This window comes from Phascolarctos cinereus, unplaced genomic scaffold (genome assembly GCF_003287225.1).
Source record: "Phascolarctos cinereus isolate Bilbo 61053 unplaced genomic scaffold, phaCin_HiC Scaffold_4;HRSCAF=312, whole genome shotgun sequence".
In the NCBI taxonomy this organism is placed as follows: domain Eukaryota; kingdom Metazoa; phylum Chordata; class Mammalia; order Diprotodontia; family Phascolarctidae; genus Phascolarctos; species Phascolarctos cinereus.
The window spans coordinates 544,727,448-545,015,805 of record NW_027555847.1 but is presented as its reverse complement, the minus strand read 5'-3'; the positions used below and the strand labels follow the sequence as shown (position 1 = coordinate 545,015,805).

The following is a 288,358-nucleotide window of genomic DNA, read 5'->3' as shown; positions in this document are numbered from 1 at the left end:
CAAATAATGAGTCCCTTGAAGTGGTTACAGGTATCCCAATCCACATTATTTAAAGTACTGGTCATTGGTTCCAATCAACTGGAAATAAGCAGTGAGAACTGGATTAATGTAATCACTTCAAGGAATTCATTGTTCACAGTCATTGAGACTTATCTTAATATCTTATGTAATTTTGTATGTCCCCCTAGCACCTAACACTTTGCTCTGTGCTTACCAGGTCACCAATCAATGTTTGTCCAATTATTCTCTTTTTTCTCAGCTGGACCTTATTCACTCAGGCTCCCCCACTTATGCCATAGGATTGCTCACTTCTTGGTGCCATCCAACAGAGTGAGGCTGGTTATAGTGCTACGTTTCTCTGTAATGAAACAGAATACGACTCCATTTGTTGATCATCTGCAGACTACTGTCATCAACATTTCCGCTACTTGGCCCAAGTTCTTTTAAATCCTCCGTAGGACCTGGGATAGTTCTATGCACATCATAGATGCCTGATAAATACTCATTGGGTGATGACTGAAATCCACGCTTCCTTACTTTGATCTCATTGTCATACTGCCTAGCTGGGACATAAATTACCTTACTCTCTCATCAAGACTTTCATATCTTTCTAATATTTTTAGATATTTATCAGGCCTTTTCTATCCTCTCAACCAAGCTAAATACAATTGACTCCATTCATATTTCTTCACTTACTTGACTCCCCCGATTTAGTTTCTTGTATCTGGATTCACTCAAGTTTGTCTATGTTTTTCTGTTTCCCAGATGTTCAGAACTGAAGCTAGCGTTTTAGGAATATTATGAGCACAGTCATATAGAAAGTATTGTATGAAGGGAGATTAGGAGGATAGGGAGTGAAGTGGAGGAGATGAATAAGTTGGTCAGAAGGGGAAAGAAAGGGCAGTAAGCTGGGTGCAGGTTCATATTCTTGGGGTTTTCTTTAACTCCTCTCTCTCTAAAACCTTGACATCCAACCAATGATCAAATCCTTCATGTCTGTCTCTAAGATGTCTCATGTGACTATCTACCTCCTCCTTTCCACTCCACTATAACCACTCCAATTCAGATGCAAATTAATTCTCTCCTAGATTGTTATAACAACCTCCTAACTAGTCTTCATGTATACAGTCTATCCCCTATCCAATCTCTAAAACATAGCTCAGATCATCAGCATAATAAAAGTTGGTTGCTGTTGTGGTGTGGTTTGCCATTTTCTTCTCCAGTTCATTTTATAGATGAGGAAACTGAAACAAACAGTGTTAAGTGACTTGCCCACTGTCACACAGCTAGTACATTTCAAAGGTCAGATTTGAACTCGTGTTTTTTGATTTGTGGCACTCTATCCACTGTGCCACCTACCTGCTCGTTAATAAAAATAGCTAGCACTTATATAGCACTTTAAGGTTTGCAAAGTGCTTTACAAATATTCTTTCATTTCATTCTCACAACTCTGGGAGCTAGGAGCCAATAACATTCTTATTATATAGATGAGGAAACTGAGGCAGCTTGAGGTTCAGTTACTTGCTCAGGGTTATATAGCACTGTACTTAAAAAACTTCCCTGTTGTCTACTGGATAAAATATAAACTGTACCTCATTCTGATATTCCAGGGGCTCCAAAATCTGACTCTATCTTACTTCTTCATTTATATTTTTCAATATTATCTTCACATTTTACACCACTCCTATTCACATATTATATGTGACTCAATCTGGACCATTTTCCACTCTGTTTTTACCAGGTACTGTGTGAGGTACTTTACAAATACTATCTCATTCCATCCTCATGACAAACCTGGGAGGTAGGTGCTATTATTATTCCTGTTCCACAGCTGAGGAAACAGAAGCAGTAGTTAAATGACTTGCCCAAGATCACATAACTATTAAGTGTGTGAGGATGGATTTGAACTCAGGTCTCCTGACTCCAGGTCCAGTGCTCTATCCACTGTACTACTTAATTCTTATCCTAATTATTCTAGAACCAATGATTTCATCTTTAACTTATTCTTTTCAAAATGTTTATTTTTATATAAGTTTGTAATGTACATAATTCTGAATATGATAATACATATGTAATGGAAATAAATGCATATTGAGTATGTGTACTCAAAGGGTTTTTTGTTTTGTTTTGTTTTTTAATCAATAGAAATAAAAACATTTAGAGTCCTGTGTCGTAGATCACAAGTTTACTGATTCTTATCCTGTATAACTCTTTTTTTTTTTGGGTTAGGCAATGGGATTAAGTGACTTACCCAGGGTCACACAGCTAGTAAGTGGCAAATTTCTGAGGCCAGATTTGAACTCAGGTCCTTTTAACTCCAAGGCCAGTGTTCTATGCACTGCATCACCTAGCTGGCCCCTCTGTATAACTCTTGCTCATGTCCTGTCATCAGTCCTCCATAGGAGGTTTACTCAAGGTGCTAAGGAGAGGAGGAAGAAGCGATTTTAATATTACAGGAAGTATCAGTGCTGCACAAAGGCTATCCATCTGCTTTCCTTCCTTGCTACATGACTAGCCCATCTCCTGTTCCATGCAGATATCTCTTTTACATTTTCTTGCATGTTAATTGCCATTGGTCGTTGGCTTGTAAGGAACCTTTTCAGAAATCTGCTTTGCCATATTCCCATGATCTTTTGGTATACTACTCTTCGGGTCACTGGGAGAGGGTCCTGATTGTGACTTCTTCAAGGTGGGGGGTTGGGGGCGGGGAAACAAGAGCTGTGCACGAGATACAAACCAGAGGAATTGTGTCTACATGTGCAAGTTTTTAAACAAGAAGATTGGCCAAATGCAAGGAGGCAGATGGAAATGAGGAGGAGGTTCCCGGGGGGAAGAACACATAACAGGAGAAATGTGGCTGCTCCACGACTTTCCTCTAGGGTCCTTTTCTCCTACCAGTACACAAATAATGAGCTATATATGTACAGCAACTAACCAAATCTGCCTCATTATTCCTGTTGGAAAGGGCTTGAGAAACAAAGGCTTTGGTGCAAAGTAGTGCATAGAGTCAGCAGTGAAGGGAATTCATTACTGTCTGAGGCTTGCTAGGCAGGCTATGACACCCCAAGAATTGCAGTCACCCGTAGGGTTACTTTAAAACCCTAAAACTAATAGCAGCCAATCCTTTGAGGACCCAACCCATGTATGGGGATGGAGTAAGTCTAAGTGAAGTACTACCTTAATATATGCATGGGAGATACCATTATGAAGAAAGGGCTTTAAGGATGCATTTTACTTCTACAAAACAATTTTTTTAAAATCTCCAAAGGACAATAAAAACCTGAGGCTTTGGTATCCTCCGTACCTTTTTATCAATTGTATGGCTGTGAAAGGTATAGTCAGCTAAAGATTATTTGCTAAAGCTTCCCTGCTTCCTTCTCATATTTGGACCAAGGATATCCTCAAAACGTGCAAAGTTAATTCTCGTAAAGATTTTGTAAAATTTAAAAAAAAATCAAATATAGGAAGAAGTAGTTACTTCTGTGTCTCTTTGTCATCTTTTTGGGGTAATTATACTACCCATGATTTTTCCCCTTTGCTATCATAGGTTCAGAGAATCTAAGAGTTTGAAGGGACATTAGAAGTAATCTAGAACAATTCATCTACCTGAACTAGAATCTCCTCTATGGTATCTGATAAATGGTCATCCAATTTGTGCTTGAAAAACCTCCAGTGAGGGAAACACACTCTTCCCCAAGGTCCATTCTACTCTTGGATAGCTCAAATTATTTTTCTTTTGTTCCCTACACCAAGCTTCCCCCTTTCTAAATGTCTTGAGAGGAGATGGGGCAGTTAGGTGGCACAGTGGATAGAGCACTAACCCTGGACTCAGGAGGACCTGAGTTCAAATCTGGCCTCAGACACATAACACTTAACTAGCTGTGTGACCGTGGGCAAGTCACTTAACTCCATTGCCTAGCCTAAAAAATAAAATAAAATGTCTTGAGGGTTCCTCAACGCCCCCCAAATTGCATTTTCTCCAACAGAGACCTTCCTGGGCATATTGGCTCGGGCACAACTGTTCTTTCCATCTTTGTTTATTTTTGTTGTTTCTTCTTTCTCATGCAGCCCATCAAGGACTGAAATGTAAGTGTGCAGATGTGGTAGCCTTACTTGTCATTGAGGAAGAAAATAGTTTGCTAAAGAAATGTTGAGAGATCATTCCATTTCTCATCTGTTTGTTGTCATCCCTTCAGTTTCATCTTTAAATTCTCTTTTTAGCCGTTAATTGGATCTCACGCCAAGCTTTCTACAAATTCATTTTTCCTTCCATTCTTTGTTGCCATTTTATGAGGCAACATTGCTCACAAATTTTGGATCATAAATCATAGAATCCTAGATCTAGGGCTGGAAAAAAACGTATCCAACTTCCTCATGTTACAGAGGAGAAAACTGAGGTCCAGAGAGATTAAATGACCTGTCTAACATCAAACCAGATAGTAAGAGGCAGAACTGGGATTTGTACTCGGGCCCTGTGACTCCAAGTTCAGACCTCTTTCTACTGTACCATACTGACTATGTCTGCCACCATTTTTATCTTTAATATTTTGCAAATGAATTTTTATTCTAATCTGATTTTGTCAGTGAGGTCCATGTCTTTCCACATGTGGAAGAAATCAAAGGATTGCTAACTGAAGTGGTGTCTATTAACTTTTCACTGCTATACTGTGATAATTCCTTTACTGTCAGTTAAACCTATAATAAAGGTGGGCAAGTCATCTACTTTCTAGGCCACAATTTTCTCATCTGTAAAGAGAGGGGGTTGGTCTAGATGATCTTGAAGATCTCCTTTATGTTTAAATCTAAGATCTTATGAATGATGACCATACATGTTAATATCTGTTCCTTTATCCATATTCCATGTTTTACATAAATAGCTTGTTTGAATAGGTTGTTAGACATAGTTAAATCACACACTACATTTTCTCATATTCATCTCTTCTTTTATTTTGGTCTTGGGTTTGATTTTTGCTCTAACAATTAATGGCATACTATACACAGAATATTGATTCAAAAATAACTCCCACATTGGGAACAAGTAATTTCCTGTCATATATACATAATATACAATCAATCTCATTTTTAAATGTCATTTGGTACCTAACATGGCCTATACCTTCTCTCTTCTTGAAGAAAGTATTTCTATTTGGGCAGGAATTTTCTGTAAAACCTTATCTTCTGTTCTTTCATTTCCTTATAAGCAACCATATATTCCAAAATCTTTTCCTTCATACTCCCACACCTACATGTTATCTCAAATAAATGAATTACATATAGTGTGCTTTGCAAACCTTAAAGTTCTAGAAAAAATGCCAATTGCTTACCACTACTAGTTATACATCCCAAAGAAATCAAAGAAAAAGGTAAAAGCATATATATACTACATGTGTATAGATAGCTAGATATAGATATGTGTGTGTGATATATACACACACAATACACACACCTATACTTCTATATATGTATATATACATACATATAATATGTATATATACATGTGTATATACATTTATCAACTTTCTTGTGATGGCAAAGAACTGGAAATTGAGGGGATGTCCATCAATTGGGAAGTGGCTAAACCAGTTACAGTATATGCTTGTGATAGAATGCTATTGTACTGTGAGAAATTACACAAGTTACTGTAATCAATACAATGAGAGATGGAGAGAATTTGGAAATCAAAATTAAAAATGAATGTAAAAAACAAATGAACATATTTTTAAGAAAGAAAAATGTCAATTGCTGCTGCTGATACTACTACTACTACTACTACAATAATGATGACAATGAAAACCTTTGCATTACAGTCACTGTGTAAAATTATAGAGTAACTGAACTGAGGACATCTCACATACTTCTTCGTAGAACTTCTCTTCTTCATTCTCTGCAATAGAAGTTGGCCCATAAGCTACAATTATCTCATGGTGGTCTTGTTGTATGTAATCATCATGTGTACTATGATATAAAATGATCAAGTGTCCATTAAAAAAGGCTTCTTGTTGCCTTTGAGAATCCAAGGTTCTCTCCATACTGTGAGGGGAGCCTTTCTCAGAAGATGCATTTAATAAGTTTGTTGAATTGCATTGATCTGGATGCTGACTGAAGTACAAAGTAAGAGAGATCAAAGCAAAAAGGCCTCTTCTGCTTCCATTTCAGATGCAAGAAGATATTGGATGTTCATAGGATCATAGAGTTAAAGACAGAAGGACCTTAGAATGAATAGTCCAGCCTATTCTAATACCTAAGGTTTTTTCTTTCTTGCAATGGAGAGAGTGAGATGATTAAAATAATTATATCTGTTGCATCACCTTAGATAGGATATAACTTTCATTGAGTGGCAAACCCCAGGGAGCTTTGCTACAACTCAGGAAATAATGCCAAGAGCACTTCTTAATTACTCAAAGAGAAAGCACAGAGCTTTGTTCAGGAAGAAGCCTTGAGACGTCTGGTTTCTCAAGGGAAATGCTATACCTAAATATTCTATATTTCACACATAGTATGTATTTGTCCTTAGCTTTCAACTCCTCCAAACTAACCCTCCCCCAGTCCTTTAAATATTAATTAAATCACTTCATTTCTAGACCCCTCACCATCCTGGTTGCAATCCTTTGGAAACTTTCTTCTTTATTAATGGCTCTTCTGTGGTTCAGGGTCTGGGACTAAACTTAAACCTCCAGGTATGGCCCACCCAGTCTGATCATTGGGAAACATTTCCATTCTATAATTCATAAGAAATTGAGCAGCTAGGTAGTGAAGTGGAGAGAACTCTGGGCCTACAGTCAAGAAGATCTGATACTAGCTCTGCTACCCTGGGCAAGTCACTTAACTTCCATTTGTTTCAGTTTCTTCATCTATAAAATGGGGATAATATCACCTATCACCTTGGATCATGGTAAGGATCAAATGAAATAATAATTATAAAGTGCTTAGTTCAATGCCTGGTACATAGTAGGAACTATGTAACTATTAACTCTTGTTATTTATAACAAATGAACAACCAGAAAACAATAGTAACTAATGTGTAGCTACTGCCATAAATTTGCAATACACTTTACATAGTATTCTAATCAGTGATGTGCTGGGAATTGTTCAATAACCAGCTCGGGGTGGGGGGTGGGGGTAGAAATGTCCCAATGATACTTTTCACTTATCTATCTATCTATCTATCTATCTATCTATCTATCTATCTATCTATTTGTTTGTTTGTTTATTTATTTATTATTTCTGGAATGAAACAAGCATTTCCATAATAGTATTATAAAAAAGATTATATAAAACTTACTATTCATTTTAAATCTATAATAAAGTTGTCATGTAAATATCTTTTTTCTTCCTTCTTTCTGCTCATCCCCCACCCTACAGATGGCTATCATTAGACACAAATAGGTGTACATATATACATATATATATATGTATATGTGTGTGTGTGTGTATACACATACATATAATTATTCTATACATATTTCTATTTGTCAGCTCTTTCTCTGGATGTAGATAGCATCTTTCTTCATATGTTCTTTATAGTTAATTTGGGTATTTATACTAGTCAATAGAATTTTATGTTTAAGTTGCAACATTTTCTCAATCACCTTCTTAAGCCTAGGCAACCAACAAAACAATAAATCAAAAACCTGATTTGTAGCATTTGCTATTTCTGAGGCATAAATTTTCAGGAGCTGCCACAATCCTGGCTTTAATGCTCTGCATTTTCTCATTTGAGTCTCACGACAGCCCTATAAGGTAGATACTACAGGGTAAGATTATCCTTAATTTAGAGAAGAAACTGAGATTGAGCTGTGTTCAGTGATTTGCTTTGGGTTACATAGTTACTGACTGGCAGAGGTGGAAATCAAACCCATGTCTTTCCTGAGTCCAAGCCTACTGCTGTCTCCGTCATGCATGCTACCTCTCCTATGTATCTAGGGAAATCACAAATGAGTGTAAATTACTGCCATGTATCTGCTACCTGTAATGGAATCTACATTTACAAGTCCCTCCCCCACCACACAATTACTGTTACTGCTTTTTCTGCCCCAAGCTATTAATTGGATCCTTCATATGCATTGAACATCAACAAAACATTCTTAATGCGGCAGCAACTTTTCCTGCGTCCATCAATCACTTCTAGTCTGGTACTCCTTTCTGGTTTGTTTTCCTGGAAAAGAGATAATTGCCTTACTCATGAGAGCTTAGGCTGAGACCTTAAACTACATGGAGCATCTTCTAAATCTCCATAAAACTTTGGTTCACTAGAACTCAAAGTAGATCCTTTATTTTTTATTTGAATAGCTTTTTACCAGGTAGATAAATAGTAAGAAAAACAACACTTTGGAAACAGAGTAGAGTCCATAATTAATCATTTGACCAATATTTGTTGAGCATTAGCTACTACAGGTGAGGCTGTCAAGGAATGGTAAGACTTGACTCCTTCCCTAAGGAGTCCTGGTGATTCTCCTTCACCTTTGACAGTCATGGACAAGGAGAATGTAACTCAAAAGCTGAAGGGTAGTCAATTATGAAGCAACAGTTAAATTATGTTCATTACAGCCTATTTGCTAAGGCAAGAAATGGAATTTTAGGAAAAAATACTAAATGAAAGGTTTGAAATAAAAAAAAAAGTTTTCTGGTCAACCTCTAGTTCCATTAACCAGCATATCCCACTTATCAAGCACTGCAGTTAATCAAGATGTTATTGTAATTCCTCTTATACTCCTGAGGCTCCTGGAAAATTCTAGCCAACCACTAAGGAACAAAGTTAAGAAAAACAGCTGGAGGAGAGAGGCAGCTATGGTATAGCGTAAAGAACAGGAGATTTAGAACCAAAAAATCTAGGTTTAACTCCTGGTACTGTCAATTACTAACTTGTGACTGTAGTCAAGTGATTTGACCTCTAAATCTGAGTTTCAATTTCTCTACCATAAAAAAAAAAGGTGGGATGACACTTGCATTAGCTATCTCAAAGGGTTGTTGTGGGGAGGAACTGAAAGCATATACAAAAAGCTGCTACATAAATGGGAGCTATTAATAATATTAGTTCTCCTTCCTTTTAGAATCCAGTCTCTTGCTCTGTGGAAAATATTCTTTGGAGATCTCATTTGCTTTCCCAAAGTGTCAAATTCCCAGAGGATTTTAGTTCATCTAGACAAATTTAAATCATCTTATCAAAGAACAAATCAAAGCCAAGGGTGCTTAAATGATTTGAAAGATAATAAAGAGATTAACAGGGCTAGGACCAGAACTCTTGATGCCTCATCTACCACAGTGCTTTTTACTACACAACAAAACCTCTAAGGAAGCTTGGCCCCCTGAACTCAAGTGTTAGGCAAAGAGCTATGGGCCATAAATGCAGACTGGCAAAAAAAAAAAAAGGAAGGGGGAGAACAAATATTGCTTCAACTAAGTGAATCCTGGTCCAGGCCAAGAGCTAGAAATCTGGGTAGCCAAGTGGCCTGGTTTTCAATATGGACACATGCCTCCTAAATTGAACTCCATCTCATGGCTATTTCAAAGGAACCTGACCGTCTAAGAACTTGGATTGGAGGTTAAAAATGTTTTTTTATGAACACCGAGCACTCTTCTGAAATGTACTTTTCTTCTATTATTTAGCATTTAGAAAGATGAACTGGGTCTAGTTTATGCAGCCATTTTAGTGCTCCAGAGTATCCCAAAGAATTTCACAAAGTTTTGAGTTTGGAACCATCAGGTAGTAACTCTTTGGGCAGAAGCAGCCTTGGCAAAACAGAGCCAGACACTAGGCCCCTTTTTATGGGGAGGAAAATGTTGGCCAAAGTACCACGGTTAACCCAATCCCTTTCAAAAAAGTGTCATGCAGGCTTAAACTTCCACCTGGCCAGTCACCAAAGCTCCATGCACAGCTTTTGAATTCAGGTTGGCTCAGTACTTATGCTCTTAATCCAAACAGTACAGACACATGAAACCGATTAACAGCCATGCAGGAAGAAGTGGCCTCATTCTGTTTTCAATCATCTTCTGATGAAGAGGATGACTGTTACATTCTCCAGGGCCTGAGTCTTCCTCAGTACCCCAGCAAATTGGATATGCCAGGCATGATCGTCTGGAAGGAAAGCTTTGGGAACTGTACCAGCTGATCTGAAGGCTGTACAATGGTGACCCCTAAACTCCAAAGATTAGAGAGTTTCTTCTTAGAATGACACCAGGGTCAGCTGTATGCAATGCCTGTGCCATATGGTACATCTTTAGGACTGTAAGGAAGACCCTTCTCCCTCACCCCTGCTCTCAAACCCCATCAGTTGATTTCAGAAATTCCATCAAAACCATCAACATTTTCTCCCTTTAGTTTAAGATTTCAATCATTATCCAAATGGAAATACCCTTAAGAGGCATAACACTTTAAAACAGTCGTATCTGATGGTGAGTTTTTGTAGGAAACTATAGGGAAAAGGAAGCAGGAAAACACTGGGGAGAGTGGATGGCATCACTTAACTATCATATTGGTATCTGCTCAAACACTCTGGGCTCCCATATCATCAACCTTCTTAATTACCAAGATTTATAACTCCATCCTACTTCAGCCACACACAAGGGTCCTCACCCTTTAGACTTCATCATATACCTCAAGCTGTTCTACTGCTCTAATCTTGAAGTTTACCTCTCCTGTACTTCTATTTCTCCCTGTGTGTTACTCTTCCTAAATATATTCTTTTTTCCTGTCTGCTGAATCCCAGTCTTATATCAATAATGGACTATAGGACATCTCCACACAGAGCAGCATCTCAAGTTCAACATGCCCAAAACAGAACTATCTCTCCCTCTAAATGTGAAACCTCCTCCAAACTATCTCTACAACATCCCTTAAATTCACTCAGATCCTAGTTCGGGTCCTAATCACTCTTGATTGGACTGTTGCACCAGACTCTTATTAGACTCCCGGCTCCTAGTCCGTCTCTTCTCCCCACTGTATCTTTCACAGAGCTGCCAAAAAGCATATGTCTGCCTACGTCACTTCTCTCATCAAGAGCCTGTGGTGCCTCTCTATCGCTCATTTGCTAGTTGTCTGTGTCCTCTCCATACTCAAATTACCTGTGTACATGGTATGGTTGTTGTTATTGGGTCAATTCAGTTGTGTTGGCCTCTTCCTGATCTCATTTGGGGTTTTCTTAGCAAAGATACTGGAGGGTTTTGCTATTTCCTTCTCCAGCTCGTTTTACAAATGAAGAAACTGGGGCAAACAGGGTAAAGCAATTTGCCTGGAGTCACACAGCTAGTATCTGAGGCCAGATTTGAACCCAGGAAGTTTCATCTTCCTGAGTCCAGGCTCAGCGCTCTGTCCTCTGTGCCACCTAGCTGCCCACATACATGCTATATTCCCCTTTACTAGAATGTAAACTCTTTGAAGTGAGGACTTTTTTTGGTTTTGTCTTTGTCTTCTTCCCCACCCTCATCTAATGCCTTACACATAGTAGGCACTCAAACACTTGTTGGATTGTAATTATCGGCCTTAGATCACATTTGCCGCTTGAATCTGGATGTCTGTGCATTGTAAATTGTTCCTTCATCTCTCAGACAAGCTTTCTGCCTCTGACCATTACTCACTTGGTGTAATAGTCTATCCTCTATGATAACTTATCCTTTTCTCCAAATGAATGACCTTTTACTTTTTTGGTTTCTCACCAAAAAAAAGAGTACTACTGCTGGCAAACGATCTTGTTTTGGCCAGACTGGCCTACAGGAACCTCATTGCGAACAGTGGAGACCTTTTAATCTGAACCCCTGGGGCAAGACTGAATGGCACAAACATGATTTCTCAGTTTTATAACTTCTCTTGAGATGCTCAGCCTTGGAAGATGCAGTGGAAGGAGTTCATACAAACCAGCTGCATTTGGAATTCACCACAGTGACCAGGAGGGGGTTCCCACCTCATGCCCCATGGTTAAAATAGAACTCCAGAGGCCTAGCAAAGTCAAGCAGCTTCACCTTCTCTGAGCATACAAATCCCATATTCTTGTTACAAAACCAATCAGGGTGGTTGGCTCGTTTACTCTGCATTAAGCCAAAGGCCCAGAGAGAATAGGTTCTCTGTCCATTCTGCTGAATTTCCCAGAGCTGAGACCTCAGCTGACCTTAAACTGACTAATATGAAATGCTGATCAATAGATATCTGCCAAGACAATTATCTCTTCCCACAGTATTCCCCAGTGCCCAGGGATCAGAGGGCTGTGCTAACCCTTCCCCTTTATGATCAGAGAGCTCTTGCCCACAGAGCTCCCTAAGGCACACCACACCACACATCATGAGGCTTTGCAAAGTGATATCCATGACTTAATTGGGGAAGTATGTGTGCTTTGGCATTGGCTACCAGGGATCTGAAGTTGGCATCAGTCGCTGGAAGGCTGAAGCCCTCTCCTTCCACACGTTCAAAGTTCAGTCAATGCAGTGCCCTCACTGGTAGCATTTGGACGTGAAGCAAGAGTTGGAGTTGTCTGGGTAGAGAGAAGAAAGATCACAGATTGGTGCATTTGATGCTCAAATGATAGGTTAGGAGACCAGCTGAGTCCTCAAGCTCTCGGGATTTGTTTCCCAGTGCTTAGTGTTGGGTGTTGCTGTTATAGACACTTCAGCAACACCCTGGGAAAGGGTGAGAAAAGAAGTGAGGAGACAGACATCCACATGGAAACACATGGTAAATTTTGCCAAAGGCTATTTAAGTTTTCCACCGTCTTACAAACTTAAAACCAGGTAGACTAAGTGAAAAATGTAATGCCTAGGTTTTGTGGAACCAGGTTTCAATAGCTCATTCCTAGGAAGGTACCTTTTGGCAGCAGAGAGTAACGCCAACCTGGGTGTTGGTTCCCAAGTGACTCATATGAAGAGGTCCCACCTACTGAATCATTATCATCTCTTCCTGTGCACCTACAGAGTCCAGAGGAGCCCTATCTCTCCTAAAGACTGATCCAATCTGACCTAGGCTCATCTGTATATTCAATAACATCATAAAAATTAATGGCATTAATTTTGATCACCCACATTCTTGATTATTCAGTGAATGTTTCATCAATCCATAAACCAAAAAATTTGTTGAGTGTGGAATGAATGAATGAAAGAGAAATGAATCTTCATCAAGTATCAAATCATTATGGTGAATACAAACAAGCATAAGACATAGGGTTTGTCCTCAAGAAGTCTGCAGTCTAGCTGGAGAGACAAGATGTGTGGATATAGGGGTAGAATGCCATCTTACATCTCATCTCTATGCTAGCTTGGGATAAAGTTTTTATCATTGTTAAGTCATTTTTCAGTCATATTCAACTCTTCATGACCCCATTTGGGGTTTTCTTGGCGAAGATACTAGAGTGGTTTGCCATTTCCTTCTCATTTTGCAGGTAAGGAAACTGAGGCAAACAGGTTATGTGACTTGCCCAGGGTCACACAGCTAGTAAGTGTCTAAGGCCAGGTTTGAACTCATGAAGATGAGCCTTCCTGATTCCAGTCCCAGCATTCTACCCACTGCACCATCTAGCTTCCCCAAGAAAAAGAGAACTTCAAAATTTGCCATTCCATGACATTTGTATGGCCCTATGCTCTGAGATTAGGATGGACATAGATGAGGTGAGCTTTTAGCACCCCCATCTTCCCTTTCTTTGTCCTTCCCTCTCTCCATGATTTAATGCAGGTCAATTCAATAAATATTATTAGCTGTTTAACCCTGGACAAATCAATTAACCTCTTTGAGGCCCAGTTTCTTCTCTAAAATAAAAGAGCTGGGCTCAAAAGCCTGTGGGGTCCCTTCTGGTTCTTAAATCTATGATATTATGATCCTAAGCACCAACTCCATAGGTGCTTGGTATCCTCAAAGACAGAGGTCAAAGTCAAAGATAAAAAGCCCTCAGGTCTCTCATATTCTAATGAGCAGAGGGAGACACAACAGAAGACCAGGCAAGTAAGAATGAGGTTACATGAGCAGAGAGAGAACATTATCAATTGAGGGAATAAGCAGAAGCTTGGTGGAGGAAATAGCCCCTGGGCTGAGCCTTAAAGGAAAAGAGAAGGATTATGAGAAGCTGGGCTAAGGAATAAGTACATCCAAGGGTAGGGATGGCTTCTGTGAATGTAGTGAGGTGAGACATGGAATGTGAAGTGGGAACAGCTTGTAATTCAGGTTGATTGGAGCACAGAGTGTGTGGAGGGAAGTAATATGAATGAAGTAAAACTGGGAAGCCATGTGGTAGAAGGTCTTAAATGCAAGGCTGAGGAATTTAAATTTTACCAAAGAAAAAAGAAACAGTCAGTGAAGATTTTAGAATAAGGGAGTGACAAGGCCACTCCCTTGCAGGTGAAAGGAGATTAGTCATCAATCAGGAGAGAGAGAGAGAGAGAGAGAGAGAGAGAGAGAGAGAGAGAGAGAGAGAGAGAGATTGAACTTGAGAGAGGAAAAAGGAAAGACGTTTAATACCCCATTGCATGGGGGCCCAGAGAGCTAGCAAAACTGAATTAGAGTCAGTGGGAAGGTAACAAAAACACCAGATAGCAGAGTAAAAAACATTGAGATGAATTTTCCACTGAGGGAATTTCCGGGACAGAGGGCACTTTTAAATACCTGATCAGATGATAATGTCACACTGCTTTCAGGGTCCTAGGACCCAGCCTTAGAACACAACACAAACCCCCCTGGTATGTCATTTCTGTATTTCTACTCTCTTCATTTTCCATTTGTTCTGCAAAGCTCTAAGTGGCAGGATGGTAAGGTGATGAAGTCAGAGCTGACAGAGAGGGGAGAAGAGCATTGGATCAGCCATTGGAGTTCTTTCAGAATGGTAAAATGGCTACAACTGTCTTTGGAATCAGAGGACCTGGGTTCAAAACCTGACTTTGCTCTTTCCTGCCCCGTGAACTTGGGTAGGTTGCTTAACCTCTTCTCAAAGCCTCAGTTTTTTCATATGTGAAACAAGTTGGAGTAGATCATATCTAAGATCACTGTCAGCTCTAAATCTGTGATCCCTGTTTTCAATTCCCTCTTTTTTTTTTGGCTAGGCAATGGGGTTAAGTGACTTGCCCCGGGTCACACAGCTAGTGAGTGTTTTGTGTTGGAGGCTGGATTTGAATTTGGTCCTGCTGAGTCCAGGGCCGGTGCTCTATCTGCTGCGCCACCTACCTGCCCCTTTCAATTCCCTCTTACAGTTAATGATAATCATTCTGATCTTCCAGACAAAAAATTTCCCAGTCATTTTGGACTCCTCGTTCTCCTGCAGTGACTACCTCCAAGACATTACAAAATCAGATTTTCTTTCAGGGCCTCTTGGATATGCCTCATATTTCCATTTCTGAACACATTTCCCTGGTTTAGGCCCTCATCAGCTTACACTTAGATTATTCCAACAGCCTTCCAACAAGTCCCTTTACCTCCAGATTCTCCTCTTTCCAATCCACCACCACAGCTGCTAGAATAATCTGCATCAAATACCATTTTTTTTTTATCATGTTACTACCTTTCTCAAGAACGTATAAAGATTTCTCTTCAAATTTGATATGGTACATGAAAGCCAACATCTAACAGTCAAAGTTCTCCAATAAATGAGCCCATTATCAGACCATCTGATTTCTTATTTTCCTCCTACAGACAGCTCACTTGCTTACCTTGCCCAGCACATTCAACAGCAATTATTTAATGCTTACTGTGTACAGAGCACTGTGCTAAAGGAACAGGGAAGCATATGCAAAATAACTACAAAGAAAAAGCCTAGTACATTAACAATAAGGAAGGCTGGAGACCAGGAAAGGGGTTCATGTAGGGAGTAGTGCCTAAGATGTGCTTTGAAGGAAGCTTGGGATTCTAAGAAGTCAAGGTGATAAGGGAGTGTATTCTAGACAAAGGGGAACACTTGTGGAAATACACCAGTCAAGTAAAGGCAACAAGCATTTGTTAAATACTTACCATGTTCCAGACACTGGGGACACAAAGAAAAATAAAAAGCAATGGAATACTATGAACAAGGAACAACTAGCATGACAGATTTGCTGGAATGGAGAGAGCATTAAGAAGAACAATATGATATCACAGGAAAGGATGGCTAGACAGTGGTCATGCCAACCAAGTTATATGTCTTATCATCTTTAATAATTATCTCCTGAAAAGGGGGGGAGGACAACTAGGTGGGGCAATGGATGGAGTGGAAAAGCACCTAGAGTCAGGAGGACCTGCACTCAAGTCCAGTCTCAGACACTTATTAGCTGTGTGACCCTGGGCAAGTCACTTATCCCCAATTGCCCCCTTCCCCTGCCCTCCCCAAAAAACACTTGCCAAAACACTTCCTCCAGGAAGTTTTCCATAATTAACCTCCCCTTCTCATCTCTTCATCTTCTATTTTAGAGGTTTCCAACCTGTAGTACCTATGTTCCCAAGGAATATAAGAAGCTGGTCAAGAAAGTACCAGGAATATTTGAAGAATAATTATAACATCCTATTGAAACATTCTAGAAACTTTGGAATGATTTATAATCAATGAAATCACAATATCATTGGTTTAACCTTGGAGAAGAAAGTGATTAATTTCTTTATTTTTATATCTTATGTATGTGCACAAGGTAAACTCTAGAATGTCTTTCCTTTTATTTTGAATAGGTAGTACAAGAATATTTACTGAAAAATCAAGGAATATGGGGCCTTAAAAAGGCAGGGAACCCGTGGTCCACTTGGTGCTTGCTCAGCATTATACATTCAATTCATACAGTGAACAATATTTCCACTTTACAAATATTTCCTTTGGTTGTCCACGAGATAGGTGTGCAATTCCTCAGCTTCAACATAAATATCCTGAGGGCTCCTGGTTCTTTTATAATCTCCACCTGGTCCAGTGCAGAGTTGGGCATATGCTAAGTACTTGCTAATCACAGCTGACTTTAAAAAAAAAACATTTATTAAGGGCCTACAGTGTACCTAGCACTGTGCTAAGCTCTGGGGATAGAAAAAAAGGCAAAAACAGTCCCTACCAGCAAGGAGTATACATTCTAAGAGGTGAAGGAACACATAAAAAATAAGACTATATAGGAAAAATAAGAAGTAGATGGAAAGTAATCTGAGAGGAGAAAGCACTAGCAACTGAGGGGATGAGGGAAAGCCTCCTGCAACAACAAAAAAAAATTAAGATTTCAGTTAAATCTTGAAGGAATCCAAAGAAATTCAGAGATAGAGGTGATGGAGTATAGAATTCCAAGCATGGGAGACAGCCATTGAAAAGACATAGAGATGGGATATGAAGTGCTGTGTTCAAGGAAAAGCACAGAGGCCACATTTACCACACAGTGCGTGAAGGAAATGAAGTATAGAAAGGCAGGAGCCAGATTATGGAGCTCTCAATACCAAATACAGGACTTTATATTTAATCTTGGAGATAATATTTGATCTTGGAGGATTTTATATCTGATCCAGGAGATTCAGCCATTGAGCAGAAGGTGACGTAGTCAGAGCTAGGTTTTATAAAAATCACTTTAGCAACAAGGCAGAAGATAGATTAGAGTGGGGAGAGACTTGGGACAAGGAGTCCAGTTAAAAGGCTATTGCAATAATCCGGGACAGAAGTGATGAGGACCTGAACTAGGATGGCTATTAATTGTATACTAAGGGTGAATACAAGTCAAGAGTTAAAGATATCACTGGGGGTGCAGGCCTGGGTACCTGGGAGGATGGTGTTGCCCTTGTAGCAATAGAAAAGTTCAGAAAAGGGAAAGACTCGGGGAAAAGGTAGTGAATTCTATTTTGGTTTGTTTGAGTTTGGAAAGGCTACACCAACTGGAGATGTTCAAGAAGCAGGTGGTAATATGGAGCTAAAAAAGAGACTAGGGCTGAATAGATATTGCTGTTTAGTCTATTAGTTGGGTCTGACTTACATCATGACCCCATTTGGTGTTTTCTTAGCAAAGATACTGGACTGATTTGCCATTTCCTTCTCCAGTTCATTTTACAGATGAGGAACTGAGGCAAACAGGGTTAAATGACTTGCCCAGGGTCACACAGTTACTAGGTGTCTGAGGCCGAATTTTAACTCAGGGCCTCCTGACTCCTGGTCCAGCGCTCCATCCACTGTGCCACCTAGCTATAGATAAATAAAGATAGATATGTCTCTATCTCTACCTGCATCTTGAAATCATTTGTATAAAGATGATCATTAAACCCATGAGAGCTGATAAGATCACCAAATGAGATAATATAGAGCAGAAAGGGAATAGGGCTAACGACAGAGTTTTAGAGGATACCCACAGATAGAGAGCATAACATGGATAAAGAACCAGCAAAGGAGTCTAAGGAGGAGCAGTCAGACTGACTGTCCTTTTTGCAGATGACGTGCTGTTTGATTTCATCTAGCCATAGGACATTAATAGAACCTCCTAAGTGAGAACCATAATCACTTAAAAGTGTGGTCTGAAGATCTGCACAAGGCAAATCAAGGGGATGAAGAATGGGTATGGTCCAGATCGTTCTATGCAGTTAGATAGACAGGCAGTAGAGTACATTGTTCAGTACGTGCATCTTAGATAGACATTGCCTTAGTGGTTTCTTATTCATTTACTTTAAATTCCTATAACTGATCTGCTCTTTGCCAGCTTTTACCTAAGATTTCATAGATACTACAGAGGCAGCTGTAGTATGAACAACACTTTATATATTTATATAGCATTTTAGGGTCTGTAAAGAGCTTTTCATATGTTATCTCATTTGCCCCTCACAACAACTCTGTAAGATGGTTGACATTATTATTCTTATTTTACGTATACGGAAATGGAAGCTGAGAAAATTCAAGTGATTACCCCAGAGTCACACAGTTAGGGAATGTCAGAGGCAAGATTTGAATTCAGGTCTTCCTGACTCAAAGTCTACCCATTCTACCACCTAGCTGACTAAGAGGAAGGGAATGGACTGGATTACACGTTCCTTGAAATAGCTCCAAGCTTCTCCTTGAAATAAGCTTCTCCCATCTTTTAACACCAATATTCTACCAGTGATGTTAATGATGAGGTTAAAAAAAAGCGTTTCAGGCAGATGGAGCAAGCAGGAGTTGAGATAGGAAATAAGATGCAGTATGTGACCAGCCAGAAACGTGATCAAAGAAGACTATGCATTGAAGCCCCCATTGTGGACTCATCTGTGTACTTTCACAAAGCACCCTCAATTCCAGAACAACTCTTCCCCTCCCCTTTCCTCTTCTCTTTGCTTATCACTTCTGTACTACCTGATATCCCAGGCATTTTGGAGCCATGCTTGCTCCTCCCATTCTCATGTCACCTTCCCCCTATTTCACAGGATTGTATTTAAACCATACCTTTGACCTAGCTAATCACCTCTGCCTTCTACAGGAAGCAGGGGCCACTCTGCTCTCTTAGAGAAGCAGGGCCTGGGGTCTATGCACTGTCTCCCATGTGGTGTAGAGCCCCACTGGGACTCTGCCTCACGGGTAACAGGCCCACTTGGGTGCATCACCCCAATAAATGCCTTTCTTTAACTTGGAGACTGTCCAAGTGAATTCTGTCAGGACACTAGGACCTGCACATCTATTCATCATAATTTCAGGTAGTACCCCAACATTCTTGGGGTCCACTCCAAACTCATCACTGATGGCTACAGAGAAGGTCTAAGTGAATTCTTTCACACCTGAACTGCTCTCCCAACTCTGACCTCAACACTACATGACTGAAAACCGTGGAATCTGAAGAGTAAAAGAGAAATGCGTAGTGAGGCACTAATAGGCCATAACATATTATGAAATATTGCGCACCAGAGGTGGCATGAAAGATATCATCAAAGAGATTGGGGGGAAAAAAGATGGGCCTTCCTTGATTTCTGATGCTATATAGGATCTCTCCTTCCTCTGGGTCACATGTGTATCTTTTGTGGCACTAATCATAGCCCACTTTATGTTATAGTTACTTGTGGATGTCGGATTCCTCCAAATACTCTGGAAGTTCTCTTGAGGGCTAGGACTGGTCCCTCATCTTTGACTTCTCCATGACAACTACCACATTTCCTTGTGTGCAAAACAAGTACTCAGTAAGTGTTTGTTTAAGTGAATAAAGAAAGGAGTCAACACTGGCTGACTGAATCGGCAGGGACTTTCTCTGGAAAGAATGTATGGAAGGAAGACAATTCCTCATGACTAGAAAGCATAAATGTGACTTCTGAACCAGTGCAACTTAGATTTAGTAAAATTACTTCTATTTTCCTTACACTAAACCCACCAGGCAGAATTATATAAAAATTATTCTGAGAGGCAGCAAGGTGTACCAAAGAGAATTGGCCTCCAGGTCAGAAAGAACTGGTTCAAATCCCACCTTTGATCTGTACTGGCTATGTGACCTCGAGTAAGTCAATTAAGCTCTCACTATTTGAGGCAACTCTCTAGATTGTTGTTGTGATCTTCAGATATTTTTCAGTCTAGTCCGAGCCTTCCTGACCCCATCTAGGGTTTTCTTGGCAAAGATACTGGAGTGCTTCCCTGTTTCCTTCTCCAGCTCATTTTGCCAATGAGGAACTGAGGCAAACAAGGTTACATGACTTGCCCAGGGTCACACAGCTATTAAGTGTCTGAGGCCAGATTTGAACTTACAAAGATGAGTTTTCCTGACTCCAGGCCTGGCATTCTACCCACTGTACCACCTAGCTGCCCTCTAACTCTTTAGATTATAAACTGCAAAAGAATTGTCCTGTAGAGCAAGTTACCTCACTAGGAGTATCCTATACCAATGAATTCATAAATCCCTACCAAAAAATTCTGAGACTCCTCCTACACTTAACAGGGTTTCAAATGCTACAAACATCAGTTTAGGTTCAGATAGAGCTGAAGACACTTGGTTTGCTCCAGTCTATACCAACTCTATACCAAGAAAATTTAGGATTTTGGAAAATAAGAGTCAGAGGATTTAAGGGGCAATGATCTGCCAAAGGAGCAAAGATAATGATGATGCCATTATACCTATGGCTGTGACACAGAGCACGTTACTTCTGCTTCCTATACCTTGGTTTCCTCATCATGCAAAATGAGGAGGCTACACGAGGCTAGACTAGTTTCTGAGGTCCCTTCCAGCTTAAAGTCTATAAGCCTGTGTTCTCCCAGAGACCCAAGTGATTCAATGAGTTATAAAGTTATAAAGTTACAAAACAATTATAAATTATATTTATAATGAAATATTATATATTATAATACATTATTATATATAATACATTATTATATATAATATTATATATAATAAATAAATGATATATAATAATAAATGATATATAATAATAAATTATATTATAAAAACAATAAAACAGTTACCTATCTGCATAGCAGAGTTTCCTTATTAGAGAATTCTCTATGCCTATAAAACCACAGATATGGACCCCCAAAAATGAATGAGTAATTTTTAAACATAGTCCTTCATTTTGTTTCTCATCCGTGGGTTGAATCCTTGCCTATACTTAGATTTGTCTCTGGCTTTCACATACTAGGTATTTAATAAATGTTTGTTGCAGCAAACTAAATCGAATTCAAATGAAAGACTGCATTGGGCTGGTTAGCTGTGTGTTCACAGGACTTGTGAAATCTTCTGTGGAAGATTGGAATCCTTTTTGTGCATCATAGCATTTGTTGTCTAAAGTTGACGGGCTTCATGGCTCCAGTCTGGGTGGATTAAACAGAGCTGATTTCGTTCTAATGCAACGCTATTGCAAAAATTATAGACAGTGGGGGAGAAGGTGAGGGGTGACTGAGGAGGGAGGAGGGAGACACCCCTAATGTTGGAATGGCTCCATCTTCTTTTACTGAGCCCAGATTGTTTTCCTTGCTGAATAAATCCACAGCTGGTCACCTGTGAATTGGACAAGGGCCCACACACACTTTGTAAAAATACTCAAGTGAACCTTTACTATTGGGGGGAAGGGCAAAGAGAGAGGCAGCAAGTGTCATCTGGCTGCAGGGCAAAATGCCAACGCGGGTAGTAGTGGCTGGTTGTTTCTTGATTTATACTATGGTGCTCAGATTGCTCCCTTCTGGTGAGTATGTTTCAAGTGAGCTGACTAAACTCATGTGAGCAATCGTGGCAATCCTGCATAAGATGGAGAAATCTCGTATGAAATTTAGCTGGAATAGAGAGAATATTAATCCTAGCCCATTACTATTTCTATAATTTCACCAGTCAATGCCCTGTCTCTAACCTTTCCTCTCTGGAAAAGGAATTAGGAAGTTAGGCAACTAGGTAGCACATAGTGGATAGAGAGCCTTTGGGTCAGAAAAGACCCGAGTCCAAGTACCACTTTAGGTACTTCTTAGGTTTTCAGCCATAGGCAAGTCACTTAAGCTCTCTCATATAGGTAGGTGGCAATAGATTTGAAATCAGGAAGATGAGTTCAAATACTGCCTCAGACACTTACTAGTTGTGGGACTCTGGACAAGTCACTTAACTTCTCTCATCTTCAGTGTTCTTATCTGTAAAATTGGGATAATATAGTTATCCCTTCCACATCAGGACTTTCCTTACCATGGTTTCAATATGTTACAGGTCAGCATAAGAAATTAAATGGGAATTTGGGAGAAGTTTTGTGGAAGCCACAGATGACACACAAAGGCAGAAAATACAGAAAAAGTTTAGAAACTCAGAACAGCAAGATTGTTATTAAAAAAAAAAAGGCATGGTGGCAGCTAGGTGGTGCAGTAGATAGAGCACCGGCCCTGAAGTCAGGAGGACCTGAATTCAAATCTGCCCTCAGACCAAATACTTGACACTTACTAGTTGTGTGACCCTGGGCAAGTCACTTAACCCCACCTGCTTAACCAAAAAAAAAAAAAAAGAATTCTGGTTAGACTCTGGCATCCTATAAGAAAAAGCTAAGTCCTTATGTGATTTTCTAAAGGAAAATGAAGATGAAGAGTCTAACCCTATGAATTTTATATGGATTTTTCCAGATCATGGGGGCACCATGCCACTAACCTCCACAGTGTGGAAGGGTTAACTGTAATAGCTTCTGCAAGGTTGTTGTGAGGACAAAATGAGATATCATATGTAAAGCACTTTGCAAACTTATATAAATGCTAGCTAGTATTATTAGGAAAAAACTAAGCTACATGTTGATAGTTCTGACTTACAGTTTCATTGTTCTTGTCTCAAGTCCTGGGATGAAAAAGCCATTGTTGAGATTAGTGTCTCGATATAGCAGAAGGAGTGCTGACCTCAGAATCAGACCTGTTTTTGAATCCTAGCTCTCTTGCTTATAACCTATGGGACTTTGTACAAATCATTAATTCTCTAGGCCTTATTCTCCTCATTTGTACCTTGGAGGTGAGGAGGGAGGCAGGTATTGACGAGGTGACTTCTAAATTCTCTTTTGGCTCTAACTCTTATATCCCTTGACTCCTTTTCAGTATGTTTTACACTTTCTATAGGACATTTGTTCTTTATTTGGCCCTAGAAGAACCTTGGGGAACTCATAAGAACCTTTTGTAACTTATTTGCCAATTAGACGTGGTGTCTGGACTTAAAGTTCAGATCATGCTTTGTTTATGAGAAAACTCTGCCTTGGTGGCTAACAAACATTGTTCTCTGCTTACTTCAGTTGACTACAATGGTAGGTCAATTCAATTCAGTCTGATATAACAGATATTTACTGAGCTTCTACCAGTGGGAGCACAATCTGAAACATTGTGCGAGACACAAAGATAAGCAAGACATGGATTTAATTTGATACTTACAATTGGGGAAAGTGTGATTTCCTAAAAACTCTAAAGTCCATATAGAATGGTGGAAGGAGCTCTAGGCTAGGAGCCATGACACCTGGGTTCAAATAATAATTTATATTGACATAGCAATTTAAGGTTTTAAAAGTACTTTCTTTACAAAATCCCAAGAATTAAGTAATATTAATATTCACCATTTTCCAGACACACAAGAAAGGCTTAATAAAATTAAACGATCCACCCATGGTCATGCAACTGGAAAATGATACCAGAGGCCGAATTCAAATTCGGGTTTCCTGATTTCTAATACAGTATTCTTTATACTTTACATTCTGTCTTGCTTTTGCTATTCATTAGCTGGATGGCCCTGGACAACTCACTTCATTTCACATTTCTTGGGCTCCCAACCTACTTATATAATCTTAGAAACATCCTTGTGGGCACCGAGACTTAATGTGACTCATCTAGGGTCCCATCCAGTACGTCAGAGGCAGGATTAGAACCTAAGTCTTTCTGACTCTGAGATAAGCTATCTATTGAGCCAGGTGGCACAATGGATAGAATGTAGGACTCAGTCAAGAAGATCTGAGTTCAAATCCAGCCCCAGGCAGTTATTAGCTATGTAATCCCAGGCAAGTCAGTCAAGTCTCTTGTGCCTCAATTTCTTCATCTCAAAAATGAGGATGATAATAGCACCTTCCTCCTAAGGTTGTGGTAATGATCAGTGAGATAAGATTGGTAAAATGCTTTGGAAAACTTGAAGTACTTTATAAATGCTAGCTATTATTGTGTGTTAGGATTATGAAGACTTAGGATGAACTGAGACTGGTGAGGAAAGTTTTGTTCTCTGATTTTATTCAAATAGACAAAATAAAATTCCAGTTCATCATTTGACTTGAATTCTCATGGTTGATCTTTTCTCTCCCTGTCCTCAGCTGTGAATGCAGAAAGTGCTCTTCTGAAAAAAATCTCCTCCTTGACAGAGACTGTGGATAGATAAGAATGTCTCTTTATAGATACATGTCCAAGGACAGTTAGAGATTTATACTAGAGTTTTGGCCTTTTACTCCACAAACTTCATGGTCTCCGAAGTAGGGAAAATGGCAAAACTGATAGGAAGCTCATGGCTGTCTGGGCCTAATGGCACACACATGTGATCAATCCTAGCTAAGGGGCAGGCTGAGACTGGTGAATCTCTTGAGCTGGGGCGTTCTGAGCTGCAGTGGCTACTACACTAAGTTTGGCATTGATATATTTTGTTTGAGGGGGGTGCATCAGCTTGCCCAAGTCTGAGTAAATTTGTGCAGGTCAGAAATGGAGTATGTCACAGCTTCTGTGCTGATCAAAGTGGGACCAAAGTCATTAGTAACACCTGTACTTCCAGCCTGGGCAAGATAGAGGGATAGTCTTTAAAAAATAAAAATAAATTAAAAAGAAGATCATAACTCATGTGTAGATATAAGACGCTTTTCAGTATAGAGGAAAGAATGGAAGTCCCACCATTGATCAACTGCTTTCTCCAAGGACTTGTATTACAACTATTGGTGTTCACACTGGTGAGATCAGAATCAGACCCTAAACCAGAGACAATGCAGGTCTGGGAGAATAATCCTAATTTGGGGTGCCAATGTTCAAATTGGTAGCTATATTCCTTCATTTTGCTACAAGGCCAAGAGCAACCCACTATACCTCAATAAACTTAACTTCAGACATGAAAACAAATCAGTGACTAATGATTTCGACTTGACTAATGACCTTGACTTTGATTTTTGGGGAAATTCTAACAGACATTAAAGAGATAGTCAGGCAATATCTAGAAAAGGAAGTAGTGAATGCAAAGAAGCAGCATAGAATGATTTCAACAAGAATAAGTCATACACAGACTATTAATAGCTATATGAAAGATTGTTCCATCCAAATCACTAATAATCAAAGACATACAAATTTAAATAACTGTGGGTTTTCTCTATACCCAGAAAATTTGCAGTTATAACAAAAGAGATTGCAAAAAGATAGACATGCTTTGTGTATTGGTCACCAGTTGCTCCACTGTTGGTGGAGATTTAAATTGGTCTAACCATTCTGGAAAGCACTTCGAAACTATTCACAAACTAAACTGCATATACCCTTGGCCTAGAGATTCCATTGCTAGACAAAGATTCCAAAGAGATAAAGAAATAAAAGTATATGCCAAACTATTTATAGCAACACTTTTTTGTGGTAGAAGAGAGCTAGAAACAAAATATGCGCTCATCAGTTGGGGAATGGACCAATGAACCGGTATACAAGAATATAATAGAGTATTGCTGCATAATAAGAAACAACAAATATGAAGAATTCAGAGAAGCACTTATCTGAACTGATGCAGAGTGAAGTGGGTTGAACTGGAAAAATAATATCCATGTGACTAAAATAATGTGAACAGAAAGAACAAAAAACAAAATCGAATGCTAATTATGATGACCAAGCATGGCCTCAGAAAAGAGAGGAGAAAATACCTCTCCCTCCTTTTTGTACAAGGGTGGGGGACTCTGGATGTGAAACATTCCACATACTGTCATCAATTAGTCTTGCTGAATTTTTTCTTTTTCTTTTTATTCTTTGTTAGAAAGGATGGTTTACTAGTGTGTATGGTGGGGGGAGGGATCTATTTGGAAATGAAGATGAAATAAGTCAATAAAATAAAAATAACAACAAAGAAAAACAGAATGAGTCATCTCAGGAAATAGTGGTTCTCCCTCATTGGACGTCTTCAAGCAGAGGCTGAATAACCACTTGGATATATTATAATGCATATTCCTTTAGGGTATAGTTAGATTAAATGGCTTCTGAGATCCCTTCCAAATCTCAAATTCCATAATTCTGTGATGCAAAAGTTTTATGGGTGGGTGTTTTTTCTTTTCTCTGGTTTGGTTGCTGACCTACCTCCAGTATCACCCAATTAGACAAAATTTGCTGCTAAGTTGTTGAAAACCCTGAATCACGGGGAAGAGAGAGAGTCTTTAACTAGTTACCTGAGTGTGTGGAAACTAAGGTGCTATGAATTAGTGCACAGGGGCATAGTAGAGTGATCAAATATATAAGGAGTATGGCTAGTAGGGAACCCCACCATTTGCGAGATGCTGAAATAGGGAGTTTGCTCTTAGACCTGCAGGTGTTTTGGGAGTATGAGCGTCATGGCAGACTCCAAAGGGAAGGCAACTTCTGCCTATCTAGCTAGGTGGAGAGATTGTATACCAGCTTTGGGTTCTAGTGCCCTCTCACGTGATTATCATTATGAAGTAAAGACAAGCCACTGCTAAATAGATTTGAACTCATGCCATTTAATCTGAAAAGGAATTTTCTGAGCTCCCTGTAGTCTCTGAATGGAAAAGATGGCTTGAGTGAAGCCAAATCTCAGTGAGGAATTGAGCTTGTGAGCATAAATGAGTGTGTTCATATTAACCAGCTTTGGCCGCTATTCTTTACTCTTCCAAGTCAGGTGATGAGTTTCCCATGCAACCCAATAATCTCTTCAAAGAGCACCTCTTTTCTATCAAGACAAGATCTCATTGGAATTGTTTGCATTTACATCTTCAAAACTTTATTCCTGACAGCTTTCTATCCATCTCAAGAAGACTTTCTCTAGAGCATTTCAGATGAACTCCTTGCAATCTCTTCTTTCCAGATTTAGGGTGTGTGCTAGGTTTTCCTCTCCACTCTCATGATTTCTATGTTGGTTACATTCTCCCAAGATTTTTGTCTCTCCTATTTCAGTGACCAGCTCCTTTTGGTCAGACTCAGGTCCAGAATAGTAGTATCCTTTTTCATTTCTCCACCTCTTGTAGGATGATATTATCATCACTGAGGAAATTTAAGAATTTATCAGCTGTTTTGCTTTTGGTAGAGACTACCAGATACCCAGTTAGTTGAAGTGTCCCATTACTATTATAAATCAGTCAATGAACATTTATTAAGTCCTACTTTGTGCAAGGCATTGGGTACTAAAGATCAAAGAAAGGCAAAAGACAATTTAATGGGGGAAGACAACATGTAAAGAAAAAAAAAGAAGCTTACGAGAAGGGTGAGGTATGATGAAGCCTTAGAGGAGTTCAGTGAGGTAGGAAATGAAGGGATGGATGTCCTGGGAGCCCTCCTTAAATGGAAAATCTGGGAGGAGCTTTCTACTGTTGACCCTCCACCCTTTCTGATGGAGAGAGGGGACCCATGAGAAGGTGTGAGTTTCAGAGTTTCAGTGTGATGCCATATTGTAGGGCATGATAAAGTTGTTGTTCCTCCATTATTGAAGAGGACCAGTGACATTACAGAGGGTAATGTCTTGATTTGTGCATGAATTGGATTTAAATGAGGCAGAGCTGCTCAAAGTCATCAGCCTCACTCTCTCCCAGTCCAGAGGAGTGTGGCAGGGTGGGACTACACATATCTCCATGCCAAATTTATGACCTACTTCCCAAATTTCTCACACATTTCTTCCCTTGTATAAAGTGGTTTGTGGCATACTTTCATCAAAAGACATCTTGTGCTCTCTTCTTTGATCATTGTCTAAGTGCTACCCATCACCTTCCTTACCAGTACCATCAATTGAGTGGGGCTGGGGAGAGTTGAAAGGCACCATCAAGATAGGGAGGTGATTTGGGAGCTGTTGGGAGTGAAGAAGATGAGTCTGGCTTTGCAAATGCTTGGTTGGAAGTGTTGATGTGACTGACATTCATGGGAGTTCATTGTGACAACAAGTTATATTTTGCTTGAAGTGGTTAAAAAAAAGGAATTGGGATGATCATAAATCATGTTTCTCAATTATTACTGCTCATTCTTTCAGGCTTATTCTTATTGTGTACTATATCAATATGACTTTACCACCTTATATTTCTAGTCTTATCTCATATTACTTCATTCATATACTCCATACTTTAGTCAAAGTAGATTTCTTTCTATCCTCAAAATAACCCTAAACTTCTCTCTCTCTCCATACCTTTTCTCATATATTTTATATATAAGATTATATATATTATTATATATATTATAATATAATAAGATTATACATATAATCTTACATATTATATAGCATATATATGTATGTGTATATATACATATATACACGTGTATATACAATTTTCCCCTTATATATCCCTATGCCTGGAATGCTTTCCCTCATCCTCTTTACCTACTGAATTCCTACTCCTACTTTAAAGCTGAATGAATAAATGAATGAATGGATGAAAAAGCACTAATTAAATTCATACTATGTGCTAAGTACTCTACTAAGCACAGAAAAGCAAGGCAGTCCCTGCTCTTAAGGAACTCACTCTAACTGGGAGAGAGAACAATTATAGGAAGATTCAGTTGTAGGAAAGATGGAAAGGCCAGCAAAACCTATAGTTGAAGCAGTGGGGCATATGGCAAGGCCCAGGAGTCCTTAGGATGCATTGGCAGATCAGATTGCAATGCACAGTAGTGCACAGGATATAGCAGCTGAGTAGATGGTAAATCCTGGTGATCCTTCATTTTACTGTAAGGATTATCACTGATGACTCACAGATTATCCAAGCAGTGTGAGTAGCTACCTCTACTCTATAGGTGGGGAGGGAGGGAGGGCTGAATGGGACCATTTTGCCACCATTGAGAAGTAGGCAGTGTGCCTGAGGCTCCTGGTGGAGCAGAGATTCTGCTCACTACCTCCTCTGCCAAGCCTTCCTTGATCCCCCCTGTCCAAGAGAGAAGGGATAATGCCACTTATCCCCAAACTTATTTCCATAGCTCTTATTGTATCCCTCTTTAATGCACCTATCATGTATTATTATATGCTACAGTTATCTTTATGTATGTTATTTCTCTACAGGAACTAAGAGCTCCCTCAAGGCAGAATCCCCATGAGCACAAGGACACAGTTCTATACATAGTTGGCATTTAACAAAAGTTTGTTGAATATGTGTATTGTTTTGTAGATGGAAGGTTTTTATGGAATATCTCGAATTAGCTGGTGAGCTTATATTCAAAGACTCTGTTTTCTATTTCTTACACATTCCTACTTTGATGCTTTCTTCTAATTCAGGGTTCAGGATGTGGCTGGGGTTTGACAAATATTACTGATGATCTCCAGTATAGGATGGAAGGTAGCATAGAGCAGTTGGGAACTGACTGGATTCAGATTTTGCTGTGTTTATTTGGTTTGTGCTACTATATTTATTTGTTACAAAGAAAAGCTTCTACTGGGGGTGGGAATAAGTTGATGGAAAGAGGAGGAAGAGGAGGAGGAAGAAGAGTAGGAGAAAGAGAAAGAAAAGGGCAAGGAGAATTAAAAATATCTAGAAAGCAACAAAAAGTTTGGGAAGGGTTAGAAGAAAACAGGAAAATGTTACTTCCTTATTAAATTTAATATACACTTCAAAAAAAATTCCAAAGTGTATTGAACAGAAATTTACTTTTTCTTACACAATCTTCTCTTTTGTTCTTTGTGTACTGGAATGCTTGTGCTGGTTGGTAATTGTTAAGTTCATAATAAAAAAGAAATTTGAAAAAAAGAACCACAGGATTTAAAATCAGAAGACCTCTTCTACTTACTATGTGACTTAGCAAGTCACTTAACTACCCTATGCCTCATTTTCCACTTCTGCAAGGTGGTGTTACACTAGTATGTATATCCTACTCACATAGATTGTTGTGAGCCAATGCAAATGTAAGCTTTGTGGCTTGGACCATTTGGCTGGATGGTAATTTACTCCTCTCCTTTAATTCCTTAACTCCAATATGAGTCTACCTTCCCAGCCCTCACACCTGTGAATGCCTTTTTGAGCCCAAAGGCAATGGTTCCCTTACTGAATGTGTGTGTTTGGGGTGGGGTGGGGTGGGGGGAATCGGGGAGAGATGGAAACCAATAAGAGTTCTCCGCAAATTGAATAAAACAAAATGTTTTCCTTCCCAGGTTTTCAGAGATTCGAGATAAATTGATTTCCTCATTTTCCTGCACAGATCTAATATGTCTAATGAGAATGTGAAGTTTACATAAAATTCTGTTAAACTGGATTCAGTTCCTGCTGCTTGCAATGGACTTCAGGGCATCCTGTTTCGGGATCCCAAACGGCATCTCTCAGATTAGATCTTCAAAGCAAGCAGCAGCAGGATTCTGTTACAAACCTCTCCCAGCTGCCAATCAGCTTCTCCCTGAGAACACCACCAGCCAGCCCCGGGACAACGTGCCCCATCTCATCCTACACTGCAGCTTTTTGCAGCCAAAGGCAGGGCACTCAATCAGTCCTAATTAATTATGGGCTGGAATACTTTTCTTTATCTTTTCATAGCTAATGGAGAAGCAAAGGAGGTGTGGTTCCCCCAGCCAGCATAGTCATTTCTACTAAGAGGTGGAAGAGAGGGATGGTTTGGTATTGTTTTTGCTGGGCTCAGGTTGCTTCCCAGGAGCTCTCTCCTGCCCCATCATTAACAAGCTCTTTCCCCCCGGGGAGAGCATTGCATGATACTTCTTTCTAATCAAATCTAGGCATAATATAGTCATTTCCAATTCAAAGTGTACCCTATAGACCAGGGGGCCCCCAGCAAGGGAAGGATCTGAGCTCACATGAACCCAGATTCATCCCAGGGAGGCCTCATTTCAAAGAGAGGAGTTAGGTTCTCTCTCTTTGGTTTTGCCACTTCTCTCCCTCCTTCCCCCAAACCAAGCTTATGTATGATTCATATCTATGGTCTCCTCAAAATGCATGTAAAAGGATTCCCTTTAACTACACATATAATATAGTTATTAGGTAAAAGATAGTTATATTTCTCCTCCACCACAGAAATTATTGTAAAATAAAATAATTCAAATATGAAAGATAAAGAAATGCAAAAAAAATGAAATGTCTCAAATAATTCATTATAGTAAGTCAACATGCATTTATTAAGTGCTTACTATGTGCCATATACTATGTTAAACGGAGGAGATACAAAGGCATCTTCCCTCAAACACTCTCTCTCTCTCTCTCTCTCTCTCTCTCTCTCTCTCTCTCTCTCTCTCACTTATACATAAATACACACATGATCATACACACACACACAGTTCCTATTTTCAGTAGCCATGCATTCCGATAAGGAAGGCAACGTGTATACACCTAGACTGGTCCAAGAATTATTCAGTTTATGAAAGTGATTTGAAAGAGGGAGGCATTTGCAGCTGAGGAACTTAGCCAAGCTGAGTCTTGAAGGAATCCAGGAAAACTAAGAAAAGGAGGTGAAGGGGCAGAGCATTCCAAAAATGGGGGACAGCCGGTATAAACACATAGAGATGTGAGAAATTGTCCTGTTGGCGGAACCACCTTTGGGCCAGTGTAGATAGATCGTAAGAGCGTGTGGGGGAGAGTAAGATAGAAGAAGGCTGGAAAGGTAGAAAGAAATGTAAATGTCAGACTTTATATTTGATCCTAGAGGAATCAGAGTAGTCACTAGAGCTTGCTGAAGGGGTGGGGGCAGTTGATGTGGGCAGACCTATGATTTTGAAAAATTGCCTTGCCAGCTGAGTGGAGAATGGATTAGAGTGAGGACAGTTTTGAGTCAGGGGAATGAATTAGAAGGCTATTGCAGTGGTCTGTGCAAGAGGTGATGAGGGCCTGAACTACTTCCCTCTGAAAGTAAAGACAGCTTCGTGGAACTGCTGAATAGATATTTCGCATTTGTAGTCACCTAAGGCCTGTTTAAGTAACTCATAAGGTCCAGATCTGTTAGCCAGCTGGGCATAACTGCGATTTTCACAATCATACAGATAGCCTGAGACTACCCCCACCCCAGACCAGCCTGGGGGAGATAATTTTAACACTGCAGAGAGCCTTGGGGTAGAGCTGACCTGGCTGGTGAATGGAGGGTAAGTATCTCAAGCATATCTTCTAGAATCAGTCAGTCCACAGCTCTCCCATACACCCTCACCTCCTACACCTCTTTTCTCTGACAACTCATTATCTGCCCTCCCCCTCTCTCCTCTGACACTGTCACCAATCTGGTACAGGTACTCATCCCCCTCCTCCAGGGCTATAGCATTCTGATTCGTCTCCCTGTCTCAAGTCTCTCCTCACTCCATTCCATTCTCCACCCAGCTGTCCAATTGATCTTCCTAAAACACAAATCTGATCATATCTCATGCACAAGTGCCCGCGCGCGCACACACACACACACACACACACACACACACCCTATTCAATCAACTCTAATGGCTTCCTGTTACCTCCAATACTAAATATAAAATCCTCTGTTTAGCTTTCACAGCCCTTTCTAACCTGACCTGATTCTACCTTTCCAGTCTTCTTATACCCTCATGTATTCAAGGACACAGGATGCTGCTCCCAGAAAATTCCATCTCGAAACTCAGAGCATTTTCACAGGTAGCTCTGCTTGCCTGGAACTCTCTCCTTCCTTATCTCCACTCATTAACTTCCCTAGCTTCCTTTAAATCTCAGTTCCATCTTCTAGAGTTGAGGTTCCCAAACTTACTTGGTTTATCACCTGCTTTAAAAAAAAATTACTCAGCATCCCCCTGGAAATTTTCTTTCTTTAACCCTTTAACTTTTTTTTTTGCAATTTGCTTCATTTCAAAAAATATAATTTTTTAAAAATGAAACGTTTAATAATTTATTATAAATTTGTGGCAGTTTTTCCGGCATTGAAATGTTGATAACACAATATAGTCATTACTCGCACATATTCCTGCTGATGCAGATGCATACTAGACTTCCCAAAAATGTGCAACGAGCTTATCTGCCGACACTTGCTTGTTAAGACCTGTTGGTGGACTTGACCACTGATCAGTTATAATTTGCATTTTGTGTGTTTATTTGGAAAATAATGTAATCACTATGATTTTAATTCTGCTTCGAAACAGATGAAACATGTATGAATGGTTTTTCAAATTTTTCTTATCTTCTTTTTTTTCCTTATGCTTCCACTGCCCCCTTATTTTTATTTGATGATCCCCAATTGCACTGGCATTGGTCCAGTGCCCCTCATCCTTGTAAACTTTGGGAACTTCTAAACCTAGAGGAAATCTCTCACAGTCCTGGTTAATCTGAGCACCTTCCCTCTGAGTTTACGCCCAATTAATCCTGTATATGTCTTGTTTATACATAATTGTTTGCATGTGGTCTCCCCCCATACACTGGGAGATCCTTGAGAGAAGGGACTTTCGTTCCCTTTCTTTGTATTGGAATATAATAGGTGCTCTCCTCTCCCCCACTTTCTTTGTTTTTGTTCGAGGATTGCTGATCAGATCAACGTTCATATTGTTTCACATGACACCAGACTATGGCTCCACTCAAAAGTCCTGTGACACTGAGTCTACTGTATAGGACAAAGTTTCCTTCCCCATCCCCTCTCCACCCAAGTCCCTGCCCTTATCCACCCCTACGATCATAGATCTAGAGCCAGAAGAGAAGTCAAATGTAAGGTGATCCATCCCTCTCATTTTATGAGGAAACCTAAATCCAGGGAGGTTGTGACATATCCAAGGTCACACAGGTAGTTAGTGTCTGAGGAAGGATTAGCCCCACCTTTCTCAAGTCTCAGTACTCTTCCCCATCCAAGCTAGTGCCCTCGTGGAACTCCATTCTATTGTTAACATATTGCCCTTTATGTTAGACCTGTGCCCTCCCCTCAGAAATTACTTTGTATACATTTCTTATTAAAGTTTCTCCATACAGTTTTTCCCCAGCAGAATGTAACCTCCTTAGAGGAGAGATGGCTTTATTTTTGTCCTTGTATGCTCAGCAATGTAGCACAGTGTCTAGCACCTATAACATGCCTAACAAATGATTTCTTCAATGAATGAATGAACATGTTTGAAGTACCTACTTTGGACACAGGGTTAGGCACTGTCTATAGTGAACCTAGTAAAATTTCAACGAAGAGGAGAAGATGGAATGTTCTGGTGAATGACTGCTTTGTTTAAGAGTGTTGTTTTCTTAAGCCCTTGTTGTTGACAATCTTTCTGAAATGTATTAGCCCACTCACTGCTTAGTATTTGACACCTTTTAATTCCCTAAAAGCAGCGAAGGTCACTCTCTGAGCCCTGAGTGTAATTGACCCTCTCTTTGACAATGGAGGACTTTGTTCAGTGCTTCCAAAGGGACCACGGTGCCATTGTGGAGCCACTCTTTAGAAACAACCCAACTTCTTTGTAGATTGTGCAGCTTTAGCAAAACCGTTTCCCCAATCACAAACTGAAGTGGAAACCGCTGGTACTTATCGGGTTAATTCGGGTCCCCTGCCACCCACTCTTCTCAAATATCTGGAAGCTTTCAGAGAGAGCCTTAGGTACATTTGGAGCAAAAGCTCTTTGGGTTTTTATCCTTTTATTCTGACTATTAGCTCAAATCTCCACTTCTTGTTACATGTATAGACTCAGCTCAAGTGTTTGTTTGTATTTAGATAATCCCCTCAGGGGAGGGAGGATTGGCCTTGCCCTTTCTGTGTGTGGTTTCCAGACCCTGCCCTTGGAGGGGGAAACAACCCAAGCCCAGGAGCACATGAACACACCGGGACCTGGCAGGGTTTCGAAGGCATTTGTGCTAACCCCTGGGTGACTGCTTCACCAAGAGAAATATTGAACCCTAAACACTCCCCACACTCTTCAATTAAGTGGCAATTTCAACTGGTCTCTTTTAGTACCTATGACCTTCTTTTCTATTCTGTTCATACATTCATCAACCAATATTATTTCTTATAAAAGACTGCATTGGACAAATGGTTTCTGCAGCCTAGAGACTATACATGTCTGGTGGAAACAGAGCATAGCCAGTGAATACAGTCAGGATATAATTGCAAAGAAGAAAATTTCTCAAGAAGGTAAGCTGCCATTGATGGGAGCAAAAGGGAGGGGGGGGAAGTCCGAATTGATATATTTCTCCTAAAAGCAGCTAATAACAATAAAGCATAAAGAGGACTAAATTGAATTAAATGTTTCAAAGGCTGAAAAGAGTCCTAGCAACAAAGATCATTCTATCAGGAAGAGACCTCAAGAAACATCTAGTCCAGCCTTACCATCTCACAAAGGAAGAAAATGGGGCCGAGAAAGGCAAAATAGTCAATAAACATTTATTAAGTGCCTACTGTGTATCTGGCATTGTAGTAAGTGCTGACTTCCACAAAATGACCTGTTAAAGGTCACAGACTAGAACTCAGGCTTCCTGATTCGTTCTTAGATAGACTACATCAGGCTCTTTTGTCCTGTCTCTAGATGATTAGGCAATCTTCACAACAACCCCCTCCCCAGCCATCTCTCTACCTTTTCCTTTCTTCTCTTGCCTTTGTCTCCTCTTCCCATTGCCTTTGAATTTAAAAAATATATATAATATTTATTTTTTCCTGAACTTAAGAAATGAAACAAGCTTTTCTACAACATGGTAAAATAGGAAAAAAGATGATGGTACATGAAACTGCAAATCTATTACATATAACTTGCTATTCCTTTTAAATATATAATAAAGATGCCATATAGCTTTTTTTTCTTCCCCCCTCCCATGGCCATGGCTACCATTAGACACAAATACACACACACACATATGTAAAACCATTCTGTACATGCTTCTATTTATTAGTTCTTTCTCTGCATGCAGATAGTGTCTTCCTTCCTACAGCCTTTGCAGTTAATTTGGGTATTTATAATAGTTAAAATGACTTAGCCACTCAAAGTTGCTCTTAAAACAATATTGTTGTTACTATATACAACATTATTTTGGTTCTGCTCATTCTGCTCTTCGTTTTTCTGTGCAAGATTATCCATGTTTTTCTAAGATCATCACCTTCCTCCAGGACTATTGTTCTGAGCTAGTGTCCCCATTGCCTTTGAAATTTTCATCTTGATCATCCTGATCACATGGGTGATCATAGCCAACCGGATCCTTCTCTTTCTTTGCAGCCCAATGGTATATAGGTGGATCCATTAAGATAGCCTGAGTGAGGACTCCCCTGCCAAAAGCCCCAGGGAAAGTGAAGGCAAACAGCTGAGTTACTGGAGTGGGGAATAATTGGGAAGGAACTCCTAAACTTGTAGAAGAGTTGAATTCCTCTCAGAGGTCTCTTCTACCTGCAGCATGTATCTTCTTCCAGTGCACAATACAGAAGGATTAGGCAAATTTGTGGATAATTTCAGAATAATTCCTACCTCAGAATAATTCTACCTTCCTGAATAACCTAGATTAATCATGGAAAGAACACCTGATTAGGAATCAGCAGATCTGGGTTCTAACTCAGCTCCAGTAGTTAGTGGTGTCATCTTAGACAGTTGGCTTAAGAGTTATCTTTGAACCTTAGTTTTCTTGTATGGGAAATGTCAGTTCCTTAATTTGTTTAACAATTATTTCCTGAGCAGACACTGTGCTGGGGAAGGGGTAAAGGAAAAATAGAGGAAAACAAAGAATGATATAGCCTGAAAAATTCCCTGCCCTCATGCAGCTTACTTTTCTAGTAGAGGAGATAAGACAATTATACAACAAACAAAATCCAGTCCAAACCAAGAAGCATTCAGAAAGTGCCTACTCTGTGTCAGCCAGGGATTGCATTGCCCCACTCATCTCTGAAGTAGTGGTTAGGAAGATACAATGGGATAACTAGCTTCAGAAAATAAGCAGAGCACTAAACTAGCTGGCAATTCAGGCAAAAGTGAATGTTAGTGATTTGGGGGCTTAATTTTCCAGATTTTCCAGATCTGGCATGAGAGTACATAAACAGGGACTGGCCGTCATTCATGGGAGTCTCCATGGCCAGAATGAGGCAGAGAACCGAGCCAAAAGCCCAGAATCCTCTAGGCAGGAGGTAGTTTTTGATCTGGAGCATGCAGATAGTTTCCCTTCAGTCCTCTGCTTTGCTCTGGCCCCTGTGGTGAGTGAAATAAATCTACTTTTAGATCTCCAGGGGACAGAGGAGCAATCAATTACAAATAGCAATGATGGTAGGGGGTGAAACTGTGAGCTTGATGAAAGGAATGATAGTTGCAGGAAATAACCGTCATTAATTGGCATGCCCAGATGAAACAACACAGATGGGACATGGCCTGCCCCACAGCCAGGATGTACAGCCATCAGGAAACTGAAATCAGACAGAAAATACTTAGTCTGTCCATGGTATAAGGGGAGAAGACAGCAGAAAACTAGAATTGTGCCCCCGCGAAGTCCCTCTTTCAACTAGAACTTACTACTAAGAGGCTTGTGTTAATGACTTTTCCAGTTTATCCTGTATGTAACTTGCTTACATGTTGTGTCTCCATTAGACACTGACTAGATGGTGCAATAGATAGAGTGCTGGGGGTGGAATCAGGAAGACATCTTGCTGAGTTCAAATCTTGCCTCACTTACTAGCTGTGTGACCCTGAGCAAGTCACTTAACCCTGTTTACTTCAGTTCCTCATCTGTAAGATTAGCAGGAGATTTTCTTTGCCAAGAAAATCCCAAATGTGGTCACACAGAGTCAGATATGACTGAAAGGACTAAACAGCAATGACCCCATTAGACTGTGAGCTGCTTGAGGGCAGGGATTGTCTTTTGCCTTTCTTTGTATTTAGCACACGGCTTGGCACACAGAAGGCACTTAATAAATGTTTATTGGTTGACTGCCCACAGACAGCCCCCAAACAGTCAGGGACAAGCAGAGGGCAAACCCATTCCAGGTTCAGCAGAGTTTAGCCAAATAGCTAAGATATTCATCCAACAATATTCATTCAAAAACCATTTTTACTGAGCAAACACCTATATACAAGACCTTGTCCTAGGGCCTCAGAGAGGTAAAAAGATGAAAAAAGTTCTGCCCTCAGCCACTGCAATCTAGTAAGGGAGTGAAGACATATATACAAATAAATATAATACAAAGGAGAATCTGTTAGGTGTATAAGAAAAGTAGTGTAAACATGGCCACCTGTGAGTTCCAAGGAGGGAGAGGTCACTGCTAACCGGCAGGATCAGAAAATGCTTCTCAGAGAAGGTAACAATTTAATTGGGCTTTGAAGGATGGATTGGATTTCAGCTGGTTAAGTTGGGAAGGGATGACATTCCAGGTGTAGGGATGGGTGTGAGCAAAGTCATCCAGATAGGAAAGCATGGGATGTGTTATATAGTGTAGATATTGTCCAGACCAATGACATTTCTCATTACCATCATTAATACACTATTGCTAACCCCACCTAAACTGTATGAAGCTGGCCAGTGATGTCCTTTTGGGGATGGTCCAAGCTGTAGATGTAGGGCTGATGGTGCAGTGACTCCCTGAGCCAGGTCTTAACACCCCAGTCGTGATAACTCCTCTGAGCATTAGCCAGCTGAAGGTGTGTTTTTCTGTGGAACTCCCTTTCCCTGTAATGTTGTTTTGCCTGATGCAGAGTTTTCATCAAGCCAATTAGTGGTGTTAGGTGGGGCTTGCCTGTAGTCCAGCTTGGCAGGATTGGGGAGTACAAGAATGGGAACAATGAGAGATAAGGCCAGAAAGGCAGGTTGGACCCAGTTTATACAGGGCTTTGAAAGTCAGGCTGAAGGGTTGGGACTTTGAACACTAAATGGAGGACAGAGGAAGAGTGGCCTTTGGAAACAGAGGAAGAAAGGGAGAGAATGGAGGAAAGGCGAATGGGGGAGAGAAAGAAAGAGGGAAGGATTAAAAAGAGAGGAAAGAGATATTCTGAGGATATTCATTCTTACCACAAATCATGAGAAACTTTACGTTAAGGAAGATCTCACTCCCATTGCACCCTTGAAGACATTTCATTGAGTCCTGCTTTGAGATTTCAGGACTAAAGTTCAGGACAGGCAAGGCTTGCATCAACCTCCCCTTTCCCTCCAATTCTTGGGCAGCTAGGTGGTGCAGTAGACAGAGTGTCCAGACAGGAGTCAGGAAGACTCCTCTTCCTGAGTTTAAATCTGGCCTCAGACACTTACTAGCTGTATGACCCTAGGCAAGTCACTTAAACCTGTTTGCCTCAGTTTCCTCATCTGTAAAATAAGAAGGAAATGGCAAACCACTCCAGTATCTTTGCCAAGAAAACCCTAAATGGGGTCGTGAAGAGTCAAACGTGACTGAACAACTAAACCCCAATAAACTTCTTAACCCTTCTCCTTTTCTTTCTTCTCCTCCTTTTCCTTCTTCTCCTTTCCTCCTGTGTCCTCTTTCCCTTTTCCTCCTGCTTCCCTTCCTTCTCTTTTCTCCTCCTTTCTCCCTCCCTCCCTCCTCTGATTTAACTGCCTAAGGCATTAGGCACAGGGAAGGGAACTCCCACCTGGTGCCTGAGTTGGGGAGGAGCTGGAATGTTTTACAAAGCAGGTGGGTTTCCCCCCAGGTCGGGGGAGGGACCTCTTCAGCATCTGCTAATTGAGATTAACGTGCAGTGTGGTCCCCTAAAGGGGTGTAAAAGTGCCACGGCGTGCCTGTCACACTGAGCAGAACAGATCAGGACTCGGGGTCCTTGATTGATGAGTTTCCTGTCTAAGAACCCATCCAGCTGCTGGCTCCCCTCCGCTACTGTGGAGGAGCAACTCTTTCCTCCAGGGCCCATCAGGGCTGGCCAGGTGCGTCTAAAGGGGAACTTGGAATGGAATGGAATTGAGGCCCCAGACTTTCCCCTCATTTTAGGGACAATCCCAAGGTGCAGCAGGCACTATGAACTTTTCCTTAGTTCTACCTAAGCATTCTGTAGTCACCCAAGTTCCTACCTATCCTTCCTTTTCTCTTTCATATTTGTTTCGTTTATGCACATATTACTTCTTTAACTAGATTGTAGGTAGCCTGAGTTTCTAGGGCTGATGACAGAATTGGCACCAGGAGGTACTTTGGGGATGAGGGTTGAGGTCTCCAATTGTTAAAAATAATAGTTACATGTGATTATTGGTATGGAACTGTTTTATAGTGGGAAGAGCATTGGACATGGAAATCACTTGTGACCTTGGGCAAATCACTTCACCTTTGGGCTGGCTCATCTATTATAATTCACTTCTAAAACAACTCTGAATGTTATCTGAATCCCAATGAAGTTGTGAGAAATACCACCTCTTCTAGCTCTGTCTGTAAAATATGCTTGTGTGCCTACGTAAGATACATATGTGTGTGTATATATATGTATACACACACACACACACACACACACACATATATGTATGTATATAAAATCTCTGAAACCTTGACCACTCCTCTCCAAGGGAAACTACAGTCTTGCCTTGATGGGGAACAGAAGAAGGGCCACAAAGCTGACTACTCTTTCAGTTTCTGAGAAGGCTGCTGGATTAGAATTCCATCTATCTGCCCCACACACTCCACCAAATTTGCCAGTCTATTGGTTTGATTTTTAGGTTCAGAACAAAACTCTGATTGCTTGGTTGCTATTAATCCTATTTTACAGATGAGAAAATTGATACCCTGAAAGGTTAAATGACTTGCACATAAATGTCAGAATTCTGAGAACTCTTAAAAACTGTTTTCTGTATACCTATAGTACGTACCTCATAGGGCTGTTGTAAGAATAAAATGAGAAAATTTATATAAAGTGCTGGACAAGCTCTGAAGTGCTGTAGAAATGTTAGTTATTATTATTCCATTCTCAGACCCAACATAGTACTTTGGCCCTTATTTTGTTCAAGTTTGTATTCTACTTATTTCAATGTTTTTTGCACACACACGCCATAGCTAATCACATATCACATCATATATCTTAGTGTATAAATTCCATGATCATGTCTTAATAAACTTTGTATTCTATGTGTAATAAGTCTATGATAAATGTTTATAAATTTGAAGTTTATCTGTTCAATCCAAAGGACACAGAATTTAATTTTGTGTCCACAAAACATATACCAAGTGCCTTCTACACTGTGCTCTGGCCCTGGAAAAGGACAGAAAGAGGAATAAAACACATTTCCTGTCCTCAAGGAACTTCCAAACTAGGAGGAAGGCTGTGGAGTATGAGTGAATAAGAGGTACAGCTTCTCTAAGGATCCAAAGGAGGGCAGAACTAGATGACTTCTGAGGTCTTTTCTAGGCCCCAAAGCTATGAGAGAGACAGAAAGACAGACAGAGACAGAGAGAGGGACAGAGACAGACAGAGACAGAGACAGAGGGACAGAGGCAGACAGAGAAGGGGGGGACAGAGACAGAGAGACAGAGACAGAGAGAGAGAGAGACAGAGACAGAGAGAGAGGGACAAAGACAGAGAAACAGAGACAGAAACAGAGAGACAGAAACACAAAGACAGAGACAGAAAGAGAAAGACAGAGAGACAGAAACAGAGAGACAGAGAGAGAGAGAGAGAGAGAGAAGAGAGAGAGAGAGAGAGAGAGAGAGAGAGAGAGAGAGAGAGAGAGAGAGATCACTTCTGGGTGGGGGAGCAAGATATGTAAGATTCCACCATCAATTACCCTATGCAGAGCATAGTGCTAGTCATTGGGGTAGGCAGTAAGATTACATAAAGCAATCCCTAGATTTATAATCTATTGATGAGGTTTGATACAAAGAGCTACAGGACTGAGGGAGAAGTGAGAAGTGTGCACAGACCAAGAAAGGGTTGTACAAGCTTAGTAGGAGTAAGAGGGTGGGGGAGGTGAAGATCTTACTGAATAAGAGGATCACTTAAGTAGGATACTGAAGAATTAGTAGGATTTCCCTAGCAAGGATAAGAGCAAAGGGCACGGAAGTGGGAAAGCAAGGACAAGTTGAGTGACTAGGGAACCATGGGGCTTGGCTGAAGCTAAGGTAGGTAAAACTAAGTTGGTCCTGACATCTAGCAGCAATGTCAGATGGATTTCACTGTACAATAAAACCACTCATTGACTCACTAAGTGGAGGGAAAGTGAATCTAAATTAGTTAAAAGCTTGGGTTAAAAAAATTTATCTTCTTTTTGTTACTTTAAAGAACATGAAGTTACTGAAACCAGCTAAAGTATTTCTCAGTACAGGTCATACTGTGACTGCTTATAATGAGGAGTAGGTATGAGTCATTTTTGATTAGAAGGCTCCATTTGCATGTGAACAATGTGCTAGAATCTTTATAAACAATTTGTTCTTCCAAGTAGGTTAAACATGTCCCCTGTACTGGGATATTTGCCTTCACCCTTCCCTTTGCCATTTGAGTAAGTGGGGAAAGTGAAGTGAGTTCACTCGAGTTATTTGCATAGTGGGGCTGGTAACTGAGAGAGGAGAAAGAAAGCAGAGTAGGGAAGATGCCTGTAAGGAAAAAGCAATGGTGATTCTGGGAGAAGAGGATGAATCTGGCTGTTATGTGTGCGTGTTGAGAGGTAGGGGTGCAGCTCTCATCTTGCAGTGAGGGACAGGGCAAAAGGAAGGAGAGAGAACAAGAAAACAATGGAAAGATGGAGAAGAAATGGGAGAGGGAAAAAGGCAATGTAAGATAAGACTTTCAGGGAAGATTCCTTTCAGGGAAGATTCCTTTCAAGAAAAGTCCTCTAAAGGTTGCTCATTAAGGGATTGATTTCTGGTTTTGTTGTTATAGTTTTCTTTTAAAAAAAAAACCAACTGATTCTATAATAACATGAACTGCATTGTTTATAAATGGGTAGTCAGTCTCAATATACTGAAGGTACCATACAAACACCATCCCAGCTTTCCTGGGTGGGGTCTAGGAGCCAAGAGATTGGGAAAATCCTCCAAATGCACCTGGTCTGCCTTGCCAGGAAGGAGTCACACAGTGTGAATTTGTTCTGCTGATCCTTTCTTCATAGGCGGTGCAAAGGCAAACTTCAGCCCATCTCATATAAGTCATCCCCAGCTCCATACTTGGGGTAACCAAGTTAAGAAGGTCTTGCTGTGCAGGAGAGCACAGATATCAGAAGCCTTGATGATAAGTCCCGCCCTTTGCTAGTCTGATTCCTGGTTGGAAAACCAAGCACATTCTTAATCACATAGGACCAGTCTCTTGCTCCCTGTCATTTGGGATGAGATTAATATCTCAGTTTCCTCTCGCTGTTGTGTTTGAAAGGCAGCAGGCTGGAAGCTTCACTAATTGTTTGGAGATTCCTGAAGGCCTTATCCCAATGAGAACGCCTGTCTATGCAGCAGGACAAAACATCGAGGACAACACAATAAAATAATCAGCACAGATTTCCTGTCAGGATGACGACAGTGACACCAGAGCTGAGGGGGGAAGATTCCCACAGCACATGAAAACTGATACATTTTAGCTGTTTTTGATGCTTTTGCAAAAACTGTGAAAAATCCTGGCTCTTTACCAGAATTGCTTTGTTATTCCTCCAGGTAAAAAGGAGTCTTGGCAGCTAGAACTGTTTTTCAGCCTCTGTTTGACATTTCCCTTTCCGACTAAAATTGTATAAGGCCTCAAGGCCTTTACCAGGTGATCTGGGACTGCTCCGGTGGCTAGACAGATAAATTTTTTTTTGAGTGCTATTATCAGCCAGCTTACAGAATATAAATATTGACAAAATGTAGAATGGCTGTGGTAGGGACTGGAATTTCACAGAATCACAGTATCTCGTTGGAAAGGGTTCACCTATCTAGTCCAGCCCACACCCGAACAAGACCCCTCTGCACTATGCACCTGACAGGTTGTCATCCATCTGGTCTTTGCTTGAAGACCTCCAAAGTAAGGGGGAAATCACGACTTTCCCCCAGATGTTCACTAATAAGATGTTTTATTTAATATTGGTTTGTTTATTAATATTTTATTTTTAAATTATTATTTATTAATATTTTATTTTTAAAGCAAAAACTGTTTCCTAAAAATCAGTCCTATTCCCTGATCCATAGTTTGCAATCTCTATTCTAGTCTCTGTCAAGCTCAATGACAGTTGCTCAGGAATCACATTTGTTGGTTCTTTCAGATCCGTAAAATGCAATGCATCTAGACCTGGTGACTTGGACTTAGAAAGGGCAGATTTCTCTACTTTTCTTCAATTTTAACTTCTTATTAAATATTTTTTCTTTCCTTTCCAAGCCAAGGTCCATTTTTATTTGTGGGAAAAAACCCAGCAAAGTATGAGTTAAGTAACTCTGCCATCTTTCTTTTATCCATTAATCCCAAGGTCCCCTTCTAACTAACCACTTAAAAAAAGCCAAATAAATGAAGAATGCCCATTGTCTCAACTAAGAAATGCGGCTGAACAGACACCACATGGAGCTAATCCCTCAATACACACATCTTGGACAGACTTTGAACATGAGCTGATCTCAGAATTAAACAGGGGAAAGAAAAGAGGTTGAATACTTTTGAAAAATTACATAGAGCTTTCAATGATTCTGAGCTTTTCCCTGGATCAGAGAAGATGTAATCCTTGTAATCTTTGTTCCAGGGAAAAGAAGGAGTATTTCTTCTTTGTTCCAGGAAAAAGCTCAGAATCATTGAAAGTTCTGTAATTTTTTGAAAGTATTCAATCTCGTTTCCTGCTTTTAAATAACAATTGATGCTACAGGGCTTACGAGTCATGGAATATCACAGTCTTCCAAGGATTAAAGTTGAGTATCACAAATAGACAATACAGAGCACAGTGGTGTCAAACTCTAATAGAAATGGGGTCACTAAACCAGACATAAGCATATTAACTTTTAAAACCACATATTAATATTAACTATATTTTATTGTATTTTAATTATCTTTAAAAAATATTCCCAAATCATACTTTAATCTGACCCAGGATGCATTCAGGAGTGTCATGGGCTGCATGTAGCCTGTGGGTTTTGTATTTGACACCTCTGATACAGTGGCCAGGAATAGATTGCGACATACAACCAACCAAAAATTATGGAAGCAGCATAAGAAATGCCAATAAGGAGATTATTAATCACCTACACAAATTAATGAGCAATGAGATGAGAATGTGAAGGATAACCACTGGGCAATCGGAAGACCTAGTTTCACATTCCTCCTCTGTCACTACCTGTGTGACCCTGGGCAAATTATTTCACCTCTCGGGTCTTCAGTTTCCTTATCTATAAAGTGAGACAGTTGAACTACATGGCCTTCCTGCTCTAAAGCTATGATCTTGTGACACTCTTCATAGTAACTCAAAGCCAAGAGAAAGGTCCCTAACATGTTGAATGGATCCCATTGTAGATAATTTATGGCAGGAAATAGACAACAATGGCCTCTACAATCCCTTCAAACTTTGAATCTATGATCCTCTAATGTTCTTACTATATATACTATTGCATAGCTGTTTAAAGCCAGGAAGAGCTGGCTTCAAATCCTTCCTCTGCCAAATACTGACTACCTTAGGCAAGTTACTTAACTGCCTAGTTTTTAAGACACTCTCCAAGACTATAAATTACAAACAAGGTGATAACTTGCCCTGAAGAAGGATTTTCCTCACTTGAAAAGTTCTCTATACTGATGAAATCACTAGTTTCAATATCTTTTCCTATGATACTCTCAGTATTCTGTTCAGTTGTTTCAGTTGTTTCTGACTTTTTTGTGACCCCACTTGGGGTTTTCATGGCAAAGATACTAGAGAGGTTTGCCATTTCCTTCTCCAGCTCATTTTACAATGAGAAAACTGAGACAAACAGGGTGAAGTGACTTGCCCAAGGTCACCCAGCTATTAAGTGTCTGCGGCCAGATTTGAACTCAGGAAGCACCCCCCCCAGTGCTGGATTTTTGAGAGAACATGGATAAGATTTGAGAGAACAGTCACAGAGTATAGGTGTCAATCTGCATCATTGGAAGGGGAACAGGAAGAAGGAACCAAGAATGTAGTAAATGCCTACTATATACCAGGCATTGTGCTAAGTACTTTATTAATATTATCTTATTTTATCCTCACAACAATCCCGAGAGGCTATTATTATCCCCATTTTATAGTTGAGGAAACTAAGGCAGACACAGGTTAAATAACTTCCCTACACAGCTACTAAGTTTCTGAGGCCAAATTAGAACCTGTATCATTTTGATTCTAAGCCCAGAGCTCTATCTACTGCTCCACATAGCTGTCCCTGGAAGAGGGGTGGGGTGAGCAGGAAAGGGAAAGGATGACCTACATCAGTAGTCATTAGATTTCCTTGCTAGTCTCAGCTCATTCTGAGTTTTAGCACTGCTGACACTCTTAGATGTCTATGTCATGCTATTGTATTTATTTCTATTACCTGTACTTGCTGCCTTCTTCTCTATGTATCTTTTCTGACATCCAAGTTGGCCAATAAATACTCAGACCTTTGCACAACTCTTCATTTTTTGTCCTCACTAAAATATTTTCCTTTTGTGGCTTCAGAATTTCACTTTTGAGATACCCATTGCTCTTGGGCTTAGGAAAATTTTAGGCCATGGGATTTCACCTGCAATTTCTTCAAAGGCTTTGAAATCTGTTCTCCAAAAGTCACGTCAGACTGTCAAAATGAACCTTCTCTATCACAAATTCTAAGACAAAATAATCATTTCCTCTCATTTTGATATCAGTAACCAGTTTTTCCTCATTGCTGAGAATCATGTCAATGATGCAGTTTCCCCTCATTATCTCCTTCACTTTTTGAAAGATGAAATTACTATTTAGGCAAGTCAAGACATTATTAGCAACTCCTGTTAATTGCATTCAACCCCCAGCCAGGATTGTGGCTGCGACCAGGAAACCAAAATCCTCTTCTCAGGTGTCACCTTCTTAACCAATTGTTCACTTTCCAGATACACTTTTCTCTTTTCAAGCCCATGCCCCCAATTAGTGATGATGAAAACACTACCTGTGCCCCTAAGGTCTTCAGTTTCTTGCCCAAATCTCCTTTGTCCTTAGTGGTATATTCTATGTCTTTTTCAGAAGCATCATTTGTACCTACACAATCACTCAAAGTGTTGGGAGTCTTTGGGTCTGACCAAGAGGTTTTCTGTACTATTCCACAATATTATTGTGAGCTGCTTCAGTACCCATCAGCAAGGAAGTGTCAGCAACCACTTCCTGTCTCTTTTTCCTCTAACCCTTACTGGATAAGCCAATGCCTGAGGATCTACATCCTCATCTCTAGCAGGAAAAGTGTTGGCTGCTTCTTCACAGGGGCCAGTTTTCTCTTCTTCAGGAAGAATCTTTTGTCTATTACCTAGCTACAATATTTAGTGACCTTTCTCCTCTATGTCATGTTTTTCTATCTGCTGACCTACTAATGCAAGTAAAGATTCCCCTCTTCTTTAGAACTTTTTTCTTCTGGTTTTGTTTTGTTTTGTTTTAACATTTAAGCCCTTTTCTTCCTGTTCTTTTTTTAAAGAAGCACTTTGTTCTTCCTTATAATCTACACACAATGGTGCTCTTTGGGAACTTTTACCTTTTCTTCTGGGAAGGCGAACAGCTTGAACTTTGAACATAAATAAAATTTACTTGGCTGTGGCAGAAACACTAATAACGTGCATCTTATGTAGGTTGCTGCAAAATCATCTCTGCTTATACTTAATAGAAGTAAAATATTTAGTCCTGTCATTTTTCCTAGTTGCTTCATGCTTGCCCAAGAAATATAAAGCATTCCAAAGTATCTGAGTGTGTATGTGTGTGTGTATTATGTGTGGTGTGAAAGAGGAGAGAGAGAGAGAGAGAGAGAGAGAGAGAGAGAGAGAGAGAGAGAGAGAGAGAGAGAGAGATAAGACAGAGAGAGAGAGACAGAGACAGAGAGAGAGAGAGAGAGAGAGACAGACAGACAGACAGACAGAGACAGACAGAGAGAGAAGACAGAGAGAAGACAGAGAGAGAGAGAGAGAGAGAGAGAGAGAGAAGAGAATTTCTTAAGTGCTTGCTATGTGGCAGTCACTGTGCTAAGTGCTGAGGATACAAATAAAAGAAAAAAGACAGTCCCTGCCCTCATTTCTAATGGGGCTAATAATATAAAGAAGTGCTGGAAAGCAGAGGGATAGAGGCTACCTAAGTAGGATCATGGCAAGGAGACTGACTATAAGTAATGGTAACTGTGGTTGGTTTGGTTGTTGTTAAGATAAGGCAAAAGGGGGAACCAGGGGTGATGGTCAGAGAGCAGAGGCATGGTGAGGAGACTGCAGGAAGTAGTAGTGTCCCATAACAAATTGCTTCAAGAATCTACCAGTGAAAATCTTCAATGCCACAACCCTAATGAAATAAGTGGAGAAAACTGGGGAAGATGGTAGGGGAGGGTATGAGTCATTTTCTGTTTTGATAAATACTATGCTTTGTTAGTTTGGCTTTTATGTTTGAAACCAAAATAATGAATTGCTTTTAATGACCACATGTGAATGCTTATTTTTTCCTGTGTTGATTACAAATCTAATCCATTACCTGGGCATGAATCTCACTGAGGAAGTCCTGTAGTATCTCAAGACTGAGTACAATTAATATTATATCATATGCAAATAAGAATATCTGAACAACCTCAGTCTTTACAGGTAATCCTTTCATTTGGCTCTTGCATCCTCCATTATGGTGGCAAACATCTTTGTCAAAGCTATTCTTTCTGTTTTATGCCATGCTTTTAATACTGATAGAGGGTCATTGAAAAAAAAAGTTAATTCTATGGTTATATCCATCAAGGAATCTTGCATGGTTCTAACATAATTAGTGACTACTTATTGGAGGAGCAACTTTAAGCCTGCTCTACATATCAAAAAAAATTGTAATTAAAAAAATAATAATAAACATATCAGGTATTGTGGTAATACAGGCAGGAAAAACAAAGTTGATGCATTATGAGTATTACTCAGATTATGATATACAGTGGGACAAGCAATCAACTGGAGTTGTCCACTGTTTACCTGTATCTTGTATGAGTATTGTGGAGATGGACAATGAGCGAAGTCCAGAACTGAAAAGGCAGAAGAGAGCAAGCTATAGTATGCAGCCTTCCCTGTACTGGCAAAACCTGCCTTCTTAGCACTAATGCTCTTCCAAAGATGCTATATGGGGGCAGCTAGGTGGCTCAATGGATAGAGCACTGGCCCTGGATTCAGGAGGACCTAAGTTCAAATCCTGTCTCAGACACATAACACTTACTAGCTGTGTGACCCTGGGCAAGTCACTTAACCCCATCGCCTGGCCAAAAACAAAACAAAACAAAGATGCTATATGGCCATGAGTCATGGACCATCACGATCTCCAATGAAACAAAACTGCAGATGATTCAAGAAAAGGGAATGGAAAGGGGCACAATGGGTTTAAATAGACTTGAGTACATGTCCAAAGATTACCCATAAATAAAATATATTGTCTATGATAATGTAAGCCCAGAAAAGGAGATGGGTCAGTCATTTAATGGCATGGAAAAATTACTATCTTGGAGAAATGGATATGGATTGGAGAAATGGAGAAAATGGATTGAGGGTTGCACTAGTATCTGCAAAATACTAAATAATCCAAAGAATACTCCAAGGTTGTTGGAAAGATCCTTTATGGAGTTTCCTTCCTTAGGAAAGAACATGGACAAGAATTACACAGAATGAGACCACGTGTAAGGGTTTCGATCTGCACCAGGGAAAGACATACCCACTTCAGTGAAATCCTGGATCCGTTGAAATATGTATGTACATAATGCAAGTTGATCTGAATTTCCTATTCCTTTCAGGTGTAGCTATGTTTGTGTGATTATTCTAACCATAGCAACTGATGGTGGCCTACACGTCCAGGGTATGGAGCATGGAGTGTATGGGGTGTTGAGGGAGGACTAGCACCTCCAGTGTGAAGGCTTGCTGAGCCCTTTTCAGGGCTGCTCATTCCCCTTTGGTGTCTACCTTTCACACGATTCTCACCTGTGACTCCAAGAAGCTGTAGTATGTGCTGCAGCCACATCTTGATAAAACCATCTCAGCAGAGAGGCTAAACTAGGTTGAGGGTAACCGATAAGCCTCAAACCCATTGGTGACTTAGGGGGATATTTACCTAAGGCATGTGCAGACTTGGTGGATGAGAACAATTTGTTCCAATGGCCATGAAGGCAATTGAAGCAGGTGCTGTACAGCACTTAGAGTGTGGTCAGACACTGCAGATGCCAAGGTCATCCACTGCATCCCAAGCCATTGCCAATTGTCTTGACTTTTGTCCTGCCACTGAACTTTGATGACTCTGGAAGAGAGAGTGAAGCTGACACCTTTGTGCAATTCTGCCTTACTTAAATCCAATTCACACACAAGTCAAGGCATCACCCATGGTGTCATTGGTCTTCTTTGAACATGAAGGACAAACAACAGGAACAGCATGCCCAGAGCCCAAAATAAAATAGGCACATAATAAGAAATCTGCTATCAGCAAATTAGGTGTTTCGGTAAATAACACTGCAAGCTACATTTCACAGTGTGGACAGGGTACTTCTATAGGCTTTCCATTCTTGAGTAACATCATGATGACATGAGGAAGTGTGGGAAGCCCTGGTGAAAAAGTCCGTTTGCTAAAGCTGCTGTGGGCTGAGGGACTTTTGGGAACCTATTTACAAGACCAGGTTATATGTATGTAGAAGCCTCCCTTGAAGTGCCATGATTGTAGGCTCATTAGTGGTCTCTAGTCTTCAACTTGGGCAAGTCTTAGGCAAGTATGTTTGTTATCTTTGAAAGACATAGGAACTCTGGTCAACACAGTGGGAGCAACTCCAGGACTCATGATGACACATGCTGTTTCCCCTCTCCCCTGGTAGAGAAGGGACATACTCAGAATGCAAATCGAAATGTACATGCATGCAAACACACACATGTATGCATGTTATATATTGCATATATCACATGTGTAAATATGCATGTGTAAATATACATATATACATACATAGAAGGTGATGATTGAGCTGTGTTTGGAAGAAAGAGAAGGATTCTATGGGGTGGAGATGAGAAGACAGTAGGAGTACATCCTAGTCATCAGGGGTGTACAAAGATAGAGAATGAAGCATCATATGAGGAATAGGAAGAAAGCCAGTTACTAATGAACTGAACTTAATGGAATAAGAGAAGGGGTTGTTTCATGTTGGGGTTTGAAAGAATATGTATGCAACTATTTGTTTATATGTGCGGGTATAGGTGTGTTCCTAGGTTTTGTCCCTGTGTGACCTTGAATAGGTGAGTTCACCTTTTGGGCTTTTGATTTCTTCATCTATAAAATGAAATTGGATTAGATGACCTCTATGGGGCTTCCAGCTCTAGAATTCCATAATCCCATGTATTCTTGGTGGCAAAGAACAGAAAGGCTTTGGCCATGTGGATAGTAACACAGAGGTCAGTTTGCAAACTAAGAATACACAGACACAGACACACAGACACACAGACACACACACACACACACACACACACACACACACACAGAGAATTCTCTTCTAGCTCTCTCAAAAGCCAACTCAAAAAGGTTCCTTTTTTTCTTAACTTGTAGTATGTTTCCATTGGTGCCACCATGAGAAATAGAAGGCTGCACTTACAGACCTTTTGTATGACCCAGTCTGGTTTCAGACTTCATGCCCAAGAGAAAAGGGGATTCCAGGAAAGGGATGAGTGCAGTGTATCAGCTGTCTTGTGACATCAGAGACTGCATCTTGTCAAGTGGAAAACCTCAGCCAAGAATTTTGTCACTGGAACATCACCTAGAACTCAGTCATGCTCACAGTTCTAGGATTAGCCAACCCCTTAGTGCATTTCTTGTCAGGGAATACAGTAAATACTGCCATCCACATCCACACCAGATTAATGAAAACAAAAACTTGGAACCTAGTTTTTGACTAGTCAATCTCATTGGTCCCAGTTAAAGAGCATCTAAGGGCTGATCCTAATCAACAATTTTAAATTTCTTTTTGTTACTTCCACCTTCCCAATTACATATCCTCTTTTTCCTTCAGAAAAAAAAAAGTACTCTTCTTTCTTTTCTCTATTAAAATCTGCTTTCAAGAAAGAATGAACTTATTCACACTGAAGTATAAATGACTACTAATAATTTGTGTTATCCCTCGTAAGGGCAGTTACATTTTGGTAGGCATCAAAGTTTTCAGGGTAGAATTTCATGCATCAACTAGGAAGTGAGAAAGATACATTTTGTGACAACCAACCTACATACTGCTAATATCACACCATATAGATGGTTGTCCACTCAACCTATGTGAAAGTCCAGCCCTACCGCTCAGGTTTTGACAGTTGTGAAGAATTCTGGTGTGTGCTATATTTCTGATAAAATTTGAGATGAGACAGGAATAAGTCTCTGTAAAGGCTGCCACTGAGAGCCTTCAGAAACAAAATACATATCCCCTGTGACTGTTAAGTCAGAAAATCTTTTGAAATAAAAAAAAAGAAATTTATGAGGGGCTCTGAAAAATGTACATTCTCCAAATGATAGCCATAGTGTTTGTAATGAGCTATAAGATTCTGAGTGTCCCAGTTCCATAGCTCTTACTTAGGTTTCTGATATCAAAAGTATTGTATAAATTCACTTCAAATCCCCAAAGCATTTATTAGGTACATGAAAGAAAAATGTGTGTTTATACACACATATATATACACAAAAACATATATGTATATATGTATGTGTATGTATAGACAGGTGTAGATATATATTCCTGTCTGTCTGTCTGTCTATCCATCCATCCATCTATCTATCTATCTATCTATCTATCTATCTATCTATCTATCTATCTGTCTATCTATCTATTATCTATCTATCTCTATATCTCTGGAAAGAGAGAAGGGCAATTACTAATGGAGTGAATTGAGCTGAGTATGAGAGGGGGCATTTCATATTGTGGTTTGAAAGTGTGTGTGTGTGTGTGTGTGTGTGTGTGTGTGTGTGTGTGTGTGTGTGTGTGTGTGATATCTATCGATCCATCTATCCAATATGTCTAATGGGAGTAAATCTGCCTGGTCATTCTCTACCCCCCCCAATCACCCCACATCATCCAAGGCTGAGCAACCAGAATTCACTCAACTGACTCACTACGATGTCTCTTCTAAGGATTTCCTACTACATAAATGAACTGTGCTATGAATGAGATAAAGCACAACATTTGAGATGACTGAATTGGCATTTCCATGGCCTTCATAACTATCAGAAATCAGCTCTACAGTCCTATGATTTCATGTATTACAGGAACTCCAAGTAAGGAAATTTCCAAACCCCATGTAGATCAAGACCTTTTCTGGGGCAATTAGGTGGTAGAGTGGATAGAGTGCCGGCCCTAGAGACAAGAGGACCTGAATTCAAATCTGGCCACAGTTATGTACTAGCTGTGTGCCCCTAGGCAAGACATTTAACCCCAATGCCTAAAAAAATAGATAAATAAAAACACTTGCTCTTAGATTGTTAAATAATTGCTCAAGGTATTTTGATGTTGTAACTTGGCCAGAGTTGGACAATCAATACGTGTCAGAGGTAGGGCTTTGGCCTAGGTCTTAGGCCAGGTCTCTGTCTACCATATCATGCTGCCTTTCATATCTACATATAGGGATAAGAATAGGGAATTGACATATGATTTCTTTTGAAAGAATTATTCTGAACTTAACACCCCTTCCCCGAACATTTCCTTATACAAAGTACAATTAGAAGAGAGAGGATTATACATGATACATAGTCAAGGGGAAAAAAAATTCCCTAATTGGCCATATCTGAAAATGTATATTTCATTCTGTACTGTGACTCTTCTCTGTCAGGAGGTGGCTAGCATGTTTCATCATTGTTCCACTGGAATCATGGTTGGTCATTGCATTGACTGGAGTTTTTAAATCTTTCAATGTTGTCGTTTTTTCCTGCTTGAGGAGTTATTATTACTGTATACTATTTCTGCTCAGTTCTCTCTGCATTAGTTCATATAAGTGCTCCCAGCTTTCTCTGAAATCATCTTTTTGTCATTTCTTACAATATAATAATATTCTATTACATTTAAATGCCATAACTTGTCTAACCATTCCCCTATAGAGCCCTCTTTAATTTCCAGTTTGTTGCTATAAGAAAAAAGAGCTGCCGTAAGTATTTTTGTACATGTGGGTGTTTTTCCTCTTTCTTTGATCTCTTTGGGAATATAGATCTAGCAGTGGTTTTACTGGGTCAAACAGTATTTTAGTGAATTTTTATGTATGGTTACAAATTACTTTCAAGAATGGCTGGATCAGTTTATAAATCAACCAAAAGTATATGAGTATAGCCCTGAATTTACTGAAAATACTTCTAACCTGTTATCATTACATCTGATATTAGCTCTTGGTTTGGGCAGATACTATTTAACCATATTAAGGAACAATCCATTTATTCCTATTCATTTTAATGTTTGATTTTTAATGGAAATGAGTGTTGAATTTTATCAAAAGCTCTGGGTTAGCATTTGTTCTCAAGTCAACCTCTATTCCCTTGCATCCTCTTGGATGGTGAAAACAGTCCCTACTTGATAACACCTGCTCTAGGTAAGACTAAACCTTTCTCTTCTGTGGGAATTCCTAGATTTTCACACAATCTCCTGGTGGTTCAACTTAGGTTTTGGCTTCTACCACTTTTCTGTTTTCCCTCTTAAATAGGAGCCAATGCTCCATTCCTTGTGACCCTGACAGGACACAATGAGGAAGAAAGGAGAGATTAATGACTTGTCCATGGGAGAACAAGAAATGGGGCAGAAAGAGAAGAACATGGGAAGGTCACACCAGTTCTTTCTGATAGTAGACAAAGTCAGAGACTGAAATTCACCTGTAAGACAAGAAATGGGCCCTGCAGTTGCTATAAGCATTATTTAAATCTTGAATCTTTGTCCAATCAATCAATCACACAGATAGCAAATTCCTGAGTTTGAACGCAGGTCTTCCTTACTTCAAGCCCAGCACTCTATCCGTTGCACCATATAGCTACTCAGTAAGGTGTTCTTGATTCTGCTGGTAGCAGTCCCCCTGTAAGATCCTAGGTGCTTTGTTTCCCAGGTCCTGTCCTGATTCTTTTTCCTTCTGGGTCTTCAGCCTGGGCTGCTTGTGTCTTATGCTGGGAGCTAGTTTGGTCCTGTCTCTTGCTACAGATCCAGAATGTTTGAGCATTGAGCCTTTTGACTTGTCCTTACTTAGAACCTTCTCAGCTTTCTGTTGGTCTTCTTGTGTAGTCCTGGACTGGATGGAGGAGCTTATAATCATGTCTCTGGTTTTCTTTGATCAGTGTTCTTTCTGGTGCATGTTTTAGAACTTCACTGGGACATTTCTTGGGAATCTGGGTTCCCTTACAATTCAGGAGTGGAGAATGTGTAGCCTCGAGGCCACACATGGCCCTCTAGGTCCTCAAATGTGGCCCTTTGACTAAATCCAAACTTCACAGAACAAATCCCCTTAATAAAAAGATCTGTTTTGTAAAACTTGTATTGTCAAAAGGCCACACCCAAAGACCTAGAAGGCCATAAGTTCCCCACCTACATCCTAACTACATCCTAACATCCTACCATCTTAGTTGGAAGTCATTATACATGTGATTTCATTGATAGAGGGAACTCCCAGCTGAGGAAGATTCTTCTAGTAATGCTGATCATTGCTTTTCTGTACCTTATAGCTTTAGAGAACCAAGATAGGTGACTTACCCAGGGTTACACAGCCAGGATGTCTTATAGGTGAGGCTTTACATACATACATCAATGTGTGTGTGTGTGTGTGTGTATATATATATATATATATATATATATATATATATATATATATATATGTGTGTGTGTGTGTGTGTGTGTGTGTGTGTGTGTGTGTGTGTGTGTGCATATGTATGCATGCATGTAATATAAGCACAATGTAGCATTGGAAATCTACCATTACAAGGATGAGTTTTTAGTGAAAGAACAGAAATGAAAGGCTATTTCTCCCATGGAGTTTTAAGATTGGATATTCTTGCTTTGGGGACAATGGTTTCTCAGATTCTTAGCTGAAATGCCTGTACTTATCCCAGATTCTAATTTGCCTGTTCCTGGAGCTGTAGTCAGCTTTGAATTGGTTGGATTGTAAGGGGAAGTACCAAAAACGCCAGTGATCCCTGACCGAGCAGCTCAACCTACAACTGTAGAGCTGATTTCTGATAGCTCTGAAGGCTATGAAAATGCCAATTCAGTCTTTTCAGTTTTTTTGCTAGGCAATGAGATTAAGTGACTTGCCCAGGGTCACACAGCTGGTAAGTACTATGTGTCTGAGGCCAGATTTGAACTCAGGTCCTCCTGAATCCAGGGCTGGTGCTCTATCCACTGTACCACCTTGCTGCCCCCAATTCAGTCATCTCAAATGTTGTGCTTTATCTCATTCATAGCACAGTTCATTTATGTAGTAGGAAATCCTTAGAAGAGACATTGTAGTGAGTCAGTAGAGTGAATTCTGGTTGATCAGCCTTGGATGATGTAGGGTGATTGGGGGGGGTAGAGAATGACCAGGCAGATATCCCCATTAGACATATTAAATATTTTAATGTTGCAAGCTCAGCAGCTGCAGAATATGTGGTGAAGGCTGAGCATATCAGAATCACTTAATTTTGTTTATCCCATATATCTGGTTAGTTGTTGTCCTTTGAGCTCAAAGATGACCGAAGTGACATTACTATATTTGGTTCAAGGTACAGCGTGTCCAAATGTGACTGATGAGACCAATATGAGCTCAAAAGTCTCTACTATAGGTTGGGCATAAATAGCCCATATGAACATTTGGAGTGCTGATGTCTCTAAATTTGTGCATTTCACATTTCCGTTGATTTACTTCATTTCTGCTTTGCTCATAGAGCACAGTGCCTTCTTTAATGCAGGCATGCCATGCTAGGCAGTTCTTTGCCAATGTCTCCTATGTCATGAAATTGATTCCAAAGTTCTTCAGAAAAATCTTGACAGTGTCATTATATCACTTCTTCTGTCCTCCCCGTGAGTGCTTGCCTTGTGTGAGCTCTCTGTAGAATTGTCTTTTAGGCAAACGCACTTTTGGCATTCAAACCGTGGCCAGCCCATTGCAGTTGCACTTTCTGGAGTGGAGTTTGAATGCTTGGCAGTTTAGTTTGAGAAAGGACCTCAGTGTCTGGTAGCTTATCCTGCCAGGTGATCTTTAGAATCTTCCTAAGACAATTTAAATGAAAGTTATTTAGTTCCCTGACGTGGCACTAATATACTGTCCAGGTTTCAGAGGCCTACAACAATGAGGTCAGCAAACGGCTCTGTATGCTTTCAGTTTGGTAGGCAGCCTAATACCTCTTCTCTCCCACACTTTCCTTGGGAGCCTCTCAAACAATGGGCTAGTTCTGGCAATGCATGTGTCAACCTTATTATCAATGTGTACATCCCTGGGAAGTATCCTGCCAAGGTACTTATCCATAGCATTCAGAATATACCTAGCAGGTTTGGTAATAATAATAATTCTGTAATGAAGACAGAACCATTTGGAAAACTGATGAGACAGAAATTGGGGAGAAAAAGAAGAGTATTGGAGAGTCACCCCAATTCTTTCTATAATGGTCAAAATCAGGGTCTGTAATTCACCTGTGAAACTAGAAATAACGGTTACCATGAGCAAGTTTTAAATCTTGAGTCCTCATCCAATCCATCAATAAGTAAACATTTATTACATGCCTACAGTGCACCAGGCACTGTGCACTGGGGACACAAAAAGAGACAAGACATTGCCTCCCCTCAAGGAGCTTACAATCTAATGGTGGAAATAATATGCAGACAAACGTATACAAAGCAAGCTATATACGGGATAAACAGGAAATAATTAAGAGAGAGAAGGCATTGCAATTAAGAGGGGTTGGAGAAGGCTGCCTCTAAAAGTGGGGTTTTAGTTGGGGCTTAAGGGAAGCTAGAGAGGTCAATGGTCAGAGCAGAAGAGGGAGGCTGTTCCAGGCATGGGCTACGATCAGAGAAAATGTCAGGAGCTGAGAAATGAAGTGTCTTGTTCCACTTACAGATGGGATATCTGCTCATTTAAACAACACCAAAACATGATCTTACTGTGCCTCACCTTTTTTCTGTGGTTGTTGTTAGAGCCTAGAGTAGTTTAATAAATAAATCCATCAACCTGAGACTGTAGCTGATTTGAGGTCATAGGAGCTGGGTTCAAGACCTTGGGCAAATCACCTAATTTCATTGGGGCTCTGGTTCCTCTTCTGCAAAATGGGGTTGGACCAGACAGTCTCTTCCAGCTCTAGAATTATGATTTAATGTTGTACAAGAGAACACTTAGCCATCTACAAAAGCAAAGCCTGAATTAGCCCTTTTCAGAGAGGACCTTAAAAAGTTCAGATCTGAAAACTGCTGCGTTCGAAGAGAGTGAGGGAGACAAGGCAAATTTACTAACAACTTCCCCAGTGCAGCCACAGTCAGACAGTAGGGTGAAAAAACCCAGTGACTATGAATCTGGGAACCAGGGTTGTAATCTCCACTCTGCCACTAACTAGTTAGCTTTCTTACTTTGGGCAAATCACACAACCACGTTCTGAATCTGTTTCCTCATGTGTACAGAGAGGACCCTAATGGATTCTCAGCTTTTTGTGGGGCCTGGGGAAGAAGGGGAATGGAGGAAATGCCAGGCTGATGATCTTTTTCCAAAGTAAAGAAATCACCCTGTGTGAAAGGTCCACAGTGTAATTTGTGTGAAAAGTGTTTCACACATAGGTGAACCTGGCATCCCTTGTTTGAATTCAATGAGGAGTTGATTTCTTTTTCTGCCAAAGTATTTTCCAGTTATTTAACTGTGCTATATGTGGGATAATCTAACAGGCTGTCATGTGGGAGCTCCATTGGCACCTTCCAAGTGACTGAAACTGCAGATTTCCTCAAAGGTTTCATCTTGATGAGGGAATCCAGGACAGTGTGTATGTGTGTGTGTGTGTGTGTGTGTGTGTGTGTGTGTGTGTGTGTGTGAGAGAGAGAGAGAGAGAGAGAGAGAGAGAGAGAGAGAGAGAACATGGGGGATTTGCTTTTGGTTTTCACTGAGTGAATATTAAGTAATTCTGGAATTCATTGATTTTCCTTTGACATAAACAACTGTCTCTGAACAAAAGGTGTTTCTTGTAGTTTCGTAGGGATTCAGATAACAACCCAGTTGTTATTGTTATTCAGTTGTGACTCCGTTTAGGGTTTTGGGCGGAGATACTGGACCAGTTTGCATTTCCTTCTCCAGCTCAATCCTCATACAGATGAGGAAATTGAGACAAAGTGACTTGCCCAGGGTCACACAATGTCTGAGACTGGATTTGAACTCAGGTCCTCTTGACTCCAGGCCCAGCACTTTATCCACCATGCCACTTAGCTGCCCTAACAACCCAGAGTTGTCTCTATTAAGATGCATCAAGGATTCCACCCAACAGCCATCCCAACATACCCATCTTAACTTACTGCTTCCTTCTTCTAGGTAATAACCTTCTTCTACCTATTATTGTCTTTAGCCTCTCTCAACCCAATGTAGAACTATTTCTCTTTTTTAATCTTTAATTAAAGATGAAGAGAGACCCTCTCCTTCTAGACAGTCCCTTAGTACTTTTTAGTGTATAGCACTGAGCTGGCCTAAATGGAAGCCACCATTGGCTTAGAGTATTGCAGAGTACAGATGCATCTTGGAGAAGACAACAGTGGTCTGTGTGTGGAGAGAGGATGAGAAAGGGCCCTCCAGAATCCTGGCAACAAGGGATTTTGCAGGTCTGCTTGAGATTCAAAGAGTCCAGTTTCCAGAAGATCTCAAGCAGGGAAATCCTGAACTCTTATGGTTACAGCCCTGGACTTGGGCTGGTTACTGGGCCAAGTTTGGTATTTATCAAGCAAGCGCTTTTCAGACTGATATTTGTCCAACTCAGGTAGACTCAGAATCACAGTTTCATCTCTTGGGCCAAATGGGAGCAAAATGGAAGAAAACCAGGTTAGCAACTGTGGTCTTGTAGTGTGACAGGCTGCTTCCTGGTTTGTCAAGGTGTTGAACAAATTCTAAGAACCTATATCTTTGAGGTTTCCCAATGGATCATTTAGTGGAAAGAGCTATTGCAAACAAACGCAGTAGTTCATGAAATGACTCCAAAAGTTCAACCAGATTAGGTTAAACCAATACTTTCTTTTTGCTGAAGGGGGAAAAAAAAACCCAAAGCCAAAACAAAACCAACACATAGTATTGTATCTCAAATTCAGATCACTCACTTTTCCCCCGATGGGCAGACTGATCTTGCTAAAAGTGATTTCCTTGGAGACAACTGCTACAGAGGAGGAGGTAAAGTGCTTTGGAGTCAGAATATGTATTTAAATCCCACCTCTGACACTATTTGGGTAATTCGCTTAACCTCCATATATACAGGTAGAATTTTAGTTGGGACTTAACAGAATCCTTTGACTTTGCCAGAATTCCTTTAATCTGCATATAAAGATATAGACAAGAGCTCATGAAAATGCATTGTTATACCCTGCCCTCTACATGGTATCCTCTCCTCTGAGTCTTCTCTGTTGATGAATTCTTCCCTTTGTCATGCTGAGGACCAGACCTTCCAAAGAGTTGCTGATTTTGCTTTACATAGCAGTAAATACAGGGATAGCTCAGTGAATATTTGTGATTTCATTGGATCTCTGTGGCCAAAAATGACCCTGAGCTGCTTGTTGCCACAGAATCTCTTCTCTAACAGCAGTATTCTCCTGGTGCTGCCTGTGAATCTTGGAGCACCATCCACCATCTCAGAGGACTCAAAATTGGAGGGTAGCCCAAAGAGCAATGGAAAAGACAAATGACTTACTAGCTTTGTGACCCTGGGCAAGTCACTTAACCCCAATTGCCTCACTGAAAAAAGCAAAAACAAACAAAAAGACAAATGGCAGACATAAGTAAGCTGCTGCATGTGGCCAAATAACTGGGGAATCAAGAAGGGGTGTCAAAGACATCATTTAAGACTTGTATGATGAGTACTACGTGAATAACTCTGAGGTACTAGAAGAAACAGAGGAGGACTTCCAGTACTTTGGGTGTATCCTCTGTGGAGAATTTATATAAAGATATAGAGAAGAATAGCCCAGGATCAAGTATGGAGGGTTCATGATCCACACTGGTGGGGAGATTACACACGACAGTTTAGAATCCTCAGGCTCCCTTGTGACTGGTTCCTGGGATGCTTGGCTTTCGCTAAAAAAGTGAGAGTGAAGAAGTGAAATCTTGGTAGTGGTGAGGAGTTCGCATTTCATATTTCACTTGGGAACAGCCATGTACTATCTGCCCACCCAAAGTTTTAAGGTGGAGGAAGCATGGGGGATGGGGAGGTGAGGCTAGCTTCAGGAAGCAGAGAAGTATCTGACAAAGAAGAAGTGATATTTTTAAGCCTGAGAGTGATGTTGTGAAAGGATTGCTGGCTTGCATGTGTGCATGTGTGTGGTCAAAGCCTCACCCAGCACACTCCTGAAAGGAATAATACTTGGCATAAGTGAAAGTTCTGCTATTCCTTTACCAATGTTTCTGAAGCCCCCAGTGGATCACATCTGAGAACTGTATCATACATACATTTCTGTCCTTGGCAGCAATTTCTTCTCAACATAGAGAGAAGAGAAAGGCAACGAATCCTTTGGCAAAGGCCATTCAAGTCCATATTAAAATGATCATATTAGCAGATTGCAGTAGGTTGCAAACAACTATGGGGTTTTTGAAAGGACTTCTGAAATAGATATATAGCTTCTTTCCAGGATTCTAGAAGGAAAAAAAGTAGAATTTTTCAAGAGAAAATGAACCACTCTTAGACTGATGTCCAGCAAAAAATAATAATATATATAATAGATTGCTTTATTTTGATCTAATTTCTAACTACAAAGATAGCTTACACAACTATCCAAGTTTTCACTTTAAAATGGCAGTCTACAGAACATGTTTCATGCAACTCTTATGATGCTAAGTACTAGGTAAATAACTGGGAATAAACAGTTAAGGAATAATATAGCTTGCTAGCAGGTGCAGTAACTGCCCAATATGTACAAACAGCCATATTCTATTCTCAGCTCTTCACAGTTATGTGCAAATGTTACAAATATGGCTTTTGGGTTCTCCATTTTTTTTAAGAAAAGTAAGACATAATTATACAGAAGAATATGTGAAAAGGTCTGCAAGAAAGTTCTTCCACTTGATGACACTACATTTAAGTAGTAATTTACAACCTCCACCTGAGGGTGTAATACAGGCATGTTCCATAAGGGGGCATCGATTCCTAAGGCACAATATTAAGGTTAAACATTCGTTAATTAAGCCATGCTTTTTTTTTTTCTTTTTTCTTTTTGGAGTTATATGAAGTAATAGGTCACTGCTAGTAATAATGTGAAATAAGCTGTTCATTGTACAAAATGCAGTAATAATAAAGGCTAAGCTAACCTATTAGGTGCACCATTAACATGAACTAATTTGAAAATATCCTATACAGTGCTGCATATTAAAACATTGTTTTTTGGTAATATCTTTCTTTCATGAAGCAGAGAGTTATAAGGCTTCTGTGGAATAATAATCTTATAATTGAACAAATATTTTACACTCTTTTGTAATGGTATTTACACTTATTTTCATCTTTTGCCGTTTGGTAAAGAACATGTTCTTGGTATGCATCTTTCCTGGCTTTCTAAAGTGCTTGTTTAACTGCATGAGGCAAGAAAAATGCATATCTGTTGGTGGGCTGATGGCCCCTTACAGACTTAGTTGAAAAGTCATATCTGGACTCTGAAATGCATTTCTTAAAATGGATACTGATTATTGCTAAACGTGTTGCCCTTGCTGGGCTGAAGGCTGACAATCACCAACTCGATTATTTGTTATACATAAATATATGTCCTATAGATGTATGTACATGCAAATGCAAGATCTATCATGTAATAGATAGATACAAATGTTTTGTCTGTCAATCTATTTTGTGCTATTTAACTGACTTGTGCTATGTTTGAAGCTAGATTAAAATAAAAAATCTTAGCATGCTATGATTAACAATCCTATGGTTTACTAGCACAGGAAAAAAAAGGCTATGATAAAAGAGTTGAGATGACAAACTGGAAGGATTCTGAAATGCACTGAATAAGGCAAGAAATCATCAATTACAGCAGAGGAAAAGTCTGAAGTACATTCAGGAAACTTCATAGGCTCTCCCCCCACCACCCTTCACGGGCAGTATTCTTTTGATTTAGAAAAGGATTAAGCATAAGAGTGAAATCTTTGATAGTTTTTACTCCTACAAATACTCATATGGCAGCAAATTCAAAGCCTACTAAGATGCTCTGATGCCATGATCTGGTAAAATAAGGCACTTCCAGTATCGAATTCCAGCCGTGCCGAAAAGATTAAGCCTGGGTCCAACCTATCATTCTCTTGTATCCCCATTTCCTCCCATAAAAGGTGTCACCACACAGTTTTTTCCTCCACATGTATCCTCCCCCTTTTTTCTTGAGATGACTTTGTTTTTCTCCAGAATATTTTTTTCTGATGACTTTTTTTTTAACACATGATAGAAATCTTCAGCTCCCAGCTTCAGTAAAGTCGGAAGATCCAAGTGGTACCAGGTAATGAATTCAGTTCATTCAGTTAAAAGTCTCTTGATACAGAAGCTGACCTGCCAGCTGCAGAGAAACCATGCGGCTTCTGAACTAGTTCCAATATTGCAAAGCAAGCTATGCATGGACGTTGGTGCTGGAGAGGTCGTTTCTTATTATTTCATTTACTACAAGAGAAAAAAAAATGGAGAAGAATTATTAAGATGAAGTGGTTAACAACTAATATAGATTGAAATGCCAAAGGAACACATCTCCCATACTTTTGAAATATGCTCAGGGTGTGAAATGTATGTCACAGAGTTAATGAAAACAACACGTTTCTGACTTCTTAAAGTCCATTTACTCTGTTTAGCCAGAACATGCAAAACATTCAACTTGTTGGAGATTCAGCTCAGCAGATTAAAGTTAGAAATGGATACTTATCCTAGAACTGGAGCCCTTAAGCTTATCTAGTTTTCCCAATCCTCCCCCATAACCCTCCACCGATCAATTCCCTTTGCCCCTGTAGAATGTAAGTCTCTTTTCGGGGTTAGAGATGTTCTCAACTTTTGCCTTTCTATCCCCCAGCACCTAACAGAGTGTCCAATCAGGAGTAAGTATATAATGTTTATGAAATTGAATAGTCCATAACTCAGTTATTAATTGGACCTTTTGACAATACAATGGCACGTACAAAGTAGAGGTGCCGGGTGCTAAGCTTGACGCTTGGAAGATGAAATGCTACTTCTCCAGGACAGGAACACACGTGTTGATTTTCCACTGTGTAATATAGAGGTTTCATAAAGCATGGTGATGGCACGTGTGTGTGTAAGTTTCAAACTTTCAACTTCTTTGCTAGCTCTGTCAGCCCATTAATTGTATTTATAAACAAGGGCTCTCTCATCTTCTTTACATGTCATATCACGTAGGCCAGGCGCGTTGTGCCCCTTTCCTTGTTCCTGAAGACTGAGGTTAAAAGGAGCCAAAGAGTCATCTTGTCAGCATTTGAAGAAAAAGAAAACATTCATCTCTTTCTCAGCACCAGGCAGTGTGATGGTCACACTGACACTAAGCGGCTTTCCTTACTCCCGCCTCTTCTTTCATTCTCTTATTTCCCTGTAGATTGTCAAGCTGCACAGTTTCCCACACTCAAATGATGTCCATTTATCAGCTTGTGATTTTTGGCAGATGGACAGGAAATGACTGAACCTGGCAAAGGCCAGCTCCAGTGAACTGCACAACATCCCCTCTCTTTCCACCCCACCTCCAGTTACCACCACAGTCAGGCGATTTGCTCTAAGATAGGGAAAATGCCATCACTGCCACTGTCATTGCTTCTCATTTTCCTAACATTATTTGGAGGTGGGGAGCCTTTGTGTACGTCATGGAACTGCCCAAATTTCCCTTTGCCCATGGGCTGGAGCACACGGCAGTCCAGATAAACCTCATGTGTTTTCTGCAGAGGCCCTGGGCTGTCTAAAGTCAACTTCCTGAAGCAATTAGTTGCTGAATACTTCATCACCACCACCCCCAATACTCCCTCCCTATCCCTTTCAACTCCCTGCCACTTGTGAAAGAATAACAATAATAATATGTGTCCAGGAGAGTCAGGAATTGTATCAAGTGCGTCTGTGGCAGTTAGCTGGCACCATTTTGTAGTTCTGAATTCCTCCTAGAAATAGAGCTGAACTCCACTGATTCATTTACAAGCTGATAAGAATCAATGAAGCCAACCTTCTTAGCTACTTGCCTACCCTAAATGCTTACTATGAGCAAACTCTTGTTTTGAAGAATGTATTCGAGTAGCAATCTACTTTGTTAAGAACAGCAGATCTCTGTTTCATAGACTAGGGATCTGAAACACAACAAGTCAGTGAACAGATCAAGGCTTGTGGGTCCCAATCTCTAGCCACCAGAGCTCCTCTTTAAGAATCACTTATTCATTGATTTGTTCATTCTGCCTAACCACCAGATCTATCCTAGGGACATCTTAGAGACCTAGTTACTTCCAGAAATACTAAAGGTGACAAAGAAATGCAGATGGAAATAGGTGAATGAAACCACAAGTTCTCCAAGGATGACGTGAAGATAATTTCTTCAGAGTACAATCCACTAGAAAAGATTCAGGCCAGCAACCTTCACTCTGGGCCACTTCTCATACTCTGATGAAAAGGCTAAAGAACTCACAGCTTAGTGTTCAACTTCAATGCATCCATGTGAAAGCAAAAATAAAAGCAATCCACCTCACCTCTTCTTCTGTGCAACACATGTCTGCATGTATTTACTTGAAAACTATCCCCTGCATAATCATTCTCTTAACTAACTAACCACCTCTGATTATGTTCACCAAATTCTTCTTTTTAGTAGTCTGCTACACGATTCAGGAATGTAATAAACGCTAAAAATACAATTTGAGATCATTTTTGAAATGTTACTTCATTTTTCTTCCTCTGTCTTGCTTCTATTTACATATAAATGTGTCCTGTTTATGTTTGATGAGTAATTTATATGGCCAAAGACTGCCATTTCTGGGGTTCGACTCCCAAATCCCTGGAGTTCACATCTGGGGTATTTTCTCAGTAAACAAAAGCTTTATCTGTTTGGGGCAGGGAGATGAGGTGCAATAATACAATGTAACTAGGATTTCTCTGTATCAATACCCACGTATTTGCTGCATTTGGCAAAGGTCTATTCTTTATCAGCAGAAAAGCTAGGTTTTTGATGATGGGGAACATAGTTAGTGAGAAAAGAAGAATTAGAACTACAGGTAGGGAAATTACCTTATCATAAATAAGCCTGTATCTATGAAAGTGTTAAGAACCCCTGGGAAATCCTATCAATCCATAAAGTGACTTTCAATGAAAATTCTTTTAACGAAATTTTCACTTGTTTGGGATGGCTTCAGGATCCAAATCTTGTCTGAAAGTGCCAGAACAAACTTTTGAGGTCTCTTCCAATTCTTTCACTCTAGGAATCTGTGCCATCTTTCCCTTTCATGATTTAGGACAATTTAATTTCAAATTGAAACCTTATTCTAGTAAGATCAGAGGTTGAAAGAAGAGAGAGGCATGCTGTAGTGAATGACATGGGAGATGGAAAGAAAGCAGTTGGCAGATCAGATGCCAAAAGTTTAGTCTTGTTAACTAACTAAGCAGTGATGTACATACTGTGGGGAGTGGGGAGCGGGAATAACATCTGCTTGAAAAGATGAAAGGGGAAGAACCATCAGAAGTGGGCTTCCCCTTGCTGCCCACTGAAGCACCTGACGCTAGAAGGGAATACCCTTAAGTGGGTGTGAGCGGGGAAAAATCATTCAGCATGTCACTGTGCAGTCTAGGTCCTCTCTGAACCAGGTACTGTGACATGCCTCAGTGTGGGATCCTCTAAGACTAGGGACTGAACCCATTTTTTCGCCATCCATCTCTGTCCAGTAGTATTCCCACTGAGAATCCTAGGAAGGCAAGGGCTCCTTGGAAGAAGGATGGCATATGGTTTCCAAAGCCTTTCAATACTGATGGAATGAGGTCAAAAGCCACTTCTGCCCAGAACTGCTTAACTCCTCACCATCACAATCTGGATTCAAAATTCCAGCCTGGACATGGCCAACCTGTTTGAGCAACAGTACCACAGAAGACCCACAAGATATGTTTGTCCTCGATTCTTTTTACCGTTATTTCTAATTTACTTCATGAGATCAAGGGGCACATCTGGAGCTGGCATCAGTCACTACAAACTGAGTGCCAAACACATTTGATGAGCATGGCCTCAGCAAGCCTCTGATCTTCTCCAGAACCATAAGCCTTAATAAGTGCATGGTGACTGATTGATTGATGATGGAGTGATAAGCCTACTAACATCCTCAGAAGGAAAGTATGATCATGAACACCTTTCACAGACGGAATAAAGACAGAAACAGACAACTGAGGGATGAGATCACTGCTAAACTGAGAGGAAAGCCCACGGTTCCCATAATTCTGAATGCTTGCTCTGAAAGCTGGTATGGATTAATTACCCTTCTGTTAGAGGACCGTTCAGCTTCCATGCATGTAATTGCCACTGGGTGTTCTTATTTAGTTTTGTTGTGTCTTCGGGGGGAGAAGGGGAAAGGAGGGTGGTGGGTGGTGGGGGAGGAGGTGGTTTTCTCTTTTTTGATATGGTTGCTTTTGTAGATGACACCTACAGTTTCCCACAATGCCTACTATCTACTGATACTTTCCACCTTATTATTCAGCCTTTCCACTGACACAAAATAAAAATACATAGTACTGAGAATTGCAGGTAACATGTGACCCTCTGTACCTGTCAGAAGCCTGAAAGAGGAACCTTTCCTTTGCTTAACATCAGATGCCACTGCAACAGGATGTGGTGAGCTGTTATACCACAATTTAATTTAATAAGGAGGATCTTTTTTCCTTATATTTAACTTTTCTCTAAAATACCCTTGCAATGGAAACTTTTTTTTCTTTCTAAAAACTAAGGTCACTGTGTGGGGTGGTTTGAATTCCCACTTTAAACTGGGACATTACAGGCACACAGAGTCCATACACATATGTATGATTTCTCAACCTATGAAGATGTGTACTTTATGAGGCATTTTGGTTATTTCTTTTAATAGTTTTGGGGGAAAAAAAGCAGAATCCTACCTTTCTTAATTTACCTCTCTTTGCTATATATTTGTACTTACCAGGTAGATTTTTTTAAATGTTTCTTTTTTTTTTCCTTCACTATACATAGAGCTTTTAGCCATGCAGAAAAAGGTGCTGTCCAAGCCTACCAACTAGTTGTTCATGAACTAACCATCTCTCTCTCCTTCCACAGAATTTTTATTTTAAATTGACTGCTTTTCCTTCAAATTGATGGCCATTTTGAAAAGGTCCTATTATAACCCTGTGTTTTAATGAAATATCCATAATTCATCTTGTGGATTTTTACTCTGCTGTCTTTTTCTTATCACTATACAGAAATCCAAAGGCAGCTTTAGAGTTCAATATTCATTAGAAATATTTTGCTGACTAATGTCTCTCTCAGTACTTACCTTTTCCACAAAGGCTCTCCTATTTCTCTAAATTCTTGGTTATGGAAAATGATTTAATGGCTCCCATTTTATTTATACAACTAAGGTATGGCTGTATTATTTATTTATTAACATTTACAAAGCCTTTGTTTGGAAGTAATAACAGCTGACATTTATATTATGCTTTGCACAGTACTTTATGTGCATTATATCACTTGAGCTTTATAACAGCCCTGTGAGGTAGGTAGTGTAAGAATTATTATCCTCCTCATACAGACGTGGAAACTGAGGCTCAGAGTGGTCAACTGCCCATGGTCACATAGCTCATAGTTGCCAAGGGCAAGATTCAAACCCAGATTTTCCTGATTCCAAGTCTATCCCTCTATACTATGCTTTCTCCCCTTTACCTTTTTCAAAATGATTTCATTTACCTCTCATGAGATCTTTACAGTAGCTCGATGAAATCAACATTGCAGGTATTACTCTTCCTAGTAATGATTACTCTTCCTAGATGATGAAACTGAGTTCAGGATGGTAAGTGGCTCCCCAGCTAGTAAGTGAAAATCAGGTCTAGAACCCAAGCCATCTGCCTCCTGCTCGAATGTTCTATCTACTATATCATACTACCATCAGTCTCATTAGTACTTGCTGTTCTAAGTATCTTTAAAGGAAGGGTTCTTAATCTGGGGACCATGAACTTGTTTAAAAAAATTGAGGACCATATTCCAGTGTAATTTCTTTCCTTTGAGATCTTATGTCCTTTATTTTATGCATTTAAAAACTTGATTCCAAGAAGGGGTCCACCAGACTGCCAAAGGGTCCAGGGACACAAACAAAGGTTAAGAACCCCTAGTTTAAAGACAGTCCACTGGCAAGTACAGTCACTATACTGGATTAGAAATATTAAGTGTTTTGATTTTTCTTTTTACAAGGCTAATAAAAAAAGTTGTAAAGCTTAGCCCGAACTGGTCTCTTTAACAGTAAATAATGACATATCAATAGATGGTGTTATGAAAGAGATATGTGAATAACACTGATTACTCCTACACATGGCATTTAGTGCTTCCTCATCCTTCTGTCCCTAATCACATCCATCACCTCCTCACATTCAGCCTCCAGAAGTTTTTTTGTCTCCCTGGTCCTTGCTATTTTTACCTATAGGTCATTCAAGACAACATTGAGAGTTTGGCGTCTCTGGAGTGAAACTAAAAAGAGTTGTAGGATTATATTTATTGTTACATTCCTTTCCTATTGCACATACCAATTCTTTCTTTCCTTAAAAAAAAAATGTTATCCTCCTGCTCCGTCCAGCCAATCCACCTGCACAAGCTTGGTGCATTTATAGGAGATTCCTTTATAAGGCTTAAAATAAGAGAGGTAAAGAGAGAGAGAGAGAGAGAGAGAGAGAGAGAGAGAGAGAGAGAGAGAGAGAGAAAGAGGAAAAGAAAAAGGACAAACAACCAAAGAAACCACACAAACCCACGCACTGATCATTTATTTTCCATTTTACACACGCACACACACACACACACACACACACACACAAGAAATGTCAGCATTTCTCTTGCTTTAAAAATAGTGAAATGAGTTGTGAGCTCGTCAAAGATATCACTACAGATAAAGATGCCAGAGAACTGCTGACAAGGTAGGTCAGCTGTTCCCACACAAAGCCAGCTTTTTTTTTTCAGCTAAAGAATCATAGATCGAGAACTGGAAAGAGATCATCAAGTCCAAAGCCCTTATCTTATAGACAAGCAAACTGAGTCCCACAGAGGTGAAATAGATTGTCTGAAGGTGATACAGGTGGGAAACACTAGTCCTTCGGCTCTGTTAGAATTCAGTGCTTCCCAATTAGGTTGTTTCATCCAGAAATCTCCAGTGCACTAAGGCAATTGTAATTGTCTTATATCAAGAAGTTTGGGGCGGGGGAGCAGGGAGGAAGGGACAGTAATATTTCTGAAGGAATGCTTCTCACCCAGAGGTAGCATGCTACAACAGAAAGAATACTGGCTCCAGAGTGTGAGGACTGCGTGTGGCCTTGGCCAAGTCACTTAACCCCCTTCAGGCCTTGTTTCATCCACTGTAAAATGAGAAAGTTAGACCAAAAAGTCAACACTAATTCTGTGGCTACATCCCAGCTCTAGCACTATGATTCTGTGACATGGACTTCCCATGCCATGTTTTTTTCCAATGCATTTGATCTGCATTTAAAAGTGAGATTCCAAAGCAATATCTTTGGTACTATTCATGGAGCAAATGACATGTGAAATATCATCCTGTTAGGATTTCTGGACCCAGTTTATTGTGCTTTCTATTGTATATAGCTTATCTTTCCAGTTTCAAGTAAACCTTTATCATCAACTGTTCCACTTCCAACTGTAAGTCAATAAGATGGTAGTGTATGCTTTTATGTTAAAGGAGAAATACTATGGACTATTAACTTCAATTGAGATAGGAAAGAATTACCATAGAAAAAACACCCAACTTAGATTAAATTATATCTCTCAAACATAAATAAGAAACAGGATGTTATGTTAACTACTATAAAAAATTTAAAAGGTGTAAGAAACAGTAACCACTAAGAATGGAAGAAACCATAGCATTAAATACATACTTTTATAGAATATACTTTCTGAGTTATAAGCAGAAACCAGACTGAATGCTTATGGAGAACACAGCAACCCTGTATAACACTAAATCAATTTTATCTTCTATTTACCTCCCTGCCACATCACCTAAATCCTCCTTAAATGAAGGCTAAAACGAATCAAGTTCTAAGATGGGAGAATAAAGCTAGGTGACCCTAGACATCCTGGAATCTCACTTTGGGAAACCTGACCTGGCTAGATCCAGAGTTCCAAAGGCAAAAGGCAAGAAGTTGGCATTAACTGATGAATTTAGAGAATGCCTACCTTTTCTAGATTATATTGAAATCTCAAGGGCTACAAGCAAGGAGAGGTGAACCCTGAGTGCTGTGACATGCACAATTTCCCTGCCTAATATGTGCATGTATGTGCTCAGGCAGTTCTACAACTTTCAGTGGTGAATATGTGTCAGGAAGATGCTTACAGGGACAGTGTCAGCACAAAGTGTTGACTGACAAAGAGGGGTTTGAGATCTTTCCACCTTTAAAAAAAGAAACACACAGCACAGCTGTAAAGCATAGAGGGAACATTCAGGCTATCAAAAAACTTGAATGTTCTGACAATTTTGCTTTAAAAAAAAGATTGAGATTCATGTACCAGCATGACTAGTGGAGGAGAAAACACAAGTCAAAAAAAAAAAATGTGTTCAGTGGAAGGGATGATGCAGGTTTAGATATGGTTGTCTGTTAATTTTGGTCAAAAGACATTTTTTAAAAGTAGCCTGGACTTCCTGTGGATGTTTCCTGACAGCATTAAATGTGTGGCTTTAGAATGTAAGCTGTCCCATTAGACTGTAAGCTCCCTTAAGGCAGGGACTGTTCCTGCCATTCTTTGTATCCCTAGAGCTTAGAACAGAGCCTAAGCACATAGTATATGCTTAACAAATGTTTGTTGACCAATTAGTAAATGACAAGTTAGTTGAGTTCAGGTGGATCGGTGCTTATGTTGTTACACACGCAGCTGTGTGCACAAGTTGTGCATTCAGTCCAGGTTTAATTGGAGGCAGCTTACATGAGAGTAAGTAGGAGTTGCTTTTGTGTAAGAAAGGAACATGATTCAGCCTGCTTCATACTCAGAGCAAAACTACCTTTTCCAAACACACACACACACACACACACACACACACACACACACACACACACACACACACACACACACACACTCTCCATTCCCAATCCGTAATCAATGAAAAAACATATATACATAATGTGAGTGTCAAAAGTATAATAAAAAGCATTAGCTAGAACCTTTTCTGACAGCTAATCTTGGCCAGGGATGCAGACTTACAGGGAAAATGGAAACTAGGGGCTTCTAAGCAACAGAATAAGGCATCTGATTCAGAAGTATTAATCTAGTCACACTGTATAGTCAAAGGTTTTCATAGGTCATCCAGAAGTCAAAGAGACCTAGAGATAATTTAGTCCAACTCCCCAACTTCACACACATGAAGAAACTAGGGTTTTGTTACAAGGGAAAGTTTTGGGGGGTGAAGAAGCATTAGAAAGTGATAGCAAGTTAAAGAGCATTACAAAAATATTATTTTTTAAAGCATAGGAAAACAAAAACTGTAAAGCATCATTTGTCTCAGTTTCCTGTTCTGTATAATTATGGGCCTCTACTAGAGTTCTTCTGGCTCTAAATCCTAGGATCCTGTAATAGCAGAGTTAATGAATGTCTTTGAGATTGATCTTCATATCCAATCCTTTCATTTTGCAGATGAGTTAAAATGGCAAGCGTTTCTACATCTCCTTCTCCAACTCCATCCCCTCCTACCCCCACCCCTCCACTGCCACTCCTGGCTTTCCAACATTTGGTTTTATATTCTAGCATATTCCAGTGCTTTGTTTTTTAAATAAAAGCACTAAAAGGCAAACAGCACATTTTCTAATTATGCCACATTAGGGCTCCAAACCTGAAGGTTCTTACTTTATGCCACTCTATTGTGGCAGAGATTCCAAACACTGGGGAGTTTTATGTCACATCCTGAAGAATTTTGTTCTGGCAATGTCTGTGGTGTATTTAAATACTGCGCAAAAAGAAATATAGGCACAAAAGAAAATTTAAAAATGTTTACTCCATTTTCTTTTCAATAAGAAAAATACATATTGTGTACAGAAAACCTGTCATTGAATAAGGAAAAAAAAAAAATTTTTAGAAGAGTGCATCAGAGGAGAGTCATTTTTCTTCTTTTCTGCAACTAAAATATAATTATAAACAGATTTACTTTGTCTTTTCAAAAAAGCTGACCTCCAGGTAAGTCAGTGCTATAACTCAAAGGAAGGGAACAATTAGGTGACCAGGTGACATGGTGTATGGGGAAAGAATGTTAGATTTAGAGACAAAGGATTTGGGTTTGATTCCTGGCTCTGGTTTCTACCTGTGTGACCTTGGTCTAGTCTTCTCTATCTCTCAATTTCCTCAGCACTAAAATGAAGGGTTTGGCCTAGTTCTATGTCTATTATATATATATTATATATATATATATATATATACACACACATACACACATATATATAACACACACACATACACACACATAGATACACACATAGATACATATACATATATACATACACATATACACATATGTGTGTATATGTATATGTAAGATATATGTAAACACAATACATATATACATGTATGCATGTATGTGTACATATGTATGTGAGTTTGTATATATAGAGACACATACATACACACATACATACATATAAACAGAGAGAGAGGGAGAGAGACATGCACACACAAGTAAAAATCAGAAGTCTGTATTTTATTTTATTTTTCAATTATCATTATAAGTAAAATTCCATTACAATGAATCTAAGGCAGTGTTCAAATTATTTTTGCTGAATTGGAATGTTATTGTATATCATCATTCTTGGAATAAAGGGTACAGTGGATGGTAGCTAAAAATCATTTTGTTAAAGATACATTTTTCACCACAAATATATTTGCGTCATAAGATGTGATCTATATTTTGACAAATTTACCTTTTCCATTTCTTGAATATCCGGTTCCCCTTTCCCCAACATATTGTTGACTACATGGCTTTGAATGTTTCCATTTGAGGTTATATATTTAGATTAACCAGGACCTTATTTAAGAGATTACTGTAAAAGTACAGTAAGCTTATTGATATATCTTTATGAGGAATTCAAAATTGTAAATGAGAAAGAAATAAATAGAAGAAAAATGTTTTTTCTTTGTTCTAAGCATACATTCAATTTTTAATACAAAGATATCTGCTAGGGTCCCTCTTTCCCTCCCTTCAAAAAAAGAGGTGAATTTTTCTCACCCTTATAGGAAGCTTACCTTAAACATTCTCCCCACGATTTACAGCTCAACTTGAAATATGCACTAGATAATATCAGTCACAATATTATACAGCAAAAACAGTTTCATTTCTTTCATTCACTCCTTCATTCATTCATTCAGCAAATATTTATCAAGTACCTCTTATACATGTAGAAGGCACCATGGTAGGTGCTGGAGATTTGAAATGCTCTTGTTAAAAAGGAAGGACCATTTGGTCCTGAGAACATGAACGGCACTGGTCTTCTGAAAACACAAAGTTCACACATGAAACAGGAGCTCAGTACATATCGGAAAAAAAAATAGTTTTATGAAGCAATGGAAAATGCACTTTCACAAGTTTCATTAGAAAATCAGATCTTGTATTACCTTGAGTGTCCCGGATCTATTGGAAACCTACTTATTTTTATCTTTTTAATCACAATAAGCCACAGTCGTTGGGCCTTCTATTTTTGGAAAGAGAGCAGGACAGTGGAGCAACTGAGTGACAACAAGTATCAGATTTTTAATAAAACATGATCCTCCCATCTGCATTTTTGGCACTGATGAATAGTATTGTTATACAGGAGTATCAGCCACTGAGACAGAATAATTTTCCTACCTTCAGCGTCCATTTCCTTATTTAGCCTGACAATTCCAAATAATGCAAAAATCACGTCGTTAGAAACGTTTTGGACAGTTAATGGGGAAAAGGATGACACTGAAGATCTCTTCCCAAATGGTATGACAACAGCACACTGTGGGAGGGCCTATCCCAGGATGCCCAATTCCCCGGGTAAATTGGATCCTTGACCCCCTCAAATCACATGTGACAAGCAGGGTTATGTTTTCCATCTTTTCACATTGGTAAAATAGGAGGATTTTATTCTCACCAATACGAATCCATTCCTCCTCGTCTGACTGATGAATCAAACCAACCAATCAGTTAATTAGCAGATACTTTCTTGAGTGTCTATTGTTAATCACCAAAAAAAAAAAGTCTTTAAAATTTGAAATCCCTTCCTGACTCACCCACAAAATTTTAAAAGTGCACAGGAAAATCACTTTCACTAAAATGATCTGAACAAGAGCACAGAGAATGCTGATGGACATATGCTCTGTGAGATACTGTATGGAAAGTGATTTGTAAACTTTAAAGTACTCTATACATATGAGTTATTGCTATTGTTGTTGTTGTTAGCTTCTAAATTAAGCCTCCAACGATTTCTATAGTACCACGATGCTAAACTCTTTTTAGGGTTGCTGAATCATAGCATTAAGGACACCTGGAAAAGAAAGGAATTAAGAAACCTGCCTGTACGGATCACCTAGGAAAGGTAAAGACAGTTGGAGTCCCATGCCTTAAAATTTAAATCAGTGACTCAAAACATCCATCTCTGGGGGTAGGGTGAGGAGAGAAGTTTGTCTAGCTAATTTTAGCAGAATGGCACTAGCCTAGCACTTGTCATCAAGGAGTCAGGAAGTCAATTATTAAGTATTATTTTGACCATCTACTAGGTGTCCAGGACTGTGCTAGGCTCTGCTAAACCATGTCACACAACCAGAGAGTAAAGGAATTGATTCACCCTCCTCCCCCCCCAATTCTGGAGCTCAGGGACTTTAGAGATCATCTAGTCTAAACCCCTCATATTACAAGTGTCTTGACATAGCTAATTAGTGTCAAAGCTGTGCTCAGAGCTTTGGCTTCCATCCCTACCCCCTATTCCAGGGCTCTTTCCACTACCCAAACATGATCCATCATTGTCCTTGACAAAATAAGCTTTAAAAAATTTGATTTATCCACAGTCTAAAGCAAGGCAACATTAAAAAGTTGTTACTCCACTCTAAAGGTTGGACAAGGTATAATATGGTACAAGGAAAAAAGTACAGGATTTGGAGTCAGAAGACTTAGTTTGAATCCCACCTCTGTCCCTTACCACCTGTAAGACCTTGGCAAGTCCCTTAAGCTCTGTGGGTCTCAGTTTCTCCTGTCTGTAAAATGAGTGGGCTTTGGAAAGGATGATACCTAAGATCTTCCAGTCCTCGAATCCATAAAGACACATGACATAGCTAGGTCTTGTTTCTTTAAGTACCATACATACAAGTAAGTGGCAAAGTCTAGTTCTCATTAGAAATCATTCTCCCTGACTTGTCCATGAACCAAAGTAAGTCATAACAGTGTCCAAAGCTATTTGTTTTAAATCCTAACGTACATGCATGTGAGCACACATATGAAAGTATACCCAGTTGTTTCCTGAGTTTTAAAATGGTGCTCTACAGACCCTTGAGAGAAGCAGTCTTTAGCCCTTCAGAAGTAATTACCTCACACACACACACATTCGTATATACATACACACACACACACATATATATATATATATATATATATATATATATATATATATACATAGATATGCATATTTAGATGTATGATACATGATGTTTAAGGAAATAAAGTATGACTGTCATATGTCTTCATGGGTTTGAGGACTAGAAGACCTTAGATGTCACCCATGATATATAAATAAATATAATCTTTATGTATATATAGAGGGCAGCTAGGTAGATACAGTAGATAGAATACTGGACCTGGAGTCAGGAAGACTCATCTTTGTGAGTTCAAATCTGGCCTCAGATGTTTACCAGCTGTGTGACACTGGGTAAGTTACTTAACCCTGTTTGTCTCAGTTTCCTCATCTATAAAATGAGGTAGAGAAGGAAATGGCAAACCACTCCAGTATCCTTGCCAAGAAAACCCCGAATGAGGTCATGAAGAGTTGGACACACCTGAAACAACTGAATGTCATCATCATCTTCATCTGTATTTACTATATTTATACATATACATATATATATATGATATATACATACAGATTATATTTATTTATATATTGTGGATGACATGATTATAGGTTGGCTATATATCAGCTGCTAGATCACTAGCAGCTGATTTATTTTGTATGTGTATTCTGTATATACATGTGTGTATATATGTATATGTGTGTATATATGTACATGTATACATGTGTATATACATGTATTGTGTATGTGTGTTAGAACATAAGCTCTTTGGGTACATGGACTTTTCATTTTGGCTTTGTGTCTCCAATCAGTAAACAAGCATTTATCAAGCTCTTCCTTTGTGCCAGAAATTGTGTTAAGCATTGGGGAAATAAAGGTAGGGGAAAAAAGTTCATGTTCAAGGAGTTTAAACTGCCTGGCATATAGTAGTTGCTTAACAAAAGCTCAAGATATATACATATATATACAAACACATGCATAACATATTTATATTAATCCTAACCCTGATAGATATAACATTCATACAAATATACACATATAATATGCAAACATGTTATCTCTATGTATGACATAACAGGTAAAATACATGTGTATATATACATATGTGTATACATAATATAACTTTTTGTGACATGGATCCCTTTAACAGTCTGGAGCCATATATAGTGCTGCCTACATTCATAATTGAAGGAAATGCTAAATTTCAATGAAAAGTTAGTGAAAATAAAGATGTAATTTTTTTCCTATATAAGTTCATGGACCTCCTGAAATTTATTGCAGGACCTCTTGGTGGTCCTTCCACCCCAGTTTAAGAGCCCCTGGACTAGTACTTCTTAGTATCACTAACAGTAATTTCCATTCTTCTAGAGATGCATGAAGACATGCCTTCTTATTCACTATTAAAGACCTCTCACTTGCATTTGAACACTCAAATACCTCTGAAAACTACAACTTGTATTAGGCTTGAAGTTCTGAGAGCCAAAGGTTCTAAGGTCTGTGGGTGGAGAAGGGCTTGTACCTTTGGGAGAATCAGATCCTAAGTGGGTGTGGTGCTCCCTGGGAGGGTAGGAAAAGGAAAACAAGGAGACCGGGGTTGGGAGGAACTTAATAAGGAAAATTCATTAGAAAGCTTTGTTATTACCTTGGCATCTGAAATCACACAGCTCACAAACTTTAATCCCCAGACACAGGGAAGAGTAGCAATCTTCCCAACACTTTAATCCTCTGTTTTAGCTTGCAACCTGGCTGCTTGGGGAAGGCCACAATTTGCATGGGTTGTCACTGACATTTCTGTAAGAAAACAGCCGGAAGCAATCACCAGCAAACACCTGCCTGCAGGCATGGGTTTGTCTACTTTGCCTGCATGAAGCAACACTACTGGGGAGTGTGTCGGCTTCATTTGATTATTCCGATACAAAATGTTGCCATGATGTAGAGGGGAATAAATTAAAATGATAACTCAAAGAACATTTGATTTTTATGGGTATTTAGCATTTTCAAAGTGACATTTTAATCAAGTGCTTCCCAAGTTTTTTAAAACATACAAATGCTAGATCTGGAATCCATAGAGGCCTGACTTTGAATCCAACCTCAGATGCTTACTATAGCTGTGTGATCACCAGTGAGTGATTTAATCTCTCTGAGCCTCAGTGTCCTCACTTTTGCAATGGGAATCCTTATAGATTTAAAACCCACTTCCCCAGGCTTATTTATCCTAAAGTGCTATGTAAACACGATCTTTTTGTCATTGTTGTTGGTTCAGTCGTTTTTTCAGTCATGTCTGACTCTTCCCGACCACATTTGGGGTTTTCTTGGCAAAGACATTGGAATGGTTTGCCATTTATTTCTCTGGATATTATTATGCAAGAACTAGTTGTGTGAATGAACTAAATCCCTCATTCCTACTCCCATTTTACAGAGAAGAACTGAAGCCAGCAAACGATAGCATCTAAGCGTAAAAGTTGAGATTAGAGCTAGCATTCCTAGGATCCTTGAAAAAAAATATATATATATACACACATATACATATACACACATATACACATACATACATATATGTGTATATGTATCATACATCTTTGAACATATATACACACATACACATTTAAATATGTATATGTATACATATATATAATAGAGATCATTTTTGGTTTTTGTTCAATTGTTTTTTAATTTATTAATCCATTCAAATGCTATTTTAAGTCTAACCAAACTCTATGTTTAATTTCATTAGTATCAAGGGAACCCTCATCCCTGTAATTCTTCTTGAGTCCAAGAGAGGGACAAATGACTAATTACAGGCACAGAAGTAGAAACAATGACTTTATTCTCATGAGCACAGGTGACTTCTTTGGCATTTCCAGAAAGTCTAAGTTCCTTCACTCTGGGTGCTCTAGATCTATGGCCCTTCCAAGGAAAACAAATGAAGATACAATTGAATTGGCTAAGGACCAGAAATTTTCCCCTTTTTCCCTCCTCTTATAATGATCTAATCAAATGTCAATAGCTTAAAAGAACGAATGGCACTAGCATTTGAGCCATTCATTCATTCATTGAATTTGGAGATAGAACCTTAGAGGTCATCTATTAAAATAGCTTTACTGTGTAGATAGGGGCAGCTATGTGGTGCAGTGAATAGAGTGCTGTTATTCAAATCCAGCCTCAGATACATAATAGCTGTGTGACCCTAGGCAAGTCATTTTACCCTGTTTGCATCCGTTTTCCCATCTGTAAAATGATCTGCAGAAGAAAATGGCAAACCATCCTAGCATCTTTGTCAAGAAAACCCCAAATGGGGTCAGGAAGTGTTGGATATGACTGAAAAATGACTCTACAATGACAACAACAACAACAAAAACACATAGATGAAATTCATGGTCAGAAAAGTTGAATAACATGCCCTTGAATAACATGTGATAATACATCTCTTATTGAGGGATTAACTCCTACCTGGGTTTCCAACATACTAAAATTCCAATATTATATACAATTGCAAGAAACTTAGTAGTCCCTTTACATCTAATACAATGTCTATGGCACCTAATATATTTTGATATCTATAAGTTTATACACACAAGTATATTAATATACATACATATGTACTTATGTTTCTTTTAATTGGGATTTTAATTAGTTTTAAATCAAATCAGCAGGACATGCCTATGTGCACTCATATTGCCTTTATGTAATAGCAGTATGCTCCCCAGTGATTAGTAGGGATGTTCCAAAATGAACAGTTAGTAGCAAAACTAGGATAAGAACTCAGACTTCCTTATTCACAGCAATGTAATTCCAGGCCGAATTATTTATCCTATGTAGAAAAATCTAAGTGTTAACTGCAAGTGGAAGGAAGTATGTATATACATGCATATGTGTGCAATATAATAAGTGCAGGGTTTTTCCATTCAAAAGAGAAGAAAAGGAATCAACCAAATTTGGAATGACAACTCTCTCTCATTTAGTTATACTCTTTGTTCACCTTCCGTGAAAGTTAAAAGTTACCTCAGATGAACAAAGTTTTTTCTTTCATTCTTAATGACATCTCAAGGAATATCTCAGTTTCCTTTCCCCAAACCTATCCCAATTTGTTTCATTTTTTCAATCCAACAAACCACGTCTAGCCTATAGCTATTCTGATGACTAGATAAAGCTATCCAATAGGCAGAGTTGTGGGATAAAGCATTGAATATTCAGAAAATAAATACTTTTAACACAGGGTGTGATTCAAAACACTACACCATTTTTAATTATAGCTAGGTACTTCAAAAGTTCTGTGCATTCATCATAGTTTACCTTCCCCTAGTACAAATTGGAAGGACTACCCATCACCTTCCGAGGCAGTTCCTATGCCTCCCCCCAAATAATCAGTCATCCAGCAACCAATAGTCTGGTGATGAACTTCTCTGAACTTAGCTAGGCTGGTTCTTGAACAATAGATACCCATTTGCTGAATCTCTAATTAAAGCCTTTCCAGCTTGATAAGACCCATCAGATGTTTTACTCTATTGATGTAGTTTTTTGGAGCCCAGAATCACTTCACACCACCATGAAACATCAAAGTAGGAGCATAGCTATACATAGAGCATGGGCACTGTGTGCTGGCAGAGCTTGTGGCAAAAATTACCTACCATATAGCCTTCCTCATTCTTTCAAGGGAAAGACCAACAATGCTGATCTCCAGGGCCTGATCACAAACCCAGGCCTACTCTCTTATGAACAGGCTGTTACTGGAGATCTAGTTGGGGAAAGTTGACCTTTTATTGGGAGAATCTTGGTACTACCAAGGGACTGAAAGCATTGGCTATAACAGAACATTTATTTTGTATCTTCTTTTTCTCATTTCAACTACCAGAACACATACAACCCATCAGAAAAAAAAAATTTTTGAATCTGAGATCTGGAAGGACTTAGCTCCCTTCAAATCCTAGGCAAAAGATGACTATATTGGTTAAACTAAAATATAGCCAACTCCAGGTTTTCACAGTGAAGCAAAAACAAAAAACCTGGAAAACCTAGAACAACTTCATTCAGAATATGAAAACACCTTGGGTCTGGAATTCTGTGAGAAGGCATGAGGAAGAATTTGCACATCAGTCAAGCTGATGGGCTACCCTTAGAAAATAACACATTGAGGGGCAAAAGAGAGAGGGAGAAGAGCAGTTAGACAAATATAGGCAAATAAGATAGGTTCCATAATCTTTATGACTTATTGATTTCAGAATGGAAAAAACCTCAAGATTTAATTTCTATATTGATTATGCAATTATTCATCTTTATAGAAGCTTTTCTAACATTACACATAATGAGCAATTCATCACAGTATATTAGGTGCCATGGACGTTGCATTCGATATAAAGGGGTCATTAAGTTTCTTGTAATTGCACATTACTAGAGCTTTAGTTAGTTCTAAATCAAATCAGCAGGACGTGCACGTATGCGCTCTAATTGACTTTATGTAATAAGAGTGTGCCCTTGGTGATTACCAGGGATACTCCAAAATGAGCAGTCTTGTTGAAGCAAATTGCCAGGGATTTCAGAGACTATTTCTCAGTCCACACTATGGAGCAGGTCATTTCAAACAATAACCAAGGGGAAAAGTAAGAAGAAATCACCTGAAATTTCTTAATGAAAATGGAAAGGATTCATGGGTGAGTATATGCTAAGTGAGCTCTATTCAAAACCCCAATTAAAGATTAACCCTGACAATAAAGTGAAATGAGAAAGAAAGAAAACACACAAAATTTATATGTCATGCTAAAGTAAAAAGGACCTTATGGAGCTCACATGGTATAGAGGCTAAAGTGCTGAACTTGGAGGAAAAATTGGACTTATGTTCTGCCTTATTAGCAATGTGACTCTGGACTTGTCCCTTAACTTTGCTTAGTCTTGATTTCCTCATCTGTAAAATGGCTACAAAAATAACATCTATAGCAAGGGTCACTGTGACAATCAAATGAACTAATTTATTTAAAGTGCTTTGCAAACACTAGATGCATGACTCTGGGCAAGTCACTTAACCCTGTTTGCTTCAGTTTCCCCATATGTAAAATGAGCTGGAGGAGGAAATGGCAAACCACTTCAGTATATTTGCCAAGAAAACCCCAAATGGGGTCATGAAGAGTTGGACATGACCAAAATGACTGAATGACAACAACAAAAGCAAATATTAAGGAGTTATATAAATGTGAGAGCTATTGTTATTATTAATATTATTATCTGTTTATTAATTGTTACTGAAGGAAGTTTTTGCATTATCTTCCTTTCCTACATTCTACTTACGTGAAAGCTAAATCTGGGACATTGTCATTTTTCCTGGGGAGTCAATGTCAGGGAACAAGATGAGAAACAAAGCTTACTTTTTCTAGAAGGACAATATTTCCCTGGCATCTCCAGACTGAAAGGATCTTTCTCTCTCTCTCTCTCTATCTCTCTTTTGACAGAATTTATGGATGCATCATTCATTTGATAATTACTTATCTTCTGATAGAAGGCAGAGTGATACCGTGTCTAGAATGTTGGGCTTGGAATCAGGAAGGCCTGGGTTTTCCGCTCTGTTACTGTGTGACCTTGGACAAGTCTTAACCTCTAATTGCTCCTTGGAATTCCTGAGTACTTATTTATTTAAGTCATAGGCAAGTTCCTATACTTAGAGTTATCCAAAATGATGAAATAACAGATCTTCCTTATCTTTAGGTACCTGGAGATATAGGATCATAGACTTAGCTGAAAAGGAACTCAGGGAACATCTAATCAAATCCCCTCATTGTGCAGATGAGGAAAATGGGGCTGAGAAAGGTGAGGTGACTTGTCCAAGGTCACATAGTAAGTTCCAGAGTAAAATTTGAATGCAGGTCCATTGACTGCAAATTCAGTATTTTTCCACTTTTCTTTCTCTTTTATTCTTGTCTTGAAGGGTTTAAATCTTTTAGTGTGTGTGTGCATGTGCGCACATGCTCATGCACATGTGCACTTGTGTATTCATACATATATACACACACACACATATCTCCAATCCTAGCTATGCTTCATTTTTAAGCTCCTTCCATTTTATTTCCTACTGCCCAATTAATTAAATTAAATTAATTAAATCAGCACTGGAAAGGGTGTATCAGTCTATTTCTTGATGGCTCTACTTGTCATCTCTATAACTTGCAAGACCAAAACATACCTCCTTTCTATGTGTAGTCTTCCCTATATCAGAATGTAAGCTGTGGGAGGGTAGGAGCTGTTTTGCTTTTGTATTTGCATCCCAATCACTTAGCACATACATGTTTAATAAATGTGTTTTTTTTATTCATTCATTTATTCATTCATTCATTCCCTTTACAAGACAACTCCTTGAGATCAGGAACCAGGGCTCATACTTTGTACCCCCAAAGCATTTACCAAAAGGAGGTGTTCAAAACATATTTCTTGATGTGAGAGCTGCATTTATTCTTTCTATGAGTCTCACTCTCATATACTACCTGAGAGCAGTCTAACCTTCTAAACTTCCTAAAAGTTTTAGTGTGCTCAGACTTCAGTGCATTTCCTCCTCTCATGCTGGGATTGGGCTATCATTTCAAAGCTTCAAGCATCTTTATCTGTTAAGTAAAATCTGACCTCTGGAGCAGACCTCATGTGTAGTGGAAAGATTATTTAGAGATACTGATCCACAGTAAATGCCAACTCAACCATGGCTGAGAAAAACAACAACAAAGTATTATTGTTATTATTATGAGTGGCTAATTTTAAAAAGAGGAAATCAGCTAGATTTACATAGGGGCCACAGACCAGTCCAGTACACGCTTCTGCTCAGGGAACAGAGGTTTATCCCCCAAATGGCAATGAGCAGTGGTGTGCCTAATGCATGGTCTCCATCACTACCCAGCTGTGTTGGGAATGCCAGCATGCCAGGGGGTTCCAAAGGCACTTGATGAGCCAGAACATTCACATTTTGCCCTTCAGTGTTAAATCTGTCCCCTCTATCTTCCTCATTATTTTTCCTGCTGCTACTGAAATACCTTTAAATGCTTAGAATATTTAAAAGTGTCAATATGTAGAAATTTGCAAAATGTTTCCATGGGAAAATATTTCAATCTGACATAAAATTTAAAAGTTGCTGAGAATTCAACAAGTGCTCCAGTCATCTAGAAGACAATTATAGTAGAAAAACTCATCTTAATGCTATTTTTAAAAACTGACAAGTAACAGCCAAATTTCTCAGTGCACTCTGCGAGAACATTAGTATAATCACTCTGAGTTGACAAAAGAATACAAATACTTGAAAAAAGGTTTGAATCAGAAACTGAAAGATCAGCATTTCCCGAACACATTCAGAAAACATTTAAGTGCCTACTATGTACAATGTTGTGCTAAGCATTGGGCATGCAAGCTAAAACAGAACATAGTCCCTTGATTTAAAGAGCTTATGATTGGAGGAGAGGTGGAAAAAGACAAGTACACAGATAATTATAATACAAGTGAAGTAGTATAGGGGTATAAGAGAAGTCAAATGAATGACAAAAATAGGGAAGGAGAGGTTACTTGTATTTGGGAGTTGGGGGAGGGGAGGGACAAACAAGAGGTTAAGCAAAGCTTTATGGAATGTATGACATCAGAGCACAGGCCTTTAAAAAAAGGGAAGGATTTCAATAGGCAGTGATGTGAGGTGATATACAGAGGTGGGGAATAGCATAAGCAAAAGATCTCCAGGGTAGAAGAGGGTAGGATGATATTGGAGAATATTCTGCTTAGCAATTTGGATTGACCATAGAATTCACAAAAAAAAAAAGTAGAGTAATATACAATGAGACTGAAAAAAAAAAGTTGAAGAAGGCCTGAGGAGGGTCTTGAATTACAGGCTAAGGAGTTTGTCTTTTATTTGGTAAGCAATGTAGAACCACTGAAAGTCTCTGAACAGGAGGGACAAGATCAGACCTGTACATCAGAAAGATTACTTTGGCAGAGGTGTGAAGAATGGTTTTGGAGACTATCAAGAGGCAGGGAGACCAATTCTGGGGGCTACTGGTAGTCTATATCGTAACCAGGATGGGGTAGCAAGAGCCCAAAGAACAGATCTTATGGAAGTAATACTTTGGATGCAGAATCCACAGCCTTTGCCAATGAATTGGTAGGTGATGGAGAGGGAAGTCAAAGATGCCTCCAAGGCTCACAGAATTACTGATTTAGAACAGAGAAGGAGACCATTGAGATCATTTAGTAAAATCTCTCATTTTATAGATAAGGAAACTAAGGCTAAAAGAGATTAAAAGAAATGACCCCAAAAAATTACCTGTCTAGGGTCAAAGAGGCAGTAAGTGATAGAGTCAAGATTTGAAGCAAGGTCATTTGACATCAAACCCAGCCTCGCACTTTTTTTTAATTGTTTTTTTTAAAATAATTTATTTATTTTTAGTTTTCAACATTCGCTTCCATAAGATTTTGAGTTTTAAATTTTCTTCTCCCCTTCTCCTCTCCCCCTGACCAAGACACCAGCCCAATGCTTTTGCTGCTACCTTTTCTTGAGCCTGAGTAAGTAGGAGTTTGGTGGCATCAGCAAATAGGAATAGAGGAGGTAGGGGCAAGGGCAGATTTTGGAGGGAAGGATAATGAATTCAATTTTAAATGCATAATGTTTAAAGTGACAGCAAGGCCTCTGTGTGGAGATGTTGAGCAAAGGACAACTATGCTCTTTCTTGACTTTCTTACCATTTAATAAATATAGCAATATGGCAGATGAATTGAATGCTGTTATTTGTATGACAAAATCAATTCTAAGTTCATGTTTTGACCTCTCATCCACTTAAACAGTTTTTGTTTGGGGCAAATACTGGGTATGAAGTCCAGATCAGAAGAATCACATTTCTTTAGACATCAACAGACAATTCTGAAAACAACCTCATCTATAATTTTTGGTTAAAGTAATCCATATGGTTTGTCTACATAGCAACAGGTGGTACTTTGCACCTTCCATGTATTGTATTGCTGCTAGATAGATAGATTTTGCTGATCTGTTTGATTAAAAGTTATGTTTTAGAACTATTTTCTAGCAGCAGCTCTGTCAGACCATGTCTGACAGAAGCTGTTTTGGCAATGGCCATGATACCATGATGATTTTCAGTGTATTTATGGTGGACATCAGCGTATTTATTCTCCAAAGGTCACGAACCTGGCTGCCAACTTGGCCTTGAAAACTGAAGAGAAAAGGAAGTAGAAGAGAACAGGAAACTGAATAGAAAAGGAAAAGGAACACTTTATAGTATAATTTTAAAAGCTCCTGCCAAAATGAACTTGATCAAAGCCTGTCATAGCTAAGTTCCAAACTCATCTCCCCATAATGGGCAGCCCAGCTAGTTGGTGAAACCAACCACACCTTTGGTGAAACACTATTTAACTTTATAAATTATTATCTAGTTTCCATCTACACATATTTCTAAAAGACTTTGATTCTACATTATCATGGGAGGAAACATTAAAAAGGATGGAAATCTGGCATTTAATCCAATGGAAATCACCATTTCCATTTCAGTGAGTGAAAAGGATTTATATATATATATTTTTAAAAGTACCAAACATTGCTATTAATATGGAGACAAAAGATAGGTAGAGATGAGAGATGAAGTCAAAATACTGTATGCATTTACCTGTATTTGGACAAAATTCTGAAAGATGGGTCAGACTCATGCTTGTAGTTTTCTTTCAATAGCATGTAAACACCTAGTTAAAAGCCAGGTTTTGATAGAAGAACATTTTTCAACTCTTTTCTTCAAATACAAACACACACACATACACGCACACAGAACTCATACACATACATCTAAAAAACAGCTTTAGTTGTGCTTTCCCCCCCCCTTTTTTTTAAAGTGCAGATGACAGAATCTTGGTCAAGACAAAGTGCAAATATTTACAGGTGATGGGGAGACACCATTTCCTCCCTCCAGACTTCAACTTGGTGTCTGCCACATCATTTTATCCATTCAACAATATCTCTCTCTCTCTCTCTCTCTCTCTCTCTCTCTCTCTCTCTCTCTCTCTCTCTCTCTTTCTCTTTTTTCTTCAGCCATCTGCCAAGAGGAAATAACTTTGCTGTATTGGGAGTCTGGGAATCCTAGAAAACAATCTTAAATCCATAAAATAATTGAAGTGCACGTTTACTGAGCTGTTCAGTTCGATTCTGATTTTTATTACAATGTCAACAAGAGTTTAATTTGTTTTAAAGTTTAGGTTCTTAAATCTGAATGATATACGGTAGTTTACGGCTTGCTGGCAACAGCTACTGTGGAAAAAAAATGGAAAGTGCATATAAAGGCGATTCTAAGTTTGACATTGTGAAAGCAGGGAGATGAGCCAAGAGCAGCAAACAGCATGGCTTTCCCCAGCCTGGCTGACTTTAGGGACTGCTCGCTATTGACATCAGTCACTATGGGATACATTTCCCTGCTCTAACAAATCTCATCTGGAGACTGTAATTAAAAAGAAATGTCTTAAAATGCAATTTCTCTCCCTAAAACATTTACAGATGTTAACTAGATTGTTAATGGTGTAAAATGTCCGTGGGCGGACTTCTTCCTTCTTATCTCGTGTGTCAAAAATGAAGGCTTCTCTCTAAAAACCAACTTTAGTGGGGGAGGGAGAGGAAGAAGGAAGAGGAGTATTGGTTTTTTCCAGTGGATTTTACTGACTGGCTTACAAGAATTTTTTTCTTTTCTTTTCTTTTTTTTTTGCTTTGTCTTTTTTGCTTATCAGTAAAATAAGAAAGTGCCCAGAAAACAGAATAGTGTGTGTTATCATTTCAGACACCTTCTAGAGACAGTTTCATTGTAGTCTGAATGAATGTATTCAATGCTGCTGCAAATTTCTATGCATAGAAGAGTTTGAGTAATACATACTATTCTGAAATTTAAAAAAAAAAGTCACACAAAAAGTTCAGCTTTGGTAACCCTGTCATATATTTTCTGACAATAGCTTTGGCTGAGCTGTACTTCTAAGCCCTGGTAAAAACATTTATAGAGACATACTAGACAGACCTGCAAACCAATCCATTTTATATGTACACTGGACAGGAGAGAGGCTATTTGCAAAAAATGGGTGAACAGGGAGAACCAGTTGTCCCTGGAGATGCAAAAGGGGTTTTCTCAGCTTGGCTAAAGACTGTGCAAGAAGAAGTCTCTGCTTGAACGGACTGCACACGTGTCAGTTCCACCCCTGTAGGACAAGTGAAGTGGAACTTTTCTTAGAGCCAAGTACTTCATGATTTATATAGCCGTATCAAATAACTCCCGAGGACCCTGCACAAGGTGATGGCTAAAACCTCAGTACTGACATATGCAGCTGCCCAGACACAGTTGTCTGCTTGCCTCTTGCCTTCCTCCCTGCAACTGGCTTTGATTGGAGCCAGAGCCTTGGGTAAATCACAGGCATCTCTCGATTTTTCTGAAGGCTGAGCTCTCGCTGTTTTCCGGTACCTACTTCCTGCCATATCTAAAACAACAGCAGCTGCAAGGGCCTGATAGAGGGGAGCTCCAGGGCAAAGACTTGCAAAAAAAAAAACAGGCTGGGAAAAGAGGACAGTTATTAGAAGCTGATAACACATACACACATATATTCTGCGGCCTCAGATTCACTGTCACTAGTGATAGCATGCGGTAATGTCAGCCCCACTTTCAGAACAAAACAAAATATTGCAATATGGTTATGGGAAAGATAATTCTCAGTGCCTGTGTTGGGATAAAAGAAGGCGCTTGACTGTATTTGTCCTATTGTATGAATATCAGACTTTGATTAGCTAGAGTCTCCCAGGACCTGATAAGAAAGAATGTTCTGGGTTATTATCTTGAATTCATTTTCTTTGTCCTTCATTGTGTGGGAGAAGTCTAAGTGTGATTTGGCTGGAAGTAAGAACCCTTGTTTGGGATCTAAGAAGTTAAAAGCATAAGACAACTGGGGTGGGGGGAAGAGGGAGGAAAGAACTCCTTCAAATCAAGGACAAAATCTCATATTGATAGAGTGAAGAAATCATATCTAGGACCAGGAAATTCAAATCTAACATTCCCACTGAAATTATGTCATTCTCATCATCAGAGCTTTCAACTCTTGCTATGCTTTTAAATTAAGAGTTAATATCAGCAACTCACAGAACTAAGTTGTAGGTAATAACAAAATGCTTGTTTTCTGACCATGAGTAATTTTTACATGAAGCAGCTAGGTGGCACAGTGGATAGAGTACCAAGCCTTGAGTCAGGAAGACATGAGTTCAAATCCAGGCTCAGATCCTTATCAGCTCTGAGACCTTTGGCAAGTGGTTTAATCATTAGGTTGTGAGCTCCTTGAGGGCAGGGACTGTTTTTTACCTTTCCTTATATCATCAGGGCTTAGCACAATGCCTGGTATATAGTATATGGTGCCTAATAAATAAACTCCATTAATAAATATATGCTTAAAATATGGTATATAGTGCTTAATAAATTCTTACTTACTGACTGATATAATATAGAGAAATAATAGCACCTACCTCCCAGGGTTGTTGTAAGGATAAAATGAGATAATATTTGTAAAGTACTTCGAGAAACTTAAAGCATATATAAATATTAGTTGTTGATATTAATATGCAAATAGCAAGTCTATCTCCCATGTATATAAGACAGATAGGTCTATATGCTCATCATATATTAAAAAGAAAAGATCTTCTTGAGGAAGGAATATCTTATCAAGGGTCTGTGACTCTACCAGAGTAGAGACTCCTTCCACCTATGTGGATTATAAACCCTCCATACCTTAATAAATTGTTTAACGAATTTCTATAACAAAAAAAATTATCATCTGGAGGCCATCTTTATGGTGATGATCCTCTCTGAACTTGGATGGTTCCTTTTTTTGTATTTGCATCCCCAGTACCTAGCACAGTGTCCAGCAAATAGTAGGTGCTTAGCAGCTGCTTACTGATTGACGTTGAATAGTGAAGAAGTTAAAGAGAGAAAATTGGAATAGCTCATGTAGAAATAGGAAACATCAAAGAGAAGGCTCTTCCATCACCCACTAACTTTTGCTTTCTTCTATAATTCCTCCATCTTCACTTCCACTAACCAAAGTTAGTTTCATTAATGAACAAGACTAGCAAAGGACCTGGCATATTGAGAGTTCCTATTTTTATCCATTAAGTGCCACTACTATTAAGAAACATTACAATGAGATAATTTTTATCAAATCATTATTATCATTAATGGAAGAGAAGCAGACAATAGGCTCACTGCCTCTAGGACTTATAAGGTTTCCAATGTCATGGTAGGTGATGATGACTGATGAAGAAATATAAACATTATTCCTCCTTGTATGAATGAATCTGTGGTTGACAAAAAGTTCTTCATAATTTTGTTTTTGCATTTAGGGAGGGCTCAAAGCTAACTTTATATGACAAGACAAAGATTATCCAAGTTCATAAATACATGGAAGTCATTTAGGTTGGAGGCTAGTTATGGATTAAAAACATTTCAGATGTTAAGTTTTTGCTTTTGACCATTTTTTTCAACTCTGAGTTGTTTTCAAAAATGTAGTCTTTGGGTACAACATAAATAAGGTGATGAATCCAAGCTTCCCTTCTGGCTCCAAGAAAACAATGTCAACTGGCTTCACTGAAAACAAACCTTGTCTATCTGCACTTTTATAGCCTTTCTTAAATCTCCAAGACACATAATTCTTTGAATTTTAATAATAGTGAGCATACTGTGCTAAGGTGAAAAGCTTCACTGGTTCATTACCCATCACTCCCTGGCTTGAAATGCAAAATTTGTCATTAAAAGTTACACTGGGGAGCCCATATCTTTGTTCAATCACTGTTATTGGTGAGAAAGAATTATCCACGGGTGATAATGGCTCCCGGTGTAAGAGAAACAACAGCGCACTGGGATGCAGGAGACTTGGGCTCTACTTTCAGGTCCATCCCAAACCAATTCTGTGACCACATGGGGAAATCACTTCATCTCTCTGTTTTGTTTTCTGAAAAATAGTGATAATAATACTTGCCCCCATTAGAGGGTTGTGAGGACCAACTGATAAAAAAGGAAAGTGAAAGCACTTTGAAAAGTAGAAAACATTTCTGTGGCATGATAATGATGGTGATGATGTTTCCTAATTTATTGCTTGTTGGGGATGCCTTCTAAAAATAGGAGGGTCCCTTTTTCTAAACTATAGATAAGGTCAAGATCAGTCCATACCTTATAGCCGCTACATGCCAATGTGCTGTCCAGGAACCTTACTGGATTTCTATAAGCAGACCATTTACTGTCCCAGAGGAATTCAGAAAAAAAGATATGCTTCCCTATTGAAGTGCCTTGGGGGCCTGGCTGCTTTTTAACCTAGCCCTCCTGACCAGAGCAAGGGCAAGGAGGTGGAATGAAGAACACCCAGCTTGTGTTACAATGGCTAGTTGTGCTTTCTGTTGCAGAAATACTATTTCAAAGATGTAGAAAGAATAGTCAACTGCCCTGGACACCATTCTCCCCAAAGAGACTCCAATCTTTGATTGTCTATCAACAGCAGGATTTTGCTGAATGCTACTATTACGTATTTCAACGCCTTGCTTTATTGCATTCTTTTGCAAGAATGACACAGCACAGTAGCTTGCAACTAAATAATACTGGGTGCTGAATGCATCTGTGGAGAGCAATCTTAGTTCAGAGAACTCTTTGAAAAGTATAAAGACTAGAGAAAATTAAAGCATATGGAGTTTAAGAATAATAATGTAAAAGCTGTTTTGAAATGAAGATAATGCCCTTTTAAAACTGACTTTAGAAAAGAGACAGAAAAGGGAAAACTCAACTGTTGTAGCTACAAAGGCATTACAATAATGTGAGGTCAAGGACCTCATACACTAATGCTTGACCAATGACTATTATTACATGGTTTGCCCATGACAAATGTTAAAAATATTTCAGGCAAATCTCACATTGCTTAGATGAGGAGTCATATCTGAACAATATTTCTTAGGTCTGTCTTTGCTTTTGCTGGTCACAAGTTTTCTTTGGCACAAAACCAGGATTATGAATGGACTTAAATGGTACTGAATCACCCAAACTCCATCAAAACCTTCTTTCTAATTCTTTATCCCTCTTGTTCCCCATCCCTACCAAAAATGAATGATTCTAAACAACTTTCAATTTGAAGAAGAAAGTAATAGGAGAAACAATAAAATATGGCAGCAAGATGATTAATTTTGGCTCCCATTCAACTGTATCCAAGCTATAGGATTTGTGGCTGACATTTCTATTGGAAAGATGAAAGCAAGTAGGTCAAAGCTTAAAATGTTTAACACAAATCACCATACAATGCCAACTCCCAAAGTTTACAGAACTCCTTTCAACCCCATCACCAACAAGATCACAATTATATCCATCCAATTGCCTTCTTTTCTTATCCTTCAACTTATAGAAGAAAAAAGATACTGGAAGTAAAATCCTAACTCAAGTGTTACAGAATAGAAATCCCTGAGCAACTTCAGTATATATCTACAGTGGCCACCCTCTGTAGTGAATCCTGACTCAGATGATATCTTCAGTTGTTCCATAGCTTTTTGAATTTCATTCTTCTAACTAATGGGGCAACCACTGCCCCTATTTATTTCATGACAAACAACTGGCCTGGCAAATTCGCCTATTTTTAAAAATACTAGAGAAAAATGTTGCTATGGCTACTGACTCAGTGTAGACACTGCAGCTAATAGAATTTGCAACTGGTTTTCCATTTTCTAGTAGCCTGCTTACAACAGAACTAGAATGTAGCTAGGCCTCTGAAAATTTATTGGTTAATATTTTAGCTCTCTCTATTTGATTTTAATTTGATTCATTTCAACAAGCATTTCCTGAGTGAGTGTACTTTATACAAAGCACTTTCACATACATGACCTTATTTGATCTTGACAATAACTCATAAAAGTTCAGTAAGTACATACTCTCTCTGTCGTTTGATTGAATAGAAATTCAGCCTGGGAACTAAAGTATCTTGCTTAAGGTCGCAGGATGAATTTGGAGTCTGAAGATGTGTGTTAGAACCTTGGCTCTGACATTTATTTTCTATATGAAGTTAGGTAGGTCATTTGCTTTCCCTTGGTCTTAGTTTCCTCATCTGCAAAATGAGGTGGTAGGACCTCTATGGTTTCTGAATTTCTTCCTAGTTCTAGAACTATGATCTTATGATCTATGACTAGTGAGTGAAATACCTAGGGCTTAAACCTACATTTTCTGACTTCAAGTCCAATGTTCTTTCTACTATGTCAAACCATCCCCAAACAGACTAACTCCAATTTTATGAAGCATTTTTTAATTAAACATACACCAACTCTCCCAATATAAGCTGAAATATCATTTAATAATCTGGAACTTTGTTTGTCAGCATGCCAATGATATGAATATTTGGAGATTTGGAGATCATCTTCTACATGCATCGGTTCTCACCTGTGGCTTTGGTTCTAACACATCCAAGTGTCCTGTGTGAGAACAGATATAAGGTAGTGTACCAGTATACATTGTGGCACTAATCTCCTAGGAAGTTAGTAATTATGGCTTCTCCTCCATTGAGAAGCTTCATGCCTTGGGCTGGATGTACTCATATATTGGGACTGGGTTTCTTCATGGGTCTCCACAGTCTATTTACAAAGATTGCTGGTTTCTCATTGAAACAACAATATCAATACCTGGGTGGTGTGTGGTTTAATTTTTATGCCCTGCCATTTAAAGATAGACCCTCAAGTCCATTAAACAATTGACCCTAATGAATTATTTACATTCTCAGATTCTTTTTTCTATCCATCACTAGTAACCTACAACCCTAATGTTAAGGACTCAGCATGTTTGATCACAGTAATAGGTATTCTTTCAATCATCATTAGAAATGTGGAAGGTTCGAGACATGGGCACAGGGCCAGATTAGTAAAACTTTCCATGAGGAAAGCTTTTTGTTTTCTCCCAGAGCTGCTCAACCCAGAAGAAAGAGAATGAAAAGGAAGGGAAAATTCACTATCCAGACTAAGGAATAGACAGTGTTCCTGGACTTCCTGGTCTACTTGCATGTTGTCTAGTGGCATCTGGACCCCATGGAAATCAGGGAGCTCACTGAGGAGTATTCAAAGACTTTATTGTCAAAGTCTGGGGGAAGGGAGAGGGAGACAAGAAGTAGGGAGGACCGCAGAATAGGCTGACTGCCTTGAGAGCTAGTCACCTTAATCATAAAGCGGAGATGTGTGAAAGGGGATCCATTTCAACAAAACAAGAATCCTGTCTCCACCATCTCCATTCAAATAAACACTAGAGCTAAACTCCACAGAACCTCAAAGATACACCACAATACATATTTTTGCCAAATGGTTTAAGCATGACTATCTTGATGAACATAGATGCCCATAGACATGTGAACTGCCCAAATCTAAACTTGAGTAATCCAATTCAATTCAAGAAACATTATAATAAATGCCTACTATGTGCAAGACAGTCTATACACAAGAAGATTTATGTTGCCATATGGTTAAGACAGTAGACTGGAACATTAACATTCAAAACACTAGCAAAAGAACTCATGGTCTGTGAATTGCTGCTTTTAAGGCATAATTTCAAAAACATACATTTAAAATGAAGGCATCAATGGGGCCAATCTTTTTAATAATGAATTTCTGTGGTTTTCCCATATTTTGTTTATTGAGAAGTCTAAACTGGGAGCTTGGAGTTTATGAAGCTCTTTGAAAAGAACAAAATATCAACTGAAATGCACATTTTTACATGTTTATAAGCTCTTTAGAAATCCATACCTATAGAAGAGATGATTAAAATTTGTTTTTAATTCTAAATAAGGTGGAAATACAGGGTCTACATAATAGAGTCTCCCACAGCCCAGGGTTTTCTCTGGGAAACAGTGGCTCTTTTGGAAAATGTGTTATTAAGGCTTTCAGGGACCAGTGCATTACTGCCATGGACAGATGTCATTTTGGATAGATCCTTAAAAGCCAAAATATTACGATAAGTTACTATATGACACAAATTAAGAAAGCCTAACAAACAAAAAACAGTCCCCAGATGTTTGAACACCGCAAATAACAACTCATGGCCTCCCTGTTTCAGTGAACTTTTTGGAAAATAATAGTAAATGACCAAATTCAAAATCATATAGAAGCTTCAGCACCAAGAGGTCCATAGTGGCCTGAAACGCTCTTCCTTCACTAATCCATATCAATCACAACAATCACCTATGTAAGCAAAAATATCTTTCCATTGCTATCTCTCTTTCCTATCCAGTTTTACACTATTCTTCTATTGTATCTTTCCTTGATAGCTATATCTCTGATATGTCATGATAGATAAATTCTCTGAAATCCCTGCTCTTCTGTTACAGATCTACCTTTTATCCTTAATCTCTTCCTGCTATGTTCCTTCTCTCTCCTGGCACTAAAAATACTTGGCTTTCACTTGTAAATAGCATTTTCCTCGCCATTGTCTCCAGTTCTAGCCACTTTGTTCCTTGTTCTAGGAAAGGGTGGTGGTACTTGCTTCCAATTCTCACTTTTAGACCCTTCATCTGGTACCAGTACCCACCACTCCCCTGAGATATTAACCTTTCCTGATACTTGTTGAGGCCATCTATTGACCTTCTGGACAATATGCCACCTCCCTGGGTGAGTTCAGCCCCTGGCCTGGAGTCTTTCCTTCCCAAGCTGTGCCATCACTTTCAGGGATTTTTATGTTCACACTGATGGTCCTTTTAATAACATGGCTTCTTCAGTCTTCAATCAATTCTTATGAACTCTGTATTTATTTCATGTTAGTCACTCACAGGAATGGTCACTATTTAGATCCTATCATACTCAAAAATGTCCAATTTCCAATATTCTTCTAAAATTCCTTACTGTAATCACAATGCCCCAAGCTAAAATATTACCCAATGCTTTACTCCTCCTAAATCTGTTCTCTGTCCTTATCATAACCCATTTTCATCAGACTCCTTTACTTGGACATTTGATCTCATCCCCTCTTTGCTTTTTTTGTCATCTTTTTCCATCATTTCCTTGCTTACTCAGCTTCAGTCTTTTCTTCTTCATCAGCTCCTTCCCCTGTATTTACAAACATGTTCAGGCCACTCTAAATGATTTTTAAAATAAATCATTTCATGTGATCCTGCCTTAACCTCAGTTCCATCAGTCTCACCCAATTCTCCCAGCCAAGTACCTAAGCTTTGGTTTTACTTCCTCCCTTCACAGTCTTGAAAATATACTCAACCATTTCAATGACATCTTATCTTTTGCCCTTGAATGCCTTATTCTCTTGCCCTTGTTCCATAACCTGAATTAACCCTACCATCTGCATTCTCTTCTCCTCCTCCTGAGCCACCAAGCACCACTGGAGGAAAACACAAAACCATAATGACTGGGCTTAACTAATCCCAAATGGGTCCTCACTTCATCACAGCAACCTCTCTCTCTATCACAATCTATAGAGAAATGAATCTTTCCTCAAGATTCCACCTGCATCCCTACTTCCCTCTGTCTTCACAGAAAAATTCACTTCATATTTTGCTGAGTACTGACACTTTCCATCATGAAATACTTTATTCTCCCCTCCATGCCTCAAAACTGCTTAATGTCTCCCTATATCATTTTTTTCCTTCTTTCAGGTCTCTGAAGTAGCCCTCTTCCTTGCCAATGCTACTTCACTTAGGCCCTTAATCCCATACCCTCTCATCTGCTCTAGGACCTTGCTCAATCAATCCTTCCCTTTATCTCTTACCATCAATCACTTCCTTTCTATTGGAAGACAGAAAGCAGTCTCCTCATTCAGAGAGAGAGAGAGAGAGAGAGAGAGAGAGAGAGAGAAGAGAGAGAGAGAGAGAGAAAGAAAGAAAGAAAGAAAGAAAGAAAGAAAGAAAGAAAGAAAGAAAGAAAGAAAGAAAGAAAGAAAGAAAAGAAAGATAAAATCTTTCCTTGATCCTTCTGCCCTAAAAACTTGTTTGGCTTTCATAACGTTACTCCTGCCTGGCTTCTGTTTTATGTAATGATTCCTTTTCATTCTCCTTCTCTAGTATATCTTCATTCTGGTGTCCCATTGTGTCCTCCCAAAACCTCTCTCCTCATACCTCTTTTCTCTCAATACTGTCTCCATTAGCATTTTATTTCCATGGCTTCAATTAGCACCTTGATGCAAATAATATGTGTCTGTGTGTGTATGATGTATGAATGCATATATTTACACACACACACATACACATCGGTATGCATATAACACTTATATCATGTATGTACATGAGGCTTGAAACCTCATGATAATTTTTGATACTCCGTCTTCTTCAGCCCCCCCACCACATCCAATCCATTGACAATTCTTGTCGATTCTACTTTCTTAACATTTTTTGCACATGTCCTTTCTTCTATATTCACACAGCCACTCTCTGAGCTCAGGCCCTGATTACTTCTCATCTATTGGAATTGTAATGGCTTCCTAGACTATTGTCATAGCCTCCTAATTCATCTCTTTGACTCATCTTTTCCCTCTCCAATCTTGCATTTCTGCTACCACCAAATAGAATCTTTCTAATGGACAGGTTTGAGCATGTCCTGCGCCAATCAAAAATCAACAATGTAGCTCCACTTACCACAGGATAAAATACAACCTTGTTAGCCTGGTAGTTAAGGCTCCAAACTACCTGCCATACCTTACTTCTAGCAGTTTTCATACAATTTACATTTCAGACAAACAGAAGGGCTCTTTCATCCTGGTTTCTCTTACCTCTGTGCAAGATATGAATATGTATATCTATGCAAGTTACCATCCACTCTTCCAAGCTACTTTTTTGAAGAGGTGGAAAATGACGTGCACAAAAGTGAAGTGAATTTCTCAAGGTCATTCGTACCTTCCTTCCATCATCAGATATACCCTTGTTTCCCCTCTTTTCACACTTTTTATCATATGGCTCATCACTCTCCACCTAAACTTTGTAATTTAAGTCTAATTCTATACCAAAAGCTTATAAAGATAAAATACTTATTTCAATTTTTAATATCCAAACTTACATAAAAATAGGAGGACTCCAGTCTTAATTTTAAAAAGATTTGCTTCACTGGGTTTTTTGTAAGAATATCCTTTTTAAGTAGGTTGTAAATTTAAGTTGAGCTAAAATTTGAGAATACTCCTTGATGCCCCCAGTTAACTCAAGGGATGAAATGTGAAATTTAAAAAAAATTCTCAGAATAAAATTAATTCTATTTCACTTCAATTAGAAATAAAAACAAAACAAAACAAAAAGTCTTACATGGAACAATCCAGTTTTCACAACTCAGATTGGAACACACTATCTGACAAAGGATAGTCCCTATTAAAAGCACACATTTCTTTCTTTAAATCAGGACTGTCCTGGAAAATCTGGGACATACACTCACCGTAGTCATAGAATTCATTTTTTATTTTGGTTGGGGAAGGAGGGGTGGCGGGGGATGAAGGTATTGAGAAATCAAACAAATAACAATAGGATGTTGCAACTCCAAAAGTTTGGCAAGCTCTTCTATCTAGAGAATGTTCTAGATGGATTTGAAGGAGTCCATGGGGAAGGTAAAGCCTCGCCATGTTGGAGATTCCATTCTGATAACCCTGTCACTCCCAAAGCTTAATTTACCCAACTAATCCTCTTTCAGCAACTAAAAAGTGCTGAACATATGATGAGATCAGCTTTACCTGAGGCATTTCTGGTTGGGCCAGAGACACTACAAGCTTATTTGTCTCCAAATCTTCAGGCACTACTTCTTAAACTGACAGAAATGTATATGTTCTGTAAGACTCCACTTTTGTATGCAAGCATTAATCAAGCTTTCTTGCACTTGAACGGCTGGATTTTTGTATCAGGGCTACCATGAAAATTGGGGTAGCCCTTGGTCACATACTACCCACATCAGCCTACAAGAACCTCTGTTCTAGAATCGCAGAACCCCAGAAGCTCAGAGCTAGAAAAGACCTCAAGGTCTAGTCCAATCCGTACTTGATTAAAAATGTCCTCTAAAACATACCTGACAAGTGCTTGAAAACTTCCACTGGTCTTCAAGGGAACATACTTCCTCCTGAGGCAGCCTATTAGACTTTTGAATTACTCTGTTAAAAATTTTTCCATAATTACATTAAGCTTAAATTTTGTCTCCTTGAAATTTCTCTCTCTATCTCTCTCTGTCTCTGTCTGTCTCTGTCTCTGTCTCTGTCTGTCTCTTCTCTTTTCTGGAGTAAACATTTCCAGTTCTTTTAACTAATCTTCATACTTTAAGATCTTGAGACTTTTAACCATCCTGATTGATAACTCTTTTCCCTCTTTTCTGGATGCTTGCCAGGTGATTAATGTTCTTTCTAAAATGTAGTGCCCAGAATTGAATATATTATACCATATATAACCTTAGACTTGTAGAGTATGTCCCCTTTTATGCACCTTTAGATCAACTGGGCTATTTTTTTTTGGCTGCCATATTACCCTGTTGACTCATCTTAAGCTTGAAGTCTACTAAAACTCTCAGATCTTTTTTCTGACAATGATATGGGCAGTCTTCTAAAATTCTCGGGTCTTTTTTCTGATAATCATCTAGGCATGCCTGCCATTATTTTGTATTTGTAGAATTGATTTGTAGAACCCAAATGTAAGATTTCATATTTATCCTTATTGAATTTCATCTTAATATGATCCAGTATTCTAGCCTAACAAAATCTTTATGAACCTTGACTTGGTCATCCAATGTTTTATCTATCCATCTTAGATTTGTACCATCTACAAATTGGATAAGCATGCAATCAATGCCATTACGTAAGTCATTGATAAAAATTTACAAGACCATACAGAAATCACTGAGGCCTTCCAATGGATACCCCCTTTTCAAGTTTACAATGAGCCCTATTAGGCTACTCCAGATCTGACCACTCAGCCAGCGCTATTGTTTCTCTGTCTTGTCCAGAAGAATAGACTGAGAGACTCTGTCAAATGTTCTGGTAAATTCAAGGTAGATTGAATCTACAGTATTTTCTCCTTTTACCAAACTAGTCATCCTTTCAAAAAAAGTGTCATTGAAAAAAATTTTCATTTGAAGCTAATCTAGCTTGAACTCTGATGAAGTCATACTAACTTTCCATGATCATTGCTTCCTTTTCTAAATATTCACTTATCACTTTAATAATGCATCCTATAATTTTGATAAGAATCAAAGCTAAGCTCACTAGCCTATTAGTTGCAAACGTTATTCTTTTTCCTTTTTATGAAAATCACAACATTTATCTTTTTTCAGTCCTAAAGTAACTCTCTTTCCCCATAATTATGCTTTTGTTAATGTTTTTTTAAACATTGCTGTCACTTCCTCATGACTCCTCTCCTCATTCAAACAGAGCCCTTTCTTGTAACAAATAAGGACAATTAAGAAAAAGAAATCTACATGTTGGCCATATCTGAAAAAATATATACCTCATTCTGTATCTATTATATAGGTAGAATTATATATTATTTAGATATTATGTAGGTAAAGCAAGAGAAGCTTGCTTTACCATCAAGTACTCCAAAGTCATAAATGGTCATTCATCACCCAAATTCTGAAATCTTTTAATGTTGCCTTCCTTTATATAATTGTGGTCATTTCTCCATGGTCTTTCAAAATCACTGATAGTGGTACAACAATCACATTTTCTAATTCTTTCTGATGATATAGTTCAACTGTGTCATCAAGGAAATCTACATGCTTTCTATTTTTCTACTTATCATGGGTTTTGACGTGCTGTTAGTCATTTTTGTTCTGTCATTTTTACTCTAAAAATCATTCTCCTTGTCTAAGAAGCAGGAGAAGAATTAGAATTGAGAAGTTCTGCCTTCTCTCTATCACATTGTTATTATTATACCACCTCCCTATGTAGGAGTCCCAGCCTGTCTCTGATAATTCTCTGAATTAACTACTGAAAACCACTTTTTGTTTTCTTTAGCTCTCTTTGCAAGTCTCAGTTCATTCTGAGGTTTGGCACTCCTGACATTATTCTTATGGAGAATGTTATATTGTATTCATCATCTGTTAATTGGCCTTACTTTCAGCTTCCCTACATATAAAAAAATTCTAGCTGGTTGGTGAATTCCCTATGTGTCCACACCAGTCTCTCCCTTTTTCTCATCCAAATTATTTTTCCTTTCATTTTCAGAATTTTATTCCTTTGTGGGCTGACTTGCCCTGTAGAATTGTAGGACATGTAGTATACCCACCTTTTCTCTGAGATCTAGGATTTATACATATGGGGGTGGCCAGGAGGACTCTAATAAGGACAAAAAGTAAAAGACTAGTAAGCTCCTCAAATATGTAGTCCCTGACTTGTAATCATAAGGGAGATAACTGTACATAGGAACTCTCCCTTATCTCCCCTCCTTTACGTGCCCTTCTGCTCTCTCTTCTTATATCCTTCTTTCCCCATCCCCTCAGACTGGTGTCTTCTCCATGCTTCTATAGAAGCTGCCCTGGCTCTTTGAACCCATACATAGTCTCCTGGGTTTTGTGGGATGGGATGAGACACAGAATTCAGGGGATCTCAGGGGTCTAGGCTTCCATTAGTGTATTTCACTATATTACATTTTAAGGATGCTTTTGGAAAGATAATTTGTCCATTTTATATTATAATTTTACTTTAGGAACATACTTTAACAATCTGTTCATATAGGAAAATGAATTGAGTTCTAATCTGCTATCTAAAAACAAATACGTAGAACCCAAAGCATTCATAAGCTGGGGGCTGCCTGCAAATACGAACTGTGAATGAAAGGCTGAAACAGTAAGTTCTTCCACGAGCTTGATGTCCCTGTGTCACAAATACTCAGTTGATAATGTAACAGCTTGCTCTTTTCAACACTCATTAGAAGGGGAAATGCTTTTCTAAAGCCCCTGTTGAATTTACTGTATCTCAAGATGCTTTAGATGCTGTTAGACAAGACTAATATACTAAATGACTAAACAAATGGTGAAGCCATTAGCCACTTGGTAATGGCTTAGGGAGAGAAAAGAGTATTAGAATTTGCTTTCCTGATGAGAGACTAAAGGATATTTTTACTGGGAATGGGCAATTTATATAGTACAATCACTTAGAAAAGATGTGTGAAGTTCTTCACTTTCACCTGTTTTGCCACTAAGGATGGTTAGCAATCCTTATTTAACTCTTTAGAAAAAGTGGTTCATTTCTTACTTTACACTAAAGCACCAAACTTAAGAGTCAGGAACACTGGGATTTGACTCCTGCCTCTTAACTAACTGTGTGATCTGGACAAATATCTTAATCTCTCTGAGCCTCAGTTTTCTCATCTGTAAAATAATTGGGATAATAACTGCATTTAACTCACAGGGTTGTTGTGAAGATAAAACAAGAACATATTGGTAAAGTACTCACAATCATTAAAGTGTGAGATAAATCATCATTATTAATGTTATTCTTTTCCTAGCTATTTAAGTTTCTTGGCTGACAGCCTCTAGTCTTGTGTACAACTTAGACCCATTATTTTGTTGTCTAGAAACCTGGTGTGCCATAAAGCCTCCAGCACCTCATGCTAATAATGTATTTCAGTGTCCATGTCAGGATTATTACAGACGTCTTTAACTTAGAAAGGATTTTTTTCACAGTGTATACAAATACAACTCTATTTTCAAACTCTGGTGTAGACGTTTTGTCCATACAGGAGGATAAGAAACATTGCTTATTCTGCAAAGAAAACATTTAAATCAAACATTTACTTTTCATCTTGTTAAGGTTTTAATTTTCGAGGCTTCAGCTAAATACAGCTGGCACAGTGGTGAAAGATCAAATATGGTGTGCATGCATATAAGTAGATATATTTTTATATACATGATATTTACATAACTCTGTTAGCTGCTTCTTAGGGAGTTCTTTAGAATATTTGGCCTAATCTTGGACTTGATCCAGACTAAAAGGCATGAACAGCACAGTGATCTATCTCATAGATTGAAACTGAAACAAAGAAAAATGAAAAATGAAAAAAAAAACCCTTGTATTTATAAGTAGGTAGAGAATTATTTAAAAGCTAATGGAAATAGGAAACTATAATTCAAGCCTAAAAACAATTTAAAAGGGAAAGAATTATCTGCAAGATCACAAACTAAACTTCATTGGGCTTATCTTTGATTTCCATTTCTTCATCCTCAAAAAAAATCCATATATCCACAAGGAGGGGTTTAGGAAAGAAAGAGAATGAGCAATGAATAGTTTTAAGAAACTTTTGAGATGAAATCTATATTCTCTGAACACAAGAGAGTAACTTTTAAAAGGTATTGTGGTACAACAGAAAGACCATTGAATTTGGAGTCAAAGAACTTGGGTTTGAATCCAGATTTTGCTACTTATTTACCTGTGTGACCTTGGGCAAGTCACTTCAACTCACTGAGTCTCAGTTTGTTTATCCATAAAATGAGCGGGTTAGATTAGGAGACCTCAAAGTTTCCTTCCAACTAGTGATCAATGATCCTACCAATTGTGGTGCTCATATAAATCCTCTGACTATTAAGGTCTATTTCAGCTCTAAAGCTATTATCCTAGACCTATATATGTTTTCCCTTTTAGAGAGCTCTTATTTTAGGGATATAATCTGTAGCTGGGTAATTCAAACATTGGAAAAATTGATGAAGTTTAACTGGTTTTCCTTTTGAACTCCTTGGAAAAAGCTGAATGTTATTTCTTGATCTTTAAGTCAGTGTTGCAAATAACATATACAAGATCCTTTGCTGGAATCAGCACCAGAAGACACATTGAGGGATGAGGCAGAGGCTACTAAAATTCAAGGGAGTTATTCAACCTAATTGTGTTCCCCTTTCCACCACCCTGGGTTTACACAAAAAGAGGGTGAAAATCTCTACGTAACTACGATCACAAACTCATAAGTATCTGCGTAGCCTTGAAAGGGTGCAGAAAATTAGAATCATGGAATGCTAAATCTAGAAGCAATCTTAGAAATCCACTGGTCTTAATGTCACAGATTTAGAAGGGCCATGTAATCCATCCCTTGATTTTACAGATGAGGAAACTAAGGTCCACAGAGGTTATATGACTTGCCTGAGGTCTTAGCAGTAGTGAAATAGCAGAGCCAGGATCCAAACCTATGTCCTCTGACTCCAAGTCCAATATTCTTTCCATTGTTCAACATCCTCATCTTACAGATGACAAGTAAAGTGACCTGCACATAACTGCTTAATAGCAGAATGGATACTAGAACCTAGGTGTCTCAACGCCCTGGCAGTGCTACACGGGTGGAGCAAGGCCCAGGAATGCCTAGCACAGCCCTTTCTACATAGCAGGCACTGTATAAATATTTTGGGAACAAATAAATGAATGACTGAGTACATGAGAATAGTTGAATGGTGGCTTTCACTTCACTTCCCTGAAGGCAGCTTTCCTATGCCATTTAAAAAAAAAGCTCCAAGAAAGTCACACATGCTTCCTAGTGGTTGCAGAGACTGATATCCTGCAGGGAAAAATCCAAAAGTCATCAGAAAATGCCATGGAAAAAGACAAGCTATCTTTTCTGGAATTTGGACAGGACATTTATACCTACATGCTTGGTAGCATAAAGCTGGCTAGCATCAAGTTGCAAATCTAGCGTTTCATAAAAATCAAGCCCTATTGGAAAAGACAAACAGAATAAGTTTAGGATGAAAGCCAGGGTCTCTTGCCTATGGCAAAGCTCAGTTTCACTGAGATGTCAGGTATAGTCATGTTTATCACTGATGAGTGTAAGTGCTAAGGCGCCACAGGGATAAGCAAATGGGTCATGATTGACATGGCCACTTTGAGCCCCACTCACCTTTGTGGGGCCTGAAGGTAGTTATGTAGGACAAGTTGAATGAAAAATAAATAAAATAGTATGTTCATACATAGATAAATCAAAACATTTTTACTGTACCAACTTGTAGGTAGCAGAAAATTGTTAAACACAATTCTGGAACTAAGTGCAGCTGATAGAAAAGGAATGTGGGCAGGAGGTAGGGTGTTAATCTTCCCTGTGGCTTCCTCTTCAGGGGATCATCACTTGTCTTCTATATTTCTTGGGATGGGGTTGGAATATGACTCTGATATTATAGAAACACTCATTAGACATTCTTTAAAAACACACCTAATTCACACGGTAAAAGAAGTCATCTGACTAGTTCCTTTCACACCAAACTATATGATTTGGGGCAAAATATTTTTATTTGATAATGCAGCCATGAAGCTCACCTTATGGAGTTAGGAATTCGTAGGACAAAGACTTCACAGGGTTCTATTTTTCACCCGAATGAGTAAATCATCTATATCTCTTTTATAAGCAGCATGTATCTGCTGTGGCTCATTTACTCACTGGCCAAAATCAAGCACCATGAGGTCTCTTATAATAGAGGCAGCTAGGTAGAAAAGTGAATAGAGTGCTGGAGTTGGAGTAAGGAAGATCAGAGTTCAAATGCAGCCTGAGACACTTACCAGTTTAAACCGCTGTCTGCCTCAGTTTCCTCATCTCTAAAATGAGCATAATAGTAGCACCTGCCTCCCAGGGTTGTCATGAGGATAAAATAAAATAATTGTAAAAGCTCTCTGCCAACCTTAAAGTACTATGTAAATACTAGCCATTAATAATTACTTTTAAGACTCAGTTCCAGATATCATCTCCAATTTGAAGTCTTTCTTGATCCCCTGAATTGTTGATGTATTCTCCCACCTGAATTTATTTTATGTCTACTTATCTGTGCAGGTGTCAATAGAATAGAAATTAACAGTCAGTAGAATAGAATTTTCACGCAGTCAGTGGCTATTTGTGGCCTGCACAGCGTTGGTGTTTAATAAATGTTTGCTGAATTGAGTAAAACTATGGTTTAGGATCCAGTTCCTATGAAGGATAGCTAGCTTCTCTCTATTCCAAGCCTTGATTGCACACTCCTACCCTGCCAAATATAGCCCCTCCAAAATGAAGAGTATTGGATAAAATGTGAATGAGATGAATATGAATAGATCAATGTGATTCTATCATCATTAATAGAAAAACAATTCAAGAAGCACCTTGTCTCCTGATAGTGCCCTCTGTAGATCCCTCCCCTCCACCGAAAAAAAAAAAAGAGGAGCTACATAGAAGGAGAGGGGACAATTTCTGAAACAGAAGGAAAACAATCATCACCAGTGACTATTTTTCTGGAAGGGCAATTAGAAGGCACTTTTACTCTCTGGCTAAGGGAATGAATGCAAATGGCTCAATCACATAAGCTATCTTTCTCCTGTGAGGGATTTCTTTCTTCTCCTGGTATGTGAGTTTTTGGTTTTTCAGTGTGGTTGATAGTGGGGTTTGTAGGAGGTAGAGGGGTAAGGGAGCAATGGGAGGGTAGAGAAAGGGGTTTACATTTTCCAGATGTGACTAGTTTTTGGTTTGTGAAACAATTCGCATTCTAGATAAACTGGAATTATTCCTTTATGAATAACCCCGCAACTCCCACACAAGCAACTGGCAGCAGAGTTGTGCAAGTCACATAAAAGCATTAATGAATTGGACTCTTAATGAGCAAAACACCTCAGGCTTTTTGGTCATGTGACTGATTAGTACCTCAATTAGAGTTTTCCCAGAACCAAATAAGAGAATGCTGTTATTACAAGTCAACAATGCTTCTGTTTTCATTCAAATTCAGTGTCATGTTGCTTCAAATAGAAAAAAAAAGTCTTTCTAAAAAGAATAAAATAAAATGAGGCACAATGAATTAGTTGTCTGATGTTATTTCTCCCTGAAAGACAATCAAATTCAGATGTTCTTGGGCACCAATTAGTTTGTCTACAGTAGTTACAAAACTTCTCCCTTTTAAAATAACCTTTAATATGTGACATTCAATTCAATTTCTATTCTGAAGACTCTTACATGTTGAGTTGAAGGGGATGGTTAAGAATGCTATGGGGATACTCAGTGGTGAGCACTAAATCATAGCTCAGAAAGGCTGTTTAATCATAATTCTTATTATGCCTTCATTCTATTCACATAATAAATCTTCGGTAGCCAAGGTCTGACAAGTTCACCACAGCATTTTAATGTTGTGGAGGTTTTTTTGGTTTTGTTTTAGATAGCTTCGAGAAAGAGTCACTAAATGAAATGTAGTTTTTTAAATGCCAAGGGGCTAAAGAGCTGGGCCAAAAGCCATGCTTATGGATAGGTCTCAGTCCTAATTGGAACTTGCCTAGCTAAAGTTCAGCAGTTAATATTTTGTTTCAGCCAGCAGATTTGGCCATTCTGAGTTTTAATGCATTACCACTGGGACAATGGTCCAGCAGTTAGACAGGTGTGCAGGTCACTGGCAGAGGTGTAAGCCAAGACTAAGTGGTTAAGCTCACTGCAATGTAATTGTTGGTCATGCGGCTAGCTCCATGGTGACTCACAGCAAAGAATATCTTTTTGTTACTGCAAACGAAACTAAAATTAACTAGTTTTCATACGAAGACTATCAGAGCAACTCAGTGCATAGTTCCACAAGTCAGTTAATGGACACACTCCTCCTGTCAGAATTCTGGTATGGTTAAAAAAAAAAACTCACTGATACTGCAACATGGTGGAATGCAAGCCTCTACAGCTGTGGAGGACTTACCGTCGTCCAGGTACAACTGGTCCAATTCCTCAGGTTCTCGCTTGATCGTTACGGGAATAGGGGCCAAATTATGATTACTGTCCTCATGCAACTCTGGCAATGACAGTGGCTGATTGGTTGGAGATTCATTTCTTTGAACTTTCGGCAGTTGGTGCTGCTGTTGACCCATTATGGATGAGTGAGTTGGACTGCAGGACTGCAAATAGGTTGACTCTTGGGTAACGGATGGAACTGGAGAAGAGGGACTGTTGGGATAGAGTGTTTGTTGGTAACCAAGGGAACAGCTACTGCTCAGATGTTGACTCACCTGCGGCTGCAGCATGATGTGAGATGACTGATCAGGAGAGCTTGGGTGTACAACTATAGACCTTGGCACTTCCTGGATAGTGGGGACACCTCCAGCGGGCTGTTGAAGTCCTAGGTGGCTGTGGCCTGGATTCGTGATACACTTGTTGTAAGCAGAAGAGGAAAGGTCATGAAGCTTGGGGCTTGAGTTGGGAGAAGATGACATCACAGTGTTTCTCTGCTGACAGGAAGTGAAGCCAGCCACAAGGCAAGAACCAGGATCAGGAGGCATCATGATCTGCTGACTGTAGTATGGCTTAGAGAGAGGGTTTAATCCTGGGTTCATTGGTCCACAGGTTTGAGCAGGCTCATAGTCATCGGTGGGTTCTGTTTTTATAATTGGAACTGTTAAAAGAGAAAAAAAAAGTTATATAAACATGAGTTGCATATTGGAATGACCAAGTTGGCTTGTGGCTAGGATACCTTTTGCAAAACAAACAATGTTTTGAATAAGTCTCTGTGTGTCTTTTGCCTCATTCTCCCACCCAATAAAAAAAGAGGGAGGGAGGGAGGGAGGGAGAAGGGGAGGAGAGGGGGAGAGAGAGAGAGAGAGAGAGAGAGAGAGAGAGAGAGAGAGAGAGAGAGAGAGAGAGAGAGAATGAGTCATCAGCACAAGAAAGTCACAGCTGGTTCTAATATTGAAAAGGACTATTTTCTTTGGAATCTCCTCCAGCACTAATGTGCTATAAAAATCTATTTGCAAATAGCTACACTGCAGTAGAAGCTCTGGACCCAAGGGCTCCATGGATTTGTAGTAATCAAAGCAAAAATTTTAACTTGGATGTACTACTGCATTTCTCCAGCTACTGATGGTCCATTTGATAAATGTCTGCACATTTGGTAAACTTGAGCATAATAAGATGGCTTTTAGAGGTCAGTAAAAATGCAATTGCAAAGATATTTGTCATTACAACTAGCTATGCAAAAGCATTTAATCGATATGATTTTTTCAAAAGAAGAAAGGAAAACTTTAAAACATTTTTATTTCTCTCCCCACCCTTTCACCTTCCAAATAGTTTTCCAAAAGTCCATTCTACTGGAACAGACAGGGTCTGGACTATCAAGTGGCCAGTGTATTAGTGATAAGGATAGTTCACCATGGCTTTCTCCACCTGCCCATTTTCCTGCCCAAGATTGACAATACAGAAGCACTGTACCAGAAGAGAAATAATTCTAAAGCCATGTAAATAGTGTGGGGGTATACTTGAAGGTCTAGTGTATAATGGCCACACTGTGATTTTGAGACTGTATTCTACTAATGCTCATATTCTTTAACCATATACTTAACTGCTGAATCAGTATCACATTTGGATTTGGTGTCAAATGAACCCTCAGGTTACAACAAGTATTTATATATAAGATACTTCTGGGTAATATAACCTCATTGGCTAAGTGTTTTGAGGTAGAAACAGGGGAGAAGTGACCAGCAGAAGTGGAATCAGGTTGCACACACAAATCTATGAGTATTAGAGACCTTGCCACCTCAAGAAGGACTTAGAATATGCACAAATATTATCTCCCTTTTGCAAAGTACACTTCTCAACTTTCTTTTTCCTAGTCAGAATTTAAAAAAAAAACATATATGCAGAAGAGGGAAGCAAGGGAAAGTAATAAAGGATGAATATAAATGTGTGTAGCATGGTTCTGTAAGAACAGTATCAAGTGTGCTCAAGTGAGAATGAGTTGAGGCTGGCAAGATGAGCAAAAGACAGTAAAAAAGGGGGTTTAAAGGCTATTTGGAGAAAGTGGATGATTAAAGAAAGTATATGAGTGCTATTCTGAGTGGATGGTACAATGATCACAGAGAAGATAAAGCTGTTCAATTCGTATTTTGCTTTTGTGGGTTTTCTTTTCTGCCAAGAAGATAGCACTGGATCAGAGAAAATGGAATAAAATTGGCAAATACGGAATTGAAAACCAAGTAAACAGAGAGACACTAAGAAAAGAAATATTTGTAAAGTGCTTAGCATGGTGCCTGGCACACAGCAGGTGCTTAATAAATGCTTGTTTTCCTTCCTTCCTTTCCTTGATAAGTTCAGGTCATCAGATCCATAAATGCTTCATCCTAGAGTACTGAAAAGACTGGTAGATATTTTAGTTTTGACTCTGTATCCCTAGTGCCCACCATAAAACTTTGTGCACAATAGTGCTTATCAAATGCTTATTGAATTGAAATGAATGTAATTATTGATATGCTAACAAAAATTTCTGGAAGACTGTGGAGACAGAGAGGGTGCTACAAGGTTGGGGGGAAATGAGTGTTTGCCTCATTTTTTTTTAAAGGAGAAGAATGGCATCTACAAACTATAGGCCAGTGAACTAAACTTAATTCTTGGGGAAATTACAGAAAGTGTTATCAAAGAGATAGCATATAAACATTTAGAAAAGGAAGTGGTCAGTTCCCATAAAGATTTAGTGTGAGTTCATCAAGGAGGAGTAATAACAGACTAACCTCATTTTAATTTTTGAAAGGGTTGCTAGATTTGTAGATCAGGAGAATACTGTAGACAGAATTTATGAAGCTATTCTTATGAACAAAATGTAGAGATGAAGGTGGCCAAGAGCATACATTTATGGTTCAATGTCAGCTTGGAAGGACATCTCTGGTGGGATTGCTCCTGGGATCTGAGCTTGACCCCATAGTGTTGAAAACTTTTACCAGTGACTTGGACAAAAGTATAGATAACATGCATATAAAGATTGCAGATAACATAAAATGAGGCAGGATAGCTAACATTTATAGCATAGTCAGTATCCAGAAAGACATCATCAGGTTAGAATATTGGGTTGAATCTGAGGATGAACTCTAATAGGGATTAATGTAAAATTTTATACTTGGGTTCAAAGAGACAACTTCATGAGGAGAAAACAGGGAAGGCATGGCTGCAGAAGTTTGTCTGAAAAAGATCAGGGGGTTTTAGTACCCCAGAAGCACAATATGAGTCAATAACATCATATGGCAGGGGCAGCTAGGTGGCGCAGTGGATAGAGCACTGGCCCTGAAGTCAGGAGGACCTGAGTTCAAATCTGACCTCAGACCAAACACTTGACACTTAACTAGCTGTGTGACCCTGGGCAAGTCACTTAACCCCAATTGCCTAAAAATAAATAAATAAAAAATAACATCATATGGCAGCCAAAACAAAAAAACCAAAGGAATTTTGGACAGTGCTAAAAGATATATGTTGTTCAATACTAGGGAGGTTAATAGTCCTGATGTATTTTGCCCTTGTCAGATCATGCCTGGGATACAGTGTTCAATTTGGAGTGCCACATTTTAGGAATGATAATGAGAAACTGGAGAATGTTTACAGGAGGGCAACCAGGATAGTGAGGACACTCCATATCATCCCATATGAAGATCAGTTGAAGGATCTGAGAATTTTCACTTAAAAAAAAAAAGACTAAGGGGCAGCTAGATGGCACAGTGGATAGAGCTCTGGCATTGGAGTCAGGAGGAACTGAGTTCAAATCCAACCTCAGACACTTAACACTTACTAGCTGTGTGACCCTGGGCAAGTCACTTAACCCTGATTGGCTCCCCAAAAAGAAAAAAAACACAGTTAAGAGTGGAGAAAAGCTAGAATAGCTTATCTTCAAACATTTGAACATGCTATCATATAGGAAGAGGGAGGAGACCCAATTTGCTTGGTCCCAATGGAGCTGAACCAGAAGCAATGAGAGAGTAGCAGAGAGACAAACTTGGGCTTCATGTAAAGAAACATTACTTGAAAGCATATGTCTTCCAACAAAGACTGGAGTGATACTCCAGTTAAGTTGTAGAAGGGACCCTTATTTAGCTGTAGGTTGGACTACATGGCCTCTGAGTGTCTTTCCAACACAGATTCTGTCATTCTGATTTTTTTGTCTGTTCCCTTGTTCATTCCATGCACATCTCTACCCCTTACTCCCTGCCACCACTGCCTTTTATTCATCTTTCACTAGAGCTAGGTAGTCTTCCTCAAATTACTAGTTAAAACACACACACACACACACACACACACACATCCATTTGTAACAGATGATAAAGTGCTGCTTGAGATGAATGGATCATGTATAATGAATTGTCATCAAATTCCTTCTGACTGTATTTTCACTTGCTCACATATTGTGCACTGGTGCATTTTTACAAGCCCCCTAATCTATAATGAAGGAGATTCCAGTTCAAGAATAGATTTATGAACCCGTTTTTGTACTCTTTTAATTATATACAAAGATGACTTTGTGCACAATCACAGGTACAAACACTACCGAGGTAGTAAGCAGGACAAAAGCCACATAGCTAAATAAGAAAAAAAGGCACAAATGTGTTAATAAATTGTTTTAACAGAACTCTTGAGAGGGTATATATTTTCATATGTTTCATATTATGGCCCACTACACTATCACAAAAGCTGTTAACCAGATGTAAATGAACATCCTTGAAGAGAGACTTCCTGATGCTTCTCAACAGCAGAAACACCCAGGTTAAACAATGCTAAGGTGTTCTTTGGCAACTACAGTGTTACCTATCAAAGGCCTGCACTTCACTAGAGAGGACAGACTTCTGCAAAGATCATCTGCTAGATTTTCATCCTTTGAGACTTACAACTGAAATTTTTCCCTATGCCAAACTCACTCACTCACTTTCTCTCTCTCTCTCTCTCTCTCTCTCTCTCTCTCTCTCTCTCTCTCTCTCTCTCTCTCTCTCTCTCTCTCTCTCTCTTTCTCTCTCTCTCCATATATATATTATATACTCACATATATAAGCACATATGATGCATAGTATATATATATATGTATATATACACATACCATTTGTACTTATATGTACTATATTTAGACACATATATGTATTACATATGCATACATATGTACATTTCTTTAAAAATTTCCTTCAGCACATTAAAATCAAAGGCAAAGTGAATTTAGGAGTTATTGAGTTACTGGGGGCTGCCATACTTAGCAAGAAGGAAAACAGTAATAAGGCAGTTGAAAAATGTTACGAACACACACACACACATACATACATACATACATACATACACACACATGCATTCACACACACAAAAGAGTGTATTGATCTGCAGGCCTCATATATGACCCTTTAGCAATTAGCATTGTTTTTTAAAGAAAAAAGGGTTACCTGACTGAGGTGGGGGCAAGTTTAGCATCACTTTTCATTCCAGAGTGCATTTGGTGGTTTGTAAACACATCTCCTTTTAATAATTATTAAAGGATTCCTTCAGTAAATTGAGATGGAATATTGGGGATGGGTCAACATTAAAGAAGGGATCAAGTGAACTGCCTGAGGAGTTATTAGCCCACCATCTTTGGTGACATATAATTGGTCATGTATGTAGCTGCTAAACAGAAAAACAAGTGAGGCAATTTTGCGTCTAGCACCTACATCCTTCCTGTTATACTGCGTGTCAAAACTGAGCTGTTCAAATAGGGCACAACCCTACCTTATTTCTGCCTCCATCTTGTCTATTTCTCTTCACCTTCTTCACCTCTGTCTCTCCCCTGCCCTGTACAATAATGTTTCATTTGCTAAGGAATATACATTCCTTTAAAAAAATTAAGAAATTTTTTAAGATTATAAAAATGCCATGGAGGAAAACTAGCAAAGACTTAAAGAAGAATGCTATCCTTGGTCTATATATTTTCACAGAGCAGCTCTTATTCAACTGGTTAAAAAAAACCCAGATATGACACAGAGTACTGGTTATATCTGACCATATTCTATTCCTTGTTTTTGACGTTGCTCTCCAGACTACCTTTCACCACAACTTTATGTGATTATCAAGGGAGGAGAGAGAAGCTTAAAACACTAGGCAGCTAGTGTTCTGCTGTCAGATTTTGAAAGGAAATGTGATTTTTAGACCCCTTTGGTGAAAATCACACATATTTGAGTTTAGAATTTATATCACTTGGGTGACTCAATATCATGACCTTGGTAACCCTGGTGACCCAGGTCAGTAGTACTCTAAAAGACAGGACTTGCCAATGTTCTGAGGCCCATACTGGCCTTGAACCTCTACCCCACTTTTCCCCTTTCCCTTGTTAGCTTTCAGCTAACTATCTGATGTGTAAATGAGACAATAGTATCTTGCCATCTGGTCCAAAGATTAAACCAGTGCCTCAACCAGAAGTAAGCCAGCAGGAGGGCAGTCCTACTGGACTCTAACACTTTTACCTGTCGGTAATGACACACCTTCCTGACAGAGGTATTTCTAAACTTTGGAAGCCCTGAGCTCTGATAAAAGGTCTTGGCTCCCAAATCTACATCTCTGGCAACATAGCTTGACATGCTGCTAACACAGCCTTTCCTTCAATAGATCAATTTTCTCTGTCACTCTCTTCCCAGGCCCATATGTTTCCTATATACAGATCAGTTGAACTGTCTGCCTCATGTGCCTGACCCAGAGAACCAGTGTATATATGCAGAGAGGGCTGCAGGGTATGGGATGCCAAGAATGAGATTAATGTCCTCACATTTAATAGAAACCAGTATTGTAATCCAACTTATTTTATATTAGAAAGTCAAATATTTGAAGTCAGCTGTCGGCTCAAACACCTTTTTTAAGGGGCTGCCAGCTGAAAGAGACAGCTTCTAGCCATAACCTGGCCTGCTATGATTAACAACATGAAGCTCTCCAGCTGCTTGGACTCCACTCGCACTTTCAGCAAGCAGAGGGCTATTTTTTATCCCAAGGAGGAGTGTCAAACTCAAGTAAGCAGCCTCATCTAAAATGGCTCTGCTGAGAAGATACCGTTTTATGAACTGCCTCCCCTAACTAGACTCAAGTTAACGTGCTTCAAGCATATTATAAATCCAAGAAATGGCAGACCCTGGAATTAGGCCAGAAAACCAAGTTCAGCCTCACACCTGAGAAGCAGGGTTTGCTCAAGGAGCTTGTTACTGTTAACAATGGCAGAAGTCCTCATGGAGAGAGAACAGTGGTGAAATAATGGCCCCAGACATGTCTAATAGTGACCTTTGTGTGTGCCGTAAACTTTCCAGTTTAAGAATTAAAACACTCTAGTGTCCAATATGGCAAAGGTTAAGTTCTAAATGAGTTTAGTAACTTGCAGAGCTCATGATCTTTCATTTTTTTATTTTTTTAATATGGCTAGAAGATTAAATTAAATGTTTATAGGGTAGCTAACACGCTAATACCTAGTTGGGATAAGCAGAGTTCTCAGTTGCACCAGGTTTTCAGCCAGATCCCAGAAATCTGGCCAGACATCAGGACCTACCCTTACTCTTATAGGAAGTATTCCCTGGGCACCTTTAAAAAAATAGTGCCCTGTCTGCTCCAAATGGACATTAAAGGTGCAGTCCAAAATATACCCCTCCAGTAAATGCCAATGTACTTAATTTATCTACCACAGAGGGATAGTGGAGGGAGCACATGCTGCTTGGATTAGAAGCAGTGATTCCAGCAAGTCTAAGGAATTCGAAATCACAGACCTTATTGACCAAGCCTTTCAGCGGAGGATGGAGATGACATCTCCGTCTGCTAAAAATGTGCGCCATTAGGATGTCTGTTGTTTATGACCTGTTTAAAACCAAGTGGTGGCAGCAGCATTAACTCCTGTGTAAATCAGGGCTACCTCAGATTCTTATTGGGAGAGACTTAGCAAAAATGATGTCATGCCACTCACTTGCCTTTACACAATGGCCCTCTGTGTAGACCTGAATGTGGGTGAAAGATTCAGTCAAAGAAATGTCTGAGTTCAAAATGAAAGGATTTTCTTAACATGTTAAAAAGTAAACATGTCCAACTTTAGAGGATTGTCATAAATCACGCCTTTTACTGTTTGTGGCACTTTCGAAAAGAAGAAAGGGAACATGTAGAGTTGGTGCTGTTGCGTTCATTTTGGACAATTCTGAGAAGAGTTCACTTACTGATTTTTATGCTTTAATATTCTAGTTGTTTGCTATTTCAAGGTTCCAGACCTAAACCCTCAGCTGAGCTAAGAATACAACAAAATAGCTATTCTCTAATGTGGAGACCAGTTGCTGTCTGAAGGCTCATTTACTGATTTCAGTCAATGTTTACCAAATATGTAGATTTGATCTGGCCTGCAAAAATATTCTTCCTTCCTCCCCCAACTATGTGGGCTACAATCCTGAAGCCATTACTATTAGACCATTTTGGTCTTCTGTCTTTAAGAAATCAACTAGAATATGTGTATTTAGAAGATGACCTGTTTGCTTGCTTTTCTAGGAACTCCAATTGTATGAGGTCACTTAATACTCCCAAACTGGGAATGTTCATTAGATGAGAAAAGTAACAAAAGCAAAAATTTTAAACAGAATTTAATAGAATGTGTTTAAAAGGACTGCAATTTTCTGTCTGGGGTTCATTCTAATGCAACCTTGTAAATACAAACAAGATTGACAGCCGCAGAAATTTGTTAGCAGCATGCCCTTCTTTAAGAATGTTCATTGACAAGGGCAGCTAGGTGGTGCAATGGATAGAACACCAGCCCTGAAGTCAGGAGGACCTGAGTTCAAATCTGACCTCAGACATGTAACACTTACTAGCTGTGTGACCCTGGGCAAGTCACTTAACCCCATTGCCTAGCCAAAAAAAAAAAAAAGAGAACGTACATTGATACATAGAATGTATATTATTTTCTTTTTGCTTTGGGTTAATGATACTACTTTAACTATATCATCCCTCTCACCAGCCCAGGACTTCATTTTCTGTTCAACAGAATAATAGATCTTACTACCTTTGCTATCCTATAAAGTAGGGGTTTTTAACTCTTTCTCTCTGTGTGCGTGCGTGTGTGTGTGTGTGTGTGTGTGTGTATGTGTGTGTTTGCATTTGACAGTCCAGTGAAGCCTATGGACCCATTCTCATAGTAATTTTTTAAAAAAATTATAACTGAAGGAAATGAAAAATTAATTTAGAGGTTAGTGAAAATAAAGATTTAATTTTCCTCCCATATGAGTTCACGGACCTTTTGGAGGTCCATGAAACCCAGGTTAAGAACCCCTGATCTAGAGTCTTAGATTCTTACACATCTTTGAGTTTCTCATTTAAACTACAAGTACATAGTTCCTCCAAATTGGGAATGAAAAGGTACCAGATATCTAAAATGGGAGGAAATGGATGGATGAATAATCTAGTGATATGATTCAGAATCACAGAATAATAGAAATGGAAGAACCCTTAGAGATTATTTAAGTCAACCATCCTCCCCACCCCTGCTTTAAAGATGAGAAAACAGGTCTAGAGAGACAAAATAACTCATTCAAGATCACACAGTTAGTTGGTGGCAGCTTGTCCTTCATGAAAAATGACAAGATAACTGCATATGTAAAATACGTTCCTTTCCCACCCCACCCCTTCAAGAATATGTAGGAAAAGCCCAGATGAGCCTATATACACCCAGATCATTATATCCAAGAATTTCAGTATTTTTCTATATAGGCTACCATAGAGCAACCTTGAAAATAATTTCCTTGCCCACAGCTTTGTATTCCCTAAACTATCTCTGGGGATATATCTTGGCCAAGACTAAACTGAGGCAAAATGGCTTTCCTAGGACCTGGGCTGGACAGCACGTGCATTAAAAAAATTAATAAGTCATTATATAAGTAGGAGTTCTTGCAATAGCCACCCACTCTACTTGCAAGCAAAGGACCAAGGATGAGACTCTTTCCAGCCCCTTTCTAGTCCCTTAAGATATATAGTTTCATCAGCATATACTGATAAAACAGAAAACATGAAAACTACCATTTTAAAATTAAAGGCATATTTTTAACGACAAGCTCTCCCTCTTTATTCCCATTAGGGCCATGAAAGCTTAAATGCACCAATATTGTACTACTGTGAATGTGTCTAAGCTGCCTTTTTGGTATGTATTTCAAAGCATACTAACATCCTGTCTGTAAGCCAGAGTCATACAAGAAGATGCCTCCTGTTTTACATTAGTAAAGGAATAAAAGTGGTCTGCTTCTTCATATGGTCATCTGGCATTTAATCCTATCATTACCTAGCAAAAATGTAGGAAGGTACCAGCACAGGGATTTGAATTCCCAGGCTGAAAGAATTTTTCAATTCAGTTCTGACACTTAACATGATGCACTGTCCCATTACCTCCTGTTACAGTAGATCATGTTAGGCTATGACTTGAAATAAAGTAACACGAGATGACACAGAGTAACTCAGTGTGATATTAGGCAATGGCACACAGAAAAATACCACATTACCCAAGTGGCGAGTTCACAATCTACATTTATTATGGAAAGCAAAAGTGCGACAGATGAATGCTAATTGTCACAGTTTCCTGTAGGTTTACAAAGCAGGTTTTTCATGGACAAGACAGCACCATTGGTTAGTGCAATACTGGTATTCATCACAACTGGTTTCATTTACATTAAATACATTGTTAGCGAGGACAGAACAATCTGAATAATAATGTACAGGTTAGACAACAAAAGATATCTATAGTAATTTTTTAAACTGTCACAAAGATCCAATCTTCTTTTTGTTAAATGAAATAAGATATAGCATATGTCCAAAATTATTTTTAAAATACAACACTTCACACTACCCTTCCCATTGGGAAGGGTGATTTCAGGATTCCTGCCTCTAAAGATGGAAGGGTGGTCATATAGCTGAGGTGATCTCCATTCCTTGGAGAGAGGGAGTTAAGATGTTTTTCTTGTCCGGCAGTGGCAGTAACATCAGCCCTAGAAAACACATGAACTCTTTTCTCCATCTGGCCTAGTACAAACAATGATGTGCATAGATATATACCAATAAAAAGAGAAATGAATATCATAGCATCAGAGGCAGAAGATTCAGAATAAATGAAAACATGAAAACCTTTCATTTTAGGTCAGCCCTAGATCTCACTGTCTAACATGCATGAGTCTTTCTCAGTTCAATGGAAATGGTGCTATTAAAAATCCTGCCTCCTCTCCTACCTTCCCTTCCTTGGCACCCCCACATGTACATATCAACTCACTATCCTACAACTTTCCGAGAATTTCTTTCAGTACTACATCAGAAGATTCTTTCCCAGGATCAGATGTCATAGAAGTCTCATCTATATATGAATTGATCTACACTGAAAAGATGGCTAAGTCTTGAGTGATATTTTAAAGGGGCCATAAGCCAGGAAAACTGGGTTTTCAGTGACTGAAAAGTTTTAGTCTCACAAAAAAGAAAAGAGTTGATGAAGTATAAACACAAATTTATTCTACCCAAAGCAAGTGATTAGGGAACTCAGTGAAAACAAGGCACCTGGGTAAATGCCTGCCACATATTGGGTATTCAAATTAATATTGTTGACTGACAGGGAGGAGGGTGACTACTGTAGTCACTCCATCCCTGAAAGCCAATGTTATTACAATCCATCTAGTTAACAGGGAAAGAAATTAGGGTTAAGGGACCCTAGTTATAAAATAGTGGGGTTTTTCCTTACTCAAACAAGGTTTTCATAAGACTATGTCTCCTATGTTGTATTGATTGAACAATTACCTAGAGAAAATGTTTAGTCCCCCTTTCTTCCATAGTATCTAAGATAAATGCAATGATGAATAGTTGACTTCTATGTACTGCCTTCCATCCTAGGGTCTCAAAGTGTATAAATAAACAAATATTTCTTTCTATGCTATAGATGAGGAAATCAGGGGTTATTCCGAGGTGAAGCCAAAGGCTGAACAGTGACTCAGTGTCAGGGCCAGTAATAAAAGCTGGAAATAGAACCCAGAACTCCTGACTCTCTCATCTCCATCCTTTAACCACAAGCTCATTCCATATATCTAAAAGATGCAAACCACCACAAAAATGGGGGTCAATTGAAGACAATGTCATATAATTTACTGAGACAAATTATAACTTGAATAACCCCAATTGAAACTGTCCTCAAGCAGATATTGGAGTTCAAATGTTTCCAAGGCACTCCATAAAGGCTTCATTTTTGGGTCTTCAATAGCCTGTGTGTTGAATTCTCATGATCTTTTCTTTGGGCCAAGGAACGAGAACAAGCTCCTCTTTGGAGCAGAGAAGCTAGTTTTTCCTCCCCTACTAATCACCTGCAGGAAATGGATAATGCATTTTCTTTCCCTCCATCTTCACATCTGTGCTCTCTATGAGCTTTGATACATGGATATAGGCTTAGCATCTGAATATACAGAAGCACTGAGTGTACATCTTGCCTATAATCTGAAACAACACCATTATCTGAATGAAGAGTAGTTTCCAAGTAATTCAGTTATTGGATGCCTTCCTTTCAACAGTTGTGAAACTATTAGGTTGTTCAATGAAATAAAGCAAAAACAGGACAGGGATTCATCGTAGATGCTTTAAACAAGGAGGAAAATAGTACAGGGGCATCTGCTATGCATGCATGGGCTAATAAATTCATGTTATACTTTATATTTAAATGGCCATGTTGAAGTATTAGAGTCCATTGAATACCACGTTATTATTCAAGCCATTTTATTTAGAGAAAGGGGCAACCATTTTATAAATGAACATTAGAAAGATGCAACACCCCTAAAGTTGCCAAAAAAAAATGGCCAGATCTCTCTCTATGTGCTTTTAAACCTACCTCCCTAATCTGGGACACTGACCCTATCATTAAGTATATCTATTTTGGCTACATAAATGAGCGGCAGACAGACCTCAAAGAACCAAGAGATGCTGGATAATTGATTCAGGCTGATCTGAGTGTCAGTGTTGGAGGTTATGGGTGAGGGAGTGAGGATGGTAGGACTGCGTTTAGGGGCTAGTCGATCATTCCTAGCTAAGAATCAGCTAAGCAAATTCAAGAATTTCAAAGAGCCAAACTTCACTTTTCACCACCCCCTACTGGTAAGTAAGATGCCTTACAATGATTGTCCTTAGAACCACCTGAGTTCTTTTTTTTTTTACTTCAATTCTTTCCCTCTGGAATTTAAGACAGTGGCCCCTCACTTTTCAAGATAAGTCACTCTCTGTGATGCATTTTACAGTTGAACAGAAATGATCTTTGTCCTGAGTGCAAGACCTAGTTCAGAGAAGGCATTGGCTTCTGTTTTCTGCATAGCACTGAATCCTGAGGCAGGTATTATAATGAACCACAAAGATAAATTCTAGGAGCCAAGCAATTTTTTATATCACATAGAGAAAAGGGATGGCTGTCCAGATCACTTGGCATAGTCTAGGTACTTAATAAGTGCTTTTTGACTGATTATTAAGCTGAACCATCTGATTAAGAAGGCAAGAAGGCTCTCATTCTGAATTTTCTATCTCTTCTTCAATCGCATCTTTATGCAATCTCAATGTAACTAAACCTGTATTCACGCCAAACACTTTTCTTGATCTTAGAGAGATTGGCTTTTGCTCTCCCCACCCCCCACCTCCCGTAAAAGGCAGGGTGATATAGTAAATAGCAAGTTGATCTCAGAGTCAGGAAAAACCTACGTTCAAAAGCAGTCTTGATATATACAATCTGTGTGACTCTGGGCAAGTTATTTAACCTCTCAGCACCCCAAGCAACTGTCTGAGAGCATCAGTCATAGGAAAGGTTCTATTCTACACTGCTTCCCCACTCAAATTTCCCTATACTGATGAAATCATTTATAGGAATGGTCCCTCAAAAAAAAAACCTTATTGTATATTTCCTAATATAGTTTGGTGTGATTAATTCTCCTGATACTTCCATAGCCTACGTGTTGAAATGCAAGGTCAAGTCTATTATCAGTTATATAGCTGATTCAGCCTCTCTCTAAGGGTTACAACCCACTATCCTACAGGTGTGGATGACTCAATGTTTCACTGGGGAGGTCTTCTCAATAGAAAATTAAGTGGAGATTTGACAATTATCCAATTAGGCTGATTGCTGGAGAGGGTCAAGGAATACAATGCAGGCCAAAAGATACACTGATCAGATTTCTCCAAATAATTGCCAAACCTCCACTTTGTACTGAGTATGATTCAAAGAGCCTTCCCTGGCGGGTGTGCTTTCTTTCCAAGCAGCTGTGAAGAGTAAGATTTAGTTAGACTCTGGTCAGAGGGCACAAAAAGCCACAATGGGGTCAGTCTCCAGTAAGTTACAGCATATGGGAAATGTGACTTGAGGAGGGAGTGAGAATGTACTTTTTCAAAGAAGCATTTCTACAATAAATGCCTCTAAAATGCTCACTGGAAATTGACTACAGTTATTAGGGTCAGAGATAAACCAGTTTATTCTGTCTGGAAGTGTATAAATCTTTGTCAATTTGTTCAAGAGAGACCTGCTTTGCACTGCATGTGCACACACACTCACATATTTAATGAATAGGCATCTTGGGTGTTCAGCTACTCTTGACTCACACTTCCTCTTGTTTTTGATGGCTTTTGCCCAGTATGATTGCTTAAAATAATACCCCAGCTCCCTCAGTGGTCCTATGAGTAGGTCTGATAAAGGGGTCACTGGATAGTCTGTGGTTACCCTCAGTCTCCTTGCTATTATACCCCTCTCTGCCCATTCTATTTACCACACAGTAACCCACATGCCACTCCCTCTGAAGGGAAACAGACTCATTGTTGCTCATCATTCCCCAAAAAGGGGAATAGTCTCTCACAAGCTTAGAACACTCATCTTTCAGTACATAGCTTGCCTCTCCACTCTTACTTCTTATAGAACAGACAGCTCTATATATGAATCCTTTCCCTATATTTTAGAAGTCAGTGTTAAATGAAGCACATGGGATTTTGAAAGCATTTTAATACCTCCTTTATTAGCTTTTCCTGATGTCATATAGATGTCTCTATATCCTTTTCTTAAATTGAACTCTTCTCAAAGACCCAGAAATTTTCCCAGAATCCAATCAGGATTCATATCAACCAAACCACTTGACAGCAAATTCAGCATATATAGATCAAGCAGAAACCACATGAAACAAAATGAACCAAGGAAACCCAAAATCTAAGACAAGATAGTTTTTAGAAAATTTTGAAAGATAAAATTCTATAAAGAATTAAGAAAATGATGGGGGGGAGAAATATTAGCCTATTGTTATAAAAAAAGATAGTTTTAAAATGTTCACATTTGTAATATCCAGATTCTCTCCTAATTTTGATTAGTAACTGTAGTCATCCTATGCCTACTCCTTTTTTTGTACATTATTCTGAACTACCTCAAATATTATGCCTCCATCTTTATTTCATTATCTATCTACTAAAATTGAAAAAAAAAACATCCCATAACAATCATTAGGGAATTTAACAATGATTCTATCCTTCTCTAGGAAAATGCTTGAAATTATGAAATAAATTATTTCTTCCCAAACACTAAATGATATCCTAGAGGTATGAAAGAGTCATCATATCTCCAAGATAAGATAAATACATGTATTTAACTACCCCTAAGTTCAGATCTAATACTTAGAAAATTAGAGATGGAAAGCAAAATCCATCACTTTATAGATAGAATGTCCAAAGGTCTGTAACAAAAAAAAAAAATAAGGCAAGACACAAAATGGTCATTTCAAAAGTATGGACAGTACAGTCCCTTGGGCCAGACTAACAATAAATCCATGTGGATAGGTATGATTAGTTTGGATTGTGATCAGTGTCATGAGCTGGCCAAAAGTATCATCTCTGCTACTAAAGTGATGAAGTTTGAGTTTCATTTTCAGTAGTCCAGATGTTTAATGTAAAGTCTCTATATATTCTTCCTGGAAATTGCTCCTCCATATGCCAGTGCCCACACATTCATTAAAAGGCAGGTGCAATTGTGGTCTAAAAACATCTGTTTTGGACATTTGCTGGACTGAAGATTCAATTTTGTTGAATATTCTAAGTATCCTACATTGGGCTATTTTCTTTCCATCAAATATGATCAAAGTTTAGGCCACAACAGGGAAGATAAAATGAGCACCATCCAAAGTATAGGATTGAATTTACTTTTAGACATACATCTCAGGAAGATTGCAGTTACCAGAAGAAACAACTCCTAGCTATGTCCCTAACTAGTGGACTTTGGGCAGGTCAGTTAACCTCTTGGACCCAAGATCTAGTCTACTTGGATCACAAGTATACAATAATACTCACTGAGACCCTTTAAGCAAATGAGTATACTGTGAGTCTATCAGTCTGAATTGGTTTAAATTAGGTTAATTCTCTTCTGTATATTAGAGCCTAGAAAGATTGGACTCTCCCCACAGACACAAAAAGGTATCAAGGAAAGCATCTCAACATTAATGGTTGGCAGAATGGGGGGGAGTACTAAAAGGCAGCACAAGAAAGCATCTTTTCTTTAGAGTATTCTAAAAGACACTGTGTTCCTGTGTCTATAACAAAGGAGTATAATGTCCCAATTCAAACTAATGCTTTGATACTTTTTTGGTTTTAATAGGAAACAGGACTCAGGCACAGTCATGGCTGATTTAGTTACAGTACTAAATGTCAAAGGCAAAGATGCAACCATGGGGCTGCCAAAAAACAGTTATAAAAGTACATGGCACAAAAGTGAACTATTTCAATTCAAGGAAAGATGTTTCAACCTGGAAAAGAAACATTCCCCAGACTTAGCCAGTTCTCCATGTACTGATGCCATTGGCCTAAAAGGGAATGCTTCATTATATTCAATTACCTAAGGACTGAACGGCAGGGCAGAAGAAGGTAGGAGAAGGAAAGAGGAAAGTTGGATCCATCAGGAGAGATCCCTGGGGGCACAACCCCCAGCACTCCACAGCCATGTGTCTATCTGAAAGAAGTTGGGATTGAGACCCAGAGGTGGGAAAAGCAACATTACCCAAGCATTTCCAGTTGAATCAAATTACCTCTACTTCTTTGACACAAAACCTAAGCAAATAAACATTTAAAAGTCAGCATTATGCTTTTAGAGTGCCTGGATGATTCTAACTATCTTGGGATTAAGACGTCCATGAAAAAGACTGTTTTGGGGGAAAAAAAGACATTACCAAAAAGTAAGATGGAAAGGATGAAACCCAAAGATGCTGTAAAAGAGACAGAAGGTACAAGCAGAATATCGTGTGCTTGGAGCTCCCTGTGCTGTACTCATTCAGTGTGCTGACTGTTTTAAAATTCCATCTACAAACTCCAATTATTTCTTTTGACAGTTTCTTTTTGACAAACCAATTCAGAACATCTGCACTGATAGTTGCTAATTTATACTAGAAGCTGTGTCACTGATTGCTACACTGAACAGCATGACCTAAGGAGAATTTCTCAAGTCTGCAAGCTGTTAGATGCCTGAACTCTTCAAAAGGACCTGAATATGAGTCCTATGGAATCAGGTGTGAAAACTTCAGAAGACTAGGTAATAATGCACTCCTTATATTTTAATTATTTACACATTAGAATGTGTAAGTCTGCTATTCATTTATTCATCCATTTAACAAGCACTTATTAGGCACCTACCACATACAGGTTCTAGGGAACCTGGAGAACCTAGGGGAAATGTGAAATATTGCCTGATCATGAAGCACTTCCATCCTGTGTGAAATGGGGAAGGCAGAGACGTTACCTTAGAGATATTGGTTTTCTCATCTATGCAGTTATCAGTTATGGAGCCCCTAAGACCTTTAAGAATCAGAGGATTAAGAATCACAAAGGTTCTTACAAACCACGGTCCATCATTTTCATTTTATGGATGAGGAAACAGGCCCAAAAGGTGAAATGATATGCCCTCACACAGATAAAAAGCAATAAAGTTACTCAAACGTAGGTCATCTAGGAATCTAGATCTACTCTTCCTTCCATTATATTCTTCTACCTGCATAATCTGAGCACAGTGAAGTCCCTTTTATGTTGGGAGAGGTTTCAGTTTCTCACAGTACATCTTGGGAGAGGTAGAGGAGAGGAAGGGCACCGGGGAACAAGTGTGAGAGCACCAGCCCCATTTCTTTCTTCCTGACATATGGTACCTTTCCTGATACCATCTTTACTGGGGTGAAAAAATTCACCTTCAGAGAAAGACCAAGAATTCCATCCCTTAAAACTGTCTCATTTAAGATAAATTTTTTCACTTGTTGGTTTAACTATCCTGACAATTGATGCTTATCTTTGACAAAAGGGAAATAGCAGAATAAGCAAGTTTCTTTCTTAATTGCATGTATAAAAGTGAGTATGTTGCAATGAACTTGTCACTGATCAAGCAGGATAGTGAAGCTACCTTCTTTCCTCCTTTGAAGATGAATGGTGCTCATTCTGCCTTTACATCCTTTACTTTTGGAGCTCCTAAAGCCTTTTAGGCTTTGAGCATACTCTATTATTCCAAATTAGCTAGAAGGACACTTCTGAGTATGACTTGTCCATTCAAGGGCCTATTTTCCTACTCATAAATGTCTGACAAAGATGGGCTTATATGATTCTCCAAATCCTTATTGTTGAAGCCTAGGATCATGAGCCTTGGAGTTCATTAATTACTCAGTACCCAAAAGAACAATGTAGATGTGGATAGGTCCCAAGAATGAACTCACAAGATTTCCAGCTTAAAAGCTGGTCTCAATACTCACCCAAACCCAAACTCAACCCTTTGACTCCTCTGAGACCTCACCACAGATTAGAGATCTTTTATGTTTTTAATTCTAAGTTTCAAAAGCAATAAAATAATTTATCAGAACTGTTAATGTTTCTGGAATAATCTTTGTTTTATGACGTCTATCAGTGCTTCTCTTAATCCATCTAATTATGACTAAGTGGCAAGGAAAATTTCCTTTCAGGGGACTGTATTTTAGTATTCTCAAGCAAAACAATGACAAATGAAAAGTTTCAAAAACTCTCTCAAATAATACACACGCTCTCTGCGTGCAAACATCTTCTGTCATGATACCTGATTTTTTTTCTGCCTTATAGTATGATTGTTTTTCCCTGGAAGCTAAATGCAAAAAAATTTCAATCAGAAATGCACATACCCTTCAATGTACATTCAATAGGCAAGTGCCAAGTTAACCATTTCACCATCCTCCAGTGGAAGAATCCACGTGGCTTTCAAAGCCAGTTCGTCCAAAGATCCATTAACCAAAGCCAAAAGCCATGCCATACGTCCAGTAGGATTTTGTGTCTCTGTTTGGTTGTTTTCCTTCAGTCTGACCAATGTAACATTTTAATGTAAAAAGTGAGCTGCCAGCACAAGGTACGGGGGATGAAAATGAGGGTGTGGCAGCTAAATGTCATCGTGGGCAAATTGCTGATTGTGTTTATCTGCTGCCAAGCAGTAAGAAGATAATTTTAGAGCTAACACAGGAAGTGGAGGAGGCTGATGACAGAGATGTGGGCCCTACTCACCATTTTCATAAGCAAACAAAACACTTTCCACACTTTCATTCCACGATGTTGTGAAACTCTAAGAAGGTTGCATTTAGCCAAGGGCAGTGAAAGTCCCTACCTGTGTCGTGTAAAGGTTTTGGCATTAAACAGCTCTCAACATATCAATGACATAGATTGGTTGTGACATTGAGTGAGTCACCTTTAAGAAATAGTGTTCTTTGAAGGAACGTTTCTTTCTCTTTTCAATATTCTTTATTAAACAGAGGATAGGTGAGGGTTGGGACATAACAAATAGGGAATACATCTACCGCTAACCAACTTACTGTCTTGGCCTAGTTCTTGGTCTAGTGAGACTGCCAACCAAAGAAGGAAGAAAAGAAGGAAGGAAAGAAGGGAGGGAGGAAGAATGTAGTAACAGGATCCCTAGTTATACCTACTTTAAAGGAAAACCTCAGAGGATTCTGATCTGCTCAGATTATCTAAATTTTACATGCTTCTCTATATAAGCCACTTAATAAGTAGAGCATTAAAGGATTCTACTTTAAATACATTTTAACTACACATTTTATGATGTTAGGATTGATTTACCAAACCTAACTCATCAAGTGCACTTAACAAACACATTGAAATTAGCAAGCTTTGTTTCAGCTTTTGTCATTGACAGATATCTAAGTTTATGGTTATATATAAAGCACATATAAATAAACTGAGGTAGGCAAACCTAGCAAAAAATTGGAAGGGGAAATGCTGCCATTATCATCAACAATTTTGTTTAAAAAGAGAAAACCAAGTATACCCTACAAGTAGGATAATAATTGTTTCATAATATACATTATAGCCTGAACTGACCCAATTTGAAAGAATATACTCTACATTTGAGTGTATCTTGAGATCAGAATTCTCAACTCAGAGCCCAGTTACACTGAGAATGTTATGATGGTGGCTGAGGTTCTGAAATCAAGTACTCCAAGGCTTGTACTTTGATTAGGTCTAACAATATAACTCTTTGGTCACTCCAAAACACAAACACACACACACACACACACACACACACACACACACACACACACACAAAGTTAAGGAAGTCACTCCATTGTTTCTGTACTACATCCACTGAACACAGGTTTAAAGTCTGAAAGCCTTACTGACATCCCAGTGTAACCTAAGGCCACAGCAATATACTCCCAACAGGGGGTATAAAAATAAAAATGGTTTCCATTCTAGTTCCATTTTCCAAATGCAATCTCTTTTTATGAGGCCTCAGTTTTATTTTTCAATGTTTCATTTTGTGTCTAACACACTTGATGTTTGATAAGGACAAATCCAGTAAAGCTGTTGAAAAACAAAGCACTTTCATTTTTACATAGATATGCTGTACCTTACTCCAAGAATGTCTAACTCATCTGTAAATTATGAGTGAACTCCCTGTCACATAAATCCTAAAGGGACTATAATACATGGGAACAAATTAAACCATGGAAATCTTTTAAATGTCAACATGCTGACAGTCACATGCATCCTTTCTTCTATTTTCAAAACACTATCTTGGTGATATTTCTGCAGCCAAAGTACATCAATCTAATCACAGAAGATTTCATTGATGTTTGTCTGATATAACACTTAGCCCTAACTGTTCAATCAACATAGAGATGTTAGGGTTTTCCTCTTAGCTAAAACATTTTAAGTACCATTTAACATTCAAAGCACTAAGATGCCATTGCAGTATTCTTGAGATTTTCCCTAAGAGATCTGACTGCTTTTACAATGAGTTTTAGGATGCTTTTCTTTTTCAAATGATAACAATCAAATTTTGTAGAACATAAAGATACAAAAAGTTGAGATGTTAAATAATTGGGGCTATACAAGTATAAATTGCCCATGTGAAATACGGGGTCTTAACTCATTCAATTACATGGAAAACTAGAAATTTTGACCCTGCTGGGTGGATGCCAGGCTTACCACAATCAACATGATTCATTCTTGCTGATGGGGGCCTTGGTATAAGTGGTCACAAATAGGTATGGGTTTGGTAATATACATTTTTTGTGATTTCTCTTTCTTTGCCACTTCCTGGGTCATTAAGAGTCAAAGAAATTGGTATTCTCTTAAAATACATACCTTGAAAAGTTCATAAGGTTAATTGCCATTATGGGCATCCAGAAGGGCTATCTACAGCCTTTTAAAACAGGCAATCAGCAATGAAAGGGCGTGTTTTGATTACACAAAAAGTTCTCCCTTCTGAAAATCTGTCCATTACAGTGACATTAAATACCCAATGACTGGGTCTGAGATGGAATATTAGCATGAGCATAAAATCACCATTGAAGTAGCGTGACCAAATAAGGTGTTGACCTTAAGACATTATAGCAACTGCTTATTTCTAAACGCATCTACAAAGGAATTATAAGTATTTTCTTTTCCACCTTAAAGATCTATACAATTTCATAAACACAGCAGTATTACTACTGGTGAAGGTCACAGAAAATTCATGCTGAGCAGGGAGTTGAGTGGGCATGGCTGCTGTGTATTTGTAGGCCACCATAGAGAGAGAGAGAGAGAGATCAGCAATCTTCCCTCCAGGTAACACCCGACAATTTTTTTTTAAAGGGAAAATACATTTTCCTCTGCGTTTCAGAAGAAATGGAGGAGACAGTCTTGCTAAGCAGGCTGAAACATAGTTTTTTACTCCCCAGTGCAGCACAGGTTACATTGTATTGCACCAACTTCATGAAGTGTTCCATTTTTTTTACATCTTTTAGAAAAAACATCCAAATCTTTCATTTCCAGTGCTTAATGTTAGAAATATATTGTTACCATTTGCAGGAAGGTAGGTGAAATGCTGGTACTGGCTTCTCTTTCTCTTTCCATTGCAGACGTAGAAATTAACCTGAACAGGACTGGTAATTCTCTGATTGCGAAAAGGTGGTATCTCAACCACCAGTGAATTCTGAAATAAGAATGATACACAAGGAAAGGCAACAATCAGCATCTTACAAAAAAAAATAATAACAATTAGAATATATCTACATATGACCCTTCCAAATTCCTGTGTAGAATAAAACCAACCTAATTACTCATGTTAATGAAGGGAAGTAGAGAGGAAGGAAGTTAGAATAACGGAATGGAGTGCAAGTCTTGGACTTGAGAAGTTATGGATTCAAGTCTTGCCTTTAACTTATACTGGCTATGTGATTGAGGGCAAGTTCATTAATGTTTCCGTGCCCCTAAGCAATCCTCTAAGACAACACATTTCAAAGGAGTTGCTGACCTGCATGGGTGGCGTAAATTTCCACACCAGAGAATTCCTCACCTTGAAGTCAAAAATCTACACCAATTTGGGGGAAAAGAGGACTTGGGGAATGAACATTTATTAAGCACCTCCTCTGTGCCAGGCACAGTGCTAAGGCTTTACAAGTATTATCTCATTATATTTACTACTAACTACCAAATGGTGGATAATCTATCCCTCAATTCTTATTATCATCTCCTCCATCCCAATATGAACATTTATTCATCTAACTGTTTTGCTTATGCTAAGTGAAACTTAGTTTGTATTACTCTCTGATTAATGGATGAAAGGTTATCTTAGCGTAAATAGTGAGAAGGCAAAAGATCAAGAATATATGGGGGAAATTAATCTGGAATTAATTTGCTGGAGATGAAACACCACACAGAAGATTAGTATTAACTCTATGTTCCAATTTCTGGACAAATCAAGTCAACAAGCATTTATTAAGCATTTATTATGTGACAGGCACTGTGTTAAGCACTGGGGATTTTTTTTTTAAAAGGCAAACAAAACAACAATAACAAATTTAAAACCCCACAACCTTGGGAATATCTGACACCCATCAAGGTTCTCTACCCATCACTTAGCCAGTCATACGCCTTATGAGGATGCAGAATGATCTCACTTATTCTAGATCTACAGTCCCTAGACCAATGTGAACAAAAAGAAAAAACCACACAATCAATAGGGTATTTTACCGGTGGAAAATATTGGGCAGGAGCATTGTAAAGTACTTTCCCACAGGACTGACAAAGAAAAATCCAAGGAAATTGCCTACTGGGGACTTTTTTTTTCTGAAGGAGAGCTTTCAATTACCAGACTATCCATCTCTAATATTCAAGTTAGTGTTAGTCAATAAGAAAAATATTCCAACACATTCAAAGCTCCTTTAACTGGGTTTGCCTGAGAAGGTTATGAGTGGGGATGACTAAATTCATAGAATCTCTCTTATACTTAAAGTCAAGATAGATAAATTTATCTCAGGATAAATAAGGTAGCCATCAAACTGTGGACTTGAGTCTTTTGGAAAAAGCAAAACAAATCAAAACATAATATATATTATTCTCCCCATTGACCCAAATGAAGTTCAGAGATTACAGAGAAAGGTTCTTGTATTATGTGGAGAGTGGCTGATTAAAAAAATAAATAAAAAGATAACCATATTTGTAATTTTTATTTTTGGCTAGGCAATGGGGTTAAGTGACTTGCCCAGGGTCATATAGCTAGTAATTGTCAAGTGTCAGAGGCCAGATTTGAACTCAGGTCCTCCTGACTCCAAGGCCGGTGCTCTATCCACTGTGGTGCCTAGCTGCCCCTGTGGTTATCTTTTTAGACAAATCTAATACCTCTTTCTACAGATACTATGGCAAAGACATGACATTACCTGGTGATATGGTGCAGTAGAAAAACTAATGGCCTGGGCATTAGGAGAGTGAGGTTCTTTCTAATCCCAGTTCTGCCCCTCTTAAATCACTGTGAACCTCAGTGACAGAGTCACCATATGAACCCCAGTATTCTGGATCCTGAGTTCATTGTTCTTTCCACTGTACTTTTTGGTTTCTGTGAGATAAATGGTTATCGATAATAATAATAATAGCCAGCATTTATTTTTACTTTAACATTTGAATTGAGTCTTTCCTTTTTTTTTTTTAGCAAGGCAATTGGGGTTAAGGGACTTGCCCAGGGTCACACAACTAGTAAGTGTCAAGTATCTGAGACTGAATTTGAACTCAGGTCCTCCTGACTCCAAGGCTGGTGCTCTATCCACTACACCATCTGGCAGCCCCTACTTTAACATTTGAAAAATGCATTCCATGTGCCATCTTATTTGATCTTCACTACAATTCTAGGAGGTAGGTACTGTTATTAACCCCATTTTACAAATGAAGAAACTGTGGTTGAAAAGTGGTTAGGTGATTAACCCAGGGCCACAAAGGTAGTATCTGTGGTAGGATCTGAACTCATGTCTTCCTGATTTTACATCAAGCATCCCATTGTCTGTACCACTCAGCTGGTTAATTTTTAATAAGAAGTGGGAAGGGAAGATTTGAGAAAAACACTTCTACTTACTTCTTTTGTTAAATTGTTTGGGCTTAAGGGAGTTCTTAATAGATAAATATCTTGAATATTTTGCTCCTTTTATCAAAGATAAGATGGGAAGCTTTTGTCAAATTATACAGAGTATATATATATATATACATATATATATGTATATACATACATATATATATACATACACACACACACACACACACATATAGGCAATCGGGGTTAAGTGACTTGCCCAGGGTCACACAGCTCAGAGGATATATACTTTAAGGAACATATAAGCATCGTAGCATGTCAGAGGCTTAACAGACCCCCTTTTCTTTGCAAATAAGGAATCAAAGATCTAAAGCAACTTCCCCAAGTTCATATAGTAAATGGCAGTGTGAGGATTTGAACCCAGGTCAATATTCTTCCAATATTGTGCTCTTTCTACTACACTATAGTGTATGGTACCAAGTTAAAAACTATATTTACTAACTATACATTCCTACTACTTTCAGACTTCCTCACCTATGAGGCTCAGAGAGATTGAGTGACTTTGCCCATGGTCATTGCTAACAAGAGTCAGAGGTGGAATTTCCACCCCTCCAGTCTTCCTGACTCCAGGTCTAATACTCTTAGCTGATATTTGGGTGGTGCAAAGGATAAACTCTTGGCCTGGAGTCAGGAAGACCTGACTTCAAATCTTTGTTCAAATACTGTGTAATCCTGAGCAAATCACCAAGCAAACTCTCTACCTTAGTTTCTTCATCCGTAAAGTGGAGATGATGATAGCACCTACCTCCCACGGTTGTTGTGAGGATCAAATGAGTTAACATATATAAAGTACTTTGCAAACCTTAAAGTGATAAATAAATACTAGTTACCATTATCCATTACATCGCATTCATTTTTTAACATATGAGAGTGAAAATGAAATTAAGATTAAAAAGAAGAAAATTTGCATTCATAGAAAAGACAGAGAAAGGATTTAAAAAAAAACAATTTATACATGAAAATCAGACTACACAGACTACTTAAATTGGGAGAAGGAAGCTGTTTGCAGCGCAAAACAATTTATTTAACCTGCCTGTATCTGATGAGCGTAGAAGCAGCAGAGATGGTAGACAATGACTTGGTGGAACAGAGATGGAGTGATGTGGGGACACACACATAGAACGTTTAGTCTTTCTGTGTCTCAGCTGAGGGAACATCGTGCATGAAATGTACAGTCAAGTTCCCATAAGCAAGTGAAGTACAGTAAATAAGAGCTCCCAATGGAAGAGAAGATGGCCAACTCGCACCGTCTTCCACAGTCCAACCTCACGTGCACAAAGAGCTAGTGAGCTGCACAAAAGAGTCTGATTCTCTATGCTCATGGCTTCCTTTGCTTACTATCAAACTCCCTTGCTATGTGCATGGCCAGCAAATGACCGCTGGCGTTGCAGTAGTTACTGACCCCTTGGATGGATGTCACTATTCCTTACTGAGGCATCTGCCCTTTGAGATTGTCTGACGTCATTCCCTGAGGCAGGAAGGTAGAGAGCCAGGAAGACTTCTCTTCCTGAGTTCAGATCTAGCTTCAAGAACTTACTAGCTGTGTGACCCTGGGCAAGTCACTTAACCCTGTTTGCCTCAGTTTCCTCATCTGTAAAATGATCTGGAGAAGAAAATCGCAAAGAAAGAAAATTGCAGTATCTTTGCCAAGAGAAGCCCAAATGGGGTCGCAAAGAGTTAGGCACGGCTGGAAAAAATAACTAAACAACAAATGTCATCCCCAAAACCTCCCTAAGGTTACCCTAGATATCTACTCCTTTCAGACCAAGGCCAGATAGAACTCAATACAAATGATTCGGAACAGCGGATAAGAGAATTATTCGTTCCACATTTACTGTCATGGTGACTTGTCCATAATTATAAAGAATAAGTCGACAACTGCTGTAATTATATAAGAAGGCTAGCAAAGAGATAATAATGTAGGAAAGGAAGGGGGAAAGTAAGCTTACATCACTTTTGTGAGTAAAGTCAGGGACTGGTCCCAATATGCATAAGATCACAGGTTCATGTGATTAGAGCCAGAAGAGACCTTAAAGGCCAACTCCTGCATTTTGTACATGAAGAAGACGAACTTCGGAGAACCTAAGAGATTTGACCAAGGTCGACAATGGCAATGGGTGGCAGAACGGGGATCTGAATTATCTCCTCTGACTCTAAATCCAGCCCTATTTTCAGTATAGTTATGAAGGTAACTGGCATTTTGAGCCTAGGGAAACATTGAAAAATGATGCTGTGGCCAAGGTATCCCTTAGATAAAATGAAGCAAAGTTTGAGCCAATTATGTAAAAAAAAAATAGCAATGAAACACTGCTCAGCGTGCTTCATCACTTTCTAGCAGCTGGTGTATTTCTGGGAAAATCTGTGTTAGTGTTAGAGAGAGGCAATACCAGTAAGAAGGTAAAGTTGTAAGACTAGTTTGCACTAATTTTGATATGAGGAATGAGAAATGAAAGTGAGAGAGTAAATTAGCATTGCTAATTAGTGAACAAAATCTTATCAGCCACATACACTTTAAATCAACTTTGTCTCTCCAGTGGAGGAACAGAAAAAAACCAACATACGTTACTCATCACCCAAAATAAATCATTAATTGCCAGAGGTGATCGATCAATCAATAAGCATTTATTAAGCACCCACTAAGTGCACAGCACTTAGCTGGCTGCTTTGAGGGATACAAAATAAAACTGACATACAATTATGCAGGTAAATGGCTGTTTGTAAAGCTGGAGGAGAAATCTAATATTAATAATAAGAAGAATGATAGCCATAAAATATGTTGCAAATTCCCTCCCTTTTAACTACATGTATCAAAAAAAAAACACGTTTATAGGCAAATCCAATGAGTAAATTTGTCAAGTAAGACCACATCTGAGGTGATATTTATTTTACATCTGAAACAAAAGTAACTAATAAAAAAAAATCATCATGTGCTCTGTAGTAGATGGTTCATAATAAGCCATTGAAATATTATTCTAAGAACCTACTTGTCTATGGGATGGGGCATATGCCCTGCTGAAGAGTAGGTCAATTTTGAGAGTCTCGAAACAAGTATTGTTTCCCAAGGGACTTGGGGAGAGCAGCAGTACTCATATTAGGGAATCCCCTATTTCTTATTCTCTTTGGTTGACATTGAAGCAATTGTGATAGAGAAAGCGGAAAAATACACGTGTGTCCGTGTGAAAGGATGGGGAAACACACGTCAAGAGCTTCGGGTTTTGAGGATTAAAAATATGTGTGTGTATATATATATGTGTGTGTGTGTATAAATATATATATATATATATATATAATATGTATATATATACATATACATATATGTGTGTGTGTGTGTATATATACATATATGTTTTCTATTGTTATTCAATCATGTCTGACTCTTTGTGACCCCACTTGGGGTTTTCTTGGCAAAGATACCACAGTGGTTTGCTATTTCCTTCTTCAGCTCATTTTACAGATGAGGAAACTGAGGCAAACAGGGTCAAGTGACTTGCCCAGGGTCACACAGCTAGTAAGTATCTGAGGCCAGATTTGGACTCAGGAAAATAAGTCTTCCTGACTCCAGGCACTCTATCTACTGTACCACCTAGCCATCCCATATGTTTTCTAGTGATATCCATTTTGTGCCCAAACCATTTTACAAAGTATTTCCAGGAGGAATGTGTCCTGGTCCATGTAGCTGCTGTTACCATCACTATTCTTCACATTATTTAGCTTCATTTTAGCACTTGTTTCACAGAGTGTTTTACAATCATTTTTACAACTTGTTTGTGCCCTATCTATTATTTTTATTAGTTGTTCTATTTTACTAAAGAAACTATGTGCCAAAGTTAAGGAAACTCTAATTCTGTTCTAGCTGGATGCTATAGAAACATGTAAGAGCATGTATTTTTTTTTAATGGCATCACATTTAAGGAATACTTACTGGCTTGCACATTTCTTTGTCAGTTTTTGCTTCCATTTCCCACACGTGGTGACCATCTAAAGGGAAAAGACAGAAACAAATCTATTTCTCTAAGTACATATTTCTTTTGACCTCCATTCTATCCTCCCCATTCTCTCCCCTTACCCTTAGACTTACATAAATGACAACTAGTATTACCATTATGCAGGCAACATTAGGATTCACTGGTAGAAAAAAAATAACTGTCTTGAGGTACCAAAACTTTTCCCAATTCCTGGATGACCTTTTTCTAGATTAAACAACAAACATTAGTAAAGTTCTATTGTATAGAAAGCACTATGTTGGATATAGGAGAATACACAATTTAGATAAGGCATGGTTCCTGCCTTCCTGAAGCTTATGATCTGACACAGATAACTATAATACATGATGTTCCATGATAGTTACCTAAGATGTTATCAATGTCAATGAAGTGGGTAGCTTGCAGCTGCCCTGACATTGAATGTGGACCCAAGGCTTAATGATAGAACATAGGTTCTTAGACATCAGCTCTCAACTTAACCTAGGTATATTCATCATGCTGGAGCCCATGGTCCTCACAGACTGGATTCCCTTATAACAATGAGCATGTTACTGGCCACACAACTGATGAACTTTAGATTTAAGCCATTTTGACTTAGATTTAGTTAATGTGTCTCTACCCCATTGCAACTGAAATTGGACCATGACAGAATTTCTAAATCCATATCAACCTATCGGAAGTGAAATGGGAAACATGGGGAAAATGCAGACTGGCCCCAAAGCTAATTGTGTCTCTGTCCAGCAGCAGGAAGAGAGTTTTTGAGGTGTTATGAGCTCTGCTGTTTTACCAGAGATGCCATTGTAACTAATGGCAAAATGACACTCGTAGCTTTTTTCTGTATACTTATCGCCATATTTGGACATACAAGTAGAAATATAAGTTCATTTAAACTTCAGCCCAGGTTATGTTTTTGTGACAGATTTTCTTAAAAGAAAAAAATAATGGTTCAAAGTGCTTATGAATGAACTTTTTGTTCTTTATTGCCTACCATGCCCAGCACAGAGGTGTCACTTTTAGGAGTGTCTAATGCATTCCGAATGTCGGCAAACAATAGTCTTTGTATACAAAAGCATCTCTTTGGAAGGTAGGCTGTTATGAGAATGGCATAAGTCATTATTCTTAAAGTGACAGGTAAAATTATGGTGTTGATTACTTTACAAGGGAAATTTACCTCCACCTCCTACCCCTTCAGTCTTTTATCTTTACCTAAAATGAAGAGATCTCCTGAAAAAAATATAAGTAATCACAACTTATTAATCTACCTACTAATGTACAGAATGATTGAAATCTATACTGGTGGAAGAAGTGAGTATCCACATAGATGAAATCATGAATCGCTGGAATAATATATATATATATATATATATATATATATATATATATATATATATATATATATGTAGCCTACATTTCTCTTTGTGTTTTATTTTAAAAAGAGAAAAGATATACCTTTTTCAAGCTACAAAGCAAAACAAAATCAGAGAAATACCTTCAGAAGTTATTGATTGGGGAAATTATATTAGCTATACTAATGCCCAGAACCCTCCAACATTATGTTTCAAACATGCCAGAATTACACAAACTTCCCGGGGCTATCAGATCCCAGTACACAATTCATTCACCAGATGAATCCACTAAATCAATGAATATAAAAAAATAAAATAGACCACCGTCTTTTGGGTGCAGGACCCAACTTTCCTCCAGGAAAAAATACTGTGAAACTAAAAATAAACTTAGTTGCTCTTGAAGACATCAGAATTTTGACAGCTCTGCAAAACTTCCAAAGTTCTGGCCCGCTTGAGATCTTTGGCCAATGGAGTATTTTTTTACTGTAGCCATATGTCCTGGTGTTGGTCAGGAATACTTTCCCAGCTTTGAAAAAGGGTGGCTAGAACTTTGTATTGACTTGTGCTTAATTTGTAGTTTCTATCTTAGAGAGAGACTATATAGTCTAGACTCTAGGACATGATCTAGGACTCCGTCTTGGAGCTCTGAAAAGCTGACTTTCCCCTCCTCTCCTACTTTTTTTTTTAAAGAAATCTAAGTTATTCTTTATGTAACTAATCCTCTATTATTTCTCTTTGGCACTAACCTAAAAGCTTTTGAAATTTTATTATGACAAAGCACAAGTTTGCTCAAAAAAACATTTTAGGTGTTATAATCTAAACTGTTAGGGAAAAATTCCGGCCAGTGTTTAGTCTTTACCTATCAACTGGAAGCTAAGAGTCATAGCTTGGGTTTCAGTAAGAAATTCTCTTGAGAATGTCCAGACCCTTGCTGTTAAAAAAGGGGGGCAGAAAGGATTGAGGGGGAGTGAGAGTCAGAGAGAGAAAAGGGGAATAGAGGACTCATTAAGAGGTAGTGACATTTCGTTTAACAAAAACATAAGGAGGAGAAGCTGTTATGAAGCAGAGACAAAAAAAAAAGTAGACAATTCCTCATGTTACGTCTGGTGAACCAAGAGGGAAATCTCAACGCCCACGAACTGGGACCTACTCCAGGAGGGAAACCTTAGACCACTACGTCAACCTCTTACAGTAAACATGTTTTGCAGGTTTATACAATTTAAAAGAAAAAAAAAACATTGGGATAGGAACAGTTTGTGGGGGCCTAACTGGTAAGGAAATTTGCCTATGGAGGAGAAAAGAATTTTCTCCCAATGCAATAAGCATGTGGGATACCTTTCTTGTTGTCAGAATGTGCCTAAGAAGTAAGGCCTGATAAACCACAAAAGTTTCCATTGTAAGCTTGCCACATCTGCATTGGCCTGGCTGGTTTAGGGCCCAAGGCAACTCCCTGCCTGGCCAAGCACCAACAAAAGTACACCAGAGCAATTTATACCTTTCCAAAATGCAAATAATTCAAATTACAGACATAACACAAAGCTGAAGCAGACACATTTCAGGCATTCCCGTTAAAAGTTTTGCTCTCTGGACCCACCAAAATATATGTGAAGCTTTGAAGGACCAGTTCTTGGGGCCTTCTTCCAATCAATCTGATAATTTTTTTTTCCTTGGGAGACATGGAAAGCCATTTCAGACCCTGGCTTTGACTTTGCACAGTGGAGTGAATTCAGAGAAAATAATTGGCCATTTGTATAGCTAGGATCATTTTGCAGTCCTATCTTTGGAGAGAAAGCATGTGGTTCTTCTTTCTTCTCAAAGCTTATTCCCATCTCTTAAGGGCAAGATACATACTACTTACTGGGTTGCTGGTGTCCTCTGAGACTTTTAAATGGCAGAGAGAGAATCTAGACAGAAAAAAAGTTGCCAATTGGAAAATCTGGGTTCAAATACTGCCTTTGATACCTCCTGTGTTATTTTGGGCAAGTCGCTTAACCTCTGAGTATTCTAGACAAGTCTCTAGGATTCTAAGTTGCTGACCTACAGGGACTTTCCTTACCCAGTCATTAACTATACCAATGAAATCACAAGTCCAGTCCCTAGGGCCCATCCTAACAGCCTTGTACTTTTTGGGAATCTCTACCAATTTCTCACTTTTTCAGCATCCATTAACCATTTTACACTCAGTCCTCCCTATGAAACACCTGGAGTCACTAACAATGAAAATACAGCTCTTATAATCCATTAAATTTCTTTCAGAGCAGATGAAAGATGACAAGGTCTGCCAAGTGGATCCATCACAGCCTAGGGCTGTCTTCTGCAAGGCACCTGAACTCGGAGGTGAGGGATGGATTCAATCCCATCCAAAATACGCCTCCCACTGGAAAGGGAAATGGCCAGCCCTGAATGGGCCTTTGTGTTTCAGCCTTATCAAATCCTCATTGCATTTCTTAGTGCTCCAGGAAACTGCATAGAAGTCCAGGGGTAAAAATATTCCAAATCATTAGGGAATTCCCTACAGCATGAGTCATAGAAAAGGCTTCCCCACCACACCCAGCTAGAAGATTTCTACACAAACAGGGCACTATGGGTCTGTTCCAACACTCCACAGGACTGAAAAAGAAGCTGTTTAAAACTCACAATGTCAATTAGTCATATATATTGTAGTGTTTTTCTAGGGCTGAGCTTTTTTTTTTCCATACATGAAAGCAACCCAGACTTTATTTAGGAGTTGTAAAAGCTTTTCTAAGACACACTCTACTATTTTCTAATCCTTCTTGGTGTGCTGGGCATTATTCTTATATGCCTGTGATTGGGTTTCTACACACCAGAGAATGGGTTCTGGATAGAGTTCTGTGCGATCACCAGCATCAACACCTATTAACCAAAATGGTTCAACAGTCATATGAATTAAAAGAGAGCGCATAGATCAAAAAGGGTCATAAAGCAGAACGCTTATGACAGCCTTGTCTGGGATCACCAATCCCATCACCCCATGGCTATCATTTCTGTATCTGGAGACTGGGGAAAGAAGAAAATGCAGAATGGGCATCTTTCTAGACAAAGACTTCTTTGGCTTCAGTTACTCCAGTACCTACAATGGAAGTACACCAGTTTGTTTTATTTTGTTTTTAGGAAAATGAAAGAGAGAGGGGAGACAGAGACAGAGAGATAGAGGGAAAGAGAGAGACAGAGAAACAGCAAGACAGAGAGAAATCAACTGATGTAGACATAGGGAGACACAGAATTCACACTTAGGATTGTTTCACTAATAAAATTGAATCAGTCCAATAAAAAGCAATGACTGAAAATTAAGACACTCCTCTGCTTAGGATTCCTTATGTCCTTAACCTCCTCCTCTATTCTAAAATTCTCACCAAATGCAAAGAAATCATCCATTTCAGAATCAATATTAACTTGTTTATAAGTAGGATATAAACCATTTTTGGCAAATTCTTACCAAATTCTCCCTACTATCTAAAGTGGGCAAAGTTATCCAAGGAAATTAAATGTAATGCCAGTTAGTTTTACCCCCAGACACAAGAAAGAGGGGGAAGTTGGAAATGAGGAGGAAAAATAAATCCATTTCCTTGTATTTTATTCATTTTTCATCTCAGTTTCTGCCTCACTTCAATAACAGGCTTAGTGAGATGGCTGTCAGTCTAGCAAGAAAACTCCATTCTCTTGAAATGAAGGTCACATATGACACCCGGCCACATCACTGAGTCACAGAACCTCAGAGTTAGAAGGGACCTCAGAAGTCAACTTGTCCAACTCATACCTGAATGAAAAAGGGCAACTAGGCTTCACTTGAAAACCTCCAGCAAGGAGAAACCAACTACCTTTCACAGCAGACTGTCTCACTTTGGGATTAATTGCTAAATGTTACAGAATTTTTCCCTATAGAAAGTATGACATTTCTTTCTTTAAAAAAAAAAAAAGGTTCCACCCATCACTCCTAGTTTTGCTGTTTATAGCCAAGCAGAACATGTCTGTGTCCTCTTCCATTTGACAGTCCTCCGAATACCTGACAGCTATCACGTTCTTCTCTTCTCCAGAATAAACATTGCCCATTCCTTTAAGCAATCCTCATATAGCACAATCTTGAAGCCTTTCATCATCCTGGTTACTCTACTTTGGCTACTCTCCTGTTCATCAACTTCGTTCCTACAATGTGTTGCCTAGAACTGAATAGAACACTCCAAATGTGGTCTGACTAGAGTAGAATACAGTGGGACTGTATCAAATCATTAGTCCTAGACAATGTGCCTTTCTCAATGTAGCTTAACATAATACAGTTTTGGTGCTCTTTTTAGCTGCAAATTACAATGCTGAATCATATTAAACTTTAGTCTACCCAGACCCCCCCCCCGATCTTTTTCAGCCGAATTATTCTCTTGGCTTTCCCAATCAAAATTTGGTCTGGCTTATTTTCTAGGTTGTTGTCAAAGAGCTGTGCTAGGTGAGCTCAACAAATTTACTTCCTTTCACACTTCTATCTTGGCTCTGCCCTCCCTTCAGCTGAATTATTCTCTAGCCCCACACTTCACACATCTTGTACTGGTACAATTGTTTTAGACCTCAGTGTAAGACTTTGCATTTATATCTATTAAATTTAATCTTACTAGATTTAGCTAAATGTTCCAGCTGTTAAGATCTTTTTGAAGCTTAGGTTTTCCCACATGTTAACTATTCCTTCCAGTTTGTAATTATCTAAAAATTTGATAGGCATTCATCTTTGTGCTTTTATCCAACTTATTGATCAAAATGTTGATTAACATCGGACTAAGACTAGATCCCTGGATCATGCCACGGGAGATCCCTTTCCAAGCTGACATCAAACCCATGAATGACATCTCTTTTGGTCTGGTAACTCCACCAATCCTAGAATGTTGTCTCATTGTACTATCATCTGTATCCAGTTCATGCAAAAGAATAGCATCTGATCTGTCAAATGCTTTGCTGAAATCTAGGTAGACTGTATCTACAGTAGTATTATGCTGATCTGCCAGGATAGTTGCTCCATCAAAAGAGAAAATAAGGTTAGCCTGTTGGGATATGCTCTTGATGAAGCCATGGTGGATCTTTGAAGTCATCATTTCATTTTCTAGGTGCTCACTACCCAACTCTTAAATGATATGATCTAAAATTTTGCAAGGAATCAAAGTCAAACTCACAGGCCTTTTCCAATCCTACAGTATGCCTCTATCCTTTATAATCTTTCAGAGATGATGGACAAAGGCTCCACAATCATATATCCCAGTTTTTCAGTACCCTACTATGTAGTTCATCCAGGAAAGGTGACTTGAACTCACTGGAGGCAACCAGGTGCTATTTCATGATTTCTTACTTACCTTGCATATCATCTCCCTTTGAAATTCTTTGGCAAAGAAAACAGAATCAAAATAAGTGTTGAAGAGCAGTTCTGTCTTCTCTGGGTCATCTGTTATCATCATTGTGTCTACCACACACTGTGATTCTATATTTATTTGATTTTTAAAAAATTTTTCCTACTACAAACTTTTAAAAAAAAAACAAAACCCAAACTCCTTAACTTTCCTCACCAACTTTAGGTCACTTGGAATATTAGTACTCCTTTCACTAGTCTTCCTGTATCATGCCATACCAATACTAAGTTTACAGAATATGATTTTATGTTAAACTCACTGTGCGGTAGAACTTCCCTTGAGACATCATCATCTTTCAAATTTTAAAAAGCATACTAAACTAAGAGCTAGCTTCACATTCCATGTGACCATTTCCTATTGCCCCCAACCCCCAAATGGCAAGACTGCCAATATCCAGAACAGAAAATTCCAAGTGGAGTAATGGCAAGGAAATAGACCCAGATGTTCTTTCAAATGTGTCAGGGATTGGCAGCAGACACAGATTTCTGAGTCTTGGCTCCTTAATCACAAGGGGAAAGAAGGCCTTTGATCCATCCAATGTAATGATGGTGTTGGCTTAGAAGGAATAGACATAGCAAATGGTTTGAGAGACCAGGTCAAGCTAGAGATAAGTAAGAATGAGAAGACAGAAGTAAGGAATCAAGAACGTGTAGGACTACCAACCTAACTGAAACAAAAACAAGGATGTTGCTTGACAAAGTTTAGATGGTTACCCCCTCAAATTCTGACCCCTTACTCATAGCTGATGGTAGAAGCTGCATCAGAAAATCATGAAACAGTTCAACATATATACACACAGATGTGTACATATGTGGCACACAGATATATATTCATACATATACATACCAAGATGTTCCATACTGTCCTTTGATGGATGGGAAACTACTATAACTTCCTTATCCTTTCAAGATAATTTCTTTTGAAGATCTTTGACATTATTGCTTAAATTCAGAATTATAGGATGATTGCCCAATTTTTATACTGCACAGGCTAAAGAACAAAGCAAAACCTTCCTAAGAAATAATAATAATGACAGCTCACATTGATACAGTGCTTTGGATTTACAAAGCATTTTACAGATATTATCTCAAATGACTTCATACTACCTCTTTGTCAGTAAAATTTTTCCAGGGCAATTCTTAGGACTATAAGATCATAGATTTAGTGATGGTAGAGATCTCAGATTTCCATCTAGTTCAACCCTCTCAGGAGCATCTCAGTACCAAAAAGTTTAAGTGATTTACCTAAGGCCACACAAGTAGTAAACAGTGAGGTTGATATTTGAAACATACTATAGTCTGAGCATGGTAATAGGGCTAAATCTATTTAAATCTATCATATTTCTGCTGCATATACCATACAGCAAGAGTTGTACTTTCTGAAGGCAATCTTAGTAGCATTGCGTTAGAGTCTACAAAGCTGAAGATCTCACATTTAACTTCTTGAGATTATACTTCTACAGGCTTTTTCTGGACTGTGTGAATCAGATATCATGGTGGAGATGGCTATATTAAATGCAACCTGGTGAGGTCAGTGCTGTAGTATTTTTATGTCTGTGATGATCATGGACACGCATAAGCAAGGATGATGACGATCACAGTACATGTGAATAGATATTGTCCCTCATGATCTTTGCCATTTCCTATGTCAAATGGCCAGGAAAATCTGAAACATGAAGATATTTTCCTACATGCTCTGTCATGATTTCCGGGTATATGTGAGAGGATTCCACTATCACCTGGTGAGACTACAAGCCCAGAGGTATCAATTTCCAGAAATCCTTTAAACTACCAATATATCTTGAAGAATTAGGCACAAATGACCTTCACATGAACTTTAGTATTCTCAATTACTCCCACAGCCCTCTGGTTCCTGCTACAGAAACATAGCTACCAGGTTGTCTCTAGATTTGAGTCAATGAATACAATCAGTCCAGTTTCATCAAGGATGGTGCGCTGACCCTTGATGAACAAGAGATGAGAGACCAAATCACAAAGCAGAGCCTGTCTGAAGGGGATTCTACCACTTGCTTATTTATTGCATGAGCTACAGTTTGATTACCAATGTGAAACACAACCCCCTTTTTGGCTGGATGCCCCCAAACTGTGACTGCTACTGGCAGTGGAAAGAGCAATGGAAAGATCTCAGGGAATTTAAGATCTCTCACCAAATGGAGCTCTGCCAAGACTCCGGTCACTAGCCGCTCATCACATCTCGTCAAAACAGACTCCAGCACTGGAGCTTTCCAATGCATCAGACGAGAGCTAAAAAAAAAGAAAAATCCATGTGCTGTTCCTCAACTGACCCACCCTCTCCAAATGCTATTAAAAGTGCTTTCTTTTTGACGGGAGAGGTTTACAGATCATCTTTCATAAACTGTGTGACCTAATGTAATAATATTGCATTTTAATACCTGCTGTGTGAATAGTTAACTACTAAAGGGGGAAAAAAAACCCATTCCCCAAAACCCTAACCTGTGCTCAGGGCAACATTCAGCTGGTGAAACTGAGATTTCCCAATTGTATCATATGCTTCTAGGCAAAAATTTCACCATGCACACTAATTACAGCAGGCGGTGTTCATCACCTCATTCTTTGGCAAACTTAAAACTTCATAGTCACTGAGCATAATGCCTAGGGAAAATTTACTTTGTAGCTTGGTCTCAGGATCCTGAGCATGGTGGAATGAAGGCTAATTTGAAGTGTCTGGGTAATTGGGGCCACTGGGATCCATAAACATGAAGTCATACAAGTAGACAGTATTACAGGACTATTTGATTTATTAAACTTGATGGCAGGACCATGTGCTTAGCACTTGAAAAGGTATATTTACAATAGGGGATTCTGTAAATGTGTTCCTGCAAACACACAAACAATTTCTTGACCCTGAATATTTTAATGGATTGTCACTAAGGCACTAGACCAAGATGACATTGATGCCACTTAATTCTCATATAGTCTTATCTTCTGATCTGGTAGGGATAGAGATGGAAAATGGACCAGTAGTTTCACTGGTATACAAAATTCCCATGTGAGGAAACTCTACCAATGCAAGTCAACATTTTCTTTGTAACTTGTAGTCTTAGAGACTCCTAGAGCCCTGAGAGGTTAAGTTATTTATCCAGGATCACACAGACAGTATAAATCCAAAATGGGACTTAAACCCAGGTTTCCTGACCAGGTTGCCTCTCGCTTCCTGGTAGAAGGCTCAAAACATATGGATTATGTTAAATTAAAAAGCATAATGCATCCATTCTCAGGACAAAATAATTTATTATCAAGAGTTTATAGAACTGGAAAAAGCACATCAGAAGTCAAATCTTACTTCCTTTTAATTTTCTCTGTCACTAAAAATATTCACTCTTAATTGTCCCATATAATTTTTAAAATTTTATATGAAGGTTTTTTAAATCAGAAAGTCAACATCTTTCAATCTATAACTTTGGCCAGCTGTTGAGAACATCAATTATCTCCAATTTATCTGGTATCCATTTTGTTTGCATATATCTATTTACATGTTATCTCTCTATTAGATTGTGATCTGCTTGAGAACAGGGACTGTTTTTGCCTTTCTTTGTATCCTTAGAACCTAGCACAATGTCTGGCACATAGCAGGCACTTAATAAGTGCTTGCTGACTGTGTGTGTGTGTGTGTGTGTGTGTGTGTGTGTGTGTGTGTGTGTGTGTATACATATATATATATACACACATACGTATATATATACATATATCTTTTTCCACAATGACTTTGCACTCTGCATAAAAGTGGACCTCAATACCAGTTTCTTTTTTCTAATCTCTGCCTCTTAGAATCCCTGGCTTCCTTTCAAGACTCAGCTTAAATGCCACCTTCTGAAATTGGCCTTTCCAGGTCTCTCTGGATGCTAGAGCTTTCCTCACTAAGATTGCCTCCCATCCACTCTGTAGGCATTAGCTAATTATTTCCACATTGTCTTCTCATTAGAATGTGAGCTGCCTGAGGGCTGGGGTTGTTTTTAACCAGTGCTTAGAATAGTGCCTGGTAGACAGAAAGTGCTCCTTGACTGATTGAATTCTCCCCACTTCTCACAATTGACAGTAAATTCTGGGGAGAATTCTGTAATTTACCTTCTGTTTCGCCAACATTTATGCTATAATTAAAAGTCAAATTAAGAATTAGGAGAGTTTCTACATTCTATAATCTTATTATTTGGGGATACATTTTCAGGGAGTATTAAGAAGCCATATTTCCATATAAGAGGAGGCTCAGATTAACCCCCCCCACTTTAAAACCAAAATTCCATCTTCCTCCCACCTTTCTTCCTTTACAGCACCTCAAGCCCCTTGGCCAAGGATCAGTGGAGACATACAACGGGCACTATTTCCATAAGGAAGTAGGAGCACTGGGGAGTTGTTCCCATCAATGTGTGTTCCCTGCATCGGAAGCAGAAGGCTAGCCTTAGCCTAGAGTAGAGCGACTGCCCTCAGGAACTATTTTTTGAGTAGTCACTCTTCCTGCCGATTTGTCTCGGACTAAGATCATTCCAGCCTCTTGCTCTGTTTTTAGGTGTATCCAGGTTACCCCTTAAGCTTCACTCTCTAACCTCCCTCCAAGAGTAAACCTAAGAATTCTCTAAGGGCAGATGAACAAAGAAGTGGATTAGGAGAGAAGCAAGAGGCTGATAACATCATCTATGCAGCAGAGGCCCAAATATGGAATGTGGGTGGACCAAGACATCATGTATTTCTGCCAGATTTCTCCAGCATCAAAAGGCCCATCTATTTAGCAAGAGACTTGACTAGTCCTTTAACCCTTCCAACACCTTTACAGATAAAAGGAAATAGACACTTAAAAGAGAGATAGATGAGGAAATAAGAAAGAAAGACAAAAAAAACAAGAAAAAAAGAAGAGGAAGTGAAGAGAATGAGGAAAAATGCCTTTTAATTCTAAATTTTTTTTAAACCGCACCTCTGACTTGGTACATTAGTACAGAGAGTTCCAGTGAAGGTCTTCCTCTGCCAGTACAGTTCAGAAATTTCTCTACAATCTATAATCTTCGAAAATTGCCTGGCAGCACTGAGGAGTTAAATTACTTGTCTAGGGTCACAAAACCAGCATGAGTCAGAGGCAAACCTTAAAAAAATAGCTATAATTTATATAGAACTTAAAGGTTTACAATACCTATGTTATCTCATTTGATCCCTGCAATAACTCTGCGAGGTAGATGCTATTATTAACCTCATTTTACAGATAAGGAAACTGAGTCTGAAAGAGGTCAAATGATTCGCCCAGGATCACACAGCTAGTAAATGTCTGAGGTAGGATTCGAACTCAGGTCTTTCTGACTCTAAGTCTATCGATCTTAAACATTGCACCACCTGAGGCCAGCTTGATAGCCACTATGCCATGCTGTCTCTAAAATCTGAGCCATTTTCATTTGTGACTTCAAAAAAATTACTTTTTTCCCCTAGACCTAGTGAATTAGCAGAAGAAAAACACATTTAGCTAAATGGAATTTCAAATGGTATTTTCTAGTATTAAGAGAAAAGTAGACAAAAGAGCTGGAGAATAAGAGATTGGGGGAAAGGAGAAGAGAGGAAATGATGTGGGCAAATGTGGAATTACTAATGGAAAAGAAAATATAAAACAGAAACCTATAAACCATTTACAAAGCTACTCTGCCCCCTACCCTGACAATGGGCTGTTTCTGTTTCGTTGGAGGAAAGGCAAAAAGAAAAATGTTTCATCTCTCTATATTTTGAAAGAAGATCATCAGTAACCACTCAGGAGCACCCATCTGCGTATTTTGAATATTTGGGGTGTTCAGAATTGAAGAGTGTTTGTAGTTGCCCTTTACCTTCTCCAGTACAGAAGGACTGTGTAGCCAATTCTTGATTACTAATGTGATCCCAAAAGGTTTCCTATAGGGAGAGAGGCAGGAACTTTGGTCATCTTCATCATGGTTCCATGATTTTTACATAAAGCAGATTATATAACACTCCCCTTCCCATATGCAATCCAATGACTCATTTGCCACTCAACAAATATTCTCAACTGTCTGCTTAAATGTAATTTAAATATTTGCATTGAGCATGTGTTGAATGTCTGCTTACCTTCATGTCTTTAAAATTTCTGTTCATGTCATATCTATCTATCTTAGAAGGTAGGTCACTAGAGGCCAGAAACCCTGGCTGTTTAATTCACTTTTATACAGAGACCTTTCAAAGCATCAAATATTCATTGAGAATGAGCTTCTGGTAAATGAGCAGAAAGATGATTCCATGTCAGACCTATCCTCTCAAGCCCCAGATAAAATGACACTAAAGGAACTGTCCACTTAAATACATAATACTGTAATGATAAAGACCATTTGTTCAAACTGATTGTAAAACAAAAATCAATCCATAGAGTAAAAAATTTAGGATCTCTTGACTCCCAGTGACTGATACAGGAAAGATGTCATCATTTCATAGGCATACTTCTGAAGTAAGTAAACCCCTTTGCTATAGGTAAAGTAGTGAAGGACAATTTTTGTTTAAATTGGCAATGCAATGCATAGAGCATTGGGCCTGAAGTCAGGAAGGTCTCAGTTCAAATATGACCTCAGACTCTTACTAGCTGTATGACCCTGGGCAAGTTACTTGAAAAAAAAAATCTCTGGCTGCCTCTGTTTCCCCATCTGTAAAATGGGGATAACAATAGCACTTACCTCAAAGAATTATTATGAAGATCAAATGAGATAATATTTATTTTTTTAAAAGTATTTAGTACAGTGCCTGGCACAGAGTAGACACAATATAAATACTTATTAGTTTTCCTTCCTCTTTCCTTTAATTTAAAAATAAAAATCATTATACCCAGAATGCATATCTACATTTTACAAATTAACAACTTTTTCATATATTTTTCCAATCTATACCTATTCATATATTTCATTCTGTAATGTGATTCTCTAGGGATTCAGAATCAGAAAACATGAGTCCACTTCCCTCTTTGACATATTCTGGTCACGTAGTCCTGCACAAGTCACCTAAGCTCTCTGAGATTTAAGCAATTCTCTAAAACCATAAATTGCAAAGCAATAATTAGCATGCTTTGGTAAAGGGGGTTTTCCTCACCGGGAGTCTTTTGCTTCTAAAAAATCACAAATCTAGACTAAAACAAAACAAAAACATTCTAACAGTACATATGATCTAGGTAACTCAGTTGTTTATGAGTGAATTAATCATTTTATGGATTATCAGGTAGATCAATTAACCAACAAATATTGTTTAAGTGCCTACTATGTGCCAGGCACCATGCTTATCCCTGGGGATACAAAGAGCCCTTCCCTTAAGGACAGAGCATCCCATGGGATCCTGACCCACTTAACAAAAGGGCTATGTTGGAAAGAAGTCACAAGAACAGAGAGGCTCAGTGACTATTTATAGATGCATTCCAAATGTAGAGAAATTTTATACTTTTATCATCAATCTGTACCTACTTTCAATCCTGTTATCAGGAACAGTCAACAGATTCCTGAGCATAGGCCACAATAACCCTGAAAACATTCAAAAACTAACTGATACATACAGTTTTCCTGGGAAGAGTTGGCTAGGGATCAATTTAAACAAAAGGAAACCCCTAGACCTACCCTCTCTACTTTGGGGCAATCAGAAAAAAGGAATCACCAAAGGAGGAAGAGTAAGTTCATACCTCATATGGACATTTCTACTGTTTTCTCTTACATAGAACATTAGGCAGCCTCTTAGGTTATTAGCCATTTCATAGACAGCCATTCTCTCTCTCTCTCTCTCTCTCTCTCTCTCTTCTCTCTCTCTCTCTCTCTCTCTCTCTCTCTCACACACACACACACACACACACACACACACACACACACAGAGCATAGTGCTTAGCCCATAATAGGTGCTTAATAAATGCTTACTGCCTGACTGATATTCATGTTTCATATTTAGATGCCTCCATCTACAGCGAGAAGGGAAGTAGAATATTCTAATGATAATGTAATAGAAGATCTTGAATGAATGGTAAGAGAGGAAATAAGCCCCACTGATACTTAATTTCTCACAAATGAAAGCCTGTAATAGGCAAAACAGAGTGGATGCCAATGATGTAAGAGCAGCCTTAATCTGACAGGTCAAACCTCTTGGAGTATAGCTGCCATGCACATCCCTTCTCATGTAGCTCTGGTTCTTGGATGACTGTTCTACACTGTCTTTCATCACTAGAAAATATGGTCTGATGTACAAGCCGCAAAGTATTGACCTAAATCCCTTGAAATAATGACTTGTTTCAGCACTTGAATTTTTTATAACACTGTAAAAGATCTTAAAAAAAATTATACTGCTCTTCTGAAAAGCCCCATTATTTATCAACCCTAGAGACTGGGGAATATATTATAAACAAATACCAGCTTAAACAAGTCCTTTCTGACACTTTTCGCACAATACCACTTAACCCAGCTACTCTCCCTCAGCTAACAACTTCTTTTCTCAAAGTCTGCACAGAAATCCTACCAGGATGGTTAATATTTAATGGTCTATCAAAGTTTGACTTTTTTTCTGTAGCCCAATTGAGTGACTAAGGGGTTAAATGAAAACTACAGCTCTGTTGTCTCTCTGCACCAGCATGATCATTCTTCAGGGATTCCCTTTTGCATGAGTCACTGATAGAACAGACAGACTGCACACAAGGAGGCCAAGATAATGTCATTTCTCAAGAGATTACGAGTGGTAAGGACTGGCCCTTGAAGACGAGAGCGAGCGAGCGAGAGAGAGAGAGAGCAAGTGAGAGAGAGAGAGAGAGAGAGAGAGAGAGAGAGAGAGAGAGAGAGAGAGAGAGAGAGAGAGAGAGAAGGGAAGAAAAAGAGGAAGAGAGACACACACCGAGACACACACAGAAAGACAGACAGACCAAGACATAAACAGATAGAGACAGAGAGACAGAGAGAGAAAGCACAAGCCTTCTATTAGGAAAAAGCTTAAAGGAAATTAGAGTATGCTCAGCATAGAGGTGCTTTAAAAATGAAATGAATCTCTGTGAACAACACATGTACAAATGTAAAAAACACAGGAGGCACCCTGAATTATATTAAGTCTCATCTGAAGTTGTTTTCCCAAGTGTGATACAGAAAAGAAAAATAAGAATGATAGCAAGTGTAGTTCTATGATACGGTCCATAGTTTTTTGGTTTGTTTTTTTTTTTTTTAACATTTTTGGCATTTATAATTGCTCTAATCTTACACAATTAGTGGCTGCCCTTAGAGTCTGAGGTTGGAGGAGTAAGGAAGAATCTTCATGGCTAGGCCAATATGAATTGCCTAAATTAACTAATCTAAACTTTGCAGAAGGCTACTTCACACTGGACTCCAATTCCTATCCTGGTTATACTTGTAAGTGTTGTTTTAAAACACACACACACACACACATACACACACACATGTCACACGTCACACATGACCAGGGCAGAGAAAAAAGCCAGATGATCTCATAGAAAGCCTAAGGGGTAGCTGGTACTATAGTGTTTTGAATTTAAATCAATTTAAGTGGTTTTTCTGAAAAAGAACTAGAAAAGAAAAACGTTTCATAAGTTAATGATACAGGGTGTTTGGTTACAATAACATTTCAGGTTGTATTAGGAAATACAGTAAATTATAAATTAAATGTCAGAAAGCAAACCTAGAAGAACAAAACTACATAGGCATTTGTTAAGCTAAACATAAGCTGAACATATGACTTACATGTATATATTACTTGTATGTGTATGAATGTATAAACCACTTGACTTAAATATTAATGTAATTCATATGAAATCACAATACCTGGTTTGGATATATGTTTACTTATTAAGTGTATATTTATATTTCTTATATTTGCTACCTTTATATTCTACATTAATTGAAAAATATTACTACATATTATTAGAAGAGCAGCTAGATACATTTAAATTCTTACAGGAGAAGCAGTCTGGCGCAGTAAAAAGAACATTGGACTGAGTCTAAAAACTGAGTTTGAGTGACAACTATTATACCACCTGTATCACATTGAGCAAGTTACTTAACCATCTACCTAAGGTGATGAAGAAAGCTCTTTGCAAAATGTAAAATAAGTGTGAATTGCACTTAACTTATGTCAAAATATTTACAGGTGACTGACTAACTGCATATTTACAGAACCACTGAATCTTATAGACGAGACTCCCCTCTGTAACATCTCAGCCTTAGTTTGAACATGTCCAGTGGTAGGAACTCACTCTGAAGTCAATTCTCTTTCTTAACAGCACCAATTGTTCAAATTCTTCTCTATATTAAACCAAAACTTGCCTCCCAGTAAGCACTCTACCCCCACCTTTCCCTTTTGGTCTTAATTCTGTCCCTTAGAGCAACACAGAATATACTTAATCCCTCTTCCATCCAATAGCCCTTAAAATATTTGAAGACAAATATCATACTCTTCTGGCCTAAGAATCATAAATAGTGAAGGAGAGCCATAAAGGGAGCATTAATTTTCTTTCTGAAACAGAGCCCAACCAAAAATGTCATTCCTGAAGGGTAATTTTAGCTAATTTGTAACAAGAGATATCTAAACACTGCCTTTAAATTCCTTCCTGGTGATATATCTTCTCATATTCACAAATACATATATTTTAAATTGTAATTTAAATTTAAGCAATTTCCAAAGTAATCATTTCAAAATGTTTTCCAATAATGCAAAAAAAAAATTTTTATCGTTGTTGCTAGTTGAATTTTCTTTATAATTTAAACTTGTCCCCACCCCCTGTATTACGTTCCTGATTGCACAGGCTTGCCAAGTTAAATACTAGAGACTTTCAAACACATTTTGATTGAAGCACTTAAGTTTCCTGCAAACTGTACAAAATCAAGGATCCCATTATGAAGGTTGAATGCCTCAGTGGTTTTCACTTGATTAGAGTAAGTGTTGGACTGGCTCTGCTTTCAAGAACATTTCAATTGGTAAATGTACAAAAAAAAAAAAGGCAGCACAACAGCCCTTAACCCCTAAACCTCATACATCCCACCCTGACTGCAATAAAAATGACTTGAGTCCTCTGAAATCGTCTGAGCCTCCTGGAAGGAAATGACTGCACTGGAAAATCCTGCTCTTGAATGACAGGGATATGAAGAGATAATAGAGAAGTTCAAAACACTCAATTATGTTCAGGGATATATTGATAGGAAGGTGAGAAATTTTGCCAGTAGAGAAACTCTTTTGACATATTTCAAATCTCAAGAAAACTAATTAATTCTTACACTCTCCAGTCTTTCAGAGGACATTGTTTTATTTCTTATTTAAAAAAAAAACTATTGTGAATATATAATATGCTGGTTTTGCCAGAAAAGCTAAATTGATTTAATATACAACACATCACCTCACTTATCACAATGCTCCTACCCACAACACTCATATCCAATTTTATCTGAAAAACATGATATGAATATTATTAGCAGAAAAAAAATCTTTCCATCATCAGTCTATGAGTAACAATTACTTAGAACCCTCTGGCATGCAAAGTGCTGTGGTAGGCCCAATATAAATGCTATTAAGCTCAGAATCATATCCAATAGAACCAAGGGGTAACTGACAGAGAATATCTTCAAGGGATCTGAGATAACAGCCCAGGCCAGGAGCGAAGTGGGGTTCTGGCCACTGAAGCCTCAGAAAACAGTTAGCAAATGATGATAGCGCAGGGGTGACTCTGCACAGGCTATTGCAGGCATCAACTGAGGAGCCCTGAAGGTGCAACACAAGAGACATTTTCTCTAGAATTCTGCCTAAAGACACCTAAGGTTAACAAAGGCCATATATATGAAAAGACTTTGTGGTCTCTTGAGATTTTTACTAAAAAGAAAACACCCGTAACACCAGTGATGGGGGCCAATGAATTTACATAGTGATCATTAACAAAGATGGGAAAAGGAACTGAACCCCATAAAACATGATGCAGCATGGTGTACTAGATAGGGTGAGGAGGGAGGAAGGGAAAAAAAAAAGGAAATTTACTGATAACTCCATTGTATATTTGAAAGGAATAGCAAGTTGTACATAGTAGATTTGAAGTTTCATGTACAATCATCTTTTTTATTGTTCTATGTTTTGGAAATGTTTGTTTTATTCCATAAACTAAAAATAAAATTTTTAAAAATAATTTTTTAAAAACTAGAAAAGAAAACTGAGAATGTCAGGAAACCTGGATGCTAGTCTCAGCTTTGCCTCAGTTTCCTTATTTATAAAAGGGAATTAGAAAAGATGAATGCTAAGTTCCTTCTATTATAGATAATTCTATGACTTAGGGTTGTATCTATATAGCTATACATACATGGTACCCCAAAAATTTTGGTTCAGTTTTAAGCTATTAAACCTTAAAGCTGAACCAAGACAGTTATATGTATGTGTTATGTGTCCATACATGTAAGTGTACAAATATATAGACACACTTAGACACATACTTATAGGATGTCCCGTAAGTCTTAATGCACATATAAACAGTACTTTCCAAAAAGTGATGCATAGGAAAAAAATGCCCAGGGAAGAGAATGTGTTGATACATCTCAGAAAGAGGAGGCAGGCAGCCAGGTAAGTGTTGTTATATGTAGCCACAGAGGCAGACATGAGGAAACTAAAAGTTGTGTCCATTACTAAGAAATACATCTCAAAAGACAAGAAAACAAACTTTCAATTATTTCCTCCTAAAACATTACAAAGTCCTTGGGAGTTCCTGTGATATCGACAATAAAAGCTGTCAGGAAGAAACCATAGTTGGCTACAGGAATAAACTCTTAGCTATTACTTTAAATGCCATAATTGTCAGTTCATGCGAAAATTCTTAACTGCCTGTATAAACACATTATGCAAAATGGTATTGTTATGTAGGTCATCTGCACAGCTCCACCCCATTACTTGAAAAATATATGCAGAAGGACAACATGTAATTAGAAGGTCTGCACTCTCCCCATCCAGGAATCAAATTTCCACAAGCATCCAAAACAGAAGAACTAACGCAAGGCTATTTTTAAAGAAAATACCTGGTGCTTTTTCCACGAAAATTACTTTTGAGTCTTGCAGAAAGTTGTGACCAGACAATATCATTTTTTTCCCACCGATCACTGGATAGCTGTCTGTGCTTTGTTTCTCCACTAAAGGCAATTCTTGGGCAGATCTCTGGGCTAGAGGAGAAAATAACCACATATGGAACATAATTTGTTTTTAAATTATAAAAAAGAAGATCTTTGTAGATCTCTCAACACTTCTTTGCATTATACAACAAAGTATTTGATACAATCTTCCCGAGAATGCTGATGCTCCATAATGTAAGAGGAATTTGAGATCAGCATGATTTTCTAGTAAGTTATTTCTGTACAGGATGGTATAATCACTCTCAGTTTTCAGGTGGGGAACAGAAGACAAAGACACATCGGTGATGGAACCGGACTTGGAGCAGAAGTCCCGGCCTTCAGTATTCAAATTTCTGACAGACTCCTTGGCCTCTTAACACCCAGTCATTCAAATGAGTTATTTGGGTGAACCTCAAACATGATCCTCATGTATTTTAAAGAAGCACCACCAAAATTTTTACAGAGCAAATTTAAAACACTATAATTTCTCAACAATTCTCCATTCTAATATGGTTATAATTAATCTGTATACATAGCCAGACTGAGAGACAGCATTGTATTCTGAATAGAGAACAGGCCTTAGAGTCTAGGAGACCTGCACTCAAGAGCCACCTCTGAAATATAATATCTATGTGACCCTGAGCAAGTCACTTAACTTCTCAGTGACCTAGATAACTCTCAGATTAAATTGAAGAGTAGCTACTGATCTACAATGATAGAGGGATTTTCCTTAGGAGTCTGTCACACGAATGAAATCACTAGTCCAGAACAAAATTTTAAAAAATCATCCAAACTTTGAAAATAAGGTCTTTTCATTGTATCTCCTCTATTGTCCAACTAAAAATTCATAATATATTGTGATTTAGTTTATTTGTGAGGGAAAACCCAATCCCCTTGTCCAGTAGAATCTCAAAATAGCAGAGATACAATATAGTCAAATAGTGTATAGAATGTAAGCTTCTGGAAGGCAGAAGCTGATTCTTTTTTTTCTTTACTTCTCTAGTACCTAGCTCAGAGTAGGCACTTAGTTGATTGATTGATTTGTATGCCCTGTACCTACACAGCAGCCCTGATTTAAGAGTAGGTGCTTAACCAATACTTGTAGATTGACTGGATCACCCTTGCTATGGCATAAACCTTTTCCTATTTCTAGAATCCAAAGAGAACTGAACTCTTTGAGAATTCTGGTAAGACTTTTGTAACTGTCACCTTGCCCCTCATTTGTGGTATGATGGAGATATTCTATCAACCAGATCCTGTACAACATTAGAAGCTTGCCCGAGGCCTAGAATGATGGAGGCCCAGAAATCTAGGGCTCTGGGTGGTTTGACCCTGTCCCTAAGATAATGCCTTTCGGTACTAAGTAAGGCAGCTATATGGTCACAATGAATAGAATGCTGGGCCAGAAGTCAGAAGACCTGAGTTCAAATCCAGCCTCAGACACTAGCTTTGCTACTCTGAGCAAATCACTTAGTTGCCAGTTACCTCAGTTTCCTCAACTGTAAAATAGGATACCTACCTCACAGGATTGTTTTGAGGCTCAAATGCTAATTAGCAATCAATGATTGTCCTAAACATTTATTTTGTATTCCAGTATTTGGTGCTGGGGGTGGGGTAGGGTTTACATTCTAGTTCCAGCATACCAGACCTACAAACAGGAAACTGAGCCAACAATTCAAGATAGTATGCAATTAAGTCCTAAATCATGTGGGTTTAGATATCTGGGGAAGGTAGGACTTAAACAAGGCCTTGAGAGAAAGGAATCAATTAAGGTTTTTGACTCAGCTAGGTCATGAAAAAGGCAGCATTTGGGGAAGATTCATCCAGAAGGCTTATAAAGGATGCACTGGAGGAAAAAAACTGGAATCTGAGAGGTATGAGGTAATGAGCACTTGGATCTAGGAGGTGTCAATGGGAATGGAACGAATAAATGAAGAATGAATGGGAAAGCATTTGCTAAGCCCTTACCACGTGCAAAGCCCTGTGCTAAGTACTGAGGATACAAGTTGAAAACCCAGAAAGCCTGTTCTCCCAAGGAACTCACATTCTAATGGGAGAAAGAACACAAACAGGAGGTTTCAGCTGGAGGAGAAGGGATAGATACACATTGAAAAGACATGCACTGAAGGAAAATTCAACAGGATTTGGTTAGTAGTTTAATATGGGGGGCAAAAGGAAGGAATAAGTCAAAGATAACTCTAAAGTTTTGAGCCTATTTCTGGGGAAATGATAGTGTCACTAGGAGAGAAATTAGATGAACTCAGGAAGGGAAGATGAAAGTTGTTTGGAGTGAAGAGTATATGATGAATTCAGCTTTGGACATGTTAAGCTTGGGGTGATGACTGGAATCACTTAGATGTTCAATAGACCATTAGAGAGCCAAGCTAGAGCCTGGAAAAGAGGCTAGCTTTGGAGATGACTATCTAAGAGTCACAAGCACAGAGGTAACAGCTGAAACCATGAGACCAGCTGAGCTCTAAGGGAGATAAGTATAAATAGGGAAGAGCAGAAGGCTAAGGACTGAACCTTGGCACTTGTCCATAGTTAGGAAGCAAGAGGTAGAAAGGTCAAAGGGGATAAAGGAATAGTTATGAGGTTGGCTCTCTGTTTGTCTGTTCCAGAAGCATGGCACTGTCATGAGGTGTAGGGAAGGATCTCTTAAAAAGTCAGTCAGTTTGGCCAGATTTTTTCTCTAACCTGCTCTGGGGACTCTGATACTCATTTCCCTTACTCTCTGCTCCTCAATCACCATGAAGAGGAAGAGGAGTAAAAGACACGTAGGGCAACATGAAGAAGAGGTGTCCCTCAGTTCAGAGTCTCCAGTAATTTATTAAAGGTCATGCATGAAATGAGTGAAGCTATAATAAATAGAAGCCAAGATCTTGTTCCCTAACTGACCCTTGTTTATAAATGACAGGGGGCAGGGGAAAAAGGAAGACAATTTGATGGGAACCCTGAAACTAAATGAAGTAGCATGTTCAGACTGTTTAACAGATTCACTCAAACTGAAGCTGAGAGGTGATGTAACTTGCCTCAGGTCACACAACTAAGTGGCAGAGGTGGGAATGTATGACCAAGTTACATCAACTTTCTGGGTTTCATTTTTCTTCTCCATAAAATGAGGGGCTTGGACAAAAGGACGCAGTCCCAAAACTCTTTAGTTTAAAAAAAAAGGAATCATCAATGACCTAATACAATGAATAGGACTATAAATTATATTTACTCCATACAAGAAATTTCAAAGCTACTAATCCCATTTTCTACAAATTCTCTGAAATTACAGATTATTCTAGGTGATAGATTTAAGATAGCTCAAAGGTCAACATCAAAATTATTTTCTTTTCAGTTCCTCATGTAGATTGCAGGTTGTCTTGGGTTCTGAATACTCTGTTCATTATCAAATAGCCTCTAAATAATAGTGATGATGATGATGATGATGATGAAGATGATGATGATGATGGCTAGTATTTATGTTTGCAGACCACTTTACAAATATTATCTCATTTGATCCTCACAATAACTCCAAGAGGCAGGTGCTATATTTAAGGGACCAGCACTCTATCTACTGAACCACCTATATAAATATAGAACTTATTTGAGTCTATATTTAAAGGAAGCATCAATTTTTCTCATCCCATGACTAAATATTTTTGTTACAATCAAAACTGAGGTGATTAAGTATTATTTTTTAACAGAATAATGGACAACACTTTTCAGTGACTCTGAACCATGAAATATATATTTTTGAAGAAACAAGTCAGGGAGAATAATAGCTAACATTTATATAATATTCACTGTGTACCAGGCACTGTGCTAAGTGCTTTAAAATTATTATCTCATTTGATACACACAGCAACCCTGGCAGATAAGTGATATCCCCATTTTATAGATGAGGAAAATGAGACAAATGGAGGTTTAAGTGACTTGCCCAGGGCCACACAGCAAGTAAGTATACAAGATCAAATTTTGCACTCGGGTCTTCCTGACTCCAGAATTGGTACTTTATGCATTGCACCACCTAGCTACTCTACAAATGTAATGAAAGAATGATATTAGACAAAAAAAGAAAAATTGCTATCATGAACTATTCCAGTGATTCCATATCTCTGTGCTTCTGTTTCCTCATCTAGTCAGTGTTGGAAAAAAAATTATCTCTAAAGTCTTTTCCTACTAAATTCTAAAATCTATATAGTCCTTAGAAAGAAGGGGGGAAAGTGAATAATTACTTACAACACTCAATGGGATTTGATGCTACTTGTAGAGATAGAGTTCTGCCATTAGATTGTGGAATATGAACCCGGAAAACCAGTCTCACTCGAGTATTCTTTCTTCCAATGTCAGTTTCACCTTTCCGCAGTTCAATGTCTGAGTTTCTGAGTTTTAGGATTCCAGCACAATCAATACTGCTCAAAACAAAACAAAAGGCCGTTTAATACTTTTTCCAGTTTCTGACATAATAGAGTTGAAAATTTCTATACTCTCATCCTACAGAACTGCACTCTGATGTTACCATAATGTTACCATAATTGTACTGGGAGCTGCGCATACTCATATCGCTACCATAGATATTATGGTATTACGGTGATATGAGTATGCACTATTCCCAGTGCCTATTTTTATGTTACCTATTTTTACCAATTTTTATGTTGCCTATTTTTATGTTCTGTGGCAAAGGAAAAAGGTATATTTTAAGGTAAAGACATTTCAGAACAGTCACTGAGGGCATCACAGAGATTGTACGTACACATGCCACATCAATCACATAACCGAAGTAATTTCGTAGATAATTAAATCCCCAAATAACTTTGGCTCACTTATCTACATCTGTCAAGCAAAATAATTTTATTTGATTTTTTTAGGCAAAATAATTTAAACACATAGTGAGTCAATAAGCATTTTTAAGCACCTACTATGTGCCAGGCACCGTGCTAAGCACTGGAATAATAAAGATAATCATAAAACTAATTGTCTTGATTCTCCCCATCATTTGGTATGAATAAACAGTTAAATTGTTAACTATGTAACTATGGTAGGGGGAAAAAACAGTGGAAAGTACAGCTGGCAATACCAGGTAGAAAAAAAAAAGAATTAAAATCATACTTCACTATCTCATGATACACATGCTCTGGTGATTCCTACAGCAGCTAATGCAGCACTGTTCAATCTCTCATTTTCCTGATTTACAGCTTATATTGTTACAATTCAAATAAGCTTCAATGCAGATTCCACAGAGTGTTGACCCATAATAATCCACAATATTTTTTCTTTCTTCATAGTATTTATCAGAGATAAGAGTAAAAAGTCTGACAGTTATTTTAACACTTAGTGCTTAGCTAAGACTTTGGAAAACGAAAATTTACAATGGGGTCCTCTGAAGTTTTAAGAACCTAAGTGGAAACTGCCATTCATCTGGGCTTCAGTTGAATAGGTACCTCTGAATGTTTCTAATCCAGCATTTCCTCATCTGAAAATCTTGAAGTGCTCTGAGGCAATGTGATAAATAAACTAGTTTTTTTTTATAAGTACTACAACTATACTCATTTAAAGCATATGAAAGTCATCAGAATCCATTTGATTTCATCTCAGATCTTGGGATCCTGATTAGAAACCAAGTCAAAGATTTGGAAGATACTTGAAATTTCCCCAAGTTGAAGGAAACTTTGTATCCATTTTACACGTAGATTTTTATAGTTATAAATTCCTTGTAAATATAACAGATAATTTTACTGTAATTCTGATAAGCAGAGGTACAATTCATACCCCAAACATGATTAGGAACCATTTGGACAATGCATGGTTTGTTCTTTTACTACCAACAGAGTAAGTTTGAGAGTGTGACTGGCAAAAGAATCATTTTTCCACAACTTAAGATAGGATGTGAAAATATTCTCTTGATAATAGTGTTTTTTAAATTTTTATATTCATAGCAGATAAAAGTATACTTTTTCCACTTTATTTTTTCATGGTTTTTGCTTTCTGTCTTCTTTCACAACATGACTAATATGGAAATATGTTTTGCATGATTGCACATGTATAACCTATATCAAATTGCTTACCCTCTCAGGATGAGGGGATAAGGGAGAAGGAGGGAGAGATTTAGAACTAAAAAAAAATTTAAATGAATGTTAAAATTACATACAATTGGGAAAAATAAATATTATTAAAGTAAAAAAATTATATTCAGGTGACTTCTCTAACTTTACTGCTTCGCAATCAAGAGCAACTAGGTGTCATGTTTAGTAGCTGCTAAATAAATAGAAGAACTGGGTGGGAGATATTTACAGCACTGTAATTGAGATATTTATTTTAAGTGCCATTAAAGCACAGTGGCTGAAACCCTAGAAAGAAGCAAATCAGTTGTCATAAATATCTGTGAGGTTCATTTAGGTGTTAAGCTAAGGACACTCTGGGCCACTGGAATTTGGTAAATTTGTTAAAGGCTGAAATGATTTAGAGGATTCAGTGAGAAAGTCAGAAAAAAAAAGAGGCAGCACACAAACACACAACTCTGCTGAAATCACCAAGTGGCCTAGTCCACAAGGCTTACATTGCTCTCATGTTATTTTCTGGTAGAAGTGGAATTTCCAGGACTTTGGTGTTGGAGAGGATTGCTTCGTGGCTGGTGGTGGAGACTGTTTTCCCTGTTATCCGGTGGACCTGGTAGAAAGCATGTGGTCTCAGCAGGCGGTCGTCTGCCGTCCCGATGAACAGCTGGAGCGTGAGCGGCTCACTTTCTAAGTAACCATGTAGCTGGCAAAAGAACAGAAAACTCCCACTAAGCACCACGCACATAAACTGCTAGGAATCAATTAAATTTTTATAAGCAAGAGACTCTAATTCTAGGAGAAAACTAGTGACAGGTGCTAAGTGTTAAGTCCCCTCCCACCTCCCACCCCTTTTTTTCTCTGTAATGTAATAGTGGTACAATTTTTTAAAAAGTGCATTTAGAAAATGTCTCATTATTCTAAAAGACCTGGGGCACTTAGCTAGATTTAAGCTTTGAACAGTCCTACTGTCTGCTTAAACAGAACACACACACACACACACACACATACACACACGTATATACGTGTACAATCACATACCTACTACTGCCACCTTAAAAAAAAAAAACAACCTACCATTTCAAAATGACATATTCTAGCAAGGTAAAGTAAGAATTAAGTGGATTTTTCTTTACACAGCCCTGATTTAAGCCACCCCATCTCCTGACATGGAGCTGACTTCATCTTCTCCGATGCCTACATGTTTCCCAAGGTCATCCTTTTCATCATGAGCATCATCAAAAATGCTCCATGAGAAACTAGACTCCTGAATTCTTTCATTTTAGGCAAGTATATGCTAGTAAGTATGATGTAGGACTAAGCCGCACACATTAGCTGACTTTGTCCTATGGAAATTAGCCTGTTATGCCAGGGCTCCATTGTTTGTACTAATTTACTTTCTCTAAATCAATATCAGTAGATGTATTCATGGTACTAAGAAATGTGTTTTCTTGTTTAATGAACACAAAACTAGACAAGGCACAAAATCGCTCATGAAGTTTGATAAACAAAGTTCAAACCAGCAAAATAACCCAGATTAGTTCAAGATTGGCACTTCTTTTGCCCAGCCTGATAGATCTTTCCCCTTTCAAACTAAGTGCTTGAGAAACACAGCCCTGGCCACAGTGATGTTCCCAGCATACAAGAACAATCAATTTGGCCTTCAGATTGGGTGGGGGGGGGAACATTCCACTAATTGGTTAAGTCTGCTTAAGCGTCTGGCCACCAGTTGGCAGACACTACACATGGAAAACTATATACTGACATTTCTCAAGAAAATGCCAGTTTAGACTAAGCCTGTTTTCCCCCCAGAAAGGAATAGGGTAAGTTAGGCACAACATTTTTCATATCTGAGATTTCATTAAAAGACACTGAAAAATTCTGGTATTTTGATGAGGCTATTTGGTTGTCAGAATCCATTCTTTCTTCTCTGAAGACACATCTCCTAGGGCAGTGGGATGGCACATAATGATGTTTAGTTCTTCCCAAGGAACCATTTTTGAGCTATCACTGGAGCTCACACACCTTAACCATTTTAAGGCAATATACAATTGGTCTGATGGAATCTGCTATAAGTACTAACTGCTTTGTCTTCACTTGTCCCACACCCTAAATCTGACTTCCCCTTAAAGAATATTTTAAACAATTTTAAGCCATCATTTTATGTATATTTTTACCACTAACAATAGCATTTTCAGTTGATAATACAATTCCCATTTTCAAAAGAGATGCACTAGAAGTGGAAGTTAACTTCAGGGCTTAGTAGCACATAGTAAGCACTTAATAAATGCTTGTTGATGACTAATAATAGTGTTTTCTTTTTTTCGTGAAGTACTCCACAATCAATCAGATGTATTACATTGGCTTATTAATTTTTTTCTAAACCACCTTTTCTCAAGAGCATCTGACATAGACTTGTTATACCAACTGTGACTGATGATAACCACTCTGCTCTCATTCAATTTAATAAAAGTCATAGGCAAGTGCTATGCTATGGCAGAAAAAAAAAAACTTCATTTTTTAAGGAGCACTCTTTGAAGACCCAGATTGTGAAGAATCATGAAGATGAGGTAAAGGCATAAGAAAAAAAGATGGGATGAAGTGATTTAAAAAAAGGTAAGTTCATCAAACATTAAATGTGTATTCCATACTTCTAACCCCAATATTTTTCTTAATTTGTTTGAGTGTGAATAAAGGCAGTTAATCATAATATATAGAAGCAAACTACATAAAACACACAATGACAAAATTTAGTTAAGGGGTTAGGAAGTGATCGATCCCCTATGATAACAGCTAAATTCTTCCAATCCAATCTTACTTCAGCTCCCAAGAGACAAACACTTAGTCAAGTCAGTCAGTGAGTAAATAAACATTTGTTAAGTACCTCCTATTATGTCATGAACTTTGATAAACATTGTTAAGTCAGGGGTGTGATAAAGTCAACTCAAAGGGGGTTCACCCAATCATTAAATTTTCAGTACTACTATTTATACCTGGGAAATTGGCAAATGCTACAAATCTGGGATTGATTTATTGTTTTGCTGATTGTTTTGGTTTATGAAAGTGATACCAAAATGTTAATAATGCAAAATAAATTTAAAAGTGTGTCATGGGTACTTTTTTTTTCAGATAGCTGGTTGTTAAACATTTACCAGCACATTCAATTGTGTAGACCAGCCAACAAAAAGCTGTATGGGGTTGTACAAAGGTTTGGTCTTCTGGGAGGTTCTGAAGTTGACCTTGGACAGCAGTCTAATGGGAAGGAGGGAGAGAAAGAGACAGAGAGAGAGAGGGAGAGAGAAAGAAACAGAGAGATGAAGACAGAGACATACAGCGACAGACAGACGGACAGGAAGGAAGGGAGGGAGAGAGAGAGAGAGAGAGAGAGAGAGAGAGAGAGAGAGAGAGAGAGAGAGAGAGAGAGAGAGAGAGAGAGGGAGAGAGAGAGAGAGAGTAAGAGAAGAGAGTGAGAGAGAGGGTGAGAGAGAGGGTGAGAGAGAGGGTGAGAGAGAGATCTGGGGCTAACATCACTCAGTGAATCACATTCTAAGCCCCTATGAGTACAAAGGAGAAGTGGAGAAGACTGGGCTGGGGGAAATTGAGGTAAGCATTTCTAGAGTCACCTGAAGAAGAAGAAATGTATAATGGGTGAAAAAGAAGCTCCTCCAAAGTCCCTCTGAAGACTCTTGGAGCGATTAACTCAGAGAGGCCCAAGTAACTTGGACACCCTATTTATTCAGCTGGACACTTCTTTTGCTTTCTACTAAATATTATCCTCAGCTGCCTGAAATTCCTACAATTTGAAATTCATGATGGCTGACAAGGCCCTCTTTTAAAATGCAACTACCCTTGGAGAATTAGCAATATTGATTAATCCAATTGCTTTTCTTCCAGAAGAATGCCAATTTGGGTGGCTGGGCTGGGAAATGGGAGACATAATTTGGGGCATGGAGGAACGGTGAACTGATTTGAGAGAGGAACTGATGACTTTGGTTTGAAACATATTGAGGGTAGTAGAAATGTGAACCTTCAACTGGACATATCAGAATAGAGTTCAGGTAAGGGGACATGACTGAGGATGTAGAATTGAAATGATCATAAAAAGAGAGAGAATTAATGAGCTTTATAAAAGCAAGAGAGAAAGCAAGAGCAAATGTGAACGTCAACAAAACTTAAAAACTGGCAAGTAAGGTCTTCTGCACATATTTTAATATTTTAGGACAATACATATGGTTTCAAACATATTTTGATACACTTAGAGTGTTTTTATTTTTATTTCTAACATGTCAATATATTTGAAAAACAGCTTGCAAGTCTGTATGATGAGCTGGAGAGTCTGACTTTGCAATTAGCTGCTTCTGGATTTTGATGAGAAGAGGATATTGATTTTTTTTTTTAAAGTTACAAGGCTGGCCCCTCACATGTTCTTACATGCAGAAATCTGTGGCCTATAAGCCATTTGGTTTGATGCAAGCAGAGTGGCTCATTATGAGAGCAGTTGAAAGCATCATGATTTTCATTAATTCTTCTGAACCCCCAGTACATGGCACCCAGCCAACATTAATACTGTTATAAGATAAAAGGAACCCTAAGTCTGTGTGCTCACTTCAAACAGGTACCATAGTCTGTATCCTTCAGTTCAATTATCAACTCCAAAGGCCACAAGCAGCAGGAAAAAAAATTGTGTTCTATATTGAATCAGAGGCCAGTATTAGTTTAGACACTCTAATTTGCTGCCTCAATAAACCTAAAGAGACTATGTTTCCAAGACTTTGGGTGGGATATTTATACAAAGAATATGTTTTCTTACAGACTTTCTGTGTTAAAATGGAGAGAATCAGGCTTTTCATTTATGATAATGAGTTCATGCATCTTACTTGGGCAATATTTTAAAGAAGGAAAAAATGGTTTGGTGACAGCATTATCTACTTTGGGTTGTAAAACTGGGAAATTGTCAGTGATCCATGGAACCTAGAATGTGTAGTTAGGATAATTTGGAAAATAATCAATCCTCCACTTCACATACTTCACTAGAACAGATTCGGGTCAAAGGTTCCAATATCTTTCCCTGTCTATCTTTTCTTACTATTTCTTCCAGCATATTATGAGATTCTTCAGACAGTGTCTGTCTGTCTCTCTCTCCCCAAATCCAAAATGCTCTGTTTGTCATTCAAAGCTCCCTAGTAATATAGCCCCCTCCTACCTTTTCAGTCTTCTTACACCTTACTCCTTGCCATGTACTCTTCAATCCAGTGACACTGGCCTCTTTGCTGGGCATTTTCTCTGACTCTCCCCCTAGCCTAGAATGCTCTTTCTCAATTCTGCCTACTGGCTTCCTTGTCTTTTAAGTCCCAACTAAAAACTCATCTTTTACAGCAAGCATTTCTCAACTTCTCTTAATTCTAGTGCCTTCCCGTGGTTACTAATTTTCTATTTATCCTATTTATAGCTTACTTGGTATATTTGTTTGCATGTTGTCTTCCCCATTAAATTGTGAGCTCCTTAAGGGCAGGCACTGTCTTTTGCCTTTCTTTGTATCACCAATGTTTAGCACAGTGCTCAGCCTGGCAAATAATAGGAGCTTATAATATTGCTTTATATATATAATAATTGTAATTTCTACAGTTAATTCTTTACAAAGCTAAAAAAAACCCCACCACTCTCAGTGATACTTTTCAGTGTTGCATACAATTATTTGACTGTTAATCCTGGAGGTAAGAAAATGGGTTTATAGTAAACATAAGCCTCCTTGACCAAGAGGAGCAAATTTCTATCATTTAGAGTGTGGGCCAAGCCATCTCAGCAATAAACTATGACATGGTCAGTCAATGACAATTTGAGAGGAAGTGTTTTCCCTCTCATTAAATTAAGATGCCTGAACACTTTCAGAACCAAAAGGGAATCACATAAAAATCAAAGATAACTACCTAATCTGCATAAGTGTGATTTGCACACAATGTCATCTGAGTGCCAAGACCAGCTCCCTGACATCCATTGAGTTCTGAATCTGAAAGCAGATACAGTAATTACTATGGGTGGTCAGTGAGTGCTGGTGTCTGACAAGTGACAAATGTATTCCATGCTTAACTGCTTGCTTAAATAAGGTCCAGCACAAAATAAATAATTCAGATCAGTTCCTCATTAAGGTTGGTAACTGCTCTAAATATCAATTGCTCTTTCAACTTTACTTGTTGCTTGTCTGGCTTATTTCCTTTTACATGATGTCACAATGTCGCACGCAAAAGAAACACGAAGCAAAGGAGGGCACATTCCAGTTCACCTTTATTCATCAGCCCTCAAGAAGTCATTGCAATAGACAAATTCGTGATTTCAATTGAAATCACACATGAATTTCTAGCAGTTGTTGGCTATCCAACTGATTAAGAATCGGTTAGCTATGGACTTCTCATTCTGAGCCTTCTGTAGCCATGCCTGATGAATATTTAAGGCCTTTATTTGTCATGGACTGCAGTGTGATGGAGAGAAGAGGAGAGTTGCTGAAGGGAGCTCTGGAACACCTCCTTTGGGAGTGCACACAGGTGGTGGCAGTCAGTAAGGAAACTGTGCAAGATGGCTCTTTCTTTGGAATGTCACAAACATCCTAACTAGTGAGGGACCATTTACATGCAAACTCACATAAAGAATTTGCAGGCACGTTCTGCTACACTATATTTGGTTATGAAGATTCTATTTTCTGTCTTGTACCATGAGATACACGTGTCAGGGAGAGAAACTGTACCTGCGATTTAAACTGCATAGGGGAATTGCCGTGTGAAGGAACCTGTTCTACCAAAGCAAACCAGCACCTTCTCTGTAACTTAGTGTCTAGAGAATTCCATGGAGTACAAAAGGGTTAAGTGACTTACTTAAAGTTAACTAACAGGATTATGCAGCTAGTAGGTTACTAGAATTAAGAGGAGTTGAGAAAAGCTTGTTGTAATTGATGAGATTTTAGTTGGGACTTAAAGAAGCCAGGGAAGCTGGCAGGTAGAATTCCAGGCCTGGGGACAGCCAGAAAAAAATACCCAACAAGGAGGCCAGTGTCACTGGATTTAAGAATGAGTGGTAGGAAGATGCAAGGATTTGAACCCAGATCTTCCTGGCTTTGAGGTTAGTTCTTTATCTGTTATGGGCTGCTTTATCTCATATGGGCTGCTAGGTGGTACAGTCGGTGAAGCATAGGGGCCTAGAGTCAGAAAGCCTCATCTTCCTGAGTTCAAATCTGGCCTCAGATACTTACTAGCTGTGTGACCCTGGTCAAGTCATTTTAACCCTGTTTGCCTCAGCTCCCCATGTGTAAAATGGAAAGGAAATGGAAAACCACTCCCATTTCTTTGCCAAGAAAACCCCAAATAGGGTCATGAAGAGTTGGATGTGACTGAAAAACAACTGAACTGCTTCTCACGTGGAGTGGAAATTTAATTTTTATCTTTTCCATCTTTTAACATGGAATAACATCTCAAAACTAAAACTCTTTTCTTAATGCCCAATCAATAAATATTTATCAAGTGCCTACTAAATGATAATACAGGGGATCCCAAAAATTTTAGCACAGCTTTAAATTTTAATTGTTACAACAGTTATTTTCAGTTTGGGCTGCCCTTTGTAATTTTACCCACAGCGTGCCTGCTTTCATTGAGGTTTTCATGATATGAGTTTTACTTTCATATTGCTAACAGTCTTAGTAGTCAAAGCTATGATTAAAACAATCACTTGAAAAATATGTATACGTCTGTAGTATGTGTCTGTGTGTCTGCATGTAAATAACACAACACAAGATAATCATCTTCATATGACTTATACTTGGATTCCTCGTTTTCTCCAGTTGATTTCAGAGTGACGGAACACAAGTACACATTCATAGATCTTGTGGTCAGCATTTGCTTCATGGGTGAAAGTAGGTCATTTTTTTCTGGCGTCAGCTTGACACACCATAATCACCTACTCTATCCGTTCATTGTTGTCTTGATTGGTTTTATATGTAGCCACAAACACTCTCAAAATATTTAAGGCTGCTTATAAAGATAAACCTCCCCTATGCCTGATAGACATTTCAGTATGAATAGTATTTATAAATGTTACTTTAAGCAAAAATTGAAGAAATATTAAAAACAAAACTTAGTACAGTTTGAATCCTTGACTATGGCTAACAAAATGATATCTTGCTAGGATCAGCAATCCAATTTCAACTTTTCCCAGAGTAGCCAATTCACAGTGTGCCAGCTATAGGGTGTGGTACCCATATAACAGCTTATCTATCTCCTTTTAGGAAGGTTTGCTCTATACTCAAATTATACTATATACTATAGAAGATGATCAAAACAGAAAAGCAGAAGCTTAGTAAGAAAGAATCATTTTAACAAAATGTTATATTTTGTGACATTAAATGGAAAAATATAGAACTCATGCACTTTTTAAAGTCTCTAACCAAACTCAGCTCTCTGATTGGTAGCCTGAACAATCAAAATTTGGCCCAAACTACACTATACTGTTTTTAAAAAGCTGTATAGTCATGACAATGGATAGATTATTTTAATATGACAATTTAAAAGTTCCCTTAGGATTTATACTGTGGCAGTTCTCTGATGTAATATAGAATGCAATGGATTCTGGGTATAATTTTACCATCTAAAACATGCAATTTCAGTATAAATGAAATTATATAAGGTTTAACCTGGGAGGTAAACATCTATTATTTAAAATATGAAGTTCATTTTAAGAAAAATAATTTAAATATTTTGCATGTTCTTCTGCATGAGCTTTGTGCCTCTGGCATGTTATGGTATCTGTCAAAATAACATTTATAAAACTACCTGTCAGAAAAATTACTTTTTTTTTTGCTTCAACAGCCAACCTACACTAAACAAAATTCTATTTTTCAAGGTACAAGAGCTGAAGAGTTTTCTACACATATAGATGTTTTTAGCTCTTGTGCTTACCTCAGCTTTTAATATAAACCTGACGGAAGCAAATGAGGACCAAGATTAGCTATGTAGCAGTGAAACCCAATGGTCAAGTCAGTTCATTTTAAAAAGTTAAAATGACTGCTACATTTTTTTGTTCAAACAAAGAAACAATTACTCGATTTTTTTCCCTTTTCTACCAAAAATATTGAGGATCTATCTGCACAACATAAATACCTGGAAATACTTGTTACACCCACTTCTTTAGAAATATACCTTGAGATCTTAGAAATCACTTTTAATATAGAATGTAAAATGAAGATCCCAAAGCTTCTGTTTTTTGTTTTGTTTTGTTTTCCTCTCTGGCATTATTTTTTTATACAACACCAAAGCACTCATTTGCAAAATGAAAAATGCAGTCAATCAATTCGAATTTTTTTTATTGAACTAATTTGCAAAATGAGGGTTTTGGACTAGATGGCCCTTAAGATCACTTCTAGGTCTAAATCTAGAATCCTATCACACAAATAGGGCAGTTAGGTGGCATACTGGATAGAGTGGAGTCAGAAAGATTCATCTTCAGGAATTCACATCAGACACTTACTAGCTGTGTGACCCTGGGCAAGTCACTTAACCCTGTTTGCCTTAGTTCCTCATCTGTAAAAATGAGCTGGAGAAGGAATTAGCAAACCACTCCAGTATCTGTGCCAGGAAAACCCCAAATGGGGTCATGAAGAGTAAGATACAACTGAAAAATGATGGAACAACCACAACAAAATCACACAAACACACATATCAAAGGAGGATTTTTTAAAGCATATATATGTGTGCATGTATACATACACATACACATACATATATATCGAGAAAGACTATATAGAGACTATACATCTAAATATTTTAATTGGGATCAAAAGAACAACCACTGAGATCATTTAAATGACTAGGCTCCAATTTGTTATTTTTCCACTGACCTAAGAACCAATCACAACTCATCAGATCAGATCAACAATCATATATGGTCAATAAAATGACCAAAATAACTAGTTCCGGATAACCCTAACACAAATGGTTTATTGCCATGTGTTTATTCACCTCCAATAAAGCATGGAAAAAATATTAAAATAAGATCCTGACAATAAAATCTTCATGAGGGCCAAAGAAGGAATTAAAAGTATGCTCTGTGAAAGCAACTGTTCCATGCTCACTTCCATCAATATATATGCACATCTTTAGTACTTCTTTTCCCAAAGGATACATTTGGACTATGATTTAGACTCACAGAATCTTGAGCTAGAAGATATCTATAAAGTAAAGGGGTTGGGTCAAATTACAATATCTATGAGATATTTAAAATTCAACTCCATTTTACAAAGAAATTAAGAATTTAAGAATAGTCATGTGACTTGCCCAAGATAACCTTGCTAGCTAGTGGCAGAGTTGGGACATGAACCAAAGTCTCCTGATTCTAGTTCTCATTCCTTTGTGCCTTTGTGATAGGTAGATTTTTCAAGTCTCAGGTTTCTGAGCCATGATATTATTTGCACCCAACAAATACGATATTCACATCTTCCTTTTTCCATATTTATATAGTCCTTTCTGTAGAAAGTACCAAGTGAAAAGAAGGTATGCTATAGCAAGGAAGGCAGGGAATAGAAAACGGAGTTGCACAAAAAAGAGTCAATGAGATGCTTCACTCATCTGCAAGCTTTCCCTGAAGCACTGGAGGATAGCACTTCCACTCCTGAGACTGGTTCATTGATGTATTTCCATTGAAAGCAGCAGGAAACCATTATGACAATTGTGATCAAGTGCACAGGATATTCAGACACAATGCAAACTTTGAAGTTGTGTCTAAATATCATTTATCCAGTTAATTTGACCAATAGAGATAGCCAAACCAAACAATTTGAGACCAAAAATATTCTACCATGTGATACATCTATAGAGCAAGAGAACTTCAATTAAATAATATTTTTCTTTTTCACCTCTAATAATCATATTTTTCCTTCCTCAAATAAACATCAGAAACATCTTATTTAATAGAAGATCTAATGTCACTTCATAAAATGGATCAAGAAACAAGAAATCAACTTATAGGAGCACTATCTCATTGGAAGAGTCCTTTTAAATGTCCACTTACGAAATGCCTATTTAGCAAACACAGGCATGTTCCTATATTGTGCTATACCTGTAGTATAAGCTTTCCTTCCTTCTTTACTCCTTCGAGAACAGAATATGAAAGGAAACCTTTTTGCCTTTAGGGAGGTTTAATGGTACAAGATGTCTTATGATCCTGTGTACTGTATTGTTAAACCCAGCTGTGCATTAGATTACCCAATGTTCATTCTCTGTAGCATTATCCAAGAGATAAATATAGGAAAGCAAAACAAACTCAGGGGATCTCATGTAATGGAGGCCTCCTGTGCAATTTTCTCCACAACTCCAGACGTGGGTTTTTTTTATCATCTTCACTTAAGGAAAATACAGGTAAATTCTCATGAGGCAGCCTAAATTTCTTTTGGGTATAAATTAAGTCTTCTCAACTATCTCTGACTGTCTTCAGAGCTTTGAATCTATATGCAGGTCAGAAAGGAACTCTTGATTACAAGTGAAACATAGGACTGGATTAAAGGCAGAACATCTGGATAGAAGACAATGAGGTTTTTATTTTTTGAACTAGACTTACATACAAATGGAATGTTCCTGAAAAAAAAAGACAAGAAAAAAGGGGGTTTTCTTCTGTAAAATGAAAGCAAGTCATAATAGCAAGTGAAAGGAGATGCTAGTGTCTAGGATGAAATTAAACTCTCCTTCTAAAAGCTCACTAAAGCAGAAGGTTCCTGTCCAACTCTGTCTACTTCCATCACCACACATTTACTTGCTTATCTCACTGAACCAATGAGAAAAACTTCAAAGCCATACTTCCATGATACAATGCCACTGTAACTTTTGCAATTACTCATGAGACACAGAAATGTGCTGTGAATCCTAACATGAAAGAGTTTTCTTAATTGTAAGTTTTTGTTGCCATGGAGGATTTTTTAGAAAAAGTTACTTGTTTTTAATTCAGATGTCATATTTCACTATTCCAGTGGTTCCCCATCATAAAAGACAACATAAAACTGAAAAGACTAATGAGGAAAATGGATGAAAAGTGATAAAGAGGAAGCAACCCAAGCATTGCTTGTGGTATGGTTTCTCTCTTAGGATCTTGCTTTTGATGATGAACACCGAAAACAGATGCTCATCCTTACTACAAACAGGTTCTGTAAAGTCTACAACAGTGTGACAAAAGGACATACTGGTCACGCTCCAAGGCTCTTTCTATCAATGGATTCCAATTGAGCACAAAAGTGCTACTCCTGAGAAGCTCACTATGTGTCCCCCTTGATGGAGAGTCAATGGGGCCCTCTATTGTTCAAGGAAGTTGTTTCCTTGGAGGAGCAATAGTGAACAAAACTAGCACTTTACAGCTGCCCAAACTTGCCCTCTCTCAAGAGGCAGCCAAACCCATGGCAGTGATAGAGATATGTGGGAGGTCTTCTAACAGTGGGAAGGAACTGACAGCCAAGAAAATAAAGCACTAAATCACTACTCCTTCATTTCCCACATATACTGTTGTTTTGAGTGGGAGACAGTTCTGTAGGCCCTGAAGAAACAGAAAAAAAATCCCCTTGAAGCTGGACAGAGAAGATTTTTCCAGCAGAGAACAAAGGACCTCTCTCCCAACAGGGCAAGGGAAGGAGCCAATCTCTTCGCACACTAGTGTAGGATGGTGACTGATCAATTCCTCCATGCTGGAACCATTCCTAGAGCCTCTCTAATGCCTATATCAGGTGGGAAAGGAGAAAAAAAATCTAATCCTGATTACATGAGACACAGCTTCCCCACAGGCACAGATTCCCTCTCTGGTCTTTGGCCTAGATCATCATCCCTGAGGGAGTCTGAAAATCTTTTATCGGACATAGTATTTGAATTAATATATTTAGATATGCCACAATGGGTTGCTTTCTCTACAGGTTACACAAAAGAACAATTGTAGGGGCCAAAGAGTCCATCATCATTATTGTAAGCAATAGGGGAAAACTCGATACTAGGTCTTCTTAAAGGCATTGTGATAATACAAAGCATATTGACTTAAGTGTTTAAGAGATTTGGGTTTTAGTGCCAACTCTCTGACTAAGTAACTGTGTGACTTTGGGCCACCTCATTAATCACTCAAGGTCTCAGTTTTCTTATTTGTAGAAAACTTAGGAGATGGAATGAGGACTCTAGGGTTGCTTACATCTCTAACATTCATTCCATGACTCTATTAAATCTCTTAAGAATAAGATTCTACAATCTCACAATATAGCATGTTCCAGTGTGTCACAATTCTCAGGAGAAAGAATCGTGGGCAGAGTTTCTAGTGGGCATTTCCTGGTATACCATCTTACATTGAACAGGAAAAGTCTTTCCTTGATCCCCTGATAGGTTATGAGCAAGGTGAAACTATCAAGTACTAAGAATTGATATGGTGGGGAGGAATGGAGGTGGTAGGTAACTAAGGAATCAGCCTGATGACTTTTAAAGTCATTATAAAATGGTACCTTTAAATTTGTGTACTGCTTATACCCAATCAGATCTTTTGATTCTAAGTCTTTTTTTCAGTCATGTCCGACTCTCTGTGACACCATTTGGGGTTTTCTTGGCAAAGATACCAAAGTGGTTTACCATTTCCTTCTCTGGCTCATTTTACAGATGAGGAAACTGAGGCAAATAAGGTTAAGTGACCTGCTCAGTGTCACTCAGCTAGTAAGTGTCTGGGGCCATATTTCAACTGGGGAGATGAGTCTTCCTGGCTCCGGACCCAGCACTCTATCCAGTGAGCCACTTAGACTTTAAAGAAGATTTATTCAACAGTAAATAAATAATTAGTGGCATATTGATTATAGGGGTCAAATCAGCCCTGCAATAACTGAATTATATTAGTAGACTTCATGTATAATGAAAAAGAACAATTTTGATGCTTATTTTTCACATTGAAAATTCTGCAGTATTTAGTATTGCAGGTCAACACTTAATATTAAATATGACTACAACAGGAATCTCTGCATATCAGAAAGATTTCCAAGTTCTAGTGGATGGCCCATCCATTTCACAGAATATTGAAGACAATCAAGGAATTCAAACTATGCTTTTTAGGTTTCAGTGCAATGAGATTTTATCCACAAAAGAATTTCTTAATTGTCAGCCTTCACGTTACAACTTAAATCCTTCACACATTTCATGTCATCTCATACATCTAATAGACTATAGCAATACTATGTTTATATGAGTAAGCATTCTTATGTTTCTGAGAATTCTTCCTATAAAAAATTAGTCCACTACTGTTTTGCAATAGTTTATTCTCATAGGTAAAGTTGCAAAAATCTTTTAGTAGTTTTACACATGGCATTCTTAATAATGCTAGAAATGTTATTATTTAATCATATCTATTAGGTTTAACAAATAGAAACTATTATAATTCACAGTTACACAGCATCATTAGATTTGCAAATTGCTTTCCTCGAAGTAATATTTTTATCCTCATTTCATAAAGGAAGGAATTGAGATGTGGAGAAGTTAAATAACTTGTCCAAGATCAGAATGCTAATACATGACGGAGGTGGAATTTGAACCCAAATGTCCTGACTCTAAATCCAGTGGAATCTGCTATCTCACACCACCTCTACCTCAAAAGAATTAGAAACTGATATTTCTTTTTAAAGAAATAGCTATAATTTTAGTGTTTTTCTCAAATTTATGAGTGAATGAAAAAAAAACTTTTAAGGGCTTGCTATGTATCAAGCATTATGATTATATTTCTCTGACTACTGAAAATGGAAAAATGTTCATCACATTTCAGAGTTAATCTAAATATTTTGAAAGCCATAAACCCTGAGACATATTGTTTTTCATCAACTCAACTGAAATCGAACATATTAATCTTTTTAAATGTACCTTTTTGCCTACAAACTGATTGGTTAGAATTATTTCCAATAATACCGTAATGGTATTTTACAAATATATTGAACTTACATTTTCAAAGATTCTAAAAGGCAATACTTAATTTACCCCCACAACAATCAAATTATTATTCTTAAAATTATTTGCTAACTTGTGGATGGGTAAAGTTTGTGTTAAAGTTGAGAGTAAGAAAATGTCTACATCTTGACAAAAATGAGACATGACATGTATTTCATCACCATGAAGACTGGTCATGACTTAAACTAATTCCCCCTAGTAATAACAATAATAGTAGTAGTAATAGTAGTAGAAGCTAATATTTATATAGTGCTTAAAGGTTCACAAAGCACTTTATATATGTTAACTCATCTGACACAACACCCCTGTAGCATAGGTGCCATTATTATTTTCAATTTTACAGATGAGGAAACCAAAGCACATAGAAATTAGGTGACTTAGCTGGTAAATTCTGATTCAGAAGTTAAATTTAGGTCTTCCAAGTCCCAACCTCTATCCATGCCTTCAACTAGCTGCTTTTCTTTCTCTCTCTTTCTTTCAAGGAAAGAGATACACTGACTTAAGAGGAAAAAAGTCTGTAATCTTAACTTCTTCCTATCAACCCCATTTTGGGTGTAGATTAAGAAGGAGAATAATCTGACCAAAAATGGATGAACTAAAAACTCTGAAATTCTGCATAGGCCCTTTTTGTGTTCTATTTCCTTCCTCTCCAATCACTCTCATCAAGGGATTCACATGTTATTTCTGACGGACTTCTGAAGGGGAAAGTTACATTCTCAAGTTTAGAAATACTATTAGGAGAGATGGGAGAAAAGACTTTGCCTCTCTGAATGTGTAGATTTTTAGTTGGCTTAGATTGCACTCTTATGATGACAGAAATTTGAAGTGATCTGTCACTTTATATGGCAACAACAGTTTTTATCCACAGCTCTGCACATACCAACCAATCCATATCGTAGGAGGATATTTCTTTTTCTAAAATATCTAAACTTCAAGCTTGCAGCTAATAAACTGACAGCACGCTGAACCCTTGTCAACATCACATAGCACATTCCACTTTTAGAACTCTAAAGTCCTTTCACTGGGTCCACCACTCTACAAGACATTTGATTTTTTAAAATGTATATGTCAAAATATTTGTTTGTAAAGTTGACTCTTGAGCACGTTCTCTGAAATGTAAAACCAAACATAACAATTTTGTCATTTCCTCAGAGGGCTCCAAGGTATAAATACCCTTGGTCTACAAGGAGATGAAACAAGCCTAAGTTGAAAAAAATATAGTTTGAGCCTTGAAAATTGAGGGGATTTAGTCTCAGGCAGCCTCTTGTTACTTCCTGTAATCCCTTCTTTTCTTCTTAAATTTCCTTTAATTTCCTTTTTTAAGCAAAACAACCCAATTCCTAAACACTCAAGGGAGACTGAGAATCTTAAACAATGTAGTTTCACTGCTGAGTAATTGCAGTAGACGTGAAAAGAACAGAATACTTATCTTTGTCAAGGCTTTTCACATTTCAGGAAAGTGATTTAGAAGGGAAGCACTCAACTCCAAAATGACGGAAGGTAAATATATAGACAGATATGTGTGTATGTATATGTATGCACACACACATATATACATATGTGCACATATGCACAGGTGTGTGTACACGTGTGCTTTTATATACATTTGTGGTTCTGTATTATTTTGTATAATATATACATATATCACATATATACCAATATACATATATCTACACAAATGTATACATATACACACGTGTATGTAAATACATACATATATATTTATGTAGAGACTATTTTCCAAGAAAAGTGAACTACATATGATAAATATTTATCACAAAGCTATGTTTACATGTACACAGTAAAGAATTTTTATCCGTTAATCCAGGTATTATGCCTCAGCAATGTGAATGACTTGGATTACCTGATGGAATGGCTTTAATTGTCCATTTCATTCTGTATGTGCTTTGAGTGAGGTAGACAAGTATATTAGGAATAGGGTTTAACGTGTAAGAAAGGATACTGTCTGAATGTAAAAAAACTATAAAACACAAAACTTATTTTCCCTAAGGATAAAAACTTTACATTTATAAACAAAAATCATCAGTCTTTTTACAGCAAATAACGTAGCTGAGTATGCCACTAGATTATAACCTGCTGGAGGACATTTTGTCAGTACTTCTCAAAATGCTGTCCAGGGACTCTTTCAGGAGGGTCTGTGAAGTCAAAACTATTTTCAAAATAATAAGACATTTTAATTTCTAATAATGGTAAATGTTGATAGATTTAACCCAAATAAACAGAAGCTTTTTGTGGGACGGTGGACAGAGGGGTAAGGGGTGTCTGGAGTGATTTTTAAGAGTGTAAAGAGTAGGGGCAGCTAAGTGGCACAGTGAATAGAGCACCAGCCCTGAATTCAGGAGGACCTGAGTTCAAATCTGGCCTCAGACACATAACACTTAACTAGCTGTGTGACCCTGGGCAAGTCACTTACCCCCATTGTCTAGCCAAAAAAAAAAAAGAGTGTAAAGAGTATTCTGACACCCAAAAGTTTGAGAACTGCTACCCTACAATATACCAAGCACAGTTATAAACATAATAGGTGCTTCAATCAAGCAATAAGCATTTATATTAAATTATTCTTATGTGGAAGGCACTGTGCTGTGCTGGAAATACAGAGGGAAAAAAAGTAAAACATTTCCTGCCTTCAAGAAGCTTATATTCTAATGCTTAATAACTGGTGCTTAATAACTATTTGGTGAATCAATGAAATTAACCCAGGACAGAAGTCCCTAATTTTAAAGCAAAATCAGCAGTACTGTTATAAAATATTTTGGCATACTAATGATAATACTAGATATGCTAAGGCAATAATGCTAAAAAAAAATGCCCTCAAGAGCATTAGAGATAATTTTTCGAGTTGGTTAAAATTTCTATGACGTCAAATGATTCTTTTAACTATTTCACATGGCTCTCGTGCTATCTCTTTTTCATTATTATATTAAATATTTTGGGGTTCTAAAGCAGTGGGCCACAAATGGGCTCCAGAGTCTCTTAAACTTATGTATTAATTAACAAAATGCACTTTCCATCAGAGATTCACTCAAATATGTCAGAATAAATTACATGATTCTCTTAATTCTGGTAGTTTCATCTGTGGAACATAAAAGAAATTGCTTGCCTATAATGTGGCAATGAAAACATAGCTGGTATGTGCTACAGATGGGATTTCACAATGTCCCTATTTTCCCCAAGAGTAACACCAAGCTAGGATAAGAGACATTCAAGCACACAGAAATTCCATTCTTTATTCCTTTTTAAATATACATTGTTCAGGACTCTTTCTTTTTTTTTAGAAAACAAAGATCATTTTCACCTCTTTATACTTCCTCAGACATGAAATCGTTTCTTCAAATACACCTTTTTACATTAGCCTTTAAATATCCTGGGCATCCAACATGAGACCAAATGTGGTCCACCTGACCTGAAGGTGGAGGGGGGGAGGAGAGAATGACCCTTCCCCCCACTCAAAGATTTATAGAAAAATGGCTTTGCCTAATTAGCCCATTAACCTGACCATTGATAATGTGTAGTTTTTGTGGCCTGGATTATCTGAAAGAAGACCACTGAAATGGAGTCTGAGGAACCAGGTTCAGATACTACCTCTACCACTTATTATGTGTAACTTTGGGCAATCACTTTACATCTCTCACCTCTCTGGGCTTCAAGTTTCTCAAATCAGAAAACTAGACTAGATGATCTCAGGTTAGAACGAACACAGCACCTTAATCCATTAAGACTTGCATTCAAATCCTGCTCCAGAAGCTTGCTAGCTATATGACCCTGGGCAAATCCTTTAACCTCCGTTTGCCTCAGTTTCCTCATCTGTAAAATGGGGGTAATAACAGCCCCTACCTCTAAGGATTGTTGTGAGGATAAAATGAGATAATATTTGTAAAGCACACTGCAAATCTTAAAGCATTACTACATAAATCCCAGCTATGATTATTATCTTTTATTTTATCATTAGTCACCAACAATGTCCAGGCACCTGCCCATCACTACCTTTGTTTACTTGATGTCACCCTGTGATATGCTAGCATGCTTGGTAACATTTAGTAACTGTTAAAAAATACATCCTAAACACATGTGATTTTTAAACTACTAAAAATTTGCACATACTCCTGTTTTAAGTGTTATTTAACCCAAATATTTAGAAACATTAACCTATACCTTCAAAACAGGAATGGAGCCTTAAAGAGCATCTAGTCCAATTGCGTCATTTTGCAATTGAGGGAACTGAGTCCCAGAAAGCTTCAGTGACTTGCCTAAATCAAGAGCATAGTTGGTAGTAAATTAGGGAATGCGCAAGTGTTTGGAACCAGCAGGTGCTAAGCAAATATTTGCTGAATGAATATTAATGAATACCTTCAAGTTTGGTTTTTGTTTTCGGTGGGTTTTTTTTTTTGCTTCAGATTCGCACTTTCTTGAGTCAAACAGTACATTTAAAAGTTTGTTCATGTAGCTTTTACAGAATCCAAGTCTGATCTACACTAGAAACAAGACCAGAGTTTATTTCGTTCTCACTCTCTTTCAATATTCTTATACTCAAAGAAACCTGTCTCCCTCTAGAAGACATTAAATCCCTGACCACTCTCTCCTACTCTTCCCACACATACATACACAAAGAATCAGCCAGGAACAATAGGCACTCTCCTGGATTCTTCCTGTCCTTTCAAGATCTTTCTTTCCTTTTTAGGGGTTCACTTCACCTCATCCATATCATTGTTGCAGTCATCTACTCACCTCCAGATCACTCAAGAAATTTTGCTTGTTTCACAGTCTTGATTCTATAGTTGACCAATTCAGCTATATACTGTATTCTAACATTTAATTCCTAGATCTTTTGTCCTCTAGCTGATGTGTACCTTGCCAAAACCCCAATCCCTGGCTTATCCCCATTATCTGCCTTCTCCACTCCAACTTCTGTGTTGGTGGAGGAAATCAAACAACCATGTCAACCGAGTTGACTACAAATTTGTGTTATCCAAGCTTGACCAGGCCCTTATTGCTGAACAATATTCTATCTCTCTTTCCCTGATGGACTATATCACATTCTTCAGAGCAGATGTTCCAAACATTCTATTATTCCTCAAGCCTTCAGAAGAAGAGTTGCTTCTCAATTTATTGAAACAACTTCCATGAGCTCTCTTTTCTCCCATAGCTCAGAACCTCCCCTCTACATCATGCCCCATATTCTTTCTTCTTTTGCTGTAGTTTCTAGGGAAGAGGTGAACCTTCTCCTTGCCAAGAATTGTCCCTTTATTGTTGACCTTGATCCTATCTCCTCCTCCTATCATCCTCAAGAGTTTTCCTCACTGATCATTCCCCTTCTCAACTTTAATCTACTGTCTCCTTCCCCTCTACCTACACACATTTCCAGGCCTTTCCCAATCTCAAACAAAAGAGAAAAATAATACCACCCTTAATTTTGACTCACCTCTCCTATATCTTTCTTCCTTTTCACAGCCAAAATCCTAGAAAGAGTAAATCATCTTCACTTTCTAACCCTAACCACTCCCTCATTTCTCAACTCCTTAAAATCTGGCTACTAATCCCACCACTAACTTAAACTGTTTGAAAAAAGTTAACAAGATCTCAATTGCAAAATCAGACAGCTTTTTTTCAGTACCTATACTACTTAACCTCTCAGCAGGTTTTGAAACTATTGACCGTCCCTTCCTCCTAGTTAATTTGTCTACCATTGGATTGCATGACACTCTTCCCTTCTGGGTTCCTCCCACCTGTCAAGCCTCTACTACTTAGCTTCCCTGAAGTATCTTTATACATCTCCTACCCACTAAGCCCAGATGTTGCCCAAGGCTCTGTCCTTTGCCTCCCTCTCAGCTCTTTCTACATCTGCTCTCTTTATCTAACGCTATCACCTCTCTTCCCCTACTAAAATATCTTCAGTGATTTCCTGTCGTCTCTAGCATAAATATAGAATTCTCAATGTGGCATTAAAGACCTCTACAATATACTTCTCACCTACCTTTCTGGTTTTTGTTTTTGTTTTTGTTTTTTTTTCATTTTAACATCCTTCCCAGATTACCTGTCCCAATTACACTAGCCTGTTAGTTGTTACACATATACATTTCACGTCCTGCATCTGTGCAGTCCCAATGTTTCTGGAGTGCACTCCCTTCTCCTCTCCATTTCACAGATTTCCTAGCTACTTTCAAAGCATAGTTCAGATACTACTTCCTCTAGGAGGCCTTTCTTGATTTCTATCATTACTGATTGGCATTCTCTCCCTATTGAAATTATTTTACCTCTATTATCTTGTAGTTACTACTTTCATTATTTTGCATATATTTGTACACATTTATGTATATATTTTGTATAGGTATATATACATTTATTGTATTCTTCCACTAGTTGAAGAAGACGCTGTTTAATTTTTGGTCATTTTTGTCTTTGTATCTCTAGTGCCTAACTCAAGGCCTCGCACATAGTAGGCACTTGATGTTTGTAGAACTGAATGGAATGGAACTACCATCTCTAAAGAGCCAACTTCCAAATCTATATACCCTTCTTTAATGTCTCGCTTGGACTGCTGTTGGCCACATCAACTGCTTACTAAACATCTCCAGCTGAATGATTTAGCCGCATCTCAGACTCAAAATGGACAATACTAAAGTCATTTTCTTTGCCTCAAAACACTCCCCTCTCTTGAACTATTCTATTCCTATTGAGGGTACCACCATCCTTCTAGCCACCCAGGTATATGAACTCAAGAGTTATCATTGACTCTTCATTCTTCCTTACCCTCCCCTCCCCATATCTCATCAGTTGCCCAGCCTCCTCAATTCTACATCTACGGTACCTATCCCATCTGTCGCTTCTCCTTAACCAATGTCACTACTGTAGTCAGCCCCTCATCACCTCTGATCTCAACCATTATAATAGTCTCTTAATTTCTTTCCCTGCTTCTAGTCTCTCCTATCTCCTATGCATATTCAACAGTATCAAAATAATCTTCCAAAGGTACAAGTCTGACGAAGTCACTTCCCCGCTCAAAAAATCATCAGTGGTTTCCCATTGTCTCCAGAATAAAATATAGACTCCTTAACATGCTTTTTAGAGCCCTCCATGATCTGGTTCCAATTCACCTTTCTAGGCATTTCATCTTCTATCTTTTTACACATTCTATATTCCAGCCAAACTGTACTACTAAGCTATTCTACAAACTTGGGATTCCATTCTCTACCTCCACACCTTTATATAGGCTGTCCCTCCATGCCAAGAATAAACTCCTTCCTCATCTCTGTCTCTTAGAATCAATCTTCAGTTTCCTTCAAGGCTCAATTCAGGTTCCTCTTCCTGAAATCTCTCTTGATTCCCCAATCTGTTAGCTTTTTCCTGCTCTTCAAAGGACTTTATATTTGCTTTTATCAATACACATCATATTATCTTCATGCTCCCATTAGAATGTATATTCCTTGACAACAGGGACTTTCTTCCCATGTTTGTGTGCGTGTAGGTATGTAATATGCTTGTTCATTTCATGCTCATAATAGGGACTTTAAGGTGTTTTTTGAACAATAAAAAAATTGAACACTGTATAATTATAATGGATGTAATTATAAGGATGGTCCCAGAGAAGAGACAAGAAAATGTATTTCCCACTTCTCAATGGAGATATAGGAATGTAATGTTGCATGCACTGTCACAGTCAACATGCTGGTTTCTTTTACTCAACTTTTTTTTGGTTAATCTTTGTTACAAAGGAGGGCTCACTGTATAGGGAAAGGGTAGAAAAGTACATTCACAAGTCTTATGTAAAAATAAAAGGCATAAATAAAAATTTTAAAATAATGAGAAATCATTTTAACATTATGCTTATAATAAATAAATTGAATTAAATTCAAGCTTCACAACAACCATGGAAGGTAGCTAGGACAAATATTATTCCTGCCCATCTCCTCTGTTTGATGGACTGAGAAAAGGATAATAGTTAAGGAACATGTCAAAGGGTCTCACAGCTAGGTGTATATCAAATATAAGAGTAAAAGAATACAGATCTCCAGACTCAAAGTCCCATCTGCATTTTCTTCTGTCAGGACCTCACAGTTTCAAACAAATGCTGATTAGATGACACATGGTATTACAAGCAAAGGCAAGAACAGTATAAATAAAAATACAGAATAGAATAATCAGATAAAGGAATAAATGAGTTAGAACAAGATCAGAATTTACTTTCTATCTGCCATCTAATGAAATTCTCCTAATAAACCAGGGAAAGAAGAGGCTTTGAATCTTTCTACTTTGGTAAGAGAAGTATATGCCATTACATGTCCATGAAATAAGAAACAATGGTGTTCCAAGCATCCGCATTTCTGAATTAGTCAGTGGTGATCATAAACCATTTTGAGATGATGTCAAGCGATGGCTGTTCTAGGTATTGGCATGCAAAGTGTTATCATCTTTATTAAGACTACAGCTCTTATACTGTATACTGAAATGAAAACACATAAACCTAATCTCATTTAAACATCTGAATCCTTGCCTTAAAAAAAAGTTGGTTTGAGGAATTTAAAATGGCAAAAGACCAGTTAATATGACTCACCTAGAAAGCAAGGGAATGGGTGTAATCTCCATTTTCTTAAAAAGGCCATTTCTTTTTAAAGAAAAAGTTTGGAGATTTCAATTTCAAAATTTGGCTCTCAAGGTCTGTATGTCTAGCAGATTTGTGATCTCAAAACCTCAGCAAGAAGTATACCTAGACTGGGAGAGCTACTCTGAAGACAATTCTCTGCTAGCAAATTTCTTTTTTTTTTTGAATGCACTATAGTGACTCAGGTTAATGCAAGTTTCCTATCTGAATTATCCATTTAATTGCCTTATTTTTCCATTTTACCAATTGTTAAAAAAAAAAGGCCTATGGATGGTTAAGTTTCTAACTAGGATGGTCAGGACATAGTGTAAGGGCACCATCCATTCCATCATTTTTAAAAATTCTTAGGATGTCATTTATCCATTTGCTCTTCTATAATTCAAAAATTGGTACCCTACATGCAAAAATGGTCTACAGATATGAACGTGTCTTTCCACAGTGGCTAGGTCTTACCCAGGGAAGTAACTTACTCGCTTATAAGATCTGGCCCAAGCACCACTTATCTTTATTCTGTATAGTGTAGACACATTCCCTTTCCCAAGGAGATATAGAAATCATTATTAAAGGAGAGTGAACCAGGTGGGCTAGGTAAGTTAACAGGGATAGGGTTAACTATGTCCCATCTTATAAGTGTGATGTGTCCTGTTTAGGAGAAAGAATCTAATAATGTGTAAAGATGCCAGAATCTTCAGGGAAGGAAAGTATATCTAGCCATGGAGAATACTAAGATCATACTGCTTTGCAGCTAGAGTTCATAGAATTAAATCACACATGCAACACAGATACATCAACCTCAACTATAACCCAGACTACATAAGTCTAAATCATTTTTTCAGAGTCAATTTCTGCTTTCCTGTCAGTTCTATAGCAAGAAAGAAGGAATTTTTTTGGTGAGCTTGTCTCTGTGAAGCAGCTTTTAAAACCCCTCAGAGGAATTTGATGATTCAGACTATGACAACAGTCAATGAGGCTCATAAAGTCTTACTCCAGTCAACATGGTAGACAGTAGATGATGTTGCATGCTGGCAGGATTGAATTTGTCCAAAGACGATTCCATGAGTCTGTATTAAAATAAATATATGAATGAACAGACTGATTTTCATTGTCTCAGTCAGAACTACACCAAGGACAAAATTAGACCTGCCAAATGAAGGCTTTTCATACAGACAAACATGGAGAGGTTCCAAAGAAGAGAAAATTAAATTATCTTTTGATTGAAGAATGTTCTGCGCTAAATGAGCGTTTCTAATTAAAAACATGCTGAGAAACTCCTACTTTCTGCTGAGAAAAAAATTTCATGTCTGTAATGGAGCACAGAGTCCCACAGCTCTTATAAACCAGTTGAGCAACATTAAACAAGACTGCAACAGAAATGGTACCTCAGATAGCTCCAAACCTAGGAGAAATAGTGAAATCACTACCCTAGTCATTAAGAGAATGCAAATTGCTGCTACTGAAAAGTTATTTTCTCGTTCAACATCAGGATCTAGTCCAATGATATTCTTTTGGAATAGCTGTGGGTCGGTTTGGTTTATAAAAGCAAGGTGTCTCCACTTGGACCATTTCACTGGCAGTTTTTGGCTTGCTCTACCGGCCTGCCCCTCTGATGCCCTAAAGCTGTGTAGACTACATTACAAAGACTAAATGCATGGCTATTTAACTTGCTTTATGTAACTAATTATTTACACGTTACCTCCTTCATTAGAATGTGAGCTCCCTGATGGCAGGGAATATTTTTGTCTTTCTTTGGATTCTCAGCACTTAGCACAGTGTCTGACACATAATAAGTACCTAAATAAATGTTTGCTGACTAATTTTTTAGCAATGGATTCCTTAGGGAATCCTGGATAGACTCATCCTGATACAAACCCAGTGAATTGTGCCTGAGCCAGAGAGGCCTTTGAAATGCAGCAAACCAATTAGCAGGCTCATTTGGTTCTCTGTTGGGCTGCCCAACTGTACCCCATGCCAGCTACTCTGTGAGCTTTCTGTACAGTAGTAAAAAAAAAAAAAAAAGATCGGTATCCAGGTCTGGATAGAAACTTCTATGGGCAAGCTTTATTCTGAATGTGCAATGACTTGTCACCTACTTGTCAAAGGTAGTACAGACAGAAACTGAAGAAAAAGTTTTGTTTTGTCCAATTCCTTTTCCTCTTTTGTCTTGCCACTCACCCTCAGTGCCCTTACACTATGATATCCTGACCATCCTAGCTAGAAACTTTCATGTTGCCACTCAGGGCTTGTTGATGCCAACAGTTGCCCTACCTTCACCACCACATTCCTCCGGAGAGACTTTTAATTGTCCAATGTTTCCTCTGCTCAGGGCCTCAAACTCTGTGCCTTCCAAGGTGACAACTGACTGTTTTATCAGTTAAACTGAGTGAATACACTACTGAGAGAGACTTAAAGGACTTCTCCAAGGTAACTAACATGCATAGATTTTAACAACAGCCTTCTAGAAACATTTCCACCCCCCTCACCTTTGTTGTCTAAGTCACTACCGGCTCAAAATTCAGTCATGAGAGGTCTAAGCCATCCCAGGCTAATAGGGATGATAATCTGGGGTAAGTAGGCTTTTCAATGCCCTTAAAAACCTCAGAATGGTAGCCACCTACTCAGCTTATGAGTAGAGATTCATTATACAATGCCAGGCCAGACTCTACTTAAGTAAATTCCACTGGATGAACAGCTGTCCTGCTATTCCTGATCAGATGGACAGGCTATAACTGGGTACTGTTAATGGTGCTGAAGTGATGCCCACCCCCTTACTCGCCATCAAAAGGATGACTGTGTGCATCGCCCTCTGGAATACTGAAGCCCACGGCTCTGGAGCAGAGTCAGGCATCTGTGCTAGAACAGACCAAAGCGGCCCTATATGCCACAAACAAGAGCCCAGTGTTCTCCCTGTAAGGAGAAAGAAGAGCTACAACTGTTGTGACCAACCCAGATCCGCTGGGTTAGTGGTCCATAGTTGCCTGAAGATCTCAGGTCTTCTTGCTTAATACTGTGACCACTGAATAGACAGACAGACAAGAGTTCTTAACCTGAGGTCCACAGATACCACCACCCACCCTGAGTTCTCTGGATAGATTTCAGGGAATTCTTGAATTTTGTTTTTTTAAATATATATATATATATATATATATATATATATATATATACACATATATATACACACACACACACACACACACATATATATATATATATATATATATATATATATATATATATATATATATATATATACATTATATATATACTTTTTTTTATCTTTGCCTATGCCCTGATTTTTGGACAGAAACATGGAGGTAGAAACAAAGGGGATTTGAATAAATTGTAAACTGACAGTAAAGGGCAGGGACATTTGAAACAAGCGAAATTATGGCATTACAGGCACTGTAATGTTCAGGGCGTTATGTTTATACCCAATTATTGTCTATGGCTGTCATCATCAACCAACCATTACTTTTTGTATACTGATCTTATAGAAGGTAAAATGCTTATACTGGGCAAAGTCAAATTCTAGGGCAAAATGAATAGTATTGACTTTCATTACTATTTTCTTCTCCTTTTGTTTTTCCTGTTTGAGCAAAACAGGGAAATGCTCTTCTCATCATTAAAAAGTGGTAATAATTGTCTTTCCCCTACGTGAGCCTTTGCTAAACTGAGACAACCCCTTCAAGTCTCCCCTGCCACTAGATATTTTCTTTAGCTATATCCTTTGTCTTTGTTCTAAAAAAAGGAAAGAATGGGCTTAAGTTTCCTAAAAGTTTCTTTTTCCCCCCTCCTCTTCAGTAATAGGACTATTTTATAGACTACCACATCACTGAAATCCCAGCTGGAAGAGACCTTAGTGATACTTTGTTGTTGTTCAGCCATTTCAGTCATGTCTGACTCTGAAACCCCATTTGGGGTTTTCTCGGCAAAGATACAAGAGTGGTTTGCCATTGTCTTCTCCAGCTCATTTTACAGATGAGGAAACTGAGGAAAAAGAGTTAGGTGACTTGTCCAGGGTCACACAGCTAGTAAGTATCTGAGGCCAGATTTGGATTCAGGTCTTCCTAACTCCAGACCCTGTATTCTATCCACTGTGCCCCTAGCTGCCTCAGAGATAATCTAGTGTAGAGCTTCTTAACGTGTTTTGTGCCGTTGGACCCTCCACCCTGGCAGTCTGGTCAAGCCTCTCAGAATCATGTTGTCAAACGCATAAAATAAAATACACAGGATTACAAAGGAAACCAAATGTATTAAAATATAGTCATCAAAACATTTTTAAAAATCCAGTTCACAGACATTCCTGCTCTAGTCCAACTCTCTTATTTAATAAATCGAAACTCTGAGGATCTGTCATTTCATCACTAAGAGTACTTCCTTCAACAATGCACATAGCCCCACTATAATAACTGCAGAGAACTTTCAAGAGTTCCTAGAGCCATAAAGAATTCTCTATCCTGTGGCCTGCCTGGTGATGAGCTTCCCCCAACCTAGCTGGGCTGGTCCTCAGAAAACAGACATATAGTAATAGTAGCTCTTCCAGCCTGGCGAGATCCACCAGAGACTGGACTCTATTATCATAGCCTTTGTGTTCATATCCTGCCTCTTATTCCCTATGAGTATGACCATGAGCAAGTCACTTCATTCATCTATAAAATGAGAGGGTGGGCCAAGATGATCTTTAGGTCTCTTGTAGCCCTAAATCTACGTGACATCCATGTTGTTCTGAGTAGTGAAGACTGTCATTATATAGACAGGAAAACCTGAGGCCCAGACTGGTGAGGTAACTGCCCCAAAGCCCTATGTGGTCAGTGGCAGAGTTAGGACTCAAAACTATAATCTCTTCACTTCTATCCCAATATCCTCTGTGCTACACTATACTATGCCTTCACAAAATGTATAGCAATGAAGAGGAGGTGGGCATTATTTTGGATATTAATTAGTAGACTCTCTCTTACATTAGTAAACCCAGGATCTCAAAATTCTTTAGTCTTGGGCTCAGAAACTGGAACAGCTTAAACTCTTTAAGATTTCTGGAGAGTGAGCATACTGTCCCTTTAAGAGCTATTTACTGTCTTGAGTGGGTTTCCACTTGTAACTAATACCTTAGACTTTTATTCCCCAATGTATATACTGTCTGTGTGGAAACCCAAAGCTGCATTTCCTTAAGTTTTACTTAAAACTGAAATGCTCTAACAGGTGTTTAAAATCCTTTTTACATACCTGTCTGCAACCGATACTCCTCTACCATGAGTAAGTGGAGCACCATACAATTCCAACTGCTTCCCTCCCTCTCTGCCTCAACCCCCCACCAATTACGTAATTCTTTCTGGATTATTATTTTAAACAGTCATATGATGGGGATGCTTTCTTTCACTTTGCAACACTGACAAAACCAAAGCTGGCCAATTACATTCCTTTCTAGCACAATGGACCTTCTCTCTTTGCCATTCAAAGGAGGCCTGTCAGGGTTCTCTTTAGGGAGGAAAATAAATGATAAATCCACACTAGACATAAAACCCGACAACATATTTAGAGGGAGCGATTGAGTAATCTGATCCTGGACTTTCTATTTGGTGTTAGAGGGAACAGACCAAAGTGAAATTCAGTACAGACAGGAACAATGTATATTCTATCCAGTTCCATGTGCAGAGGTAGAGATATAGCATGTATAAAATTATGAAAATTCTTAAGGTTTTATGTAATTGGAAGTGCATGGGAGGAAATAATCATTTGCCTTGAAATATTGCTTTAAGAATAGAGGACAGATGTCTAGTTACCAAGACAGACTTATAAAAAATTAATTACTTGCCTCATGCAGGTTACCCAGTATTTGGCAGGTAAGCAAGCAAGGGCCTATAATGGAGCATCTGGCTTTTGGTTAGGCCTGCATTTTAATTTTAACCGTGTTTCATTTCAACTCTTGGGTACATGTCAATACACAGTAATCTGACAGGTCTGGAGCAGAGTTTCTGCTCTTTTGTGACTCTCAAACGGATGACTTCTAATTGTAACTAAGTAGTTTTGCCATCAAATAATAATTTATTTCAGTAATAACTATTTAACCGGCTTTCATTCCAGTTTAATAATCCTTTCTAAGGAAGCATTCCAAAACAGAAAGAGATATGATATCCATCTATAACAAATCACATAAGAAAAATAGGAATAAATCAGTGGGTAAAATAAGCCACCACATTGGATGTTAAATAAATATATAGAATCCTGTTATTTGTCTACAGTATTAAAATACTGCTGACAAAATTATTTCTTATATTATTTAAAACTTTGTAAACTACATTTGGCTCCTTGGAGAAAAGGTACTACGCATAACGAAAAAAGAACAGCACTATTTAAAATGCCAGGTTTGAGTCTAATAAAAAAAGTTATTTCCCAATATGCACAATACCTTGTTCTAAGGCTATCTAATTTCTCACAGGCTGGTAAAAATATTCATTATAGAGTCATGAAAGGAAGGTAAGGTCTAGAGCCATACTGCATACAGAGGCTGATGAGGCACTGTCGGATTTGGCACATGCCATGAAGGTGAAACAGACCCACCTAGGATGGCTACCATAAAAACTATTCTAATGGTACATGCACATATTCCCCCAGAAGGGCAGTCAAGGCTTCCTGATCTACCTTTGGTCCTTATGCCAAAGGCAGGATTATGGATTCACCTACATTATTACTTAATCAGGATTTGAGTTTTCTATTCTAATGCCATCTCTGTTGCCAAATCTCAGTGTAAACCAGTCACTTTCCCCCATGCAGATTAAAATTCCTTACTTCTTAAGCTTAATCAACTTTGCAATGTAACTGTGTGGGGAGAGCTAAGTGGATATTTTATACATTTTAAATGGTATTTTTTAGAGCTCGCTATTAAATGGTCATAGAACTCACTTCATTTTAGTCCCGTGGTTAAATGTGAGTCCAGGATACTGACCATTCCATTCTCTAGAGGCTAACTTGCACATGATATTGGTGCTTGGTAAATATTAAGCTCAATCTGACCTATGGTCAAGACTCAGGTCAAAATTCTGCTCCTTTGCAATACTATAAAGAAGCTATTTAATGCAAAACCCAAGAGAACCAGCTTCCAAATGAAGTCACATCAAGAGGTAGGAAAAGAAACAGGATGGAGGAGGAATAAACAGTCCACAATAGTTTTCCAGGGTATCTGGTTGACGCCATCTTGACTGTTTCATTAGCACAGCTGGTTAGGAATCTGCATTAGCCAGAAGCTTTTGCAGGCCTAGACGGCAGGTAAATTAGGGGATGAGAGTAGAATACTTTTCTGTCCTTTCACAGGCACTGCTGTGCCCTACAGAGTCAGAAAGGCAAAATTAAAAAGATTCCTCTCTATTATTGAAAATAATGACATTGGTAACGACTGCTGTGTTTATCCAGGTGCCCGATAGAAGAGGTTTGCTATACAAGTGCTTCAAAGTTAATCTGGTTAGGGGGAAAACATCTTCTCTGATGTCTCACAGATATAACTTCAGGTAGCAGAAAGGTAGCCTTGTCAGAGTCTTTTTTATTTTTTGGAGCTGCCAAAAAAGGAGATTTTGTTTTGGGTAGCTTTGGACCTGAAGACCATCTTATTCCATTCTGCTGTAAATAATCATCTTTGGAATTGTAGAGACAATTTGTTAAAAATGGTATCAAAGAATTCTTATGGAAATTAGCTAACCCTACTATTTCCTTGTCATTTGAAGAACTGTCATCAGACCATCCTGGGTGAAACAAGAAGCATGTTGAACCAGCAGTCAGGAAAGCCAGGCTCTACAGTTATCCCTTCCACATCACAATTTTCCCCAACACAGTTTCAATATATCATGGGGCAGCATAAGAAATTAAATCAGAATTTTGGGGGAATTTTGTGGAAGCCACAGATGACATATGAAGGCCAGCAGGTGACATAGAAAAAGTTTAGAAACTCATAAATGAATAAAGTATAGGTATAGTATTATATAATATAGCCTGTGAACAAATACTTAATCCAAATTTTACAATGAGGTACTATAAACACCCCATAAAAGAAAAAGAAAAAAAATCAGACTTCTTCTCTGGTTTGAAGGGAGAGCCAAAAAATTTTACACAGATTTTCCAGATCGTGGGGACGTCACTCCAATGACTACCTGTGTCAGTCTCACTCTCTGAGGTTCTGTTTCTTAACCTTTAAAATTGTAAGTCTAGACTGGGTTACCTTAAAACTTCTTTCCAGTTCTAATATTCTGTGAATCTATAACGTGTCCAAAAGGAGTAGCCTTTTCGTCACCAAATCGTAGAATTTGAGAATTGAAAGGTACCTCAAAAGACATGCAACTTACCCAAAAAGGCATCTCCACTAAGTACCTGGCAAGTGGCTGTCTGGCCTCTGCTTGAAGATCTTCCAGGCTAGGGCTCTCACCACTTCTTGAAGCCGTCCATTCCATTTTTGAACAGCCTTAGTTGTTAGAAAGTTTTTCCTCACATCAAGTCTAAATAGCCTCTTTGCAACTAAAAATTTACTGCTCCTGGTTCTGCACTCCTCTGGGATCAAACATACAAATCCAGTTCCGCATCCATATAACACCCCTTCATATATAGGAAGTCTACCACTTTATCCCCCCAGAGCCTTTCCTTTTCCAGGACACATATCTACAGTTTCTTCATATTATGGATGAATATTTAAAAATAACCAGTGACCATCCCTCTTTGTATACTCCCTCACATTTTCATAATTCAAAACCAGCTAAGCAGGATTTAAAATGTGATTTTAAAATGAAAAGCAAATATTGATGGGATACATATATCAACTTCTAAACTCACTGAAAATTAGTTCATTCTAAACTGTGATGCTACATTGGAATGCCCCATTTAACTTCAACATTTTTTATGTGTCTCCCTTCACGAAAATGATTTAAAATTTTGTTTGCACTGACCTTCCATCTCTAAATATTTGCTAAGTATCTTTTATATTTGTAGTGTTCTCCAATAGACACTAATAAAAGCCTTATTAGAAATGGTTAGAGCAACATAGTAATGAAATACAATAAAGTGGAGAAAAGTCACACGAATATCAAAAAATCAATCTAGAGGGTAAGGAAGATAACACATTAAGATGGAAAATAATTATTTTTCTTTTCTTTGTATACTGAAATACTCACATTCACTGCTGCTTGTCAAGTTCATAATAAAAAAAAATTTTTTTAAAGATGTAAGCTATAGGATCAATAGAAAGATGAAAATGATGTTAATAATAACTCACAACCTTAAAGTTTACAAAGTACAACCACCCAGTGATGTAGATACTACAATTATTATTCCCATTTTGCAAATGTGGAAGACTAAGGTTCTGAGAGGATATAACTTGCCTAAGATCAACCAGCTAAGATTGTGTTTAAAGCTGCATTTGAAACCAGCTCTCCAGACTCTTAGTTCAAAGGGCTATCCCCCATAGCACACTAACTCTTCAGTCTCTGGGGGATGAAAGTAGATGACCTTTAAGGTTAATTTGAGGGCAGGGACTTTTTTTTGGCTCTTCTTTGTATGTGCAGTACCTGGTAGATGGCAAGTACTTAGTAAACACTTATTGCCCAATTTACTGACTCTAAAATCCTAGGATTATAATGGAATTGTTGAGTTAAGCCAAACCCTCTCTAATACTAAAAAGTCGAAAAGGTATTTTTAAAATATCCTCTACAGTAATGACTTGATACAATGTCTCTTTCCCTTTCCTTTACATACAGGAAAGGGAAAGGAGAACAGTCATGAAAATCTTTGATCATGCCCTATTACTTACTGATAAAGAGGGGGAAAAAATTAAACAGCAAACTGAAGATATGACTCCACCCCCAGCTCTTTACTCTGAGTAGACACAGAGGCAATCAGAAGATGTCCCACAATGATGAGCAGATGGCTGAATGGGAAAATAAGGGCAACCATTCTAAAATGGTCCCCTGTGACCACTAGTTTCCAGTTGGCGCCAAGATATTATGTGCTCTATGCACAGAGTTAATCAGAAATCAGAGTATCCTATGGGGCTCAGAAAACCCATATCACAAATAGAAACTTTCATCAGCAATCAGATAGCATTAAGAATTCACAAATCAAAAGGGGCAGATTATTACTGTACAAATGATATCTTTTTAAAAGTGTGTCTTAAACTGGAATCACATAATAAGTATGGACATGGTAAGACTAAAGCAAATTTTTTTTAAATCAAGTACAGACAGAATCAAGAAATGACAAAGGTTAAAAAAAAAGGTGAACCCAATTCTTCCTTCAAAATTCTCTTTTATATCTAATTAGCATCATGAAAAATACTGACCAAATTGTACAACAGCTCTCAAAGTGTGGTCCAGGGACTCCTGGTGATCTCCAAAACCCTTTCAGGGGGTCTGTAAGGTCAAAGCTATTTTTATAAAAATGCCAAAATATCTTAATTTCTAATATCATAATTATCAGTAGATATTACCCACATAAACAAAAGCTCTTGGGGAAATTCTCGATAATTTTTAAGAGTGTAAAAGGTTCCTCAGACTAAAAGGTTTCAGAACTGCTCTAACGTACAGAATAGATAATATGAATGAAATGCTGACATCCTCTTGACTCACATCTGTCACCTCTACAGGGTTTTACAAATGACTACAAAATAATCCACAGAACACTATGAATTCTGTATTACTCTCTATTGAAACTCTTCATGTCTACTACCAATCAAATAGGACATATTACTGGGGATTGGAAAGAGGTAGAAGATATATCATAGAAACAGCTACCCACTCATCTAACCATTCATCCAGGGAAATAGACAGAGAGTCAGACAGCTGGAAAATAAGTCAGACAGATGGAGAGACAGCTAGGAAGGACGCATACTGAGTGACATTGTAGAAGAACCAACATTCAGGGCAAGATGATGCAAGAGAGGATTTCTAGAAACTATTGTTTTAATTATAAGGCAGGTAAACCACAGCAAAGATCTATTTAGAATGATTGCCTCATTTAAAAAAAAATACCCAATTACTCATTTGAAAAACACCCACCCACCCCCAGATCCATGAACAAATTTAACCTTGCTTCGGTTATGTTCTACAAATAATAGCATAAATTGTGTAAGTTAAGGTAAATTAAATCCACCTCCTTTTCACTAAATTTCATTATGCAATATAAAATTGGCTTTAAAACAATGGAGGAAAAAAATAGGCTAGTTAAATAATTTAATTGTTCGAGAGACAGAGGCCCCCAAACTGGTCTTTATACCTTGTTAACCACTATCTACTAGGAGACTGACATGGCACAACTTTAATGCTATTCTCCTTTCTAAAGTGAAGCTGGAGAGAAGTAAAACGTCCCCAAAAGGCCAGAAATTGTCATTGGCATTCTGAACTCCAGAAGATACTCCTAGGAGAAAGAATCTACTAAAGCAGGAGTTTATAATCCAAGGTCCATGAGTTTGCTATCTATCTATCTAATTATTTATCTATCTACAAACATCTATAGATTATATCAAGATATAAAGATTATACAGATATATCAATATAGATATGTATATGGAGAGAGATAAATATAATTCATTTCCTTTTTAACCTGTGTGTTTTATTTTAGCCATCTGAAAACATCATTTTGGAAAGGAGTCCATAGACTTCACCAGACTCACAAAAAGATTAAGAACCATTGGAGTAAAACAGCAGCAACATTTAATCCCAAGGTAACTTATCTTTTGTCTTTATATCCTCAGCATTTAGCACATGGGAGGTGCTTAATAAATATTTGCTGATTGATGGATTGACAACTATGCCACCATATTTCATCTAAGCCTTGGCAGAGAACAGCCCAATGAAGTTAAAAAAAAATCCAAGCCTGTCCTTAGTAGTTTTTACAATAAACCTTCTATGGTCTCCTTGTATTTGATTTTGATAGCTGACAACAAAAAGCTGCCAGATCATTTTCCTTTTCTGTTTTATCATCCTTTTACTCCTTTCAAACAATTTTTAATTTTGGAAGTAAGAAGTGTAAAAAACATCTACTTTTTAAAGTATGGCTGTCTTAAAATGACGCTATAAAATTGGGCTCACAGTCTGGGTTGTTGAGTGGTTGTGTGGACTTTAATGATGAACTGCAACCTGGCTAGCAGGTGTTTGCCAGTCCTTTATATTCCCCAACATGCGGAGGATGGCATTTCCATCTGTATGAAAGGGTGGCTTGACTATTAACACTTCAGGGAAGGGGGGGGGTGAAAAGAGGTTGCAAAGGAAGATAATAATTTCATCAAGAATAGAAGTACTCTCACAGAACCGGAAGCAAAATTGGTACCCATTAATTGTGGAATAGCTAAAAAAAATTATGGTATGTGAATGGCACAGAATATTATTGTACAGTAAGAACTGATGAATATAAGGAATTCTGAGGAACGGAAAGATTTGTATGAATGGCTACAGAGTGAAATAAATATAACCAAGAGAACAATATGCACAACAACAATCAAAAAAAAAAATTAAAAGACCCTTAAAGGAATCAATCAATAAGCATTCATTCAACACTTACTATGTTCCAGGTACTGTGTTAAATACCAGGGATACAAAGAAAGAACAAAAAAAGTCGAACTCTGAGTAACTGAAAAACCAATGAAAGTCCCAAAGAACATCGAATGAAACACACTTTCCTCCACCTTCCACACCACCCCCACACACTCACAGAGCAGAGAGCACTGAGACTCAGGAGACCTGGGTCCTGCTCTCAGATCTTTAACTAATTAGCTGTGTATCCTTAAGCAAGTTGTGTTATCTCTCTGGTCCTCGTTGGCAAAATAAGGATGTTGAGCTAGAGAGTGTTTAAGATACCTCCCAGCTCTATTATTCACTATCCTGTGGTCATAAGCAAAAAGAAAATCGGATGTTGGGTTTAAATCTGTTTGCTGGACTGACATTTGAAAAGTGAGTAATAATAGAATAATTATAATAGCAAATATTTATATAGCACTTATCATGTGCTAGGCACTACACCAAGGGCCTCACATTTATTATCTCATTTGATCCTCATAACAACCTTGTGAGGTAGGTGATATTATAATTCCCATGTTATAGATGAGGAAACTGAGGCAGAGAGAGGTAAAGTGACTTGCCCAGGGTCACAAAGTTAGTACGTGTCTGAGGCCAGATTTGAACTCAGGTCTTCCTGACTTCAGGCCTGGTGTTCTATCGACTGCTTTCACTCTGAAGGACTGGATGGCCTTGAGAGTTTTTGTTTGTTTTTTTCTCTAGGATAATTATCAAGAATGGCAAGTCTGATTGAATGGATATAGGAAAGGAAATAATCAATTTACATATGAAAGCTCTGGGTATGTACCACATATGAGAATGAATGAGTTCATTCATTAGTCTTTTTACAAAATTGTCATTCCAGTGGTCAAAGACTTACCACTTGGAAAAACAAGCAGTACAATTCTAATCCTGTTTTTGGTCAGTCATTTGTCAGTCTTGTCCAACTCTTTGTGACATCATTTGGGGTTTTCTTGGCAAACATACTGAGTAGTTTGCCATTTCCTTCTCCAGCTCATTTTACAGATGAGAAAACTGAGGCAAACAGGGTAAAATGACTTGCCCAGGGTCACACCACTAGTAAAGCCAGATTTGAACTCAGGAAGATGAGTCTTTTTTGATTCCAGGCCCAGTACTCTATGCATTGCATCACCTGGATGCCTACAATTCTCATTTACTAATTGTAATATTGAGGGCTAAAAGGAGTTGGTCATGCCCTTATCAAGTTAATTTGTGGTCTCCTCTTTTTGCAGTCTAATGTTACAGTAATGCTTTTGAGAAGTAAGGATAAGGTTAGGGTGTCAGAGTCTACTGGTGTTAAAGGATATGCTAAAATAACTCAACACAGGATAAAACTTTGTGGTTATTGAGTTACGCCGAAGACAGGGAGTTTTCTATTTTTGTGTGTTTTGTAATTACATGCAAGGACTATTTTTAGCCAACTCTCTAGTCCACTATCTTGAAAATTAAACTTTAAAAACCTCTATTCTTTCTTTCTTACCTCAGTTTCATATGCATAATTCATTTGGCCACATCAATTGCAGGAAATACTTAATGTTACTCACAAATAAATAATTTTGCTTACAAAGAAACTTGAATTTTGCTTCATCTTCAGGAATATTTTCTTTTTAGTTCAGCTAGTCAATAGATGATGTTGCTTCCTTAACATGCTTCCTTTCCCATGTTCTAATCTTTCATTTAAATCTTTTTAAGGAGATAGTTATCTTTATTTCTGAAGAAGCCATAATTTTTATAAATATTTCATTTTTAATAGCGTACCCGCGAATGTTCCATACGTGTACATTCCTTTATAATGATGTTTCTACTTTATTCAGTATATATGATACTTGGATCACAGAAATGCAAACAATTTTACTATATGTATCACTGTGGAATCAAATTAAAGATGAAATACAATAACTGTTCTGTGTCAAGCAATACTACTAAGAGGTCTTAAAAAAGAAAAAGTAAATTATTATCCACCCCCTCCATTTTTTTTGTTTCTCAAACTATGACCCAGAAATATATTAAGGAAATTTGGATATAAAATATCCAATTTATCCAAAATATACAAAATCTCAACTCTTTCCCCTGCACTTTCTCCTGGTCACCCTTAGTCAATGACACTTGCTTTATTACGAGAGAAGCACACTATGGTTTGCTGGGTGACAGAAGCGTTATACCTGAGCTTTGGAGTATGATGAGGGAAAATAAGTTTGAGAATTACTATTCAAAATAAACGTACAGATTCAGAGTGTTGGAAAGGTAGCAGAGACAGAGATAGGCAGAGGTTAGGACTAAACACTTGAAGTTTAAATTTAGCCAAGCTCCTCAGGAACTGAGAGGGGAGAAGTTTCACTTTTATTAAAAGTTCTACAAGTGGCCTAGGGTCATTTTCATTTTTCACTCTTATGCAAAAAGAATGACTAGTGATATTTCTCTAGTGTATTATGATTAGAAAATACTTTGAATGTATTATCTTATATGAGCCTCACAACAGCCTGGTGAGGCAAGTAATAATACTATTAATTGACATTTATATAGCACCTTAAAGTTGACAAAGTGTTGTACAAACATTATTTCACTTGACTGTGTCAACAACCCTATGATGAAGGCCTTAATAGCTATTACTCTCCCAATTTTACAGATGAGAAAACTGAGCCTCAGGAAGTGGTTAGCAACTTTTCCAAGTTCAGATAACTAGTGATAGAATCAGAGTTTGAAACCCAATCTTCAGACTCCTCATCCAATATTCCAACTCAAAGATCCCCTCCCCCAACTCCTACTCCAAGAAGAATAACTTAGTTCTAAAAATGGACATGGTTATCTTTCCTAAATAGTCCCAATTTCAAGGGAAGAAAATGTACTTTTAACAAGACTTGCAAAAGAAATATATTAGGTCAGATCACATGTCCTGATTTTGGTTCATAAACTATATAGTCACCAAAGGAAAGGTTCATAGTCAACCACAACAGAGTCTGGATATAACTCTGAAACACCAGATATCCCTTAAGAATTATTGTTTTTTCATGCAACACAATGAATTAAGTTGTTGAAATGCACCAGGTTGGGTTGACATGGTTCCTTAGAACCAGGAGTGGTGACATTTAAGATGGTTTTAAGTGACATGGTGGCCAGGGTCCCAGAGAGGTATCTAGAGATATATGTATGACTGTAAAAGAGTGTGGAGTCCTCTCTGTTGCCCTCCTCCTCTTCCACATTCCCATCCCAGGCATTTTGCCCAAAGCAGAAATCTGTTTGATTTCACTAATCATTCTTTTGTCAGAAAATTCACATTAAAATGGTCAAACAGCTGGCTCCCTGTCATGCATGGAACTATTAGGTTATCGCCAGTCCTCTTCCTAATGAAAGGCATTGTAACTATCTCCCTGATAACCTCATCTCTTCTGCTCTCAAGGAAATAAAGGAACACGTAGCTCACCTCTTGAAGTAGAATGCCCAGCTCAGTCTCAGAACAAAGTTCAATAGTATCTTAACATAAAAACATTCTGTCTCTAATTATAGCTTTCTCACCCCTTGCCCAAAATCCGAGAAACAGAGGATTGTATCTTTAGAGCTGGTAGGTAGCTTGGAGGCCATCTAGTATAATTCTCTCATCTTACAAATAAGTGAATTTAGGACCAAAGAGGATGAACAACTTACCTATGGTCTCACAGGTAAATGACAAAGACAGGTTTTGAATTCCAGTCCTCTGACCCGAGTGAGAGTATTCTTTCCATGGTACCATGGGGCCTCCCAAAGCATCTCACCAAGAAAAGGTTAAAGTTTTTTTTAATCAGTTTTTTTTTTGGGGGGGGGTTGTCACCACTAATTGGTTGTTCCAAACTCTGTAGTTCCAGCCGTCTTCTTGATAAGTGGCTCATCTGCATAGTTACAGCCTCATGCATATCATCTAGGGTCCATTCAAACCTCATTTACATACCAGGTTGGTCCTAAGAGTGGATGTTGCATACAAACTACCCATATGTTGCCCGTGAAAGGAGAATACCAAGTTGGCTTTACAGAGTAATCAGTAATCACTACTGAGTAATTGTTGGCTAGTATTTGTTTTGCGCTTTAAAGTTTTCAAAACATTACAAATGCTACCCCATTTTATCCTCACAACAGCCCTAGAAGATAGGTGCTATTATTTCCCCAGTTTCACATATGAAGAAAGTAAGGCCAAAAGAGATTGACTTATCCAGGATCATGCAGCTAGTAAGTGTCTGAGGCCAGATTTGAATTCTTGACTCTAGGTCTGGTATTCATAAGACGGCTCACTGGCATGGAACCTTTCTTGTTATCTCAGCAGATCTTAAAAGTAGGAAATTGGGGGGGGGGGTGTTATAGTAGGCAAGGCCAGGCAGCTAAGGAGGCTAGTCCATCACTATTCAAATAGCTCATAGTTCACCTCTACCATTACTAAACAGATATGTGTACTTATACACATATATGTATATATGTGTGTGAATGCATAAGAGAAGCTAGGTGGTGCAGTGGATAGAGCACTGGGCCTGGAGTCAGGAAGATCTGAGTTCAAATCCAGCCTCAGACACTTATAAGTTGTGTGACTCTGGACAAGTCACTTAATCCCTATTTGCCTCAGTTCCTCATCTGTAAAATAGGGACACACTGGAAAAGGAAATAATAAACCACTCCATTATCTTTGCCAAGAAAACCCATGGACAATGTCCATGGAGCCAAATAGAGTTGGACATGACTGAACAACAACAAATGTGTATTTATATACGTGTGTATATATGGAAAGAGTGATGGGGGGGAGGAGAGAGAGGAAGAGGGAAAGGGAGAGGGAGGGAGGGAGGGAGAGGGGGGAGAGACAGATAGACAGAGAGAGAAAGAGATTAAAATATTAAAACTGCACTAAGACTTTTGGGACACCCTGGGTATACGTGGAGCTCTTCAGCTCTAGTCTTCTCCATTCTTCTATAAATGCCCTGCAGAACTACAGGGGTCCTGACCTATCTTCCTCCTATTCAACCTTCCTCCCTCTCTACTTCTTCCACTCCATGGGGATAAGCTATAAAACACACATCTTACATCCAGTTGGAATTCTATATGATGCCATACATCCCAACCAGAAACAGAGGCAACTAGTAAAACACAAAAGTAGACTTGACTGAGTCTTTATTATACCACTAATCTTCACTGGGCATTATCCTTTAAAGAGACAGACACACTAAAGGAAGAACATAATCAAAGTCTACTTAAGTTTTAAGTCACTCCTGAGAAGTACTGTGTCCTGTAGGTTTTACTTCTATTAACTCCTAGAGGTTTTAAATAAGTCATTCACCCTTCATAAGTCAATAGAGACCCAAAGATTTAGAGCTAGAACCATAGAAGTCATACAATGCAACTCATCATTTTAGAGACGTGGAAACCGAGGCCCAAGGAAGCAGCATGACTTAAGGTCACATAGTAAGTGACAGAAGCAGTAAGTGAAGTTAAGACTGCTGACTCTGAAGCCTGTGCTTTACTCTACCACTACACCTAGTTGCATGCTGGGCTCGGAGTCAGGAAGACTCATCTTCACGAGTTCAAATCTAGGCTCAGACAATAGCTGTGTGACCTTGGGCAAGTCACTTTACCCTGTTTGCCTTGGTTTCCTCATCTGTAAAAAGAGCTGGAGAAGGAAATGGCAAACCACTCCAGTATCTCTACCCAGAAACCCCCAAATGGGGTCAAAAAGAATTGGACATGACTGAACAACACCAATCTGCCTCATAGGAAGAGTGATAACCACTACATTCTTGGTGAAATATTGTAAAGAGACTAATGATGCCTAAAAGCTTTGAATTTCTAAAAAGAAAGGTGTTAAATATATGCAGCATATTCCCATGATCTCTGTGTTTTCTATACTTCCTAAGAAAAACTACAATAAATCTACATAAATCTATGTCCTCAGCTTTTACTGAAAATGCTGTTTCTCTGCAGTAACATGACTTTACTTTCATTTCTCCTCTGTACCAGTCTTCTTTCCTTTCTCAGTACACTATCTTTTCCACTCAGCAATAGCACACTTTCATTCACTAAAAACTGAAGTAGGAGAGAGGAGGGAAATCTCTGTAGTTATTTAGGCTAGCTAAACTACTGGCATTTTCACCACTTTTTCCACCTACCAAGGTGGAAACTTGAAATGTCAGACTGGCCATGGTGCACTAATGTCTCTCCATCGACATTTCCTCACATCATGTGGAGACCTGAGTAGGTATTAATTGGCATCAAGTGTGTGGCTACAAATATTACTTTAATATCATTCACATATGTTCAACTAAAGTGCTTAGCTTTTCAGCATGCTTCCTCCTGACTCCATTTCACTGATTTTTGGCATTGAAAACCAACCATTTGTTTCTGTGGCCTCCCTTTCCTCTCTCCCTGTTCATTTATCTCAATGGAATAACACACAAACACTGTAAGCCCTGATGAGGGCCCTTTCTAACTTGTATTTTTTCCAAATAACAGGGTTGGGGAGACCAGTTTCATGATTGGGGGCAAAGAAAAGAAAAGAAACACTGTATACATATTCTATACAACCTGGAGCTCTAGGCCAGATGAAGAGATTCTCATCTCTAATGCAGTCCTTGAAAGTTAGTGACTTATCATAAAAAAAAAAAACTTTCAAAGTTTATTAGATAAAACCTATGACAGAAAGAAAAAGCAAATCCCCCCCAAAAAAAACTTATCTGGGTTTTTTTAATCTCTAGTTTTCTGTAGACAGAAAGTAGTGACAGAAGGTAGATGTTATGTCTGCCTCCTTGCTACCAATGAGGCTTACTGGTCAAAGACCTCATCCTCAATGTTCTAACCCCAAAGCAAAGTAAACCGTTTTTTTTTTCAAAATGTTTATGAGGTGGGGAAATGCCACACTGAGTCACCATTAAAGGAGCCAAATTCTACCCTTAGATGTATGCAGGAAAAGTACTAAAGTCAACATGAGCTGCAGACATTCATCTGAGGGTAAAATTTGGCTCAGGAATCGTGGGCTCATTTTACATAGCCCTTTGCTGTCTGACTGTTGCCTCTGTGCTCCTCTCTTCACTTAGAATTTGCTCACCAGCTTGACCATGTTTATTATTCTGAATGATAACAAGACCATGTGGCATTTCTCATACACAAAGCAGTGAGGAAAATAAACTGCCCACTCCTTTCAGTCTCTTTATGAAGCTGGGATGTGGGATGGACACACACACACACACACACACACACAAAATTACCGAGTTGGAGGGCTTTCAGAGCTCAAGTTCATAGCTGAACGGGAATCCTCTTCACAGCATTCTAAACAAGTAGTTATCTAGCCTCTACTTAAAAAGATTCTCCTATTTCTTTTGCTCAAGAGAAAATGAGAGAGGGAGGACCATTTGAGCTATTTTACTCTTTTAGAGAGATGCCCTTTGTGGGACAAACTTTGGAATGAGACATTTAAAAAAGGTTGAATATAGCTGACTCATAGAAAATATCAATTAATGATACTTTTTAAAAAAAAACTATATTTAGCACTTTTACCAGATGTATGTGTATATACACATATATGCATATTTATGAAGGCAGCTAGATAGTACAATGGGCAGAGTGCTAGACCCAGAGCCAGTCAATAAATATTTATGAAGTACTTACTATGTGCCAGGCACTATGCTACATGCTGAGTTCAGATCTGGCCTCCAATATCTGCTAGCTATGGGAACCCTGGATAAGTCACTTGATCTGTATCTGCTTCAATTTCCTTATCTGTAAGATGTGGATGATAATAGCACCTACCTCCTAGGGTTGTTGTGAGGATAAAATGAGATCATATTTGTAAAGTGCTTTGCAAACCTTAAAGTATTATATAAATGCTAGTATTATCATTATTAATATCATATGATACATAGCATGAATAGTTTCTTTTTTATGTGTGATCCTTAATTGTGTCAAATAAACCAAAAATTTCCTAATCCAGGCCTTATCTTTTTAGATAGCAAGAGTCAAGCTCTTAGAATTAATAAAGCAAAACAAAAAGGAAAGAGTGGAGAGGAGATATAACATCAGAAATTAGGTACATGGTAGTAATCTCTGGATGATCACTGCAACAGTAAACTGAAACTACAAGACTTAGCCAAAAACCATGTTATGATCTTATTTTTAAGCAAAAGCTAGAAGCACTGGTCCTATAATGGTTGAGGGAGATACCTCCAAATAGTATCCATCAGGTGAATTGACTAGGGGGTTGTCTAAATCACTGGGTAAATGTAGACAAAGTCTGAACAAGGTTTAACCTCAGGTAAGTGGTCAAATTCACAGCTTTGCCAGTGTCCACTAAATAAATCTTAATCCTTTCCTAGTCCTAGGCTTGTGCATTCATACATAGCCCTGGGTTATCAGCTACAAGGTGGGATTCAGGATAGTTTCATATATAAGGCTGACATAGGACTATAAGGATAGCTTGGTACTATGGTTTATTTTTTGGCACCTACCTGGCCGTGGTTTATAGAGCAGATTGTGATCATATAATCATAAAGCAAAAAATGATCTTAGCTATTATCTAGTCTACACCCATCTTTTTATAGAAGAGAAAACTGAGATCCAGAAAGCTTTAAGTGACTGCTCTTAAGTTCCCTAAGGTAAATCAGTGGACTGAGTCCAGCTTTGATTTTCACTACTTTAAACTTTGGCTTCTGTTTAGTTGTTTCAGTCATGTCCAACTATTCCTGACCTCTTTGGGGTTTTCTTTCCACATACTGGAGTGACTTGCCATTTTCTTCTCCAGCTCATTTTACAGATGAGTAAATTGAGGCCAAGAGGGTAAAGTGATTTGCCCAGGGTCACACAGCTAGTGTCTGAGGCCAGATTTGAACTCAGGAATATAGGTCTTCCTGACTCCAAGCCCAGCATTCTATCCACTGTGCCACCTAGCTGCCTGGAGAAAAAAAACCTTTGACTTAGACTATGGCTAAAAAGTAAATGACATATGGCCAAAGTATTGTGAGTTTCTCACAATAATCCTGACAAATATTAAAATTTACTCTCTGGAGACCTGTCACTTGGAAATTTAAAAAAAATCTTCAGATTGTCAGGTAAACTTTGCTTTCCTTTCATTCTCTTTTTCTCTATCCTAAAGCACACTAAGAATGTAAACAGCACCATGGGAGCCCCTCAAATCCATCAAAAGAAGCCATGAAGGTAAAAGAAAGGACCACTTCATCCACTTTCCCTCAGTGATCCATACTGCCACCGTCTGGAAAGTTAGACGAATTCCCAGGGTGGTCCAAAGCATCTTCTTCTAAATTCAATGATTTGATTTTCTGGCTTCTGATTTTGATGTAATCTCTTTATGATTTGTAAAGGATCTATGAGCCAAGAGTAATAGAAAATGTATAGGGATAGACAAACCAAGAAGAAAAGTAGCCAGTGACCTGACTTTCTCACAAGGACTATATTGTCTTAGATACCAATCTGCCTTCCCAACATTACCTACTTAGCAGAAGCAGAAGCTTGTCTCCAAGTTCAGCATGTATGGTTTTTTTTAGGTACAAAAGTCTGGTTCAACCAAAAGAGCCTGGAGAGAAACATCACATGGTACTCTAATTCTTTGCTAAACATATTAAAGAGAAAGCCAGCACCTAGAATACTATTTCTAAAAACAAAGACAATCCAAACACCTAGACTGCTTATGATATGAAAGGATCATTGTGGAAAGAAGGAAACATGAGAAGAGAAAAAAGAAGGCAAGAGAAGAAAGGAAGGATAAGAATAGAAGCAAAAGCTACACTTGTTTTCTCTCCAAAGATAGCATATGGAACACCAAAAAGTGCAAATTTCAGGTGACATGTCAGAACAAACAAACCTTCCTGTCTTGAAAAAATACTGATACCTGTACAATAGGGTGTCCTCCTGCAGATGCCTTCACAGCCCCTCGACTTCCTTCAGTCTCATAATGAGCTCTGTGGTGGGATTTGGGCTGCACTTCGATCCTAAGTTCATAAGGTCCTGAGTGAGATGGCAGCTGCCAATCAAGGGCAGGCAGAGACGGGCTGAAATGGAAGACAAAAGAGCATTAAATATTAACGACTAGTGTATTAACGCAAACCACAAGTATCTGAATCTATTACTTTGGGGGCCAGGATTATCAGTCCATCCTTCACCATCTTACATTAAAAATTTCCATCAATAAGGATAATGTCCTGACATAAGTAATTTAAAGGTCTTCGTAAAAAGCCAATGGCTACTTTAGGATGATATATGGGGAAAGCCTTGTCAATGCTTCAATCTCTATAAGGTTTTTAAATAAAATGGAAATATTTTCTAAATCCAGCCTTAAAGTGTTTCCTTCTCTTGATGCTAGATTTACATCAATTATTTAACCTCAAAATAAAAATCAATTCCAGAATGATATGTAGACAGTTTTAAAACCACAGAAGTACAATCTTTGGGCTGAGTAAGGAGAACTATATTCTAATCCTGATTCTATCAATAATTAGCTGAATAATCTTAGATAGGTCATTTAATCTCTATGGCCTCATTTTCCTCATCTGCAAAATTAGGGTATTGAACTTTATTAAATGTTCTTAACCTGGGGTCCAAGAACTTTAAAAAAAGTGTTCAATAACTGTAGCTCAACGTAATTGGTTTCCTTTGTAATCCTGTGTATTTTATGTACTTAAAATGTTATTCTGAGAAGATATCTATAGGTTTCATCACATTGTCAAAAAAGGACATGATGCAAAAGAGGTTAAGAATTCCTGGACTAAATTGTCTCTAAGGTACCTTTCTAAATTTCTGATTCCATAGAAGGATGATTAAGAATGAAAAACAACAATTTAAAGAATTTTTTAATTGTAGTTCACAAATCAGGATGAGCAAGATACACATTTAGCTGTTATACACATTTAATAAGCAAATTCCTAATTCCTGTGCTACAGTATGTTTTTGTTATCTTTTTATTCAAAAAGAAAAACTACAACAAAAATTACATGCCTTTACAGACAAAAAAATTCTCTGAATATCACATTGGTATTTTTCTGTGAGACCCTCTCTGTGTAGAAGGATTAGCTATGATCTTACTGGTAACAAATGAAAAAAAGCAAAGGAGATGATGCAATCTCAACTGAATTCTCAAGTCCCTTCCTGACTCCAACACACACCAATCTTTCATCACCACATCCTACTCTCTTGAAATCTAGATCTAAAAAAGAACCAAAAGTTGAATGGAACATCAACTCTTACGTTCATCTCCCAAAAACTGAGGGTGGTGGTACCTATGAAAGTAGTTGTCATTGACACACACACTTTGGAGTTGGGACCGAGGGAGAGGTATGACTAGTATTTGGTCTGTTCCTGTCAACATTGTAGAGGTGGCAACCTTAGTATGGGGTTGCTGCCTTTTTGCAGCTAAGTTTCTATTAGTTTAATTTCCTTTCTTCCTCAAATCTCATTTTGCCTTCAAGTCTTATAAAGGGAGGTTTTTTTAAAAAAAGAGTTGCAACCTTTAAGCCCTATGTAAATATTAGCTGTTATAATAATAGGTTCTCTTGGGGCACCACCAGCACCTTACTCTGCTTCCCAGGAGTTAGACAGAACACTGAGTAAGACTGAAAATAAGTCTACACAACTGCAGAAGAAATACAATTGGCTGAGAAAGATGGTCAATCCAGTTCATACTGGTTCATAAAGACCATTCCATGAAATGCATGAACTGATACTTCTTGACATTCACAGAGCCATGAGGATTGGCCACAGGAAAACAGAACAAAATTTTTTATTCTTTTCCATTTCTGCTGCACTTTCATAACCTGGCCTTGGATATGCTACTTACAGCATCCCTTAGTTAGTTAGAATCCACTAATACAACTATGGAGCCAAAACATGAATTTGATTCCCCAAGTAGAAACAAAGAAGGAATAGCCACTTGGAAAAAATTAATTCCTCCAAACAGAAGAGTCAGTCAGTCAACAAGTATCTATTAAGCACTTACTTAAGGAGTAAGGCACTGTGCTAAGCACAAGGCATACAAAGAAAGGCAAAAATAATCTCTGTCCTCAACAAACTTATATTCTAATGAGAGAAACAGCATGTAAATAACTAGGTACCGACAAGACATATATGGCAGATGGAGATCAGTTTCAGAGGGAAAGGTGTTTGGGCTGAGAGAATTAGGACAAGCCTCCTGAAGAAGGCTGTATTTGAGCTATCTTGAAGGAAGGAAGGAAAACTGAGAGATGGATGGAGGCGAGGATCAGCCTGTGAGTGCATAAGTCAAGAACCAGAAGATGTGGTATCGTGAGGAACAGTGAGAAGACCAGTGTAGGTGGATGACAGAGTACATAGGGGAGAGAAGAATATAAGAAACCTTGGAAGGAAGAACAGGGTCATGTTGTGAAGGGCTTCAAATGCCAAACATAACATTTTGTATTTTATTCTAAAGGCAATAAGGAGCCAACTGGAGGTTGAATATAGGTAGGGGGTTAGGGAGAGGGGAGTAATATGGTCAGACCTGTGCTTTAGGAACATCAACTTTGGCTACTAAGTGAAGGATGGATCTGTATGGAGAGAGCCTTGAGGCCAAGAAGCTATTTGGGATACAAAATATATCAAATCAAACAAGTATCTCACTCCACATGATGGTGCACATTGCCATCTCCATGCTCTTGATTCACACCGAATTCCTTATTGCGCTGAAGTTACTACCACACAGTTTATATTATCACTCCCCTCCTTGTAAATTTCCATGCTGTCTAGACAATAATATCCAATTGCCTTCCAATATGGCCCCAAAATATTTTTCCTGCTTTTCTTCTCACTAGTCCCCCACTATATGTATTCTATCCTATTACCTCAATACATTACATATTCTGGTGCCTCTAAGTCTTTGCTTATACTATTCCCTCTGTCATAAATGTCCTCCTTTCCTCTTTACCTAAATCTACTGGTCAAAACCCTACTTTACCCATCCCTCAAGGTCCAGTACAAATACCACATCCTTCATGAAGCTTCCCCTGAGCCCCCTCAACTATATACAAAACCTCCTCTTCTAAAACCCCATAACACTTTTCACACCTATGATGTAGCATGTTTTACCTTATACTAGAATTACTCCCTCTACCATTTGAATTTTCTCCTTTAGGGCAGAAATTGTGACTTAGTCATCTTCATATCTCTCTACTACCTAAAACAATGACTAGCATACAGCTGACACTTTATATATTCATCTGTTTGAATGGAATCAAATTGCATTGAATTCTAATTACTTCACTCTGGTTTTGTTTCACTGAATACATTGTAAACTCCTTGAGGTCGGGTTCTATGTCTTATACTTTATGTACATCCCCACAATATTTAATATCTAATACCATTCTGAGGACATAGTAGGCACTCGATAAGTAGCTATAGAGACAAGTAGACTAGTAGGAGAAGGAAATGGCAAACCACTCCAGTATCCTTGCCAAGGAAAGCCCAAATGGGGTCATAAAGAGTTGAACACAATTGAAAAATGACCGAACAACATCAAAATCTGTATGTCTGAAAAATTGTGTTTAAAACAAGGATTTGGATCAAAACAAACTTTAAGCATTAAAAAAGGACACCAACTTATTTAACTCTGAATCAAACCTAAATAATACCTTTTTACTAAGTAGTAAATAGCACCAAAAGTTGTTTGTTGCTGCTGTTGTTTAAAGGAAAAAAATTGTTCAAACTAAAATCAAACCTAAATATTTTCAAAAACAACCGAACACCCAACTATTCTTTTAACCTACCTGACATATCATTCACTTCCCATCTCTGGTGTATTTGAATTTATATAAATTGAATCCTGTTTTAAATGCACTAAGGAAGTTCCACAAAGTAAAGTTAACCTGAAAGTTAACACCTTTACAAATCTGGAGTCTCATTTACAGTACAGAGATTCCTTAGAGCACAGCACACCTGTGTGGCCATGAAAGCTTATTTTAAGGAATGGATGCTATTTCTCCAACAAGCTATTTCCATGGCACTCTTGCACTGAATCCTGGAAAAGACTACAGAAATGGTGGGTTTCATAGACTGTATTCATTCAGAATATTTGAAAAAATGAATAGAGTCTGGAGGTAATTCCTAAACTTGGGGCATCCATTTGACACACTTGTCGATGCAATTACACTACAAAGATTCTTTTAGGAAAATCAGCACTATGCCTAGGAGCTAAGGAGTTCTCTATACCATGTACTAACAAATATATAAAATATGTAAAAACAAAACACCAGGCAAGCAATCGTTTGCTATTATGTAGCCCAAAAAGCTGGTTGGCTAATTGGATTTTTCCACTTTTAATCTGGCCATTTGGGGCTTGTAGAAACACAGCTTGAGCATCTTTTGCTATAATTACTGAGGTATAAAGTTTGTTCTTCACAATCTTAGAATGAAATAAAAGGATCAGGATGATCAGACTCTGTCTGGCAAATCACAGGATTATGAGGTTTGGGTACAAAAGAAGTCATATATTCAGAATATATACACATATTTGTATAGCCAAGATTATGAAATCCTAATGTGGGTGTCTGCCAAATCTGATTGAAGTCAGCCCTCGGAAATCAAGAGTGAGCTTCATTTTATAAAAGAAAAGTACTTATGGGTTTTTTTTCCTTTGGGTTGAGTGTGTTTTTTAAACAGATGTTTTCCTTTTATTCCTGGATCTAGTCTTCTCTACTCTAAATAAAATAGTATCAGATTAAAATGCTTTCATACCAATAACCCAGCTGTGCACTCTTTGCTTTTAACTGTGACTTACTGATTTCTAAGGGAACATCCTCATGCTAAACAACTAAAGGATCAAGCTTATTAGTGAAATAAAATGCTTTAATTTACACTTGGTCATTAGGAACTATGTTTTTTCATCAAAAACAAAAAATAGGACTAACAGATTATCTCATCTCGTTTTTAAATTTTTAGGTAAAATCTACACAAAGGCCACCATCCAGATAAACGAGGCAATTACCTAGCTGGGTTTTTTTAGCTGTGTAAACACAACTTAAGTAAACAATTTAAAAGTATATTACAATCACATGAACAATAAAGGTGTGATAAATGTGCTTTTATGTATACATAGTACACATCATAGGCTGCTTAGGTGTGGCATAGAGATGTCCATGAGGAATAACAGTGACCATCATATCTGGCCCTACAATCCATCATCAGTGTCATAGTAAGTTCTGGCCAGTATTAAATAACAATTAAATGACAGTTTTCCTGGTGAAGGAAATGCTGTGATGTATTTAACAGTTTCATGGGCTGTGGCTGTCAAAGGTATTTCCTATTTGAGGTTATCTTCATCATACAATTAATTTCCTGTAGCAATGCCTGGCTAAAGGAAAAGTAACTGAGGAAAAGGCTTAGTTAGGGACAGTGGAGAGAGAAAATAATCTATTATAACGGTAGAGCCTACCTTTCTGAAGAGGCGAGTGAAAATGAGTTTGTCTTAAAAGAATCAAGAGCTACAGAATTATTACAACTTTTCCAGATATGCATGTACTTCCTACAACAGGGAGTTACATTGTAGCACATTCTTTAAATTATTCCCAGATAAGATAGAAGCATTATAATAAGTTATTGTTATGTAATTATAAATATTTCTAAACATCTCTTTTCACAAGGTTTTGGAATCTGTATTTGGAGCGTCTGTGCTCACTTTTTTTATTTGGGGGTGATCTATTATATGCTGTCAGTACTAAAGAAGGAAACTCTCTTCCGCCACCCCCATAACTGGGAAATGAATCAAACAACTAATAAGTAATGGAGTAATGGGATTCATCTAATAAATGTGACAAATAAAAGATACACAATTAGGTCACCTCCCATTCATCGCCTGTTAGCACTATGCAGTGAAAGGAACTTGGCTCAGTTGATTCCAAGGAGAAAAAAGGTTCAGTTCTTCATAGCATAAGGTCATATTAATTTCCCTAACTAAAAAGAACTATAAAATATTTTCACTTGCAATCACAGGCTCATAGATGGAATTTAGAACTGGAAAGGACCTTAGAAATCAACCAGTCTAACCTAATCATTTTACAGCTGAGGCAAAGACTTCCAGGGAAGTAAAGTGTTTTGGCCAAGTTCACAAAGACAGTTTAGCAGTAAAGTCAGTATTCTATGCACTCAAATTCCAAATCCAGAGTGCAATTTCATAATGCCTCTACAAAAAGGGATAATTTTACACTTTGTTCACTCTTATAAAGTTGTACGTTTTCCAAGAAATGACAATTTGAGTGTTTGTGTATCTGGATGTATGGCCATGTATCCTTGGAAGTAAGAAATGTATCGCATCAGAAGTCAGGAGTTTGACAATTTACATTTTGAAATTTTAATGGGCCAAATACAACTAAAAAAATTGACCTTCTTTTCTATTCAGATTGGAGGATTGTAGCCTCTTACCAGTTTGTGATATATTTTACCACCCCTACTACCACTAAGGAATCAATCCAGTTCCTTCTTTAAACTCAGCAGTCTCAAGTCCATAATGACCATACTTATATATAGGGGAAAGAGGAAGGAAATTCTTCTATTATTGATGGACTTTCCTAGGATGGATTTGACCACTTTAGTCAGTGTTAGGTTTGCAAGAAGTCAGAGAATTAAGCCCAGGAATAATAGTAATTCAGTCATATAAAGTCATCTTCAGGTTTATTAAGCCTATATTCAAGAAGTCAGGAATGAGAAGAATGGTTAGCTGGGGTATGCACCTCCAAAAAAAACACTTTAAAAAATAAAGAAATATTTCTAAGTTATAGAAAGTGTCATTACAAATGTCCAGTCTCTATGATTTGGTCACATCTATCTTATCCAATAAGACAGAATTTCCCCTCTTTCAGAAAACAGTGTTACTAAGAACTAAACATTAGGAAACCATACAGATGAAGAGATAAATGTTGTTGAGGCCCTTAAGATTCTAGTCTGTTGGCCGACAACAATTAAAAAAAAAAACAGCATTTTAACCATCCTCTGCAGCATATTGGCAAACCCACACTATATAATGATTATCTTCAACTGATCCTGTATATATCTTATTGTTCATAGTTGTTTGAATGTTGTATCCCATTAGATTTTACGTTCTTTGACAGCAGGGACAGTCTTTTACATCCCTTTGTATCCCCAATATTTAGTACCCTTCAAGGAACATAATAGATACTTTATAAATCCTGATTGACTGGCTAACCAAAAATAGTACATGAAAACAATTTCCTCTAAGAGATAGTAAACTAATGTCAACACCAGCAGAAGAAATCAAAATCATGTGAGAACAAGATGAAGTACATATCATTCTCACATCCTGATCTGCTACTGTACTGAATTTGTCCCAAAGTATTTTCAGAAGATGAACTCATATCTCAATTTGTTATTCGGTCATTTTTCAGTCATGTCCCATTCTTTGTGACTCCATGTGGGGTTCTCTCTGCAAAGATAGTGGAGAGGTTTGCCATTTCCTTCTCCAGTTCATTTTACAGGTCACGGAACTGAGGCAAAGAGGGTTAAGTACTTGCCCAGGGTCACTCAGCTAGTAAGTATCTGAGGCCAGATTTTAACCCATGAAGATCAGTCTTCCAGACTCCCAGGCTCCATTCACTGTGCCACCTAGCTGCTCCACACCAAAAAGTACATTTCAATACTTTTAGTTAAGTACCAGAAGCAGTTATTTTGCCCACCTGCCCACAGAATGTTAAATATAAAAGAATAATATAATATATAGAAGAATAATAGAAGAATAGTAACTTGTTCCAAGACTGTTCTTATCTGATTTCTATTGAAAAAGATTAGAATAAGGTTATCATAAAAATTAATAACACTGTAGCAGTGCGTATGTCTAGAGAAATGAAGGGCAAGACAATGCGGCAGCAGCTAAATTCAAATTCTTATTTTGTCTTCTTCCTAAAATTTCTGTCAATTTGTTTTTACCAGCTGGGGCGTGGTAGACAGATTTCTCAAAAGTATCCTTCTTTGTTCAATCTTTGTCCTTAGTTGTCCACTTAAACTAGGGCCCATTGTGAATATTTGCTGGACACACATTATATGGGTGGAGAGCACAGAACGATGTACTTTACAGTAGCTCAGATAACCAAGCAAGGAGGGTAGAGGGATTAGCCAGGTGCCATGGGAGATCAGATGATAACATCTGGTAGTCTTCCATCTTATATGAAGGATTAAAACCAGTTATTTTCATATCATCCAAGTGGTATAAGTAGTTGTGTCATTCTTCCCAACTGGCTGTCCCCTAGGATGGAGGAGGCCTGGGGGTTGAAGAAGAGTCCTTGCCTTCTTTTCAGTCCTCCCCCAATGCCTAGGACCACTCCATCACCATTAGAGTGACCAGATGCCCTCCTCACTTAAGTTCCTGCACAACTCCTGCAACCATAAGATCCCATCCCGTGGCAATCCAGACTCCATGGGACAGGTGATGTTTGCAATCATCAGTCACCTAGAGCACCTCTTCCCTCTTACTTCTCCCAACTCCCAGGCAGCTTAGACTTCCGGATGCATCTGAGAAGAGCAATGTGACTAATGACTCATATCCTTTGAATAGGATGGGACTTACCAACACTGATCCTTCAAATGAAATGGAAGGCCACCAAACTTTACCATCTACCCTGCCACTGGCTCCTAAGTTCCTTTAGGCCTTAGCAACTGACGTAGCTTTCTGCCCTCTGAACCTTTTAACACTGTTATCTGACCTACTGATGCTCCCTAAGGATACCCAGGCCTTTCTGTATGCTCTGCAGTTACACTTTTGGTACTTCTTTTCTGGTCTTTTCCATCCCATCTAAGTTGGAGATGAACTCTTATGTGTCATCTCCCACAACTGGAATACAAGCTCTTTAAGACAATGAACTGGGCATGCTTTTTCAATTTGTATGTCCAGAGCTTGGAACATTTCTTTGCACATAGTAAGCACTTAACAAATTTTTTTTATTCATTCATTCAATTTCAGTTTGCATTCATAGTATGAAGGAGACATGGCTTTAGTTAAAGATGTTAGAATCTTAAAATGTTAGAGCTGAAAGTTTCCTTGGAGATCATCTAGTCCAATCCCACCTTTCTACAAATGAGGAAACTGAGGCCGGAGACTGTGAGCTCCTTGAAAGTAGAGACTGTTTTTGCCCTTTTTTGTTTCCCCAGTGCTTAGCACAATTCCTGACAAATAGTAGGTGCTTAAAAATGCTAGTTGACTGACTAATTGAGGCTCAAAGATATGAAGAAAAGCTTGCTAGTGTCAGAGAACTGGAACTTGGGTGAATGAAATTTGGACAGTGGCTTGTGGTCCTTGGATTTCAAAGAAATAAAGACTGATCAATTAGTGTAGAGAGTTAACTCACTTCTCTGTTTACCACTGAGTCTCCCTTTCATGGGAAGCTCTCCTTGTGCGAAAATTCCAAGTATATTTATTTTGGCAGGTATTTGTTTTCTCTTACACTGATGATATGAGGAGCTTTGAGAAAAAGGTGGAATTTAGTATTAAAGGAGAGCTGCGGCACCAGGCAATGTCTAAAAGGCCAGTATAAATGTAAAAGGTCAAATAAAATTCTTCTGCTCAATTTCTTTTTTTTTTTTTTTGTCTAGGCAATGGGGTTAAGTGTCTTGCCCAGGGTCACACAGCTAGTAAGTGTTCAGTTTCTTTTTAAAGATCTTTGTAAAGGATTTGAACAGAAGTTGAAAGTACCAAAAGCAGATCAACCATCATTAAAAAGATGCTCACACACACATATACATATACATATATACACATACATACATACACACACACACACACATACAAATAGATTCAACATCTAAGAGGGCCTTAGTTTTTTTACAAAGTATATTATATTAATGAACCACCCACTGATGCTCCTTCTCTCAACATAAACAATAGAGGGGCAACATAGACACACTCAAGTCCCCATTCCCACTGCCCTTGGGTAAGAATAGGGGAAAAAAACCTCTGAGGTACAGTAGCAACTTTGAACATCAAAGGCAACAGAAATGAGAGCATGGGGAAATCTCTACCCATTAGCTGCTGCTCAAAACAATCAGGAAACCAAGGGTTGAGGGTTTAGATGTGCAAGTAGCTTCTGTTTTCATAACTTACAGTTTATCAACTACTGTTCTCCCAATAACCATATTTGTAGTACTCTATACAGGATGTGGGCCACTAACAATTCTGACCCAGATTTTTTTTTATTGAAATTTTAAAAGGTCGGCCTACATGTTGTGATAAATTGTATTAAAAACAAACTAACAAACAAAAACAGAGGATCCCAGTTTAAAGTATTTGTCAATACCTTAACTAATATACTGAACTATGGTATTTTTGTGGTAGGCCAACCTGACACAATGTGATATAAATGGAAAAGAGGGAAAATCAGCCATATTTCGCTGACTGATGTGATGAAATTTAGAGTTACAGTTGTAAGAGGTCTCCAATGTAAGTGGCAGAAAAGACACAATTTGCTATCCCTCTTTCAATCATACTATTCTCATTATTTGTTTGACTGTCCGAGTTCTCATGAGAAAACTTTCAAATTTTGACTCGATCTTTTTGCTGTTTGTACATAGGAAAACTCTGTGGTTTGGGTTTTTTTTTCTTAAGTGCATCTTACTGAGCATAAAGACCACCTACACACTGTGATCCAAATTAGGTGATTTAAAGTATTTCTGGTTTTACCTGTATCCCTTTTTACTAGTTACTGACATTCTTTGGCTAAGTTATATTCTAAATGAATGAAACTTGGGGCCCCATGACTCCCTAAGAGAAGAAATTTTACTCTCTGAGTATTTTTTTTCAAAACCAGTTAGTTATACAGGATATGACCACAAGGAAGCCTGCTTTTCCTCTACATCTGGCCAGAGGTGACATCATATTTCATATTTTACATAGAGTCTTTTTATAAAATGAAAGAATTTCATGAACAGCTCCATTCATTTCACTATGAGTTATACACATGCACTGAAAATGTAGGTATTTGTTAAATTATAGTCCTTAACCTCTGGTTCTTAATATCTGTACCCTTCACAATTATGACTCAAAGATTAATCACCACCTAGTATATCCTCAAGAAACCTTGGTTTTTGTCATATCCACAAAGAAAGTCCTTTTTTTAAGTGTTTAATTGATGTTTCCGCAGAATTGCCCCTCTCCTCCTAGAAAGCCATCCCATATAACAAATAGTATTTTTAAAGACAAAAAAGGAAACAAAACTAAGGGGGTTGGGGGAATAAGCACAACTGATGAATACATTGAAAAAGTCTGATGTGCAGTGTGGAATACCTGTGGGCTTCCTACATCCATAAAGAAGTGGTTTGGAAGTGTCTTCTCATTTCTCCTCATTCAAGTTATGCCTGATCATTATAATTTTGTTGCATTCACTTTTCATTTTTTTGTCATTTTTCTTTCCATTTATATTGTTATAGTTATTGTACATATTGTTTTCTTGGTTCTGCTTACATCCGTTCATGTAGATCTTTCCATGCTTCTCTGCATTCATCACATACATCATTTCTTACATAATAGTAATATTTCATTACATTCATGTGTCACAATTTTTTATCCATTTCTCAATTCATAGGCATCTATTTTTTTCCATTTCTTTGCTATCACAAAAAGTGCTATTTTAAATATTTTGGGGTATATGAGGATTTTCTTATTGATGGCTTCCTTAGGATATAATGGAGTCTCAGAGTCAAAGTTTGTGGATATTTTAGCACTTTGTTTGCATAATTCCAAACTACTTTCCAAAGTGGTTGTACCATTTCATAGCTCCATCAATAACATACTGGTGTGCCTATCATTCTACAATCCCTCCAACACTGACTGTTGCCATTTTTTATCTTTGCAAATTTATAGAGTGTGAGGTGAAACCAAAGGGTTGTTTTGATTTGTATTTCTCTTACTATTAGTGATCTGAAGTATTCTTTCATGTGGTTGTGAATACTTTGTAATTCTTCTTTTGAAAACTGTTTATTCATATCTTTTGACCACTTATCTATTGGAGAATGGCTATTAGTCATATATGTTGTATACATGTATATATCATGTATACATCTATATCATACATATAAATTATTTCTATGTATTGGATGTCAAACCTATATCAGAAAAAAATTAATGCAGAGACTTTTTCCCATTCAACCCCTTCCCTTCTTATCCTAGGTACATTAATTTTGTCTGTGCAGAAACTTTCCAGTTTCATATAATCAAAGTTATCTATTTTATCTTTTGTAACTACCTCTATCTCTCATATCTTACCCATAATTGTGAGAGAGATATGATCTGTTTCTCCCCTAATTTTTTTATGTTACAATCTTTAACATACAGGTCATGTATCCATTTAGAATGTATTGTGGAATATGGTATAAAATGTTGATCTAAGCCTAATTTCTGCCAGACTACTTTCCAGTTTTTCTAGCAGTTTTTATCAGATAAGGAGTTCTTTCCCCAATGTAATTTATGTTTTCAACTTTATCAAACACTGGATTATTGAGTTACATTGCTTCTTATTCTTCTTTATGTAGTCTGTTTCATTGATCTACTTATCTATTCTTTAATCAATAACAGACAGTTTTGGTGGTTTCTGCTGTCTTCCAGACAATAGGTCTAAACAATTTATTCACTGCATTACCTACTTGCCTTTATATTATGTTTACAAACATGATTCTGAGAAGGATCCTATAGGCTTTACTAGCCCTGCAAAGGAGTACAGAACACAAACAAAAGGTTAACAGTTCTGATTAGATGATCTGTAAGGTCTCTTCATACTCAATGTTCTGTGAGTCAAGTCTTAATTATAGGACATTAAAGCATTCACCAAGCATTCAAAAACTAGACCCTATCGTAAGCCATTGCTTAATTAATTGATTGATTAATCAGTTAATTACCAGAGTATCAAAGTAACTATTTGGGGGTTGGAATTTTCCATATTTGCTGAGAACCCAAAGGTGAGATAATTCTTTTGTCTAAATAGGGTGAAATCCTTTGAATTATTTCATATTTTCCAAGAGTTAAAACCCATATGTATTCATCATCTAAAAGAAAAACTTAAAGACTTTTTATAGTTCCAGTAATCCCATAATGGATGAAGCTACAAACTTCAAACTTGGCAGAATTATAATCTGCCTGGAGGAAAGACAATTAAGCCAAACTTGGAGGAAAAAAAATATTTTCAAAGTTACAAAAATTTAAAGGTAACATGTTTTTAAGACACAAACCAAAAGCATTCCTACTTAAAAAGAAAAAAAAAGGTTGTCCAGTTGAGATCATCAGACATAAGAGACCCTCAAGGATTTTCTGTTAAAAACATTCATAGCCAAGAGCTCCAGATAGATAATAGATTGGCCCAAGGAAGTTAAGAATTATACTTATACTAGATCTGTATCAATAGCCTCCAAGATTCATTCTGAAATACTGCGATTAAAAATCCCCTTCCATTCCACCAGTGCCTTAGGAGCCAAGAGGACCACACAAAGATAATTCCCTTAAAAATTCACCTCATCTCTATAATCTTTCTCTGCATATGTCAGGAGGCCTCAGTATCATCCAAAAAGTCGTTTCCACCCAAAAAAGGTCAACTTTGGTTGGGACTCTCGCCCAGAATCCTGCTAGGGAAGGCTAGGTCCACTAGGTTCAACTCCGCTGATTTTCAAATACGTCTAATGACTTGTCAACAAACAAATGATGCAAGCTTTTGCATTTTACATATTGCAACACACACACTTCCAATGTTTAAAAAATTGTATTTGTCTTTGAGAAATAGTATGATCCCCTTCTTAAATTTAACATATACCTTTTAAAACTATGTGTAACAGAGGTTTTCAATCTCTTTTACAATCCTCCTGTTATTCTTCGGCTATTGAAATGTTTGTGTGGGTTGATTATTTTTTAGTTTATAACAAAAAGAGCTGCCTTTTTCTTTTTTAATAGGGCTGCATAGTACATATAACTTGGGATAAAGATATTTGGGTTCAGGTCCTAGTTCAGACACTAACTGTGTGCCCTTGAGAAAACCATTTCACTTCTCCCTCCTCATCTCTGCTCCCTGGCTTCCTTCACGTCTCAGCTAAAGTGTCACCTCTTTAAGAATTCTTTCCCAGCCCTCCTTAATTTTAATGTCTTCACTCTAAGACTATCCTTAATTTATCTTGTATAACTTGGTTTGTACCATAGTTGCTTACATGCTGTCTCCTATCAGATTGTGAGATCCTTGAGAACAAGGACAGTTTGTTTTGTTTCGTTTTACTTTCTTTGCATCCCCACAGTTTTACCTTCAGCTTAGCGGGCTTTTAATAGATACTGGTTGACACTCTAGTTGCCTAACTGACTGAAATTCAGGTTGTTTTTGAGGAAAGGGCTTTGAAAACCCCAAACTTCTCTAAAGATCTAAGGAATATATTACAGTGTTTCTAAGTTCAAGGTATGTTTTTAGTCATTGACAGCTAAATCATGGAAGGTAACTACCATTTTCTCCCACAAAATTTTCTTTGGCGCCATTTCAGAGACCGAATACTTGGCTGGATGAACCTTTGTTCTGCCCCAGTGGAGTCATTCTGCTGTTCCGATATTGGTTCTTTGGCTCCTCTGTGGAGTGAGAAAACAGCAATAAACGATTGCTGAAAGCCCAAAGAACCAAATGAATTCAACAAACGTTTTTTAAGTTCCTACAAAGCATGGTTCATTGTAATAGGTGTTGAGGATAGAAAGAAGAAAATGAACAGTCTCACTGCTAAAGGTGCTTAGTTTGAGAGTGTTATGATAGTGATATATACATAAAAAGCCATAAGTAAGGATACTTTCCTCTGGCATAAAAACAATGGTGGGGAGGGGGGAGAAGGAATAGGGAGGGGGTAACTTCTCCAAAGTCACATATCTAGTAAGTGGTATAGGTATAAATTTAATTTAAGTCTTCTGAGACTCCAAATTCAATGCTATTATTTATTAGATTGTGCCATATTAGATTGTGAGCTCCTTGAGGGCAGTGACTATCTTTTGCCTTTTTTTGTATCCCCAGGGCTTAGCACAGTACCTGGCATATAGTAAGCACTTAATAAATATTTATTGACTGAATGATTGACTATACCACAATGCTTTATTTTAGAGATGAGGAAATTAAGGGCCTAGAAAGAGAAGTGATTTGTCCATATATATGATATATTATATATATATATATATATATACATATGAATGTGTACATATGTATATATCATAGCAGAGCCATGATAATAGCTCTCTTCAAGCATCTGAAGGGCTATCATGTTACAGAGGGATTACAGTTTTTCTTCCTTTGCCAAAAGGCAAAATCAGGAGCAATGGCTAGAAGCGGAAGAGTCGAATTTACACTTGAGGTAAGGAAGATTTTCCTAACCACTAGAGTTATCCCAAAGTAGAATGGACTCATTAGGGAGGTGTGGTAGTGGTTCTTTGCCACTGGAGATTCTTGAGCAAAGAACGAATGACCACCTGTCAGGTAAACTGAAGAAGAAATCTGTGGCCTATGAGGTCCCTTCCAACTCTGACATTCTGTGGGAACTTCAATACTACAATTATTCAATCACCAAGCACTTATCAAGCACCTTCTGTGTGATAATGCAGCTTGGTATAGTAGATGATAAGTCATTGGTCTTAGAATCAGAAAGACCTGGGTTCAAACCCTGCTTCAGACACTTACTAGCTACGTGTAACCTTGGGCAAGTCAAGTAACCTCTCTGTGTCTGTTTCTTCTTCTGTAGAATAAGGAATTTGGATTCGATGGCCTCTAGGGTCCCTCTCAGCTGTAAATCCTATGTACAATGCTAGATATTGAGATAAAAGACAGAAAAAAAGAAAAAGAAAAGAAAAAGTCACTGCTCTCAAGGAGCTTGTATTCTATCAGAGTGGTAAGATTAAGAAGAGTACTTTAATAGAGAAAAAGGTGAGCGATTTTTGAAAGGAGATCAGAGAAAGTAGCCTAGCAACAGGAAGCCAAGACTCAAAGGCAGAGATTGGGGGTACAGGGGAAAGGCAGTAATGACAGGCATGCTGTCACCCTAGAAGGTAAATAAGTCCAATGAGGGTTAGGGGAGAAGATAGTCCTTCAGGAGGGATACTACAATGAAAGAAATCTAGTTGGGGGTGGGGAGACGTTTACCAGAGGGGGAAGTGACCTAGCTGAAATATCACCATAATGGAAGTCTTATGAATGGTATTCACTGTTGGCTAGCATTGGGGATGGCACCTTGCAACAGAAAAGAAATATCCCCTCCCTCATTGCGTGCTCTCTCTCCCCACCCAATACTTTCTACTATGGGGACTATGAACGTTTTAAAATATATTTTGGTAACTATATTTCAATATTATTTGTTTCCTTTGTAATCCTATATATTTTATTTTAATCTTTTAAAAAACATTATTCTGGGAAAAGATTTATAGACTTCACCAGACTGCTGGAGAGACCTACAATACAAAAAAGGTTAAGTATCCCTGATCCAGATGAAGTACTCTAGGAAAATTTGAAAGTGAAGAGATCATTTTTGGATGGAGAGATCAGGGAAGACAAATGAAAAAGACAGAGATGTGGAGAGTACAATCTAGATATGGGGCGCTCCCTCCACAAATGCAGAAAGAAAAAAACAGGAAGACCTCAGGAATCACAGGATCATAGATTTAGAAATAAAAAGGAAACTTAGAATTCTCATCTAAGCGAGATGAAGTGACTTGATATAGGCTGTAAGTGACAGAGTTGGGATTGAAACCCACATGTTTTGATCCCAAATTCTAACAAAGGTCTTTTCATTATACTAATAGTACAGTTTGGCTGGATTAGAGAGTAAGTTAAGGGGACTTAATAAGGATAAATAAAGCTGGAGAGTAAATTGTGAGCCAAATTGTGGAGAGCCATACATTCCAACCTAAAGAATTTTATTTTATCCTAAAAGCAAAACTACTATGTAGAAAACTACTATGGGTTTTTGAGCTAAAGAGTAAGAAATAGTAAGACCAGTGCATTAGAAAATCCATTTTGGCATTTTGTGAAGGATGGACTGGATAGGGCAGGGGTGGGCAGCTATTTCAATAGTCAAGGTCAAGAGGTAATGAGGGACTGAAGTAGAGTGGCAACCATTCATGGGAATAGAAAGGAGGGAATGGATGGAAAAGAGATTGTGGGCAGCAGAATAGACAGGTCTTGGCAGCTGATTAGACATGGAGAATCATAGAGGTCATCTAGTGCAACTTCCCTCTCAATGTAAGAGGATTTCCCTCAACATCCCCAAAAGGTCATACAACCTCTGCTTGAACAATTCTAGTGACAGGAAACTCATTACCTCAGGAGGAGGAGGACTGGGCCCCTCAACAGGAAGCTCTGAATACAAGTAGCCAGAATCTACAAAGATAAACATTAAGAATCCCTTCCCTGGAGGCCTAAACAGAAGAGAGACAGGAAAAAAAGAGAAAGGAGCAGGTAGCAGGAGGTTTGGACCATTAGCTAAGCGTATATGTCTACTATAGAACCATCAAAGGGCAGCCAGGTGGTGCAGTGAATAGAGTGCCAGTCCAGGAGTTAGAACGACTGGAGTCCAAATTTGACCTCAGACACTTACTAGCTGGGTGACCCTGGGCAAGTCACTTAACCATGCTCAGGCTCAGTTTACTCATATGCAAAGTGGGGAGTGATAATAGCACCTACCTCCCAAGTTTTTTGTGAGATAACATCAAAAGAGGTAACATACATACATACCTTCATAAAGCACTTTGTAAACCTTAAAACGCTATATAAATGTTAGCTATTATTATTGTTACATAGGCAGAAACCTGTCTTATCTAAACTTTGAATCTGCCTTCACAGTACTTTGTACACAGGAAATGTTAATAAGCATTGGTTAAATTTGGCCCACTCTCCTTGCCCTTTGGTGATCTCTTTTCCACCTTCATGTCTTCCTTGGATATTCACTGTAGTCCGTGCCTTCCTGCTGATGGTAATCAGCACTGCATCAGGCTAAAGATTCCCCTACCTGGAAGAATCTCAACCACTCGGCTGATGCTACTAAAGAACAGTCTTCCCCTAGAATCAGTTTACCAATTCAGGTGAAACGATTCCTCAAAGGACACATGGTTGATATAGTATCAGTATTCATATCGGCATCCTTCTCCTCTTTCCTTCTCTGTTCCATTCTCCTCCAATACTGTGCTAGACACTAATATGCCTTCCTCTCCAGACATTCAGTGCCCTACTCAAAATGATCTGCTCTCTTCTCCTGGAAAACACACTCTGCCTGGCTCATAGTGGTCCCTATGGCTAGAATGCCCTTTGAGACAAAGAGAAGTTAAGGGTCCTGTTCAAGATTAGAGAGGCTGTTATTGTCTAAGTCAATGTTAGCAGAAGAGAAGAGGTCTGGAAATCTCTCCTGCAAATATATGGAATCCCACAAATTTCCAGAAAATAGGGTTGCCTGGGATGGGAACAGATATATTAATTTAAGGAAAAAGAAATTCCATTTGCTAAGTGGAAGTCATTAGATCTGATTCATCTTCATAAGATACTCAAAATGTAAATTAGCGTATTGTCATAACTAATCCTTCAACATTCTTCTCTCTCTCTATCTCTCTCTCTGTGCTAGAATAATTTGGGAGAGTGAGGAAAGCTCCCCTTTCCAGAGTTTCCTCCACTTAGGAGGCAGAGAGGACAAGGAGGCAAGGTTTCAAATAAGAAACAAATCTAGTTGTGATCCTGTCCATTAACCCCACCCCTCGGGCCTTAACACTTATATAAGTGACAGACAGCAAGGTACTATAATAATCATATCTTTGCTTTAGTGAAACGTTTTTATGATACTCTTTGGATACTACCTGGAAACCACTGTCAATCATTCATTACTTAAACAAATTTTTAGCAATTAAAATAATCAAAACCACTTTGGTCACAGATCACTTTTTTTTAAAAAAATTCCACAGTCTAATTATGAAGGGGCACAAATACATCAAATAAGATTGTTATTTTCTTGTGAGAAAGGCTTTCAGTTAACTCAAATTTTTACTAGTAGTGTTCAGATAAGATTTTAATAAACTTTAAGGTTTAAGAGTTGATATTATTTCACAACAGATAGCTATCTGATGTTTTATTTGTTGCTGTTTAGTCATTTCAGTCATGACCCCATTTAGGGTTTTGTGTTTTGGTTTGGTTTTTGGGGTTTTTGTTTGTTTTTGGCAAAGATTCTGCACCTTCTCCAGCTCATTGATAGATGAGAAAACCGAGGCAAACAGGGTTAAGTGACTTGCCCAGAGTTACACAGCTAGTAAATATCCGAGGCTGGACTTGAATACATGAAGATAAGTCTTTCTGACTCCAGGCCCCGCTATACATTACACCACCTAACTACCCCCAGGTGTTCGATAGAAGCATACTAAGAAGGTCATATATTTCACAAACACTAAAACCACAGCAAAGTGGCTCACACTAGCTGTGTGACCCTAGGCAAGTCATTTAACCTCTGTTTGCCTTAATCCACTGGAGAAGGAAATGGCAAACCACTCCAGCGTCTTTGCCAAGAAAACCCCACATGGGGTCACGAAGAGTCGGACACAACTGAACAACAACAATAGAACTATAAAATATTTGAGCCAGAAAGAAACTTAATGACCATCCACAGCTTTTCTAGAATCCCTCATGACTGATTACGTCCATCAAAATAGAGAACATATATGATGTCAGGTTGTAAAAGCATAAGCCTAGGGATTGGGTGATGGGTCTGCTACTTATTACTCCTATGACCTCAAGTAAACCACTGCACCTCTCTGAGAATGACGAAAGTGCTTTGAAAACCTTAAGATCATAAATTTCAAGTCTGAAGGGACTTAGAAATCATCTAATGGAGGCCTTTCATTTTATAGTTTAGAAAACTGAGGCCTATAGAGGACAAGGTCATACCAGCAGTTAATGGCTCAGCCAGGATTTGAACTGAGTTTCCCTCTGACTCCAAATCCTATGTGCTTTCCACTATATTATTCCCCCTCCATAAATGTAAGCCATTTTAGGCTTGCTGTCCAACACTGCAGAAAGTATATTTTGGGATACACCAAAATTTAACCTCTCTTTTAAACTTCTCTTGAAACAAAAAAATCAACCCGCTGTTTTATATGCTTTCATTTTCATTCCTAAAGATGTAAAGAACTGAAACAAAAGTATACATAAACTAACAGCTACAACATTTGACTAGGAATGTAGAGCTTGGTATTTTTTCTACTGCTTATTTTTATGCTCCTTCTGCCTCTCTCTGCCTCAGTCTCCTCATCTGTAAAATGAAGATAAAATAGTAATACCAACTACCATGAGGGACTGAGTGCATTATCCCCAGTGTTTAAGTTACTCTTCAACTGGGCACTCAGGAAGCACATTAAATTGTTTAGGCCACTAGGGCACCACTTATTTTCTGAGAGGTCCCTTGTCTACAAAAGCTCTTTCCAGCATCCTGGAGCTCTTTGCAAATACAAGGCCATATTGTAATGCATTTTTGGATTCAGATGGCATCTTTCTTTGATATATATTCAACTATGCTCACACCATGTGAAAATTACTTTCCAGGAGAGAGTTAGGCACTTTCACATTCCTGGGGTCCCCACTGACTAAATTACTGCTCTACTGGACTAAGTATGATCCTACAGACCTGAAACAGTTCATCCACTTCCCCCCAAATGGGTAATTTACAGCGTTGAGTCACCCATGCAACTAGACTGACCAATCCAAAAGCTTTTCAAAAAATCCTAATCAGGACTGAAAAATGTCTAAACATTATTGCTCCAAAAGGAGATAGACACATCATAGAGTCTTTGTGGCTGCTTTACAAAGTAGTTTTGGGGGGATAATTAAACTGCAAATGAGAAATAGTTGCTTTTTAATACTAACGTAAAACCTGTCCGGTTAGGAAAAAAGGTAGCCCCCTACCAGGGTTTTTATATGATGAGGTAGACCAAGATTTGCTAACTGAGGCACGTTCTATCAAGACTTTCTTACTTGTGGCTACATTTTAGGGGCCTCAATTTGTCCCCTAATGTAAATGAATCTGCCGTGGCGGTGGATAGAGAATCAGGAAGACCTGGATTTTAGTGCTGCCTATGCCACATACTAGCTGTGTGATTGAGGACAAGTCATTTAAAATCTCAGTGTTCTAGGCCTCTTTCTAAGACTCTAAGTTGTGGAAAAGGTACCAGTTTGTTCAGAAGAGAGCATCTCCTTATCTGAGAGTTCCCTATACCAAGGAAATAACAGGTCCCTATTCCCTGTAATTGAAACCAAATTAACAATAAGCCATTTCATAATAGAATTTGATTACATTCATTCTAGAAATCTAATTTTTTAAAAAGCCAAATCAGTATGACGTGGTAAACTCCTCTCCCACTCCCAACTTTCCAAAGTTTACATGTGTCTAAGTATATTGTCTAAGGGATAGGAAATCATAATTTTGAAGTGTGCTTTAGAAATGTGAATGTCAGAAACTGAGTCACAGATGGGAAGACAAAGAGAGTAGGAAGTATGAACAAGATGAGAGTGAGAACCAAGGACTCCAATGTGTGAACCTGATTGGGAATTAGGGATAAAAAAAAAAAAGAGGAAATAGTTTAGGCCAGGGGAAGCAAAGATTAAAAAGCAGGATAATATTGACCAGGTTAAAAGAGAAACAATAAGCAGCAAAAAATAAAAAATAAAAAGACTACACTAGCTGATCTAAGCAAATCATCTAACAATTGAATAAAGGTAACTATGTACCTATAATTTATCTAAAACTGTATCTATAGTCAGTACTCTGAAGACAGGTCACCAGATAGACAGATAGAAAGAATATCAATATAAATGAATAAATACCTCCTATTTCTATAGAATTTCAAGGTTTATAAAATACTTTCCTCACCATGAACCTGTGAGCTACACAGTGAAAACATTATTATTCCTATTTTACAGACGAGGAAACTGAGTCTCAAAGAAGATTTCAAAAAGATTAAGTGACTTTAACCTTCAAAAAAGTTGTGTTCAGGCATCTCAATGATTGACCAAGTTGGGGTAGATGAAAGATTTTTTTTCAGGGAAAAGAACACAGGAAGGAAATAAAAGAGAAAGGATCCAGTTTTAATCTTATTGGATTTGATAGAAATACTCCTGAGCCAGTGGGTAATGAGAACAGACAATTACATGTGGCAAAGTGCCATGGAGCACCTTCCTTAGCCTTTAGCTATTTGAAGAAGTGTTTTTTTATTTCATGTCCTGTTCATTTTTGTAAGCTGGTTGATAGTGCTAATTTGAATGTAAAAAAAAAAGTCATCCAAAAGAGGATTTTCAAAAAAATAATAGCTTACAATATAGTACTCCATGTTCATGAAGTACCATTTATGCATTTGGTCCTCACAACAACACAGTATGTTACCTATTCAATATTATTATCCATTAGAGCATAAGTCCCTTGAGCTCAGGGACTATTTTGCCTCTTTTGGTATCCAGCACTTCGTACAATGAGTGGCACATAGTAGGTGACTACTAAATGGTTACTGATTGATTGATCCTCATTTTAAACTTTATAAAACTGAATCTTATAAAGGATCAATAACTTGTCCAAGATCAAGTAGTAGCCATCTCTCAAACCTAGGTTCTAATGACTCCATATCCTGTGTTCCTTCTATGCATTGTAGGTGTCAGTGTATCCAGTTGGTAAGGTATTTCAAAAGTATTTCCAAGATCAGAGTCTGAAACTCTTCTAATAGAAGAAGCTTATTGTTGTCGAATCATTTCAGTCATGTCCAACTCTTCATGACTCTATTTGGGATTTTCTTGGCAAAGATATTGTAGTGGTTTACCATTTCCTTCTTTAGCTCATGTTTAAAGATGAAAAAATTGAGTTAAGTAACTTGCCCACGGTCATATAGCTAGTAAGTGTCTGAGGCCAGATTTGAACTCATGAAGATAAGTCTTCCTGATTCTAAGCCAACTGTTCTACCCATTGTGCTACCCAGCTGCCCCTAGAAGAAACTTAACAGAGAATTTTTATTTCATACCCACATTATGGAGCCATGATAGAATTTGTGAAGGGCCAAGTCCATAACTTGCTAGAAAGAAATGACCAAATGTACTTATTAATAATGTCTTTATATCATATTATCATGATTATTTTTGTGATATTTATATGGGTCAGTGCATGTAATAGATAATAAGTCAAAATCTGATAGAAATGCCTTTCAGCCAAAATTCTAACGCATACAGTTACACACACTAACCCTGAATTACCCTGAAATACAAATACTCTTCAGGAAAACAGAAGTACTTGCTCTCCCATTTCTCCTTTTCACAACTAAGAATATACCTTCACACAAAATAAGAGAGAGAAGCATAAATTTCCTGCCACACATCATTGGTGGTAACACATTCAGGGTAAAACAGAGGAGCCTCTACTTTCACAATCTTTTTGCACCCTTAAAACTGTTGAAATCTCATTTTAAGTGGCCAGGTTTTCTGAAGTCAGGTATCTTTATTTACAAAACATTTTCTACCAAATATCTGCTGGAAATTTTATAAAATTTGAGAGATCTCTGGAAAGTTAGTTGATGCTTACAGACACCTAGACAGCTACCTGGAAACCCAAGAACTTGAATTGCCATGATCCTATATAAGGTCCTTTGTAATCTCTTCCCAATAAATTGGCTTTAAGAAGTTGCACAGAGGATAGAGCACTGGGCCTAGAGTTCAAATCTGCCCTCAGATACTTCCTAGCTGTGTGACCTTGGGCAAATCACTTCACCTTGTTTGCCTCGGTTTCATCTGTAAAATAAGCTGGAGAAGGAAATGGCAAACCACTTCAGTATCTTTGCCAAGAAGACTCCAAATGGGATAGCAAAGAGTCAGACACAACCAAACAACAATTTTTTTTTTATGTCAGCTAAACATCTAATTCATTTGAGCTCTAAACAAAGAATTTTTTTTTTTGCTAAAGCACACGCCACAGGGGTGAATTCAGACACCTTGGAGAAAGACTGAAAATAATCATTACTGTCATACCAAGTGTTGACCATATCTGGTCCTTATACTCCCCACCCACATCCCCTTCCTTCACTAAGTGCCAACAGAATTGTCAATACTCTCAGAAGGAGTTGATTGCTTGAAGGGGTCCCATAAGCATGACTGATATCCAAAGGCATCCACTCCAAATACACATCGTCTATATTTCCCCTTCATTGTCTCCCTATAACTCACACTGATGTCAGTAGGGACAGACACAGTTCAGGGAATAAAGGAGCTTCCAGGGTACAGACAAATGCAAACCTGTTGAATTCTAATAAGAGAAAATTTATCCCACTACAGTCAATGAAGTGGACATTGATTTATTTTGTATTAACTTGTAAAGCCAGGAATGCTCATGAAAATAAGATTCCGCTGCCCATGTGCCTGTCTTCACAGACAATTTCCATTAGTGCTAAAGTGAGCAGCATGCAGCCTATATGCATAACAAGGCACACAGCCAAGGGTATTCAGCTTATAATTTCTGCTTTTTGTCACAGAAGAAACAGTAAGTCACTTGAAAATCATAATCATAAAAGGAAAGTCACTGGTGGTGATTTAAACACACACACTATAAGATAATGAAACACTGCAATGCCTACAGTGAGCCAGGCTCGCTATAGTTATTGATTTGAGTAGGGTACATTTGTACCACTTTAAAAAAAAAACGTAGAAAAATAAATGCAAATTGGAATGTCAGGGTAGTTTTACTCTCTAATATAATCATACAACTATAATTTTACATTTATGATTGCCAAGAATTTCATACATATTCTTACATTTAATCTTCAAAACAGCCCTGTAAACTAAGTCAAACACACAGTATTGTGCCCATTTCACAGATGAGGAAGCTCAGAAAGGTAAATGATTTCTGCCAAGGTCACACCACTCATAAGCATCAGAGCTGAGATTCAATGTCAAGATTCTAAGGTCAGCACTCCTTTTACTCGCTGTATCTCACCAATATCAACAGGAACGCTAAGCTCAATCTTCCCTTTAAAGGAGAAGAAGGCATCTATCAACATTAGCAGTCAAGCAATTGAGATCAGAGTTCCATATCGGGTAGATTATTTTAGCAATGCAGGATAATAACAATGTCTAATGATTACATAAGACTTTGTATCAATTAATTAATTTTATTCTCAGAACAACCTTGTTAGGTAGGAGCTATTATTATTCCTATTTTACATGAGGGGTTAAGTGATAATAAGGGTAGCTAGATAGCTCAGTGGATAGAGCACTGGGCTTGGAATCAGGAAGATTCATTTATCATGAGTTCAAATCCAGCCTCAGACACTTACTAGTTGTGTGACCCTGGGCTAGTCACTTAACTGTTTGCCTCAGTTCCTCATCCATAAAATGAGCTGGAGAAGAAAATGGCAAACCATTCCAAAATGGGGTCATGAAGAGTCAGACACTACTGAAGAACAGCAACACCACAGATAATAAACATCTGAGGTAGGATTCCAACTTAGGTCTTCCTGATTCCCAGGTTAGCACTCTATCTGCAGCACCACCTACTTTCCACAAACTGAACTGGAGAGAGACAACTTTTAAGGTAATTATGAATGTGGAAGCAGGAGGTAGTTAGAGCCTGAATTAAGGAAACAAGACTGTATGTGAAAAGAAGAGGATGCTGTAAGTTGTTAGGTTGAAAGAATTTTTATATCTATATATTTATACTTGTATTTTATTTTAAATTTCCTTAAGAGCAGGAACCAATCACAATTCTTTTTTATGTAATCCACACATAGTATATAGCCTTGCACATAATGTAAGTATATTAAAAATATGTGGAATGAATGAATGAATGAATACCAACATCCAACAACAGAAAAACCTACCTCCACCTGCCCCAAGCCCATGTCCTGTTGTAGATCAATGAATAGCAAAAGAAGCAGGCAGGATGATAAAAGACTAGCAGTATGGTATCTAAAATATGCCAGGGACAATATACATATAGGTAACCAAAAATTAACTGTGCCTTTCTTACATAATGATTATGTACAAATGTTTGTACTATATATATATGTATATATATATATATATATATATATATATATATATATATATATATATATATATATATATATATATATATACATATATATATATATATATATATACACACACTCTCAGATAAAACTCAGAAAGAGAAGCCCCTACAAAAAGAAAACAATTGCAAAAAACTGACCCATTTATATTGGGGGCTTATTTTGCAAGTATTGAAAGAAATGCTCTAACCCCATGGTATCTGAAATTGCTTGATTCTGAAGCCACCTGTTTATCACCATTAACCAAAAGAGCCCCAAGAAAAATATAATATGCTAATACTGAAATTAGAAGTCTTGAAACAATCAGGTTGTGGATCAAAGACACAATCTATTGATGGATATAAAAAAAAATTTAAGAGAGGAAAAAATTGGAAAACATATTGGATTCTTTCATTATTGTAACCCAAAAATTATTTTTATAATTACATTTAAAGTTACTAACTTGGTTACAGAAAAACACATAAGCTAGAGTTTGCTAAAAGCACACAACATATCTTTAGTACTAGTAAGATATCACCTAAACACTAAATGCACAGATCTGATAGCTAGTTGCAGTTCTGCTACTATTAAATGACTTTGGAGATGTCACTGAATTCCTCTAGACCTGTTTCCTCAGTCATATAATAAAGGTCTAGACAATCTCTGGAACAGGGATTCTTAACCTTTTGGGGAAATGTTTTTAAAAGCACAAAATAAAATACATAGGATTACAAAGGAAAATAACTATATTGAATCACAATTCTCAAAACATTTTTTTAAAAAAAGGTCATAGACCCTGTGTTAAGAGCTGCTACTCTGAAGCTACTTGCTGTCCTAGAAGAGGCAAGATGCTATAGCTGAAGAACAGCTGGATTGAAGTCAAGAGAGCTGGGTTCAAATCCTGCCCCTGATATCTACTAGCTGTATGAATTGAGCAAATCACATCACATGGCCTCTTTCAGCCTCAGTTTTTTCATCTATAAGTTGGGCATATAATTCCTATACTATCTACCTCTCCATGTTATCAACAGGAAAGAGCTTGGTTAACTTTAAAGCATTGTAGAAACATGAGCTGGTATAATACAAGGGTGAATTTCATTATTATAGAATTTTAGTTATTACAATCTTGCTTTTCCTCCTGTGATTTTAAATATTTGGTACTATTGTGTAAACATAGGTTATACACATATGCTAAAAAAAATTACATGCCAAATATGCATACAATTATAGATCTATGGAGCCCTCTAAAGCAAAGGAGTATATGGAGACAAGACTGGTTTGTTTCCTTTTCAAAAATGAAATGTTTTGCATGATGTTTCCGAGTCATACATTTCTGGGGTGCTTCCAAGTTCATTCATGTACAAAAACAGCTGCAATTAAGCAGCAAGAACTGATTGGAGGCTTAGGTTTTGTTATTTATTTCTCAATAATGTACATTAATTTCTTCAAAAATAAATAAATAAAATCTACATTTCTTTCAGCACCTGAACACCAAGGGCATTTAATAATTGTTTATTATGTTGAATACCTAACAGATGTTAAATTATGAAATATGCAAAGAAGAAAAAACAATATGAATACTTTCTGGATAATTTTTTTTAAAAAAACATGAATTGTCTGAGCAGAATAGAAAGTTAAGAATCCCTGTATTTAGCCAGAGCTCTGCTCAGTATTTGGGGTGAGGAGGAGGTAGGTGGAGATATCTACTCTGTGTCAGTTTCTTAATCTACAAAAATTAAAAAACAATATGGACGAATTAATGATTAAAAACTGCTTTTAAATATGAAGCAAAATCAGATGGTAAGTAGACTTAAGAAGCATCAGTATACCCTTACTGCCTTTATGGTGAAATACAAACTCTTCTCTTGCGGTATTTAAAGTCCCTCATGATATGACCCTAGTCTCCCTTACACACTGATTTCAAACAATAACCCCTAGAAAATGCTGTGATCCAGCCAAACTGATCAGCTGGCTACATAGTGTATACCACATCCTAGCATGAAAAGTGGAAAGAGTCCTGGCTCTGGGGTCAATAGATTTGGACTCAAATCTTGTGTGTAATGCTTCCTTAATATCTGTGTGAGGTTGAGAGAGTCACCCAAACTCCCTAAGCCTCAGTTTCTACATCTGTAAAATCAGAGACAGTGGACTAGATGGCTTCTGAGATCCTTTCTAACTTTAGATCTATAATCCTGTGGTATGACCTCATAGTTGTATGCCTTTCTTTCAGTCATTTGCATAGTCATTCTCCATGCCAGGACTGTTCTTTCTTCTCACTTCTGTTTCTTGGTAATCTTTAGTTAAGTGGCACAGTGCATAGAGTACTAGGCTAGAAGTCAGGAAGAATCAATTTCATTTCCAACCTCAGACATTTTATTAGCTGGGTAACCCCAGGCAAGTCACTTAAATTCTGACTGCCTCAGTTTCCTCATTTGTAACCCTACTCCCCCACCCAAATTACTTTGAATTTGCTTTGTATATGTGTACGTTTTTATGTATTTAACTGTGTATATGTTATTCCCTGCTTGTCACAGAATGTAAGCTTGAGGGAAGGGATTGTTTTGTCTTTGCTTTCAAATCTCCAGTTCTAAGAATAGTGTCTGACACATAGTAGGTATCAAATGCTTGTTGGACTGAGTTGAATTGTTAGAATCAATATGGTTTACTTTTCACTAAAAAAAAAAGTTACACAAAGTCCTTTTGATTTTATGGAGGCATTATTTAAAAGAGGAGAGAGGGACAAAATGGCATGAAAGCAAAAAATCCAAATATGTTATGGCAAATTTCTCATCCAAAAAATGTTGGGATGATTAAAAATACAACAGTTTCAGTTGCGTAGTTAGTGATCCTATTGACGTCCATCTGCAGTTGCCCTGCAGTTTTTCATGTATGTTAACAGAGAGATATTCTTTGTGGAAGGAAGTTTGGTCAGTATCTCTGACTGGTAAAATAACTTAGCATCTCCTTTCTACGGTAGCTTCCAGCTGCCCTAGAGCACCAGTTAATGAGATCACATGGAAACATATTGCAAAGGACCAGGAAACATATTTTGATGCAGGACCAAAACAGTGGAAAAATGTTAACTTTGCAATCCCCTGAGGATGGTTTTGCACATTTTATATGTTTTTGTATATTTATATTAGGGAATAGGAATGCTGTATGCATATGTACCAAGAGGCTTTCTGCAACCAAAAGATAAAGATAACATAATAATTTGACTGCCATGAATACTGACTGAAATTTCTAACAGCAAAAAACCCAACAATCACTCCCAAGCCTTTTCAATAATTAGTGCCAAGTAGTACCATGTAATGGATTGAAACTATAAAATAAACTGAAGGTAGATGACCGATTGACAGAAGTTCGCAAAGAATGTGTAGGTTGCTCAACAAATTGAGAGAGAAATTCAATAAAGGCTATTGTGTATGTGTGAGCATGTGTACACATGTGTGTTCATATATGTAAAAGTAAATTCAAGAGAACCTCTGTTTTATACTACTACTGATATTACTGTTATAAAATAATATTTATTTATTCCTACTGAATTAATAATTAATTCCTATTAATTCCTACTGAATTAATTCCTATGATTTCTTTTTGAAAACTTTCTGATGTGAATATCTTCATTCGATGATTTTAATCTTACATATATTCCCATAGGCTTGTTTTTAGCAGCATAATGAGGTATAGAAAGCGGTATGAATTATATTTCTACAGACTGCAATGCTTGTAAAAATGTTTATCATATAAATGGCAATATGTTTATAACTAAGTCAATTTAAAACATTTATCATTTCAATTCATTATATTTACATAATTCATGTGGCCTCTTTAAGAGGATTCCCTTTAGAATACTGTTATTATTTATCATTTATTTTTAAATACGATAGTTTACTAATCATTGAATTTGTTTAAAAAGTCTGCAATAGGAGAACTAAATAATCCTATGCTCGTAGACTAAATCAGCATCTGAATGACAATACTAGTTCTGGTGATAATTTTGAAGATTGTCCTGCTATACCCAAGTGGTTGTTGAAGTTGAAGTTTTTCACAGATCTTTAGAAGCTGTCTCATGGGACTCACGGAAACAACCTATTGTATTTCTTGTTTTCTCTCTAAACTTCATTAACTAATAGTATCTTCCATGTGTTCTTTTGGGAAACAAATTAAAACAACAAAGAAAAACCACTCTGCCTCTTGAATTATTTCTTTAAAACAAACATAGATTCTTAAATGGGATCACTGGTAAGATGACACTGAACTCTCTACTTACAGTCTTGATCCTAGAATACCATATAGTCTTTAATTATATAAAAACCAGGAATAGAAAGCATATTATTTTTAAATAAAAAGTAAAATTATAAAAGCTATTTTAAGATTGACAAACTATCCTGCTGCAATAAAAAAAATAGTATTTTCCCAATCCAAAGATTCCCATGCTACAATTTTTTTTTATTTTCTTATCCTTCTACCCCGTCTCTCTTCTTCCTCACTCCTCCCCCTATACTTTCCACTTCTCCCTCCCTGAATGCTGGGGCAGGAGGTAACGTTGGGGTGGAGAATGCCATTGAGACAAAGGGAAAAGAAAAAAAAGAAAGTTAAATGGCTAATGATGCTACATCAGGTACCATGCAGTTGTTTCTGTACACAAAATAAAAAGACTTGGATTGGAAGCACTTTGCAAGAAGTCATTAGGGGGCCACCGGATGGGGAAGCAGTTGTTTAGTTAAATATGAAAATGCAGGACTAATTAAGTGAACTGGTGTGGTAGCAATAGACTACACTGTTAAAAACACCAAGTTCAGAATGCATTTGTGTTTCCTGTCACCAGACTGCCAGAGACCAAGGGCTTGTCTCAAGGGAAGAGAATGCTGTGTTGTTCTTAAAACATCAATATGGCTGGTTGTCAAGAGTCGCCTTTTTTCTGCTCCATGGGAATTTATCATCTTGGGTCACATCTGCACTGAGATGCAATGACAGTAGTAAGATACAGAAATTAGGACAGAAAGAAGTAGAATAAATAGTCAAGAAATATGAAGTCTAGGCATTTTTTCATTTTGTTTTTTTCAATGCATTTGCACAAAAATTACACTAAATCTTACCTCATATATGAAGTGGGAGACAGAGGCTTTGGTTTGGCCCATTGGTATGGATGTTGTGGCACCGAAAGGTACTGATCACAGAAGTTTCCTTTCCTGATATGCTGGAAGGTGGAAAATTCTTCAGGTGATAAATCAGAAGAGGGTGACATGGTCCCATGATCCTCACCAGCTGGCTCTATCTTGAGTGTCATGGAAGGAGTATGCTCTAGGGCCGTTTTCCTGGACTTTATAGGAATTCCATCATTCATATCTATTGTGCTGTCTGTGGTAAGGGCATTGATAGCAGCCACGATAGCAGAACTGGTGTACTGGTTAGTGTTTCCCAGCCAGGTCTCATCTGTCACACTAACTCGAGGGGAATTCTGGGGAGATGGTGTTGGCGAATGATGTGGTGAGTAAGATGGCTGCCTCCCATTTAGGTTATATTTTCTCTTGTTGCAAGGAGAGGATGGCCTGGAGTTACGGGTACTGAGCCAGTTTTCCTCTGTAATGCTTGTTCTTGGAGATGTAGATGGAGAATGCCTTGGAGAATTCAGCAAGTTGCAGGCCACCATACCCCGTGGAAATCCTTCCTCTGGGTCAGTGGTCTTAGGAGAGACACAAGGAGACTGCCATGGTGATGTCTGAGGAGATGTATATGGGTAAGAATAATTGGATTCATATGATGATGCTTCAGAATTACAGCTTCGGGAAGATAAGCTACTAGCCGGACTCAGGCAGGATGGATCTCTATAAGCTTCGATGTTTGGCAGATTCAAGGTAGCAGTAGAAGGAGATCGTTTAGAGTTTGGTATCGTTTCTTCAACATCAGCATCATGAAAAAACTGGTTGTTGTTATGATGAAGTCCCAAATAGGAAGTTATCTCAATCCGAGGACTTTCTAATGCTGGGGCTCCATTAGGTCTGACATTTGAAGAAAGATAATATCCTGAGGTCCCACTGTCAATACTGCCTCCATATCCAGAGGGATGATTTGTTGATGGTACAACTGAAATGACCGGATTGGTTGTCTGAAGATCATGACATGGGGTTGACAATGAGGGATGGGCCACATTGAGAGGCAAACCAGCATTGATATTTGAAGATGTGTAATTATAGTGTTCTGGAAGAAACAAAATTAAAAGAATGGCATGAGTCGTTATTCACCTGGCAGATGTGAATCCATTGACATAATGAATTCTATGAAATTATGAAGCTATTGCCATCAAAAACCACTAAGATAAGGGCACATGTAGACCAGGATTCATACCAAGGGTTTTAGGCATTTAGACTTTCTGTATTTTGAAAAGCTAAGTATCATAGCCATCATAATGACTCACAATAAATAAAAGTAATAATAAATAAATGTATAAAGCATTATACAATTCTAGAAGCACTATGTAAATATGAATTAGTATTGTCAATTGGGCAGCAATAACATTAAACTACAGATCTCTATCATCATCAAGAGCTTATAGAGCTTTCCCAATTGTATTTTTTTTTTACAATTCTTACTCCATTTTGCCTTCCCAAGGTTCCTCCCTCCCCATTCCTTGGCCCTCCTCACCATCCTGCTCCCAAAACTTGTCATAGTGGTTCTTATGATAGAAAATCATCACCTTAACCATCAAACATTTAGTCACTATGTTCTAAGGACCTGCTTCATTCCACTGCCCTCAGATATATGTCTATATAAAGCTGCTTTTCTTGCATGTCACTATCTTATTCAAAGTCCAAGGAAGCTATGCCTACAGAGCAATTATGAAGGATGACATAAGTCAAGGTGACCCAAATGGGATATAATAAAAATTACCCATAATCACAATAACATCTTATTTACTTATCCCCATATTCACTCAACAAACACTGCCTACTTCATGACCAGGTTCATGCACACAGTGCTACGCCCTGCAGGGGATTTACAGAAGCCTAGTAAGGATCTTCAGCTCTCAAGGAGCTCCTAATAATATGATCAAATCATATGAACCATTAGATTGTGAGCTCCTTGAGGGCAGGGACTGTATTTTGTCTTTCTTTGTATCCTAAAGCTTAGCATCATGCTTGGCACATAGTAAACACTTAACAAATGTTCATTGACAGACTGACACAATTGATAAAAATCCAAGAAACTTGTCAGGAGGACATGAGTTCAAAGCCAGACTCAGACCAAACACTTGATACTTACTAGCTGTGTGACCCTGGGCAAGTCATTTAACCCCAATTGCCTAAAAAAAAAATCCAAGAAACTTTCTAAACAGTTGTCAAACTTGTTTAAGTCATAGAGACATTTCTATATATTTTCTTAAATAGTGGAGCCTTTATAAAGTGAGTATATTTCTATTACATGACAGTGGAAAGGAAATGTAGTAAGCACCTACTGTATATGTTAAGCACTGTCACCACAGCCTGAGATTGTGCAGTTTCTGTCCATCCTCTGAGGGGTTCTCTATGGCATAAGATGATTTCTCTCCCCAGTCTCCAGCCTCTCCATATTAGACCCTTGCTCATAAACGAAGATTCCCCACGTCTGGTTGATCTGTCAGCTCTATACAGTCAAACCACACTCTTCTGTCTGCAGTGCCTTATTTTACCAACTTTAAGAGTCTCTGATTTCATTAGTGTGGGTACTCAAAACCTTTTTGCAACTTAGTAGATGGGCCTTCGTAACTTACTTCAGCTGAAATAATTCATCATCTAATGGCCAAATTTCTGGTGATACATCCCTTCTACATCTCAGTCAAAGAGGCCTATTTGCTTTTCCCCAAACTTCTGCCTCCACACCTTTGCACAGACTGCCCCATGCCTGAAAGGCACCCCCTCTCCTTAGCTTCCTTCAAGGCTCAGCTCAGGTATCACCTCCTACAGGAAAGCTTCCCTGATCCTCCTAGTTATCAGTGCTCTCTCCTTCCTCACTTTATCTTCTATTTAGTCATTAGTATATATGTTATATCCCTCCAGTAGAACCTAAGTTCCTTATGGAACAGTTTCTCTTGTCTTTGTTATCACCAGCACCTACCTCAGGACCTTAGTCATGCACTGCAGGTGTTTATTAAATGCTTGCTGAATTCAATTCAATTCACTTCACTTCAATCCAACTCTTAAGGCACTAGTACTCAAAGACTTTTCAGTTTGGTAGGACCTTTGAGGCTCACACTCTGGTCAAAGCCTCTAACACCCAGGGAGGGTCTTTGTTATTGTTGCTGTTGCTCAGTTGTGTCAGATTCTTCATGACCCCATTTGGGATTTTCTTGGCGGTGAATCACCATTTCCTTCTCCAGTTCATTTTACAGATGAGGAAACTGAAGCAAACAGGGGTAAGTGACTTGCCCAGGATCATATGGCTAGGAAGTGCCTGAGAACAGATTTGAACTCATGAAAAGGAGTCTTCCTAACTTTAAGCCAGGCGCTCTGTCCACTGTACTGCCTAAGTACCCTACGGTGGGAGGTCTCACCCAACTCTTAATGAGGCTTCCAAATAGGACTTAGTTAAGGACAGCACCTGAAACAAAAGATAAATGCTCTGTATTTTCCTTTTTCTACCCTGTGAGTACCTGTATTTTTAGGCCTCAGAAGAAAGAAGCAGGTTGGGAATGTTTGTCTCTGGAATGCCAATGACCACTGAATTCCAGCTTTTCCCTACAGCTTCCTGGATACCTTTAAACATTCTCCTGCTAGACAGCCAAGACTTGCAATATGGGGGAAGTTTTGCCTCCTCTGGTGTTCATTTCCAAAGGAAAGCTGGCTGCTCCTTGTCTGGACTAACTGCTTTCACTCCGTCCTGTGTAGAAATGTTTCCACCCCAAAGTACCACATGCTTCCCCCTTCATATTTTGGTATTACAGCTGGCCACTGACATCTCCCATAAAGACCTGAGAACTGCCACAATAGCAGCAGCCCTTCAAACAAGGGTGATCTCCTAGCAACGTACTAGGTTAAAAGGCCCCCAATTCCCACTCCACCTCTTCTTTCTCTTTATTATGTTGCACTGAAGTGCCCAGACTCCACTCAAGCCTCCCACTGAAATCTAGTGGGGTTTAAGGGCAGGCCTGCTGTGGTTACTTATTCTTCTCTATAACCCATCTATGTGTAGCATCCCAAGAATCCAACATAAAAACAAAGGATGAATTTTCTTTTTACACAAAAGTAACAACTTCAAAAGAACAAAAAACAATGGGCATGAGGTGTTCAGGAAACATTAAATATTGTGTTAAATATTAAAAACTGCCTATTTCCCTCCGAATTCCACCTTTGGAAGCTAAATGTATCCCATTGTTTCTGTGCTTAGCCTGAAATGGGTATCTCAAGCTGCTTAACCTAAGAAATTACCAGATGATATTTCCTTTAGGTTTTCTGTGACACAAAGCTGGCTTCACTGTGAATGATAAAGTGACAGGTTGCTAGGCTTTGCTTCCTAACATTTAAAGCCTTAGCCACTATATTAGGGACAGCTGTTAGACACTGATTACAATGTTACTCCACTCTGTATTATTTATCGATTCTTCCAGCAAGCATTTACTGAGTGCTGGTAAAAGTAACAGGTATTCTTGGTGCAGTGGATGGAGTGCTGAGCTTGGAGTCAGGAAGACTCATCTTCCGAGTTCAAATCCAGCCTCGGACACCTACTTAGCTACGTTACTCTGGGCGAGTCACTTAACCCTGTCTGCTCAAGTTCCTCATCTGTTAAATGAGCTGGAAAAGGAAACAGCAGAGCACTCCAGTATCTTTGCCAAGAAAACCCCAAATGTGGTCACAAAGAGTGGAATATTACTGAAACAACACAACGACAACTTTCTAGGCACTGAGGGTCTCAAGACAAAAATGAAACAGACCTTCCCCTTGAGAAGCTTACGTTCTGCTGGGAGGAAAGCAACACATACACAGAGAGCTAACAGTGGAAAATGCAATGTTGAATCGGAGGACCTGGGTCCTGATTCCTTTGAATTGGGCTTTTGAATTAGAGGACCTAGGATCAAATCCTGTGTCTGTTACTATCTGTGTGAATTTGGGCAAGTCATAGCCTCCCGGCCTCAGCTGCTTTATCTATAAAATGACAGGGGTTCCAAGAGTTTACTAAATACAAAGCACTGGGAATTGGTCAATTCTAGCTCTGAATCTATGATTCTAAATGCAAAGTATTTTTGATGTTGGGGGAGAGCACTCACACCTGGAAGGGGATCGGGATAGGCCTTTTAGAAAGAGGTGGCATTTAAGTCCTTAAAGAAGCTAGGGCCTCTAGGAAGTAGAGGTGAGGAAATAGTTTACTCTGGGCATAGGGCACACAACCTGCGCAAAATCATGCAGCCTGGAGATGGAATGCCACTTAAGGGGAACAGTAAATAGACCAGTTTGGCTAGAAGAGGGCATAATGGGAATAATATGCAGTAAGCCTGGAAAGACAGGTCAATCAATCAATAAACATTTGTTAAGTGCCTGCTAAGTGCCAGAGATAGAAAAAGAGGCAAAAGATAGCCCCTGCCTTCAAGGAGCTTACAATCTAATAGGAGACGCAGCATGCAAAGAAATATATGCAATGCAAGCTAGATACAGGATAAATAGAAAGTAATTAATAGAGGGAGGGCACTGGGATTAAGAGGGTTCGGGAAAGTTTCTTGTCGAATGTGGGATTTTAGTTGGAACTGAAAGGAAGCCAGCCAGGGAGGTCAGTAGTCCAGTCAGAGGAAGGAAAGGTTGGGGCCAACTTGCAAGGACTTTAAATACCCAACAGAGGGACTTTGAATTTTATCCAGAGGCAAATCCAGAAACTACCCTATTGAGTTAGGATATCAGTCCTTAGCAATACACTTAATATGCCTTGTTTAAGTAAGATGTGGAGTGATGGTAGTAAACCATTGGTATTTTCAACAGCTGGTGAGGCAAAAATGATTTGCTATTTCATAAGGGGCAGGAAATAAAGTGATGAATCTAGAACAGAAAAAGGGCAACACCCACTTACAGAACTTGGCTACTTGGCCTGACTACTGGGCCTGGTGGGGGGTGGGGGACGGCCAGGGGTGGGGTGGGGAGGGGAGGGGACTAACAAGACAAGATACAGAAGAGTGACAAGGTGTTCCTGCCCTCAAGAACATTTCAGCAGTCACTTGTGGACACAGAGGTATGTGATTAAACAAGGTAAGGGAAGACAACGGAGGAAGCAAAGACTCCTTCCACCATATGTAAAGCAACCCAATCTCCCCACCACCTCACTTTCCCCATCCAAGCCACCCCAGCTTCCATCTTCTTCCATCTTCACCCAACTACAGACTAATGGGCTGTGCACCCATCTATTGTCAGGCTATCCAGTGATTACATTAACAGTAAGAAAGATAAGGGTAAGCACACCAGGGACAAGCAGAGGGCAATTTTAGTAGGCTTTAGGGGCTGAAAAAATTCTGGTACTAAAAGCACCTTAGCAAAACTTTAAATCACTAAGAAGAAGAAGAAAACGCCTTTGTGAAAAATAAGTGCAGCCTTAGGTTTTTCTAAGTTAAACAAATTACAAAATAAAAGCTTTAATGCCTCAACTTAATTATAAACACTCAACTAAATTGCCCTTTGTGGGCTATGTGATGATAAAGTCATTATTCTCTTTCCCAGAATAATAACAGTAAACAAGTTAGAGTTCCCCAACTTCCCCACTGAGTCTGAGCCCTTCCAATGTAGAACGTTTGTTAGCTTCCCTCCCAAGGGATAAACACCCAAGGCAATGACCCTCCCTAGTCTAGCATGCTGAGATCCAGAAGAGCTTAGTTAATTATGATGTCTGTTGTTCCCAACCTAACTCAATTCTCCATGATACTGATTGTCTATGCAGTGACCCCTCTGCACTTCCTCAAGTTCCCCTCTCTGTTTCCTTTCACTCTCCCTGATAGGTTCTACCCAATTTGGTTTTATTAGCCACTTAAATTCAAATTTTAATTATTTAGCTATGATATTTACACAGAATGAAAACATTTCCAGAAACTTTCTTAGCAACTCTGGGATGTTCAAGCTGATTTATATCATGTCAGGCACAAATGTTCTCAACACCTATTAAAGTCACTTTCTACTAGATGCCTTAGGAAACTGGCTATTTGCCAAGAAGAGTTCATTAAATTACACTATAGATTGCTACAAAAGAAATGGAACTATTTTAAACAAACACCAGGAAAAAAGTCACTTCAATAAAACTGACCATAATAATTTTTAATTAATATGGTGCAAATACCAACTAATATAAGGGTACAATATGTATCTCCTTTTTCTAATACTACACTAATTTTCAAAACATTACTCCTACATGACACAGTTCCTGAATACATCTAGCTACTCGAAATTTTTTTTTGTTTCATACTCTGTAACATTTTCTCCACAAATCCAGAAGTTAAATTATGAGCAACTGTAAAAAGTATGTAAATCAATTCCTTTAAGAAAAACAAAACTTATGTTTAAACAAACATCTTTACAGTAACTCAGTCTACATTCCCACACACCTGATCTGAACATATGCATTATAAACAAAATCTAAGAAATAGTAAAATGGAATGTGCATAGATTTTTTAATAAGTGCATTTATTCTCAAAGGGCAATATCATAGCATGACTAGTGCCCAACAATCTGACTTTCTTTTAAAACTATACAAAGTCCAGTGTTAAAAGTCATGTTCACCACCTCCTAACAGTATATCACATCTACAAGATGGTAGCAAGAAATACAAATTGCACTATATCAATGGTCTTCTGTCAACTCTCATACAAATCATCACTGAGTGTTTTTTTTTATTATTATTATTATTATGAGGAACTTACCCATTAGGATTTGCACTCTGCTAAACTGTAGCATGCATGCTAGAAATAGACTTGGGGAAAGTCTGATGGCCAAATTCTGCCCTCAGAATTGCATGTACATGCTTCCCTCCCTGACAGGGCAATGAAGGTAGGAGATACAGCCAAAAGAAGGAATGTGGCCTTTGACAAACTGAAAATAAAACTGAAGAACTGCATAAGATAGGCCAAGAATTGTGCAGTTGAAACACTGGCTGGTGAATATGTGCATGGAAATTCATAAGATGCATTACATAAGGGATTTTTTCATGTCGACCAATTGATATGATAGACAGCAACAGCCCTAGAGGTGTAGTTTTGGAGAGATAGCACAAGAATCTGCCAGCAAAGGAGGATTTGCAAAGACAGATCTAATGGTCCCATTGAAGCAATAAATAAATAATGTTTGAAAGGTTTTAAATATCTTTGACAAATAATTAGTTAAAGAGATATATTAGAGTTAAAGACCTTTAAAAGTTCATAATATGGCCTGGTAGCCTACACTTAGTACAGGTAGTGCTTACCAGGGCAGGATACTGAAACGTTCTCTCAAACAATAATACATTTTATGTAACTTGCCCCCCACCCCAATCACTCTTACTTAATATTTTGTTTCCATGGAAGTTTTTAAAAAGTTATTCATTATTTATTGTATCTGAAAACTGAAAGTAAATTCAAAGGAATAAAATGAATAGTTATTATAATTCCTCACCCTTAACTAAAGAAAATTGGAGATTTTTTTCCTCTTCCCCACCCCGTACCCGGAAAAAAAAAAAAGATACTGTGATTTCGATAAAAAGATATCCTTTGAAGAGTACCTATTTTTAATTTAATGTTCTTCTTAGTACTTATAGACTATATTTTACTCTCTTTTCTGTAGTGAATAGTAAGGACTAGAACCCCTGGGCAAAAGAATGTCACTCACAAGACCTGATTCCTCATTATGAGGTTGCCACCTACTCATTCATGTATCCAGCTACACAGTACAATTCTTCCATGTGTTGTGGGGGGGGGGTCTAATATTAATATATGATCACAGTGCTCTTTTTTATTTTAAAGCAACATTCAAATTCTCAACAATCATCTTGTAGCACAAGATATTTTCTTTCTACACAGAGAACATTAAGAAGTCATGATCAATGATTTTTTTTTCATATTTTAGAAAATGTCATTGCTCTCTGTGGAGAGACTCCAGACCACTACCCAGAACGCCTGACAGTGTCCTGTCAAGTTGCCGCAGTGACAATACTGTGGCAACATTGAGCAAGGCCGAAATAACTTGGAGAACAAGGGCATGCAGCCACACCCCTTAAACAGCTGATGGGAAAATCAACTATTGAATTACAGATGAAGGGGAGCAGGATTTCCCTGCTCTTAAGTGGAAAGGGAAGCCCATTCTCTCCCCTCCCGCAGAAAGTGGATCTGAAAACCAGCCTCAGCTGCACATCAGCTGTTTAAAGAGTAGAAAGGGGACAATGTGTGGGTAGGACCAATGCACCAATGTTGGTGGTAGAAGTCATTCATTCCGTTATTTATTCCAACAGTCAACAAACAGTTCTTGAGTACCTTGTTAGTCCTGTGCTAGTGATTATGTGAGATGCAAAATGTGTAAGACAGGGTACTCCACCAAACTCAGGAGTCACAGGGTACTGAGTTCAACATGCCATCTCTGCCACTTACTATCTGTGTGACCTGAATCTCTCTCTGAGCTTCTTAGCTTCTATTTCCTCATCTGTAAAATGAGAGGCTTGGACTGAGTAATCATTAAAGTCCTTTTGAGCTCTATGAGCCCATGACTTGCCTTCAAGAAGCTTATAAACTAGAAAGGACACATCATGTTACATAGAAGTAACAATTAAGGGCAGCTAGGTGGTGCAGTGGATACAGTGGTAGGCCTGAAGTCAAGAAGACTCATCTTCCTGAGTTCAAATCTGGCCTCAGACACTTGCTGGCTAGGTGGCCCTGAGCAAGTCAACTAACCCTGTCTGCCTCAGTTTCCTCATCTGTAAAATGAGCTGGAGAAGGCAATGGCAAACCACTCCAGTATCTTTGCCACGAAAATCCTAAATGTGTTCAGGGAAGAGTTGGATACAACAGAACAACAACAATAAAAGGCAATCTATAATTGAATATTGAATGAGGAGTGCAGAAAATAATTTAAAAAAAAGTTTAATCATGCTGGGAAGCAAGCAAGGATTACACAATTTTGCAGTCCTCAACCTTGCCAATATGCATATATTGAGTGTACATATCCTTGCTCTCGAGTATTTTTCCAGTATCAACCTGTGCTTCTCCGTTAGTAACTATTAGTGACCTATTATTGATTCGGTTAGAGTAGACCATAATGTCCCTACTTTGGAAGGACTGAGCTAACAGGCAGGAGGCAACACTTGTACTTTTCAGTCTGTGCTGACCAGCTGCTCTTTTCTAGGTACAACTCTTGGTAGCTGATTATTTAAATCAACTCAAGCACTGTCTTAGCCTCTCAGCCTCAGCCTAGCACACTATTAGCTGCAGGGTTTAATACAGTAGTCAAGAAGGAAAAGATTCCCTAACAACTTTACTAAGCTACCAAAATAAGGAAACAAAAGACAACTCAGGGTCTTCTGCGAAAAGTTTGAAGCCTAGTTCTCTGTTGTGAGATAACCTACCCCCTCTCTTCTTTACGTATGGAAGGCCTACCCAGGCTCCACGGCTCAGCTTAAATCCTATGTAAGGTTTCTGGGAAGCTGAGGTGATCTTCGACAATCCTAATTGGGCCTTCAATGATTATTCAATCTATTCCTCATTCATTGGATATAATATTCCGCTGCTTGATTTCAGCAGACAGCATGGTTTAATGGAAGTCAGTCAAATCAACAAGTGTTTATTTAAATACCTATACCATGTGCCAGACACTGTGCTAAGAGCTGGAAAGCCCTCTCATCTTGGCATCAGGAGATACCTCAGTTTGTATCTAAATGACATGTACCAGTATGATGTTAAACAAGCCACTTACACTCACTGAGACTCAATTTCTTCACTATGAAGTTGGAACAGTGAACCTGACAACGCCAACCCACAAGTATGTTGGGAACAAAGTGCTTTGTTAACCTCAAAGTGCTATATGAAAGTGAGTTATTATTTCAAAAAAGGACCTGGGAAACCATCTAAGTCCCACTGCACCCCAACTTTGCAAATGAGGAAACAAAGGAATTTGCCACCTCTTATTTGTCAATTATCCTTTCCCACATATGTTTCCTTTCTCCCCAAAGAGGCTATAAATCTCTTGAGGACAGGAGTTGTATTTCTGGGACCTACTGAAAAACTCTATTCACAGTAAGGTTCAACACTCCAGATTGGAGCAACTTCTAGGATAATAATAATAATAATGATGATAATAGCTAAATTTTATATGGTTTGCAAGGCACTTTACAAATATTATCTCATTTGAACCTCACAACAACTTTTTGAGGTAGATGCTATTATTATCTCTATCTTTACAGATGATGAAACTGAGGCTGAGTTTAAATGACTTGCCCCAGGTCATAAAGCTAATAAGTATCTGAAAACAGGTTTGAATTTAGGTCTTCCTGACTCCAGGTCCAATGCTCTATCCACTGTGCCACCTAGCTGCTGTTGATATATCTAGACAGTATAATAACAGTATTATAAATATTATTTAATATTTAATTCTTTATTTGATGGTATTAATTATTTAATATATAAATAAATGTTATTATTTCATAAAGTAGACTTTTTCTATTACTTCAGAATAGCCTAAAGAATCTGGCTACCTAATGTTCACCACTAGAAGGCTGATTTTTCAACTAGATTGTCTAAACACCTGGTGATTTTGCATAGAAACTTTACTAAATAACCTATCTTGAATTTTGCGCATTCTCTCCATTCAAAGGAATACCATCCTAATTCCAAGCCCTTAGCACTCCTTCCAAGAAGCAATCAGATAACCTCCTAATTGGTTTTCCCCTTCCAGTCCATCCTCCACATAGCAGCCAAATGGTCTTCCTAAGGAACAAGCCTGATCATTTCACGCCCCTGCTAAATGGCTCCCCAGTTCCTCTAGGATAAAATATGAACTCCCTTGTTTGGCATCTAAAATCCTTTATACTCTGACTCTTGCCTACCTTTCTAGACTGATTTCACATTACTCCAGCTCACGCAATCTGTGTTCCTACCAATCTCACCTCTGTATCTTCTCATGGAATTCTATTCCTCATCTCCACTTGTAAACCCCAGCTCCCCTCATGCCTCAGCATAGTCACTGTCTCTTAAGTCAAGCCTTTCCTGATCATCTTCCCCAAAAATTTACTTTGGTTTTTGCCATGTATACTTTGTACTTAGCTGTGTACATGTTTTATACCAGTTGTCAAACACTAGGCCTGCAGATGCTCGAGGCTTACAATGCTACCAAGTGCTGCTCAAACTACAGTAAAATATAACTGATAAATATTAAACAAAATAAATAAAAATACAATAGAATATAGAAAATGTTAATATGTAGTTAGAAAACTACAGTCAATATGCAACCTAGAAGACTCCTTATGTACAGTTCAGTGGCTTTATTTCTATTTGAGTTTGACATCACTTTTGCATACCACCATCACCAATCCAGTAGAATACAAACTACTTCGGGGTGGGGTTGGGAGTAGAAAATAGCATTTCCAAAGCTTCTGCTTGGATATCTTGTTAGCAATTAGGCTATAGCATACCTGTGAGTTACATTTTAGTCTTAGAAGGGAGGAGGTTAAAAATATTCATAGTGTACGGAAGTGGAGTAGAAGAATATTGGGGGAAAGGGGTAATTGTGGTTGTGTTGGAGACAAGCCCAAAGGTTGACTATTATTGTCTAATGTTAGAAGTAATAGTCATCACTTCCTAATACTATATCACTTGATGCTAAATCTACAAAATGGTGGCAAGAAATACAAAATACATAGCACCACTGACCTGTCTTCAACTCTCAAACAGATCATTGAGTGCCTTTTATCATCTTGAAAAACTTAACCGTTAGGATATTCTTTGTGCTAAACTGTAACAATACAATGCTAAAAATAGACCTGGGAAAAGTCTAATAGCTAAATTCTGCTCTCAAAATTGCAGGGGCATTTTTCCCCCTAACTGGCTTCCCACAGGATGATGAAGGTAATAGATACTGCTACAAGGAAGAATGTGGCCTTTGACAAACTGAAAAATAAAACTGAAACTGAAGAACTATGTAAGATAGGCCCAAAAACTTATATGTGAAATACAGTCTATTGATTGGCTTCTCAAGGAGGGCAGGATGAGACTTATTTTCAGACCTTCCCATTGGCTGATCACACTCTCCCAGGACCAGGCAATAGCTGCTTAGGATCAGGCTATACACCCCCCCAAGGAAGCACTGAGCCCTACTTTGGAGACCACCATTTTACAGCTGTTATCTAGGCCTCTTGACATTCTTCTGTCCACACTCTAGCTTGTCTATGTCTTTCCTAAAATGTGGTGACCAGACCTGAATACAGTAGTCCATACAACATTTGACCAAGACAGCATTTAGTAGAACAATTGCCACCCTTGCTCTGGACACAATGTCTCTATTAAAGAAGTCTAGGGTATAATTATGATGCAATAGAAAAAAAAAACACTGGATTTGGAGTAATAATATAATTCTTCAAATTTGTAAAACACATATATTATCTCCTTTGGTCTTCAGAACAACACAGTGAGGTAGATACTATTATTATCTCCATTTTACAAATGACAAAACTGAGGATGAAGAAGTTAAATGACTTGACCAGAGTCACACAGCTAGTTTTCAAGGCAGGATTTGAACTGAGGTCTTCCTGACTCCAGTCTAGTAGCCTATCCATAGTCCCACCTAGCATAAACTAAAAGCCTGGCTCAACCATTTATTATCTGGTAGTCTTAGGCAATGAACTGAATATCTCTAGGCCCCTCTTCCCTGAACTATAAAATGAAGAGTCTAGACTAGATGAAATCTAAGGAGGCTTTCACTACTAATTCTGTTATCCTAATACTCATATTGAGCTGACAATCTCTAAACCCTCCTGAACTTTTTCACAAGAATTGTCTAGCCACACATCCCTGGCAATTCAAAACTCGTGAAGTTGTTTTTCTTTTTTAACTCAAGAATAAGAATTTATATTTGTACCTATTAAATTTCATCTCATTCTATCCTTTCAGATCTTTTCTGGACCTTACTCTGTCATACACCATGTTAGCTATCTCGTGACTTCAACTCCCACCTCATACACTTGCATGTATTACACTGGGCAAGTCACTTAACAGCTGTCAGCCTCAGTTTCCCCATCTGTAAAATGAAAAAGTTAACCACTAAAATATCTTCCAACTCTAAATTTATAATCCTATGATCCCTCCAAGCCTCACGTCTAATGACATGAAAAGCATGTCACCTACACCTTTATCCAAGATAATAATAAAAATGTTGATCATCATGGATACAAGAATAGTTCCCAGGAAACAAATCCCATTAAAGACCAAATCTATACTGGACATGGAGTCCAGATATAAAGGTTTTTGTCTTCATTCTGCCTATAACCTTTTTGTTAATTGATTTCCTATGTGCAATATATGGGAGACTGAAAGACTTCTGATTCTTTCCAAGAAAAGTGCCTTATTTTTCTAGATTAACTAGGCTAATGGAAAGGATAAAATAAGAGAAAAGGATGTTTTAAACCATTTCTTCTCAATATGTCATCTTTATAGAAAGAGCTATTTAATTTATAGGTTGAAAAAGAAGCCCAACCAAAGCAGCATGCTGTAGTATAAAATAACAGCTTATATTTCTTTTACAAGATGTATAAAACACTTTAAACACATTATCTGATTTTACTGATTTGGTCAATCAATAAACAAGCATTTATTAACCCTCTTCTAAATACAAGGCCCTGTGCTAAGGGCAAGAGATAGAAAGACAGAAGACAAATAGTCCCTGCCCTCAAGCTGCTTCTGCTCTAAGAGGGAGGTACACAATGCATACATATATAATTTTAAGAAGGGAGAACATGGACAGCTGATGGTATTAGGAAAAGTTTCAGGGTAGAAAGTTTGACTTGAGTCTAAAGGAACATAGAGATTCCAAGACAGAGAGGTAATGAGGAAAGACATTTCAGGCATGTGGGACAGCCCATACTAAGGCACAAGAATGGACGTTGTGTATGCAGAATGACAAAGTCAATATGGCTGAACCACAGAGTTCATGGAATGGAAATATGTGTAAGAAAACTAGAAAGGTATGAAGGGGCCAGGTTGTGAAAAGCTTTAAATGCCAGAGAGTGTAATAGGGAAACAGGAAGCCACCAGAGTGTATTGAGGAAGCAGGGGCACAGAGGGGAGAAGTAGTTAAAGAGGATAAAGGGAGCATGGTCAGACTTGAATTTTAGAAAAAATCGAATTGGTGTCTGTGTGGAGGACAGATTAGAATAAAGAGAAAACTGAGGTAATGAAGAAGAAAATAGGCCACCATTTGATAAATGTGGACAAATAAGGGCCCGAATTAGGATGGTGATTGTATGAGTAAAGAGGAGAGATGTGCAAGAGATGTTGTAAAAATAAAAAACTGCAAGATTTGGCAACCAATTGTCCACGTAGGGTGAGGGAAAGTGAAGACAACACCCAGTTTTTAAACCTAGGTGATCAGAAGATCATGATTCCCTCAAATAAGGAAGTTTGGAAGAAGGGTGGGTTTGGGAGAAAAGGTACAAGTTTTATACTGGAAAGATAAGGAGATACACACAAGACATCTAATTTAAAATGTCCAATAGGGCAATTTATGATGAAACCCTGGGAGATAGCTGCCACCTTTAGCTCCATTTTACAAATAAACAAGAAAGAAGGCTCAGTGGATTTGGAGTCAGAAGGCCTAGGCCCCAATTCCATTCTTAGCTACTTACAGCCTGTGTGACTTTGCGCTAGTCACTTCAACTGGAGGCCGAGTGAGGGGATGGACCTAGATGGTCTGAGGTTACTTCCACTGCTAAATCCTATGATCTAATGAACACAGCCATGGTTTCTGAAGGCTTTGGCCATGAGAGGTGATAGGTGTTAACCTCAGAAATCTAGAGGGATAAGTAATTGAGTAGAAACTATAACAGCATCAAAATAGGGACAACTTAGACAACTCTGTTAAGTTATGTAACCTTGGAAAACATACATATTTACCCAACAAAGGTGATCACTCCTATTTAGCATTACTAAAGTTTTGAGGAAAATCATAGTAGAAAAAAGTGTGTGTATGTATGTGTGCACATTCGTGCATGTGTGCATGCAAAGTGTTACACTTGTGCATATTTTTAAACTAACAATAATACTATATGTGTATGGATAAGTACATTCTTCAAGTTTATCTAAGAGATAAAGTCAGAGATTAACAAATCAATTTAATTCAAACTACACATCACTTATAAAACCATCGTAAATTTGTTTTCACTTAATTGACTATGAATAAATTATAAATGAATAAATTAGTTTTTTCAAGTTGTAAAAAAAATTGCAGGAAAATGAGAATGTTAGGCCTAGTGATCTATAAGTCATAATATGGTTAGGAGAACAGTATACAAGGTGTCCCCAAAGTCTTGGGTAACCTTGTATGTCAAGGAAAAGACTCACCAAAAAAAAAGTGCTAATAAAAATAATAATAAAAAGTACTAATAAATAAACATTTTTCACCAAAGTAAAGGAGTTACAGACAGAACCAAAACTGGGGTGTTTGAATAGCTATTAAAGATCTCTGTTAACGAACTGAAAAATGGGCTTTATAGTGAAGTGGAAAAATTTACTAATGAAACACATTTATTCAAAGACTAAGAGGATTAAAAGGAACCCCTGAAGGAACTTACAAAGCCAGGCAAGTGAGCAAGGTTAGGGGTAGCCTAAATTCAAAGCAAGTAAATGAAAACTACTTCCCAACAATAATTTATTGGACTCTTAGGTACCATCTAAGGATGGTTCTATATCCCTTTCACATAGCATTCTATCTCCTCCAGCCCCATTCTCCCTCCTACTGAGGTCTGGAGATCTGTGACCATGAAGGAGGATAAAAAGCAAACTAATCAGTGCAGGAGTTCCCTGATGGAGTTGATAATGAGGAGCAGACAATATCTCACTAGCTGGAATAGTTAACAACAACAATAACAACAAAAGAACAAGATATTGGACTTAAAGGGGTAGAAGATGACATGGAAAATATTATACATCCATTATATTAAATTGAGGGTCTCTGCTTGCCAAGAATACTGCATTTAGTTTTCATCACTTCGTTTCAAAAACTATAAGCAGAGAATCTCTTTAAAAAGCCAACAAAAAGGGACAGATGGAGGAAAAAGTTTAGGGGTGCTTCTTGTAGTTTGCTAAGAAGGCTAAGTAAAGAAGCGGCTTAGGTAAAGTAAGAGAAAACTGAATCACAGACTAGTCTCTACTTTTTTATTTAGAGTAACACAGGAATACTTGATGAAGAGGCCATGAATTTCAAAGTAAGCCAAGTGTTGATCTTCCTTATTAATTAGCCTAATTCACAAAAATCAGAGATGGAATCTCACAGAATCTCTGCTCTGGAAAATCATATTTTGGGTGTCATCCTTCATTCTGGTTGATCCAAAGAGATGGGGCAGAAAAACATACCCTCGATTAATGGAAGCAACAGGAAAGGATGAGATTCTGTAACTTAATTTACAACATTAAATCGTGTTGGCACACTTTGGAAGTGATTAAAAATGAGTGACAAGAAAGCTATGATGGCTTCTATAATTACTATATAATTTGGATGAAACTCAGGAAGTTTCATTAGTATACTTCTATTCACTGTCAGCTTATGAGCTGAAGAGAAATGTGTGGAAAAACCCTTCCCCATTTTGTAAAGCACTATCCGAGTGACCCAGTAGTTCTGGGCCTTTAATGCCTTCCTCAGTTCCCTCTGGCAGAGGCCACTGACCATCTGCTTCAGTGTGGCAATCTCCTTGTCTCTGTGGGTGATTTGTACATATCTTTTCGAGTAAATAAAACAATGACCAGTCTTACATTGTGGAAGTATAATTTTTAAGGCATTATATACTGATTCTAGTGACACGATACAGATGATTCTGTTTCAAGACTGAAATCCTTAGCGAGGGCATAAATCCCAATTGCTTTGTTTATTTATCAGAGGGCTCACAATGTATGGCTACCAAGATTTTTAAAACACTTTAAGTGTAAAGGTGCAAAGACAAAAGAGACCTAAACAACATCTTGTCCATCATTCTTGTAGGCAGTCTCCTTGGCTCAAAAATCTGGGACATCTACTCTTTCCCAGGCCTCCAAGTCCCAAGAGATTGGGATTTTGTTGAGACTGTCTCCTCAAATGAACAGCGGCCCAGAGGGGGGTATAGGGGGAAATTGGGGAAAGGCAGAGCCAGAAAGAAATCCTGGCCCTTTGATGAACGAGATAAGAACTGAGACAGGCTCCCCTTGCAGCCAGGAGTGGCAGGGGCGGATCCTAGAGGAGCCCCATGGGTAAGCCTATGCTTTTTCTCCCCCACCCCCTTCCCCCATTAAGCACCAAGGATTTCTCTTTCGAATCCCATCCCACTCCCAAGCCCAGAGAAGTGCAGGCCCTAGGAACAACAGCCTTCCATGCTCAGACAGGTGGGGGAAAAGGCAGAGAATAGCAGGAGTGAAAAAGAAAACCTCTACTTCCATCACTTGCAGGCGGCAGCAGCGGCAGCGGCCGCAGCCAAACCAGTCGCACGCACGAGTATCAATCAGCTCCGCCAATGTCAGAGCTTCAAAGAGCTCTTGCTCCTGTCCTGGGGCACTTTGCTAGCCAACCCGTGCTTATTTGCTGCACGCCAGACCCTCTCGCTCGTCTGCTGCCTCCTGGAGCGCCTGTCACCAGAGGTTGATTTAATTTAAGGGAGGGGGAAAGAGGAGGTACACTCAAAAAGGGACTTCTCTGCGCCTGGTCCCTCAAACCAGGAAATGCAAAGGCTGTCTCACGCTCCCCCCCAAACACCTATGCTGCATTGACCTGCTGGCGTTTCTCCTGAACCTGAGCGTAACACCTCCCCCAAACACACACACACACACACACACACACACACACACACACACACACACACACCCCCCTCTGCTTCAGCCTAGAGGCTGGGCCATGGCTAATCCTAGAGCCAGGCCAGGCCAGACCTGGCAAGACCCAAACCACCCCTTCACGGTCCCCCCCACCCATTCCCTCCTCTACCCGCTCGAACCCTGCCCACCAATACTCCCTCTCTCCAGAAAAACCAGTCCCTGTCTTAGTCCCCCAACTCCCAGAAAAAGAGGGTAACAAAACGCAGGAAAAAAGGGACAAGGTATTTGGAGATGAGGGGGTGGGGTGGAGTTGGGAAGAGTGAGAGATGACAGATGAGAGAAGCGCTTCACCCACCTTTGCCAGCTCCAGAGGTGCCCTCGTCGGCCTGGTTAAACTCGAAAAGGAAATCAAAGTCAAACTCCTGGTCTTCTTCCAGACCGGTCATGTCTGAATCTCTGAGGGAGAGAGACACCGCCTCCCCTTCTCTCTCCCGCCTTCCCCCTACTCTCTTCCCTAAAGTTTGTGGTGCTGTTGGGGGTTTTTTTTGAGGGGGGGGATGAAAGGGAGGGGATCTTATTAGCTTCCTGTCCTCCTCTCTTTCGGAGACGCCCGAGGACCCCGACTAGCCAAATCCAGACGCCTCCTGGACGACCACGGGAGCAAAGGGGAAGAAGGTGGAGTTCGAGCAGAGGAAGAGGAATGGGGGAGCAACTTTCTTCTTGCCCCGGACTCGGCGACTGCCTGCCTGTCCCTTTCTAAACCTCCGGCTGCTTCTAAGTCCCTGGGACACCTGTTGATCCACTGCTAGGAGAGAAGGAGAGGGAGAGAAAGCCTTCTACTCAGCTCCACCGTCCACAGCTAGAAGGGTCGCTGGCCCAGGCGGGGTCAGGCTGGAGCAGTGAAGTTCCCCTCCAGGCCAGTCTCACCCTCTCTCTGCTCAGTCCTCTCTCTCCAGCTCTCCCACCCCCGCCTGTTCTTAGCAAAGTGGGTGTAATTCAATCGCTCGGAGCTGAAGGACCAGGTAGAGAGAGCTGAGCTCTGCTCCGAGGCTGCTACCGCCTCTGCTGCAGGCGTCCTCTTGGGCTGTAATGTGACTCTCACCCTGTACCGCTGTATCTCCCTCCCTTCTCTTCCCTCCCTCTCTCTCCCTCTGTTGACGTTTCCGGGTTTATATAAACAAGCTGCTCTGCAATCCACCCGGCTTCCTTGTTTTAAAATAAACTCTCTACGTAAGTTAAAGCAAAAGTCCTTTTATTTTTTTTCCTTGCTATCTTTTGACACGGCTGGCCTCCCCCTTCCCCACAGTGAACAGTGAATAGGATGGTGAGGAGGGAGGCAAATTTGTCTATTTGTGTGCGCGCGCGTGTGTGTGTGTGTGTGTGTGTGTGTGTGTGTGTGTGTGTTCATCTCTCCTCTCCCCTCATGGTCTTTCCAAACTTCTTATTTGTAGATAACTATATGACTTCGATTGAGTCCCCCTCCCCTCTACCTGCACACACTCTTAAGCAAAACTGAAAAGAAGTTGTAAGATCACATGGATACACAACACACACACACACACACACACACACACACACACACACACACATACACACACACACACCCCCCCTTCATTCCTCAAGAGATAAACTTTAGGCTCTCTTTAGACCCACTGCGACCCAAACTTCATAGAGGAATATACCTTCTATCATGTTCCCTTCATTCCCCTTTCACTTTGTTCCATTTTTCTAACTCTTTTAATCTAAAGACAGGGCTGATAAAACTGGGGAAAATCTCTGGACCAGTACCAGCATATGACTGATGCTTATTAACTACAAATCGTGAAGCTTGGAGGATAGAAGAAGGGAATCCTAGGGGAAGATGAGGCACATATAGTCAGTCATCATGACAAATAACACATATACCTCAGTTTCAAGTTGCAGAACCAAATGATACCATTTTCCCCTTGGTTAAGTTATTCTGATGCAGTCCAATGCCCTCCCCAATAGTCCAAGAGCCATAATTTGCCAGTGTGTAAACAATCAGAAGGGAAAAAAGGGAAAGGACAGTGACTTGTTTGAAAGAGCTTCTGAAGGCCAATAAGTGTCCAGTTAAAATCTACTTTGCTAACATTTAGTTTTGTTTCTAAATAAACTTAGGACAAAATGCACTTCAAAGTACTGAATTAGGCTGAGGAGATGATACTGATGAGGATAATAGCTGTAGGACCTCTCTGATGCCTAACTATAAAAACCAGAGAGATGTAAAAATGGATCAGCGTGTGTCTGTGTGAAAGTTGGTGTTCTGATCACTGAAGAGTTCTGTGTAATGTCTATAAAATGAAGCTCCACAACAAACCATGAAAAAAGATAGAATTTTCCTACTTGCTTTAAAGACACCTAACCTAGGACTACCAAAGTTCATTCTTTAAATCCAGGGCTTTGAAAAGTCAATAGTAAGAACTTTAATTCACCTTGTCTCCTTGGAGTAAGTTTACTTACATTTCTAACTAACTCTGGAATCTACTACATGCAAATACTTTCAATGGCTCAGAAGCCAGGTAGGTCTAAGCTGAACTTGTAGATTTCCCCAAGTTTAAGGCTAGGTTTCAAAGGAATACTTTTTCCAAGTAGTTATGGAAGATCCTTGCAACTCAGAATCATAAACTTGGGGAATACCATTTTCCAGGCCCCATGGCTAAAAGAATGATCAGGAAGTGCCAGGAAAATCTAGCTTTTTTCCATGAGGATGGATTATGTATTTTTCTCTTTTTTCTTTTCATAATTAAGTACTGTATTGCTTACAAATTGTTTATTAAGCTTTACACAAGGCTGGCACACATCTGCCCTTGGTTTTGCTTCTAGCATTTTACTTACAGGCTGATGTTTAACTTGTGGTAACCATTGACTTGTGTTAGCATTGTTCAGACCATTCCCCTTCTTTAATAAAAATTTTTTTTAAAAAAGCAAGTGACCCATTCTTTCTTTTCAGTGATAATGCCAAAATTTAAAAAGATTTTTCCTGTGTATGTGTGGATCTTTGTGATGTATCCACTGGTGAGCAATTCTGTGAATTCTTTGTAGTATTTCTTTTTTTTTTCTTTTTGAGTCTTTCTTTGCTCCCATCTGCTATTCTAACTTTCAGGACTGAATCACCAGTGTATGTAAAGGCCTTGGCACTCAATTAAAACCACCATCTGGAATAGCAGGAGAATGAAAGATCATGGAGGTAAATTAATGGTGAGGAGGGTCTGAGAGACACCAAAGAAAGACCAGGGACAGTGGTAAGGGTATCATGTGCCACTCTAAAGGCTAATAAAAATGGATCTTACTTTTAACACTGGGAACTCATTGACCCTGCCATTTGGTGAGAGGCACCAAAAAAAAAAAAAGCAAAATCAGGACACTTCCCAGATGTTTTCCTTCAGTGATCCTCAACTGCTGACTTTCTACAGTGATAAACTCCATTCTAGTCTGGCCTTATTTATTTTCTAATAACAAACCCCAGTTAAAGAGGTGTGGTGGTGAGTTTGGTGGGTTTTTATTGTTGTTTGGGGCTCTTTTAAAAAAATTTTTTGAATAGAGGGTCTGAATTCTTTTGAAAAATCCATTTTCATTTTTAATACCCCACCACCACCACCACACACACACACACACACACACGCACACATACTTCAGCTCCAAAAGTCCTTACTATCTGTTTGGGCTTTGTCCACTAAAGCCATGTCCTAGACTTTTCCAGAGATGATAAACTTACCTACCTTCTTCCACACCCATACATTACCCCTGATTTCATCACTCCCTAACTTACAGGAAAACGACAATGCTTGTTTACCCAGTGGCCAGACACACTAACTTCCCATCTAATTTCACCTCCCTATACAATGGAAAAAACAGAAAAAAGTGGGCCAAATCTGGAAAATACCCTCTCTCTATTCTTTACCAGTGCCATACTCCAGTCTAGCTACCACATGTGTCTAGCATCTTCCAAATGGTTCAGAGTGATTTGGCTGGGGTTTGATTTGCCCATTCAGCAGATATTAGTGTCTCCATTGAAATGTTTAGTTTGGCCCACTTCCTCACTGAAGCTATGTGATGTTAATAGGATATAAAGCTCAAGTGTTGGGATGTGATAAGGCTAGGTGAAAGCCAATGACATTTACTAAATTGGGTTAGAAAACAACTCCATTAAGTGGTGGGAGAACACAGAAAGCTTTGTTCAATTTAGTTCTTTAGAACCCTTGGGGTGTTCTGTGGGATGGAGAAACTTCTTGAATGAGTGAGTACCTGCAGGGCCTAAAAGGACTAGCTCTCCATATTTGCCACACTTTGAAAATCAGCCACAACGCTTTCGGGAACAACAGTTTTTAATGACCTTCAACCCAGATGCTTCTAGACTTTTGGGAGATGCCAAAGAATCACTGAGATGCTCTGTGACCATCTGATGTTTTAATCACTCTTTCCATCAGAAATGAGTAATGGAATAATCTCTGCATTTTATACTAGTGCATAAAATAGTATCTTTTCTTTACCCAGAATCATCAGGCAGTGGTAGACCTTAATTTACTAGGAGCAATTCACTCCTTGAAGAGTTTGCCTATGTATTTACAAGATTAGATCATACTTTCTGGTTGGCCTAATTTTTTAGTCCCTCTAAAATATATCAACACTTATTTATTCAAACTAATTACTGCAGATAGCTTGTGGTATTTTAGTAGAGATATTTATAAAATTTCCTTAACTAGAAAACCATAAAAACCCCTCCTTTTAAAAGTTGACTTCTTTCTTAGTGAAAGAGGTTTACTTATTAGAGGATGGAATACTGAAAGTTTATTTTGAATAAAGTGAAACCTATGTATCATGGCTATATCATGTCCTTAAAAACTAGGTAGGAAGCGCTGTGAAAATGTGTTCTAAGCTTCCCAAAACTTTCCTATTGACAAAAACTCCTTGAACATTTTTAGAAGACTGCTGAAAAAGAGCAGAAAATGTGAGCAAGCCCTAGATAACATGGTTCCACAAACACTAAAAAATATCGATCAATAATATTTATATGAGTTAGATATGTTTATACTTATATGAAGTCCTTAGTTTAAAATTGGGGAGTAACAGGGCAATTCCAAGGGCAAAGGGCCTTTCAAACTGGCAATATTCAAAAACTAATGTACTATACATAGTGGTAATCATATTTGAAAATAATAAAATCAAAGCATTTCATTTATACTCCAAATCACTATTGTTTGGCCCTTGGGATAAAGAGAAGCAATCATTCATTTGACAGGAAAGACTTGCTTTTTAAAAACAAATTAAGCAAAGTGTAACAGTTGTGTTTAAGTAGCTTAGAAACTGATAAGTAATTGCAAGTTTATACTATCCAATTAACATTTCAAAAGTATAATATTAAACATCCTTTAATAGATTGTTTTCGAATAACTTTTTCTGAAGACTACTCTAGGCAGGATTTTTTTTCCTTTTCCTTTTTTTTTTTTTAAAGGGGAGAGGAGGCGGATTTGGAGTGGAACAAGTAAACCGTGGCCAAAATCTTGAGCACAGAAGTTGTGAATTACAACTCAAAGCTACAAATTCAGGAGAATCCCATAATTAATTTAACCTAATTAGTGGTTACCAGATAGGAAATAAAAACTACTTTCCAGGTGTCAATGCCTAATTCTCCATTTCAAAAGCTTACCGGTGATTTTCCTCACAATAATGAAGGGCATAAATGAACTTGGCTGACACCTTCCAAAATATTTTGCAACATTTTCTGAAATAGTTTTCTAATTTTTGTAAGAACAAAGTGGTTTTAATTAGAGGGTAACAGGTTTTATTATATTTCATCATGTCATGCTGTTGTCCCTCACATTTAGTGGTTTAACTGGACACAAGCTACATTCAATTTGCAAAGTGCAACTTGTCAACATTCATATGGAACGCGTACAAAGGCAACAGTGTCCGCAATATTAAAGATTCTGTTTACTCTAAACCAAGCATTCCAAGGGTGGTCTCTCCTTTCTCAAAGAAGCGATATTTCATCCTAAAGTAAAACGCATTGTTTTGTTTTGATGGCGCAAACCCCACAAAAAAAAAAAGGCAAGCACGACTAGTGCATTTTTTCCCCCTGAGTTTTCTACAATCTTAGTCCAATTTAAGCATCCAGAAGTGAAGGCCAAGTTCGTGCAGTCAGCGCAAGAGGAAGAGGAGACACCTATTGGCAAGAAGTCGCATTCAAAATCAAGGCTGCTTTGGGGAAACACCAGGGGGACACCGCTTCCCAATCACTGCAGCCAGCCAGCGCCAGCAGCTCCGTCAAAGTCCGTGCGTCTCTTTCTCCAGCCTCAGTGCGCCCCAGGTGCCCCTAGCCTTCTCGACCCAGTTACCTCCGTCCCTCTTGCCCATCACCTGCCCATCTACTCTCAGCGCTTTCCAAATCCCCAGTCTAGACCCCCGAACGCTTCTGTATTCCTCTACCCCGCCCTCCAGAAGCTCCAGAATTCTGACCAGAGCTGGCAAGAGTCGGCAAAGTTACACATATCAAATAAAGAACGGGAGAAAGGGATGGGGTTGGGGGGGGGGAGACAGAAACCGATGAATTTACCTTCTTCAGCTGATTTCATTGTGGTGGCAGCCGCGGTGAAAGGGCAGGAAGGGGACTGCAAATCCACCAAAGTTTCTCTCCCGCAAGCTGGAGCCGGAGGTCCAAATGGAAACTTGGAAGACACTGGAAAGCTGGTGCTTGGCATCCACTCGGCAGCGGTGTGAGGAGGTGGTGGGTCTCCAATCTCTCCTTCGCTCGCTCTGTTTCTCGCTCGCTCTCTGCGTTCCCTTCCCTCCCGCCCGCCCTCCCGCTCTCCCTCCCGCTCTCCCTCCCGCCGGCTCTTTCTCCCTTTTGCTGGTCCCCTTTTCCCCAATGCTTCCCTCACTCACTTTCCGTCTCTACCCTTTACCCCGCGCTCCCCGAGGCTGTCTACTTTTCCCCCCTCTTTTTTCCCCCTTGTAATATAGGGAACAACCGGAGTTTGTGTCTTCCAAGTGGAAACTCAAACGCTTTCCACCTACGGAAAGGGGGAAAAAAACCCTTAAGCTAATAGCAGCTTTCCCCAGTGAAATGTCATTGAGGTGCGTGTATGTGCGCGCCTGGGTTAAGAGCACGAACTAGCTCTGTTGCTGCTGCTGTTGCTGCAGTCCTGATTAAAAGAGGGAGGGGGAGAGAGCACTTGGGAAGTTTATTCTTCTTCTTCTGTCTCTCTCTCTCCCCTCTCTTTCTTGCTCTCTCTCTTTCTCTCTCTTTTTCTTTCTCTGTCTTATTCAGTGGTGTTTTTTTTGCTCAGTGAGTTTGAAGAGTCTCTAAGTCTCTCTCTGACGCAGGGCAGCTCTCTCTGACTGCTGCCTTTTTAAAGCTGGAAAACACCCTCCCCGCCTTCTCTCCTCACACCCCCCTCCCCTCCCCGTGACATCACAATCCTGCCAGCTCCCCTCTTCGGCAGCAGTCTGTGAGGAGCCAGCAGGAGGCAAGAAAAGTCTTCGATACAAGAAGAAAAGTACTACAGTCGTCGTCCTCTTCCTCCTTAGACACCTCTCCCTCTCCCCCTCCCCACACACCCCCTCACTCCCGCCACTGCCACCCTCGCCTGCTGCTTCTTCTTGAAGCTGCTTCTTGTGTCCTGCGTTTGCTTCACAAAGTCACATTTCTAATAAGCGCATAAATTAGCAAACTAATTAAAATCTTGAAAGTCTCTCTGTGTACATATGAGTTTATATAAGCAGCGTACTTATTTAATGAAAGAAGAAGGAGGGAGGGGTGGAAGGGGAGGAGGATGGTTTTGCAGAGAGAGCCTTGCATGCTGAAGTCATTATGTAAAATAGCAGGCTTCCCCCACTGGAAATTTGGAAAAGAGCTTCAACTGGCAGGCAATAGAAAGGAAAATCCCATTCCGTTAAATTACTAACAGACTTGATGGACTTGATTTCAATCGCCGAGATTTATTGTTATTATTATTATTATTTATGATAATGTAAATATCTCAGCAACAGTCTGCCCAATTGGTTGCACTGCCCAGTAGTAAAGAGTGTAGAAGAATCTGCCCAAATTTTCAAGCTACCTCTTCTTTCCACCCACCCCCATCCCTGTCTTGTGACCCAACCCTAGCCCATATAGGGCAGAGTGGTATTTTACAGGAGAAACTATGGAGATTTCAATTAAGTGTGTAGAGTCTGCGGGGGAGGGGGAGAGAGAGAGAGAGAGAGAGAGAGAGAGAGAGAGAGAGAGAGAGAGAGAGAGAGAGAGAGAGAGAGAGAGAGAGAGAGATTCCATTCCCCTCAAAACTTCTGCTAATTCAATTCCTTCTCACTTCTATGCTTCTCTTACTCCAAACCTTCTCCATCTCCCCAGGCTCAGTTCAGCTGGCAAAAACGGGACCATATTTTCTTGTTGGAGTTGGATAGAAGGAATTGGAGTGTTAGGGCGGTTAAAATGTCTGGTGTATAAAAAAATCATAAATCTATTGCACGACACCCTTATGTGGTTTAAAATAAACCCAACACAAGCAAAAGTCTGTCTGCTGCTGCTAGGGAATTGGAGGCCACTACTGATTCCTGGGGGTAGTTATTGTACTCCATAATTACTGAAAATATTCCACATCCAACCAACACTGACTAGGAAAGAGGAAAAAGTGTTTTCTCTTTTGATACACCAAATGAGCAATGAGTTATACACTGCAATACAGGTACCAATTTAAAGACTTCAACGTTTTGTTTTTCACCTTTTCAAACATAAATATAACATTTATTAGTTTAAGCCATTATTCCAACAGCCAATATAAATTAACTACAGTGACAAAAGTTAGAGAAATCTGAAAATTCTTTATTTCACTAATATGCATTATATTTGATTGAAGGACTGCTAATGGATATTGAAAATAACATCATGCAAAGCATGTCTCTTTTCTGTCCTTACAAATTTACCTATATTGATTTTATTTTTGTTAATGGTATGCATCATACAGTTTAAAACTTGATGAATATATTAATTTCATATCATATGTAAATATTATTCCCCCTCTAATGAAGAGCACTTTGCACAGGATTCTGCCCCTGGACTCTTCATCTTTGGCAGAATAGCCAGTGGAAAGATTTAGTGCCACCAGGAGGCAGGCAAATGCCTGAGGTGGCCAAATGGAATCAGCCGCTAGGGGGCAGTAGGGCAGCAAAACCTTCTTACCACCCTCCCCAAACATTAAATCCACTGGGATTTTCTGCTGTTTGTCAGTGACTCTTAGTGACAGCAGAGAGTGGTTTGAATGATTTTGCATGAAGAGTTTCCATCTTCCTTCCCTTTCTCTCTCCTATCTGTTCAATTCCCACAGTTAGCCCACCTGAGGCTAACCTTGAGAAGCAAAAAGTCTGCAAGAAGGAAAGGTAAACATAATAACTTACATTTATAAATCACTTTACATTTTACAAAGCAGTCTCCTCCTTACAACAATATGAGGTAGATAGTGAAAGAATTTTTTTTTCATTTCACAGATGGGGAAACTAAGAAGACCACTGACATACTAATATGGCAGTTACACGGCTAGTAGTTGTACTGGAACCCATGCCTTCTGACTTTAAGTTCATGCCCTTTCCAGTGAATAGCTGTAGCACTGATTATTCTTGAGCTCCCCATACTGTGCTAATAGACGTCCTATAGCCTTTCTGGAGAGCAACTTCAATCTTCCTGAGTAGGGTCAGAAATAGTAAGGTGTTGTGTGTATAGTCTGTGTTTGCTTTGTAGAGAAGGGGAGGTACTGGATCTGAGACTGGGAAATGAGGTTTGGCAAATCCTTTTAAAAATATTTTCTGACACCCTTTCTCCGCCCTTTCCCATCCCATCACCACCACCTCCTACCCATCCAACAACACATTTTGCTGAGCACTTCCTATTTTATTGGGTTACAGAAAAGAGTTCCTTGATGCAGGAACGGTCACCTCCTAATCACAGAGGAGTTCCAACCTTACAGGGTTAACTGTAGAAAACACACACACACACACACACACACACACACACACACACACACACACACACACGCCACACGTACACGCACACTCATTTGGTCATAAAGTCACATGAAAAAGCAGCCCCAGTCTAGGTTCCCCACTTCCTTCTGACAAGGTGTCAGCATGGTGTCAGATTTAGGGAGATCAGCCTTACCCTTTTGTTGCTGGAAGAGGCTAGAGGGTAAGCAGATAGTGAAAGGGTGAGAGCTGCTTTGTTGAGGTTTTTAGTGTTTTGGTTTAAAAAAAAAACAAATTAACAAATAATTTTTTTTAAAAAACTTTCTTTTCCTGTCTGCTCTCAATGCTTTCCTTTCTCCCTCTCCCTCTCTCCTCCTCTTGAAATGACGGAATCCCCAGTCTGTTTCCTTCTGTTTAATGCCGTTGCCGGGACCACAGTGGCACAAGTCCAAGTCAGAGGGAGTTTTCGAAGTCGACGGCGGCAGCGACAGCAGCGGCCGCGGCAGCAGCAGCAGCGGCGGCGGCGCTTCAGGCTACACACAGCCAGCTAACCTTGACCGCCTGCTTTCCAGTCCAGAGCACGGTGTATAGGCCTCAGCTACAGACGATCCTGCCTTTGCACCAAGCCTGGGCCTCCGCCTGGGCCTTTCGCTGCCATATTGAGAAGAATATTCTTCCTCCTCTTCCCAGGACTACTGCTCCCTCCTCTTCCCTTTTTCCTCTCCTCCTCCTCCTTCTCCCTGCTTCTTGAAGTTTGTTTATAGCTGCTACTAGGAGAGACTGTTACACGGATTTTATTTTAAGAATTGGTGATGACTAACGAAGTTAAAAGGAGCTTAGGACAGAAAACAAGGCTATTTTTAGATTACTGTTGTTTCAATGGATTATTGTAGCAAATACGCTCATAGAAGCTTAACCATTTTTAAAGTCATTTAGGATGCCAAGGCCTTTTCCCTGCAGCACTACTTAAAAATCCACCCTATCCAACTTTTTTCTATGGATTTCTGTAGTCATTGTTTCATTATTTTCCTAAATCAAATGTTTAAGCCCTTGTGCATAATTGCTATGGCTACAATCATTTTTAATGAATTGGGTGTTTCCAATACACAAAGCTAGTTATTTCCTCTCAACAGGGATCATGAAAACCTGAGGATTTTCTAAAGCACTCTTCGTGACCTTTAGCCTTGGCTTGCTCCAGGAAAATGTGCCTGGCACTCTTTTGCTCTCATATTGGAAGCCCCTCCCTACATTCATTTTGACTTCTCACGCACACATATACCAGAAGTCATCCATCTCAGGATGTTTCTCATAATTTCTTTACTTTTTTAAAGTTCAACTTGAAGATATATAATGGGGGGGGAAAAGCTGCCAAGGTTAAGAATGCCCATTAAGATGTTGTTGGGGTGTTTTGGGTTTTTTTGCATTGTTTTTAGTCACGGTTTCCTCATATACTTCATTATGCAAGTGAACTATGTAAGGTATTTACCTTACTCAGGTGAACTTCATGCTCATTGTACTTGTTGTACATCCTCATTTTAGACTCATCTAATTTCTTCATTACACAAAAAATTTTTGAGTCTGGATACTATATATTTTTTCCCTAGCTAGTTCAAAATTCAGAGCCAGAATAATGAACAATGAGTGTCTTCCAAACTTTTTCCACCAAGGAATTCTTAAAGTTATCTTCCTTTGTTCCATGGAACTTCTTTTGATTTTGGTAATCAACTTTTCCTTCCTTGCTTATCCTCACAGCCTGTGTGTTTGTGTGTGTGTGTGTGTAAGCTGCTTAACAATTCCAAGCATTCCTTTTCTTTTTTTTATTTCTTTCTTATTCTACATACATGTGTGTACACACCTCTATACCTTTTACCTTCAGAATATCATTCAGTTCTTCCTGCTCATCCATCTGTTCTCAATTCAACTACACCAGCTATAGAATTTTATAGTATCTTATGACTTACACACACACACACACACACACACACACACACACACACATATAAACACACATTGCTCAGGGATGCCTGGAAACTACATTTGGGAAAGAGTTATAACAACTGGGCCCCTAAGTCTCTATGAACTCTGCTTCAAGAAACCCCATGCTACCTTCCCAGGTTCAGTATTGTTCTAAGCGGTCATTTATGAGAATAATGGTCTATTTCTCCAAACAGTAGTATTCTGCCTATTAACAATCACTAACAAGAGTCATTAACCCAATAGCAAAACCATTTAATTAAGACAGAGGAAAGTAATACAAGAGAATCAAGTAATAGGGTCATTCTCCATCCCCTCATGTATAAAAAGATACCACCCTTCACTCCTCCTAAAGAGCTAGATAGAACTCACTAGGAGTGAGAGAGAATTAAAAGACAGTGGGGAACTGGAGAGGAGCTAGATGGCCCAATGGATAAAGTGCCAGACCTGTCAGGAAGATTCATCTTCCTGAGTTCAAATCTAGCCTCAGACACCTACTGGCTGTGTGACTCTGGGCAAGTCATTTAACCCTGTTTGCCTCAGTTTCCTCATCTGTGAAGAAATGAGCAGGAGAAGGAAATGGGAAACCACTCCAGTATCTTTGCCAAGAAAACTCCAAACAGGGTCACCAAGAGTTGGACATGACTGAAAAACAACTGAACAACAACAATGGGGAACCTGACCTTCAGTGCTCAGTGTGTGGGAGAATGGGATAGGGGAATTTTCATTTGTGTCCTTCCTCAATTGTCTTCTCTCAGGCTCTCCTCAGTGACTGGCATGACTATCTGCTAACTTTTTGGAGCAGTTTGGAATCTGTTGAAGTCTCAGCTTGGCCTTAGAGACATCAGAATTTCACTGGATTCAGGGGCCCACAAATTCTCTCTCTCTCTCTCTCTCTCTCTCTCTCTCTTCTCTCTCTCTCTCTCTCTCTCTCTCTCTCTCTGCTTTCTGAATGACATCTCATGGCAGTTCAAGAACACTCCAGGACACCAAGGTTGTTGAGTTCATTTGCTTCTCTGTGCCATTTCCTATTTCTTACTGGGTGGCCCAGGTGATGGAGTGTTGGACTTGGAGTCAGGAAGACCTGAGTTCAAATTCTGCCTTAGACACTTACTAACTCTGTAGACCTAGGCTCACTTAACCTCTCTGCCTTTGTTTTCTCATCTAAAAAGAAGGATAATAATGAATGTGTCTTAAAGGGTCATTATGATTTAAATGAGATCATGTCTGTAAAGTGCTACATAATTCTAGCTATTAGTTGCTGTTGTTACTTCCTCTTCTTTTTCTTTTGGCTCCCCTTTCCCCCCTCCCCAAATTCATGATTCCTGATATAATTCCCATGTCTAGACACACAGGTCTCATATAAGTATAATAACCTAGAACTCTCTACAATGAATGGCACCTCTTCAGTACCACTTGACTAAGTGGTACAATACATACATACACACACACACACACACACACATACATATACATCTGTGTGTATCAGAAATATATATATATATATAAATATAAATATATATATATATATGTATGATACATAGGTAGGTGATAGATAGATACATATTCAATCTAAAATCAGGAAGACCTGAATTCAAATACTGCCTTAGATGTTTGCTAGCTGCCTGGTGTTAGCCAAGTCCCCTGAGTACTCCCAGCCTCAGCTTCTTCATTTGGTATATGGGAATAATAACAGTACTTACCCTACAGGGCTTTTGTAAAGTTCAAATAAGGCATATTATTTTCCATATGAGATCCTGAAGCCATGCTGGAGAACCCTTTTAAGGGCAGGGCAAGCTCTGACCATGTTACACAATAATGCATAGTTTGTAGAGAATAAAATTAAATTGATCAACCAGAAATATAGTATTGGCAATATATTGGGAATTTGGATGAGCAAGGAAATGACTGTGGTTTTCAGATATCTGATGCCCCATCATGGGGAAGAGGGATTGTAGTTGTTTCATCATACATATACAGAAAAATATTTGTCGAATCATGTAAGGTACTATATAAAAGAATTAGCAATCCTACCTTCTGGGTCCTGACTATATTTCAGCTATATAATAAATTTGCAAAGCAAAACAGATGAAAGATTAAATAAGGGATAATTGCTAAATAAAACAAGCATGTTCAACTTTTCTTAACTACCAATATTTCAAACTAGGAATTGCACTGCAGTGAGTATAGTCTGTGCCAACACATCAAAGTCCCTCTATGCCTTCACAGACTTGTCTTCTGAGAGTTGGTGGACCAGAACATTCATCATCTGATGGCCAAGTGTGCTGGTGAGGCTCTCTGGTGACATGTCTCTCTGCACATCTGCCACAGTGGCAGAATTCATTACCTGATCTGCATTCCAAGCCTTTCCAGCTCCACACTAGAATAAAGGGATAGGACTTTACTGAAGGTTTTAATGTTCAAAGGGGAAAATTAATTCAGGTCAATTTACAGAATAAGTTTATAAAAAGAACAGGGTGGAAGCAGTAACACTAACAAATAACAAGAGAGATGGATGGATGGATGGATGGATGGATGGATGGATGGATGGATGGATAGCATCCATAAGTGCTTGCTACAAGCCAAACACTGTGCAAAGCGCAAATACAAAAGAGAGACAGTCTCCTTCTAGAAATTTATAGTCTAATAGGGGAAGACAACACAGGGGAGTGATGGCCAAGAAAAAGAGTTTTGATGTGGAATGCCTGAAGGAGGGCTAGCAAGTGAAGCTATGGGTCAGAGACTGGCATAATCTTTCCTGGAGCAGTGGGAGCATTGACTTTACTACTAAGCCAAAGCAAGAGATGAAGAAGTGTAGGGAATAGAATTCAGCTGCGGGCACATGGAGTCTGACTCTTTTGTCTCATTGTCTCATCACCCTCTCCAAGGTGCCCACAGGAAAATCACTTAAAGCTGAGGTTCTGGTTCATGTCTATCATCTCTCTAAAGGGGAATATGTAAGGGCACCAAAAATACAGTGTAAATCAGGTGTGAGGTGGCTTCACTCAAAAGAAATGCTTAATACATAGCCTCCAAGTGTGCATTGACAAAAGACTTCAAACAGGATACAACTGTTACACTCTCCCAGGAGGTTAATACCTAAATACTAAGATATGCAGTTTGCAGGTCAGTCAAATAGGTGTTTTATATTTTTTATTTTATCTTGGTTGTATGCTGTCTAACAATTCTGTCCAGGACAGAAATGTGCTGGTAAATATTTAACAACCAGGTCTCTGAAAAAAATATATTCATAACATATTTCAAAGTTTAATCTATATTATTAATATTTTACCTATAACTTTCTTAGTCTAGGCAATCAACAAAACAACAAATAGAGCTCTGGTTTGTAGCATTTGCTGGTTTGGGAGGTGTAAATGATCACACCGAAAACTTAATAATTGGCTCCAGCACACCATTGCTCCAGGTCTATGTCTTCTGGCAGACCAGGCCAGAGGTTGGGTTCAGACTCTGGCCTATGGCCATCTTCTCCCAGAAGCACTATGTTGGATATAAAGAAGGCACCTTCCACGATGACTGAGGACCTAGGATCTCCAGACCTCTGGAATTCACAAGATGTCTCCAAAGAGTAGAAATGCCCATCTCAAGGCCATTGCTCAGTGATCTACAATAAGGCAATGTAATACAAAGCAGAAGAGGTAGTAGATGACCCAAGGTTTAGAGCCAGGTTCATCTAGGCAGCCCATATGTGAACATTTCACCATTTCTGCTTGGGTCAGGGAGAAGTGTCGCCCACAGGAAGCCCAAATATTGCTACTTTCCAGGACAGAAGGATGGGGACAGAGGATACAGTCACTTCCTTTTTTAAAGTGCACTGAGTGAGCCACTCATCCTGGCTTGGTGATCAATCTTATCTGACGTAGCTTTGACACCTTCTTTTGCTTCTTCAGTGGGGGTCACACAGAATTTGCTTCATCATCCCCAAATCAGCAAGTTCCTTAGAGGTAAGCATATTTACCTGGAAGTAGTCAGGATGGCTCTGTCCACATTCTGTGGGATGGTCCTTATAGGCCCATGCCCACCTATACTCAATGATGACTATATTTATGTAGAAAGAGAGAAAGAGAGGGCCAATTACAGAGACAGGTGAAATCCTTCTGATTCTCCTCCCTCCCTGCACAGCCACCTGCCAAGTTACATGAGTGTCTGGTGCTCTCTCCAAGGTCAGACACTCAGTTCAGTGTTTCTTTGTGTGTGAGCAGAGGCTGTGGAGAATTTTTGGTTCTAACATCAAAGTTTTTTGGGTGACTTTGTAAAATGGGTGATAAAAAGAAATGGAAGATAGAATCAGAACATAATGTTTAATCAGGAGTGGACAAATAGATACTTGTTTACTCACATGAGAGACAAAATATTGTGCCTTGCTTGACAAGAAGTAACAGCAGTTCTGAAGGAATATAATCTTCATCGCCATTTCAAATCACAACATCCTGACTTAAGCAAACTGAACACCAATGAAAAACAAATTAAAGCATCCAAATTGTTGACAAATCTCAGTGGGGAACAATGGTTTTTCAAGAAAGTAAACTCAGAAAATGAGGCGGCTACTAAGGTTAGTTTTCAGATTTCTAAAGAAATCAATTTCAAATGTGATTCTGGAGTACAATAAACTGATTGCTAACAATAAGTGTAATACATCCCATCATCTAAATGTAAACTGTAAGAAAATATGAAAAATGTATTAAAAACTTGTGCCACTTAGCAAAGTAATTTTTAACATTAATGTGACATCATGATAAACAAAAATCTTTAAGTAATAAGTATAATTAATTGATATTAGTTGAAATTTCCCCTTTTTATATGGTTTATTTGCAAAATAGTTTACTCATTAATTATACCTTTACTTGGAAAGTGAGTCACTAGAAACCCAAAGAAGTATGGACTAGATGGTTGCTGAGGTCCCATCCCACTCTAAAAATCTATGATTCTGTAAACTGCATAAGAATTAGAGGTCAAATTCCAATCTAGGTTCAAAGCTGTGGAGATTCTGGAACAACTAAAGCCAGAGTTCCAAATCCAAATACATAATGATTAGACAGAGCTATTGACCAATTGATCAAGTTTTGACTGAACACCTATTACTTTCCCTCTGTGGCATACCAAGAGAAATACAAAAGACATTGTAGCTCTACCCTCAAAGTAGCTTATTTTAGAGGACAAAAGAAAAGCACATGATACAATAGAACGGGGCAATGCAAGTGGCAAGGGGAGAGTTGCAAATTACAAACGTGGTAGGAGTTCCAAAAACAAAGAGATGACTTGGGAACAGTAGGAGAAGGCTTCATGGAGAAATAGAGTAAGCTGTGGGGTGTCTCACTGTGGTTTAGTGAGATACAATGTTACCCTTGCAGTGAGAAAGATCAGTCAGATTCCATCTGTCTTCAATCTCTAGATCTAAGATTAACCATTATGATATGAAATTTGTTGCTGAATTAATAAACATTTGAAGTACTCTTTCCACTAAAAGCTTCATAGTGGGGTAAGCTTCAAGGAAAGAGTTGTGCAGTGGAAAGAAGATGTGTGGCTTTTGGGACTTTATAACTATGTTGTGCACACTGAGTTCCTTCCTACCCTCACCCAAACCCAACCTTTTCAACTCCCTTTTCAGTATTGTCGTCCCCCATGAGAATTGTCAGTTCCTTTGGGGCAGGGATGGCCTTTCTTTTTGCTTGAATTTGTATCCCCAGAGCTTAGCACAGAGTCTGGAACATAATAAACATTCAAAAAGTGCTTGTTTCCTTCCTGCCTGCCTTCTTTCCTTCATCCCTCCATTCCTTCCTTCTTTCCTTCCTTCTTCCCTCCCTCCCTCCCTTCTTCTTTCCTTCCTTCCATCTTTCCTGGGTTTCCCCAACAGACTAGAAAAAGTACACAATGTACAATGTTCATTAGTTATATAGGTATTTGTTTTCCCCACACAATAGCCTTTTAAGCTCACATCAACAAAGCCTTAAACATGATTCAATAATCCATAACTCCTATTATACTCTTCTAGGAAATTAATAATTAAAATGTAGGACATTTTGTGGGTCTCTTAAAGACACATTTCACCTTTAACCTTAGCTTGTCAATGTCTCTAAACAACTCCCATTAGGTCTATGTCTCCTAGTAAGTGGCTAGGTGGCATAGTGGATAGAATGCTGGGGCTAGAGTCAGGAATACTCCTCGTCCTGAGTTCAAATCTGGTCTCAGACACTTATTAGCTGTGTGACCCTGGGTAAGTCACTTAACCTGTTTGTTTCTGTTTCCTCATCTGTAAAATGAGTTGGAGAAGGAAATAGCAAATCATTCCAAGTATCTTTTCCAAGAAAACCCCAAATGGGGTCACGAAGAGTCGGACACAACTGAAATGGCTCAACAACGACAACTTCTGGTAAGCCAGGGCAACGCTTAGATTCAGCTTTCTGTCAGGGGTCATCACCTCCAAGTAGTACCTCCTACAAACACAGGCAATAAATACTTGCTAAGGGACTCATGAGTTCCAATTTCTTGAACTCATGAGGTTGCCTTCAAGGCTTTAAAAGCCCATCTCAGGATTATTATTAAGGCACCAATGTTTAATGAATATTACACAAAACAGAAGAGGCATGCAAAAGTCTAAAGTCCAGGATCAGGCCTACCTATGTAACACATGTTCTAGTTGCCATGTATAACAGTGGTGGAGAAGTAAAAGAGAAATCCCTCCTTCCTCTTAAAGGAATTTTCTGAGAGAATATTCCACACCACAGATTCCAGAGAGAGGAAGAAAAACAGGGAGAGCAGTGGTTCACTCTCTTTCAAGTCTGCTCAATGGAGATTCTTCTCAGCACAGGGCAAATCCTCTTTGACAGAAGTGCCCACTTGTCTCCATCATGTGGACCAAGGGACCAATAAGGTTTTGCTCTTCATCACAGACCACCAAACCCTTCATTACTAAGCCAGCACATATGACCTCCTAGAAGTGGTCCAAGAGAGCCAAGTTTAGCTAAATGCATGCTTCATGGGATGGCCATTGGATATGATGGGAAGACAAAAGAATAAATTTGAAAGGGCTATTTTAAAGGATTATTCACCATAAGCTCTTGGTTTCTAATCCCAAGAATCAAACAAAAGTCACTGAGATGCTATATAGATTGGTCTCAAAAAAATCCTCTGAGAAGACTTTAAGAGGGTGCTAGTTACATCTGATAAGGATATTTCCTGGGCCATAAATGAGGTGAGTGGGGAGGTCTGGTGGTCTTCTCTACCTCCCTTCCTCTCTTCCCCTTAAGTCAAGATAGGATGGGTACCCCAAGTCTGAGTTAGAGACAGTCAAGCGAAGGCTAAGAAATCCAAAAGGTGACTCAGTAAGCTGTGGCAAATGAATTTAGTGGAATATTATTGTGAATTACAAATACGAGAAATTCAGAGAAATATGAGATTAGTACACAGAAGAAAACAAAAAGTGCAGAAGGGAATATAAACAGAGTAATGATGTTACTATCTCATTAAATTACATACATACACACACAGAGTTCCAAAGGAGTACAGTTTTAAGCTATTAAAGATTCATGTGTGTATACACATGTTTATGTGTGTGTGTATATATGTATGATACATACTTCCTTATATATACATACATATATAAACATATTTCTATGTCTTTGAAAAGGAAAACAGATGCCATGGTTTCTTATTTTATCAATCCTTTTGTTCTTTGTGTACTAATATTTTTGTGCTTGTTGATAATTGGTAAGATCACAACAAAAAAGGAAAAAAATTAAAAGATTTATATGAATTAGTGCCGAGTGAAACAAGAAAACCCATTTTTAAAAGTATACAAAATAAACACTTCACCCAAGAGCATGAAATGAAAAACACCAAGAAGCAAAGAACAGAGCTCCATCCATGTTCATGGCCATATGCGAGCCCAAGTGGGGAGATTAAGGTCTGAGGTTTATAACATGTCTTCCTCTGATCACAACCAAATAGAAAATAGATAGATAGATAGATAGATAGACAGACAGACAGACAGACAGACAAGTTTTGATCCTATGAGCTTCAAAAGGTCAGAGCAACCATCAGAAGTTCTCTAAGTCTATAGCAGAGATTGCCAGAACTTGTAGGTAACAATAATCTAGGCTGGTGAGGAGCCAATATAGTCAGCCTGTTTAACCCAGACAGCAGGGTCCTAAGATATTTCTACTTTTCAGTTTATCAAACACCAGGTAAATGTATACCATTGTTCCTGACTCTCTCTAGTCTAGTCTTACTTCTTTTGCAGGAATGTTTTGGACACCTCTTTTTTATTGAACATCAATATTTTTCACTTATGATTGGGTTCTGATTTTCAGGTATGTCATCTTGGGTACATCTTGAGCTTCTTTCTTCTTTGGAACACATTGTTCTATTTCCTCTTGTGGTTTGTGGTGGATACAAAATAGTCATATGTTCGTTGAATTTGCTTTCCCTTTACATTTCAAGGTCTTTCTCCTGGTCACTTACAGAATTTTTTTTTTCCTATCAGTGGAAGCATTAAATTTAACCTCTATATGTCTTGGAGTTTGCAGTCTAGGATTTTTTTTGGGGGGAGGGAGGAAGTGGGGGCAATATTTTGGATCTATCAATTGGTACTTGGTTTTCTGTGTTCAAAAGTTCTGGGCAATTTTCTTGTATTAATTCTTGCATTGTGGGTTCAGGTTTTTTGATGTGTCACGTTCTTCTGAGAAATCTATAATCCTTAAGTTGTTTCCAAGCATCATTAAGTTTTGCATGTGTGGATATCAATATATCTTTCTTTCAGTGTTATTTCTTTTTGCTTCTCTTCTTCCATATTGTCCTTTACTTCTGTGTATTTACATTCTCAGTTGTCCTCTCTTTTGTTTCTTTGGTGAATCTTGTCACTGTGAATTCAAGTTTTTCTATTCTGCCAACTATTTTGCTGTTTGGACCATAGGTCCAGGTTTCACAATTCTCATTTCTCTTTTGAACCATTCAGGAATGTCCTCAAACATGTTTTCATTTCCCTAGGTTCACTTATTTTGGACTTCTTTGGCTTCTCTTCCATGGGCACAGTAAACTCATCATTGCAAAATCCCATCATCTTGCAAGATCGAATCAACCTTATGGCTCACACCTCATCAGTATTCTCTGCCCCTCTGATTGGATAGTGGAGCCATAAATTTCTCCATATAATGAAGGCAATAGGACTGACATTTCCTCAAACTTCTCTTTATTTCCCACCTGGATGCTCTCTTTTTGAATTTCTTTACCTTCTTTACCATGCCCCTGCAGCAGCGCTCAATTTAAATGTCTTTGGCATCTCCACCATGTCATCACGGTAGGTACCTCCCTCCACTCCCACTTTTCAGCTTGATTTTGTATGCTATCTTCCCTAAGTTCTTTTAGGGCAGGTACTGTCTTTTTTTTTTTTGTATCCCTAGCATAGGGCACATAGTAATTAGTTACTCAGTGTTTATTGACTATTGACCACACCACTGTAGTCCCATGCTCTCTTGGGAATCCAAAAAATCCTCTGCTTCATTCGGTTTTGATTCATTTTACCTTGTTTAGCAATACTTATTCATAGATCCCTGAACTCTTTGACTTGATCTGGAGGCTGTTTCCTCTTCCTGTTAATATATTTCCTGTTGGTTTATCTGCTTATGCTCTAGGCCTTTGAGTTTTCTTCCTTCTCAGATCTTTGATAATTTCAGTCATTTTCCCCTATCTTCCTCTATTACTCATTTTCTCCTTTAATGATGATTTTCTTGAGGGTTTGATCTAAAAGGGTTTCAGCTTCCTCTTGTGTTGAGAAACTAATGGTTCACCATTGGTCTCTGTTCCAAGTAATTTTTGGAGGGACAGAACCCATTCCAGCTGGATAATGGGCACTTTCCCTCAGGTTTACTGGAGTGCCACAAAGCTATACATGTGTCCTGTCCCCATTTCCTCTGTTCTTCAGGTCTCTAGGCATTACAGCCTGAGCAAATCTACTTGGATCTCCATGGTACTAGAAGCAGTGAGAGAAGGGGGAAGGTTAAGTTATAGATGAGTTCTGCCACAAGTGTGTGGGTTTGCTTACACAGTCCTGCTGCAGAGAGTATGGGCAGTGGAGGAGGGTGTGCTGAATGCTTGAGTATTAAGGGTAAGGGATTATTGGACTTCTCTCTTGCTCATTCATCAACTTTTTTTTTCTTTTATGGGCTCTTGGTGTCTAAATCATAGAGACAGCTGGATTGGTTTATCTCTGGTGCTTAATTTGTCTTTTGGAGAGTTTTGAGAAGTTCTTGAGGATAGGGAAAATATCTTGTCCTCTATCTTATTGGTCACACCACAACATTCTGTTTTTATTATTTTGTGGTTCCTCTCTACATTGACATTGTTGTAGTCATTATGTATACTGGGTTTTTTTTTTAACTCAACTTACTTTGCTCTGCATCAGTTCATAGAAATTTTCTCATGCTTCTCTGTAAATATCACATATGTCATTTCTAACAGCATAGTCATATTACATTCCATTTATGCTCCAAAAGTTGTTTAGCCATTCCCCAATCAATGGGTATCTACTTTGTTTTCAGTTTTTGCTACTACAAAAAGTAGGGTATATGAGGTGTTCAATGAGGACTAGTACCTATAATGTGCAGGCTTGCTGAGACCTTTTTAAGGCTCCTCATCCACCTTTGGTTATCTCCCTGGCACTCAACTCTCACCTGTGGCTCCAGGAAGCTATAGTATACACAGTGGCCATACCCCAGTAAACCATCTCAGCAGAAAGGCTAAACCAGGTTGTGGGTAACCAACAGGCGTCAAACCCATTGGTGAGTTGGGGGATGTCTACCCCAAGCATGTGAAGACTTCTCCCAGCAGAATGGGCAAATAATAACAATTTGTTCCAATGGCCTCGTGGTGGCCTAAAGCAAGTGCTTTGAAACACTTAGAGCTTGGTCAGACATGGAAGACACCAAGGTCATGTACTTCCCCTGGGCCATTACCAGTCATTGTAACTTTTGTCTTGCCACTGGACTTCAATGACTCTGGAAGAGAGAGTGAGGCTGAAGACTTTGTGCAATTCTGCCTCACTTAAATCTAATTCACACATGAATCAAGACATCACTCTGTGATGGCACTGGTCATCTTGAAAAATGAAAGACAAATAACTACTACCAAAAGTGCTATTATAAATATTTTGGTGTAGTGACCTTCTGGATGGACTGTATTTCATCACATAATTGTCACACCCTGTTTTTTTTTCATTCTAAAAAAGGTGTCTATAATAATATAATCATCTCATGGCATAATTCTGTTCATCACACCACTTAAAAGGTAAACAGAGAAGCAATGTATTCACCAGTGGCATATGGATACACATTTATCTCTCCTGCTAAAATCCTAGAATTCTCAGCGCACATGCATTGTCAATATATTTCTGAAAGCCAACTTGCATGGTTTGTTTAGAGCACTGCAGTACTAAAAATTTTGTCACTCAACCCAACAAAGAGCCTTCCTTTTCTGCAAGGGGAGCAGTCAAAGCTGCTATGAGTAAGTCTCATGATATGGCAAGACTTGCATCTTCCCCCACTATATAAACTGTACAGTTCACCTGCCAGTAATACAGTTTAGTAATAAATGATTTTTAAGTAATACCAGCATAAATTTTTAAAACTTCACATAATGGTTGCACGCCACTTTTTTGCAAAACATTTTGGCATAAAATCTGCAATGATCATACAGTAAAATATGGTATGTGTCTGGTAGTCAAATCTCTGGGTCAAAGGGTATGGGCATTGTCATCATTTTATTTGCATAATTCCAAATTGCTTTTGAAAATGACTGTGATGATTCACAGTTCTATCAACAGCGTACTAGCGTGCCTCTTTTCCCACAACCCCTCCAACACTGAGTCTCCCCATCTTTTATCATTGCCAATTTGCTGGTATGAAAGGAAACCTCAGAGGTTTTTATTTGCATTTCTCTTATTATTAGGGATTTGGAGCATTCTCTCATATAGTTGTTAATAGTTTGCAATTCTTTCGAGAACTCCTTTAAATGAATCACATTTGAATCAATGGAATTTGACCTATAGAGTGAGATGGTAAAGTTATAGAATTTTGGAGTTGTAAAGGTCTTTAAAGATCATCCAACTTTCACTTCACAGATAGGAAAAGCAAGGCACAGAGATTAAGTGACTAGCAAAAGTCACAATTATGCTGTAGCTAGTTTGTCATTCACCCTATTAATGCCATCTAAGAAGCATACCGTATTAGCATATTATTTAAACAGTCTCTGCTAAATGCACTTTGACTAACCTCACTGCGTTTTCATAAAATTAAAGAAAACATCTTAAATCAACAGGTACAGAAATGTCATATTGAATTTCCCTCCAGACATAGCCTTGTTCAGTTATTGTCAAAAGTAATTTTGTTACTTCTCAGCCCTATTGCAACCACAGAGTAAACCTGAGACAATTTGGGGTAGGGGAGTAGAGATGCGGGGAGGGGAAGTTGAATAGTCAACGAATGCTATAATTCTTCTCTAAAATCAGTCATTCCAATTCACAAACCTACTCATCAAGGTGTGTAGTTCTGGGTCTCCTTTCCCTGCTCTGAACCAGGTCCTTGTTTTCCAGTGTAGAAAATACTTGGGGCTCACAACTGAGCCATTCAGATAACCCACTATCTGTCAGAATTGGAATCACTCCAAAGGGTGGGACAGTAGTAATCATCATGCACTCAGTCTAGTCCTCTGGACACACAGGCCATGGGAATTACCTCTGCACTTAACACACTGCCTTAGTAAAGGTTTTTTCCTAAAGACAATCCCAAATATCCAGGAATCTACTCCCACAAAACTTCCAAGGATTCATATGTAAGCATAATCATTCATGATATACTATATCCTCATACCATCTGTGTTACACTGCTAGTCTCAAAATTAATTCAGCACTCAAGCCATAACACTGTTCTCTGATCTCCATATACTTGAACCTTGATCACCACATACTCCATCCAAAAAGTTAGGAACTAACTTTCCTAAGAAACACTTATAACCAGTATCAGGAGAATGTCGTGATCTATTCTTTGTGTCTGGTGGTAATCAATGACTGAAAACAGCTGTTACTTCTTCAGAATATGTTAAAAATGGCAGTATCTTCCCACAATAATAATCTTTCCCAGAGACGCTTTACTCTTAACTTCACGTCTTTTAATTTTTTTAGTTGATATCTTTACTTTTGCTGGTGCTGTTCAAATGTTTTTCAATTGTGTCTGATTCTTCATGATCTTGGCAAAGATACTGGCTTGGTTCATTTTTTCCTTCTCCAGCTCATTTTACAAATGGGGAAACTGAGGCAAACAGGGTAAAGTGAGGGTCACATAACTAGTAAGTGTCTGAGGCCACATTTGAACTCAGGTCTCTCTGACTCTAAGTCCAGCACTCTATCTACTTTGTCACTTAGCTGCCCTTAGCTTTACTTTTACCTCACCCATATCTCCCAGTGTATCTGTCTCCATTACCTTCTCAGAGAGCTATCCTTTATAACAAAGACTAAAAAAAAAAAAAGGAAGGAAGGAATGGATTTCAGGAAAACTAATAAACACACCAACCAGGTCTGACATTATAGTCAGTGTTCTGCATTCATTGTCCCTCACCTCTGCAAAGAAGAAAAGTAGGTGCATTCTCATATCTAGGTGTTGTGATGTGTAGAATGTTCAACACAGAGTTAGCAAGACCTGAGCTCAACTCTACTCTGTCACTTAACCTATGTTTGCTTCAGTTTCCTCAACTGAAAAATGAAGATAATAGCATCTACTGCCCAGAGTTGTTGTGAGAATAAAATGAGATAATATTTGTAAAGTGCTTCACATAATGCCTGGCATATAGTAAGCACTTAATGCTTTTTTCCCCCTTTTTCCTTCTTTCTTTCCTTCCTTCCTTCCTTCCTTGAAACAAGCTTAATCATTTAAAATTCACAGCATTCAGTGTTTATGCTTTATTCTTGTTCAATCAGAATCCTTTTAAGGTTATAAAACCATATGCACACTAAGGCCAACATTGTTAAGCCTGTCTGCCATTCTTTTTCATAGAATTTTCAAAAGTGTCTAGTTCAACGCTTCTCCCCACTCCCATTTTTGTGACTGGGGAAACTGAGGCCCAGAGCAAGGAAAGTGATACTCAAAATCACATAGATAATATACAGAGATTACAGGCATAATTTTTATAATATAGGATATCATCAGAAAACCAATGTGGTATTGGACAAGGGGCCAAGAGTCAAGTCTTGGTTGCCTTTAGCTTTGCAATCCTGCATTTGGACTCTTGGGTCTCAGTTCCATCCTTGTAAAATGGAAGATTTGAACTAGATGATTTTGAGGTTCCCTTGAGCTCTAACATTCTATGCTTCTAACCTCTCATATGAGTAAAAAAAAGACGCTGTTACTGTTTCTCAGAAGTAATTTCATGATGGTATATTGTCATTATGTTTTAACTAATTCCTGGCATGCCCGGATATAACATACGTATGTTTGATTCAGGTGAGAATTCATATTTGTGCCTGTGAATGGCCAATTATTTTCTTCTTTCCAAAAAATACTAAACTATATTCTTATGGCAATAAGGTGACCTCCTTCTTTAAATTGACTCAATTATTCTCAGTCAAAACCTGTGCCCCATTTTTTTCCTGCCATAAGTAACATACACATCTTTCTTTGTGGACTATCATTCATATATACATACATACATACATATATATATACATACACACACACATACATATGTGCACATATATACACATATATACACATATGTATGTGTGTGTGTGTGTGTGTGTGTGTGTGTGTGTGTGCTTGCAGAAATCTCCTACCTAAAGACATAGTAGCTTGACCCTTGAGCATGGCCAAATACTATATTTCAATCTCAGGCTTTATTACATATTTTTGATTTCCGGATTAAAGGGGATAGGATTTGCTAGAGACAGTAGAACCTGGCCATGTCTGAGCTTTGTTAAAGATCTCAAACTATTTTTACAGTGTTTTCGGGTTCAATAAAGCTCCAAACAAGTTTAGCCAGGCACTTTTTTCCATTAATTTTTAAGCCCAAGTGAATTTCAAGGGAAATTTAATCCATATGTTTCTGATTCATTTACACTTAACTCATCAACATGTTGTTGTATTTGAACTGTTTGATGTCCAAGAAGACTTTGGAGCCTTTTTATAAGCCTGTTTAAACCCTTTTTTTCCTTAGGAACGGGAAGTGGCATTTTGCCAAACTCAAAATGAATATGAACCCTATCCATCCTCTGGCCCCTCAGATTTGATTTTGGTTCAAAATCAAAAACCTGTGAGATTAAGACAGGTTTTAAACTTGGCCCAGACCTTCTTATGCATGGTCATCGTGCTGCATTATTGCTTTTGTTTAATTAAAGATTTCAGAAACTTCCTCAGTGCCCTTTCATATACAGCATAGGAGAGCGTCTGTACGTTATTCTTTCTACCTCTCATGGTAAAGACTATATTCATCAAACTCTTTTTAAGCCTAGATGAATGATAACTTATTTTAACTTTGTCCAGAATGTTCTCCCCAGAGCACAGTGACTCACTGCTGAGTAGCAGAATCAGAACTCAGTTCTGAGTAGCACCAATCCTTTCCTCTGACACATGAAGGGGAAAAGGAAGATGTAAATAGATATTGATAGATGCTTCAGTGCTCCAATAAACTCCCAACCTGCTGAATTATCATTTAGCCCTCAGGCTTGGCATTTAACATGCCACATAGAGAAATAGGTCATAGGAAGAAAAAAAATACAGTTACTGTAACAGGCACTTCGGGTGATCTCTTACTGGCACCTAGCTATGGGCAAAACTGAATGGGGTCAGCAAGGGTCAGCAAGGTTCAAGGGGTTCTAAAGTTATGTGCTAATGCTCTTCAAACCACAAACCACCATACAAATGTCAGTTGTGATTATCATTATTGATGTTCTGATGACATAGAAGCCCAGAGAATTGTGGGACCAAAGGTACCCATTTGCAGAGATGAATGATTTGGAGAAAGGATTTTGCTGGTGTTCAGTTTACTAATATAGCCAGTTTGTGGAAACAGTTAACGTTATTGTAAAGCCTTGCTATGTAACTACATGAAACAGAAAATTCAGTAAGTTAAAACAAAAAGTAAGAATCATTGTCAATACGCTCCATCTCTACATTTGATGCTGGCACCTCAATCTTCTCCTAAACACTAAACTTATTAAGGTTAAGAAATAAAGCCACATTACCTTACCCTTCAGTCAGTCCATAGGTTCCCCACATCAATGTCTTTGTCCAGTTTGTTAGTTATATCTCCTATTTTAAAATCTTACAAAATCCTTTGAAAGATTTGACAACCAAAATAACTTTGATGACTCTGACCATTGATGACATGAGACATATATCAGGAAGGTGTCCTCTTACCAAAGGTGAATTGTTGTTGTTTGTTTGTTCATTCTCGAAGAGGACCATGACATCAGGAGGGTGATGTCTTGACTTGCAAATGAGTTGGATTTAAGTGAGGCAGGGCTGTGCAAAGTCATCAGCCTCACTCTCTCCTCCAGAAACATCTGGGTCCAGTGACAAGACATAGTTCAGAACACCTGGAGATGGCCCCCAGATGCAGTGGGAGACCTTGGCCTTTTTAAGCTAAGGTCTTTCCCAGGTCTCAGTTTGTCTGAGGCAATGCCCATTTAGTGAGTAAAGGCTAAGTAAGAAATTGAAG

At 38.4% G+C, this 288,358-nt stretch overlaps 1 protein-coding gene across 4 annotated transcripts; it reads right to left on the bottom strand.

The window, feature by feature from the left end:
• Window positions 1-62,205: 62,205 nt before the first annotated feature.
• Window positions 62,206-266,505, bottom strand: NFATC1 (nuclear factor of activated T cells 1). 4 transcript variants are annotated; one of them, XM_020986909.2, is made up of 10 exons: window positions 266,271-266,505; window positions 240,855-241,956; window positions 209,593-209,752; window positions 164,124-164,326; window positions 161,807-161,979; window positions 157,487-157,627; window positions 137,654-137,709; window positions 131,172-131,304; window positions 108,799-109,488; window positions 62,206-64,147 (listed from the first exon to the last, which is right to left on the bottom strand). In XM_020986909.2, the coding sequence occupies exons 1-10, from the start codon at window positions 266,413-266,415 to the stop codon at window positions 64,098-64,100; spliced, it is 2,853 nt and encodes a 950-aa protein (XP_020842568.1). In that variant the 5' UTR covers window positions 266,416-266,505; the 3' UTR covers window positions 62,206-64,097. The 4 variants fall into 4 exon arrangements, with proteins under 4 accessions (XP_020842568.1, XP_020842569.1, XP_078009680.1 ...); XM_020986910.2 differs by having other exon boundaries at window positions 109,106-109,488; XM_078153554.1 differs by lacking the exon at window positions 266,271-266,505 and adding an exon at window positions 260,052-260,851.
• Window positions 266,506-288,358: the final 21,853 nt, after the last annotated feature.

Coding starts and splice junctions, on each gene's coding strand:
- NFATC1 (XM_020986909.2), bottom strand. CDS start 266,415: ATGCCAAGCACCAGCTTTCCAGTGTCTTCCAAGTTTCCATTTGGACCT. Junction 164,327..209,592: donor GAGGACACCCTATTGTACAG/GTATCAGTATTT, acceptor TTCTTTTGCCAG/CTACATGGTTACTTAGAAAG. Junction 131,305..137,653: donor ACAAAGAAATGTGCAAGCCA/GTAAGTATTCCT, acceptor TTCTTATTTCAG/AATTCACTGGTGGTTGAGAT.